Source organism: Phalacrocorax aristotelis, chromosome 1, assembly GCF_949628215.1.
Source record: "Phalacrocorax aristotelis chromosome 1, bGulAri2.1, whole genome shotgun sequence".
Classification (NCBI taxonomy): Eukaryota; Metazoa; Chordata; class Aves; order Suliformes; family Phalacrocoracidae; genus Phalacrocorax; species Phalacrocorax aristotelis.
The window spans coordinates 126,087,812-126,327,676 of NC_134276.1; the positions used below are offsets into that span (position 1 = coordinate 126,087,812).

General features: G+C 42.8%; 6 protein-coding genes and 1 long non-coding RNA gene across 18 annotated transcripts; 3 read left to right on the forward strand and 4 right to left on the reverse strand.

Annotated features, from left to right (window-relative positions):
- Positions 1 to 9,351: 9,351 nt before the first annotated feature.
- Positions 9,352 to 36,223, forward strand: LOC142062800 (uncharacterized). Its single transcript, XR_012662560.1, has 3 exons — positions 9,352 to 9,506; positions 30,127 to 30,254; positions 36,114 to 36,223. It is a non-coding gene; the product is annotated as an uncharacterized LOC142062800 (long non-coding RNA).
- A 960-nt stretch (positions 36,224 to 37,183) lies between these two features.
- ATP1B1 (ATPase Na+/K+ transporting subunit beta 1) lies at positions 37,184 to 52,619 on the forward strand. The gene is made up of 6 exons (XM_075105955.1): positions 37,184 to 37,560; positions 40,192 to 40,320; positions 47,430 to 47,585; positions 48,359 to 48,543; positions 50,421 to 50,501; positions 51,220 to 52,619. The coding sequence occupies exons 1-6, from the start codon at positions 37,461 to 37,463 to the stop codon at positions 51,484 to 51,486; spliced, it is 918 nt and encodes a 305-aa protein (XP_074962056.1). The 5' UTR covers positions 37,184 to 37,460; the 3' UTR covers positions 51,487 to 52,619.
- Positions 52,196 to 152,658, reverse strand: NME7 (NME/NM23 family member 7). 5 transcript variants are annotated; one of them, XR_012662569.1, is made up of 13 exons: positions 152,088 to 152,569; positions 126,625 to 126,732; positions 123,086 to 123,252; positions 117,775 to 117,885; positions 114,929 to 114,979; positions 112,273 to 112,480; positions 108,860 to 108,965; positions 92,246 to 92,310; positions 91,372 to 91,440; positions 88,307 to 88,408; positions 78,716 to 78,843; positions 68,807 to 68,914; positions 52,430 to 52,697 (listed from the first exon to the last, which is right to left on the reverse strand). XR_012662569.1 is itself a non-coding variant. In XM_075105942.1 (12 exons), the coding sequence occupies exons 1-12, from the start codon at positions 152,561 to 152,563 to the stop codon at positions 52,665 to 52,667; spliced, it is 1,131 nt and encodes a 376-aa protein (XP_074962043.1). In that variant the 5' UTR covers positions 152,564 to 152,658; the 3' UTR covers positions 52,196 to 52,664. The 5 variants fall into 5 exon arrangements, 4 of the variants coding, with proteins under 4 accessions (XP_074962043.1, XP_074962011.1, XP_074962034.1 ...); XM_075105942.1 differs by lacking the exon at positions 78,716 to 78,843 and having other exon boundaries at positions 52,196 to 52,697; positions 152,561 to 152,658; XM_075105910.1 differs by lacking the exon at positions 78,716 to 78,843 and having other exon boundaries at positions 52,196 to 52,697; positions 152,088 to 152,572.
- Positions 152,659 to 152,716: 58 nt separating this feature from the next.
- Positions 152,717 to 161,488, forward strand: BLZF1 (basic leucine zipper nuclear factor 1). 3 transcript variants are annotated; one of them, XM_075105896.1, is made up of 7 exons: positions 152,717 to 152,772; positions 154,409 to 154,465; positions 155,596 to 156,035; positions 156,713 to 156,912; positions 158,548 to 158,676; positions 159,250 to 159,469; positions 160,358 to 161,488. In XM_075105896.1, exons 2-7 carry the CDS (start codon positions 154,447 to 154,449, stop codon positions 160,538 to 160,540), a joined length of 1,191 nt encoding a protein of 396 aa, XP_074961997.1. In that variant the 5' UTR covers positions 152,717 to 152,772; positions 154,409 to 154,446; the 3' UTR covers positions 160,541 to 161,488. The 3 variants fall into 3 exon arrangements, with proteins under 3 accessions (XP_074961997.1, XP_074961989.1, XP_074961981.1); XM_075105888.1 differs by having other exon boundaries at positions 152,718 to 152,803; XM_075105880.1 differs by having other exon boundaries at positions 152,720 to 152,841.
- A 965-nt stretch (positions 161,489 to 162,453) lies between these two features.
- On the reverse strand, positions 162,454 to 175,952 carry CCDC181 (coiled-coil domain containing 181). 5 transcript variants are annotated; one of them, XM_075105849.1, is made up of 6 exons: positions 175,896 to 175,952; positions 169,328 to 169,488; positions 167,819 to 168,796; positions 164,728 to 164,874; positions 163,915 to 164,069; positions 162,454 to 163,296 (listed from the first exon to the last, which is right to left on the reverse strand). In XM_075105849.1, exons 2-6 carry the CDS (start codon positions 169,463 to 169,465, stop codon positions 163,134 to 163,136), a joined length of 1,581 nt encoding a protein of 526 aa, XP_074961950.1. In that variant the 5' UTR covers positions 169,466 to 169,488; positions 175,896 to 175,952; the 3' UTR covers positions 162,454 to 163,133. The 5 variants fall into 5 exon arrangements, with proteins under 5 accessions (XP_074961950.1, XP_074961969.1, XP_074961959.1 ...); XM_075105868.1 differs by lacking the exon at positions 175,896 to 175,952 and adding an exon at positions 174,774 to 174,891; XM_075105858.1 differs by lacking the exon at positions 175,896 to 175,952 and adding an exon at positions 174,705 to 174,785.
- A 1,180-nt stretch (positions 175,953 to 177,132) lies between these two features.
- On the reverse strand, positions 177,133 to 189,056 carry SLC19A2 (solute carrier family 19 member 2). Of its 2 annotated transcripts, none has more exons than XM_075105978.1 (6): positions 188,739 to 189,056; positions 188,020 to 188,625; positions 184,672 to 184,768; positions 180,930 to 181,122; positions 179,889 to 180,030; positions 177,133 to 179,674 (listed from the first exon to the last, which is right to left on the reverse strand). In XM_075105978.1, the coding sequence occupies exons 1-6, from the start codon at positions 188,919 to 188,921 to the stop codon at positions 179,549 to 179,551; spliced, it is 1,347 nt and encodes a 448-aa protein (XP_074962079.1). In that variant the 5' UTR covers positions 188,922 to 189,056; the 3' UTR covers positions 177,133 to 179,548. The 2 variants fall into 2 exon arrangements, with proteins under 2 accessions (XP_074962079.1, XP_074962070.1); XM_075105969.1 differs by having other exon boundaries at positions 184,672 to 184,903; positions 188,739 to 189,055.
- An 8,928-nt stretch (positions 189,057 to 197,984) lies between these two features.
- On the reverse strand, positions 197,985 to 233,438 carry F5 (coagulation factor V). The gene is made up of 25 exons (XM_075105993.1): positions 233,185 to 233,438; positions 230,024 to 230,115; positions 228,503 to 228,625; positions 227,038 to 227,250; positions 224,012 to 224,155; positions 222,692 to 222,913; positions 221,753 to 221,918; positions 219,833 to 220,010; positions 218,700 to 218,802; positions 218,105 to 218,316; positions 217,180 to 217,330; positions 216,556 to 216,768; positions 212,693 to 214,625; positions 210,707 to 210,869; positions 209,386 to 209,622; positions 208,704 to 208,914; positions 207,501 to 207,680; positions 205,943 to 206,059; positions 205,414 to 205,485; positions 204,213 to 204,304; positions 202,695 to 202,850; positions 201,695 to 201,839; positions 201,390 to 201,538; positions 200,430 to 200,612; positions 197,985 to 199,660 (listed from the first exon to the last, which is right to left on the reverse strand). The coding sequence occupies exons 1-25, from the start codon at positions 233,343 to 233,345 to the stop codon at positions 199,472 to 199,474; spliced, it is 5,805 nt and encodes a 1,934-aa protein (XP_074962094.1). The 5' UTR covers positions 233,346 to 233,438; the 3' UTR covers positions 197,985 to 199,471.
- Between the last annotated feature and the right edge of the window lie 6,427 nt (positions 233,439 to 239,865).

Consider the following 239,865-nt stretch of genomic DNA (forward strand, 5'->3'; position numbering starts at 1 on the left):
TCATGATAGGCTTTGGTTGATCTCACAGCTGCTTCACGTGAACATCCTTGCTGAGTGAGGGACTCATTCTGGAAACCTTCTCAAGCTGTGAGACTTAAACCTAAGGCAGTGTACTAAGGCTGCTAACCTGCTAAGGATTCCAACTTTAATTACAGACTCCCTGCATCCTGTGTTGTTACATGATTAGACAGGTGATATTTTTCTAGGAGTCCTCTGAGATACAGCAGGTTGATGGGACTTCTTAGATGTAAAGGCATCATGAGGAAAGTACTTCATAAGAGCCTTCATCAGGTGTTCTTAGCACAGGTATAACTATTGTAAGGATAAGCTATGTTGCTATTTATCTTTAGATGACATTTACTATTACTGTTGCTCCCTGCTACCTAGTCTCTCTCCTGTTTTTTTCCATCCCCTCCTTCCCTAGCCAACTCAGATCCAAACGCAGTATGCTGTGGTGCAGCAGTGCATAAAAGTAGCTGTCCTGCATCTGCATTCAAGCTGGGTATGCACCAGCATAGCAGCATGCTGCAGGGATCTGTGAAGGAGCTTTGGCTCAGCTTGGCCCTGCCACGAGCATCTCTGTCCCATGCTCCACTGCACAGTGCAGAGAAGCCCAAAACTTGATGGGAAATCCACAGACCAAACTGTTTCAGTGTTCAGAACCATCCTAGGGTCTAGATGTTTGTCACCACTCTCTGCCTATCAGATCTTTGTTCAGTGTGGCCCAGAAATGAATAATGCAAAAGACTCTTTGAATCATGTGGCCTCTGCTTGCTTTCAAGTTTCTTGGATGAATGGTAATTTACTGTAACACGCTACAGCACCAGAAATGCATTTAGGACTATTTTTCATCCTTTTCTTGCTTCAGAGTAGCAGGGCTTGGACCACTGACAAAGATTAGTGAAAATGCAGAACAACATCAAGTTCAGAGGTCCTGTCTTAGAGAAGTGGACACTTTCTGTTTCCTGCCTCACCCATGCAAGCTGCATAGCCTGGATCTGAAAGCTGGTTAGCCAGCCTTGCTGGTGATCAGCCCTTTGCAGTTAATCTATCAAAAAAGATAGATTGGTGCAGAGCTATAGGGCCACATACAGATGGTTACTCACTAGTGCTTACTGTATGTTGACAGGAGAAGGCAAAAAAAAAAAAAAAAAAAAAAGAGAAAACTACTAACACAAGATTGTTACAAACTGCAAAATAAGAAGGAAAAGCACTGTTCTTTCACATATACTTGCAATTCTCCACTATTTGCTCTCCTTGCTGTTCTCTGCTCCTTCCGTAGTCTCTTGGTGTGTAAAATAATCATCAGTACATTGCATAACTTATAGTGTTGGTGTCACTGTGGAATTTGGTGCTTGGCTGTTGGATTTTTTTTTAATAGGTGTAGTGACTAGAATCTAAGCAGGGATCATAGCTTTAAAACTTCTATAAATATGTACTTGTTTCCAGTGGAATTTTCTTTGTATTTGTAAAATATCTGTCTGTTTCAGAACACTTATCATGACTTGGGAGAATGAGTGTCTATGGAGAAGTATGGAGGGGGAGGTTTGGATTTTAAAAGCCTAGCCATATGACTTAAAGGCAGCAAATTTGTACTGTAGGGTAAGGTGCTTTATTTCTTAGGATACTGACAACTGGAAAATAGCTTCCAGAAGAAACATATAATCTCAAAAATATTGGTGAGGAGGTATGATGTTCTTTTCATTGCGTTGGTGAACCAAAGCTAGCTCAAGGCTGGTGAGAAGTACTCCCATTGAACTTGCTGGGAACTGTGGAAAAGGGGCGCAAATTCCAGTGCCTGGGTTCCCAGACACTGGGTCACCAGTGAAGAATCAGGAATCAGTGTCCACCTTTAATTTATCTACATCAGATGAGGAGGGGTCCCAGGAAGGAGAACAAGGAAACTGCACTTCAGGTGAATCCATTTCTGTACATCTGATTCATCTGCTTATGTGGGGATGAACTGGAGTATCCCACCGAGGACAGTAGGCTAGGTCACATGGGGAGGGAAGCCTATCCTGTATACATTTGATTTGTTCAGTTTTGGGGGGCTGAATTAAAACCATGTGCCACAGGAAGGACAGTCTTAAAAGAGTTGATTTTCCATGTTTCATTTTGGTGGTGCCTTTCCTTGGCACGTTTGGCTCTACCTGGAGTTGTAGTTATTCCAGATAAGGAGTGCCTTTTTCTGGTTTAAGATAAGCCACTTCTGTACTAGGTTATAGGTGCTGCTTAGTGTTACCTTGACTGGTCTCTTCAGTACTCTTCGCCCTCCTTTTTATGGCTACCTTGTCTCTTCAGGTCTTGTCTCTTCAGGTTGACAGTTTTTCTGTCTCTAGCTCTCTGCCTGTATAGTCCTTGGAAGTGCCTCTTATCATCAGAAAAAGATTTTTTTTTTTTTACATTTCCCAGCATGTGTTCATGGGCACATGCAGCAGGTATGTCCTTGCGAGCTATCAACGCAGAGTCTGAGTTTCAAAATGTGTTCTGGGACACATTGTTCGTTCTGGATAAATCATCCATAGGTATTTCTGAGACACCTACACCTTGTTTATCAGTTCAATGTCATTTATCCTTTCACCAGAAGGAAAAAAACCCGAGTGCACACAAGAGGGTCAATGTTTTTGAAAGGTCAGTAATCCCAGATGAAATGCAAACCTAAGGCTTAAAAAAAAAATCTCCATTGAGCAATAAAGCACTTAGAGTTTGACTTTGTTATGCAAGAGAGAAACTTTCCAGCTGGCTGGCAGTGGTTCTGAAGGGTGTCTGTGTGGTTATTGATTAATTAAATCTATTGTTACTCACTTCTTTCATTAATCCAAGTGTTTTCTCTTCACTTGTGTCCCTGCACGACCTTGTTTTAAAGACTTGGAATCTGTCAGGGACAACTACTTTGAATATCAGGTTGCTTATTTGAAATGCTAACTCTTCCTGTCTCAGAAATTTCTTGGTGTGGCATTTCAGACCTCAGAAAAATTAGAAAGCTGCTTAAAGTTGAAGGCGTCTCCAGTCTCACGTTCAGACCTGGAACTCTGTGTCCATGCGTAACAGAGAGGAGGGCGCCAAAGGCTGGACCAGAAAGGTGGCTCCACTGCTTTCCGTAGGACCGTGCTCAGTTCCAGTGCTGAAATGCAAACCCTGTAGGGGATTCCCTGCTGAGGTGAGGGGCAGATGCCTCTAGTGGGTTGATGCTTGCTGTTCGGGATTATAAATCTCTGGTGGAGTTGTGTGAAGGATGGCATAGCAGTATCAGCAAGCCAGCAGGACGGTTTTGCTTCTCTGTATGCCCAGCTTGGATCTAATGAAAATTTCCAGATAGCCTTATACCCACGCAGTCCTCTGCTGGTGGTCCCGATAACCAAAAACCCTGAACAGCACTGCTGCCCTGGCAGTCAGAGGCTGTGTCTAAAAACCCAGAGAAGAACACAGCTTTTGCTAAGCCACCCAGTCCCTGGCATCTCTGTTTGCTGTACTGAGGGTACTTTGTTCGCTGGTCACTGGCCCAGCGCCACTGACTCATGTCACACAGGAAGCTGGACCCCTGCCAGCTGGGAACTGCTGCTGGTCGCTATCTCCAGTCATCGGTGCTCGATTGGAGCCTGTTAACCAGGCTCCTGACCTGCCAGCCTTGCAGGTTCCAGGCTTTCCCTTTCAAGCCGTTGAGATAGCAGAGTCTATTCCACCAGGATTAATGGGTTTAGGAAATTCCAAATCCGAACTAAGAATCGCAGGGTACCGGGAATCTTTGGCTTCAAGACTTCAATCCCGACTGGAAACATTTGCCAGAAACGACGACAGACTGAGTTCAACCCCAAGAGCAGGGCAGACCTTGATAAAGCTTCCCCACAGCAGCAATGCTCATTAAGAGATTCTTTATTGCAACAGCCACAAGTCACTCCTGCTTCCTTCCTGCTGTATACCAGCATTATTTCCAGTGAAATACAGGAGTCATTTCAAGGGTAAAACTGCAGCCATAAGACAGGTCAAGAGAGCACCATCTCCACCTTTCTGAAGCAGGGAATGGGAGGAGACAGTTTCAGTTCATGTCTATTTGGCTGCTTTATGGTTTTGTTTGGTAGAACATAAAAGAGACCCGGAAATTTCAGAGGGCTATTTTAGGAAATCCTTTGCAAGTTCCTTTAGGAGATAGGTTTTACCTTAACAATTCAACTAATTACAATTAGTCACTTGATCCTGAAAGCAGAAGGAAATTGTATCATGTGTATTTCATACAGGATTTACTTAAGTATTCTGGTTTTTAGCTCTTTGGCATCTGCTGTTAGTCCTTTTGCCTGTAATTTTGAGCTGGCAGTACCAATGCCTTTGTACCAGAGAAGTGGGCTTCCTCTTCTGAAGACCTTAACAACAATAGTGTCTGCTGCCAAGCTCAGTTCTTGTGAAAATCAGACACAAAGTATGGATGGGTTGGTCTTTCAGTCCTGTCAGATACACAGAAAACGTTTGTGCCTGGAGATGTCCATTTTCCCCCAGCTGTACTGGTAGTTATCCAAAGATTATCTTGCTGATAACAGTAGATCACCCTAGTTATAGCAGTACTGCTGATAAACACTACAGTAAACCTTCACACAGCATAGTACCAGGGATGCCCCCTACTTTCCCTAAAGCATTTAAAAACGGGACTTTTTAACCATTTCCTAGCCACAGCAATGTGTTGGCCATTGTGAGTCCCTCCAGGGGAGCTGAGACCTCGGAGGGGGGCTGGCACAGCAGATGGGAGGAGCAGCTGGTGACGTGTTTAGCTTGAGTGCTTGCTTAGCAGTATGTGTTCAGCACTGAGGAAGGTTGCAGTCAATTTGGTGTAAATAAAACAATCTATTTCAGCATAATTGTAGTAATTATATGGGGACACTGCTTTTAACTAAACAGCTCTTACCTTTTTCTGATTCAATTGAATAGTTATAAGCCTCCAAGGCTTGCTGTTACTTGCTTAAATCTCTTTTCCTGTTGGCTGTTTTATCAATCAGTGATCATGCCTGAGGATTTTGCAGTGTCTCTCTTTTGGTCAGATTAGAAATGCTTATGGTGTCTTGCTCTCTAAAGCCTTGCACGCACAGGGCAATTTTCCTGGAGAAGTTCCTTGGCTGCCTCAGAAATGCCCTTGTGCCAGCAGCCACCTGTGTTGCTCCGCTGCTGCCCTGACCTCTGTGGAAGGGACTGATCCTGGAAACGAGTTGATCCTGATCTGAATAAGTCTGTCAGAAGAAACAGCTGATGCTTTGCTACTCATAATGCAGTCTTTAACACATAGGAACGAAGGCTCACCATTTCCCTCCATTAGGGTGATGCTTCACCTGTTTTTGCAGTTGTGTTAGAGCAGCGTAAGGTGCTACAATCAAAGCAGATTTAGGCAAAACCATTTAACTCTGTACTATACCAGACAAAGAATTTGATCGTTACCATCTTCCACCTGAAAGGCCACCACAAGCAGTGGCATGGTGTATCGTTTACAGACTGCGCCACCTGATAGCAGGACAGTAGCAGGAGTGACTCTTCCAGGCTTGTACCCCTTCAGATCATTTTCTGTTGCTTTTTCGTCATCTTGTCCTCATTCACCCTCAGTGTTTCCATCATTGCACTCAAGTATTTTTGTGTTGGTGTTTCAGGTCACCTTAGTGAAGCTGGAAGAAAAAACTGCTTTTGAAAGAGTAGCCGTGATAGTCAGCTCAGCAGCACAACTCCTGGGTACTCAACTCTGCCAGGTTGCCTTGAGTGCAAGTGCCTGGCCCCACCTGACCTGTGGCCCTAAGCAGTCCTGTCTTTGTCTTGGCTTAAATTTGCTGCAAATAGGTCACCCTATCTAAGAAAGACCATAAGAAAAGAATCCTAAACATTTTAATTTGCAGGCATTTCTGAAGCGTCAATACTCTTGGACAGTGCACGGTAGAGCTTATAAATAGCTCTTCGAGTGCCTGTGATGTCACAAACCACAAGAGCGTCTGACTTGTGATTTATTAAATCAGATCATGGCTTGTTCATAGGCTTGTAACTTGCATCTTATTTACAGTCAGTACACTGACTATTATACCTAAGCCATCCCAGTGTTGAGCAGATACATAACTGCTGCCTGGAATTGAAGCAGTAAAGAACCAATTAAAAGTTTAACCTCTTCCTTTCCGATCTCTTCCTGTATTATTAACTAAGGATACTGATGCTGAAATTAAGGTTGTGTGAGACAATGACAAATAGGTGTTCTTTCATTTGTCCGTGTATCACATTTGCACAAAAGATACTTGTAGATTTTTTTTTAGTATTTATGCTCAAAAATAATTTCAAAAATAAAAAATAAACTGCATTTATTTGACAACATGTTCTTTCATTTTCTTCAGTGCAAGATTGTAGTTTTACAAGATTTCCTATAATAAAATAGTGAAAACTCATTTCTAGAGTTTAATAAAAGAAGAATTTAATAAATTGGTTTACCTAAACAGCAGTTCGCAAAACCAGAGTTGGACAATGTAATTAGAAAGGTAAAAGCTCAATATTCAGATTAATTAAGCTAAGTAACATTCAAATTTTATGTCACATCTTTTTGTCAGGGAGTGGGGAGAGGGATCGCTCTCACTTTGGCCATGTTTTGGAAGAGGTCACATTTAAGATTTAAATACAGGCCAATATAAATCTCAGGCATTAATGAATCCTGCATGTAACAATTTTAAGTTTGGAAAATTCTTTGTCCTACTCACGGTCCCTAGTATTTCTGCGTTCCAGGGATGACTTGGCTTCCAATAGCCATCACAGAGAAAGGAACCCAGCTAGAAATCTACTGAAAGAACTAAGATATTTCAACCAACAGTTGTCTGACTAGATGCATTTTAAAATAAACAAAAGCCCACCCTGAGAAAAATGTGGAATTATATTCAGGTGTATAAAAACTGGTATATATAAGAGCAGGCAGGGGAGTAACTGCATCATTCAGAAATGGCAAATGGGAAATAATTTATGTAGCTACTCTCAGCTGAATATCAGTGAGTCTCGTTGGTACATCAGCATGTGTTCTCTATCAAAGGTTACCGTAGAGCACTCCTAAATGTATTGTTGTGATTTACTCCTTCTCTTTTAAAAAAAAAAAACTCAGGTAAGTCTAAGGCTATAGGAGAAGAAAAGTAATTAGCTGTACTAATGTCCTGTAAAATATCTCAGTCTATGCCTCGCAGATTCATAGTCTGTGATCTTAAAAGCATAGACTATGTCCTGAGCTCAGAAGCTCCTCCTGTATTCTCACGGGACAAAGTACCCTAAGGCAGTTAGCTGAATGAGATCAAACACGACATGGTGTGATTTGCAAGAGGAACACAAAGGAAACTTTTCTGTAGCCAGCTGGTTCTTTCTAAATGTTCGTTTGTGTTAATTAAAATATTTACAATGTTAGCAGCCCTTACTGGAGTTGTGACAGAGTGCAGATAAGATGGTTTAAGGTGCATGAGAAATCTGATTTATTGCAGTCTTCTCTATACACATTTTGCATTTTATATCTAACCTTGTTTAGTAAATAGTGAGTTGGCTAGCTAAGGTGTACTGGTGGCCATGAAAGAGAAATCTACTACACAGCATGTGAGCCATATTTCTTCTAGCTGGGTTTACATACATCTGTAGGTGGCCTCAAAGATATTTTTTTTTTTTTACTGGACCCGCTTTCGAATATGACTGTTTTCAGACTCCTGCTGATGATGGCAGAAGGCTTAGTGGAGATCATGGGAGTCCCGTGTGCTTGCTGTCTCTGAAAAGAAGAGTCAAGGTGCCTTGAATGTCAAGAAAAATGCTTATCTTTGTGCAAAGAAAAAATATTTGTCTGCACTGCTACTAATCTCAGGTGTTTAGTCATCAAGGAAGAGGCCTTCAAAATTTAGAAATCAATGGATTATTAAATAAATAAATAGAAAAAATTCCTTTGTTACGCCCGCTGGATATAGGTGCCATTGGTGTACAGAGAAGTTCTGTTTGCAGGCTTTTCTATGTAGTCATGACAGCTCGAAACCCTTTTCCCTTTGATCAAAGCCCGTATGCAACCCCTTGATACCAGGAACTGGAGCTTTAAGGAAAACATTGCAAAACTTTCCTGTATAAAAGTATGCAGATTTTTTGTTACATTTATCATCCAGTTACTGGCACACCGCCACTGGCACAGGGTAGTGCTGAAGGCTGACAGGGTGCCTTCAACAATTATCAGTGTGTATTTTCCTGTGTTTTACCAGCTCCCTGGACACACGGTAGCAGCTGCTGTCAGAGCCAGGGCAATGGCTAGATAAGCTTTTGCCCTGCTCTTCTGGGGCCTTTCTTATGTCTCATTTTGGATTTGGAAGAGTTAATAAATACACAGATTCATTTTTCCTCCTCCCTAATTAGATCCCAGAGGAAAAATGCCACAAGCCTCAACTACGTCTTTAACCTCCTGAACAATAGAAACCGTACTGAAAAAAAATTAACTGTCTTCCTGGGAGGGGTGGATGCTAGTCAGTGACCCAGAGCTGGGTTTCTGGTGCGAGCCTTGCATGGGCTGGCCGGGGGCAGCAAGGGTGGCTGCCCACGGCTGCGGGGGCATGGGGACACCTCCTGCTTAGTTGGGCTGGGCTGGGTTCCTGCCAGACAGGTATGTGTGGCCTGAAAACTGGCTGGGCACTTTGCAGCGGTGCGGAGAGGCGTCCATGAAGGGGGATCCTGGGAAGGTGAGCAAGCAGCTTGCTCACCTCTGCAAGAAGCAGCTTCCTTCTAGGTCGGGAGTGCTTTGGCAGAGGGACAGGGTGGATGGAAGCCCTGCACTTGCCCAGCTCAGCTGCTGGAGAGGTGCCTTCCCTCTCCAGGTCTGTCAGCTCCCCGGAACTAAAAATACTTCTCTGAAACGTGCCCTCCTCTGTACAGACATGCAGAGAGCCTCAGCAGGGCTGGCAGAAATGAGTCTCCTGGCATTTTCTGTGTACTTCAGGAAGGGTGCAATCAAACTGCTCGGGACCATTATCAAAAGAATTGGGACACGGAACTGCACACGTTAACCCAGCCACTCCTCTCTTCCTCCTCCCTCTGACTCAACAAGTGGTGTAAGCGGCAAACGGCATCCTTATCCAACAAGCGTGTGTTTTATTTCCACAGCAAATTGATGTATTAGGAATTTTAAACCCCAGATGTTTCTCAGTTATGTAAACCAAGAGGCACCCAGATGCCCACGTAAGAGAAGAGAGAAAATGCCTTTGAGAGCACGTGCCTGGCCCACGGCTGCACTGGGCTGCTGAGCAGCCTTATTCAAACTGTGAGGGGCAACAAGCTGAGAGAGCAAAAGCCCAAGAACAATGAGGTGAAGGTGTAAAATGGCATGCTATTCCCTTTCTTTTTCCACAGGTGGGCCTTCCTTGGCAAAACTAGAATATACTACAGTTGTGGCTCCCAAATCAAGAGTCAAGTTCTCCTATGCATGAACTCAGGCAGAAAGCTAACCAGCAGAAAGAGCCATAAATGGCAGAGAGTATCAAAAGAAAGAAGATGGAACGAGACAGGTAAGTATTACATTCAGTGTTTCCCAATGTAATGTATTTCATTTTCCTCTCCCTGTTTCATCCCCCTTTTGAGAAGGAGAATTGACATCTGGAAACAAGGAGAAAATTCCTCTTGTTTTGTTGCATTAGGGCACATAGGGAAAGTTTGAAAATGTTTAGGTTTTCAAAAATTATTTTCTATCTTTAGAACTGTCACAAATACTGAATCTGTTTCTTGGAGGTCTTTCTTGGTGGACTCAAGATGTTGACCAGGAGGTCTCTGAATTCTTAAAGTAGCTGGGACTTTATTTCCTTCCAACAGTTTATTTTGTCCTTTCAAGCAAAGAGATATTAATGAACACGCACTGTTGAAAACAGCTGTTCCTGCCTCACCTAGAGCTCATCTCCACCATAGTAGATCTGCTGAAAGAGGAAAGATCTCCTGGTGTGGATTCAGTCCTGTGTGAGCTTTTACTGTACTTTCTTCTGCAAGGCTCTGTTCTTTGCCCAGAATGGGCAGCCTGCCTCTATCTACCTCCCATCTGCCCTGGGATGTCCTGCATGACAGAGATCGATGACATGACCTAGCCTTATCTTGTCCTAGAAATTAGCTATTAGGAATGCAGAAAATACCTTTTCCCTCCCTCTCCTCCCACCAGTCAATGGCAATCAGCACAAGCTTTAATGCACAAGTAAATGCTGTGAGAGGGGCAAAAGCAGCAACAGGAGGCTTTTTACTGGTGTAGCTTATTGTTACTGCCTGAGAAAATAAGCTGCAAATGCAATGCGGAGGTTTGCTAGTTACAACATTGCCCCTGTAGCTGTACCTTGTTTGGTGGAGGCAAAGAATGAGATTTGAAACTGCAACCAGTGAGGCAGGAAAGTATTTTATTAAAAGCTACAGCACCCTGAGGAGTGAAGGAACTAAGTTGTAGGCACCGAAGAAAGGCATTTGATAATGTTTTGAGGACTTCCACAAGAACATGGGGCCTTTCTAAGAAGAGCTTCACAAAACTTTATGTGTGTGGCTTCTCATCCCTGCTTGCCTATGTTGGGATACCAAGGAATCCATGTTTGGGGTACCATCAGGCCTTTCTTGCTGAAAGGTACTGACTGTAACAGTAAGTGGCTGACTCAGTTTCAGCCTAGTGACCTCCTAAAACTCTCAATATGTGCCGGATATAAGGAGCTCTTCATCATGCAGGTATCTCCAGAGAACCAAACTGAGGCCAGCGTATCCTGGCATGCAGAGGACTAATCAGTCCTCTGAGGGTGAGTCACCATCCGTTCTCACCACATCAGGTTTTGAATCAGGTCAGAAGATGAGTTGTTTATTGCAAAATCTTAAGCTCTCTATCCCTCCTTGCCAGTAGCTTTCCACCACTGTTTCAAAGTGTCACTCTTTCAAAGTGGCCTGTGCTTGACTTCTCTTTAATGCTGCTCTCCAGAGAGAATCAATCACAGTGTCACCCTCAGTCAGGGCTGGGTGCCCTATGACCATGACCTTTACCATGCTAACCTGCCCTCATCTTGCCCGGCAGCATTAATTGCCTCTTAGGGCAGCTTTGTCGCCAGCTCTGGGAGCTTAAGACAGACAGCTCATGCTTCCAATAGTTAGGAACTAGTAATAGCCAGTTTGGGTCCTGGTATGAGAGAAAGAGAGGCTGGTAATACCCCTGCTTCAGTGCCCCATTAGAGTGGAGGAATCCTCAAAATGTGGGTTAGTTTCAGCTGAAACCCCTCCCTCGCTGGCCCAGGCTCTTCCTCATTTTCTGTTTCAGCTCTGCACCAAACCCACGTGAGGAGGGCGTCATGCTATTTATTCTTGTTTCTTCCCTCTCTGGGATCCTATCAGAGACACCAGTCTGAGTCAGAGGCTGTGACTGAAATGAGAGAGAAAACTCGGAAGTGCACAGATTTTAGTCCAATGTGGCTATCCCAGAAGGAAAACTGGGCCTTATAAAATGTGAGAGATACTCAGCAAGATAGTGGCTAAAGAAAGACCATGTGGTTTAGAAATTGCCTAGCAAGCAGCAAAAAAAGAGCGGGCAACTTTTCATAGGTAATGACCAGGACTTAGAAAAGTGTTGTAGCATGGGTGTTACGTGACCTTCTACCCTCTTGCAATATCTGCTATTTTTGGACATTTGCCGAGAAGAATCCCTTCAAGATCACTCTTCTGGTTTACTGGGTGGTGATAGCTGGGTTTTCCAGCACAAACAGAACTGTGCTACAGCGAGAAGTTTCCAGCAGGGATACTCTTTCACATGCATTCAGATGAGAGGTCATTTAAAAGCCTACTCTCTGCATTTGGCAGGTAGGGGCAGGGTACCAAAAACCAACAACATGTGTCCAAATATTCTAGTCCCAGACATGTAAATCTAGCTGCTGGCAAGGTGTTCCCATTGTACATTAAGCAGAACAGATCTGGAAGTATCTGGAAATACTTTCCACATCCAGATCTCCCCAGCAAGAACCATGTCTTGGGCAGATTGCATTTTTATTGCCTTCGCTGCCTTTCTCAGATGATATCCTGGTGCTAAGGTGAGCCGTGTGAGTAATGGGACTTCAGTATAATGGAGCCATTTGCTTCTGCCCAAGTGAACCGGTGGTTAATGGTCTGTACAGTTATATGACCTCTGGTTGCAATCTGATCAGATATCACAAACTAAATGAAGTGGAGTCTTGCTGCTAATGGGAGGAGAATGGAGAGTCCCAGGAGGGAGGGTCAGGATCTACGGTATTGATCAAAGCAGGGATGATTGGTCAGTAGGTGGCAATCTTTTATCTGAAGCAGGAAGGGCCCCCACACTGCTAGAAAAATCTGTGCTACCAGCCATGTCTTCAGTGAGATGTGTAATTGTGAGGTCTGGACACTTTATGTACCGGTTCTAATCACGTGGATGTAATTTTTCTTTGCAGTGTGTTAACCTTGCACACTTGCCAAGTCCCAGATGTTATGACTTAGTTTCCCTTCCCTCAGTTCTTCCGTGCCCTCTAGTTGGGTATTTGATAGATTATATACAGCCTTCTCCTTTGCCAGACAGCGGTACAGGGCCAGACGTGTAGCCTTGCTATTTGCAGCTAGAAAGCTGCTATGGAATGGATCCACCATGCAAATGTAAGTCATGAATTATCATTAATCAAATCTGCCATTCAGATGTGTGAGTGTGGGGTATCTCAGTCCTTGCAGAGACGAACAGCTCACAGACTTTGCTGGCTTGGTTTGCCTGTGCAGTCAGTCAACTGCAGCAGTTTGATCAACACCACCTTTAATTCAACACTGCAGCTTCGGCATCTTTGCTCATATAGTGCTGACTTGAGAAATGCTTTCATTTGGGGCTTTTTATTATATACAGAAAAAAGTACCGCAAACCATTTCCAGAGCATTTGACCCCATTTGCAGTCTGTCAAGTGGGAGAGAGGCCATGAAGCATAAGGAGAGTGGTAGGGACCAGGCAGGGAGTATGCAGCAATGGAAGCATTTATGATACATGTTGTCCTAACAACAGCAGCCTTCTCTAACCCAAGATTTCCTGTGTTAACATCTTGAGGAATCCTTGGGTACGGCCTGTTACCTGAAAGGCACTTCATGCACTTGTGGGGAGGGAGGAGGTAAGAAAAAACCTGATGATGCTGCTTTTAAAGCAAATTTAGCATTGATGAGAGTAATGTGCACACAGCCCTGGAGCCTGAAGCTTTGTCTTACCCATAGGATATAGAAAACAGGCAGGGATGGAGCAAATCTCCCTGACCTGCATTTGCTCTAGGTGCACTGGGACCTTGCACCCACATGGGTGAAGGTGAAGTCCTGCAGGAAAGGGGCAGGAGTTAGTGCTAGCCAGTTCTTTCTTATGGACCCTTCTGGGGTGCCTGTCACCTATAATGGCCAAACTTCATCCACACCTCAGGGTACCAGCCCCCAGTACCCTGCTGATACAGTCCTTACCCCATTTTCAGAGAAGCAAGGTGAGGGGGCTAAAAGCTAGGTGACTTGGGCATGGCTATGTGACAGGTTTATGTCAAGGGAAGCAGTTATGCCAGACCCTCCCAAATCCTTGCTCTTTCTCTTGGGTTGGAGCAGTTTCGGATGCCTGTTCAGATCTCAGTCCAATAACCAAACAGCTAATTTGGGCCCATTGCAAGCGAGATGTGAACCACTGAGGCCTAAAACTCATTTTGCTCAGCCTGCCAGCAGTCACCGCCTGGAATTTGACAGCTAAGCACTGCTAGTCTGCGCTTGATTTAAGCTGGCAGCCTTCTTGCTGAAGTCAAGGTCAACGGGAGTAGCACAGGGAGGTGAAGAGGCTATTACAGCACACAGGAGCCACCCAGGCACTCACATGGGGTTTGATTTCTCACCCCTTCCGTTGCCCAGTTTTCACAATGTACATCCATGGATTCAGGTTATAAACCCAAAAGTGTTGCAACAAGTGATGGCTTGGAGCACATTTTGTCTGCAATGTTTTCACAGTCTGACTCGCGAGCAGCCGGGGCTGTCCCAGGCATGCCAGCAACGCAGGCTGCAACGGCTGGATGAAGCTCCCAGGTAGCAAGCGGGGCTTTAGCTCTCATCCCACTGTAACCTGAATCGCATCTAGCATAAGCTCACTGAAACTGAGACTTCCCTACGGAGGCGTGCACCCCTCGCCTGGCCACCTGGGGCCTTTGCCCAGAGAGCTTGGGACGCTGTGGCAGTACACATCAGTGGTGCGTGGGAAGGAAAGGGCACGCATCAGAGCTGGGCTGGCTCAGGCAGCTGCTCGCACCCTGCCCAACCAGCAGCGGTCTGCGTTCAGAACCTGACCCAGTTTCGGCCCCTGCCGGCTTCACAGGAAAAACACTGTGGGGTTTCAAGGAGGTGCTTGCACAACAGCCCTTGCTATGTGAGCTGCAGGCTGAGGCAGACACATTCTCAAAGCAGTGTTGCCACGTGTTGCAAGGATGAGCAAAGGATATTGGCATTTTGTGTCATTCATACCCAGAGGATGATTTTCTCTTTCTGAATACGGTCAAAATGGAGGGGAGCGGTGGGATAAGCATGGTTGTGACTTTAATACACCAGTGGGGATAAGTGGGGATGTGTGCCTGGCATAAAGTCAGTTCATTCAGTAATGCTTATGTTGCTTTTATATTTGTAGAAAACTTCTAAGTGGATCACCACCTAAAAAAGGCATGGGTCCTTTGCTTTAAGAGAAGGGCTTCGACCTGGTAATGTGAAATTACTATGTTTTGGAAATTTTCCCTTCATATCAGACATCTGCTCTACATTTATTCAGGTGCTCTAACCCCAGCAACAGTCTCTCATGAAAGAGAACCTCTGATCACATGTAAGCAGAAGTGGAGGATAATATATTTTCTTTCACAAGGATGAGGAGGAAAACAGCAACAAACACAACAGCTGATAGGAAAAGTCCACTCCTTATTATAAACCAGATATCTTCCAGCCTGAGGAGCCAGTGTGTGGCTCACAGTGGAATGGAGGAGTTCTGGGACGTACGAGAGGGCTTGGAGCCACACACCAGACCTGGCCTAGTCGCGCATGCTCCTTGTCACCTTTGGTGAAACACTGGTTGTTTCTCTCTGAAAGCCATTTGCTTTCCACTCACTTACTGTGTCAGTCCTCAGAAAAGCTTGCCTTGGGAAAAATGCCTGGTCATCAGCCTGGTAAATCAGGCCTCATGTCTCTTCTCTCTCTCTTGACCTTGTTCCCAGCCAGAAGCACATTTGTCACAGCCCCACAGAGTCCACAGCAGAAATCTCTGCTTTGTCTTCCCTGAAACTGGGAAAAAAGTAAAGCAGTAGAAGAGGAAAATGAGAAGAGGTGATGGAGCAGGGCAAAAGAAGTGCACAGGAAAAACGAGATCACTGTGTGATCCCAGCCTACAGGATGGGTATGTGAAGGAAAGGGAAGAACAGGGGTTTTGTCCATGCTAGAGAAGCTCTAAGGGAACTAGCCGGGAGACATGGGAAATTTTACTGGAAAGGTCTCCAAGGCTGAAAGATGCCAAAATGCTGTTACAAGCAGGGAGACAAAACAGTCTTCATCTTGGAAAATGGGAGGCATAGGGATAGCTATGGTCCTATGGAGAGCTTCTCATTTGTTTCTTTAGATGGCCCTTGCTTAATTATGCTGTGTACCAGTACTTGTAGCACATCCCTGCTTATGCTACAACTTTAACCTGCAATGTTAGCAAGTGGCTGTAATGGCTGGCTCCAAACCACATGGGTCGAGGTGCCACGTGGCTTTCCTTCTTGGCTAGCACCCAAGAAGGAGCCGTAGCAGCTCCACAGGTCGCATCCCCACCCCTGCCTGCCTGGAGGCCTCCCCTTGTCCTCGCCAGCTCGGCATGGGGGCTGGGAGAACAGCGGGGTGCTGGTGTAACTGGTTTGGTCTGCATACCAGAGCAGAGCCGGTGCCAGACACCACTGCTCTAGCCCCAGGGCTGCTCCTCCAGCACCCCCTCGGGGCATGGCAGCAGCAGGGTAGCAGCACCCCGCACCTTGGGCTCTTTGCAGAGCAAGGCTGGGCCACGTAGGTGAGGGAGCAGGTTTCCACTGGTGAAGGGTGTCGTGCTGGCACATGGGCAGTGGAAAGCCAGTGGGGCATCAGAGCGAGCAGGAAAGAGTATGTACTGGCACTGGGTCCAGCTGCGGATCAGCCTGGGCGGACCGGCAGAGCAGCAGCACAGCTATCACGCATTAGTTGCCTCTGCAAGGCTGAGTGGAAGGACAGAGGTACTTTACATCAGCCTCCAGCCATGTGTGCACAGGGTCAGTGCACGGCACTGCCCTGGGCACGATTGGGTGCTAGAGGTTGGTTTGCAGGGGAGCAGTGTCCTTGCAGAAAAATGACTCTCCTGGTCACTCTCTTTTGCTGTCCCAAGTTGCCCTTAAGGGTAGTGGAAAAAGCCAAGGGGGGGAGTCCTGTTCTGCAGCATTTTCTCCTTGAACTCCAAAAGGAAAGTTGATGTTGCTGTAAATGCAGCAACACACTTCGCCACTGAGGCATTTCTGTGTGGCTGTCAGGGATTTTGCCTAAATGTCACACAGGAAGCCAGAGATATGCGGTCGTAGCCTTAACAGCTTTTTCTGCTCCTCCTGCTCTGAGGACTGACATGAACTGATGAAAAGGGCATCAGGCAAGGACAGCTAGCCCCTGTCTTCTACCAGTCAAGGTCTCAGCAGGACATTCCTGCTCTGGAGGTCATAAGTCAAGGAAGCCTCCTTGGAACAAGCAGAAATACCAGATCCTAAGCCTTGACCTGAGACTTGGTCTTCACCATTATCAGGCTGGAAGGACGAACCCAAACTGGATTATTTCCTTTTCTTTTTTGAATTCCTTTTGTCTTGAGACCCTGATGCTGTGGACAAGACTAAGAAACTTCCCCTTGGGCCCCTCTTCTTTGGGCTTTTTGGCATGCTGCTTGTGTCCTGGGAGCAGGCAAACTTCCCACCCCTCTTACCACAGATTGTATTTTCTTAACCCGTTTACCACAATGCATTCCAGTGAGACATGTGTCCTATACGTGCACTGCCTCAGATCATCCTGCCCTCCACGGCCAGGACTTGTGGGAAGGAAATCTCTTTGGGCCAGGAATGTGTTAACTGTTTGCTGCTGGCTCTCCTATCAGGGGCTGTGTGCTGTGCCTGTTCCAGCTTTTCAGCTGGGTGCATTTTCCCACAAAGACATGGTCTCAGAAGTGCCATCTTCATTGTTTAGTCACTCAGGTAAAGAAAATGGTTAGAGCATAGTTCTCATGATGTTTCCTTCCTACCAGGCACTTGGCTTTATCTTGCATTATAACTGAGACTAAATCTTTTTGAAAAACTATGTGTCAGCACTGAATTATTTATAGTCACGTCAAACATTCCTGAGTATATGGGTAAAACCCAGGATAAAGTATCCTGGTATGCCACTGATGACAAAGACATGTTTGCCAGTCAGAGAGCTGACAAAGATGTGATATAGACAAAGATGTTTTTTGCCAATCGGGGGGGAGGGGAGAGTGTTATTGTAACAAAGTCAAACACTATGTCTTATTTTACGATTACCTTAATAATCACATAAATAATAATATATTTTTCCATCAACAGACTGCAGCAGGATATAAAAGCCTAGAATTACATTTGTGAATTTGACTGGAGGAGGTTGCAGTCTGTTCCTAGGCCATGTTTGTTCTCTTCACCAAAACAAAGTATTACTTAAATAGAAGGCTAGAGATGCTATGCTGCAGCTGAAATATGACCCATTAGAAATGCCTGAGAAAATGCAATTAAAAACTCAAGAAATTTTAAATCATTTCTCCCAAATAAAAGGGGCGGGGGGAATTGTATTGGTGTGTTCATTATGAATCCAGATCTTGTTTTGTAGCTGCTCATTTTCTTTATATGCTACTTGCCTTTTTTAAAGAATAACACAGGCCTTATATATGTGCATATAAATATACAATAATACATCATTATCCTGCTTGTCCTTTATTAATTTTCTGTTTAAAAATCTTCCAGAACTTGGAGTGCTCCTCCTTGTATTCAAACACTGCTTGGCTTTAGTTGCTGCTCTCTCCTGTTCTCAGAATAATTTAGACCTCCACATCTCTAAATTCTTAATCTCATTCTTGTCTATGTTCTGATGGGCATTGACCAACCCACTCTCACTGCCCTCCGCTAGAAGAAACTGTGACTGATAGATCCTGTCTTCAGTCAGAGAAGGTCTCTTGATCCTCTCAACATAGGCATTTAGAAATTCTTACTCCCTGCTTTGCTGTTGAGGTCTTGGTGCATTGCCCACATGAATGGGCTGGACAGTTGTCAAAGGAGTGGTTAAATCTCAGACAGACATGAAAGGGTTCAAGTGGAGTCTCCAAGGACAAGGAATGATAGTCTTCACCCATTTTGGTCTTCTCAGTCTTAGCACTGCAATATATGCTTGCTTGGTCACTCCCTTTTGAAAAACAGTTGGTCTGCTGAAAAACTAGATACTTTGATTTGCTCTACATTTAGGCAAAGCCAATCTTGATTCCTGGACTATAGAAAAGCACACTTTCCTTCCATCCTTCAGCTAAGGAAGAGCAAATCCATCTATAATAGTGTAATATTTTACATGTCTGTTTAATATATAACTACAGCAATGAGGGAAAGCTTTTTGATCTGGGTCTTCATCTGGATTCCAACAACTCTGTACCTCCTTGGGAATAAATTTGTGCATCACTGACAAATCACTACCGGGGGGTCCAGGCACTTTGTATTTCTCTGTGCTCTGAAGGCTGCTCAGCTTCTCCAGTGTCCTGCAGAGTCTGCAGATTGGATTGTGCTTTCATGATGTTTTTAGTTGATGGGTATAAGTTTCTTTTCTGGTAATGCTTAGACAGAGGTAGAAACTTCCCAGCCATAAAGGAACCACTGGCATCCTCAATGTCTTGAGGGCTGAGGACAGATCACTGAATGGAAACGTTAAATAAAAGAAGGGGTGCTGTTGGCTCTTCAGCAGAGCTGTGTGATTTCTCACACTGAGTGAATACTTTTCCCTGGGTTTATTTTTCCCTTGCTAAAGGGTAATGGTGATATTGATAATGTGCATATGGATTATTCTGCACTGAATTTTTTTGCTGACTGGATGGGGTATACTAGTTGGGAGTATATGGAATAGTACATATCAAACTCATATCAGTGCTGGCCCTAGCATAATTTCAATTATGTTTGGGGGAAAAAAAAAGTTATTACACAGCTTAGTCTATTTAAGTAGCTGAGAAAATAACTCCTTCAGTGGTATGAATGGCATCTTCATTACTGAAATATTTTTGTCATGGCTCTAACAATATATATATCTCTCTATATGCTGGAAAACCCCTTCTAGTGTAGACACACCCTAGAGCAACTGGGTGTCCACTTCCCTGAGAAGGTCACCTAGGTACCTAACTCTCTTAGACACTTTTGAAATCACTACCTAAAGGCTATTTTTTCTCTTTTGAAATGGTGGTTTAACACACCTCTCCGTGTTCTTCCTGCCTCCCATGAGGTCTCTACGAACAATATGGCATCATCTTCCCTCAATCCCAAATCCAGCCTACCTGTTGGTCACCCTGCCTTCAGCGCTGCCCCTCAGACATACCCCAGGCAGCAAAGCTGAGGTAGGAAGCCTGGGATGGGATGGGCTGGAGAGAAAGTGCAAGGGTAGGACTAGGTTTGTCGACAACAGGCAGCAAAGCCTATGTTCTTAACTGGCAAATAGAGGGGCATTTCCCTTTAGTGAATAGACCTGCCCCTGTGATGCAAATGAAGTGGAAGATTTGCAGTGTTATACCAGTGGGTGTAGATTTCACTTGTTTTAAGATACACAAATCCTAAGCCTATTTTTCTCTTTCTTTTCTGCCTCTGGAGCTAATGCGTTTAACTCTCAAAGAGGAGACAGCTGGTTGTTAGCTTCAGCTTCTCTTGATGTTCATTTTCTTCTTAAGTGAGCTTGCATATTATTCTAGCTTAATTAGATCTTTCTGCAGATAAAATCCTTGGAAGGGGTCCACCCCCTTCCCCCATTCTGCTAGGTTTCTTGCTTGATTTCTTTTACATGTCCCTTCCCCAGTGAATATATCTGAATGCTACATGGCGTTAATTAAGGATCTCAATTGCATATTCGTCTTTGCAAAGCTTGCCAGTGTGTACCGGCAACCGTGATTGATTGACAGCACATGAAGAACAATGGAGAAGCCTTAACAAGGCTTGGCAAAGAAATACAATCAGTGGCGAGCATGCAGAGGGGAAGAGCTTCACATAAGGACTTCAGGAAAATCTGTGCTTGGTTACTTTTATTTCCTTAATCAACAACAGGAAACAGTTCAGCCCTGCTGCAGCTGGTGATAAAGTAGCTCCCCCAAAGCCCACCACTAAATAAAAGAACCACATGGCTTGAGGTGGAACAAGCTGTTCTGGAACATGCAGTTGTATGGTTATTCAGGGAAGCCTTAAGAAACTGCGACTCTTCCCAGCAATGGCGTGGAGCTGGGATATTTTGGTGTTGGGGTCTGCGGTTGTGCAAGGACAAGGTGCTTGTGATGCTGGTGTAAAGAGGTTTCTGGATGCGAGGTGGAGAGTCCCCTTCTAGTTGAGGTCCTGGCTAGTTGACCCAAGGCTCCCCAGGTCATCCATCTGTTCTGCTGGCCTCCTAAGACAAAGCTTGAGCAGGCCAGAAGAAACAAAGTCTAGATTTACCTCAGCTCATGCAGAAGGTCTTCCATAGGCAGGGTGAGCTTCAGTTGCGGCCACCTGCCTTGCGAGTCAGGGAAGAAGCTCATGCCAGCTCTGTCCACCAGGCACCACCAACGGGCCTTGCCTGTCTCACGTGCTGTGGTGGTCTCTGGTATCACCACATATGAGCACCTCACAGCTTCCCTTGCATCTTTGGATTCTCCTCATGTTCCTGAGGGATTAAAAAGCTCTGTAAACCCTGCTTTACAGAAGAGAAGTGGAGGCACAGAGATCTCCTTTTCAGTTTCCTAAGCAATGATGAGAAATCCTGGGGAAGAACCAGGAATTATACCTGGGTTTCCCTTTGGCATTCCTTGGGGAGTTACCTCAGGAGTTTCCTGCCAACAGGGACAAGACTATGGCCAGTAGCAGATAATATGAGGGCGCAGTTGTTCAGGCGAAACACTGAGGAATCACGACAGTCTGGTATCTGTTATGTTTGGGAGCAAAAGCATAATGCAGCAGTGTTAGAAAGTCCTTTCCCTCCATCTGTCATACATGGAATGGCATTTACGCAGGCAGATCTTTATGCCAAGGGGTCATGTTACAGCGCGATTCTCTGCTAGCCATGTTACTGCATGCTTTTGCCTCACCTGTGTATGCAAGCCCAAGCCATGTTACAGCTCAGGGGACAAATTCCTTGCTAAAACAGAGTTTGACCTTATGCATAGCAGCAGTAATAGCCACTCTTGCAGCAGGATTCCCAGCCGTGTTCACATGCTCACACCAATGAAGAAGGCTGCCGAAGTGAGGCGCACACTGTAAACTTTTGTGGGGAGCGATGTGCCAATCTATAAAAGTTTGCAATATCCTTTTAGCCAACTGCATAATTATTACTTCTTGCCTATTTTACCACCTCCTCCCTGTCCTGCACTTGTCTGCTGAGTTGAGAAGCACAACGGATCAGGTATTTGGGCACCGCCAAAGCCCTTGGGAGGTCTGGAATCAATATCTTTGCCTGCCACAATCCTTTGTCTCTGAGCTGGGCAAACCCCTTAGGGCACGTCTGCACCGAGTGAACTAAGTGCCTGAGAAATTCTGCCTTCTTATAGGCAACAGGTGGATAAATAAGCCCAGGAAGAACATGACATGACTATGTCCCCATCGATTTAGAGCTTGTGTCTTGAAGAGGTTGCCTGGGCGGCAGGGATGGCTCAGCAGCTTACAAAGCAGTTGGTGAACCACTGTGGTGAACAACCCTCATCATTAAGGTAAATTAGCACCAACAGAGAAGGTTGTAACTGAAAAATGGTCGTACTGGATCACTCTAAATGTCCATCGAGTCTAGTATCCTCTCTTCATTGGTGGTTAGTAGCAGACATTTAGAGAAAACTGTATGAGAAAGGCAAGCATGTAATGGTATATCATTCTCTGGTGTACTTGCCAGGCTGTGGGTTCCTGAAAGCTTCCTAAAATCTTGCTGTTTAATAGTGCTTAATAGATCTGTCCACGACTTCGTCAAATCATTTTCTGAAATCTATTTTTGGCTTTCACAGGACTGTTGGCAGCAAGCTCCAGAATTTAACTATGCATTTGATGAAGCGTCTCCTTTTGTTAGCTTTCAAGCTGCCACCTCATAACTTCATTTTATGCCATTTCTTCTGCATAATCCTGTGATGTCACCAAACTGCATGGAAGTCTTTCTTCAGTCACCAAGAAACTTTTCAGGCTAGTGTTTGATCTATAGTTGTGTGCCTGTGCAACTGTTGTGGTTATGTGTATGTGCCAAGGGATGTTGTTTTTCACTTATACAAGTCCATACCAGTGTGACTCCCAAATTTAAATTCCATTGCAATAGCCTGAATAGGTCTGCAGTTGATTTAACTCGTCTCCCTTCTCGGAAGTGAAAGCTTTGCCAATGTAAAGCACCGATACATGAGTGTGACCACACTTATTCAGTGAGCAGATCTAGTGATAAGAGCATGTCTTTTGGCCACAGTTTTGTTACAAACACTTCTCCAGCACTAGTGGGTTTTACCAGGGAGGTGTTTCTGCTGTGGAGATGGCATGTGGTCAAGGCTGTGCTCTGTACCAGCCTGTAACCCACAGGCAGAAAACAGGGCTTTGCTGCAAGAGGGACACCAGCACGGCAGCTCACCCCTTTGCTGTTCTGACGGATACATAGGCCAACAGAGGTCTTCAGTGATCCAGTCTTTGGGGTTAAACCAGCCTGATGGAGTGCAAAGCTGCCCCTCAAGCCATTTGAAAGAAAAAGCACAAATATTCTTACGAGGTCCCTTCCTGTACTAAGGAGTCTCCCTGCCCAATAACTGTACTAATGACACAGTGTTCACTGAAGGCCTGTGCCTATGATTTGCATAAAAAGCTATGTCCCTAAGACTATATCTGACAGTCTGATAAAAGACTTGATTTTTTCAGGACCCCTTGAGTTTCTGTTAAAAGCAGTGAGAGAGATTGTGAGTTCTGTTCATTTGAAATTCAAGCCATTTACTCAGGAGTCTGAATATGGAGTTGGACTTTTACTTTATGGTATATTGGCCTTTGTCATGGACTGTTGTAAAGCAAATGTGATAAGCTAACATCTGGCATAAAATTTTCAGTTACTTTCTAAATGTTACAGCAGCAGAGAACAAAGTAGAATTACCAAAGGGTCAAAGGACAGATTAGAAACCTCATTTAGAAATGGTAAGAATTACTGATAAGTTTTAGTGTCTTTATTACTTCCCTATCTCAGTCAGGTCTGCAAACACACTGATTCATGTTTAATTGAACAACAGCTTCATTGTGAAACCTGCCATTCTTAGCTCCAGTATAGAAAAAATCTTCAAAAACACCACCCCCGCTTTCTAACATTGTACAGACAAAGAATTACAGCTCATCTGCCATAGGATATACACTACAAGTGGCATCATCTTCCTTAAGTCTCATTTTCTCCTTCATGCATGGTGTGACAAACAGCAGTCCAGGGACCTGTGTGCTGCGCATGCCCCTGTGCAAAAGGGCTGCCTTGCTGACAACCTGCAATGGGCCCTCTCCTTCCATCACCACTCTCCCACTCTTTGTGCACCTCGTGTGTGTGCCTCAGTCATGACCAACGTCCTCTCGGCCGCTGTCCCATAGCTGCAGACCAGGGCAAGACAGGCGATGCCATGCGGAGGTGCGCAAGGGTGACCTTCACTTCAAGTTCCTGAAGCCCCGCCTACACTCTGGGTTGTGCACAAGCAAACATACCTCCCACTTCCCTAAAAACAGCACAAAATGAAGTATGGTCTGCTTCCTTTAGCCATCGGCAACATTTGCTACGTATGTCCAAATGTATATACTTGATTGCTCTTGTATAAATAAAAAATTATTAGCTGGCCCAGCCCTACATTTCACCATTTTGCTCGTGAAGCTGAGCTGCATAGGAGCATGAAAAAATCAGGGCTTGTGAAAGCCCTGGTGTTGACACGTTTATGTCAGAAAAAAAAAATTGTCCAGATAAATGATTTCCTTTTGAGGGATGTGTTCCTTTGGTGCTCTTAGTTGTGGCTTCCGCTGCTGTACTGGCAAGCCCCATCTCGAGTAGATCATGCAATGAAGAGATGATAGGGTATACAGTCCGGCTTGGCGGTGACTCAGGCTGTATGGTGCTGGTAGCTACTCAATCTAGGCAGTAATCTGATGACCCTGGTGCAACTCCTAGGAGTGGTATGCATTTATTGCAAAGTCTAGGCTTGAGGAGAATGCACAAGAGGCTTCTGACCTGCCTGCCTCTAATTCAGGATTTTTAATCGGCAGGATACTGCAGCCATGTGCTTAGTGTTTGTTCGTCTCAGCTTATTTCAGTTCCAACATACATGGCATGGTGCAGTGGAAGATGCAGTGGTTTGGAGGAGAGTGGATGGTCCTTTAGGTCAGATGACAGATGCAAGCATGTACGCAGGATGCCCCGTGCTCTGTAACATGCCCCTTTATCTGCCTTAGACCATGTGAGACTTCATAGGTCTAGTGTCACTATGAAGTTAACTCACCAGAGAGATCTAAATTAACTTAACCAAGGCTAAAAGACACAGTTCAGTACAGATAAGCCCCTTGGTTTTAAGTTGGTTATTTACGTTAGATCAGCCTGTGTGAGTCACAGTGTCTGACCCAAACAGCCCATTCCACTACTTGGGTAAGGATTTGTCTGACTCTAATTTTTTGCCATTTTTAAACTCCTTATGCAGTCAAGACTAGTAGAGGAAGGCTGGAAACTTCTCTGGAACTGTGGCTTCTGCTCTCAGTTTTAACCTTTAGTCGTTTTACTTTCAGCCAAAATTGCTGAAAGCCTTTTCCTCCCAATCTGTGCACTAAAGATTACGAAAAGCTAATGAGAAAAGCTAAAACTCATTTACTCAGAAAAAATGATTCAAACTCTCTCCTGTGGCAGATGAGAAAATTAGGCAAACGTAATGCATTTGTCATAGATTCAGTTTAATAGACTATGCTTTATTCAGCTTCATGTAGGGTACTATAATAAAGGTCTGGGCATAAGTCTCTGGCAGGTTAATGATGACTCCAACATTGTTTCTACAGGGCTTGTCAGAGAGCTGCTGTTTTCCAGACAGAACTGGCAGCTTGAGAAAAAGTCCAGGCCCAAGGGATCTTGGTATAGTGAGAGTGGTATTGGTGGATCTCTGTGAATGTTGCTAGAGAAGATCATGTCCATAGATCTCTACCTAATGACTGTGCCCAGCTCTGCTGTGGACCCTATGAGCTTTGGTGGATGAGTCTAAGAATCAGGGCGCCAAACGTACTATAACTATCATGTCTTGTGGGCCTTGTGCCCAGTTCTCTAGTAAACATCCCTCTAGTGTAACCAAGGTCAAGTCACTTTTCCCCATCTCTCAGTTTCTGCCTCAGGAAAAGGTAAGAAATAGTGCTTCTTGTCCTAGTATTGTGTTAAGGTCCAGCACTGGAAAACTTCTTATATATATTCTGAGTGTTACTGATGATCCCAGAATGCTGTAACAGTGCAGTGTGGTAAGTCTAGTCCAGCAAGACTCAAATATTTGTCAGTGAATTATCTACCCTATAGAGGCTATTCTCCATTTTCCTGTCTTGTTAATTTTTATGCTTTATTCCAATGTGTGTTTGAATCCCTCTGCACTGCCTAACCTCACACTGCCGTTGGGGTGGGGAAGAGAAAAGGCTAAATTCATGACTCATGTAAATGCCTTGAAGCTGTCCACCAGGTTCTCCTTTCAGCTCCAGTGCAGTGCCTGAGGCTGGGACCACCCTGTAAAGCTCGTAGGCTTTGTGTTCCTGCTCCAGCTTCATTGCTGACATGGTGAGGTAGATGAACAGAGCCGCTGTATGTCCTCAAGAACCTAGATATAGCCATGACAATAACAAATGTATTTGAGGCTAGGAGAAATTTGCATTCATGCTGGTGTAATAATTTCAGACCCCTAGAAAGGAATGGGGTTTTCTTCTCTTATTTTTCACGTTTTTTTTGAGCTGCTATAGACCAAAGCTGCATCCCCAAGAAAACAATTACTATGAATTTGCACAGAAAGTCATGTCTGTCAGAGGAGAAAAGGTTATAAGAAAGTAGTTTACTAAAAGGAAAATTGGTTTCAAAGGACAACACACATCCAACAAAATGCCTGGAACAATTTGACTGCAGCAAATACCTGACTTTATACTTCAGTCAAAGATAAGCTATCAGGCTGACTGAAGAAGTAATGGAATGAAATTATACTGTCTGTGTTATGCTGGAAGGGCAGGATAAATGATCCCCAGGCTTTGCAGTCTCAAAGGACTGTGGCATTTTCATAAATTTTCTATGCAGCGTTGCTTGCAGCCAGACAAGACACCTGCTAGCTCGCTCTGCCTGTCTTGCCTCTGCTGTCGGGTCTTTTGGAAAGCCTGATGTGGTAGGGGTAGAGGAGTGCTGTAGGGCTGGATCCGCAGAAAACATTTCCAGCAGTGACAGAAAGGTAGCGGAGAGAAAAGCTGCTTCCCTGAATACTTGTGTATGTCTGGGCTCCCCCGCTTCTGTTCTTGGCACTTCTTTTGGATGATCCTAAACAAGTCCCTTCTCCTCCCTATTAAAGGGCTTCTTTACAAAGGAAAACTAAGGAGCAAATTCATCAAATTGAACTAAAAGCATGAATTTCAAATAGTAAAATCAACTGCATTAAAGTGGACACCTTTAGTAAGAATTAGGGTGGGCTAAACTAAATGTTCTTCAATTTGCTTTGGAGGTGAAGTATACTGCAGAGAATAAATATACCTTTAAGTTAAAACACCCACATGGAGCTTTAATGTGATTTAGGTAAGTTTTTACATGTTTTGTTACCATGCAAAGTGCATTCAGATTTGGTTTCCAGAACATCTCCATGTAGGCAAACCCATAGTTTCTCCCACTGGTGAAATGGGGACCTTTCTATCCTAGAAATGTGATGCTGCCAGTCTCAGTTCGTTAACACCCACAAAGCACTTTGCTCTGTGGGAGGCACGATGCAAGACGTGCCTAATTCTCTCTCGGGAGTCCAGCAGACACAGGCTTTGGGCAGCTGCACGTGTCTCTGTGCGAGGCTCCCAGCTGCGCCCCTCTCCCAGACACCTGCTGGCTAGCAAGGATGGCGCCATCACCCGCATGAAGCTGTACCCAAGGCGGCAAAACACCAGTTCTGCTCTTCTGCCACCAGCTTCCCATGTACCACACATACCTACCTGCAAGAAATGGGGCCATGACAATGTATATGCATTTACTCTTTAACGTGCTTTGAAGCCAAGAGAAAGTGGGATTTGCAGGCCTGTCATGGGCACATAATGTGTGTGATTTTCCTGTGCCATTTTATTATGTGAACCGAGCTGCAGCAGATTCCTGGAAACCTGATCCCTGACATAAACACGGAAGAACTGAAACAGCAGTATCTGTCCAGTGCTCCAGACTTTCAGTCCAGAGGCAGGTCAGAGCCTCCCTGACCTGGAACAAGGCTGTCAGTATAAAGATAGCTGTTCTCAGCTGTAGGCACCCAGTGGGCCTAGGTGAAGGCAAAAGTTACATTAAACAGCCACACTGCTTTCAGAGTCACATGAGACCTACTGACATGCATTTTCTAAGAGACTGATGACATTTAAAGCTCTTCGAGTAAACTATTTGCTTTCCATTTATGACGGGATATTCATCCTACCGATTGTCACGGGAATGAAGCATGCTGATCACCATCCCAATGACCACACGTTTGCCATCTCAAAAATGTTCTCCCGGAGAATAAAATGTAACGTCTTCATTGTTAAATTCTGTCTCATCGGTAATGCTGGGACAGATTCTTTTACAAAAGTATCAGATTTAACAGAGCACCCATCTTACTAACCACACCAGCCTTTTTCCAGATGGCATTTTGAATAAAATATAGACAAGGGGCTTTGCTAACCAATCCATTATTCAATTAATTAGCACTTATAAATTAAGTATGTGCCTCGCAGAGCGTGTCTTTCCATGCGGCAAGCCTCTTCTCACCATGCAGCAAGGAAGGACCGTGAGTCAGTGGGTCACCACAGGGGACACGCAGGCCACCTCGGTTGGTCACCTAAACTGAAAAATGAGAGGCAATTCCCATGTGCTAGGAGGCTGCGTCCAAAGAAGGACCTCAGACTCGAAGATTCAGAGGTCTTTGTATACTCATATGTTATAGGCTAGTACGTTGTTTGGTGGTGTTGACATGCGGGTGACTGCTCAAATACCACCCTGACAGTAAGACGAAAACGTAGCTGGGTACCTCGCTCATCAGATACACTAGCACGCGTCCACTGAAGTCTATGGTCTGCTTGTTACTGCACGCCCCATGGGAGGGCTGATCTGTGGGTCCCCTGAGGCTGATGGTGACTTACATAGCAAGACCAGAGACAGCTTTAAACCATCTTGCTGAACCATGATGAAAAGTATCAGTGCCAAGCCCAGTGCAAGCTATAGCTGTTCACATGTGTGGCTATGAGACCTGCCCTCACCTCTGCACAGTTGCTGGCCTCTAAAGCTCACTCAGGTGAACTTGTAGAGGCTGCAGTCACACTGCTGAGCTGCAGGGTGAGGTGCAAGGAGCCAGATAAAAATTGCTTCTCCGAAGTGAGACAGAGATTAGGTTTGGGGCTACGCCCACTTTACTTAGCTGTCAGTGTACTCCCTGGCTTGGGAAAACCCAAGGCGGCGGGCTGCTGGCACCCGGGAGGTCACATTGGTCACTCGGTACTTGCCATGTTCTTAAGTGTTTTTTCCTAAATATTTGCTACTGGCCACAGCTGGAGAAGACATACTGGATTAAATGGATCCTTGGTGCATTCCAGGTGTGGCCAGTCTTATGCTCTTACAATCAACAAAACTAGCTTGTAATGAAACTGGTTAGCTAAAGCCATTTTGGTACTGAGTGTTCATTTGTGAAGTGCTTTGAACATCAGGCGATAGTAGCTGATCTTTGATTACCAGTAGTGACTGCTTTTTCAAAAGAAAATATGGGTGAGGAGAAAAGAGAATTTCTGTTCAGTTCCTGATCCTGGTTGCCTGGGGAATACTTTCAACATGCAGAAGAACAGATTTGCATGTTGGTATTTTGGGGCTGTTTCCCATGAGGAAAAAAAAAAGCCACTCAAACCTCTAGCTGACTTGGGGGTCTTGTCATGATTATATCCTCCAAATGTTTGTGTTATTCAGCTGATAAATAGAGATTAAATAACAGAAAACAAAGGTATCACCTTATGTAAATAACAGCAGCATCACTGCCTGTGCTGTCTCCCTCTACCTGTCCCATTGTTAGACCAGACATGATGGAGTGGTTTGCTTATAGTGTTCACTTCCCTCTGCCTGTAACTTGTGGTGTCTTATTTTGTATTCTGAGAAACACCTGATAGATCTGTGGACACCAGTGACACTAGTGCCCAGCTCCTGCCATGCCTTTGCAGAATGGATCCACCTTGATGTGGGCCTGGTACAAATGTCCACGTCAAAAGTATCCTGGCTATCTGAGCAGAAAGGCTGAACTGTGGAAAGTCAAAGCAGATTTTCTAAGGTCCACAAGCATCTAAAAATACAAACTGAAGCCCACCCAGCTTTTAAAGTCATCCACAGACGTCAGGTCCTTAACTCCTACTGATTATAATGAGAAATACTTCAGTGCTATTTAAACTCCTCTTAGATGTGTGTCTGCCTCCTTTGGCCTATATGCAAGTGCCTTTCAGGCTGTGTGACACGCTGTGGTCCACGTAGGACTGGTTAAAAGAGAAAAAGGGAATTTCAGGCTCCAGCGTGGTTGCCACAGCACTGAATTTATGTCAGGGGAACAAAGACAGTCAGTTCTTATCATGGCTGCATGATATCTTTTGTCACAGTAACTGGATGTTGAGGACTGGAGAGAGATTCTCCAGTCAAAACAGGTTTGTTTTTTACATGTATTGTGTTACTGTGTTGCAGGTGAGGGTGCAGTGTTGATCACTGCAGGATGTTGCAGTGGAACCAGACAACCCAAACCAAAGAAAAGACCAAGAAGCCCCCAGTGGACAGCAGGCTTCCCTGTTTGCAGAGTCATCTACCCTCAGTCGGTAAGAACTTTTAGTGTGGACAATGCTGGAGTAATCTTTAAAATTATCACAGACAACTGTGAGTTGTTTTAGGGAAAGGACGTCCCATGAGGAGAAGGATAAAGGCCTCTGGCAGGCACTGTAAATCGTGTAGCATCCCACTGTGGCCCTGACTGAACAATTAAAAGAAGATGTTTAGGAACAAGTCGAACCCTAACTTACCATTCCCATTGCCAACTCCTGTGTGGTGCTGCTTAGATAAGTATTGCTCCTGGTGGCTAAAGATAGAAATGTTTTTCCACTCTGATTTTGTTTTTCTTATTAAACTCAATTAGAGCAGACCTCAAAATAGTTTTGGAGTTTATTTAGTTCTTGTTCTTTGACTTGCTTTCATGCTGGAAGTCCCGGACTGGCTGGCCCTGGAGACAGCAGAGCTCTAACTGGGGCAGCCGAGCAGGCTGGTGCCCAAATCCAGTCTACCCCGTATGAATCAGAAACCCTGTATGAACCATGGATATGAGCGAGTGGAGAGTGAAGCCTTGCGATCTGCTGCCAAGAGAGAAAACTACTGATGGCCTGTTTTAATGGTGCATAGTGCTGCTATATCCACTAGGAGCTGAATGGAGACCATTTTGTTTGGACCAGAAGGGGTGAAGCCAAATCAGTCCCCCAGACTTGCAGCTGCTGGCTGCATGGGGAGCTCACGTAGCTGCCTGAGCTCAGTGGCTGTGTACCAGGAAGCTGGCTGCTGCTCCAGTAAGGGCTCCAGGTGCCCATTGTCACAAAACATGTGCTGTTCTTGCCAGCTTCATAGCTAGTTCCTGGGTACTGCTTCTTCCCTGTGTGGCGGTCACTTTGAGATGTGCCAAGGAAAACAACATGGATTTCATGCCAGAAAGTATTTTCATATTATTTTCAGTGAGAAGATGACAGTCATTTTTCCTGCATCAGCCAAAAAGAGAAATTCTGGCAATATGGTTTGACTTCTGCTGCCTTCACAAGTTGCCTTTGCCTCCACCAGAACAGTGTTGATAGGTGGCAGGTTTCACTACTGGTGGCTGTGCTCAGCCAGAGGAACTCTATACCGTCCACCAGAGGTATTTATCACAGTTATCAAACACCAGGCACACAGCATGTTTTATCTATTGCATCCCCCTTTACTGTCTCCACCTGCCAGCCAGTCCACCCCAGAAACCATCCCTTGTCCTGCATCTAGTCTCCAGTTCAACATGAAGGGAATCTTTTCTCAATCGCTGAGCATATAGACCTTCTGCTGCCAGGATTGGTCAAAAATTTATATCAATTGGTCATTGTTGCAGGGAAAAATGGCTCAGTTCACGTAGGTTAAACCAAGTCAGAATTGAAATGGTTTATTGATTTATTAAGGACATGTAGTTACCTGAAAATCAGTGAACTATACATTCAGGATCTATGTCAGCAATACAGCAGTACAACCCCAACGTTAAACACTTAGAAAACACTAGTAGATTCCTGCAAGTTCCTAAACACACTTCTGTAACTAATCCCCAGAAATTCTTGTCCCATGTATGCAGGCACCCACCCCTCTCCTGATGGCAGGGGGTCTCACTTCTGGGAGTGCGGGTCCCCGCGCTTACACCCTACTCCCACTGGGGTTGCGGCTGCTCCATCTCTAGGGGTGCCCACACTACTCGCTATGATCAGTTACCGCACCCACTGCTGGGAAGGCACCCCAGCAGGTCACCACACACACCCATTGTGGGTCCCTACGTGTGTACCCTCCAGGGTCAGGCCACACGCTGGGTGACAGCTGCTGACGGTGTCTCATGGATGGGGAAGCTGCTGGTTTCGGCAGAGGTTGTGATGTGCCAGACCAGGTTTTGACTCCTGCTCTGGTCCCAGTCTGAGGCCTCTCCCTGCTCTGTTACAAATTTTTATGCTTTTTTTTACACAGCTTTTCAAACCAACTTGTTCTTTGTTGAAAAACTGTCTTTGTCATTCCCTGGTTACTGTTTAATCCAGCTGACAGCTGCCATCCCCTTTAGCATGATCAGCTGAGGACTGATGGTTGTTTCCCACTTCAGCAAGATCAGTTTTGGGCAAACGCCCTCTCAGACTCTTTTGGGTTTTCCATCCGCACATGCTGTTTACACTCACTTATCTATCTTAACAGCTATTGTTTTCCACATCATTTTGCCAAGGGTGAGCTATGCAGGCACCCCCACACATTATATTACACAACTATCAAACTGATATTAAAGACAAGAATACTGGCACCATGGCTGGATTTGGGGGGAGGAGGAGGTTATTTCTATATACACTATAGAAATTGTCTGTAGACACTCAGTGCCTACCAGTTAATGATTTTTTTTAACTTAGTTACCTCAGCTTGCATAGCTATATGAAATTACTCGGTTCAAATGAAGTCATTGTGCTCAGAGGACCAACCACGTATGTCTATAAGCATAATCCCTAGTGACCCCACATCTGTGGGGGGAGACAAAGAGGGAAAGGAAGAAGACTTGAAAGCTATTTATGTCATGCTGTGTTCTGCGAGACTGCAGACCCTGCTCAAGCCAGTGTAATGTGCTGGAGCCCCTGAGCGGGCTCTGTTTCTCCTGAAGCTCCCAGGCAGTCCTAAGGCAGTGCCCTGCAGGACCAGGAAGCTGGTGCGGTGACCACATGCTGGCACTTGCCTCAGTGGGACACTGAGGGCAGTTCTTGAGGGTCACTCCTCTGCCCTTCGAGGCCCCTTGCAGCTCCCAGAGGGGTGTAAAAAGCCCGTGTGCCACCTGGCCTCTTGCTCATGGTCTGCAGGGCTGTGGCAGCTCTCATCGCCCGTTTTGTTCCTCACCCTCTCTCACCTGTTGTGTGTGATGCAGGCTTGGAGCCAAGCTCTTGGGCAGCTGCCCTTTTCTAGCTCCCAGGCATGCCAGCCTGAGGAGGCCTGGCCCCATTTGTTTGCAGTGGCAGCCCACGAATAGTAACTACTTGAGGCCATTTTGCACATTTCTGTCATCGTATAATTAACATTTGGTCCCACAGTCTACCAGAGTCCCTCCCCACCCAGGCGTGCCTCTGACCTTCCACTGCTGTGTATCACAGCATCATCCACAGCCACCTTCAGAGATGTTTCTAGATCACACATTACCTAAAGTTCCTGCATGTGACCATCAGCCACACAGTCTCATTTTCCCCCACAAATGGCACTAACGGGCAGAATATTCACCAAGCTGGACAAATCATCACTTCACTTTGCTCTGCACGCTTTGCTCTCTTTCACTGCTACATCAAAATTAACTGTCCACGCTCCTGCCCTGTAGTGAGACACCTCTCCTTGCCCTAGGTGCTTCCTCCCAGTCCTGCAAGGCAGGAGACCCAAAGGAAGCAGGGATCTCACTGGTGGCTATGCCCAAACCCACCAAAGAAAATCAGACTGCTTTTCACATTTTAACTCCTCAGGGCATGAGATAAGCCCTTACCAACCTCCATCTTGCAGGTTGTTCCTTCCTAGGTGCCAGTGCACAGCTTTCCCCAGCCCCGTCCTTCCTCGTGCAGCTGATCTCCTGGACATGGATTGCTTTGCACATTTTGTTCTTGGCAGTTTCAAACATTGCCTCAGGCCCTTATCGCCTTAAAAAATCAGATCATATAGTGGTAGCCTTAGAGACGGCCTGATTGATATCTGAGCAGTCAAACAAACAGTAGATTTGAATAAAATTTGGCACCCCATTGCCTATTAGTCCTGCCGATTCTGAGAGGATAATTCACCGACATCAAGCAAAGTGCGTGTCCTGTGTGTGCACGGGACTGAGGCTTCGGGTGTGTAAAAGAGATTGCAGGAATGGTGTGCAACCCTCATGAAGGGCCTTTTGTCCATTCCAGATCCTGCACGCCCCAGCCTGTGCAGTCATGGGGATTTGGTATCGCTGGCCACTGCCAACCCAACCAGACTTCTCTGTGTATTTATACAGAAATACAGACGCTTGCAGGAAGAGGAGAGTTTCCTGGTGATCCTTAAACAAACACTGATGAAGGCAGGAGCTCCTGCAGCTCAGCCTCCACCAGCACCACTAGAGCTTACAGCAACGGTGAGAATGTGCTCAGAGGAACATCATGTTTATGGGTGGCCATTCACCGCATAGTCGTGATACAATTATTCAGATATTCTCGAGCTGCTTTCTCCAAACTCATCCTCTGTGCTCCTAGGAAATAATGCTGTGGGAGGGTATACTCCCATTCAAATCTTCCCTGATTTAAATATCACCATGAACCTGCCTGAATATCCCATGCCTGTTTTATTTTGGCTGACCCCATGGCTCGGGCAGACGGCAAGGAGGGGAGGGCTGCACCGACTGCTGCCGTTACACATGCCCTGAACCAGCTTGTGTGATGTTCTCCTCGGCAGACTAGCTGAGCTGTGTCCTGGCCGTGTGGATAATGCCAGACACAGCATCCAAGCGTAGGCTGTCTGATGCGGAGACTTCATGCTTGGGTTGCACCAGCACGCACCCACACATAATTCCCAAACTGCTGTCCTTTGTAGGGTAGCGTACCTAGGCCATAAATTGCACCCAGGGCATCAGAAGGAGAGTTGGTTCAGTTCCCCAGTGGCCAGTGCAGACCTGGCAGCTGAGAGAAACTGCCTAGCTGGCTATGGCGGCAACTGCGCGCCGAGGTCTGAGAGTTAAAAATGGGTGTGTTTAACTCCAGCAGTGCTCATCTACTTATTGGCTTGACTGTAATCACAGCCGCCTTAACTTGTAACTGATGCTGTCCTCCCTGCAGCGTAGATGATGTTCGCTTGGGTATCGGATACTGCTATCCGTGTTTGCTTTTGCTATCACCCACCATCAGCAGGTCTCTTTAAAAGACCAGCTCTGACCAGACACCAAGGAGAAAAGAAAGGTGCCATTTATCCCCTTCCCTCTAGCTGAGCAGCCCTTTTCGATCACATACGTGCCACTGGGAGCTGATTCTCCTAACCTAGGATGAAAATCCATGTGGCACACCTGCTCCCTTTGATCGTACGTACCCTTAATGTATCACAAAGTGTTCAGCAAACCGGACACTCCCAATTAAACACGCACAGCCTTCTAGGCACGTGACCTCTCTAGAGCTTCTGCACGATATCCGTCCTCCTTCTAACCCACAAGCCTGCACAGATTTGAGAAGTCTGGTCGTACACCTACAGCTAAGGAGGCTGTGCTCAGCCGCTGCCATGAATGGTGTCATGACCTTGAGGGTACTTTGGCCTGTGTGGGCCCAATGTGGCTCCAGCAGGCTGATGCCCTAAAAAAGCAGGTCATTCGGGCAGTTGCTGCAGGGGCTGGTTCTGGGTTGTAGCCAGGGATCGCTCGGGGAAGGGTGCCACATGACAACCTGTCCCCTGACTGTTAGCTTTGTGGCTTAGGGAGGGTAGGAGACGAAGGTGGCCGGACTACTTCTCCTTGAGGTCCGAGGAGAGCATGCTGAGGCTGGTTGGTTGGGTGGTCCTCAGTTTCAGGCTAGGTTCTTCCTGCAGGTAGCTTTCAGAAGAACATGTACCTGCTAGGAGATAACAGGAAAGGCCCAGCTTATGTGCATTCATCCCGATTCCCGGGCCAAAAAGAAAAAAGGAGGATGGAGTCAAAGTTGAGAGAACATGTCAGTAGCTTAAGAGCAAGAAAATATGTGGAATACAATATCGCAACCAAATATGACATTCAGAGTTAATCTAAATATGCTTTGGAAACGTGGAGGTAAGGATCATATGAAACTTTAAAGGTCCTGTAATGGTACCGTGAGATCAAGGCACATTTGTTACCTGTGATCACAGAACAGATTAAAATGATAGTGTTAATGATGGACTAAAATGCCCTTTTCCTTTTTTTTTTTTTCCTTTTTTTTTTTTCCTGCAAGGGACGAGCGTAGGATTGGTAAGCCTGGGGCAGCAGGATGAGTTCGTAGGCTGAGACCCCGAGGTCCCCGGTGGTCTGGCCTTCCTCAGCTCCTCCCTGGTGGGACACAAGGTAAGTCCACTCGCCCCCCACGTCCCCGGGAGAGCGGTGCGGGGCTCGGTGAAGCACTGTGCGCCAGGGCTGCGGGGGGGCCGGGGAGCCGCAGGCCGCTTGCACAGGGGAGGCACACGGCCAGGGCGGCTCTGGCAGCCTGATTTGGGGACCCCCGGGATGGGGGCCCAGCAGGCGGGCGGGTTCCAACACCTGCCCTGCGACGGGGCTCCGGGCGCCCGCACCAGGATACCCCCCCCGAGAACCCCCAAACCCCAGCGGGCCGGTTGTTGCGCACCCCTGGGGCTGCGCTGCCGGGTGTCCCCCGCCCCGGCCCCAGGGGCGGCACAGGCGTTTGTGCACCGCCCTGAAGGTCACCCTGCAAGGGCGGCTGCAGCGTGTGTGTCCCCCCCCAAGCCCCCATCGCTGCTGCAGCCCCCCCAGGGTAGGTAAGCGGGCAGGCGGGTCCAGCTCCCCACTGCGCTGCCTGCCCACCTGCCTGCCCTCCCGGCAGGTGCTTCCAGCGCAAAGGCGGCGGACGGTGATATTTGCATTAAATATTCCGCAGCCGTGTTACACGTGAGGCAGCCGGAGCGCGGCGGGCGGGCCGATGCGGGGCAGCGGCAGCAGCAGCAGCGGCGGGGGGAGGAGGAGGGGGAGGAGGAGGGAGGCTGAGGAAGAGGACAGGGGTAGGCGGGCGATCCGCGACGCCGGGGCGATCAACCCCCGCAGCCGAGGCCCTGCAGGAGCCGGGGCACGCGCCGGCACACCTGCGCGCGGCGGCCGGCCCACGCATGCGCACGCAGACGCGCATGCAGCTTACAGGCGGGCAAGGAGGGGCGCCCGGCCGCGTGCAGGGCCCCGATCCGCCCCGGCCCCTCCCGCCCCCGGGCCACGCCCCCTCCCGGCGTCAGGCCCCGCCCCCAAGGCGCTCTGCCGGGCGCCCATTGGTGGAAGCGGCGGCGGGGCGGGGCTGGCGGTGTATATGAAGGGGCGCGGCAGGTAGGGAGCGCGGTTGTTCGGTGCCGGGTGGTTTACGCGCGATCGTCGGCGCCGACGGCTGCCGCCGTCTGTCCGTCCGTCGGTCTGTCCGCCCGCGGTCGCTCCCCTTCTCCTCACCACCAGCCCCCCCCCCTCCTCCGCCGAACTAGCGCACCCAGACCTCCCCGTTGCCGCCGAGCCCGGCCGGGGCCTGCCGGCGCCGCCCGCCGAGGGCTAGAGCTTTCCCCGCCGCCGCTCGCCCGCCCGCCCGCTCGCCATGGCCCGCGGGAAGGCCAAGGACGGCGACGGCAACTGGAAGAAGTTCATCTGGAACTCGGAGAAGAAGGAGCTGCTGGGCCGCACCGGGGGCAGCTGGTGTGAGTGCCGGGCCGGGGACGGCGGGGCCGGGGGGCGGCGGCGATGCGGCGGGCACTGCAGCACGGCCCGCGGCGCCCCGCCTCCGCCGGCTGCGGCGGGGCTGCGGCCCCCGTGAGGGCGGACCGGCGGGGGGGCTCCTTCCCCCTCGCCCGGTGTCCCGTGGGTGGGGGGGGACACGCGGAACGGGGCGCGCTGCCGCCTGGGTGTGAGTTCAGGTGGGACCGGGGGCGAGGCGGGGTGGGCCCCCGGCTTCGGGATGGAGCCCGGGGCGGGCCGACCTTGGCGAGGGCGCCTCGTCCTTGGGTCTCCTTCCCCGGCGGCCGGCCTGGCTCGGGAGCATCGCCGTCGGGGGAGCCTGCCCTCCCGGCCGTCGTCTGCCTTGGACTTCAGGGTGGCTTCTCTTTTCCCCCCTCTTTTCTCTGGATAAAAGAAACCAAGCTAATTTTACCTCGTCGAGAGAGAATAATTGGCTTTTAATGCCTCTGCAAGGAGGAAGTGGCTATATGTGTGTCCGTGATTAAATGCTCATGATGTATTTATTAGTGTAAGTGCTCTTTATACAGCACCTAAGAGGCTTTTAACGTTTTCTTTACGCAAATAGACAGTCTTCCAGTTGCTACCAACCACAGCTGGTGTGCCACCCTTGCGATGTTGAATTCGGCTCCTGTTGTAATGGATCAGCCGGAGATACCACATCCGGAGCTGCCAGCTTTAGCTCTGGCAGGCGGGCGGACTAGAGCAGGCGTCTGCTGTGTCTTTATGTGAGCAGAATTGGGTTGTGGGTGCGCATGGATAGGTATTTTCTGCTTCTGAGGCACCAGGCAACTGCGCAGTGCTTCCAATGCAGAGGCTGAACTCCCAGAGTGCCTGTACCTATCTGCACAGGACTGATTTCCATTTGTGGAGTTGATCTGCAGGCTGATGATCCGATTCCTCTGTTATAAACCTACCTGTTGCGGGGAAGCTTTCATGTTCAGCCCTGTTGTGCTGGGTTGCTAGACCTGCTGTGTATTTTCTGAGACCTAGGAGTGGTTTTGACCTTTAAGGTGTCTTTGGCGTTAAGAGCATCCTGGCTGGGAACCTGATTAAATAAGCTACCTCCCAGCGTTTGCCTTTTGATGTTACAAAACTCAAAAGGCGTTACGCTGCAGACAACAGCATTAGTGTTTGGTTTGTTACAACAGCACCTCCTATGACCGTGCTCTGGAAAAAATTTCCACACATCCCTGACGTCACGGCCATTTGCTTTACGCTGCCTGGATACCAAAGAGTGCTTTTAACTCCTGGAGCACCGCGCTACTGCACCCAGCTCTGCCCACCAGCCCTGGCCACCTCGCCTGCCTCCAGTGCGTGTGAGGAAGACGAGAGGATGGAGTGCCTTTCTGACAGTGTCCCTTGGCCTCGTGTCGCTGGCTGTCCCTCCTGCTCGCCTGTCTTTCATAGACTTGAAAACAGCCAGAACCGCCTGCTTTCATTGGGGGGCTTCTCCGCTGATGGAGCTTTTTTTACAATGGGGCTGGGAGGGGAGGATGAATACTTCTACGTACTGCTTCCTCCCCTTCCCTTGTAGCTGGTCACTTCCAGTCCTTCAAATAAACCACCTCTTTTTTGTTTGGAATTAGATGAGGACAGTGTGAGGTCAGGCAGGCTCTCTTTCAAGTACGCTTTGCCCTGCTTGTTCCTGTAGCCTGATTAGCATATAGTTGCTTGGCATGGGCTGGTTTATCCTTCCCGTAGGCGGCCTGGTGATGCCTAGTACGGCATGTTACTGTGCAGTTAATCAGTTGAGATAATCCTTGTAAACTGGTAACTGATACCCAGAGCCTGAGCCATGCTGCGTCTCCAGGAGGCTCGTTCCCACATCCAAGATTATTCTAGGTGTCTCCCTTTAGAGCAAAACTAAATTCAGTCTCTCATTATGTAATTGACTTTTTAATTGGCATGGGCAGTGCTGGAGTGCCTTTGTAGACATACAAGGCTGGTAAACCTGCGGTACTGTGATGTGTCTGAGTACTTTCCTACGTTTGAGATTGAGTATTGGAGCTAATTTGGGCCTAAATTCTGCTCCTGTGGTCTCTAGTGGAGGTGACAGCCTGAATTACTAGGGGAGAACAGGCTTTACAATTGCTTGAAAAAGCAACTATAACAGTTACTGTAGACTCTCCTGGAAATTGGAGTCTTTGTGGCCCAGAGCTTTGTGGAATGGGTGTCATTCAGAGCACACCCATAGTATGGCTTCTTGCTGTTGGGCACTTGCTTGACTGGAAAGCTTGTCACCTGTGATAGTGTGTGATGGTAGCGTTGGGTCAGCTAAGGGACCCTTTAAAATGTGGAAGAACATGGTTTAATCTCACTGTTTTACAATCCCAAATCCTGATACGTGGATTTCTAGGTTTTCAGGGGCTCATGCTTCCAGCCCTCTAAGTGTCTGAAGCGACTTGTATTTTCTGTCTGTCTGCATCGGGGCATAATCTCACTGTTAAATACATGCCTCTGCCACAGGGCTTGCCATCTGAATTCAGTGTGCTGGGCTCTTCCTTGCAAGCGGCAAAGGGTGGAAATTTTGTCCTGAAATATGACAGCCTTGGGGGCTTAATTTGATGACTCTTTCTGTTTGTTTTCTCTTGCAGTTAAAATCCTCCTCTTCTATGTCATCTTCTACGGTTGCCTGGCAGGTATATTCATTGGGACCATCCAAGTGATGTTGCTCACTGTCAGTGAATTTGAGCCCAAATACCAGGACCGAGTGGCACCTCCAGGTAACTAAATAGGAGGCTGTGTTTGACTTGGTGCAGGCTATTCTGGGGAGGCGGGTTGGTTACTCACCTCAAGAAGGAGGATGAAATAAGCATGTCGTTGCTGCAACACATATTTGTAGGGGGTGGGTATGTTGTCAGCCTTCTGTGTTAACAGTACTGGGTCTTGAAGGCAATCCTGCTAGAATTAAAGGTTGCATCACATGAAATAGCCTCCTGTCTGAGAGGAGCCTGAACCTGGATTGCTGTTCTTCCTTTAAACTGAAGCAATGGAGTGAGGCCAAGAGGCTTCGCTTGGGATGAGCTGTGTGAAGAAGCTGGGTTCAGTTTTATTTTCTTCATAGCCACTGTGTTGCTGTGGGTAAGTGAAGGGGCAAAGTTAAAATGTTAGCTTCTTCTGTGAAACTGGGGTGTGCTGCAAGGAGGAGGGGGACCATACCAGTTCTGAAATTGTACTGGCCAACGCTGAGCTAGGCTGTGAGATCTAGAGGAGATGGTAGCATTTACTAATGGGTATTTTAACTGACTGTCGTGGGGGGTTGAAGGTGGGTGTTGTAGTTGCTGACGCACAACCTATATTTACTAGAAAAAGTAGATCTCTGATCAAAATTAAAATGATCACTCGAACGGTGTCTGTGGCCAGCCTGCCTTGGTTAGCGGCAAATGGAGTAACTAGCCCTTGCCGCAGGTTCCCCGCTCTGCCTTTCCAGGCTCTGCTGCGCTATCTGATTCCGGCTGCAGCCAGCGGCTGCTCAGTGTGGTGGGGGGAGCTGCGCAACTGCTGCTTTCCCACATTACAAATGACCTTGAGGCTGCCTGGCACTGGGGATGGCAACGATCTGTCTCCAGTTGCTCCGTAAAACAGTTCAGAAGCTTTTAATAACAGTGGTATTTAAGTGACAATTGTGAGGCTGATGGCTTGTAGCTACAGAAGTTGGCTCTGCTGTCATATGGTGTCTCAGAGCCACGCTGTCTGCAGTGCTATGCTGTGATTATTCCCTGCTCTAACAATGCAGGGCATGTTACCATCACCAAATGGTGTTGGATCTTGGCAAAGAATCATCTTTTTAGATGACTGCTTTTCCACCAGCACTTTTTAAAGGCGGAACAGAGACTGGAACTGCTGTGTTTAGTGTGTGGCACTTCTTAATGTAGCAGCATGGCTGGGGTAAATGGTGTCTTAAGCACTGGAAGTCACTGTTTCTGTCTCTGCAATGGGCTCTGACATTTGCAGGAAAGACTAAACAGTCACTGATACTGGCCAGAGCTGTTAGCTGCAACTGAAAAGCCAACATGGCTAATGGTGGAGTAGTTATTTTAATAATGTGTTTTTCCCCGGCTGTAGCCCAGTGGTCTCACCAGACGTGAAATAATTAGTGAAGAAGCCCATGGATCTTGGGTCACATCCAGACAGACCTGCTGTTTAGCCTGATGTCACATAATTACTCATTCTTGGTAAACTGTTTGCTTTTTGTGTAATAACAGTTTGCAATTCTAATTTCAAAGCAACTCTGTGGTAAAATTTCTGTGTAAGATTTCAGCCTGCAGAGGATTTTTATTCCTCTCTTAATTGAGTACTGCACCAGTTTTTCTGGGGCTTACCCTTTATTTAAACAAAAAAGTGAAATGAATTTCAAGATGCTCTTGTCATATGTACTACAGAAAACAAAATGGAGGAAGAATGAAAAGGTCATCAGGGATCTTTGTAATGGGCTTTCAGCACATGTGCTGAAATAGAGGGGAGCAAAATCCACCTCCTTGAATATCTGACAGTGGACAGCCCAAAAAACAAGGGTTTTCAACGAAGCTCTAACGGCACGCATGTACAGCTTCAAGGAGATGTTTACTAGTTAATAGCGCAGGGCATCATGTGAAGGCTCTTTCTACAGATGTGGACAAGCAAGGGGTAAGGCATAGTGGAGGTTAGGTCAGAACATCGAGTCCCTTCCTTGTCCTTTAGCAGAGCAGCCGTTAGACCACACTGAGTCAAAAATAGCCTTTTAATATGGGCTTTCAGAGATTGACACTGCAGTGAGTTGCTGCACGGTTGCGTTTGGGAGGTCAGCAGTCCCTGTATTCCCCTGCTGTGTAGGGCTCTCCCCTGCACTGCAAGCACAACTGCTCTTCTGGCAACGAACACGTGTGCGGGCATGTTCGCTCCTGCACTTGGTGAGCATCTAACTTGATTTTTCTGTGATGTGGGACCCCTACAGACTAAGAACTACATAAAACAGGGTGTTATGCAAGTCTAATTCCTAGTTCTTGTGGGAAGATTTGCAAGCCAAGTAAGTATATTGGCAGCTTGATAGAGCCCTGGATTTTCTAGGAAGCTAGAAAACCTGGTTTTATTCTCATTACAGTGCTCTGTCCTTCTTGGGCAAGTTACTGCTGTGTCAGCCAAAAATGGCTGGGAGAAGGGAAACTAGACTTTCCTTCAGGATTTGCAGGAGAAAAGGCTGTAGGGGCTGCTACAATCTCATTCTTGTTCTGAAATACAGCAGACTTCATAACAGCAGCGGAACCTGCAGGATGTTTTATTGAGTTATTGACATGTATAACAGTGAAAGCCATAAAGTGCTATTTTTGTAGCCAAGTGTCATTACTATGCTAATTGGTTTCTGCATTGAACACAACAGGAATGTTATGCAGGGCTTCAGGGCAAGCTGAGTTTTTTACCTTTCCATGATACTTTTTTCCTCCTCTTTTGTCTTGGGGTGGGGGAAGGGACAGTGCCGTTCACCTTCTTGTCCAGCCTTGCCATTGCGACAGCCCCAGCTCCCAGTTCCACGTGTGCTGCAGGCTCGGACTCTGCTTTAAGCACAGAGGACTTATCCTGCTAATAGGGAAGGATGAGGATATTGCCTTTTAAAGACAGTGTACTGGATGTTTTTTAAAAAAAAAATCCTCCTCCCCTTCCCCACCCCAATATAAATTGGGCTGTGTATCCTGCCATCTTGTGGTGTGCATCCTGTGAAACACAGCATCCTGTCACTAGGGCTGGTGCAGGGGCGAGAGGGCTCACTGCTGCCTAAGGCTCTAAGTGGCAGCTGGAAGAATCCCTGCTCAAGCCAGGGGATTTTAGGTGTCCCCTGGCCAGGATGTGCCTGGGCAGTGAGCGTATCGTGGAAAAGGCTGCTTTGGTGTCTGTTCCCCACTTGCCTTATTTAGCTCGGAGAACAGCTGGGAGGTGGCAGGAAAGCCCCAAGGAGTGTATGCCACCTCCTGTGAAGGAGCACTCTTCTGCTTCTGTTGCTCTTGCTGTCTCAATACCTACATTTGGAAAATACCTCTGAATCTCAAGCTCCAGGGATGTTCTCTGCCAAGCAGATTTTGCTGCATTTGTGGAAAATTTGCACCTGCTTTTTGCACATCGCACATGAGGTAGAGGGTGACGGGAAGCTTGGAAGGGCATCGCTTGGTATGAGGCTTTTGAAGTCTATCCTCATTTAGTGAGCTGTGGGGATGGCAAATAGAAATGGTGTAGTGAGCACTCAGTGTGTCGTCTGTGTCATCCCAGGAGTGTTCAGACTCATTCTGAACCAAGATTACAGGGTACTTGGAAATGAGCATTGCATGATGAAGCAAGAGTGGCTACTACGGACTTACACAACCATTCCTAATAACAAGCCTGACCTCCCACTTCTGGTTTCTTCCTCTTCGCCCTCAGGACACTGTTTTTCCTGAAGTCTTGCTCCTGCAGCTTAGAATGATAAAGTCCATGTGTAAAAGCTGGTTTTAAATGAAGTTGAATAAATGTGATTTTTAAATTTTTAATCTGTGGTAGTGTCTTGGAAGTAGAACTGTAGCTGAAAAAAACCCCGTTACTTTACATGATTTTTTTTTGGCTTTTGGTATCTCTGTACACCCAGAGAGTTAGAAAGCCAACAGAGGGTGGTATCTGTTACCAAGTCAAGGCATCACACATTTATGTGGACAACGTCATCAAGTGAAGACAAGAATCATATTTCCTAGCAATGTAATCTTAAGAGCCAATTGCAGAAATTTTTTCTAAAGTAGTTTGTCAGTATTTTAGCCATAAGTTACTTGGTTCTTCCACATGTGAAGAACAGCATCACCACACATGCCACCACGGTGTATCTCTGTGGTAACAGCATGAGATGCACAACTTGGGCAAACAGATGATAGCCTGAAGATGGGGACAGCGTTGCTTAGACTCCTGCCTATGAAAGCACTTGAGGCTTTGTTTCTTTTCCCTCATAGGGCTTGCTTATGAATGGCTTCCTCATGTGCATGAAGACCCTAAGAGGCTTATTCATCCCTGCACTTTATGGCAGCCACATACTTCCTTGGGTGTCTGGCAACCCATGGGAGGTAGCACTGGAATGGCTTAGCTTTAATTTTTTTTCTAGTCCCTACTTGCTTCTCTGCCCCTAATGGGGATGAGAGAAGGTTTCAGGTTACAGATGTGTTCTGCAGAGGTTACCTCCTTGTGTCAGATCAAATAAACTTTTTTTTTAAACAAGATTGCTTAAGAAGGGTTCTGTGATAATGCTGTTCTGATAACAGCACTGAAGCCTTTATTCTAGCTATGGGATGTACAGGTGGAAAACAAGGAAGGAAATGAGAGATCTGTGCGTAGGGTTTTGTCTGGTCAGTTGCAGGCATGTGAGAATGGAGATTGTGGTGGAAGCCAGCAATATGTTTTTAATCAGGGTAAAGCTCTTTGTAACAGGCCTTTCATCTTCACAAAGATTTACTTCCTTGCATCCTAAGTGGGAAGATTGATCTCCACTTTGCTCTTGTCCTAAACAAAGTAAGTACCTGCTGTACCAAAGCTCAGTCTGGTTTATCCAAGTTCCTGTAAATGCCCAAAGTTTGGCTGAAGCAGCCCAGCTATGGCCACAGGCCGAGTCTACCTGTCGGGAAGGGTTGTTCTCTTGTGCTGGCTGCTGGAGCAGCTGTACAGAGGTGCTGTTTGGGCTTCAGTGCCGTTCTGCAAAGATTTGCAAGACAGGGGTCCTTTGGATGGCATCTGTTCTTCCAACCAAGTCACTTGTCTCAAGTAAAAGCCAGCCCTCTGCCCATATCAGTGGTCAGGCTCTCCGAACCAGAGAACAGGGATATTCTGCTAGGTGGCTTTTCCACACTGCAGGGTGTGTATTGCTGACCTTCCCTCGCCCGTGCATGAAGGCAGCCATGCAGACATGGCATTACCTTGGACAAAGTAAAGACATAGAGGTGGGGAGTTCCTTGGTTGAAGAGGTCCTGAGCAAAACTAGTAGTTTAACTGCCCGACCGAAGCTTAGCAAGCCTGGCCAAGCTTTCTTGGGTTTTATATTTATACATTTGAATGTATAATATACCTGTAACTTGAACTCTGGAAAAGGCAGAGCCAGGAGAGGAACCAAGGCCTGCCTTGGCTGCAATTCCAGATAGCCACTTCAAGTGACTCTGAGCCTAGTGCTTCCCAGCTGAGTGGTAACTTGAGGAGGATTTGGCAGGATGGGGTTGAACTCCCTTACTGAAATTGAACCAGGCTTATTTTATATATATATTTATAACTGTTTGTGAAGCAGGAATGCAAGTAATTGCTTGAAAAGAGGCTGAAAGCCACTGACTTTGGAGGGTAGGACATAATTCTTCTAGCGGAGTAGGAAGTTGCTTCTACACTCTTAACACTCAACCTGGTCAATTTGTACCAGAGGGAGTTTTGAGCAGTTAAAGCTGCTTCCTGGAATAAAACTTGAAACCCCAAGCTACTCACTGGGTGTCTCGCTATCTTTGGCTACTAGGAGCTGCGTTTAGGGGAACAAAGCTAATCTTTGTCCTAGGTTACAAATTCCAACTCAGTGGGTAGCGGGGGCGGGGGGAGTGGTGAACTGGCTTGAGGAGGGACTAAGCAAAAGTACTGAAGTGGCTTTGGAAAAATCGCTGGAGTCACAAGCTCCTGCGGGCGGGGGCCAGGCGGCTAAGCTGCCTGAGTCTTGCACCGGGAGAACTTGTTGGCAGCAGGCCTGTTCTGAAAGTTGTCAAAGCAAATGCTGCTCCGCTGCTTTTTTTTCTTGTTCTTGCTAAAACAAAGATGACAAACAGAACAGAAGTCAAGACCTCAACAATTACAGTGGCTACCGCAAAAGCAGCATGACCTCCAGTTCCCATTACTTTAAATAAGTGTTAGCCATGCATCAATGCAGTCAATTAAAATGTGACCTAAACATCACGCAGGGGCAACTATTTCCAAGTCACATAATGAAAAGCAAAGGGGTTGGCACTTTTCATCATCTGTAGGCAGTACTTGTACCTAGTCCCTTCTATTCTCTGTTTATTTTTTTTCTGTTCATCGTCCCAAAGTCAAAAGCAGAGCTTCTTACGCAGCCCAGAATCTAGGACAGCCTTTTAAACGTATCTCCTGTGTGGTGGTATTTCCTGCTCCCCTACTTGGTGATAAGCTGCTGATTGGAGAGCTCAGAAGGCTACTTCTGCAATCAGAAATACCTGCTTACAGAGTGAAAAGACCAGAGAAATCAAGCCTGATTGCTTGAATGAATGAATCAATGAACTTCCTGAGTGGGAAAATGTCCCCTGCCCTGCAGCCTAGAGGGAGACTATGCAAAGGCAACGTGGATTACAGCCCACAGAGACCATACCTGACTTGGGGAACCTCTCATTTTATTGTGAGGGCTTGTGAGTGGGCAGCTCTGACTTTTATCCTAAACACATAGAATGTTTTGCAGACTTTCAAGTCAACCTATTAGGCTTCTGTGAGACTTTATTGTGTGTGGTGGGTCTCACATGCAGACCGCTTCCCTTTTGTCCTTGGGGAGGAGGCAGAAGTGGGCAGGGGACCTGTGGTTGACTGTTTTTCTTGAGGAAAACCTTTGACTTATAGCCTCCCTTCTGGATTCGGTGATTTTTATCTGCTTAGTGATGCAAACATCATGACGAATATTCCAGACTGTTGTTGGAAAGAGGAGATAAGAGCCTGTCAGAGCCTCCCCTCTAGTGAGCTTAAGCTGTTCTGTGCAAGTCCTGAAGTCTGAAAAATATAGAGATTATTAGAATGAGTTACGATCTGGGTGTGAGTTGCATTGCCCGGAGGCTGTGCAACTCAAGGTGTACTTATGTTTTCTTCCTGGTTTTGCTTTTCTTAGGACTGACTCAAATCCCCCAGGTACAAAAGACAGAAATTTCCTTTACTGCCTCCGATCCCAGAAGTTTTGACGTGTATGTGAAGAACCTTGAGAAGTTCCTAAAGGACTACAGTGCTGATCAGCAAACTGAAAACATCATATTTCAGGACTGTGGGGGTAAGTCTCGATTGTTTCCTGCAGCTGAGGCCTCTGACCAATGCCCCTGCGTCAGGTCTGTCGGAAGCTGAGAATGAGCAGCAGCAGTCGATCTCTGTCTTTGGCTGTTCCTTTATTGCAGCTAACGGCATGTGGGTAACCTGGCAGGCTCTGGTTTCAGTCATACGGCCACTCATTAAACGATTAGTTTGGACAGACCAGACTTACCCAGGGATGTACTAGAAGCTTATTGTAGGGGTTATACGGTTGGGAACTCCCGGATTTCACTTGGAGAAAGTTGTAGCTGACTCTAAAAAGCACCTGGTGCTGACCTTATTCTCTCTGAAACCCATGGTGGGTCTTACTGACGCCTTTGCTAAAGCCAGTGTCCATCCTCTTGATGCAATGCAGCAAAACGTCCGGGAGATATTAACCTTCAATATGTAATAATGTGGAATAAGACTATTGCCTCATAGGCTGTGCATGTAAAATCTGAGGGGAACCAGCTTGTAAAACCTGACTAAAAAGAAAAAATATCTGAGCCAGTGGATTACAGATGTGTGCGTTCTCTTGTAGTCTGGAAGAATCCTCAGTTAAAAAATAAAACCCCCACCAACTTGCTGGTCTGGGACCAGCCCACATGTGGGGGGTCCTGGGTGGAGGTCTGTGGTGTCACTTACCTCCTTGGACGAGGGGGAAATCCCAACTACACAGTGAAGCACAGCTGTTGCTGTTCCTGACAAGCAAAAGGTCATGCTGCATATGGTTGTCTTTTCATTCCCCTACCACAACAGACATACCTACCGATTACAAAGAGAGAGGACAATATAATGATGCCCAGGGCCAGAAGAAGGTCTGCAAATTCAAACGTGAATGGCTGGAAAACTGTTCTGGAATAAATGATCCCACCTTTGGGTACAGGGATGGCAAACCATGCATCCTCATCAAGCTCAACAGAATTATCGGCTTCAAACCTAAGGCAAGTATCTCTTTGCTTTCTAGTAGAAGCTACTGATCAGGAGGAGGAGTTGGCTGCAGATTTGCAGTGCCTTCTTTTCTGCCTCTGGAGAGAGATCGGTATTAAACCCCTCCTGGAGAGGAGAAATTGTGAGACGATTTGAGTAACTGGCTTTAAAAACACTTTTTATTAATAAGCAATGAAAACTGCACGCCGCAGGTTGGTAACAAGTAGCAATGAACCTCACAGTGCAAACTCCTGGGTATTTATCTGGTAACTTCTGAACCTGCCAACTGAATTGATCTAACGGGGTATTTTCTTCAAATGATAAAACCCATTTTAAGTTCCCGTGTGCTTCCGCAGGACTGTCCCAGACCAGCTCTGTCTGTAATAAGATCAGTACGTTGTGTATGCCCCAATCTACTCCATTCTTTCCTCAGGCGGTGTAGAGTTGCCTGCTTTGCTAAAACCATTTAATTAAATGAAGTTGTGCTAATATTCGCTATCAGGCTGATACATAGTCTATAAATCATAAACTACATCTGAGAGTCAGGCACAGCTCTCACTGCAAGAAAGGTGAGGAGATCTTTAGGTTATTTAAGGCAGTTTTCCAGATGCTGTAGGATGCCCCTCACCCACCTGCTCTGCGCTGCAGCCGAAGGGATGTTTGCAGTAATGCTGAGGGACGGTGATCTGGACAGGAACAGCTTTTACATCTAGTTTTTTCCCCAATGCATTTACATGCCAAAACATTCTTTAAGAATTCAGTGGCGGAGCACATGTTATTGAATCAGGTGCTGTGCAAAACCTGCTAGTCCATCTTCTGGATGGAAAACAGTGCAAACGGTGCACCAAGCCACCTTCACCACCCTCCGTCAGTGCAGTCAAGGATGGGGAATGGTGCTGTCTAGCTAATGTGCTTTGAGAAACATTTTCCTTCGATGGGAGCCTGCCCTGTACTAAAAGAAACTAGTTGAATTTTGGCTTATCTGGTCCAGGGTGGAAGCAGTGGGTGCGTGTTGGCAGGAGCGTGCTGTGCTTGGTGCGTGGTGGTTGTGGGACAACAGAAGTTGCGCATGTTTGACTGGGGAAGAGAAAGGTTTGGTGTGTTCCTCTCTTTGCCACAGAGCTCCGAAGAGCTCCAGACCGCACTAGACAGAAGGGTCTAGTCAAGGAATGGCTTTACATGTTTCATTTAGAAATGACGCATGCATCCAGGGCACTGTTTGTTTTCCTTGTGCCACGCCCCAGCAGAGACCCTACAGCTCTTGGGCTGGGCAAGGTGTGTGTAAAGCAGATCTGAGACCTGCAAGGCTGTGAAGCAACATCACCACACTTGCTGAGAGACCAAAGAAGAGCACCAGAGTCAGCACTCCCACCTTCCCCTGACATAATCAGAGCCTTGGTCCTTCCCTGTAGGAAGTTCAGACACGTCGGGGTGTGACTGCCACTCTTCGTTCTTTCTTGTGCGTTTCCAGTCCTGGCTGCGCTCACCTGGCAGGCAGGTGGCAAATCCTCCAGCAGCACGTCTCCCCCGCCACTGCCTGGGCTTTGCACGAACAAGCCCCGCTAACCTGCACTCTGCAGTGAAACGCTCTCCCCAGGGCACCACGAAATGGAAAACAGCCTGATTGCTTTCATTGGTATCCGCAGCAGTAAAGCTGTAAGAACAGACAACAGCTCTGCTTGGGTTAAGTCCTCCAGCTTCTAGATGGGTTATGCTGCGTGTCTGCCCCAAGAGCCACCACTGAGAGCTGTTGCCTCTGAAACTGAGCTAGAAGGGATGGCGTTTAATGGTGCATGTTTGGTACCACCAAGCTTTGCTGCTGCAAAGGTGCTGCAGTCTGCAGAGATGTGCCCGGTGCATAACATCCCCTTGTTTTGGGTTCTTCTTCTAGGCCCCTGTAAATGAGAGCCTCCCTCCAGAGATTATGGCAAAATACAGCCCGTATCTCATCCCTGTCCACTGCGCTGCCAAGGTAAGTTGAAATACAATAGAGCGAGTTGGGACACTGCAGGGGAAGGCTATCTGTCCAAGTGTAGTGACACACACACACACTCACCCACACACACACACACCCCCACTCTGCCTTTTTGAACACACCAGGGGTGGGTCTTTCTTGGGATATCTCCCCCTTCGGAACAGGAATTTCTTAGAGCCCCACTGGTGACAAATGACAGCGAGCTCTGCCCTCACAGGGAGGGGTAAAAACAGGGCCGGATGGCAAATGGTATCCTTAAAAGTAGCTGTTCGGACCTCCGAGTGCTGTACCGGAGCCCTTAGCAGAGATGGCTGAAAGAAAAGGACTCCAGGGAAGCGGTATTTTACTTGGCATTGTAAAGCAGCTGAGAAACAGCAGATATTGTTTTCTTTTTTAGCCAAAGATATTGCATTGGTCAGACAGGAACCCGTGGTGACTTCTGAATGCGTAAATGGTTGCGTTTTTAGATAATGAAAAGCCCTTTCCCTGGCCAGCGTGTGCTGGGAGGTGCTCATTGTGTAGCTGCTGGTTAGAGACCGCTTAAGCGTCCTTTCCACCACTGTGACCGTCCTTGTGCTGTCAAGACAAGGCTCAGCGGTGACCAAAGAGGGCCCGCCGTCTTGGTGAAAAAACAGATGCTGCCAGGGAAAGGGGCTACCAAAGGTAGACTTTGGGTGATGGTCATCGTTTGTTCTTCCTTTTCCTGCCTCCCTAGAGAGAGGACGATGTCGACAAAATAGGCACAGTGGAGTACTACGGGATGGGCGGCTACCCTGGCTTTGGCCTGCAGTACTACCCCTACTACGGCAAGCTGCTGCAGCCGCGGTACCTGCAGCCGCTGGTGGCTGTGCAGTTCACCAACCTGACCTACGACGTGGAGGTGCGTGTGGAATGCAGGGCCTACGGGCAGAACATCCAGTACAGCGACAAAGACCGCTTCCAGGGACGCTTTGATATTAAATTTGACATAAAAAGCAGCTGATCGTAAGCACACAACTCCCTCCGCCCCACCCCCCAGCCATTTAAAAAGGTTAAAAAAAAAAAAAAAAAAGAACAAAAAAGAAAACCTACTAGTCTTGAACAAACTGTCATACGTATGGGACCTACACGTAATCTATATGCTTTACACTAGCTTTCTGCATTTACTAGGTTAGAATGTAAACAAAGTGTAGCAATAGCGACAAATATTTATTCTACTGTAAATGACAAAAGAAGAGAAAAATTGAGCCTTGGGACATGCCCATTTTTACTGTAAATTATGATTCCATAACTGACTTGTAGTAAGCAGTGTTTCTGGCCCCTAAGTATTGCTGCCTTGTGTATTTTATTTAGTGTACAGTACTATAGGTGCATACTCTGGTCATTTTTCAAGCCATGTATTGTATCTGTTTTCTACTTCTTGTGAGCAAAGACTTTTGCTGTCCAAGGTGTAAATACTCAATGGGACTAGAACTGGCATGATACTTCTCATTATTTTGTTCCTTTTCAAAGAAAGGCCCACCCGTGAGACTATATTTAACAGCACTCCATACGGCTTCTGACTTTCTGTGGTGTTAGGGTATTTTATTTGGAGGGGTGGCAGGGGAAACTAACTTAAGTGTGAAGTTAAAGAGAGTAGATGATTGTGTACTGTGCTTTGTAGTGAATGCTGTCTCTCTCTCCACCTTCTCCCTCATCCTCCAGTATGTTGTGTGAGAGACCGGGTCAGACTATCACTCTCCTCAGTGATAGGCATAACTTTGCTTTGTATTTTTTTCCTTTTTTTTTTTTCTTTTTTTCCTTGCTGGAGGCATCGCACACTGTGGTGCTAATGTCTTTATTGAATGTTTTAACCATTTTCATGGTGGAAGAATTTTATATTTATGCAGTTGTACAATTTTATTTTTTCTGCAAGAAAGTGTAATGTATGAAATAAACCAAAGTCACATGTTTGAAAATAAATCTTTATTTTAAACTTTATAAAAGCAATGCAGTACCCCATAGAATGGTGTTAAATGTTGTCTAAAGTGCAAAACTCTATGTTCTAACATGTTATAATAGCCAGGAGTACAGTGCTCTTGTTGATCTTGTATTTCAGTCAGGTTGAAACATTGGACAAATAAATGAACGAACACACCGGTCTGTGTGCGTGTCTCTTGCCTGGGTCGAGGACGGAGGCAGTTAGTTGTCCAGAATCTTGAAGAAGTACTGCACCTATTTCAAACAGAACATATGTCTTTATCATTCCCAGGCTGCCTCAGCAGAAGGCAGTTGAAACATGCATTAGGATTGCCTTAAATTGCTGCTCCCACCTGTCAGCAAAGGTGTTATGCACCAGCTCTAGAAGAGCCTGGTTTTGGTGTCAGGGCTTCGTTTTCCCCTGAGCTGCCTTAGAGGCAGCTGAGGCGCGCCTGCCTGTGCTCACCAGAGTCAGGAACCCAAAAAGGCTTCGGCATATTCATGGTTAGTGCAAGGTCTCTGTGGCTGGAGGCTCAGGCCACGTGTTCTAGTAGTAACTATAGGTGAAAATGGTTTAGCCTCGATGTGGGTTAAAGCACCCACCAGGGCTACGCGCTGCAGCTCCAGAGGGGGAGAGCGCACACTGAAGTCACAAGAAGAATAAATGGCGTTTCACAGCAGCGAGTTGCTGTGTTGCTGCTGGGCCAATAGCTCGGTGCTGAGAGCAGGCGACGCCTGACAGGGCTGCTCAGACGTGACAAAACGTGGCAGCTGGCTTCCTGCAGGCGTCAAGATTGCTTTATGCTGCATGACGCAGACTACCAGGGAGAATGTCTCTGTGTAGTGACAAAACATGACTATCCTTGAGCAAGCTGCTTGATAAAGCCTTCCTAATCAGACCGCAGGGCACTGGAAAAGCAAACTCCTAAAGTTTCTGCCATCTGCTAGACGGCGACGCGTAGTTACGGCATGCTATGGCGGTTAGTGTATGCATTTGGCTATTTCTTGCTATTCCCACAGACCAGAAGGTAGCAGAAATCTCACCTTCAATGGTTTTGTTTGATGCTGTATGTTTATGGCAAGGCCCGGATTTAACAAATATGCTGTGAGTAAAGGACTAAAAAATACTCCCTGAATTGCCACCTGCATGCGCGCTGCAGGAAGGCAGCCTTTGGTGGGTGACCTGCTGCCACCATTGGGGGGGGGGGAGGCATGTGTATATGTGCTGTGCATGGGTCCAGGTTTGGGAGGAGCCACTGCCCCTACAAGTCAAGTCCATTCTTAGGTGCTCAGCCTGTGACAGTTTAAAAAATGAAACAAACCACCAACCCCAAACTACTTTAGTTATACAAGAGCCAACTCACAGATAATTTATCCCCTTTTAATTTACTATATGAGTGCAAAGTCCAAGCATGAACTCGTAATAAAGATAATGGCTTATTCCAGGGGTTGGGGCAAACATTGTAGAGGCCTCACCGTGCTTGTACTGGCTTCAGTGAGCAAGTGTCAGAAGGCACTGGTATAATGTACTCTTAGTAACAGCATATGAAATAAATATGAAATAAATATGTTTACGTCATTCCGCCCCCGCCCCCATCACTTTCTAGTACCACGTCAGTGAAAGCAGGAGGGCCGGCTCTGCCATTACTGGCTGGTTAATTAGTGATCAGGCGCTGGCCCAGCCACAGACCCTGCAGCCACCCACTGAGAAGACCCAACTAGTCACAGGCCTCATGTGAACCCTGCTACCGAAGGGCTGCACCCCCCCCAACGTTCCACTCCCCCCGCAAAACAAACAACCACCACCACGCACACAAAGAAAGAGAAAACCCACAACCCAACATGCATGGCCAGGCATGTGTGTCATTGTCCCATGTTCCCTCCCCCACTCCGTCCCACATTAGAACTGCTGCTGTAATGAGTCAGAGCTCATGGACGTACAGCATTGAACAGCTGCAGGATGGGTTTGTTTTTATTTAAATAAAACAAAACCCACCAAACACAACCAACCAACCACACAAACACCCCCCCCCAAAAAAAAAAACCAACAACAACAAAGAAAAGAAAAATCCCTAAACAAACCCCAAAAAAACACCCCCAAACAAACACCCAAACAAAACACCAAAGCAACGAATGCCCCCACACCCCTCCCTGCCCGCGACAAGCAGGATAACCATTGGCTGGCCAGCCAGCCTGCGATGGCACCAGTGCTTCTGACACACAAGAGACTTGATACTAAAATGACCTTTCACAAAATGCTGCCGACACAGCCTTGCTATGCTAAGTGGCTGGGCAAAAGCTTGGGGGGCAGGGGAAGGCAGGGCACGATGTGACATCAACAACTCAATTTAAAATTACCATTGCTTGCATGATTTTTTTTTAAATCTGTGCTGTATTGCCTATGCAAAATCTCTTCTCCTCAGAAAAGCATCACCCCCCTCACTGACTAATAGGACATTACATTATAAACTGCCAGTGTGAACATGTTCCTCTGCGAGCTAGGCTGAACGTTAAGTATAATGGTAGCCATTAAAGTGAATTTTATTTCCCTTCTTGATGATGTAGGATACCTGCACGTCAAGGCTAGAGAGAGATACACAACAATACTAATAAAATAAAAAGCGCACAAAGAGAGAGACATACACAGACATTTAAGGACAAGAACCTTTAAGGCTGTGTCTGCGTGAACACTTGCACTGACACACACCAGCTCCGAGCACTGGCACTTCTGGGCTTCTCTTCCAGGTTTGGCCAAGGCTGCCTGGCCAGCACGGGCTAGGCGCGACCCTTGGCCTGTGCTGGGAGCTCTGCCAGGAGCAAAGGTGGCGGCCCAGCGCAGCGGAGCCTGCTCCTCTGTAGGTAGTAACTGGGTCCAGCCTGAGCCCGGGGTGCCGATACACCTGCTGCCACCGCAGGCCCCATTCCCGAGGCGGGGCAGGTTGAATAGAGCTGCGTCAACTCCCGCTGCTTCCTGCGCTACCTCGGCCAGACCTAGCCGGCCTCCCCGGGGTTAGGTAATGACCAGCCCCTGCAGCACACACTTGATACAAGTGAATGCTGTCCTCGCCCAACTCCTACTCGCTTGCTATTAGCAGCAAAAGGCATTGCGCTATTTTAGTCCTTAAAAGCCCCTGATTTTGTGCAACCAATTTTCCCAGGCCAGGCTGAACACCCTCAGCTGACTTAGAACCTACAGAAAACCTCTTCCCCCTTGATTAGCTTGTATTGGATTGTCGAAGATCTGCACAGACTGTACTGCCACGGCTCGGACATCACAAGCACACTGCTTGTTGTATAATGTGCAAAACTAGGAGCCAGTATGTCCTCTTTATATATAATCGTCTTTGTGTGGGTCAGCTGCCACCCAGCTCCCAGTAAAACCAGTTAAGTGCTAGCACGCCTGTGGTACACAGAAAGGATCGTTCTCTCCAAGAAACTCAGCCTTGGGAGCACAGCAGTGCTGGACAAGAAACATCAGAAATAAAGGCCATCCATTACCCCGCTCACACGACAACACATGTGGTGTTTTGCCGAAGAACTAAGACCACGGATTTCGGCACTACCAAGAGATCTGGGGTGCTCCCATCTTATGAGGCCCCAGCTAGAGACAGCTTGAAGAATGCCATTCTAAAAGCACCAGGTCCTTTTCCAAGGGGATCCAGGACTTGGAGGTACTTGCACCGAGCATCCAGACAGGGGTTAGGCATTCCAAAGCACCCTGTATTTTAGGAAATACTCCCTTTCCCAGGGTATAGTACAAACCACAGAAAAGGGAGCTATGCCCATACAAAACATCTCAGTGAGCATCAGCTGGTCTCTTAACAGGACCCAAAGGTGGCAGAGGACAAACCCACACCAGGAACTGATCTGAAACCAACCAAAAGCATTTCACAGATGTCACACAAATGCCCTTCAAATGATGCTAACATTCAGGTGTGGTCACTCCTTCCCAGGGATGAAACAAGATTAATTTAACAACAGTACTCTTCCTTACAGATCCCAGCAACCATCTACCTGCTTTATAGCACGTGGCTATGCCTGCTCTAGCTCCTGTTCAGGGACAAATAACGATAATGCTTAGGAAGAAATAACAGGTCAATGACTGTGACCTTCCAGCTCTGGCTCTATAAACTGCTTTACTGAGGAGGAGCTGAGAGCTGCTTCAGTTCCATGAAGTTTTGCTTCAGTCACACCTGCTCTCTGCAAAACTCGTGTTAATGAAGTTGGCCACTCCCTCTGGGCGCTTCCACACGTTACTGCAAGGTTTCAGGAGTTAATACAGCAGGCAATAACAAAATCCAGTCTAATGCCCCGGCTGAGCATAAATGACTATCACCTGAACAATGTGTGCCCTAAGAGTATGGAGAGGCTAGGCAAAATTTAAAAAAAAAAAAAAAAAAAAAAGAAAGAAAACAAAAAGAAGAGGGAAGCAAATTGAGCGAGGCAGTCAGTCTTCCAAGGGAGTGCAAAAGATCTTGGCAGTAATGCAGAACCCAGTGCAGGCACAAAGCGTACTGAAGATTTCAAGTCTAAGAATTAGACACCCACAATTTAGTCTCCTTCTGCCCAGAAAACAGAGCAAAAAAGTCAGAGCTTTTGTCTACAGAAGGACAGACCAAGGGACGCCTCGAACGGTACCAGCATATCATACAGGCAGCATTACGTCTTGCCTCAAACAAAACCCTGGCACTGAAAGGGTACCTCAGTGTTCACAGTCCATTCCCCTTGCTCCCTTGGACTGGCAGTTCTCAATAAGAGACCCTGATAGTATCATTCGTGGTAGAAGCAAGGGGGCTGACAGGGAGACATACTAGTAGAAAATACCCTGAGATCACAGATTCACTTCTCATCCATCACCAGAAAGATGACGGCAATTTCAGTCCTTCCTCATCTCTGCTGAACTAAAATTGGCAGCTGGAACATGAAAGGCTTTTTCATCCCTGTATTCATTTAGAGTCTGTCAGTCATCTCAGTGCCTTTCACGCAGCTGGACAGACACTCAGCCGTACCCTCTCCCCAAACCCACCGCAAAGCTGTATCTCCTTGGTTCAGCGTAGGTATTCCAGGAACATCATCCAGAGAGACTTTGCTGACCTGAAGTTTCAGCATCAGTACACTCCCCCTAAACACTTAGGTCTGATAATTTTTTACAGGTTATCTCACTTTGAGGTCACTTGTAGGAATCCAAATTTTCCCTTTGCCCATTAATCTTCATTTGTACATCAGCATGAACCTGCCAACTCTATTAGCAAGTGCACTTGCTAACACCTAAAATGCATTTCAGCTACAATTCATTTCGCTGACTCACACGACTAAATCATTAGATTAACACACCAAAACCCCACGGATTCATACCATCCTTCCAGACACAAGCAGTCCAGAAATAAAAATGGTTGTCAGAGGGTCTACTTACTTACTGTATTATGTATTCTGAAAATAAAGAATTACTTTCCCACATGAACCTAAAGAAGGTTTAGTCTCAGGAAGTTTGTTGAAAAAGAAAGTCACCCTTGCCTCTCTCTTGAGCGTCACGCACTGTAAGAAATAAAGCCGGTCAGGCTGCCCAAGGCAGAACAGTTTGTACACATGCACTTCAACTGTCCAAGTTAATTTCTTAAGTACAACTGGGACAAAAATCCCTATGCACCAAAAAAACCCACCAACTTTGCAATGGAAGGTTTTATTAAAGACAGACTACAGGATAACATAGAGCACATTCTGCTTTTATGCTATGTGCTGTTAACAGTCACATCAAATGCTGTGCAGGGTTATGATCAACTCTGAAAATACAGTGAAAGAGAAGGGCATGGTAAGCTAGTTGGAAATTGTAGCATAAAATAAAAGATTGGAGGAATCTGAACTCCAAACAGGGTGTAAATGAGAGGACAAGACTATAAATCATTACACCACAATCAAAACACCAAGAAAGAGGGTTTTATGCTATTTACTCTGTAACACTACAAGAAAAATAAGTGAACCCAAAAACTTATTTAAAATAACAAAGTGTTGTTTTTACATCGTACATAACTACTGTGCTGACTCAGACCACCGATCTCTGAATTTAATAAGAAGGTACAGGTTCACTGAATCTCCCTGCTCCACAGCATAAGCCAACTGCTCAGTAGCTGAAGCCCAACGTATTAGCCTTGGACTCTCCCACCAGGAGCTCTATTCCTCCTTTAGCAACATCTTTGGTTGCCATCAGAAGAGAACACTGACCTGGTAGAGCCACTGGAATGCAATAAAGTGAAAGGTCCTGGCTCCCATCACACATGAAAAACCACAACATGACAGTGAGTACTGCTTCCCCAAGGATCACAGGCAGCTCACTGAGGCACCCGGATCACTGCTGCTACACTTCATGCTTATCTTGAGGGACACTTGCCCGCCTCAAAATCGGGAGCTCCTGTGGTTCCCTTGAACCTGTCAGCTTAGGCACAGACAAGAGGCTAGGCACACCACCACAGATGTCGATGCAAGCTGCAAGCATCTCCTGAACATTGGATAAAAACACTGAAAAGGGCCGCTGCTGCTAGCATCTGAAATATCTAAGTAAAGCCTGTTTTGGATGTGTTCATACAAGCCACAGGTATGGTGGGGGCTCCGTGCCAATGCTCAGCTAAGGCTCTCCAGCCTACTCAGAGAGCACTGAAAGTCATGGTCCTCAAAAGCTACCAGATTATGGCTGGTAGAGGAGGATGTGGTGGCAGAGAGAAGTAGAATGTGTTTCTACCCACATCACAGATTCAAGTGAGGATAGAAGCAACAAGCAAATAACCGAGGTAGAAGGCAGCCAGCGTTTAAAGCTCTTCCTGAGCAGCCAAGATGTTCTGCAGGGTAGCTTTTGGCTTGGGGACCCAACTGGCTACACCTGGCCACAGTGTAGAAGTTATGAAAGATACGGCAGTAACAAAATATCCTGGAAAAAGGCAACCAAACAGAAGCACCACCTGGACCACAAGTAATGGCCTTGCATGCACCATCACAAGCCCCTGTTTAGACTGTGGCTCCCTGTGCTCACAGGACACATCCCACCACACTAATGGCATAAATTCCCCCACCATAGTGCTCAAACTACCTTCTGAGCAATGTCACTGCATCTAGAAAGCTCCATTCCCCTGTGGAATGGGTAAGTACGAAGAGACCAAGAGCTTGTTTCAAGTCTTAGCAGCCGTCTGTGATTTCAATACTTCTGCTCTGTGCTAAACCATGTACCTCATGACGGGACTAGACTCAACATCTGAGTGATCAAGTTCCTATTCAATAGCTGGACTGAGTAAAACAGCCACCAGAGAAAGCCCACAGTTCCTGGTGGGTGGCTGGGTAGTCTCGGCACACTGTCTCTCCCCAGCAGAACAGCAGTTACTACCACTGACACCAAGGCAGAAGGAAACTTGTCCACTTAGCAACTCTGGCCACTTAAGAGAACTGCCTCTTGCTCAGAGGCTTGCCTACATATCTCAGTGTATTTCAGACATACTTGTAGATATATCATTCCTGGCTATATGCCAATGCACTTAGGGTTGAAGAGGAAGAAGGAGAATCCAGCTCTTGCTGAATCCAGAAGAGGCTCGGTGGCTTTGAGGAGCCCTAGACTACAGCCAACACCCTTTCAGGTGACCACGGCCATCTTGTTCTGTGTTTGCACAGCTGCTGACATAAGATCACCACAGCCAGTGTCTAAGCCCTCAGTATTACCACAGCACAAAACCAACACTGGCATGGCACTACCCTTTGAATAATAAGTTATTATTACTTATGAAAGGAGAAGTGGTTTCTAGAGCTTGATAAACTCTTAAGATATCCCATGGTGTTAGCATCTATGAGAGACAGGAAATCTTGTTCACAGTCTTCTACCCATATTAACACGTTTGGCTTTGTTTCCTCCCATGTTCCACATACATTTCAACATATGTATGCAGATAGCTGACTTAAACTCCCCTCTTAATTACTGCTAGCTTGCAGCAGTCAGCCAAGGAGGGAAGGGGTAAACCCTGCACAGGAAGTACCAGTATAGCTAATTATTTGCCTGTTTGATCTGTGAGAGACAGATGGAAGGTGCAACTGGCCGAGGTCAATAATAGGAACCCACATAAAAGTGTATTTGCTTCACACAGCAGTGTGTGCTACAGGACAAGAGTGCTGCTCAAGAAACAAAAGGAGATTCTGAGCTTCTAAGTGACTGTGTAACTACAGTGTCCCCTTACTGCTGTGGCTGTATAAGCTATTCCCCTGGGCTTTTTTCTCCTCTTTGCTGTTGTCAGCCCATCATGCAGCTGAGCTATAGCTAAATTGTTGCTACGCTTCAGCTAGAGGAAGAGAGGAAATGGAAAGAGGACCTGGGCTTTCTGGTTCAAAATGAGAACATGGCCAGTGAAAGAAAGAAGGCAGCAGCCTCAGAGACACAAACTGGGCCTCAGATGAGTTATCAAGCAGTGTCACGCCCTCCCTCTGCCTTGACCTCCCCTCCACAAAATTACCTTGCTCAGCGCAACGCGAACATGTGCCAAAAGCCAAGCCCTGTTTATCACATAGGTTACCTTCAGGATCAGGTGAAACTTAAAGAGCTTTGGGAGCTGCTTGGTTCACACTCGTTAACTTCTCTCTGGCACTTATAAACCTTAGACTTGGCAGAACAAGGGGCAGTTGGACCTCGTATCTTACCCAGAAGTGGAAGCACAAGAGCTGAACTGTTTCACAACTCTGTTTAAACAAGTTTCTAGTTTAGTTTGCCTGTCTGGCACACAAGTAGAATAATTATACAACCTGTGTTCAAAATTAGGCTGTGAATGTCCTTATAATACCATAATTCGTTTTTTTAATAAAAGAGAAATTACCAAAAATCCATCCTAAAAATAGCAAATTATTGCTATTTTTAATTTTAGTTTCTCTTCAGATAGGCCTAGGCAAAAAGATTACTTAATTCTCTGTACAAGTATACATACAGCATCAGGAAACATTGTGAGACAGAATTCCAGTGCTGACTAACATCCTTTGATATGCAAAACCACCACCAAATAAGATGAAGTTTTCCTACACTCCAGATTCTTTCCAACCTGTTCCCACAGCTGTTGGATGAAAAGTCTCAGAAAGTTAAAATGGAGGAGCACTTGAATCATAATAGCCATTATCTCACAGATCATTTTGTACCAGCAGAGACTGAATTTTCCAACTGACAGACAAAAATAGCTACTGCTTTGATGAAAACTTGCAAAAAAAACCCCACCAAAAACCCACCTCACCCAAATCATCCAATTTTTTATTTCTTTTCACTGGAGATGATTAAAAGCATCTTACCCCGGATTATGCAGCTCAGTATGGGCCCCTAATAAAAGACTTCATTGCAAAATTGCCGTATGACTGAGTGAAACAATGGCTTCTTTATTAATATTTTAAAGACTCCTGAGGGAAATGCTGTACAGCTGAAATGCCCTCAGTGAAAGGTTCATTGCCATGCTATGCACTTCTGCTGTGTAATGTTTTACAAGCTGCGATGCCCTGTGAATGGGGAGAGTTAGTTCTCAGCTGGTAGAGGCAGCTTGCATAATACCAGACAAGTTAATCGGTAACAAGCAATGCAGGAGACCTTTGTTCTGAGTGTGACATACACAAATTCCACACTAAGCACATTGATGCTTCTGAGAGTTACTCATTGACATGCTTTATTAAATTGCTTGGACTATACCTTGATGCACCAAAAAGATTAGTTTAACAGGGCTGCATCCCTCTGATGCCTTCCATCTTTGACTGTCACATTATAACCTCAACCCACAGTTCAGCTCACTACTCGCATAAAGGCATTTCCAGGGTGGATGATAGCAAGCACCTCTTGCAGCACGCCCACGTGTTGAGACAACGGCAGTGGGCAGGCAAGGAAGCAGCAAACAGAAAAACGCAGATTGGCAGCCAGCAGAGCTCTTCTGTAACAGGACTCTGTTCTTATGGAACTGGTTATGGGAAGCATTTGTTGCACCCGTCCTGCTGCAAAGCAAGCGTCCCCCTGTCCGGTCTGACAGCTTGCTAACATACCACCCTACCCCCAGCCCCCCTGAATAAAGGCAAAGGGAAAGGAGGCATAAGGCATGCTTCTCCCAGCACTATTTGGAATGCCAGACCAAGGACAGCTGGCTTCTAGCAGGTGGAAGACATGCTGCACCAAAAGCCCAGGAGCAGCACAGCTCTTAACACTCATCAGAGCATTTAGTTAATATCAAGCCTGAGGAAAACGATGCTCATTTTCATCACCCACAGCACTTGTCCGAACAAAACACATCTGCTGAACTGGCCTGCCCTGTCACTGCTTATCATACGACCTCACCTCCCATCTCCCCAAGGCTGGATCCAGCCAGCTGAACTTCCAGTGCCAGAACTTGTGTGAGTCTCCGTCAGACGGCCGTAGCTGATCTGTACAGCTAGATGAAATTACTTGCTTGCTTAAATGCCTTAGAAGCAGTAAGCCAGTCTCACTGGTGTGAGGCTGAGCAAGGGAAAGAGGAGCTTCCAGCAGTAAGCTGCAGAGTCTGCCAGTCCCCAGCCTCACTCTCGAACACCACTGCACAGCTGAAATTAAAGGCAGGGGTAAAAACAATCATCGTGACAGCTCTCTCAGAAGACAAACAATTCCCATTCTTCTTTGATAACATCCCCCTTTTATAGGTTATTTGCATGTCTGTGGATGCCACAAATAGCTCTGAGGCAAGGGAGAAGGCCAGCAAAATGATACTCGAGGAGGTCCTTGCTACCGCCCAGCTGGAAAGCTGGCTGCGATGCTGAAAGCTGACACATCTCCCTCCACAGTTCCAGTCCCCAAGGTGGAGCCTGACGGCACCCGGCAGCCATGCGGAGGCATGCACGCAGCACCCTGAGGAGTCAGTGGGAAGAGCACCCATGGGAACGCAAGGCTGAGAAGGCAGTTAGCACATCCTGCACTCCCATGAAAACTAGCTTAACAGCCCACCCCCCTCCACAGTTTCACACATAGCCTTCCAGGCACGCAAAGGCATGCGTAAGTGCACTCCCGCAGCAATTGCCATGTTATTGTCCACTAGAAGAATTAGTCACCTAATAACAGCATCTTCTCAGCAACAGGGAGAAGGTTGTTTCACCCATAATTCGGATTTTACCCATCCCATAGCAAATCCTTTTTCACGCATATCTTACCAAGGGCAGCATCCTCTCTCACCCTCTATGAATAAGTACACACACATATATATGACTATTAAGCATTTTTTAATTATGCAGAGAAACCCCATGAGACTGACTGATTGCCCAAACACCATGGCATACGAACATGAAGCTGGAGTGGATGGCTGAGACACAGCAGGCTGCACGTCAATGGAGAGACCTTTCAGGCTACCTGAGACACGTGCAGTCTATCATCCCCCGAGTGTTTTGCTGCAGTACAAATGCCCTTATGAAACAGCTCTCAAAAAAAAAAAAACCAACCCAAAAACCACTGAAAAAAAAAAACCAAACCTTGACCTGCACAGAACGAGCAACAATTTACAAGGCAGAGCGTGCCAAAACCCAGAAATACTGGTTTTGTTATAACTGCAGGTCTAGGTAACCAGTTTTTTAATGGTTGCAGATTATGTGGATTCCTGCATAATCTGAAAGGTACTCAGCCACTTGAGACCCAAGAACTGAGGTGTGTGTACAGCACCACCTCCTGTGGAAAGTTTTACCCACTGTACTTCCAGTGATGTGAGGCCTCCACTGACGGATTTTAATTTGCCTTCACTTCTTTAAGGAGGCACATAAGCCATGCAGTCTGGTAGCCACAACAACTTGTATCAAGTACCTTGATTAAAACTAGTCCAGGAATGACTAATTTCAAGGAAACTTGTTTTGTCTAGAGAATGATGATGCATCAGATCCAGTGGTTTGCAAGCTTCTATTTCAACAAGATATTAATCAGAAATGTTCCTCAGGCAAAAGATGGTGAGTTGAGAAACAGAATCATCTTTCACCACGTGCACATGAAAGACACAAATGCAAAACCATCTCTAGTCTGTTAAATTGGCACTTGGCATAAAAAACATGCCTGCTCCAGACCTTGCTCTCAGAAGGAACGTGAATGCAGGTGAGTACTGTAATTGTTTGCTTGCTCCAAATAGTACCTACTTTATATAAAATGGAAAAAAAAACCCAATCCACTAACAAAAGGTAGAGCAGTACCTCACTGGATGTGGGAAACAAATGGAAATCCCTGCTCTGAATGTCCTACGCAACATCAGTTGATCAGAAAAACTAAGAAACTGCAGGTTTAGCCTTCACTCATGAAACCCCATCATCTCATAAATACTTCATCGCTATCAGACTCCCTTCTTTACTTCCTCCTTTCCTTCCTCTCCCCATTGAAATGGCAAACTGATGACAAGGCTGAGAAAACAGACTGTTCTGAGCTATTCATGTCTATCCATTGTCACTTGTGAAAATACATTTTGTACTGATACAAGGACACGCACGTCTATGAAGTGAATAAATAAGTGCCTGACCCAGAAAGTCAAAGAGAACACCCAAGAGGCTTCAGGGCAATATTCACCCTTCTCCTGTATCATGAAACTAGGAATAAAGAAACAGTTACAGCTTTACACCTGAACATAGACTGATTTTTCCATTGTGAACAGTTGCATTTTAGCCTCAACTGCATCTCCCCTCCTCCCTTGAGCCAAAGTGAGTTATTCATTAATTCTGATATGCTTTAGTCACTGCCTAAAACATCAAGTAGTTTGTAGAACAAAGGCAGGAGTTAAGGGTCAAACTGGTGGGAGCAAGTGCTGGTATTTGCTTTTGGGGTTTGTTTGTTTGTTTGTTTATATGAGGGTTTTTTAAGATTAAAAGTGAACTTTCCTTTTCCAGGTCCATAGAAAAGAGATCTAACAACAAAAAAAAATTGAAAAACTGCTGTACTACATTAATTAAATGTTCTGTTGTAAAACTAGGTGCACAAGCTGACCCTTACTTAGTTAATAGTCTTTGCTGTTCCCAAAACAGTGTTGTTCTCTCTCTCTTTTCCCCAAGTACTCCTTGGTCATGATTTTTCGGAGAAATGTCACTGCCTTGCCCTTCCTAGTGACTGTCAACTAAGTATGAACCACCAAAGTCACCTAGAGTTTGGCTATTAACTTCAGCAAGCGTTTGATCTAGCCCTCAACTATCTCTCTCATCTGCTCTAAAAAGTCTCAATTTAGAGACAATCAGAGAGCAACTGCCATTGCAAACACTTTTCAATTTCAGTTAGATCTTAAACTGTCGGTGATGAAAACTGTGGAGAAGGGTGGAGACAAACAACCCAAACCAAAAAAAAAACCAAACACAAAACACCAAAACCAACCAACCCACCCGCCCCCAAAAATACCCCACCAATGTATATGTAAAGGGAATTGGGGGGGGGGGGGGCAGGGAAAGTGTTAGAAATTTTGTGTCATTACTTGTAATAATGATTCTGCAATTTTCTTTCTAAAATTTGCTGCATTTAGTATTTTATTTTGGAGAGAGAAATACAAATCAGAACATCTTCATACAGAATTCCAGAGACTCTCGTGCCAAATTTGAAAAGCAGCTTAGCCAAGCTCAGATAAAATCAGCACCAGAGTTAGAAATGAAACTCTCGAGTTCCAAGCTCTTGTGCCTGAATTCAGACTGCCAAACTTACTTTTCATCAGCAAAACAGAAGCACAAGAATTTGCATGTTTGCAAACCATATAGGCTGGTTTTTGGAGCTATACTCAGTATTCACTGCAGCAGAGTGTTAACACTGTAAAAAAACAATGCCACCTGAAGAAAGGAAAGAGACTGCTAGGCATTAATTAATTTTAGCTGGTGTTTTAAAAAGGGACCTTCATCTTTGTAGTTAAATCTAGTAGGCCAGATTTCTCTCTGAAATTTACTCCGGACTCCTCCTCTACTAATCAGTTGTCCTACAATGATACAGTAGAGCTTTCATAGCAACACCAGCATTAACATCTCAGCAGCAGCAACATCTCTTACCAGAACACAGGTGTAATGAACACACGCTAACTCCATATCAAATGAAGTTCCACTGCACCAACACAGCCAAGGCCATCCTCCTCAATGGCAAGTGCCTTACCTATCTCTGAATTCACCTCGCCGAGGCTGAGAATAATTGCTCTGTTAAACTCAGTATGTTAAAATATTCAGATATCCATTAAAGAATTAAAACATTCACTACCATTTACTGAACAGCATACTCCTTAAAAATGTTAGTCTGTCTCAGTTTCCTTCTACGGTTGTCTTGCATGCCACACAGTCCCCCTGCTCTGGCCCAGCACGTACGGCGCTGTTACAGTTACTGGGGCTGAGAGGGGAGAAAGGTCTGGTTTCTGCTTGCCATCGAATGAGACCTCTGTGACTGGATTTCTCTCACAGAAAAGCTCACTGAGGAAAAATACCTTCCCAAGGATGATCTTTGTGTATACTGTATCATTTCTTTTTCATCAGCTGTGACAAGCCCTTGCACGTAAGAAAATCCAGAGGTTTTTATTTTGCTTACCTAAGTTTTCAGGCAACTCCATTTCTTACAGAACACAGATGTAAAGATACTCCAAGAATTAAAGTGTTAGCCGCAAAAAGGTTTCTATAGTTTACATTATAACGCTTATTTGCCAACCAATCAGAATAAAACAGTCACTGCTTTATTTACTCATTAAAGAACATTGACTGACGTCCTTTACAACTGCTGGCTTAACCTAGACTGTTACGGAAGAAACTACAGACAGAAGAAGAGCTATATTCTGTGTACAATTATCACTACAGTAAAAAGAGATTTTAGACCCCTCTCCCAAAAAATTACAATCAATAAATGCCTGTTAAAATGACCAGTCTGCAATGGGAACTGCAAAGTGTGTAGCCAGAGTAATACTAGATCAAGAACTTAGTTTGAGTCAGCTGTGGGATTCAAAGGACAAACACATGTAGTGGAGACCTTGAGAAAGAAGACCAGCCTTAATTTTTGTTTTGGAGAAGCAATTCAACTGCTTTGTCCCACCCACCTCACTTATAGTAGCTGTAAACTCAATTTAAACAACCAGCAAAATGGGGTTATACCTGCTGTGCACCAGCATACAGGAGACAGACTGCGGATGAGAGAGAGAGAGAGAGAGAGAGAGAGAGAGAATTCTGCTGAAGTACTAAAATGCTCTGTGAGTGTTGGTGAGACTTTCATTTTTCCCTTGCAGTCTGTGCCTTTTTTTCTGCTGCCATTGAAAAGCCACGACTGAGGGATTTTAGGCATGTGGCAACAAATACCTGTTTGCTTGTTTAAATCTGGTCCCTTTGGGCAGAAATGAGAAGTTGTCAACTTTTAATGACAGCCTGGAAATGGTTTAAAAAGCGGCAACTTTGTTGATACTGGCTGCCATTCTCAGTGTTGAATTTCACTAGTCCTTAAACCAGATACAATTTCCTGGCAAACAGCACGTTAACCCACAGATCCGATTTTATTTCACGAAATGAGACGGTGAAGCAGTTAGCCCTTCCTCTCCCCTCAATGAAATCACCATTTTGGCAGTGTAAAATTATCCAAGCTAGAAATACTGTTGCTACTCCATCATACTGCTATAGTCTGGCAGCAAAACACTCACAAATACACATAGACAGTAAAACAGAAGCTATGCATGTGCTGGAAATACATCTGCACTGATGCAGAGATCCGTCCAAGGTACGCTTACACACCGCTTCAACCCCCTTGTACAGACCTTCGTTTTGAGGCACGGAATTAAGTGAGTAAGCTTGTTCTGGTTTTCATATTGAGTATTTCTGTCTCTATAAACTCCCTTATTTTAACATTTTCCCATTTTATTGGACTTTAGTGAAAGCATACAGAGCCAAAATCAGATAATAATTAGTAATTTAATATAAACCACAGGAAATACCAGCTGATGTGCGTAATTACTACTGTGTACAAATAAACCTGCACCCTATCTGGAGAATTTGAATCCCTAGTGCCTGTAATATTCTAAGCCCCACACAAGCTCACTGTAGAGACAATCCAGAACAGGAGTCATGGTTGTCATCGAAGAAAGGGCTAAGAAGGTGTCCCTGCAGAAGCACTGTTAGGTATTGGTATCCAGTCCCAAGGACACATTCAGCCAAACAGAAGACTCTTGACTTTCATTTCATTAAATATTTCATTGTACTACATTCACTCAAGAAAACTGCATGGATTAATCTTTTTACAGTATCAAAATTAACCGAGTTAAATGTCCTTAATAAACTCTTTGCTTTTGTTTCTAGTTGGTCACTAGTCTCCTAGAGAGCTAATCCACATGCAGAACACCTTAACAGCTTTTCACTTTAAAACTTCCTATGATATAAAAGCACATTTGTCTAGCAGGTCTTACCTCCAAAAGTCCATCTTCAGGTAGGTCTGTGCAGTGGACAGCATTCTGAATCTTGTTCTTCCCAAAGACAGCACGCAGAGTTCCAGGTCGGAGATAACGGGCTATTTCCTGTCGAACACAAGAAAACCAGAGGACCTTTGTGAACTACACTGTTCCTTTATATTGTGGATGCAACAGAATCTTATAAAGTAAAACATTATTGTGCTGGTAACATATGTTCTATATACACTATAAAAGAAAATGAAGAGGAAAATTCTAGTTTGCACTACACACGTACACACAACTGCTGAAAAACCATGACTAAGACTGTGAAAACTAACTGCTTGAAATTGGGCCAATCACGCCATGTCAGGTGAAATGCAGGACCCTTCATATTACAGATATGCCTTCCTGGCACTTGTATCAATGAAATTAGCTCATGTTAACACCTTTCCAGCTCTCAAGCACAGAATGCGCTGTCCTTAGTGAGCAGACAGAAGCATACCACCTTGCAGACTGCCTCCCCTAGCACTGAACTATTTGCCCCAGAACCTGACATCTGTGAAGCCCAGCTACTGAAACAGCCTCTTGGTCTTCTCCTCTGTGGTGCTTCTCTGATGCTGTGGCTAGTGCCAACATCTGATTTCCTCTGAGGATCAGTCCAGACTCTTTCTACGTCTTTCTCTGTTCTTTGAGGTTGACATTTCAATGCTCTTCTTCCTCTATAATTCAGAACAACTCCTTCTGCCTCTCAGAGTGTTTCTCACTACAGAAGATACCGCTCAGGTCCTGAGATAACATTCCTCCCCTACCTCTTTACTATGGTGTATCTCCCATCTTATACTGCCATAGACTGCCTTCATTGGCTCTCCCCTCCACCACACTCTTTCTTTCAAGGCATAATGCAGTCCAGCTGTACTTCTCTGCCCTATCACCTTGCAGTGTTGTATTTTAAACCATTTCCTATGCCAGCTGTGCTACACTTTATTGGCCTCTCTTCCCAATGCCCTAGAGCTCTTCTCCAAGCCTCTCTCACGCATAGTGAGTCTCCTTTTTAAGATTCAATGGTGATAGCATTAACCCAGTTTTCTCACCTTAAAACCCTTTGGACATTCTTATACGAGTGCCTCCTGAGCACTGTTGCCTCTGAGGGGACAGGCTAATGACAAGCTCACGCTACAGCTGCTGAACCAAAAAAAAAAAAAGCATTCTTCCTTGCCAACAGAGCTTACATCGGCCCCTTTCTGAAAGGCAACAGGTACATTAGGGTGTAATCACATTGGAATCAGCCAGTGCAGTTCCACTGTGCCACTCCCAGGTGTTTGTTTCGGTGTCACAGCTGGAGGTTCCTGCCCCCACAGCCAAGTCACCAGACTGGATAGTCCAAGTGTTTCTTAACTGTCAGTGTCAAATGGGTTCAAAGTGCATTCAGTAATGGCTCCTGGCTGACCTGGAAGACTTTGCACAGGCACAGATGAGAACCACTCGCATGATGCATACTCTCTTCTGGGATGGCAGTGGATGTTTTGAGCCTGTCCCAAAAGACCTCACAAGAGCATTATCTGACAACACCCTTCTGCCACTTTCCAGCTTCACCCATTTGTCATGTCTCATTACTAAACTAAGACAATTGGACTTTAAGGGCAAGATCTTCTCCTAGCTGAGCAAGTCCTAGATATTTCCCAGTAATAACAATGAACAATTATGGTGATTGTTACCTGGTAACCTAGCTCTGTTACCTATGGTGATCTGTTACACACCTGGAAGACAATTAGACTGCTTTAACGCTTGGATTGTGTCTAACCCAAACATGCTATGAGAAATTTCATTTCCTCATTGTTACTGTATGTATGTCACAGGTTATACAGGCTCTTTGGATATGGATGTCAAGGATATGTGAATAAGATACACTCAACATCAAACAAATTTGCTTCAGAGGGGAGTTCAAGAGTTTCACTTCAAAAAAAAAAAAAAAAAAAAAAAGCCCTGAAGAGGAGGAAAAAAAAACCTCCTCTACATGGTCCTCATTAAAGGCCCATGATAAGAAAGTCTGCTGGAGAAACAAAAGTCACATGGCAGTTAAGTATAGTTATGTGACACTTTAATCAAGCCTTCTTTGAAGCAACCGTTGATTCCAGTAACAATTAGCTGTCAGGAAGCTGGCAATAGCACTAGGCTTTCATTTATTTTAGGGGAAGTTTGGGCATATTAGAAAATTTACTGTGACTATGAAACCTTTGGAAACACTTTAGCAATAAACAGCTCAGATCTAAAAAGCTAAAGCTTGGTATTTCATATTCTGTTTATTTCCTATCCATCAAACTCCCTTGCTCAAACTGTTCCATCCTCCAACAGGCCTGAAAAATGCTGCTTCTTATGAAACTTGCCCAAGTTTTCCCTTGAATCATCTTCCTCACCAAACCTACTTTTTTTTATTTTGTTAGTGTGCGTGTCTTTCTTTAAAAGCAGCTATGGCCTCCTGACTTATAATTTATCCTAAGCTCTCATTTCTACTTCACAACTTCATAACAGAAGACCCCATGTTTCTCCTCTTGGATTCTTTCTGACTGACATTGGCTAAAGCTCCTACTGCTGCAGTACACAATCTTCTGTTCTTCCTTCAATTTTCAATGCAGGTTGCAACACATTCTCCTGCCCTCCTGAAACGCATCAGCTGTCTTGCTCAAAAGGGGACTCATTATGTTCATCTGGGATTGCATTAGAACAGAAGTGCACAAAGGTAGGCTCTCCAGCACTTTACATTGTTAGCACCTGATTTATAAGAATCTAAATAAGCCTTTCTTGCCATCAGTTAACAAACAGGATGAGAGGTAAAGCAGTCTCTGCTTATATTTACATAGCCAAAAATGGACAATAATTATAAATCCCAAAGTTTCACTATTCCGTTGCTTTCTTATCACACCACTGAGAAACCCTCAGGGAACAAGGCCTCTGTAAATGCTGGAGATACAAAGAGCTATAGGGATCATATATAGGTGTCCTTGTGTGTGTATGGCTGGAAATCTTGGGAACATTTCAGGGTGTTGTGGTTTAACCCCAGCCGGCAACTCAGCACCACACAGCTGCTTGCTCACTCCCCACCAGTGGAATGGGGGAGAGAATCAGAAGGGTAAAAGGGAGGAAACTCATCAGTTGAGACAAAGACATTTTAACAGGTAAAGCAAAACCTGCGTGCACAAGCAAAGCAAAACGAGGAATTCATTCCCTACCTCCCATTGGCAGGCAGGTGTTCAGCCAGCTCCAAGAAAGCAGGGCTCCATTACATGTAATGGTCACTTGGGAAGACAAAACGGCATCACTCTGAACAACCCCCCTTTCCTTCCTTCTTCCCCCAGCTTTATATGCTGATCATGACGCCATATGGTGTGGGATATCCCTTTGGTCAGTTGGGCTCAGCTGTCCCGGCTGTGCCCCCTCCCAACTTCTTGTCCACCCCCAGCCTGCTCGCTGGTGGGGTGGGTAGGGACAGAAAAGGCTCAGCAGCAACAAAAACATCCCTGTGTGTTATCAGTGCTGTTTAGAGCACAAATCCAAAACAGAGCCCCATACTAGCTACTATGAAGAAAATTAACTCTACCCCAGCCAAAACCAGAACACAGGGAAGGAGGAAAAGAATTCCTTACTGAACTTATTGCTCATAGTACATATTAATATTCACTCTTCTGGCTCCACAACAGGAAGCTTGTCAAGGATTTTATTTATAGGGCCTCATCTGCAACAACAGGGAGATACAAATATAATAGGAGGGTTTGGGTTGGTTCCCACACACCCCTCCATCCTTTTAAACCTCTTTTTCTTAAGCTTTCTGCTGAGTCTAGTTTCCAGAGTATGTGTTTTGTGCACTGGTGTTCAAAAACTTTTTGAAAGGAGTTGAGAGTGGGATGATGGCAGAGTTAAGAGCAGCTACAGCTCTACCATATGCATGAGAGGAGAGTAACGTGTACACTGGAACTTCATGTGCATGTGTAAACAGGGATGCCACAAGCTCGCACTTCGTGTAAAGAGTACACTTTCTGCTGCAAAACAAACCAGGGTTGCTGTACCAAAAGGCTTCATCCTCTTTGGTCTTATTCAGCAGGCTATTTGATCACACCTTACAGGCTGGACTTTGATCTACAGCTAGCCCTTTGAAGATTCGTGTCCTACACAAGATACAGATGCATATATTTCATGTTTCTCTCTATCATATAACTGCGCCCAGCTCAACACTGCCTGTATGAAGTACTTAGCACATTCTAAAATCTTTCTATTTCTATACAAGTGAAGGGAAACAAAAATGTCACCAATGCCTGCAATATGTCAAAATCAGACTGAAAAATAATAAACATACTCATAAGCAAAGCTCATTAACTGCTTTTCTTTCAAACGGCTGTTTTTTCATGGGCTGGATGGAAGTTATGTAAAACAGTAACATGTATTCCAGCCAAAACTGCAGATTTCAATAAAATTTGGCCAGGTTTTTTAAAGCATCTGCCCTGAATACTTGATCGGGTATCTAGAAAGGCTGAAAGGCCACTGCTCTTAAACATTCCTGCATGCTTTGTTGTTTAAATGGCATTCAAGGAAAAGCCAAAGAGGTGACCACTGACTCTGTGCAGCAACCATCCCCTCCCTCCTCAGTGGGAAACAGCACAAGCTCTGAATGCACCAAAAACATACAAAGGAATGTACCAGTACTTAAGGAGTAGCTACAAAGAAGGTGGAGGCTCCCTTTTCACAAGGAGTCACATGGAGAGGACAAAGGGGAATGGACACAAGTTGCTCTTGGGGAGATTCTGATTGGACACCAGAGGGAAATTTTTCACACTGAGAACAGTCAACCATTGGAATAATCTCCCCAGGGAAGTGGTTGACTCCGCTCCCTTGGACACTTTTAAGATTCGGCGGGACAGGGTGCTGGGCCGTCTTGCCTAGACTGTGCTGTTCCCAGAAAGGTTGGACTAGATGATCCCTGAGGTCCCTTCCAACCTGTGATTCTGTGAACTTTTACAGCCTAAAAATTAGTTCTCCTTGAACATCAACTAGAACAAGGGAAGCTTGAAAATTCATTACTGGTCCTCTTGAGTGAGGCAGAATAAACATTAAGAGAGTTTGTGATCAAACCCTGTTCAACCCACAGTGTGCTCCAGGCCAGGTCCATTCTTTTAAGGTTTGCTTTCAGGCCAGCAGCATTAAGAGGACTTCTTGGGCTGCAACAAACTCTGCACAGTCCTGTCTAAGCCCTCAGTAAAACACCTTGTTCTCCTCCTCTCTCTGAGCCCTGACTGCATGTCTGTTCCTTTCTCTTCTTGGCATTCCTCATTCATCATTCTCTCTGAAGGCTTTATGTTGACTTGGTCTCCCCATCTCTGCTTTCCCCACCCGGCGTTCATGAAGCTTTTTTCTTCTGCAGGTCTCCATTGTCCACTGCTGTCATGAAAGAGATGGTCCTTCTTTCCCCTTGAGGGTACAAACTGACCCAGAAGGCAGTAGCCAGCCTCAGGCAAACAAGCTGGTCCTTCTAAGGACCAGCTACGCCCTTGTCAAGAGAACAGAACACACATTAACTGCAAACAAACAAAATAATGTAAATTCCACCACTCAGTGGAATTTGTCTGGCTGAACCTTAGCCATCGGAAAGCTGACTGCCATGTCCAAGCAAGGCACCTGAGCTTCCTCTGTAGTGAGTGGAGGGTGATAAGCCCTTTCAGTAAAAAAAAAAAAAAAATTATTCTTTTGCAGTACAACAGCTATGTAAGGTAGGTAGGATAAGTGCCTCTCTCTTCTCTTCCCATCATCACAGCTCTTCAGTTGGCTTTTATTTTCAGGGGATTTTAGCACCCGTCATATCACACACACAGTGCTGGTTGCAGCAGGGAGCTGTACAAAATACTCATTCCTACACAAGCCATCAGCAAGAGGTAAAATGGTAAAAGCAGAACAGTCTCTGTCATGCAGAATACAATACTAGAGAAGCAACTCCTGTAACGCTTATTCAAGTTAAGAAACACCTTAACTTTATTGTTACTGCGGGAACAACCTCAGCTGATCAGTCTGACATATCCTTCACAGAAGTTCCCATCCAAAGACAAAGGTTTAACTGTCGAAATAAAATCTGTGGTCACAGAATTTCCCATCCAAAGACAAAGGTTTAACTGTCGAAATAAAATCTGTGGTCACAGATGATCTTGTACATGATACCACAAGGGCTAGCTTGCCTCAGCTTGCTTCGCATGTTTTCTTTGCGGCCCATACTCCTTCCAAACACTAGCCAACCAATTTTGATGTGTGTGCTTCCCCACCAGTCACCTCAGCTCTGACGTGGTTTATGTTCCCCAGTTTCATGCGATAAGCCACCTTCCACTCAACATCGGCTGCTACAGAACACAATTTTCTACTCCTGCATCAAATCAAGGTCCATTTAATCATCCCAAAATGCAGTGCTAATCCTTCTGTCTATATTACAGAGAAAAAACCTACATAAGATGGTGCTGTTGCTACTGTAAAGTCTATAACTGGGGAAGAGCACATTTTGCCCTGAAACCTGGTGCCTGCCTGTTAAAAGGTACTTCAGGAAGTTTCTAAATACAAAACTACGTCAATGTTAAAGAGAATGCAATAGGTTTCCTTCAGCTTACATTTCACAAACCAATCCAGAACAAAAGTCTGTTGTTGACAGAGTGCCACATTTTCTCTTTCTTTGCGTTCCACACGAGCTGCAGCAACGTCATGTACAAATATGGAGTCAGTATCAATGGCCTTATGCACACTTCCAAGGGAGTCAGTGTTATCAGAAAGTCTTTTGTACTTTCCACATATCACAAAAAAATAATCAAACCAAAACAACTTCGTCCAAACACACACACACTAAACACCCCTCATCTTTTAATCTTTATCACAAACCAAACTGATACACAGGTTCTTGAGAATCTGGAAAGGTTGCATTGAAAGTCTTTATAATATTTAGCTTAATCTTCTGTCCCCTGAGCACTGCATATTCGACCTAGACATTCAGGTTGTCTTCTCCTGACTGATGGCAAAATATTTATGCCTCTGATCACTTACTGGCCATCCTGACAAGTTTCTCATATCTTTAATCAAGCCAAAACTCTGTGTGCATATAGTTATGTGCTTGAAACAGTGTGGCTATAAAGGTTTGTTCAGCAAATTAAATCATCTGATCCAAGCAACAGCAGCCAAATTTTCAATTTCAAGGCTGTAAAAAGTGCATCTGAGGCTCACCTCCTTCCAACAGTAGCAGCAAGTAATCAAACCATAGTTTATTTTGTTACAAAAGCCTACTCTGGTCTGAGTAAAAGTAAAAAAAAAAATTAAAAAAAATCCATCTGCTTTTCTGTTTATTTTGAAGTCAGCCTACCTCTGAACTACCAGTCTGAAGCCCTGTATCTTTTAGAAGTTTTGTTAACGGACCTAAAATTATCTTCCATACTCCAGTGTTGGCAGTTTTTCGGAAGCTCACAAGTCTGTAGAAGTTGTTACACTGTCTCCTTCTCACCCTCCATCCCCTGAGGCACTTTGATTCTCTCTGCTTCACTCCCACATGTTCCCTACCACTCTTCCTCTCTGGCAGCTCAAAGGTGCTGCACCAACTCTCTGCAGATTCTGTGCTGTGGGCAGCAAACGTGGCACATTTGCCAGCCTGAGATAGCATTTTCACTGGTCTTGGCACTTCTGGTTGATGCTTAAGCAATTCTAATGATAACTGCCCTGCTCAGAAACTTACTGACTGCCATATTTGTGTGTGTATCTGCCATTGCCAGTGGGCTGAATTTAGATAAAAGCAAGCAGCCACGCTTCCGAGTTAAGTGTAAACTAGACTGGATGGTGAAGTCTTGAGGATAACTGACATACCAAATGTAAGTTGGTCACAAAATAAGAATAAAGATAAAATATCTGGCTATCTTGTTGTATTATGTGGGTGCAATAAGGGATATTTACACTACTTGACAAGTTGGGAAAAGGAAGCATCTGACAACTGCAAAGCAGCTAACCCAACAAGACATCAGAAAATGCAGCATAACTGCAAATTTGATCATTAGTTGCTTTACTTTAAGCTTTAAAGGTGAAATACAGGTCCTACTGATTGTATTCCAGTGCCTTCAAGGCATCCAGAATTTCATCTATTTATCACCGGTAAAACAAGGATTAAAAAAAAATAGGATACTGCAAGAGATATTTTGGGATTTCATTAATTCATGTTAGCAAAATATCTGGAGAGCCTCCAGTGAAAGTCACCATGAAGTTGCAAGACATTATTTTTAGTCTGCAGATATCTTGGCTGAGTTTTCCCCTGTAAGAACAACAGTAATTATAAATTATCTTTTCCTCTGAAATTTTCGAGCTGGAATTTTACATTTGCAAAAGCAGTCCAGCTATCTGAGCTTAACACACTGCAAAGCAGAAAAAACGGCTTCAAAACTCTACCGAGACTTCCCCAGCTGAACCAACTTTGGACCATCCATTTCCACAGAAAAGGCAGATGGACTGAAAGACAAAACTCACAAGTCCGCTGCAAACCCTAGAGATCCTTCTCATTCAGGGCTTAGCATGGGAGAAAGCTTTCCCTTCCACTCTGCCCTCAAGCCTCTCCAATCCAACAGCAAGCTTTTCCTTGGAGGCAGCAGTGCTGCCATCTCTTCCCACACAGTTGTGAACAGCCCTGTTCTGATGGAAGGAATCACTCATTATTTGTGTTACAACTGTTTTTTAAAAGCCCATGCTGTGTTCAGGACTAGCTGTACTAGTCAGTGTTCCTATACATAGACAGTTCCTGGCCTGGAAAACTTATATGAAGAGACACAAAGAACAGAAAATAGGAGCAGAATGGACCCCATTTTTTGGAGTGGGAAACCAAGACAGGGAGGCAGTAATTTCCCTGGGGCACAAAGAAATACACATTTCAGAAGGATCACAAGTTCAGTGTCTAACTTTTAGCTCAGATCTTTTGAATCGCAGACCAGCTCCTTAACTATTCTCTCTCCCTTTTAAAATGCTGCTTTAATTCCTGTGAGCACTCTGATGATAAGCCACAGTCTGCAAAACTCAGGCCATTCCAAGTTATCTATGGGAATTTGAGAGCTGCCATGGGAACATGAAGAACTGCTGCTCACCCATCTTTCACCCTGACCTCATTCTAGTCCCTTGATCTGGGTAGTCAAGGGGTGCAGAGAAAGGGAAAACTTCTTAGTAGGAGTATCCAAGGGAAGTCCCATGTGCACATCAGATGCAGTCTATCATACTGTAAGTGAAAGAAGCTGCTAAAAATTCTGCTCAGGTGGCCCTGCAGTAGAAGAGAAAATGTCAGCCTAAACCAAACAGACCAGCAAGCACCACCCCAAATTATTCAGCAGGTTCTCAGCATTTGAATTAATCATTTTATATCCAGTTTGTAAAATGACTTTGTTTAGTTAATAGTGTCCACAGACAATGAGACCAGTGGTACAGAATTAAAACTATTACTGCAGCTGTTCTCATGGCTGACAGCAATTGCAGAAAGGAGGATTTAAAACTAATAGAATAATAAATAAAAATAATAAATAATAACACCACCTACCATCATCAGAAATGCAAAACCAGGGAAGGGAAGGCCTAGGCCATGGTATTTGTTTTCACCCACTTTGAAGCCTTCAATAATGTAGCTCAAGCAGAAAATAACTGCAGATATGCTCTGGCCACAGCACATACTTCTTGCACTACTACAATGGCATACAAAGCACCTAGGGAATTTCAGTCCATACACACCCTGTTGCAATGTACAGTACAAGGATACCACCTATGCCACCTAGAAAGCCTACTGACCCCTCTTAGGGGAAACCCACTTAAGAAACTGATAGATCTCTTTCCAGCAGTGCTCAAATCCGTCTCTTGTGTACCAATTTATAATCAAGAATACTTAAGATACACTGTTACCTGCAGCTCTTTGGTTATTATTAGCTCTGCCACCAATTTATTAACCAAGCAGAGCCTGAATAAGCAGTCCTGTGGGATAAGAGTTTCATAGGTCTGATCATCCTCTTCAGCTGCTTATTCCAAGGGATCTTAAAAAAAAAAAAAAAGAAAAGTCATGTGCATTCAAGAATTGAATATTTATAAGCTGCCAACTGAAAGATATGAAACCTTTTGGGACAGCTACAGTCAACCACAACATCATCATGGTTATATGGAAAAGTGCTCTACTGCCCTTTTCCTACACATTTATAACTTCCTTTACTGCATGTTTTCAGCAAGCACCTTTGTGTGCTGACTCTTGCTAACTGCCTTCTATAGTGCCCTAGAAAAGCCCTTGCAGCCTGTTCTACCAACTTCTACCTTGGCTTATTATTTTCTTAATAGTTTTTTACTGGACGTATCATTCATATTACTTCATAACTTGCAGTATACGTAACAGCACTACAAAACCACTATGCTCCAACCAGAAGTCAGGAAGAAATCAAGTGAAGGACAAGGCTACCTATAATCAACAAAAGCCTGAGTCAGGCGTGTAAGCAAATGTTTTTCATCTATTCAAACCAAAGGTTCTGCAAACACACAAGGTCACTGTGACCAGGATGCTAAGAAACTGGAGAAGGAGAAAAGGTGGTTTAGTGCAGTAACGGTATCATTTTCTTTCCCAGACAGAGTGACCTCAGTACTTCCCATATCTTCTGGAAACAATGCTCCCTTCTTCCAAGGGAGGACTGAGGTTATACAGAATTTGTTTTTTGCCTGAATGCTTCTTCTCAGGGATTAACTTTTATATATTCAAAAACCTCACTGTACAATGTAAAAGAGTGATTTGCTGTCTGCTGTAACCAAACAACACCAGGGAAGCAAAGAAAACAACCATAGAGACTGAAATTAACCCAGAACCATCATGTTCCTGAAAAGGCTCTTACCTTGTGCCTTTATGGACTGAATTTATTATTGAATCTGTTCTCAGAAACCTCAGCTGCTACAGCAGAACCATAATAGAACAGTCCAAAGGCAGAAGTGGGGGGAAAAATCCCCCAAAATAAAAAGAAAGGGAATCACCAAGGAAGGCAGACCTCCTGTGATCACAGGAGGAGACCACAGCCTAGGAATTTGGATGACCAGCTCTGTGTCTTACTGGCAAAGACTGTTTTCACAAGGGGGAAGAATAATTTGGTTTTTAAAAAGTGTTAAAACCCTCCCATAGACGAGGTAAATTGCTTTTTAATCCAGTGTGGCTGGGAGAAACAAGTCCTAGAGAGAACCCTGCAGATTACCTTTGATCAGTCTACCAGTGTAAAACTATATTGTGTATTTGTCTATACCAGGCTGGTATCTTACGATCATCTGGTATGTTAGAAGCCTACCTCTTTTTCTACAGTAGTAAGAAACAAAACTTTTCTCCTTAATCAATCCAAGATATGTAAGCAGAGTTACAATAAAGATATGGTATTTTGAAATGTATTAGCTAGCATTATTTAAAAAACAAACACACAAATGCCAGAAGAAACAAGGCAAGCAAGCATCTTTAAAACTTTGTGTGGTCACCTTTTAATAAAATATGATTCATCTATATGAGATACTAAATCTGTAACACCACTCTCTAAAACACAGCATATATTCAAAGCTTGGAGAGAATCTAAACAGTAAGATGCAATACAAACAGGATATGGAAGCATTCATTTTGCAAAATAAGACCTGCAGATGGACAGTTATAAGCAAAACCCTGCGCAACCTGAAAAAAACCCCACCTCCTCAAGGCTGAATAGACATATTTATGTAACTTGCAGCATTTATAAGAATCTTGTGTTCATCATAGATGCTTTAAATACCACTCTTTTTAATAACACCCACCTACTACTTTGGGATGCACTCAGGCTGAGTGCAAAGGGAGCCTTTATGATCCCTAAGATAGTCTTGCAGGCTTATTGCACACCTACCTTTAGATACAATTAGTCTTTGTGACTTCAGATTAGGCTAAATGTCATCATGTGTCTGCAGAGCTGAATGGTAGAGTCCTTAACCAAGAAATTGAATTTTCTTAAAAATTAAGTATTCTAAGTGTGGCTTAAACCCTTACAAAAATGGCCAGCCCTATGATGGCTTGCACGGAAAAGCCTAAAAACCTAGCTCCAGCATATCCTGGCACGTTATCCATTCTGGGGAATAGCTAGGAGGTCTCTATAGCAGCACAGCAAGTCAAGGAAGATCAGTAACCAGTGCTGTTAATGCCTTGTGGCACATCCCTGCTTTCCTTCAGTCTCAGCTTCTCTCCTCTTGTTAAAATAGGGCAAGTTATTCCAGCCTGGAACCAGGCACAAGGAGCCCAGGAAGAATCACATCAAAGCCAGAGACAGCCCGACATAAGGGAAAGACAGGGACACAGATGGGAGCCCTGAGGCTTCTTGAAGTTGATGCTACTTTCCAGGAGAACATACAGGATTTTTGACAAAATGTTGGTAACTTCCTGAAAATGTCCAGAAATTGCAGTTAAGAAGGTGCCTTGTCATCAGGGGATACTAAAATATCATAGTGACAGTTAGCAGAGGAAACTACAAATCCCCCCTTACAAAGGCTAGAGGGGTTTCACACCCAACCTGGGCAGGTGGGAAGCATTACGGTGACCAGAAACAAGATGCAAATGTACTCCAGTTTCAATCCTCTCCCAGAGGCCCTCAGCACTTTCTCTCCAGAGGATGAAAGCAGTAGACTCCTCCAGCATCAGGCCTCTGTGGTAGTAGCAGGCTTATATCAGACAACACAATATTTTTTTGCTATCTATTTTACCAAATTACAGTAACCTGTGACCACTGAATCTAAGTCTAATTACCTCGCATCCAGGATTTATTTAGGCAGAAAATGTAGTGCTGCTGACATGTTCAAGTCTGGTAGCTCTGGAGCCTCAGACAAGGAGTGGCAGATAAGTTTGAAAAAAAAATCTGTAACCTTACCAACATGCCTCAGTCACACTGGATTTAAAGCAGAGTTCGGTCTTGAGGGCTCTGTCAGTATTTAGTCTCCTGATGGAGACTGCCAGTCACCACTAATAACAGCAATTTTCAACACATATGCACCTACCCATCAAGAATCAAAGTGAGCCTACAAACTCCGGTTCCACATGACACTGAACAGCCATCATATGACAGCAACCTTCAGGCACAAGCCACATTTAAAGCAAGCCACTTGCAAGCAAAAGGCTCCTCCACCACTACTAGTGATCTGATTCTTTCCTAATCTCCTGACAAAGACATATTTCAGTGAGGCTGAAGTCCCTCTTTCTGTCAAAGGACTTCCCGTCACCTGCAAAAGGTGGCTTGGAGAAGACAAGAAACAGAACTCTAAGCAGGTCACCTCAAAACCATAACCAGATCACGCATACATGACACTATATGGCACATACACATACACGATTAAAGCAAACGGGGTGGCAGGGGCTGGCAGACCTCTGCAATACCCACTCAGAAGCAAGAGAAACACATCAGGAGAACTTACTATGAACACTGAACTCATGCCTTTAAAAATTAATTATTGGATTCTTGACTCTAAGCTGTTCCCAGAACTACGCACAGCTTTGAGAGGTAAAACAAATATGACATTTATGTACCAGTCTTGTTTCTGGTGCAGCCAGTGGAGAGTCCATCCATTTTAAACCAGGGAAAGCATCTCACTGCCACGTAATTGGTGTTCGGCATCCACAGATGCCTGTCAGGCACAGGCTCATCTCCGACAACAAGCTATAATACTTTTGGAGGTAAATTTCAAACCATAAACCAACACACTGACAGTCTGAGGTGGTGGTGGCAACTCATGGTTACAGTCACATTACAGCTGTGGGTCATTAGAGCATAACTGTCTTAACACTTCCTTTCTTCTAGATCCACTCTTAATAAGCCCCCTGCCCATGCACAGAGGGGTGACACAGAACAAGGCAGAAGTCCTGAACCCACCAAGACTTTGGGCTTTATGAACCAGCAGTGTCAGCTCAGCAAAACAGGGCTGCACTAGAGGGAAGGATCTCCCTCCACTAACACTCAGTCAAAAGTTACCATGTTCCCCAGCTAAGAGGCCTTAGCACTGTCTAGAGCACATTTTCATTAGACCTGCAGAGGCTGATGTGGAAATTAAAAGCTGAAAGGACAGGGTCAGATGACTGGCCCTAAATAACATCTAAGCAATTCAATCACGTCTTTCCCATTGCAGGCTTAGACAGCAGGATATCGTAACTCCTATCGATCGATCTGTTTGCCACTCTAGCTGATAATGGTCTGGCACTGAATAAAAATTTTTATTATTACATGACTCAGGCTATCTGAGCAGATAATCAATTATATGAAAATCTTCTTCTTCAAAGAATGAGATTAATAAATTGTATTTCTCTTGAAACGTATTATGTACTTCACTGTCAATACTCTGGCCAAGGCTCACTAGGCTACAGGGAGAATCCACACTGAAACAGCTATGAAGGTATTACCAGAACATGAATACTTGGGAGCTCAAAAATAGCCTTTATATTTCTTTTATCTTCCACTTAACTATTTTTTATGTGATATAATATGAAAATGTCATTCTGCTAATGTAGTTCTAGGAATGAACATGAACATTTTTGGCCTCACATGTAGGTAATTTTCAGTCCTAGAGATTCACAGGGGGTCTATTTAAACAAAAATCTTACAGCAACAGTGCTCTTTGGCTCATACCGTCACCCCTATTTAACTGATGTGATAACTGAGGCAGAAACATATTGAACTTTTTGTCCAAGGTCACACAGTGAGGTCACACCTAGAGCTAAAGCACACTCCAGCTCTTTCAGCTCACCGCTTTGTTTTAAACCATCTCATTTCCCTTTCAGGTCTTTGGCATTGATGCAAAAGTACAAAAGACTGTTAATACACTGTTACCCTTAAAATTGCAAATCCTTAATGTAAAAAGAATGTTGGTTAGGATCTAAGTATACAAAAATCCCTTTTCAGCCCACTGGATGCAGAAATATTGCAGCACATCCCATCGCTTTACTAATATCTCACAGCAGAAGGTACTTGAGTCACTTTTAGCGTACTGCAAATCCTAACTAAAAGCTCTTAAGGCTACTAAAAGTTATGCAATTAGCCAGGAACATGTAGCTGATATAGACTCCTGCAATCACATGTTATAACCAACCTTTTCATTTGTGTATGAAGAAAGTTCAAAAGGTAAAAATAAAAAAAAAATAAAAGCAATATATCAAATTTCTACAACATTTTACAAGTGTTTTATGAATACTAAGTAATCACCTCAACAATTCCTTGATAAAAATGTTACGAGCAGCTATTTCAAAATAGAAGCTTCATGAAGAAGATGGGAAAACTGAAGTTCAGACCTAAGTAATAAAAGAAGGCCTCCAAGTGCTCCAGAGGCCAAAAATACACAACCACCAATCCAATGAAACATGGATGCCGGCAAGCTTAAGCAGTGATGGGATTCCCTGGCCACCATCCCCCTGTTCCAAAGTTCAGGCTTTCTGTGATAGGCCTTTGCTTCCTGATCCATGTGAAACACTGTCAAATCAATGCAGAAGAGTTTGAATTTTTTCTTACCACAGAAAACAGCTTTCTTGATAGTGCACATTGTGCTACATTTACCCCTACCCCTCCATGCATTTTCATTTCTTTACAGTGAAGAAGAAGGAAAATAGCTTCCTTTATTTTGAACTGTGGCTGCAGTTAGCAACTCTTATTTCTAAGTGATAGTGTGTATCAAAAGTTCAAAAGGTTTGTGTTCGGTATTAATCTTACTTAACTTTTTAACACCTCTTCCTAGTTTTCTAGAGCAGTTACCTCCTTGCCATAGGTGTAATTTTTTTCCTCTCGATGTCAGAACTGCACCAGTAGAAACAGAGTGAAATAGCACCCAGCATAAAAGAAACATAATTTAACAACCTGCATAACAAGATTTGATAGCGTATTTTGAAAAAGGACTTAAATGATTCAGACACAACATGGAAAAATCAGTGGAACCCAAAGTCATTTCAGAAATCCATTCTTATTTCAAATTTAAATATCCAAATAAAAGTGCTCAGCTGCTCATAGGATCTCAATATCTCAAACTTCCTAGCTTTGTGTGCATAGCAGAGGCTGTGGGTACTTCCCCTCCTTGAAAAAGCTAGTCTTGTGTGGAATTCAGAGATCTTTTTTAAACAGTCTTTGTTTAGTCCTTGCTAGTTATTGTAAAAAAACCCTGTATTTTCAAGATGGGCATCAGAATGGCCTGCTGGCCTTTTATAGGGGTGCTGCAACAGTAAGTAAAGCAAAAATACCTGGTTTTTATAGTAGATGCGGAGAAAGCTGTCCATTTCTAAGCCCTACATGTTACCCACAGAGGCATCGCAGGAGAGAAAGAACGAGGCGCAGAGCGACACCAAGAGCAAGTCACACAAGTAGTCTGGGACCTGGCTGTGAGGAACAGCTAAGCTAGAGGCTGCAGTTGGAATACAAGAAAAACAAGCATCATGGCTCATCTGAAAGATTACAGAAAGGCCTCCGATGAGACCACCAATGACAAAAAACCCAGCTGCACTCCAGGAGCTTAAGCCTACTCTAAAGGTGCTAACAATTCGTCAAGAGTGCAGTGACCCAGCCGACCACCCACTAGAAAAGTGCCCATGTACAACAAGAATGCAAGCAGCAGCAAGATCTGCAGAAAAGCTTTTCTCCTAGTGCATATACTATCCACCAGAGAGAAATGTTCCACAAGCCTGCAGCCTCTGACACCGAGCCCTTCAATCAGGTCACAGTAATTTTGAGAGTGAGCACGTCCAGCACAGCCACTTACAGACAAGTATCTTTATCCCCATTGCCCACTTCCCAGATTTGATAGGCTGTTTGTACGCTACTGCAAAGAGGCTCAAAAACAGGCTTTTGGTTAGTAGTCTTCCCTACTGCCACATGAGAGGTTTTAATAAAGTATTTATAAGTTGGTTGATAATGAAGGATATTTTTGGCAGAGAGCTTTACTGACCTGCAAGGCTAACAAAATATTACCCAGTTACAGAAAATAGCACAAAGTCCATTTCATTTTTACCATTGTACACTTGGTATAAATTGCTACCTTATTAAAGTATTATCCTCAAAATGGAACAGCTCTAATTCTTTCTTCAGCCCTAGACATCAAGGGACTTGGACAAAACCAGACCTATTTCCAAATGGCATCTCACTTTGATTTGGGAAAATTTGTATCACCTCTTTTTGGATGCCTTTTATTGAAGCGCACCCCAGCTGCCTCCCTGCAAAACCAAGAACACACTGGAAGGGCTGTAAACATTCATACCCAGTTTAGATATTTGACTTGCACAAAGTAATTATTACATTTGCTATGTATCTGAAATATAATTAACAGCACATGTGATTGGGAGAGATTCATTATATAAGTCAAATTCCAACACCTTTACTCACTTCAAACAGCACCTTGCTTTGAGAGTAATCACAGGTATTTCAATGGCACTACTTGCCAAACAGGGTACTATTTAACAAGAGACAAAGTGACCCAATCAGGTACATTTTGTAGCAAATTTGCTCTTCACCTGTGTTTATAAACAGGCTGTACACACATCAGGATCTAGCATATATAAATAAACAAGTTACAGAGAGATCCAGATCTCTCAGTGATAACGCACTATTTTCACGACACTTAGATTTATTTTAACCACTAGAATATCAAGTCCATGGTGTCTTCACAGTCTATATATAACCCTGCTAGATAATGAAACTGCTGCTATGGTTTCTCCTACCCTTATTTGAGATAGATATTGTAACCACCAAGTTCAGTTGTGAGCTTCTCCAACAATTTTGGTTGGGAATGACAAAAGACCACTGAGGTACTTTAATCCCTTCTTCCTCAAGGACAAGCTACAAACGCTATCTGAAAAGACAGATAAATTTCAGGCAAAGATCACTCTTGAGAGCAGCTGTAGTTACTGTATATATGCTTTATGTGCTTGAAGAATCAATTAATTTGCAATTCTTAGAGAAAACAGTAGACAGAATTATATAAAACAGCTGCCTGTCTTCCAAACATACCACCAGCGTAACTGCTATGAAGTCAGTGTCCAAAACTTACAGCCACCTGCTTCCACTAGAAGCAGGAAGGTACTCATTTTTGCTTCACAAATCACACAGTTAACCACTGAAAGGGAAACACAAACAGCATAAGTAGGTCACTAGCAAGAGATCTGAGAGACAAAAATTTAGTTCCCTCCTTCGTTGTTTTCTTGTGCTACCCAGAGAAGCCATCAGTTTATACACCCCTCACAGTTCCTTTGGTCACACACATGCTGTATGGCTACGACAGAGCTTTTTGTGCGATGTAATAAGGGAAAATAGAGAAACTCCCCTCATATAGGTAAACCTGTCTTTAATAACCTAAAGCAGCTGTGATGTTTGCAAGCATATTTTGATTTTAATGTATCAGTCATTAAACAAGCAGAAACATGAAAACATGAAAAGGACATAATAGGCCCAAATAAAACAACTGCATCCTTGAAAGTTTTGAAGACTAGAAACTTTAAACATGGAATTTGAAGCCAAACTGAAACCACCATAGTATGTATATTACTACTGATATATTATTCTGCAGTTTAAACTAAGTCAGATAAACAGGTTATACTCTGCTTACAAGATGCTAACCCAGCAGAGAAACATTTGAATGCTACCATACAGAAGGGGAAAAAAGGCTTGGATAATGCCTTTAACCTGGGCTTTCTGTGATGGAAACTCCAAATCTGAAGAAAAGTATATCCTGAACAACTTGTTCTGCCCTTCAAATATTAATCTGTGTGAATTCTTTCCATGGAAACTGGTAAACCCGCTCAGTCTGCAACTAAAACATCAAATCATAACCAAAAAAACATATCAACCCTGACCTTATTGCCTGCACCTTGATAATTTCACCTCATGGCTCCTGTGTCGTATAGCAGCCTTCATTGTTTAACAAAAAACTGCAAACTTTTTGAGACAGCACTTATGCTTGTCTCCAAATTGCACACAGTATCATGCATAGCCAATTAGTCACCTCAAGAAATGAAAAATAAAAGCTAGAAGCATCAGCATAACAAACAGGTAGAGGAGCTTTTACACCCTTTTTTGTTCCCTTCCTTCTAAAAAACAAAGGAACCAATTCTCCTTTTACATTTTCATCCTAGGAGAATGCCAGACTGCAGTGGACTAACATTTGATTTACACTGGCATGCACAAGCAATAACTATTTGTTCCAAGGCTTTGAAGCCTTGTGTTCAAATATTTATGAACCTTTAACAGAGATTTGTGCCTAGATAGCTTTCCTTTCACATAAATATCATCAGAGTATTTTATTATCTGGTTTAGGTAAGATCAGAAGAGCTGCTAGAGGATTTGCAAATCGGTCCACTAAGACTAGCTTTTGACCTCCATAATAAGGTAATGCTTACATGTTTCCAAGGAATGCAGCAGGTATGTGGCAGCCATACTACAGTGCGATATTTTAATTCACATAGACAGCACATCATCATCTTAAGCATTCCTTATCACTCAAGCAAGTACTTACAGGGTCAGAAGGACCACAGAAATCTCTGAACACTCTTGGAGGCTCAGACTGTATAATCTCCATCGCTATGCAAGGGCCTGAACACAACTCTGTAACCATCTCCTGGAAGAGAAAAAAGACAGAAACAACTCTGAGCTTCCTTGGGCATTCGCAAAGGTTGTGTTCCTCCCCAGAACTAGACCCAAACTTACAGGACAGTAACTATTAAACAATATTGGTGCATTTAGGAAATCAAAGACATGAAACAAAGATGCCATTAGTATTCACAACAGAAGAAGCGTTTTCCATTTCACTACTTGGTTTAGAAGGTGGAGATAGAGGTAAATTGGACAATAAGCTTCAACAGGATACTGAATAGCGTGTGACAACATCCATGAGACTTTAAATTCTTTTGCCAATAAATCCTTATTGATCTGGACCTGGATTTCACAGAAGTATCCTGTAACTTCTCAAACTAGACTGAATCAATGGAACACACTTTGCTGGGTATAAGCCTGAAAAAAAAAAAAAATCACACTAGATTCAGCCAGTTCCACAGGCAACAATGTACTTTGCAGTGTTCCCTACAGGCGCCATGGTACACAGCTTATATTTGTCTCCAAATAGGCAACCCTTTGATGGCTTTAAGTCATTAAAACGTCTCTGGGGCCTTTGATTCTCACCGTCTTTTCCTCATGTATTACTGCAGAAGCTGAAACACGCAAGCCAACAGAAGAGAATTGAAAGGGGCCTGTGACACAACCTGTTAAAGAAAGGGTCCTTGATCTGGCAACATCCTTGTTGTGTACTGTTACCAGAATTTCAGTTACACTGAAATCATCTGTTTCCCTGGAGCCTCCTGGAGAGTAAAGAGACATTGTGATTTCTGAGTGGGTGATGAAAATGGGTCTTAGTTTTCATAAGCTTAATTAACTCTGGGCATTTGTGCCAATCTGGAGTTTGTTAATTAGACGTATAGGTTTCACAAGCAGAAAGAACCTATTTTGATGTTCTAGCCTGACTACCTTTTTTAAAACATGCCCTTGTAATTGCATACTTGCCTGGAAATTTCCGCAGACAAGTTTTAAACAAATCAGGATAATTAGAAGAATCAAAACCAATGAAGAAAGGGGAAAGGAGAAAACATTCACAGGAAACAAAGGAGGACAGGGAAGGACAAGCAAGGTACTGCAATCACACCCACCAGCCATCGGCAGGTCAAGGATCAGCCATGGCAAAGAACAAGAGCGTGCAAAAAAGCAGTAGGAAATGAAGGATTAAGTCCTCCTCTGCCTTTTACAAATTGTAATGGAAACTACAAAAAGACTCCAAGTCAAGCAGCATTGTTCCAAGGAGTTGGTATCTTAAGAACAGATTCCACGCTGAGAGCGTGTGCTTAATCTCCCCACTCTGAAGTCAGTGGGACAGAATTTTAGCCAAATGCCTCTATCGTCAACCTGATCCTAGGAAATGTAAGTAGAAGTATTCTCAAATGAAAAGAGTGCAGACTAGTTTCATGCTTTACAACATGAATAAATACTCTAATTCCAAAAACTTTCTTATCACCAACATATCCTCTGTTAAGAACAGGTCAAAGAATATTTCATTCTGTCAAGAAACAGTAAATTGCCCCAAAGTCACTATTCTGTACAATTCCATTGAATTCTGTCATCTAAATAACTGTTAACAAGAAAATGGAGAAAAAACAGGCTTTTAACTTTAGTTGAATCAACTGAATTCCTTCCTGCAAACTGTGGGGATTTTTTGTTCCTCCCTTTTTATTGTTTCAGTATCAGCACTGACATCCCACCAGCAACAGCAAGCAACATGAGCAAAGTTACTCCCTACTCCTCTGTTACAATAGAAAGGTGAGGACTGAAGACCAGCTGCCATCAACTACAGCACAGAGGCATGTGAGACAAGCTTGGTCTACCTTACACAGCCTCATTAAGTCTAGAGTTGAATTTATATAGACACTGTTTCTCTGGTAAGACTGCCAGTTACAGCTAATTATTTAAATTTTTTTAGCAAATAGTTCATTCATCAAATAACATGGCTTGTGGTCAACCAAAACCATTCCTGGAGCTGGATCAAGCTTATGCATTTCTGATTAACAAAGTGGATTCTGAGCTGACCCAAAATAATCTCCCTCCTTTTTTCCCCATTTTCTAGTCTGGCTACAGTAGGAAATACAAAGCAAAATAGAACAAAAACTAATCAATAGTATGCAAAATCCCATGCAGGAGATACTAACAAAGCTAAAATTTTGGGCAATTGTTCAACTTCCTCTTCACAGAGAAGTGCTTATATACAATGTCAAGCCTTTATCTGATTGACAGGGGGTAACCAGAAGAAATGGGAGTACAGTTTTTGAACAGGATTTCTGGATGCCAAGTATCTTCTGCACTGAGTTATTTTGGAATGATAAATAGAATTTAGATCAAAACAGACGGTTCTGAGTCACAGATATGAGAGGTCATATTCTTTCTTCAATATCCTATTTCACAACATAGTTCTTCCTATTTGGCCTGCACTGACAATATCTACTGCCGTTCCCATATGTGCCTTCTCTGGATCCCTTCACAATCATGATTAGCTTTCCCACATTTTCCTGTTTCACAGACACCCTGAGTGCACAGAGATATTAATTTAATTTCATTTCAACTGAGTGCATCCAGCACATATGGCTTGCAGGACAGAGCTCTAGATTCTCACTTTTCTTCAAATCCCGTCTAAAACATATCTTCTTTATTGACTTATCCTGTTTAAATGTCACTTTTACTTCTGAGTAACTCTCCAATTAAATTATATAACTAAAATTTGCAACTTATTAGGGGGCCAGAGATTGTAAAAAAGAGCTGCAGAAGATGGTAGTGAATTTCCAATTTGGTTCAAAGCAAAGACTTTTGCAGTACCATGGGTTGAAATACTGGTCAGATATATACCATATTTTAATTCTGCCATATACCTACAAGTCTGCCGGTCTGATCTTCCTTTGGTCCCTGTCAAAAACAGTGTTATCAGATATGTGACCTCATTCAAACACATTTTATTTTTAAAGAGATTCTTCTCAAAATTATGCTTACCATGTATTCAGCCACAACACCTTTGTAAATCTCATAAAATTCTTCCACATTTGCACGCTCCATGTTGAACTAAGAAAACAAAAATGTTAGCCAGTCTTCCCTAAACAACAACAAAACATAGAAAGACACCCCTTCTTAACCAGCAAGCATTCAGAATACTCTCTTAAGTTTTACTAGGTAAAAGGAATGGCTTTACAGCTGCAATGTGAAGTTTGCCAACAAGTTAGCCAATGATGCCACAGGCAACACAGCACAGAGTATTTTCTTCCACCTTAAATATAAGTAGACAACGTAGTGTTGACTGATGCCACTAGGACATGCAAGAGGATCTGTTTGTTGCATAGTAAAGGACAGTGGCTATTTTTTATTTGTGGTGGGGATTTGAGTCAAAGGGCAGGATTTACAGGACTACTCTTGGGCACAATCTTTGTGCCAACTTCCTTTAACTGCTGAGGGTGATCAAGGGGTCAAAATCCTTTCAGCATCTTTAAAAACCTTCCCCCCAAATTCATACTAAATATATATTTAAAAATTGAAGAATATTAACAATAATCTTAGCTAATACATTTTGTAAAGATATCTCAAATTGCTCCTGAACAGCCAGATATCATTATCCCCCATCTAACTACAGGGAAACTGAGATACAGAGAGGTAAAGTGTCTTGGCTCAAGGTCACCCAGCAAGGAGAAACAGATCACCTGATCAATGAAATAATAAAACACAAATATCACAAGGACAGTGCTGATCCCAAAACATTGCTACATAGTCTGCACAAGGGTTTTGTATTGCAGGAAAACACCTGTGCATTGCTGTGAAGTGCACACAGCACTTCAACTTCTGTTTATCAGAAAAACATACAAAACAGGAAACCTACCATCTGCAAAGCTGAGATCTGAAATCCTTCATCGGTGATGGCTTTTATAATCTTTCCAGCTAGCCCTGAAGAAAGACACAAAAGACAATATTCAATTTTTAAAAGCAGAATTTGCAACTGGAAGGTATTTATTCCAATACACCACTTACTTTAAAAAAAAAAAAAACACCAAAAAACCAGCACTTGCCTAATGCTGACAGAGGAAGCAGAGAGCAAAGTTAAGTCCACATACTCTATGTTCTATCTACAGTGATGTGCTGATGATTTCAAACAACTAAATTCCACACTGCTACTGAAAAGGATCTCTACCAAAAAAAGGTAATTAGTGAAGACTCTGCGTTTCTCAGATCAACTGCAAAACACCCAGTTGCTTTAAGATCAAGATTTATATATTTAAGTTCCACTAGCCAATGCTGATGCTTAAACAGTAATCAGTTCAGGGCACAGGCTGCCTATTTTGCTGGTTTTATACAGTGTTCACTAGAGCTGGGGTCCTACTTTAAGCTAGAAACAATGCAGGATGATAATAAATATTCCCAATAAACCAGCACAAAAGTTCATGTCTTCTGTGGGGAAAACACACTAGTGCAAAATAACCTACTGCTTCTAAGATTGTAACTCCCGAATATGCTATTACTGATCATACTGCTTGCTTTATTCTCTACAGAATGCATCCTCAAAGACTGAATTACACTGTAAAACAAAACATTAAACCTCAGAGAACAAGAACCACTGATGCTCCACTGAATGTGTATTTTAGATTTGCCTGTGCTTACAAGATCAGGCCATTCGAAAGACTATGTCAGCCAAGCACAGCACTCTGTGCGAATGAATTTCATAAAAATTACCATTTTTATAGAACATAAATGCCTGTTCTTTAGTACAATTTTGAGATACTACACATTTCTGGACATTTATTCAGAGCAGAATTAATCATAAAAGAATACCCTGTAATGAAAGACAACACCAGGATTTGACTCCTGGTCATTAAATCCTTTTATTAACTAGTCTTTAAATTGCAGGATTTTTAGCACTGCATAAATTTAGTAGATGAGAATAAAACACATCTGGTATCTAGGTTCTGGCATGCTCAAGACCTAAATTATACACAGTCTGCTAATACCTGTGACATAGGATTGGTGGGCTTCCTACCACATTAAAAGGTCAGTGGAAGCTTTGAGTAAATGAGACAGATAGTTGGAGGGCTTTCAAAAATCGTATTTACAAATGACAATGAAAAAAGCTGTCCCTGAAGTATCTCCCACCATATTTTCACATGAAGGTTTATGTGGAAAAACTTTCCACATATAAAACAGTGCATACTTCCTCAAAAAAATCTTCAAACTACTAAGGGGAAAACCTGAGATTTTGGCACATGGTCCACACAGCTCCTTGAGCCTACAGAACATAGAACCATGCAGAGGCAGGTGCAGTACCTGCCATCCCAGTGTACTGTTACACCGCGTCTCAGTAGCACTGGTAAAAGCTGTGACGCTCCTGTGAAACCAGGAAAATATATTCTGCCTTTTTTTTCAAGGTGAAAAAAAACCCACAACAATTGCAGCAACAAAATGAAGGGACTTGGACAGGTTTGCCCAGGAAATGCAAGCCGATATTGGAGAGAGAAACCAGACTTCTAATTTCTTTTTGTCCACACTGCTGGAAAGGATGAGCAGCTCAGATGCTTCCACACAGAGGTTCCAGTGAGGCAGCCAGCCTACAGTCCTGACTTCAGAGATGAATGGCCAGTTTATAAAGAGGTTAAGTGACTGTCTGGGGATCATTCAGGAAATAAATAAATGAATAAATAATCTGTGACAGAGCATAAACATTTCCTCATTCTTGATTTTCAGAGCCAATACTCCAGTCAACAGCCACTGTTTCATAAGAAACCAACAGAGAGAAGAAAGGGCAGTGGCAGACAAATGGCAACCACTACTTGCAGGGACGAGGCTACCTTGGTATGAGAAAGCTGCTTTGCATGACAGATCTCCATTTTACACTTTATCAGTCATGAATGGGCCACTCACTTAGGCCTTCACAGCCAGCAAGAATCTAAAATACTCACCAGGTATCAGGTTTTGGTGTACTATGGAGATCTGCTTTTTACAGAATTTTTGGCCTTGGCAGTTTTATGAGCTCTTAGAAAAACTCATGTTTTTGAGAAACAAAGAGGGACTCAAATATTCAGCTTCTGGGCTGTTTCTCTTCTGGAGTCATTAAGATTTTTCTTCTCTGTAGAGAGGAGACAGGCTCCTTTAACAATAGAACTCAAAGTAGGAATGTATTTTGGATAAAGGTCTTTAATACATGGTTCATTTAATAATTAACTGTGATAAACCTACCAAGATTTTCCTCTACATTGTATTCCTGAGTTCACTCTCACTCACTGGAGCAACAGAGGACTTTGTTGCCCCAGACAGATTGCCCATGTCTGCAACACCCAAAAGGCTTAACCAAAGGAATTATTGCCACCATCGTACACAGATAGATGTCTTGCCAAAAAAATTCAAAGCGCCTTGAGGAAGAGGCATGAGATTGCATTTATATTCACAAAGCAGGGTATTAGCTCCACTTCCCAGATGTGGGAATTGAGGCACAGGAGAATAAGTGCGTTGCCTGTGGCAGCGCAGATCTGCAAATTCAGTGACTTGGCCTCCTTTGCCTCTGTTTAGGCAATACACGTATAATTTTTCCTAGGGACACTTGCCTTTCAAATTCTACCTGAACCAAAACAGAAATAAAAAGCATAGAGGCAATCCCCAAGCAACGGAAGAGTGGAAGCTGAAGGCTCAGGCCTGGGATCTGTTTCAGGCTTTCAGCCAGTTACATGACCGAACTGGGACGCATCCTCTCCTTTGTGGACAGATAAGACTGAGGAAAAGAACTACTAATTAGATAGAATGCCATTTCAGCAGCTTTCAACAATTTGTTTTGAACTTTAAAATCTTGATCTGTAGTGAAAAAAACAACCTTTTAAGGACCCTTCAAACGGGGCCAGTGCATGTTTAAAATGTGATTACAGTAAGAACCCAAATCAAAGCTGCAGATTAGGCACCAGTTATGATGAATTTTCAGTCACAAAGCACAAAAGAATCACAAGCATTACTAAATGCAAATGGGGGAATTTAGTACTAATCCTAACAAATATGAGAGCGAGAAAGAGAGAGTGTGTGTACATGCTTTACATCTCCTAGGTAGCATTATGTTGCTACACACCTAGTATACAACAGATAATCTTCCAACGTATTTTAATCAGATAATACGATAAGGCACCAAGACCTCATCAGTTATACTGATCTTCTACAATTTGTTACTTTACAACACACAATATTTGAAAACTGTACTTATTAAGAAGCAGAAAGTATCAGGGAAGATATCAGAATGAAAAATATTACAATTGCTTGCAGAATTATGGATTGGAACAAAATAAAACAGTTCATGAAAGTCACTTTTAACCTAACAGCACTTCATTTAATGGGATGTAACAGCTGTGTTACCGGGACCTGCCAGTCCCAGCACACTACGAACCACCATCCCCACAACTAGGGATGTTACGTTCTCTTCCCTTTGTTCTTGGCCTGTTTCCCAATGTAACCATTCCACCACTAAAGGTTTAGTAGGCAAGACAGCAGACTGCCTTCAAAGCAAGTCAAGAACTAGCTTCCTCAGCTCAACCTTTATATGTAATTTTTTAAATACCCTTCCAATAATTAAAAATAATTCCTCTGGAATAACAACAGTTTTTTGACAGGAATACACAAACTGCTGTGACTGATCAGATCAATAATCCACCTAATCCAATAACATATTTCTAGAAGTAACCAGTACCAGATGCTTAAAGTAGCACTAACTATAAGTAGCAATTTCATTTCATGTCTATTTTTGACATTTTAAAATATAATTTTGCTTCACAGTAGAATGAAATTATCCAATTCCTTATTGCCAAGTGTTAAGGTCCTGTCCCAAAACTCCAGAGAACCACAATCAGGCTCTGCTCTGAGCAAAGTCCTTTTTTAATTCCAAAAAGAGGAAAAAGTGGGACTCAGAGCTGGGCCCTCCTGCAATGTATTTCAGTTGAAGTTCTCAATAATCTTTGTTACAGACAATATTGCAAAACACTGTGCATTAGGAAGCTGACAGATGTCCTTCACAAAAAGTGCACTTCTTCCCATTGGTTGATCAACCTATCCCCTGAAGAACAAGGTTTACCTATCTTCTCTTAGAGAAGAGAGTTTTTTCTACTTAGAAATAATGCAACTCTAGGCTTTCTTACTGTGGTAACATAAATACACCATTTCTAGACTCCCCAAAAGTTTGGCCATAGTGATAATCTGCAGCTATTGACCTCCCAGCCTTGCTGTGTACTGTATGAGAAAGGATATCCAGTCTTTGGTGCACAAAAAAAGTGAATCACAGAGGGTCACCAGAGCAACACACACTGGGCCAACAGAGAGAAGGGAAGCTCAAAAGCTACCCAGCCTAATCATGGGGGAGGGGGGAAAGACAAGTGGATGCAGACAGAAGATAAAGAAGAATGTGTGAGAAAATGATGAGAGAATATTGTTCATAGTTACAGAATCCAGGATTTCCCATAATTTCTCTCTAGGCATTGTACTGAATCACAGAATCACAGGTTGGAAGGGGCCTCAGGGATCATCTAGTCCAACCTTTCTGGGAACAGCACAGTCTAGGCAAGATGGCCCAGCACCCTGTCCCGCGGAATCTTAAAAGTGTCCAAGGGAGCGGAGTCAACCACTTCCCTGGGGAGATTATTCCAATGGTTGACTGTTCTCAGTGTGAAAAATTTCCCTCTGGTGTCCAATCGGAATCTCCCCAAGAGCAACTTGTGTCTGTTCCCCTTTGTCCTCTCCATGTGACTCCCTGTGAAGAGGGAGCCTCCATCTTCTTTGTAGCTACCCCTTAAGAACCGGTACATGGTGATGAGATCCCCTCTAAGCCTCCTTTTCTCAAGGCTGAAAAAACCCAGCTCTCCCAGCCTATCCTCATATGGCAGGCTGCCCAGTCCTTTGATCATCTTGGTGGCCCTTCTCTGGACCCCTTCCAGCCTGTCCACATCTTTTTTGTATAGTGGGGACCAGAACTGTACGCAGTACTCCAGGTGTGGCCTGACAAGTGCTGAGTAGAGCGGGATAATGACTACTTTATCTCTGCTGGTGATGCCCTTTTTGATGCAACCCAGCATCCTGTTGGCCTTCTTGGCCACAGCAGCACGCTGTTCACTCATGTTGAGCTTCTTGTCCACCAGGAGCCCCAGGTCCCTTTCCACAGAGCTGCTCTCCAGCCAGCTGGATCCCAGTCTGTGCTGCACTCCTGGACTATGTTTTCCCAGGTGCAAGACCTTACACTTGTCCTTGTTGAACTTCATAATGTTCTCACTGGCCCACTCTTCCAGCCTATCCAGATCTTCCTGCAGAGCAGCTCTCCATTCTGGAATGTCTACTTCCCCACTCAACTGGAAGTTTGCTGATGACACCATCAGGCTACACTTGATCCCGTTATCCAGATCACTTATAAAGATGTTGAATAACATTGGGCCCAATATCGATCCCAGGGGGACCCCACTTGTGACAGGCTGCCAGTTTGAAAAGGAGCTATTTACCACCACACTTTGGGTGCGGCCTGTCAGCCAGTTCCCCACCCACTGCACAGACACTTGTCTAGGCCATAATGCATTAATTTCTCCAGGAGGAGGCCATGGGGAACCGTATCAAAAGCCTTGGAGAAGTCCAAGTAACAATGTCCACCACCTGCCCCATGTCAACCAGGCAAGTCACTTTGTCATAGAATGCCACCAGGTTTGTCAAGCATGATCTGCCCTTAGTGAAGTCATGTTGGCTTTTCCCAATCACATGCTTCATTTGACTTGTGATGGCCCCCAGGAGAATTCGTTCCATAACTTTCCCAGGGATTGAGGTAAGGCTCATGGGCCTATAATTACCAGATCCTCCCTCATATCTTTCTTGTAGATAGGGGTAACATTTGCCTTCCTCCAGTCCTCTGGGACATCCCCTGTTCTCCACAACTTCTTGAAGATTATGGAGAGTGGCCTTGCAATGATGTCAGCCAGCTCTCTCAACATCCTCGGGTGGATGGCGTCAGGGCCCATCGATGTGTAGGTGTCAAGCTCCTGTAATTATTCACAAACTAACTCTTCCTTCACTGATGGCAGGTCTATGTTTGGATCAACTGGCAATAGAGGTGAAGAAAGTGTTGAGGACCTCTGCCTTTTCAGCATCGTTGGTGACTGACTCTCCTATTCTATTTAACAGGAGGCCTATGTTTGCCTTCTGTTTCTGCTTGTGGTTGAAATACCTGAAGAACCCGTTCTTCTTATTTTTGACATCTACAGTCTGTTTCAATTCAAGCTGAGCTTTTGCTTTTCTAACTGAATCTCTGCACACTCTGGCAATGCCCTTGTAGCTCTCAACTGATAATCCTCCACTTCTCCATCTCTGGTATGCTTCTCTCTTGGATTTGAGTAGACCCAGGAGTTCATGGTTGAGCCAAGGGGGCCTCTTGCTCCACTTACTTCCCTTTCCTTTATAGGGGATAAACTGGTTTTGTGCTTGCAAGACAGAATTCTTGAAGAACTCCCAGCACTCACTGTTTCCTTTATCTTCCATGGAAGGATCAGAAAAACCTTAAGAAGTCTGAAGGGCAGCTTTAAAGATATTTATGGAGAACCATCAACATGGCAGCACTTGTGAAAAATCTTTACAAACAATATTCATTTGAAAATACTAAAAGGGTGAAGACAAAAAAATATCACCACTGCTTTACTAGAGGATAAAAGTCGGCATTTTGCTAGCACAAGAAAAGTTATGCATACAGACAGTAATCTTAGGGGACCTTGAAACCAAAATGGCTGAGCATTTGATGTGACTGAGAACAGGAACCAATAGAAAGATTCAAAGGGGGTGGAAGGTCAAAGGCTTAATCCCAGCTGCAACTTTCTGAACTGCTATGAACAAGGCAAGACCACATTTTTGAATGCCAGACAGGACATTAAGACACAAAATGATGAAAACCTGTAGGAAAAAAACACATTCTGAGAGTTCTTGTATGGGAACAGATGGGAAGTCACACTTAAAATTCAGATACAAAAACCCATACAGAAACTCAAGTCAAAGATCACAGCCAGGCTACAGAAAGGATCCAGCAATTTGGCTGTGCAGTGTGTGCCATTTGAAGAAGAAAGATTAAGAAGGAAAGATCAATACCTCTGCAACAGTTATGCTGAACTCAAACTGATGACTGTATGTTTACAAAAAAACAGAAGAGCTTAGGTTTCTGTCTTTCATTGTTCTTGTGCTAAAAGAAAGCTTAAAAAAGTATCCGGTTTGTTTTTCTTTTTACTTCTTTCTTTCGAGTTGTTCATTATCTTGTACTCCTTTAGCACATCCACTCTGTTTTTTATCCACTTTAAAAGAATATGATCTATCACTCTGTCCAGGAGAATGTTTCTATGGCTATAATGATTTTCGTTTACTTTTGCTTATTTTTTGAGTATGAAAAAAGCTAAACACAATATTTTAGTTGAGGCTGTACCACTGGATTATCCGATGGCATTCAGTATTATAATTCAAACCATTTGTATGCTTACTAATATTTCTTTCTTTTTTCTGGTTATCCCTACTGAACACTGTGCATGGCACGTTTCATGAATGGTTACATTTACAAAGGGGAAATGGTTAAAATTATGCCTTGTAGTGTGCATTAGCCCATAGTTATAAACAATGATTTTAATCTACTATTGCACTGTCAATTAACTTAACTCTGGAGGTTAAAACCTCAGGAGATCCCCTATAATCTGCTCTAGCCTTTACTAATTTTATATTCCACTTCCTGTGGAAGGTTTGCCAACTCACTGTGCTAGATCAATTACAGTAAATAAACTGTAAGCTCCATCATTTATTTTCGACTTGGCAAAAGACTGTCACATATTCCTACATTCTGTGCCTTAGCTCTTTTCATACCCAATACCTTGCCTTTCTCCTTACACTCTGATTTGAAAGGGCAATAAGAGAAGAGACTTCAAAATATTTAGCTTTTGCTCCAAGGTACAGTGAATTCAGTTAGACTACACATGACTGCGTTTTAAAAATTTTTCTAAAATGTTTCAGAAACTTCTTGTAACAAAGGTTCCATTACATCCCCAGATATCAGGCCAGTGATATACTTTGAAGTTTTCCTTAATGATTAGATTTAATGGTCTTTCATCTAAATTAGTAAATATGCTCATATTTTCCAAATTTATATATAGAAGCCTGTATACCCCTGTCTTCTCCATCTCAGGTTAAATAAATGAAACCCTTCAAGTTTTCGCTGGCTAAATCTCTTATTGTTTTGCTCTCAGTTGGTTATGTTGTTTTTGAAAAGAGTGCCCAGAAACTGGACATGGTACACAAGTTGGGTTCTCACCAGCGCTGAGTAGAACTAGTTACTGAAGAAAACCCTAAACAAAGTGCGTCTGACATTGTGAAGACTGATTGTGTTTATGATGTATCACTATTCCAACCATTTCTCTACAGACTTGTCACTGATACCCTGCCAGTTCTTCTCTATTTTATATTTAAGCATTTATTTTTCCTCATCCATACTAGTACTGTGCAGTTGTTTATATTCAGTATCATCTTCTTCACATTGCTTCATTTCTGCAGTTCATCAGAAATGTTCTGAATTCTAATCACATCCTCCAAAACTGTAGCAGGCACTTGGTACCATCTGCAAACACCCCAAGCAAGATCTGTCCTTTCCCATCCAAGTCATTAATGACAATATTGACAAGAACTGGCCCAAGGATGGGTGACAAGATTTCACTTGTAAAGCCCTTTTAATTTGATGTGCTCCTGTCCAGTCCAGTTTGTCCAGGAAAACATTTAAAGCTATGCAGATGCCTATGCTGCACAGATCTAAATGTACAAATTACTTCACTAAAGAGGCTTTGATGAAGGCACTGATATTCAAGTGAGTTATACTATCTGGATCTGCTTTACCTTCCTTTAAGCAAAGCGTACTTAGAGAATTCAGATATCAGCAAAGTGTATCTTCCTTCAAAAAAAGACATGCTGGTAAATGTCCATCATGTCATCACTATCTAAGTGGTTTAAATGAAATTACAGACTCTTGATTCACCAATTTCCTTGGTATGAAAGAATTTTCAGTAGCCTGAAATTACCTGGACCACTCTTAGAATTAACCTTTCTCTAACCCATTGAGAATGAAAAATCCCAAAATGCATTAATAATACACTCATTCCTAAAGTCTTTTTTTTTTTTTGACACAATAACACCATCATCCCTGCACAAAGATGATTTTTAGCAACAGGAGCACCACTAATACAAGTCTACTGAACACTAATGGGAAACACTCTCTTTCCAGTAGTAGGAGGATACTTACAAGCTTCAGTAAGGATTGCCTGCGCTAATTGATCTGGTTTTTTTCTCTTAAGTATACCTCCTCCTCTTCCTTCCAGTCCCAAACTGTCAGAAAGGATTTCTAGACTCAGTTCACCGCCCCTTCTACCTTAATCAATTCAAATGTAAAATATATTTTTCTTACTTTAAAAAAATAAATGTCATTACCTCACTAGCCACTGAAATCCAAAGTCAGTCTAAGTTGGGAAGCCAAGGCCGAGGTGATAAAATTTTACGCAGGAAATAATCAAGAAACAACACAGGCTTGGTTTCAGAGACAAACATCCCAAGCAAGGAATATCCATTATTACAACTACAGCAAAGAACTGAAAACACAGATTGAAGTGGATGGACTACTGTTCTCATGGAAACTAAATTATTTTCTAAAAGAATGGTGATAAAGTGGTAAAGTTGGTTGCTTTTATTTTAATCACTATTTCCTAGCTTCTCTAAAGAGAATAAAACCAGCCAAACAAAACCCCAGCACCATCAGACACCACCAAACACTTCAACACCCTATATATATTATATTCAAGGAAAACATAAGAAACAAAATGCATTTAATTTTACCTAAGTACTTCTGCCTGGGCAAATCCATCTGAAAAAAAAAAAAAAAAAAGCATGCCTTTGTAAGCGTAGTGCTTTACTAGGTAGTTTTCACATGACTGCAGCACTAAAATTGCCATATTGCATGTGGGAATATCCAGAGGTCACATCTCAAATTTTCCACTGTACTTCTTTGAAGCATCTGCAAAGATGTCTGTTCATCCCACTTATTTTTCCATTTCCAGATTCTACCTTCAAATAGTTCCTTCCAGACTTCTAATTGTTAAGTGTCTCAAGGCTATCACTTATGCCCCCCGGTACTCAACCTTGTAGACAACATACAAAGAAGAGCTCTGGCTATGAGGTGAAGTCCACAGCATCTGCACTTCACCTTTCTATTATGAATACTTCTCACAGAGAGAAGACGCATTTTCAGATTACTTATGATAAAATTGCTTTCCTCATTTTTTTCCCCAAGTATGAGAAAACAGCTTTCTGAAAACCTTATTCTGCTTATAAGTTTCCCCAAAATCAAAATAATGAGTTACTCAAACTTATGTCTAAAAACCCAGGGTGAAAAAAAAACCCCCACCAACCTATTTCCAGAGTTTGTTTACAATTTTTAAAAATCTTATCTAATGAATACAAATCATTGTGATAAAAAACAATTCTATAGATACCTCGTCCTGAGAATGACGACAGATTTGCACCTCTCTCTCTTTTCTGCTTATTTCCTTTCCTAACTACATACATCTAACTATACTTAGCACATTACAGAGGTCAACTGGACATTTTCACAGTGATGCCTTCTCTCTTTCAAAGAGCAACAAGTATACCGTGTGTCAGCTCTTCAGTTGTTTGCAGTCGGACATATAGTATACTAAAATACTGGATTTTAGTCCTTCTCTCCCCACTCTCTTGTAAAGTAAATTCATTTGAGATACTACATAAGTAAACCCTGTTTCTATACCTGCTTGAGACTGAACTACTGTCCTTGGTATTCTTTTTGTCAAAGTTAGGTTTGTCTCTGAACGAGGAACTACTCTCTCAATTACAATTTTTCTAAGTCTTTGCATAAATAAGGAAATAGGGTCTTTATGGCTACCTGTCATGCAGTATTTTGTTGATCAATATAAAGGTCTATGAATTTCTAAAGCAGTCCAGTAGGTATTAAGTTAAGATAGGAACACTCTCTCAGTTTTATCATCCACTCAGAAAGAGGTCTAAAACCACACTTCCACAGAATAACTTTTCCTCTTGGGAAGAACTCACTCCTGCTCCTTTTGTTTTCTATAAGACCTAAATTCTAGTTGAATAATGTGGAAGACAGCACTGAAACTATATTTTTAATTACAAAAGAGGGACAAGGGTTTAACTTACCAGCAATGTTAGAACAAAATCTCAAGCTTAACACCTACTAGGAGAACAAACATATCTGGGTTGTCAGTCTCACACCTAGAAGCTCACAAGACCATAGAGGCTTCCTTCACCTCTATGGCAGCTCTTTTAGTTTGCATCAGGTCCAATGAATTCCTGACTAGCAGTTTTGCTTTTCAAGTTCGTGGCACAGTTCTAGTCCCAAATTGTTTCTTTTTGACAAAACACTGACTTTAGAAGAAGCCATGTCTCAGCTTGGGAGTGCAGAGAAGGAGGGAAGGATTTCACCCCTCAACCTCTGTGCTGTAACCAAAGTACAAAATGTGAAATATAACAGACTTCTGACCTCAGTCTTTATAGCCTGATGATGACTACTTTCATAATTTTTTTCCCCTGCTTGTTTTTCAAAGAAATTAAGTAAAAGCCACATCAAAGAAACTTTAAACCAGTCATGAAATACCAAATTCTAATTCCTACAGCAAACATGACTAAACTGATACACATAAACACATTAAAGTTAATCCCACCCAGTGATCTACAAGGTGTTATTTCTGCTGACAAAACGGTCGAGTCATAACTGTCCTCAGGGCATTAAACTGAAGTTCATCCATTTTGGTGCATTTACAATTTTGGCTTCTGAGCTCTACCGTTAATACCTCCAGATCTAATAACATGAGGTGAATTACAAGAAAAGAATGTCTAAATGATTGCAACTGTGACCTTGATCGGAATTATTGGAAGCTGCAGCACAAGAAGCAAGTGGGTTACAGAACGCAGACCCACCCATAAACTCTCTTGTTATTATTAAATAAGCCCTTCAATCCTAATCAACACACTGAGGAGCTGTGCTTACTAATTACCATCCTCCTTGACTGAAAACCGATCTCAGGACAAGACAAGGAAGAGGCTAAAAGACAATCAAAAGCATGGCAGATTCTAGAGGGGTCAAACCACATCGTGTCTCCCTGACATGACCCTGGTCAGAACAAGTTTGCATGAAGTAGCATCAGGTTGCTTTTGCATTCTTTCAGCTCTTAATAACGAGGAATTAGACTGCTCTTGCAAACCCTCTTCAGAGTTAAAATACAACCACCTCACCACTGACAACTTTCCAGCCAGGCAGGGAAGTTCTTCATCTCCACTAGGAGGAGCCACTAGAGAACAAGCTAAAGCTGTCTAGTCCAGAGCACTGGGCTACATCGCCTTCAGTGGCCTTCCCAGCTGTTTTGCCATCTGTGATCCTCCACAGAAGACAGTTATGCTGACACCAGATTGACAAAACAGCTATTGCCTTACTTCTTTAAGAGGCACGCACAATACGTGTTCCTAGAGGGCTGATGATACCACCCCTCCAGCATTGCCAGCACCCTTGACAGCTGAAGTTAAATTTCGCATAACTTCCCTGACACCCTTTATCAGGCCCCAGGCTTCCTCTGCAGCCTGGCAGACACTTTCGGTACTCTCGCTTACAGGACTTATCATGTGCATGAGCGCTGTGCCAGGTCCTGCTGCAGGTGGTCAGGCTGCGTGGCTGCGGCTGCCTGGCAACTGGTGTTTCTGTATGCCTGTCAGGAGAGGGTCAGCAAGGCCGGAGATAAAACCAACAGCAATTTTCCACTGCTTTGCTGCTGGATAGGAAACCTATGAACTCTCTACGGTAATCAAAGTCAGTTTCTAAGAAAGGACTGTCCAAGAATTAACTAGTGTAAACTAGAGATTAGATCCATCCTTTTGACAGCAAGGTAAGCTTACTGAAAAGCCTCCTAAGCTTACAGCTGAGATTAAAGCAAACCATCTTCCAGGGTGGAAAAATAGCAGATTTTTCCTTCTAAGAATCAGTTATGCAATGGACTCTGGAGGAAAAAGACACCCTGGGAAAAACGGACCAGAAAGCAAAATTCAAGTCATGAATTCAGTCAAATGTTTCTACAGAAATAAAAGCTAAGGCTCTGTATAAGCTCAAATATGTACATGAGACTTCACATAACTGTAAATGTGTAATGAGCAGATTATATTAATGGTAATTAGATAATCAAGTTCAAAGCCTCAGCTGTGCATAGGAAATGGCAAAAAGGTTTATTTTTAGATACTTGATACTGAAAATTTGCAGAGCAGAAATCAAATCTGCAATGCATAAAAGGCTGTGCTGCTTTGACCCACATAAATTCGTCTCCATGCCTCTGCCAAACCACACTGACGGCCACACAACATTTCCTTTCCTCGTCAGCTGCTGTGTTTCCACTTCCTTTCTCCCCACCAGAAACAGCAAGCTGGACAGCTACAGCTAGAAGCACTGTTCCTGGGGGCAAGGAAGTTAATTATTTTTAAGACCAAGCAGTCTCCTACATGCAACTTTGCCAAAAGGGCAGGTCACTAGTTGCTATAGCACATACTTCAGCTGAGATACAAGAGATGTTGGTATAACCAGAATGTCTCGAGTATCACTGAACACAGTTGCTAACAGCCATTAAAAAGGAGACGATATGAGCAGGGCCTCCCTGCTCTATCATGGATTGCTGACCCCAAATAGGTCAGCCCTTCCTTTCCCAAACTTTCTGCCTACAGATACACAATCTACCAGGCCAACCTGCTCCACTGCCATGGCTCTGCTCTCTAATCCCTAGAGCTGGGCTTCTCTGTTCTTGCCTGCCTGTTTCAGACAGGTAGTTGGGAGTTCTCCTGAGCAGACTGATTGGTCCCCGCAAACCCTTTCAGCGTGCTATTCCCTGACTCCAAAACAGTCTGCACAAGGAAGGAGGAATGGTGGCATTTTTACAGAGACAGCCTACCACTGCCACACAGCATGCTCAAAACTTTAAAAGCCTTAAAAATACATAGAAGGCAAAGGCTATGTTCCTTCAACTTTAAAACAGGCAGTTTAATCATACGAGAGTCATTTCAGGATTAAGACTCCCCAAAACTGTTGCAAAGCTAGTGCACAGCTCTCTACTCTGTTGCACATGGATCTTCCAACTGTGATCATGCAAAGGGCTTTACAAGACCAGGTGTACCAAAAGAGATGCCAGTCAGTGATATTTATGTTGTTACTCACAAAAATAGGCTGAATTAGAATACATGAAAACTAAGGAAAACAGAAGAGGATAGACTAAGAATGCCAAATTCTCTCCCCTGTGGCAGTCCTGGCCCATTGGGCTGATGTTGGAGAGTTCCTGCACCCCTTGTGCAGAAGGACTCATCTCGCCTCAAACTGCTGACTGGAACCAGCCTAGTTGCAATAAGAAGCCACACCAGTGCTCAGCCAAAGAGTAAGGCCACCTCTCAGCCACAGTGACTCTTCCCTTCCCTAAGCCCAACATCCTGTCAGAAGATAGGCTTCCGGAAAGTTTTACAAGATGTCCTCAGTCTCATAATCTCTTTAAGAGATGCAGCACCTGTAGTTTTTGAAACATTCAAAGTAACACTGGAGAAAACAGGAACAACAGAGCTTAGTAAGACAAAAGCATAGCCAGTCCCTGAATTCCATCATTCTTGATAGTAACTTAAAATTGATAAAATAATTTGCTGACTTAGAAAAGAAAATGCAGTTTTGATTTCTTCATTCTGTTGAGGGTAGTAATCAAGGCTGTATGGATGGAGAATTGTTCACACAAGGTACACTTTGTCTTTCAAATTTTAGTTGCTGTTTGGCAGCTGCGGTCTGCCTTTCCAGCCCACTGTCGCGCGAGAAAAAGGACTACATAGTGGATATTAAGCTCAACTTTAGTCAAGACTTTCTAGCGTTCACGTTGCAAAGCTGGGTGTGCGCTTACACTTTCTGTTTATCTGTCCCTGTATCTCTTGTGTGCTCTCTCTCACTACCCCCACCTCCTCCAGACACTCACACTCCCAGAGGAGAGGTGCACACAGGGCCAGAATTTGTCCTTTGGTGATTCAGAAAAAGTCTGAGAAGTTCAAGAAAAAAAGAAAGTAAGTAACAGACAGGGCACTACAAAACCTACAGAAATGAGGATTAAACGTAGGAAGGGACAACCTGAGCTCACTAAGAGAGAATCTGAGCTCCCATATGTAATACAGATTATATCTTAAGTATAAGAAAGCACAGCCCAAGCCATCCACTTTGCTATTTCCACACTCAAACTAAGGACCCTAACAATTCTGCCACAGAAAAGTTTGTCCTCTGCAAACATTTAGCTAGGTAAAATCATAGTCCCAGCCGCTGCCCATGTTTCTGTAAAAGGGACATCACTCTGTCTTTGCTGCATAGCAGACTAATCAGTAGCAGATACCATGCAAGGCCTCCAAGAGATAACAGGCATATTATCAGCAGTGAGTGCAAGACTCTTTCTTGTGAAAGCCATTTATTTTTTTCAGCAAGCTCTCCAGACACCCCACTTGAGGTGTGAAAGGCCTGGAAACTGCTATGGCCACTTCTGTTGTTTCCATTTCAGTTATCCACAGAGAAGTGATTAAAATGTTGCAGTGTGCTCTGCATCTTACTAAGAAAAATCTCAAAGCTCTCACACGGCAATATTTATTCTGCACTCAAAAATATTGTTGCAGTGCCAGAGCCAAAATATTTTACTGCACTCACTGCTCCTACACATGTTCCTGTATCTAAGTAGAGGACACAAAACTGAGATTATTTTTGCATGGTAAGAGTTGGGCATTAAACATTTCCAGTACTCGTACGGTGAGCTCACAGGGCATTCTCCAGCACAGAAAGCATCATGGACTCCAACAAATGCTTTAGGTCTTTGGCTCACTTTCATAGAGTAAACAAGCCTTTTCCACTTTCCATCCCCACTGCATTCAGCAGAACAAGATACATATCAGCACAAATCTCCCGTTGTGAGTAGTTTTAATGTAAAGTGTTACTGCATAAGCAGAAGGCCCTGCAACGTGGCCAGGTGTCCTGCTTTCACTCTGCTGTGAGGATGCTAACCTCCAGCCAACAAGTGAGGTAGGCAGACAGGAGCAAGGACATGGTAAGCTGTCACAGTAAGATCCATTAAATCTCATGTATATTTTTATATTTTTATCCTTTTTTTCATATCTCTTTTATTTGGAAATTAACAAGTACACACATGGAAAGCACACGACCCACTCTTCATGGAGCTGAACTGCAGAAATACTAAACATCTATGAAAAATAATGTATCTGCATATTTTTGCATGTACTATGAAATATACTCTGTGCTCTTCAGTCTCGTTCTTCCAAAAGGGGGCAAAGGAATGATCATTGATACAATGAAGCACACATTGCTTTCACCTCCACTATCTGCATTGCTTACCTTCATTAACTGCATGAGGCTTAATAATGCAACAAGTACAGTTTGTGAATTTTGCACTGTTGACTGGTCCGCGACCTCCACTGGAGGGGAAGAACAACTCCAGCTCCTGAAAACAATTGTAATTGAATATATTTTAGATTGATATAGCTGCATGCATCAGCTTTTATCCTAAGTAACAAGATCTGAAGTATCCATAGTCACAGAAGATAAACCTTCATTATAGATTTTTGTGCTACAAATACTTTTCCCCTATAATATTCTCTCAAATATATCTTTTCCCTCTCTGGCACCATTGCTGCAATCATAAAAACATTATTTGAATATTTCTTGCAATGTCTATCTTTTCACTTCTGCAATGCAATCCATTTCCATTCACAGCATTCAAAATGCTGGTGCCACAATCAGTTGGTAGAGGTGTTCCCAGTTTTCTGAATTCTGTCTCTCTCTCCTCAGTGTCTTTCCCAAATCCACTCCCATATACAGATATTTTATGGTCTCTCTTTTCACATCATCTTTTCCACTAGGTGAGCAAAAATGCAACTACCATCCATTTCTCAGTATGTTTTCTTTCCACATACAAAACCTACCTCCATCCCTCTTGATTACAATTTTTTCCTTTTGTCTTAAACAACTAAACTTTGTCTAAAATTATTGACTCACTCCTCATGCCTTATTGACCCAATTTTTGTTATTATTGTTTTACTGAATTGAAGCTGATAAACTCAATTTCTCTGATATCTTGGATGAATCAAAAGAACCTCTTTGCCTCCCATCACTTCCTTTCTTCCGACCATCACTATTCAGGTATCATATAGCTTGGGTCTCAGACCTTACTGGGGTGAGTTTGATAGCCAAGTTTCTTTCCTCAGTGGTATTTTTTCACTGTTCATTGCCAGCTTCACAGTTTTTCCATACCATTTACTCACATATGTTACACAATCTGCCAATTAACATCAGTCAGATTCCATTTCAGACCTATAGGTCAAATTCAATAAGAGAATTGATAAATATCTATGTAAGGGAAATAATAATATCCTGGAAGTACTACTGCTGAATCTATCTGATTTGATTCCTGTGCAATGGTAGGAACGCTAAAGGCCATTTCCTGGAATTGCCTCATTTAATTTACTAGCTCAATTCAGATGGAATAGACTTAGCTATCTCCCAGTCTTTAGCTCACAGCACTCTGATGATTCCTGTAATCCTTACTTGAACAATTATGCAATTCAAACTAATGGATCTTTCAATAGAAGGGAAAACGGTTTTTGTTTTTCTTCTAGCAAATAATCCACATTTTAAATGGGCATATCTGAGACAAAAGAGTTAATTTCCTACATCCTTCTACTAATAAAATGCTGCATGCTTCAAAGACCTTGTCCCACTCTGTTAACTAATGTTTACTCTAAAAGGAGCAGTCAGGAAAAGGAAGCAAAGTATTTACAATACTTAGACCTTTGTTTTATCCATTAAAAGTCATAAAAGGAAAGTAACTAAATAATGGTGAAGGACTAGGATAATGAAATTCCCAACTACAATCAAGCAGAAACTTAAAAAGAAAATTCTTTTCGTTTCCCTTTATTCCTGATCTAAAGAAATTCCCAAATTTGGCCTGCAGAGATACACCAGCTTAAGAGTATAACACACACACTCTTTCACTTGTCATTTAGCCCCTAAAAGAACAATGCAATCTTCCACTCTAACTGTTCAGTTTACAATACGTTCATTAAATGTGTCAGTTTTCCTTCAGAACAGTTCGTTTAGATCCCTTTATCTCCTGTTTCTTTTTTTCCAGCAAAGCTTCCGTAAGGCACAGCCAAGTAGTTTCCATGGCAACTGCTACACAGACATATAATACAGGGCCTACTAAATTAAAATAGGCACAGGGCTATTAAATTCATGATTTTGCTTGATTTATTGAAGCTTGGTATCAGTAATACCAAAAAGATGCACATACCTGCAGAAGTTCAGCACAATAATCCCACAATTACAAAAATGCTGCAGATGAATGGGGCCTTCAAACAGCATTTCAAAAATAATGAAACACAAAAAGAACAACAAACTTAAGCCAAAGCACATACTTATGCTTCTGATCAAAATTTTACACTAATAGACACTCTTTCCTACACTCTTAGTTCAAAAGCTGGCACAGTTGTCATGGCAGAATACAGGAACAAAAAGAAACTTTCACCCTCATATATGAGGGCATCTAGCTATTCAATCACAACTGCAAAGACTTTTCTGACCATAATTCTCCTTCATCAGAAAAGATCAATGTCATCCAAACTCTTTCTGACTCTGTACCACCTTCATCAAGTCTGCCAGCAGAAAAAGTACCTCAGGTCCAGCATATGATTTCATGTCAAAACCAGAGGCACACAGAGGGGATCCAGTGGCCCAGGCACAGCACAGATAAGCCAGACGAGTGCTTGACCAGCAGAATACCACCCATGCTTTGCGGTTAGCTTGCTGTGCCACGCAGCCTAACAGCCAGCCAGAAGAAGAGGCTGACTAACTCTGCCCTCACCACCAGGATAGAGGCTTTACCTATATTTTCTAGTATACAGTTCTTGGCAGCTTACAAGATATTCCAGGGCAGGTATCACTCCAGCTGTGCTATTGCAGCTGTTCCAGTTTAAATAGAGGAAAGACTAGGGTCAAGGAGGAAACAACTGGTATCTTTTCTCCGCTGGTCTAGAGCTAAGATACCACAGTGCAACACCAATCAATCATGAGGTAAACTTTATCCTTGCCATCATTTATCAGCATACCTACCCCACAATAATGCACACAAATAGTCACCTCAATTCTGTAGAAATGCTGGTAATAGCTATCACTCAGTCTCAGGGCTTTTTCTTAGCACTAAGGAAAGACACACCACAAACAAAGCGAAAGAGAACCAAACCCCTCAAAGCCAAGCCCGCTGTATTACCTCTCAAAACACAAAGCAGTACAAAGTGTCCTGTTTTCATAATTATTAATTCTGAACAATAACAGCAGAGGAAAGTAGGCTGCAGGCAGAGGACTAGTGAGGACTGTGGAGGAGAACAGACAAACAAAGCACAGGAGGGCACAAAAGGATTTAATCATTTAATCCCATTCTTTTTATGACCGGCATTGGTAGGCTATAGGTAGATTACGCAGACTACGCAATTAACTCAACATTTGTGATGTACAGAAGACATTGAAAATGACCAGGCATGCTCTCCTGATCAAAGTCCCAAGGTTCCCCTTTGTGACAGAGATAAACAAGATTTTTGTTTTCAGTTAGTTTATTTTTCCATGCCAGAAAGGATCCATGAAGAATACCTAAACTAGTTCTGAACTCAAGTGGGGAAAAAATGAGGAATTCCTGACCCACCCGTTACCAGGAAAAGTAAAAATAAACCTCAGTCAGCAAACAGTCAAAAACTTACTTGAGCAGCTGAAGCAACTGAATCTGGGCCATGAGCTGCATTTCTTAGGCCATCATGTCCAAAGTTCGCTCTAATGCTGTCTGGTGCATCAGTCTGAGCCACTGCAGAGTTTGCTGGCCCCAGTAATGTTTTCCATTTACAAACTGCATCATCTCCTAAGATTTCCATAGCAACAATGGGACCACTCGTTATAAACTGGAGAAGCTCACTGCAAAATGGAAACAGCACATGGTGATCCGCGCTACAAATTAAAACCTGAAAAACCCCATATGATACAGTGGAGATGCTCAGAACTCAACTTGGCAAGGCCTTGAGCAACCTGATCTAACTTTGAAGTTGGCTCTGCTCTGAGGAGGGACTAGGTCATATGCAGACATTCCCTCTTATTGTGGTTGTAGAAAAAGAACCAGATAATACAGTCTCACTCAAGCTACTGTGTAGTATGTTAGATTTCAAAGGAATTTTTAAAAGATCAGTACTGGCAACAAGTGAAAGAGACCCTGCTAACCATTTGTCTGACAGGAATGATTCCTAGGCATGTCTCTTCTGCACAGCAGGATTTCAGGATTCCCACACATGACCTGCGTGTGTTCCCCACTGACACAACTTCAGCACTGCTGTCACGATGGATTGCTCCACTGGATCTCTCCCATGGATTTTGCCCAGCCAAAATCCAAAGCGGAAGAGAAGCAAGAAGCAAGATTTGGAGAGTCTGCAGGGGAGAGGGGACTTAACCAAAAAGTGAGTTATCACGTGCCGGCATAAGCAGAAGTCAACTGATTTTAATGGGATGAATCTGAGTAAGGAGAAGAGGTGGTCGGGAGCAGCCTGCCTCTTGTCCTGACCACCTCACTTACACAGAAAAAAACCACCCAAAACTGGAAACCCAAACGTTCTATTGAAATACTAAACAAAACACCAAAACTATAATCCTTTATCCTTACAAAACATACATACCAACAAGCCTGCCTTTTCACTGTGTAGTCTGGACAGAACCATCAAAGGAGAAAGGTGAGTCAATGCTTTTTGTACTACTTTCTTAAAAAATAGCTTTACACAATTATAATTGTTGATGTGTATGCTTCTCCAACCATCTTCTTCCTAATGATCGTTTATGCAATGATCAGTGGGCAAGAAGAGGAGATAAATCCTACTAGTTCTTTGCTAAAGAAACAATATTAAAACTATGAAAAGGTACATAAATATAAAGAAGCTACACAGGGAAAAGCTATTGGAACTTAGGGTCTGTTGGTCAAAGACTGCTTGTTTAGGATACAGTCGTGCAGCTTACACATACATGCACCCAAGAAAAAAGCAATTTCTAAACATTGTTTACTGTGCACACTAATCCTGAATATTAAATACATTTTAAAAAATAAATTCTTTAATATGAAAAACATTATTTTCCAAACCAGTAGAATTGCTATTTTTCCCTACTGTTCACTAGACTTACATTGACTAGTGAACTTGCAAACTAAAACTGAATTTAAAGACAAGTAATACAATGCTAAATATAAATGAGTCAGAAACTTTACATTTCACTGCCTTGAAGATTCTTGTTCTATTTGATTCGTAGTGCTTTATAAATATTTGTTTCTAATTTAGAGAAAAATCCTATTTAGAAGATGTACCCAATAGGACTGTAGGATGGGAGACAGGCACATCACAGTGGACAAAGGCTACAGTTCCTCAGATAATTAACATTAGTGTAGATAGACATCTGTGAAATAACACTACAGGCAAAATTCTTGCTTATTTATCAACATATTCAAGCAGGTTTACTCAGCAGAGAAAAGGCAATTCTGAACCTTCCTCTGATCTCCAACATGGTCAGACATAGCCTGGGGCCTTGTCCCCATGAAGGGCTTGAGTTTGGACCTACAATAAATCAGTTGTTGCACAACAGCAGCTGGCAGATCCCAATACTCAAGCACTTCATGATAGTCCTGAAACCAGGTCTTTTGATGAAATCAGTGCAAACCCAGGTTCTAACATGGCTAACGTGTTTTTTAACACAAGGCAGAGCTGAACCCTCTCCCTAAAAGAGGCAGACCGCCAAACCCAGAGGAAGGAAAAGTTGTTGGCACTTTCAGGCAAAGTAGAAACAACACAGTCTCGGGGTTATAAGCATCAATCTGGTCAGTTACGGAAAGACCAAGGTTTCTCGCGTTAGGTGGAGCAGTCTAGCATCATCAAAGTTTTACGTGTTGTCCAAGGGTAGCAGTACAGAAAACAACTGCCCATGCTCTCTTCTTTCAGTTACTTACAATCTGAAGTACTTGCGACCAGATCAACTCTCACAGCTCAGTGTTCTCCCCTAATTCTCATTACCTCCAAGCTCAACCCTGATCCTTAAGATGTTCCTTCCCTTGGCTTTGAAGTTTTACCTTGCTAGGAGCATATTAACTTCGGAGAGACCAAAGGCATTCCCCTGATATCACCAGGCTGAAAAGGGTGTGAGTTAAAACCCTGAAGAGCTGAAATAAGGATCTGTTCCTGTAGGAAGATGAACAAGGTGCATACTTTGCAAAGGGCTCCACTCAACTAAGACAAGTTCCAATTTACTCATGGTCCTGCAGTACCAAATACGGTAAATGAATCCTGTGCATTCAATAAATAAGCTTAATACATGTCAGGCTGAAACTGATATACCTACTTATAAAAAGGTTTTGATTGATGGTCTACGTAGAAATCAGCTGCCTCTTTTCTGTAAGAGTAAAAAAAAAACCATAGATATAGATGTATAGATACAGATATACACACACACACATATATATGTGTCTATATAACCCTCCCTGAAAACCACAATCTTCTGATTTTTTCTGGTCTCCATTACTCTGCTCACTTTGAGAAGCTCTCTTTACTAAAATATATTACCTGCATGTTTTTCAAATAAAAGATTCCAAGTACGAACAAAGGCATGGTCCTGTCATCTGCAATGGAACTTTTCACATCTCTCCCATTTGTAGTCCAAACTTAAGCCCTGTATTGCCAGAGGAAAGAAATAACCTCAAGAAGAACCTAAGAAGAATTTAATTTTCCTAACCTTGACAAATATTTGATCAGTCACAGCTTTCTCCAGCTTTTCGGTCAAAATGACCATCTGCTCACTGGAACTGAATAATTCCTAGTTGCTGCTTTCAGTTCAGTTTAAGTATGAGCCATTCAAAATCCAAAAGATTTTCATAGAGCATACAGCTAATATGCTTTCCTTCCACTTCATAACTAAGGCAGTTAACATGATTTAAAAATGATGCTAGTCACAGGAACCCTTGCAATCTCAAGCTTCAAACCTACACTGCAAATAGCCTAAAGTTTTTGCTTACAATTCACTATTTCACCAGAAAATCCTCTTCTGAAACGAATTCACCAAATAATTTTGGAAAGCAAATATGAAAGGTATGCAAAAGGATTAAGTATTAATCATTTCTGAACACAGAGAAATATTTGAGGGATATATTTCTGAAACAAATTGACCTCTACTACTCAGTTAAGAATCCCTATTGCAATAAATATGAAACTGTGCTTGTGCTGTATAACTTAGTTCCTTTTTCATTTCATCTCTCTCATTAGTTTTCTGCTTTTAAAGAATGGAAAACAGTGTTCATCTGGGAATAATAGACCAAACTGACACATGATTAAATGAAGAGACTAGAGAGCTGACCTGTCAAAGCAGGTGCTTGCCCTCACTTTCATATCTTGGCTAAAATTTTTACAGAAGGTATGAATCTACTTAACAGTGATTGCCAGACAAATGTCAATAATAACCCCTTTAAAGAAAGCAGTAGATGATGATGCTGGTTTGAACAAGCATGCCTGCAGAGGTCTAAGAGTAGAAGACTTTGGCAAAGCCATAGTTCTACCATTTTAAAATGGCACAGTCCCAAGAAACAGAGTATACAGTATCCACAGAAACCACAAACACTCAAAACATTATTTTATATATTTCCAATATCACAGCCTAATCTTGTATAATTGAAAATAATTATTAATAAGCACAAGACAAGCAGAAATTTTTGTCTAGCAATAGGCAATAAAAGTTCAAGTCTCAAAGTTTCTTCCCTTCAATGTGAGTCAATTCCAGAGCATGTGACTTGGCTCAACAGTTCCAGTTCTCAGACAGACACTGAAGTAAAGAACCACCCAACACAACACTTCAGGATCAAATCTCTCAGACCACAAGGACAGCATGCCAAAAAAAGCTGGCTTGAAAGACATTGTGAATTGTAAATCTGCATTAGAAACGTGACTGAACTCATGAACTGGAGTTGTTTGAGGGAGGATCTGGGACGAGTATCATCAAACATTGCTACAGGTGAATGCAGAGACAAGGTGAGGAAGTCACAGAGTGGTTTTATCAGTATTTCAGAAAACCAAAAAGGTTTTGAGGTTCCTGACCTCACACAGAAGCCATAAGAACACATGAAAATGGTATTATGTAATACTGATAGCTTTTCTTAACAAAGACATGTTGTTTTCTTAACAAAGACATAGAATCATACAATTTCCTGAGTTGGAACAGTCCGACTCCTGTCCCTGCACAGGACAACCTCAAATTCACACCATGTGTCCGTTGGTGTTGTCCAAGTGCTTCTTGAATAGCGTCAGGCTTGGTGCCGTGACTGCCTCCCTGGGGGGCCTGTTCCAGTGCTCCACCAGCCTCGGGGTGAAGAACCTTTTCCTGATATCCAACCTAAACCTCCCCTGGCACATCCTCCTGCCATTCCCTTAGGTTCTGTCATCGGTCACCAGAGAGAAGTGATCAGCACCTGCCCCTCTTCTTCCCCTTGTGAGGAAGCTGCAGACCATGATGCAGTATGAGATATGAACAGGTTTGGCAAAGCAGCAATGGAGGAAAAGTGCAGTAACTTTGGGGAAGTCCTTTAGGGTAAATTAATTATGTTTTCTTTCCTCTGCAACATGCCTTTTTTCAAATCTTGTGGCTCAATGAGATAAGTGGAGAACAGCGCAGGTTGGGGGGATTAGGAGGATGCATGAGTAAAATCTCTCCAACCCTGCAACATGAGAAGATCACTTGCTTTGCCTGGGACTTCCAGTCATTAAAAAGCAAACAAGTTTGGGTTCTGAGAGCACAGATTAAGACAACAGATTTACTGAGCATGAAAAAAACAACTGATTTAAAGACAACGCTGGTATAATCAGCAATAGAGTTTGCATCAGGAAGCCATAATGTGAGGACATATCAACATGTCAGTAGTAAATGCTGCTGAATTGCTAAGGCTATGGTAAGTCACCTTGGATGCATACAGAGACATTACGTATTTATTCACCCATACTTATTTGCACAGAACTTTTTAATACTTAGTTTAATTCTCTACATGCTTTCAGAAACCTACATGATTATGAAATTGATGAGTCTTCCCTCTATTACTCACTGGAATGGATCTGATGCGTGGAACAGCACAGAACAGCTTCAGAGAACACTCTTAACTGCAAAAATAATATTTAGAGACAACAGAGCTAACCTTAAAAATTCCTTACCTTGAAAGTACCATCATTTTGGCCTTAGTTATTGTAAATCCTGCATTAATAATGATATCAATTAATTCTCCAATCTTGGGCATTCCATCAGGTTTAATCAAAGCCAGTGTTCTGTGGGGGGGGAAAAAGAAGGTAAAGAGATACAGCCAACACTACTTTCCTTAGAGCATTTGGTGTGTGTGTATGTTGAGTTTATATTCAGACAAAAAAAAACCCCATCAAAGAAAGAAATTCTGCCACAGTCAAACATCCTAGTCCCAGTGTCCCATAAATCTCCATGTTGTTCTTGAACTCCTGTGCAAGGCATTATTCTGATAAGGACGAGCTTTGCACATTATCATTTCCGTGGCTTTCTAACCCAAGTCAGCCCACAGTGTTCCACCAGCAGTCATTATTTACTGGCTTCTCCCTTCATTCACAGAGCAAACAATTTGACCACTTCTTCCTTAACTGGTGTGTATCTCCATAGCTCCTCACTCACAGCTCTGGGTTAGAACACAGCTGATTTGTTAATGTCTCCCTATGCTTGCTCAGCTCCCTTTTCTCCTGACGTTAATCCATATACACATAAAAAAAGCTGTTAAAAATCCCTATTTAAAAACACTACTTAAACATGTGCCTCTTCCATAAAACTCAAAGTGAAATGATTGTTTTATTATTACTTTTAAAACACTTGGAGGCCTCAGTGAGTAGAAGGTCCTGTTATGCTTGGTACAGCACAAACACTTCATGGTATACAATTTGCATGCCAAATAGCTGATACTGTTAATAGACACAATAAAAGGATGGCAGAGGAGGTATTACGTCTCTTATACTGACAGACAGCTATATTCTAAGGGAAACCAATCAAAAAATCTCTACATTCTCCCCCACATCTTTGTTTCCAAGTACATCCTGTATTCTCGATAATTATCTTTTTATACTGTACATCCCCAAGGCCAGGACTGTTTTATCAGCACACTTTGCATAGCACCAAGTACACCATCAGCACTAAACATATTATTAATCAAAAACATCAACCACAAAAAGAAGGTCTGTAAAATGGCATTTTCTATTTGCATTCATCTTGTGGTGAGTCAGCTTCAGATGTGTTCAGCTTACAAATCAACAGATTTATTCAACCCTGTATCTCAGAAATTCCACATGTCTGACAATCCTAAAGAGCTCTTTCCATCTTTTACACTTTTTCCAATAATGAAGGCTACCCAAGATAGAATTTCTTATTGCAGCACTTCCCTTAATGAAAGGCAAATAATTGAAATAATTGCAAATTCCTCATTTTACATACCAGCATAGCATGGAAAGCAGCCTTTAGGTTAGCAGCACTATGTTCTAGCCAGGGCAAACGTGCTGAGGTTACAGGAGATGGATGAACTTCTCCTACATTTACTTTGAACCTTAAGCAGCCCCAGACTGGCAGGTGCTCTGGGAACAGACAGACTACCTATTTCACAGCAAATCTAAAGGAGGGGAAGTGTTAGGACCGGGAATTGTAAAGAGGAAGATTTGAACATATGCGACATTTCATCTGAAACTAAGGAAGAGACATAGATGATGTTCAGAGCTCAGAAACAGAGATTTCCTCAAGCTTCAGGAAGCTCATATACAGGCCCAGATCCGTTGCGAAATATGACACAAAAAGACTGATGGACTAAGGGTGTAGCCAGAAACTGCATGAGAGTAGTCAACCAATCCTGTGCTTCAGTCCACTGCAGTCCAAACTAAAGTTGGTTTAGCCCTGTCTTCAGATCAGGAAAGGCTGACCTCTGGCCAACATTCACCACAGTTTGCCAGCATACTCCATGCAGCCTATCGCCCATAGCCTGTTCCCCTCTTCCCCAAGGATTTCACAGCTCCACCTCATTTTGTGATATTATTTATCATATGATAGGGTGTACCACGTGCATCGAGGCACACGATGGGGAGCAGCTGCCTGCTTGACCAATGATACGTACCCACCCGGTCACACAATGCTTGACCTGCGTCCTGGCATAAGAGGTTCTCAACTCTGTTGTTTACCACGAGCAGTAAGGATCAAAGCACTGGAATGAGATCTCCAGTGCTGTTTTCATTTCCTCGAGGAATACTTTTCTGATTCTATGTTAACTACACAGGCTTTTTGAGACAGACTGCTAGTGCTAGAAATAAATCCTTCCTTACGTTTCTTATTTCAAGCTTTCTAGTAAAAGTGCAATTCCTACCAATATGTAATGAAATACTGCATTATGAAGCAATTTACCTAGAAGACTAACACAAACTGCAATGAGCAACTCTTACAACACCTTTTCTCTAACATCGATATATAAACTTTAACATTTTAGCGTGAGCTTCTCAGAGGTATGCAGGATGAGAAAAGTATAATTCAGGATGCTGAAGACTGTTTCTGAGATTGGATTTTGATTCATGTGCCCTATTTTTAGTTCTAATTAGGAATGTGTTTCTCGTGGTTTGACATGATGCAGTCTGCAAAGTAGTCTGAAACAGTTTTATGTCTAGGAACAAAGGAGAAAAAAAGAAAATTAAGGTAATTTGCTTACATTTTCAGAGGGGCTGTATGACAGTACTGCAATGAGTACTGAAACAACAGAAGATGGGCACTGATCAAAGGAACAGCACACAAGCATGATGTGGTTATGTTTTTGAGATCTACTTATCTCTAATAATAGGACTGTTGCAGGTACAGTAGCTTATGTCTTATAGGGGAAGAAACACTGATTATGTCAATGACTAGAAGCATAAGAATAACATATCCCCATCAAAAAAGAATTCAAATATTTCTGGTTGAGACACAAGCTTTCCAACACCGTTTTCAAAACTAGTGATATTAACTAACTCTAAATATAGTCTACTTAGGACATACTAGACAGATAAATGTTTACTTCAGGTTACAACCACCCAGGATCACAAGTGAAAGATTACAGAAACAGAAATCCCTGTCCCACACCAGTGATCCCTTCTGCAGTACACTGTAAGTAAGCACATGCTTACTTACCCATTTTAGTAGCTGTTTGAGTTTCCTTATGATACACTGGGAGGGGAGCAAGGAAGAAGAGCACTTAAATATGGCTGTATTTAAAAATTGGCCAAAGACTTAAGAAAAGTAGGTGGAGAAACTGAAAATCCATAAAACTGTCTTAAGAATTTTAGCTTAATTCTAGAAAGGGACTGTGAAAATCGAGCCTCCTTTTACACATCTGTTTTGTACCTCATGTGCCTAGAGTCACATTCACTTGCTTTACGGACAAAAACAAAAAGTCCCTAATTTGAAACACTGAAGATTTTTTTATATACATTCCTCAGTCTCCCTCAAAGGCCTTTGCTGAGCCTGTTGGCATACATATTCAGTGACCAAAGAATGTATTTCCAAAGTCAAACTAAATTGCTGATAGTCCTATACAGCACAAAGGCAAGAAAAAGATGGGGAAACATTCTGCCTAATACAACATCCTTAAAATTATTAATAGAATTCCAGCAACAGATTATTTTAGGAATTATCACATATTGCAGAAATCTTACTATATCTATTTAACTAATAACTACTCTGAAACCTGCTAGGAACAGGTCAAAAAGTCAAATACCTCATATGCAACTGTTTTGCACAAGGACTCTTAGTATGATCCTGTTTACCCAGTGAAAGCTTCTGTAAAGAAACTGGATTTTGAGGATCCCTTGCCTGTCTAACACCCTTTTCTCTATGTTCCTTTGGGCTATTCTGAATACGTAACACCACTTGCATATCTATGTTATCTTTCAGCCGACATTCCAAAAATGTTTTCCAAACAGCTGACACGTCATAAATTCCCTTCCCTCCTTTTGTAGAGCAGTACAAAAAATAATCTCCTCCCAGGACCACTTCATTGACACAACTATAGTGCTGCTGTGTAGACAGCAACCTCCCTTACAAGAAGAAAATGTCATTTTATCACAAGCTGCCTTTTCTTGGTATAACTGCATCAGCACCAGGGCTTAGGCTAGTTTAGGCAGAGTAGGAAATACACAACTATAAAAAGTTACATTGATGTAAAAACCATAAACAAGGCAGGTGTAATCTACCCCAGGCTCCACTGAGGAACAGAGAGAGTAGCCACAGAAGCTGTCCTCTGGTGTTCTCCACCTCCTTTGCTACTCTTCCACCATACCCAACCTCTGCTTGGAGAAAAATTACCAGGAGAACTCCTTCTAGAAAGATATTATGGCAGCCATTTCCACAGTAATGTTTTTGTGATGTTAAGACAAAGATGTGTGTTAAAACTTGCAACTCTTTCTGTATGTCTGGTTATTTACAACTCTCCAAAAAGAGTTCAAAATAAGCCCAGTTAGTGGGAGGAAGCGAGAAAGTAGGAGAATGGGGCTCACTGGAACATTACACCTAAGAAAATATTCTGTGAGGTTTTGTTTGTTTTTTGTTTTTTTTTTCAAAAAAAAGCTTCAGCAAATTATCAAAATGTATTAATTTGCAAATTCAGAGATTCCCTGCACTGCAGTCAAACCATATTTAAACTCCTTGTTAATTAATCTTATTGTCATTTTATTAAGTCTCTCCTGATATTTTTGTTCTTGGGTGGCCTCTTAAAGTCTTTTCCAAAGCGAGACTTTCAATCAAAAAGAGATGGTGAGTCTTATCATCATCCATTGTAAATGAAATTTGTGTTGACAAACAAGCCTACAGGTTTTACTGACATTCTCACCGTATACTTCTTGTCCTCATGCACACAAAGTTTAGGACATGCTGAAAAAATTCTCAGAAAAAATCCTCCATAGCCAGGAAAAAAAAAAAAAAAAAAAATGGAGAATGGGAATGGGCCCCTCTCACTCCTGTTCCTACTGTTTGCAGTTATTATTCCTAACACAGAATAGATCTGATTGGTAAGGCACTAGGCTTCTGCACAGATCCCAGAAAAACAGGTGCTAGTTTTGGAAGAACCAGGCCTGTCGAGCCCAGCACACATCAGGGTTACCATATTAATTCTGCCCCAAGAGAATCCACAAATCACAAGAATCCTACTGCTGCCTGCCCCGGAGGAGTAACAAAACTGAACAGGACCCCCTGTTTTCCTCCTCCCCCTCTTCTATCCCAGGAGACCTAGAGGAGGCTGCAGCGGACACCACGGAAAAGCTGTCCTTGAAGATTTATCAGGTAACAATGGCAGTCATGTTTTTGCCCACAAGCACGGGACACTCTGCTTCTCTCCAGCTTCTATCTATCTCCTCCTCTCCCCATAGTACATAAAACTTAACTCATTTCCAGCAAAGAACAACTACTTTGAAATCCCAACCACAAAGGAAGGTTTCAAAAAACATGCTTTCTTACCTCTCTCTGCGGCTCCCTAGCTTGCGGGCTGTATATTGATCCGCATAGTCCACTAAGGACAGATGACGGGAAAACACAGTAATTTTGTTGCCCACAAATAAATCCTCAAGGTGTAAGCTCTCATACTTGGTGCGCTTCAGAAAGGTGCGATGGTTCTTCACATCATACTGCAGAGAAAAGAAGATTAAAATCTACCGTAGCAAGAAACTTAAGCTATGGGCAAACTCAAAATAATTTTTACTCTACATTCAGAAATTTCCATTGTTAATGGATTGAATCTTATCACTAAAATGATTTAATTCCTAACCCTTTGAACTTACAGGTGTATCAGGAAAGCTTAGAAGACTAAACAACAATTACAAGTTTTTGCCATTTAAATAGACTCAGGCTGACAACAATCTTTGCATTTTTTACTTTCTCATTTGCTTGTGCTAATTCAAGCTGTAATAAATGGTTCAGGTGCCTAGTGGATACCTCTGCCCAGTCTCACTGAGAGTTCCCCCTAGCAGATCTATGCTGTTTCACAGACCAATGGCTCACACCAGGAATGATCAAGATACACACTGTGACAGGTCTCCTCTTCAGGGCATCGTTCCAGTGATACTATGCTTTATTTGACTGCATAAAACTCAGAATTAGGGACGGATGGATGATTGCAACACTAGGTTGAGATGTTCTCACTGCCTAGAGCTGCAAGCTCAAAAGCCTGTCAAGACAATCAGCTATGTATCATAATTCTAAGAGAGAAGCAAGACATTAATGTGTATATTTCTGGGTGGGCTGGTAAAGCACAAAAGGCAACCTGCTGAACAGTTTATTCACTGCATGTAGATATTACAGATGCCTTCAGTTTCCTGGGGGAGTGGAATCCTATGAAAGGCAGAATTTTGTCCTCCTCAAGCCAAACTTCCCCTTCTCTGTCTTGAGTTACATGTCCTGTCCTCCACTGCAATGATATATAGGCTGGAATAGCATTAAAAGAAAGAACATCATTCCCACTTTTGGAGGAAAAAATTTAGGAGCAAAACTACATACTTCTCCATGTTCTGAAATGTGTGAATACATTTCTCTCCTGTTAGAAGGCTAGAGGAATTCTAAGTTTTTCTAGAATAGCCAAAACTTTGCAGATCAGAGAATATAATTTGTTTTGATACTTCCTTCTGCTAAGGCAAGATTACAAGTAAGAATCCTTCCCTGCTGAAATGTCTTTAGCCCCTCGCAACGCACTCCTAAGTGTCTTCTATCCAAGTGCAGTAGGGAATGAAATGACAACATGCTGGGGCGGGGGCGAAATCACTTGAATTCAGCTACTTGTTTTTTCCTGGACTTTGCCAGGAAGCCTATTAACTGTCTCGACCATATTCAAATTCTTCAATATCTTGACTAAAAATCTGAACATTTCCTTGGTTATTTCACTAAGAGTTGCTAGAAAGGTACCCCGAGCTGCTTCTCTCTTCTCAAGCAGAAAACAAAGGTGGGGGGAGGCCTGTGTTAAAGAATTCTTCTTTGGAGTGCAATTTTGGATCTGTTTAAAAGACCTTTTTATAAAGTGAATTATAAGCCACAGCAGAAGAAATGTAAGACAGTTTGGACTGTCCCCTTTCTGCCCATGTACATGTAGAAGTAAATTACCCAAAACAAAATAGTTCTCTGCTAAGAATCTGTCCTTTTTAAAGGTTTCTTCTCTGCTTTTAGGAAAACTCCTGTAGAAAGAAAAGTTGTTCAGGCTTTAAGAATTCCCCATGAGAATTATTAACTATGGAAAATTCAGGGAATGGGACATCTCTTTGTCAAGAGATCCAGTTTGATCATAAGAGCTGCTTTCTGTGCTTGGACAAAAACTTACGCTGTCTTCTGGCTGCAAAGCAAGCTGAAAACTTGTCTCATTATTCCCACTGTCATTTTTCTTCACAGGAATCAAGACATGAAGGACTGAGAAAGTAAAGGAAAGCTGAGGACTTTACATAACACAAGCCTTCCACAGCTCTGCTCCACCCTCAGCCGAGGTTTGTACTAAAGGAGAGCTATTGTCAGGGAAGTAGGAAAGGGGATGAAACACCTTTCTCATAAGCAGGAAGAAACTGGCTCATATTCATTACCTCCCTCGTCCTCAGATACTTTAGAGGTAAGAGTGGGCTGTCATCTCCTCAGGAAGATACCAAAAGATACAGAAGAATTAGGCAGTAATAAAGAATCAATCACCAAATTCTGCAGAAATAATAAAAAAAAAAAATCCAGACGAAAATGCTACATTTAATCTCTGTCCACAAACTCACCCCCAAAAGTGATTTTGAGATATTCTTTCTATAGAGATGTTACATGCATCTTTTCTTTCTAAACTCCTGTCCTGATCACACACAGTCCATAAACACTGATGACTTGTACACACCATACTAGCTTAACCTAAAAGCACTCTAGCAAAATGCAAAGTCTACCAAGCCAGAGATATTTAATGCTAAATGCATTAAGAAGCTCAAGAGCTTGAAAGCTTTTGATTTTCAGACGTCTAGGTGAAACGAAAAACAATTTTGCCAGCCTACACATGGCTGTGTAGGAAGATTATTACAGCTCCTGACTGATTAGCTAAACTGTCTCTGGGAAATAAAAAAATTAAAATCCTCACATTTTGACAACTGCGCATACACAGACATCATGCAAAGAACCAACTTAAAACGGACAACATCATGATAGAGTTTGTTTAAAAGAGACTATTAGTAAAAAGTGTGTCTCCTCACACAGGTGGCTACCACGGTTTCCGTGATTCCTAAGTGCAAATATCCAAATCTAGGCTATTTTCAGACCCTTAGGTCTTCATTAACAATCAGAAAAGCCTAGTCCAAACCATTCACTCATTCCTAAAAGGAAGCACAAACCATTGGTTGGTTTATTAGGATTATCTTTACAGTACATATTACATTTTTATATATATGCCTGCTCCTGTAAAGTGTTCGTTTTAACCTGCTATCAATAAACAATGGGGATTAGCTGTACAAACCACAAGTCAGAAAGGTCTGTGCAAGCACCACTGATGGAAAGTTTAGATCCCACTGTCTGAAACATCCCTCCTTTCATTAAAACCAAATTAGGAGCAATTTACCATTTCCTCTACTTTGATAAGACTCTTTCACATTTCACTCTTCAGAAGCTTCTAGGATTCCTGCTGAAGCATATTCCCCTGTTTGGAATCAGCTTCAATTTTTGTTTCTCAAGCAGTAAGTCAGTGTAGCTGAGTTTCAATTCTGAAACCCTAGCAGAGATTGAATGAAGACATATTTGTGAAAATTAAGTACTCCATGCCAAAGCAAGCTTTAAGAAAAAAAAAAAAAAATCATAAATGTGGAAGCTCTTCCTTCCACATGCTTCACTGTCAACTTGTATTTTTGCTTTTCTTTTAGTTTTAGAAACAGAGCAAGATATGTCTTAAATTACATTTTCATTACCTTGAAAATTAATAGGCATAGACAGTAGCTTGCCATTTTACAAACTCTTTAATTGGATATTACACTTATGGCAATAGATTTTTTTTATTTTATTCTCACCATTTCAACTGATCCATCTTTTGGATAATACAGAAGTTCATAACGCCGGAAGAGTGAGGCATTTGGGTCATACCATTCAGCAGTAAATGCAAATCTATCATCTTGACTCTGGAAAAAGAAAAGGGGGGGAAAGGGCTGTTACAGAAAGCATACATGTTTTATATGTAAAAACACACAAATAAAAAACTTCCTTGCATTTGTAATCAGAAGAGTTAAAAAAAAAAATCATTAGTAAATGCATTTACACACTCTGCGTATCACCTTCTGCTTACCACAGACGGTGACGTCTTTCCGCGTGTTAGCTATCATCTTTTAAGCATGATGGAAACAGCATGGCAGTTTTGCAGGCAATCTCAAAACTTATTCTCATTTTATCAGATGTGAAACATGAACTTTTGTAGAAGTTGTTGTTAGACTTCTTAACTTTGTGAGATTTACTTTCATTTGTTAAAAAGAATGTGTTTGCTCACAACTAAATTACAGAACCTTAACACCTTTTCCACACAAACTACAAGAAAACACTTTTCTCTTCCTAAGCAGACATATCTGAACGCTTGTTAATGATGAAATAAACATATTCAAGTTAAGGACAACATTAGTTTGATTTGCTACTTAATTTCCTGAAACTTACACAAAGCATAAATAGCTCAACCTCATTTACAATTCATTTTCTGCCCCTAAGGAGTGTGACAAGAAAACTAGACTGCAACAATTCTAAAACTCTAGCTACATGCATAGATTCTCTCCACTCCTCATCCTTCAGAGGATAACCCCCTACAGCACAGCAAGCACAAAGGCAATGCAATGCATGCGGACATGCAGTTCTAACACCTCTTAGTGGTATGTTTGGCTATCAATACTGCAATATCGGTTATTTGATAGCTGTTAGATGGAGCTCTGAATTTTTCTTTTCCATACCTCCTCTAAATCTGATGGCTACTCCTGAAGGTAGGCACGGTCCTTCTACAGGCATCTGCTCTTTAGAAGTATCTAAAACATTTAGGTACCACTGGGAGTTCAAGTTGAAACCATGTAGGCCTTTTTAGTCCTTCAGCAGCATTTCAGTTGTTTCAAAGACCACTCAATAAGCAACAAGACAGAAGGAGTTCCCTTTGGCCTTCAATTACTATTTTGGAACACCAGCAGGAAAAGAATCATAATCATTTTCCTAGTGAGTGCAAGCCTATAGACATATAGTAATTAAAAAAAAACTAAACCAACCAAAGAAACAAAAAAACCCAAACCCCAAAACAAAAACAACAACAGTGATCTTGCTTTTGTTGTCAATGCACTCATTCTTTCAGCAGCATCATCATCATCAGCTTAAAACTGACTCAGGACTAAGTGCTTTTGCAGGTTGAAGTACTAACACAAGCAGCAGCAGGAAAGAATGAGATAACGAAGAATAATTTCAGAATTTTACAATGTGATGAGTACTTGTACCTGTCCAGTCAAAAGCATCCTGGAAAGCGCCCCACCCTCCTGTCAGCCTTATGGTACCCCTACACTGCAAAATGAAGATACATCACAGAAAGACTTAATAGTGGGGGCAGCACAGTGCTCTGTGAAGGATGCAAAGCTTTCATTTCTAACTGTAGAAGTCTGTACAGCACTGAAAGCCTTATTTACACGAGCTACTTTAACTTCTGTGTTACTTCTATGCTACACAGCGCAGACTTTGACAATAATTAAACTTATGTTTTAGGTGCAGCACCCAGCACAAAAACTCCCTAGGGACTTAGCCTGGTTTCTGGCCTTTACTTAAGCTAGACATGCTTGTGCCTTCATTGCTCCTGCCGCCATTCTGGAGATATGTAAGCCAGAACTCTTTCTTATGTCAAAAGCCACACCTTAACTTTTCTATATAGGCACGTCATTAGCAAGAAGCAATAATAAGGTTGACAGACAATAATAAATGACTGATTTCAACCTTGATCTTAAATTCACTCATACTGCTGGAAGACAAGGCAAAACATTGATCAATTGATTTGACCATCATCTTGTCAAGGGTGATGTTACAGAGGAGCAGTCCTCCTCCAAAGAGGTTGTCTGAAAAGAAACCAGTCCTGTTTCTAGAGTACTACCCCCAGAAATTCACTAGTGATGTATGAAATAATAATAAAAAAAAGATGCACCATCCTTAATTAATGCCTCCTCATACCATGAGGACATGTATAATTGCATTACTTCATGCTACATATTTCACCCCATATCATCATTTTCAAATATATTTTCTAGGTAGCAATTGCCAGAGAAGCTACCGATTTTCATTTAAGCAAAACTTCCAAAATTTCCGAATGCTTACTTGTCTTGAGGAAGTAGTGTATTTATGTGAATAAGCAAGGAAAAGACGATTAGATTTTTCACTTAGTCACCAGTATCAGTCACCAACACCTTCATGTTTACAGTGAGAAACTACATTGTGTGTCTTGTCTGGTGAGGAATTGGTCTGCTTTTTTTCTTTTAACACAACCTTGGTTTTAAGATCCATTTGAAATTCATTTTATAAGATGTTACTCAATATCTGAGCTATTCACATTTGTTATTCAGCGAGCTCTGCTGCTGAATAGCAGAAATGACCATTCTGTATTATCTTCTTTTAGGATTATAAAGAAAGGAAAGGTGGTAAATGCTACTTAGACTTGAAAAACACTACAGAACTAACCCCCAAATGCCCAGTAATGTTATCAGTAATCAGGAAAATTTGAATTTATAATTATTTGTTTCTGGAAAACATGGAGAACTAACAGTTTTCTAAAATGACCAAAACGAAGTCTGCAAAGCTTCTCCTGGGCCATAATTAGAATTTCCTCTGCTTTATGGACATAAAATTATCACAATAATATTTCTAAATGCAGAGAACAATATCAGAAGAAAATTTAAGAGCTTATGGGAAACACTGAAAAAATAATTGGAAATGGACTATGTGAACGGGCAGATTGTTTCAGCGGCACACACTGTGAAGTGAAGAAATTCAATATTAAAAGCAAACTGAAAACCCTACCAAACAAGTGTAATGTAAATCACCGTAGGACTGCAATATTACTATTGCAGATTCATGCAAATAGTCTTAAAACAGATAGAAGACAATCCGGAATGCAATTGTGACATGGAGTAACGTGAGCATACTCTAGTAAGCCCTTGCCAGGCATCACTGTAAAACTGCCACTTTAAGTCATCAAAACCACCAACCATTTTAAAATCATAAGATTTAAAAAGTGAGTACATATTAAGCTCATAATACATCTTTTTAAATGAGAACCAAGACTTTTATTTACTTATTTAATGCAGGAGTAGGATTTTGAAAGCAAAAACCAAACATAAAAACCTGTCCACTTCCCATCACATATTGTAAGGATTGCAATAAAATTTTAAGTCTTCACAGCCCTGAAATTATCATTCCTGAACATTTACTCTCAATCAATTTACTCCTCAATCAACAGAAGTGGCACAGCAAACAACTTTCTTACATACACTTCCACTAGTGTGCCCTAGACTGCAATGTGGGAAGGAGTCTCAAAAATAAGAAAGTACTATGGAAGGCATGCTAAGTTTCATCCTCGGCTTTTGTTCATCCTCCTAACAAAGGAAACTCAGCAAGAGTCCGGAGCAGAGTGCTAAGAAACCAGCAATGCCATGTCAGGTGGTGTCGTGTTCAGTGCACCACACTGCTCGGGACCAACACTGAGCCCTGAAAAGGGAAGATTTCACAGCCCTTGTCCAGAGAGCCCCAGCACCTCATTCACACAGGAAATGGCTGAAACACATTAGTCACTATTGAAATCACATCACTGTGAACAGCTTGAGTAATAACAAATTAAGTGAATCTATAAATACGTTATAACTCAGAAAATTCTTGCTTTAAAGCATTAGTTTCCATTAATTTCTGTACTGTACCCTTGTTAAAAATCACACATAGCCTCTGCTCTCATGACTGCACAACTAACCAAGAATACCTAATAGGGGAGAAATAATTTTTCGTAACTTTTCACATCAATGGGAAAATTACAAGGGTTAAAACACCCAGCAGTGACTGTGCACTTTATATTTACATACTGATAGTTTCAGAGTAGCTCTCTTTAGCTCAATTTTTACAGCCCCTTTCCATGGTAAAATCTAGCGCCACTGAAATCAGTGATGTCAAGAGTTCACCTACTGTGAATATGAAACGAATAATCTTTTTCTTTCTTCCTCCTTTTACAAGCTGCATGGAAAAACATTTGGATGCACGTGTAGGTTTTGCTAGCTTATGCTTTTTTGTTTATATTAGTATGTGTGAATATGCAGTAGGATGGCTCTGTGCACATGAGAAACATTTATTGAAGTACAGCCGAATTTAAAAAATTAAATTTTGTACTTAGTTCTGAAAAAGATGGGGGAAGCAGTCATTCTTAGCTAGCAAGGGACTAAGTTCTAGAGACTAAATCAAAGCAGCATTTATGAAAGAACTGTGCTCGCAAAAAATTGCTGCAGAGAGAAACGGTTTGTCTGGAACATAGCTGCCAAGGAAGCTTGTAACCAGAAAGCAAGCTGGACAGGAAACGATCTCTTGTCCTGGAAACCTTTTTTGACTTTCATAGGGGTTCTGTTCGGCAGTAAAACAAAAGATCTTCCAAAGGTTTTCATAAGAAGGAGCAGTGGTAGAACAGCAGCTCAGGGGCTAAGGAACTCACATGGGAAGGTGGAGAAACAATCTTATCCCTCTGGTCTGAACCACGCAGAACATACATCTGGGTTTGGTTTTCCCAGCTTCAAGATGCCTCCTGACTGCCATACTATGTTACTATTTTGGGGCAAGTACTTCTGTGCTCTTCCTCTAGTTTTTACTAGAAATTTTATCCTAGAGTTTCTCTTCCAATGGAGAACGCAGGGAATCAGGAACTACGGAAATTTTTTTCTGCTGGTCCCATGCATGCTCAGACTTATCACTGTCTAAGGGATGGGCAGTTTAGATGATTCCCGTGTTATATGGGCAACGTATTTTTACTAAGATCCTGCCTTTCGCATTATTTCTTTTTTTCCATTATGCAGATAATTCTGTCACATCTGTAAGCTTGAAGTTAGTGTTTTTCCACCAGTTTGTTACTTCATGCTTTTGAACTGTAATCTCTGTGATCTGTATTTGACTGGAAACAACTACCTGTGCTTAAACTAGTTATCAGCCTGCAATGTATCATAACCCCTTTAGCTTACTGCTCAAGAAAACTTCACACGAAACAGTATAAAAATATCTCCCCAAATTAGAAAAGCCTTGAGGTATCTAGAAAGTGCATCTTTACATACTATTAGTAATCTGATCTCTATGAGGCTTACACGCGCTCTCAGGAACTTCAAAATGCATGACATATTTGACACAGGCTCATGGCCTGTTGCCCACACTTTTCCAAGTTTAGGAGTCATGAAGAGTATTGCTACGTTTTAAGTGGGCAGCTTCGCGTCTGCTGCTCCTTCGATTTTCTCAGTGACTCAGTAACTCTGAAATCAGACCAGAGAGAAAAAGAATCAAAGGACCTGAACTGGCTCCCAACAAAGCAATAAAAAGACAGCACAAGCCTCAGTAAAAGCCGTATCAGAGCCAAAAGGATCCATCTTGATATCTATATCCTATATTTTGTAAAACTTTGTGCTGTCACAGGAAAAACCTGCCATCAAGCACTGATCTTAAGAAGCAAGCCATTTCTATGAAAATTACTGGGAACAGGATGGACCAGCAGACAGGAACTATTCTCACATTGAATTGGTATTTCTCCTAATGCATAAGAAAAAAAAAAATTTCTTGAAAGATTGCCCTGAAACTTCCTAGAATTCCAGCAATAATTTTAAGAAAAACTTTTCTTTCACAACCTGGCCCCCCAAACCAGGCTGGTGGCACTCTGAAAAAGTATTCTGGAAGAGCTAGAATATTTTTATAAAAAATGAGATGGTAAAAAAGGACAAGGATACAAATTATTTTAAAACTTCTCAGGTGAAGATATCATGAGGCTGACTGACTCCAACATCAGGTAGTCTGCTTATGCATTAACACATACTTACCTTACGCTTTTAGAAAAAAAGAAAAAAAATCACAAACGTATTTGAGTTTGCTGTCTTTAGCAAAATTAGAATTTGTTGAAATGACCAATCAACAGGTATCTTTCTCCTTGTAGGTTCTACAAAAAAATAACTATTGCCATACGTGCTGGTGCATTCCTTAGACAGACATTGGCCTCATGCTCTTTAGGCAGCAGGCTGAAATGGGGGACCTGACCAGCCACCTTCATCAAGAACATTATTCTCAGATTGGGGTCCAGAAGTTGTTGTTGTAAATGTCTGAGCAACCTCTAACTGCAGGTGTCTAAGTCATGTTATGAATTTTTAGGATGGGACCGGACTCTCTTCGGTGGTGCCCAATGGCAGGACAAGGGGCAACGGGCACAAGTTGGAACACAGGAAGTTCCACCTCAATATGAGAAAAAACTTTCCTGTTGAGGGTGACAGAGCAGTGGCACAGGCTGCCCAGAGAGGTTGTGCAGTCTCCTTCCCTGGAGACATTCAAAACCGGCCTGGACACGTTCCTGTGCCCCCTGCTCTAGGTGTCCCTGCTCAAGCAGGGGGGTTGGACAAGATGATCTCCAGAGGTCCCTTCCAACCCCAACCATTCTGTGATTTGAAACAGTTCCTCAAAGCTCATAAATCACCAATCACTCATCTTCCAGACCAATCACCACTTCAGATTTAACTCTACTTCCTAGTCCTGAACAGGACTTCAGCACAGATGAAAAGAAAGTCACTGATAAACTCCTAGTCTGAGAAGCAAAAGTCACAAATGTCAACCAGATCTATCTCCACGTCCCTCAAAGGCAGCTACTCACAGTCTTATACTCCCCCAGCAGGCCACAGATATAAGCATCGTCACAGTATCACCTGCTTTCTTAAGAGCCCCAGAAATACTTTGATTGCTTCAAATGGTTTGCTTATCAGCTTTCCTGTTCTCCCATTCTAACATCCATTTAGCTTTGCTTTATTTTTAGCTGAATGCTTTTAGGTGCATCCCTCTAGGGAACTGCAGGCCCAGCAGTATGCCCAGCCTTCCAAGTAGCGCTGTGCGCTCATGAATTCAGAACACCGGACAAAAAGTTAGCTTTAAAGATGGTCTCAAGCAGTGGTTTAGGAGTGCTTTTCTTTCATGAAGGACATCTTAAATGTGACAGTCTCCTGCAGATAAACCTATAAAGCTGAAAAAGGAAAATCAAAAACATTTAAAACAATTAGAAACTCTACAAAAATGTTAGATGAAAAGTCAAGTCATCAAATGGGACATGTCAAGCTCTTCATGGATTTCTCTGCGATCTCAGACAAGTCAACCTTTTGTGCATCCTCTTCTCCATCTGCAACAAAATCCTTATTCTTGGAGGGCTTGCCACTCTGGGCACTAGTAAATAAAAGTGATTCTTGTATTATAACAGCTGTGAAGCAGCCCTAGCTTATACAAAACAGACAGCTTAACTTCCTCTTATACAATCTATGCCTGACTGCTACAGTGAGATGTGTCTCAGAGAGCAAAGGAATGACTGGCAAAATGGATGGTGTCACTTCACCACAGTACAAGGCACTTGTTTTTTCATCAACTGTGTCTATCTTTGTAGTTTCCAGACACTGTATGCCCTTCAGCCTGACTGAACAAGAAGGACAGTATGTTTAACTAAAATACGCAACAATCTTAAGCAAATAAACTTCCAGACCACTACTCTCTGCCTTTCTTTAGGAATACTTGTCATTATTTCTCATGCTTGCAGAAGTACTTGTCATTCAGTAATGAGGCCTGGTTCTCTATACTCATGGTTCTCATCCCTGACTGTTTTGACCACAGCCTCTCTTCAGCTCAGGCATTTAATAAAGGCTCACACCCACCTGGATTCTCTGATGTCTAACTAGGCTTAAGTTCACACAAAACTGAAGTCTTTCTTTAAAGATGCCTTAGAGGGTTTCTTCCCCCTCCCCATTCTGGTGGGACATCATTATCCTTCTGCCAAATCTGACTGAAATCTGCCAGTAAATTTTAAACTTCCCATGGGGAAGACTTAGTGGTCAGATACACACCAACAGACTGTGATCACACAGACTTTGGTTTTCTGAGGCAAACAAGCTGAAAGCAGCTATATGAAAAATTCTATTTGTACACTACAAGTAATTTTCCATCATCAATAATTCTTCAAAAGAAAAGGGAAAGGAAAAAAAGTGCAGAAGTAGCTAAACCATTAAATGATACCAACAATTTTGTAAGACAGAAACAAGAGACTTCAGACACACTGGTGGTGTTAAATAACATTGAGTGGCAGTAAATTCTCTCATTTTCAGCATTGTAACGCACCTTAATTCACTAAATGAATCCTCAGCAGTGCACACTTACTAAGTTGTGTTATTCAACCCATCTTCTAACTTCACAGTTCCTGTAATACAGAATATTTTCCAGGCAAAACTTAAACCCACAACACTGTGTCAATCGCACACTCAATTAGCTCTGTCTCTTAAAACTCATTTTTCTCCTGCTCCTCTTCTATTCATGTTTCTAACACACAAGCCGGTATAATTTTTAGAATTACAATTTTGCAGTCCCCTTGCTGCTGTTGGACCTCACACCACTTCCTCAACAGGCTCTTCTTTAGTCAAAAAGTAAAATAAAAAGATCGCTTTTCAAATGGAGAAACATCTGACAACTGCAATTTCCATGACAATGTCTTGACTACAGACAATTCTCAATCTAAACATCATATTCAGAGGCTCACTGGTAAATTTTGTAAGCATATTTCTTTTTATTCTCCCCTTTTAGAAAGCATATCTTGCCTATTGAAAATTTCACACAAATTCTAGACAACTATTTCAAGCTAATTAAGTATTGTTTAAATTATTAAAATTCTTAATCATCTTTGGAAATCTATTAAGTGAGTCGAACACTCAACCGCGTTTACATTTACCTCCTGCAAAAGGGTGCTATATCCTTTAGATCCATGGTTATCTGACTCCCAATATTACTGGTGCCTAGGCTTCTCAGCTGTCTTTTGGACTATATATGTTCATATGGCTGTTGCTGCCTGGACCATCTGTTGCCAAGTAACATGGGGATACTTCTGTCTCTGTAGCACTAACCAAGTGAATCTTCCTCTTCAACTGGGATCTCAGTTCAGTATATCATCCCCATATGCTCAGGGGTTGTGATGAACACAGCTCTACAAGGCTGAAGGCCCCAGATTTTCTTCTCAGATCTAGGAATCTGCAATCCCACCTCACATCAGCAAAATTATCTTGCTATTCTGTCAATTTACTGAGCAAGAAGTCTTCTTTTACTACTAGATTATGTAAATTCAGTACGCTTCCTATGAAGCGTGTAGGCATGATTAGAGTAATCTATTCTTTTTTTCCCTCAGTCTCTCATATAAGAGAATCAAGAATTCAAATCCTCAACCATTAACTCCAATCCCCTCCAATTACATGTTACAGTTAAGTACTTAGTTACAGGTTTCATGTTATTTTTCTAATTATGGAGCACAATTTCTCTAAAACACATGAAGGATGCCATACAGCTGTTCACTGCTCTGTGACGACAGGTTTAGCTTTAGAAGACCGGCTAAACCTTGTCTTTAGGGGAATACGTCCCCATTTAACGCACAGTTGTAAAGCTGAAGATCATAAGTTATATTATTGTACTCTTAATTACACGATCACAGGTAATTCCTCTAAGAGTAGTCAGCAGTGCTCAGCATGCGCCTATCTGCCTCCACTAACTCAAGAAGAGTCTGACAGCAATTTTAGCAAAAGCAGAGCCGTTCCTGACTCAGAACAGTATTTGTAACACAAGCCATCTCACATAATTACATTTGAGCATGAAGTTTAGGTGCTTTGCACCTAATCAGGCAGTAGTGGCAGAACTAACGGTGCCATGGTCAGCTGCTGAATGCTGGGTCTCCGACTTTGAGCTGTGAGGTTAGTGTCTGCATGCAATCCCAGAAAAGGAAACAGGGCTACACATACATCAAACCACCTGTGCACATCCTGTTACAAGATCCAAGCTACGTTGTATATACAGGAAAAACATTTTTGAATGGCTCAAAACTTGGCTCAACATTAAAGCTGATGGCAATCTCAAAGGTAGTCTTCTTTTATAGAGACCATTCCTCTGGAAAAGTTTCAGCTTTCAATTTCCAATCTTTTCAGAACTAAAGCTCTTCAGAGAAATACTGAATTTATTTTTAATTAGGATTCTGAAATGTTTTCCATTTTTCCCCACACATTCTTATTCAAGTCTTTCATTAAATTTTCGACCTCTGATAGAATCTGTCTGGAAAATTTCAAGCACAATGGTTAAAACTTCAGAAAGTTATGAGCAGCTGAAAGTAGAGGTTTGAAAGGAAACACCTACAAGTCCTGAACCAAAGCTGTCAACAGCACTTCAAAGTTGTATAGTGCCTATACTATCTTCAGATTATCTCAGCTCATAATAATCTTCTGAAAAGCATTTGTAACAAGAACCAATTCATTGCCTTGGAATCACAGCTAATGCAGAGAGGGTCATTCAGCCAGCCAATACCATGAGCATTAGCACCCAAGAGCGTGTGTGAATGGTCTAAAGGCCACACGTGCTGCATTTACCTTGAACAGTCAGAGCTTGTAACAGCCAAGCAACAATTCCTATGAAGCAGACAAACAACTCTGCCGACACATTTCTTATTCACTATTGTGGGTACTTAAAGCAAGCATTTTATCTGCACTACTGTTTAACCAAATGTTCACGTTAAAATACTATTTTTTTCCTCAGATTGTGTCAAATATTAATTCTAAGGTAGCTGGCCTAAATCCAGATTTCAGCTAGTACAGATGTCATGGTCATATATCCTTTATTCTGAAGTCAGATTAATGACAAGTTACATGTGAACAGAAGTTCTCATGATAAAAGCTGTTCAGCAACTTCCCTTTAGTAAAGTTGTGTGCCGGTTTTGGCTGAGAAGGGGTTAATTCTCCTCACTGTGGGGGTTGGCTACCTTTCCAGCTTCCCGCGCTCTGCCGCGTGGCGTGGCAGGGGGGGCTGGGAGGGGCAGGGCCATGGTGGGGGCGGCTGACCCCGACTGGCCAATGGCAGGTTCATTCCATACCACGTGACACCATGACCAATATATTGAGGGGGGGCAGTGGCAGCGCGGCGCGGGCGGTTTGTTTCGGCGGTTCGTTCATCCCCTCCCTTCCCCCCTCCCCCGGGGCTTTGCACCTCTCGTTGTTCTCCTTTACATTGCATTTCTACTGTTGTTTCTTTTAATTTTAATTATTAAACTGTTCTTATCCCAACCCACGAGCGTTACCCTTCTGATTCTCTCCCCCCATCTACCGGTGGGGAGTGAGCGAGCGACTGTGTGGGGCTGAGCTGCCGCTAAACCACGACAGTCTTTTTGGCGCCCAACGTGGGGCTCAAGGGTTGGAGATAACAACAGCTGCTGGTCACAGCACCATGTTGTCGTTTTGCAGTTGGTGTTAAAAATCGGTGTTGGTTGTTTGAGTCTGCTGTGTTCTGCTGTGATTAGTAATGTTTTGCCTACAAGATTTGTTATACAAACACTCGTTTTCAGCTTTATCTGGTATTTGGGGTTTTTGCTGAAACCGTTACTGTACTTCGGATACCACCTTGTTGAGGCAATTAGCAATTATACCTCCTCCTCTGAGAGATTTTATATGGAGGAAATACAGAATAGTACCTTTGCAACTTTGTTCTATGATGTCTGTGCCTTTGTTACAACAACGTTTTTGTATCTTGAACATCCTTGGGTGGTTAAGGTGCACTTATTGTTAGTTTTTGGGCATGTTGTTTTGGTTTTGACTAAGCAACTTAAGAATATCACCCAGAAATCTGCCCCGAGGCTTGATAGTTACGAGTGGCAGGGCATGTGGGATAGCATGGGCAAATACCTAGGGCAGTGGGCACCCCCAGTGTTTTGGAGTTTCACCCCCGAACAAGTGCAGAATCCTAAAAAACTAGTAGAATATTTGGAAAAAGTAATTGTTACGCTGGGAACTCCAGAGAGACACAGATAACTGCAACATGCTGGGGTCTGGCCCATGCATACCGAGCCCTGCTCAACAGTATTCAGTGCCCCCAGGGGGAAGAGAATGTCTCTGGATTGAAATGCAAAGTGACTGGCACTGTAGACAATCCAGCCCTGACAACAGGCACTGCAGCCACTCAAACCCCCACAACAAGTACCGGAGCTAGCTCAGAAAATAAACCCGTACCAGTATCAGTTGCCCCCATACACAAGACGAAATAGTGGAAGCGGACATCAACTTGTTTAGAACGGGATGATGAAGAACCAGGGCCATCGCGGGGAGAGGAGGGAGAAGTAATAAATGAAATAGAGACCACCCGATCCCTGTCCTTAAGCGAGTTGCGAGATATGCGAGAAGATTATAGCCGTCGTTCAGGTGAGCACATTGTCACCTGGCTGCTCCGATGCTGGGATAATGGGGCCAGTAGCCTGGAACTAGAGGGAAAAGAAGCCAAACAATTGGGATCCCTTTCTGGGGAAGGGGGCGTTGACAAAGCAATTGGAAAAAAAACCACAAGCCCTCAGCCTCTGGAGGCGACTCCTATCTGGAGTGAAGGAAAGGTATCCCTTTAAAGAAGATGTTACATATCGTCCAGGAAAATGGACAACTATGGAGAAAGGCATCCAGTATCTAAGGGAATTAGCTGTGTTTGAGGTGATTTATGGTGACCTGGATGATCAACGGTCATCCAAAGATCCAGATGAAGCTGAGTGCACACGACCCATGTGGCGGAAGTTTGTACGGAGCGCACCATCTTCGCATGCAAACTCATTGGCAGTGATGTCCTGGAAAGATGACGAGACACCAACGGTGGCAGAGGTGATAGATAGACTCCGGGATTACGACACAAATATCTCTTCCTCGCTTGTCTCTGCTGTGGAGAAACTATCCCAAGAGGTCCAGCAACTCAAAGAAGATCTGTCCTACTCCCCACCTCGACAGAGCAGTGTCTCAGCTGTTAGGAATAAGCGTCCTTTGGCTCAAAGAAGGGGATACACACCACGGGCCACCCTATGGTTCTACCTGCGTGACCACGGAGAGGACATGATGAGGTGGGATGGCAAGCCTACTTCGACCCTACAGGCACGAGTACATGAACTGCAAGAACAGTCACTCAGGGAGGCTCTTCCAGGAAAGCTGCTGCTCCAGTTTCCAGCGAGCAAGTCCCCAGACAGAGGAGTAGAAGCGCAGATTTTATTTCTAAGTGTAATAGAGGGACTCCTGATTCACATTTACAGGAAGTGAGTTGTGACTGCCATGATCAGGACTAGAGGGGCCCTGCCTCCAGCCGGGTGGAGGAAAGGGATAACCGGGCTTACTGGACTGTGTGGATCCGATGGCCTGGCACGTCCGACCCACAGGAGTATAAAGCTTTAGTGGACACCGGCGCACAGTGCACCTTAATGCCATCAAACTATATAGGGGCAGAACCCATCAGCATTGCTGGAGTGACAGGGGGATCTCAAGAGCTAACTGTATTGGAGGCCGAAGTGAGCCTAACTGGCAATGAGTGGCAGAAGCACCCCATTGTGACTGGCCCAGAGGCTCCGTGCATCCTTGGCATAGACTACCTCAGGAGAGGATATTTCAAGGACCCAAAAGGTTACAAGTGGGCTTTTGGTGTAGCTGCCTTGGAGACGGAGGAAACTGAACAGCTGTCTACCTTCCCGGTCTCTCAAAGGACCCTTCTGTGGTGGGGTTGCTGAAGGTCGAAGAACAACAGGTGCCAATCGCCACCACAACAGTGCACCGGCGGCAATATCGCACCAACAGAGACTCTCTGATCCCCATCCATAAACTCATTCACCAACTGAGGAGCCAAGGAGTCATCAGTAAGACCCACTCACCCTTTAACAGTCCCATATGGCCAGTCCGGAAGTCTAATGGAGAGTGGAGACTAACAGTAGACTATCGTGGCCTGAATGAAGTCACTCCACCGTTGAGTGCTGCTGTGCCAGACATGCTAGAACTTCAATACGAACTGGAGTCAAAGGCGGCCAAGTGGTATGCCACAATTGATATTGCTAATGCATTCTTCTCAATCCCTCTGGCAGCAGAGTGCAGGCCACAGTTTGCTTTCACATGGAGGGGCGTCCAGTACACCTGGAATCGACTGCCCCAGGGGTGGAAACACAGTCCTACCATTTGCCATGGACTGATTCAGACTGTACTGGAACAGGGAGAAGCTCCAGAACACCTTCAATACATTGATGACATCATTGTGTGGGGCAACACAGCGGAAGAAGTTTTTGAGAAAGGTGAGAAAATAGTCCAAATCCTTCTGAAGGCTGGTTTTGCCATAAAACAAAGTAAGGTGAAGGGACCTGCACGAGAAATCCAGTTCTTAGGAATCAAATGGCAAGATGGTCGTCGTCAGATTCCAATGGATGTGATCAACAAAATAGCAGCCATGTCTCCACCAACTAGCAAAAAGGAAACACAAGCTTTCTTGGGCGTTGTGGGTTTTTGGAGAATGCATATTCCAAATTACAGTCTGATCGTGAGCCCTCTCTATCAAGTGACCCGGAAAAAGAATGATTTCAAATGGGGCCCTGAGCAACGACAAGCCTTTGAACAGATTAAATGAGAAATAGTCCATGCAGTAGCTCTTGGGCCAGTCTGGGCAGGACAAGATGTAAAAAATGTGCTCTACACTGCAGCCGGGGAGAATGGCCCTACCTGGAGCCTCTGGCAGAAAGCACCTGGGGAGACCCGGGGTCGACCCCTAGGGTTTTGGAGTCGGGGATACAGAGGGTCTGAAGCCCGCTATACTCCAACTGAAAAAGAGATATTGGCAGCATATGAAGGGGTTCGAGCTGCTTCAGAAGTGGTTGGTACTGAAGCACAGTTGCTCCTGGCGCCCCGACTGCCAGTGCTGGGCTGGATGTTCAAAGGAAACATCCCCTCTACATACCATGCAACTGATGCTACGTGGAGTAAATGGGTTGCACTGATCACCCAGCGGGCTCGAGTAGGAAACCCCAGTCGCCCAGGAATCTTGGAAGTGATTATGGACTGGCCAGAAGGCAAAGATTTTGGATTATCACCAGAGGAGGAGGTGACACGTGCTGAAGAAGCCCCACTGTATAACAAACTGCCAGAAGATGAGAAGCAATATGCCCTGTTCACTGATGGGTCCTGTCGCCTTGTGGGAAAGCACCGGAGATGGAAGGCTGCTGTATGGAGTCCTACACGACAAGTAGCAGAAACTGCTGAAGGAGAAGGTGAATCGAGCCAGTTTGCAGAGGTAAAGGCCATCCAGCTGGCCTTAGACATCGCTGAACGGGAAAAGTGGCCAGTGCTCTGTCTCCGTACTGACTCCTGGATGGTGGCAAACGCCTTGTGGGGCTGGCTGCAGCAATGGAAGCAAAGCAACTGGCAGCGCAGAGGCAAACCCATCTGGGCTGCCACATTGTGGCAAGATATTGCTGCCCGGGTAGAGAAACTGGTTGTAAAGGTACGGCATGTGGATGCTCACGTCCCCAAGAGTCGGGCCACTGAAGAACATCGAAACAACCAGCAGGTAGATCAGGCTGCCAAGATTGAAGTGGCTGAGGTGGATCTGGACTGGCAGCATAAGGGTGAACTATTTCTAGCTCGGTGGGCCCATGACACCTCAGGCCATCAAGGGAGAGATGCAACATACAGGTGGGCTCGTGATCGAGGGGTGGACTTGACCATGGATATTATTGCACAGGTTATCCACGAATGTGACACATGCGCTGCAATCAAGCAAGCGAAGTGGGTAAAGCCTCTGTGGTATGGGGGACGATGGCTGAAATATAAATATGGGGAGGCCTGGCAAATTGACTACATCACACTCCCACAGACCCTCCAAGGCAAGCGCCATGTGCTTACAATGGTAGAAGCAACGACTGGCTGGCTGGAAACATATCCTGTCCCCCACGCCACTGCCCGGAACACTATCCTGGGTCTTGAGAAACAAGTCCTGTGGCGACATGGCACCCCAGAGAGAATTGAGTCAGACAACGGGACTCATTTCCAAAATAGCCTTATAGACACCTGGGCCAAAGAGCACGGCATTGAGTGGGTGTATCACATCCCCTATCACGCACCAGCCTCTGGGAAAATTGAACGGTACAATGGACTGTTAAAAACTACACTGAGAGCAATGGGGGGTGGAACATTCAAGCACTGGGATACACATTTAGCAAAAGCCACGTGGTTAGTCAACACGCGGGGATCTGCCAACCAAGCTGGCCCTGCCCAGTCAGAAATCCTACATACTGTGGAAGGGGATAGAGTCCCTGTAGTGCACACAAAAAGTATGCTGGGCAAAACAGTCTGGGTTCTTCCTGCCTCCGGCAAAGGCAAACCCATTCGTGGGATTGCTTTTGCTCGAGGACCTGGGTGCACTTGGTGGGTGATGCGGGAGGATGGAGAAATCCGATGTGTGCCTCAAGGGGATTTGATTTTGGGTGAAAACAGTCAATGAACTGAATGGCACAATGTGAACTGCTATATAATACTGTGTGTCACCTCTGTGTTGTATCAATGATATCAGAGTACGAGCCTCCCAACCCATGGAAGATCAACTATGAAACAAGCCATGCAGCAGTGATGGAACGATGACTGACTTGGTATGCAGCAACCCAACGCCACACACCATCTCTCCCACCCGGAAAGACTGATACAACAGATGGAGCCCAGAGTCATGGACTGGGTGAACTCAATGGACGTTTTAATGGACATTTTACAGGGAAGATCCATGAACTAAGGGAATGATGTCTGTGTATTATGTTAAAGGATGGGAAGGGGAGGGGTGGTGGTTGGTACGGTTGTATTGCATCATATGGGACCTGGGCATGGTGTAAATGGTATGGAATAAGGGGTGGAGAATGTGCTGGTTTTGGCTGAGAAGGGGTTAATTCTCCTCACTGTGGGGGTCGGCTACCTTTCCAGCTTCCCGCGCTCTGCCGCGTGGCGTGGCAGGGGGGCTGGGAGGGGCAGGGCCATGGTGGGGGCGGCTGACCCCGACTGGCTAATGGCAGGTTCATTCCATACCACGTGACACCATGGCCAATATATTGAGGGGGGGGCAGTGGCAGCGCGGAGGCGTCGGGTCGGCGGGCGGCGAGCGGCTGCGGCGCGTGCGGTTTGTTTCGGTGGTTCGTTCCCCCTCTCCCCTCCCCTCCCTTCCCCCTCCCCCGGGGCTTTGCACCTCTCGTTGTTCTCCTTTACATTGCATTTCTACTGTTGTTTCTTTTAATTTTAATTATTAAACTGTTCTTATCCCAACCCACGAGCGTTACCCTTCTGATTCTCTCCCCCATCTACCGGTGGGGAGTGAGCGAGCGGCTGTGTGGGGCTGAGCTGCCGCTAAACCACAACAAGTTGTCAAAAATTAAAAACTTCCGTGGTGTAGAGAAAGCAAAGTGGCTAAGTACAATCATGTTTTTAAACTCTGCCAGTCCTAACAGGCTTTTAAAAGTTCATCTTATGAAGATTTGTTCTACAATTCAAAGATTTATTTCTCTCCCATAGAGCATAGGACTTTTGTCATCACAGTTCTGAGCAGACTACGTTATTCCCCAGAGATGCAAAGGTCTCTGCTGGAGGCAGATGGTGACTAAGAGATTCCAATCCCATACACACTTTTGGCCAAGTTGCTTAGTTCCACCTTCACGGCTGCCCCCTGCATCACTATATTTGACGTTCAGCACTTTTAAATAAAGGAGGCTATATTTCCCACTTTATCCATTTGTAAAATGGGAATAATCATCATTATTCCTTTCACAGAAGGACAGCAAGATTTAATAGCTAAAATATATATACTGTTTAGGCATCATAAATCCCCCTTAGTCTTGCTGAAAGCATGGCAGAGGCAGCTCTCTTACTTCACCCTCATTTCCTGCTTCTGCAGGCCCTTCATAGCAGCACAGGAACCAGACACCTGTGGAGGAAGTTAGAAAGGGCTGCTAATGCTGCCCAGCCCTCTGCCTCTGCAGTTGTCACCAGGAACCACAGCTAGTCCAGAACATCAGTAGCTGCAGGGATTGGATCCAGACCACAGTTCCCCTCCTCCTCCCCAGTGATTTGGGGATGTTCAGACTCAGAGGCCATGGTTCAGTTATCAAAGAGTGTACCTTAACAGAGAACATCAGACGGGGTGAGGACGGCATTATGCAACTAGAAAACATACGGTATAATACAGTCTTGCACCTAGATACTACAGTAAGAGAAAGAATATGTAGAAAGGATAAAAATAGGAGAGATACAAAGTTTAGTGAAGGATCAGACTTAAATGTGCATGTGTTCATGTGGGAGAACAGGTACATAGCCTCAAGCATGCATGCCCACATCTTCCCCCCTTCCCATGTGTAGACCTCTCTTATATGTGGCTCTCTTTCCAAGTGTGTTAGAATATTCTTTACTCCGCTCTGGTGAGACCTCACCTGCAGCGCTGCGTCCAGCTCTGGGGTCCTCTGCACAAGAAGGACATGGACCTGTTGGAGCAGGTCCAGAGGAGGGCCACAAAAATGATCCGAGGGCTGGAGCAACTCTCCTACGAGGACAGGCTGAGTCGGGGTTGTTCAGCCTGGAGAAGGCTCTGCAGAGACCTTATTGCGGCCTTTCAGTACTTAAAGGGGGACTATAGGAAAGATGGGGACAATCTCTTTAGCAAGGCCTGTTGTGACAGGGCAAGGGGTAATGGTTTTAAACTGAAGGAGGGTAGATTTAGACTGGATATAAGATAGAAATTTTTTACAATGAGGGTGGTGAAGCAGGGGAATGGGTTGCCCAGAGAGGTTGTGGAAGCCCCAGCCCTAGAGACATTCAAGGTCATGCTGGACAGGGCTCTGAGCAATCTGATCTAGCTGAAGATGTCCTCTAAAGATCTAGAGGTGACCTCTAAAGGTCCCTTCCAACGCAAAGCATTCTATGATTCTGCAGAAAAAAGTATGATTTTAAAAAATAATTAAGCTAGTTAAAATTATTGAAGAATCCCACGCAAACAAAGAACATGCAACAGCCTCTCTGGAACACATCTTCGGAGGGAGCCACTTCTCTACAAGTACAGGAGCACCCTCTGGTGCTCAAAGACAGGTTGAGCACCTTATTTAAACCTCAAGTACTAACTGCTGAAATGATCAGCAAGAAGCTGTCTCCATTTGGTATCTCTTCCCAGTGCACTATGCCTGAAAATTAGTAACCTTGTAAGAGCAGGTAAAAATGACCAAATTATAAAGCACAGACCACCACAGCCTCGGTGATAAAGTCCTTTCACATTGGAAAACTGCTGACACACAGGCACGTGGCCTTCTTCAATACCCAGCCTCCAAAAGGGCTAATTCCACATGTTTTAAATGAGTATCAGAGCTGTCCACTCCAGGACAACCTGCAACGGCCACCTCACAGAGTTTACCTCATCCTGGGAACATACTTCTCTCTTAGGCATTAGTGTGAGATAAAAAAAATAATTTCCACCTTTTGAATGTGCTCATCTGACCAGGGGATATTCTTATTATACGTTCAAATACTTGCTAAGTTCTCAGTCTTAGCATTAAGCTGTAGCACTGTGTTCCAAAGCCCAGCTATACAAAATTTACTCCCTTTATCAAACATTATGCTGTTTTTTCTTTCTATTTTGCTAGCTGGGAGAGAGCTGCAGGGTTCCACCCACAAAACACTACTGAGTGACCCTGGCATGCTGCTTCGGCACCAGTGCCTCTGGTTTCCATCTGCAGAAGGACACAAGTGAACACAAAATAGTTTGGGAGGATTAGGCCAAGCACAGTGCTTACTTCCAGGAAATAGTACTTTTGGTGATTAATCCTGGTAGCCACAATTATAGGTAAAGGCCAACGTTCATGGAAAAAGCCCTCTCCAGATCCACAGCAATAAGTGTTCCCTACTACTACTGTTTCTCACCAGACAGTTAATGATTAACAGAGTATCCCACCTGGATATACTAGTTCACCGTAATTTAGAAACTGACAGGACATGCTCAACTGAACAGCAAAAAACACTTTTCAGAGGCACAGGATTCCTTTGGCTTAAAGGAAACAGACACAATTTAACAGAAGATTCAGTTTTTAGTGTTTAGCAACCGGCCACCAAGACAGTCGGGGCTGGAAAACAAGACACACGAGCTGAGGCTGGGAGAACCGAGCCTGCTCAGCTTGGAGAAGGCTGAGGGTGACCTCACTGCTGTCTATAAGTACCTAACTGAAAGACGCCAAAAAGATGGAGCTAGACTCTTCTTGAAGGTGCACGGTGATTGGTAAAAATGGAAAGGACGCAAGCTGAAACATGGGACTTTCCAGTTACATATTAAGAAAAAAAAAAATAAAAAATCACCAAGCGGGTGGTCAAACACTGGCACAGGCTGCCCAGAGGAGGTGTGCAATCTCCACCTTTGGAGATGTTCAGGACTCACAGGGACACAGTCTGGAGCAGCCTGGTCTGGTTAGACCTGTTTTGAGCAGGTTGGAGGTTCCTTCCAACCTAAATGATGATTTTATGACTCTTATTATAGCTTGGTGGCTCCTTGCCCAAAGATATCGTCCAAGCTTCTCCAGAGCCTACAGAGATCTGCTGGGTTCATATATTAACAATGGTCTAGCTGTGCTTTCAAAAAATTAAGAGTTCTGACACAACATTCTTAACTATAATTTTTGTCCACATCAAACCTGCCTGGAACAATTCTCTAAATAATAGGATTTGATGACAGTGCCAACTGAAAGGAAAATTTGTAACTTTTCTTTATTCCTGGCAATGGTTCCCTGAGTAATTCCTGAATTTCTTCAGTTTCTGACAATATAATAAAAAAAATCCAACATACAATTAGAACAGATGCGTCAAAGTTATTAAGAACTGCACCTACAACCCAAAGGATCCGGAGAGACAGCTCTGGGTGATAAAGGAAGATAAGCATCATATTTATCACTAGGTAATGCTAGATAACCTCGACTATCATACTGCCAATTATTTGAGCCACTCCATCAGAAGAGCCATCAATTAATCTAAAATTACTTTTACAGAGATGGCATTTTCTGCAAGTCAAAGGCAAGACTTGGCTAGAGAAGGAGGTAATTTATTCCATGGATTCTGAACCTGTCAATATTATATTTGTACGGTGGTATTTTATATAGCACATAATGTCATAAAGATGGCAGCATCAAACCCAAAATGAGCTCCTGGAACAGAAGAAAGCTATATTTTTTTAAACAGCTTTCATTTGGCTGACAGAGGGCCAAAGATTCTGTTATTTTATCAGCAACATCATCTGCAATGTACATAATCTACCTGCTCAGGAAGTAAATTAGCAGTATTTGGAAACACAAGGTCAAGAAGAAACCATGTCATTTTTTTTATGCTCATAGAAAGACTCACCATGCAATAAGCACTTAAAGGCTACCTGATAGCATTTTGCTTATTTTTTTTCTCATACACTTAGAAGAGTGTGATGCAACACTGAGAATCACAGTTAGCCATTAAGTAAGGAAACTTGTCTCTGTGGTTGGTTCTGTCATGCAAGCTTACAATGAAATGGTCAGGCTGATTTGCAGCTGGGTGGAGGGGCGGGGGATATTAAAAAAAAAAAAAAAAAAAAAAAAAAATCAGTGTAATCACCAGCAGGCACTCTAGTGAAACAGAGTCTTGTTTTAAGACCAAAGAAGCAAATCATCTTCTTGAACATTAGTAAAGTGTCTTTTGGGGAAATTATGCATCTTTTCCTGGAAGACTTAAGAATGACTTTTTTTTTTTTAAATGGCAACTATTTTGCAACAAAGAGTACATAAATTGAAAACCATTAAAAGAAAAGTTATTTTATAAAAGCACACTTGTTCAGGATAGTCAATTAGCAGGGAAGAGTTTTGTCTGTTTATATGATCAGCTCTGAATGACAGCTCTTCACCAAAGTTATCCCATTTTACCAGTTAATCCAGTATGGTTGAGATTACTGGTTCCCAAACGAAATTTACGCAAACCAAAGTATATTTCACAACTGCCCCGTGAGCTGTATTGCCTTTATGAGGTCTTCAGGTGAAAATTTGATCACACCATATGCTGGACCATGAGGAACCCACGACTCACTGTTGCCAAGTTCTAGAAATGGCTGATTCACTTCCTATTTTCTACGATCCATTTTCCAAAACATGAAATAAATCTTTTCCACTGATGAATCAAAGCATTTTTAAAAATTGCTCATTTTTCTTCCCTGTCTAAACTGAGGATTTCCATGTTGATATTCTCTAAGCTGGGGGTTTTACCAATGAACTGATATGATAACAACAACAATAAAAATATAACATACAAGTTGTAAAAATTTCTGTTGAAGTGAGCTGAACTGCTCATCTCCAGATGTATTGAAGACTGGTCAAAATTACAAGACTGCAAGCTCTGACAACATGCCCCAGGAGAGTCTACTTCATATATATTTTCCCCCAACTTTGTGAAAAGAACTAAGATATCTGGACACTCAAATTCCACTGACCGTGTGCTGCTACATCCACAAAATCAAAGCCCATCACATTAGACAAGTCACCTGGCTTCTATGCACCTTAATCTCTTTATGGGCAAGATGGAAATAATATTTGTTTATCCTGCTGTTCAAAGAGTCTTTGTCATGTAGGCTGAAGTTTTCAGATGTGCAGGGGTAAGAATAATTGTTTTGAAGAGTGGAGGGAAAGTAAATCATCCGACTGCACCTAGGTACAGCCTCTCCAAGTACAATAAGGCTCTGTATCTGTGTGTCACACCGCTTGCTAAGAGAGGCCATTGTTCTCTGGTAAATGCTGTATTTCTAGATCTGGAACACTTTCAAGTGTCAGAGTACACCAAATTAATTAACCAAATTAATTAACATTGTTAAAACCATGGTCCAGTGTGTCTGCATGCGATTACGTGAAAGACACCATTAAAGAATAAAGCATTCCAGCAGCCAAGTGAGACAGAACATCTCAGATGGAGATAAGCAAGTTTCCCTTTGGGAATTTCCGGCTCACCATCCACAGCAGCCATGTGTCACATGTACAACCAAGATGCCAGAATGTGTTAGAGCTGATTTGAAATATTGTCATCTGATGACATGAAAGCTGTTTTCCAACAATTAGCAGACCTTTAAGCCAAAGTGCTTTCATAGAAAGACAAATAACTGCAGGATATTTCAGTACATCTCTCCCCTTACCTTAGGTTCCATGACAGCTATGTGCCCAGTTTACAATACACACAACTACTTCCAGTGTGCTGCTTCCATGTGGCTGAAGTATAGGGTCTAACACAGATACACTCCAAACTGATTCTACCAAAAGTTATTACATTTTTCTTTCTGTGGCCATGATATGACCTGTAACAGGTTTTGTCTGAGTAGGTATATCTGTTAAAACTAATGCAATCTGACTGGAAGCAACACCGTACTAAAAGATTGGCCAAACTTTCTAGCAGAAAATTCATTACTTTCAGGATATAATTAAGTTCCTGAGGTTAAAATCCAGCTTGTAAATCAATTCTTGAATCCACCAGAAGGAGACTTATTTTTTAATTCAATGCTCCTGAGAAAAGATGTTTTGAAAATGTTTGAGATGGATCAGGTGTGTAAAGTTGTGGTGTCCAACATTCACATAACTTATCCCTTATCCCAGGATGCTGTGTCCACACCTAACAGGGCAGCACACGTTCCAAAACATCTATTTTCCCATCGTCTTCCAGCTACCAAATTATTCTCACTGTATTTTAGGCAACTGGCAGGAGGAAGGGTACATGAGTGGGAACATTGGTGGCTTTGCAAGTATAAAAGAAACAAGCAGGATTCTGTAACACTTGAAAGGACAGAGAAAACCAAAAGAGAGGGAGGTCCCAGGGCACTGGGGAAGGCCAAGACAAACACAGATAATAAAAATCAGATAATGTGAATTTGTCAGGAACAAATCTTTTTCCGACACGAGCAAGGGAGAAGCCACAGATGTGACAAACTTGGCTTTGACTAAGTCACCTGAGAGTCTGACAAGCTGAGTAGGGAATTATGGCCTAAACTGAAGAGCAGTTATGGCTACTATATGAAGTAGTAATTAGGAATACTTCTCTTGCAAACTAGGAGTCAAATGGGGTTCCATGATGATCTGCCATGCACCTAGCTTTATTTCACATCTTCCCTATTACACTGACGATGAAACTGAGAAAGCGCACTTTCAGAATTTGGGCTGATAACGAAGGTAGGAAAGATTGCAAGCAGCTTAGTGAACAGAAGTGGCACTCAGAATGATGATCTGAAAATTCTATAGAGACAGATGCAAAGTACTACAATGATGATCAAGAACAAATTCAACTACAAGGGGAAAAACTAGCCAGACAGCAAAAACACAGGGGGGAAAAAAAAAAATCTAAAAGTTACAGTGGGTTGCAGTTAGAGAGAGAGAGTGTAATGAAGTACAGTTGGAAAAAAAAAAAGGATGGCAAACTTGGCACTCTAAAGTTCTAAGACTCAGGAAACAAGTATTTTGCTTTGTTCAGCAGCAGTGAAACACACAGCAGTTGGCAAACAATGTACAGATTAAACTCTAAATTTAGAGAAAACTGCAGACAGGCTGGAAAAATCTAAACTTTAAGAACACATGATTGGTATGAAAATACTAAGAGAACAAAATCTGTTTAGTGTAGAATAATGTGAAAAGAGGAAAGGGTGAAGTTATAATCTTCAAGTTCTTCCGCACGTAAAAGACAGAAATGGAGTATGTTTATACCCACCAAGGATAGAACAAGCAATCACTGGCATCATTTGCAGCACAGAATATATTCGAAAAAAACTCAGTGAACTATAAAAATCATTATGTACTGGAATTACATCAATAAATCATGCAGTTCCTGTCACTGAAGTCTTTTGAAAACAAATTAAACAAGTTCACTGTGAAATGTTTTGTTAGAGGTTGCTACAGGATTCAACGCTGCTTTAATGAATCAATTAATTTGTCATCACCTCAGAAACAAAGGGAGGTTAGAAACACATCACACTCATAGTGACGCTCAACTACAACACAGCGAACATTTTACCCGACATCTGCGTGAACTCACAAAGCAGGACCTCTGCCAACACAAATAAATTCAACATGGGAACTGAAAATTACAATTTTGCCCGGATTGAACAAAAGACCCATAACCCCTGTATTTGAAAACGAACCATGGCATTCGTATTTAAGGGGAAAATGCTTATCTTGAGTTGGTGTTCTGAAAGCAAGGTGCCAACAAAGCTGATACACAGGCTGGAGAAGCTGGGGCAAACCTGAGCCGCTTGAGGGTGGTATTTAAAGCTCAGCACGCTGGCAGATGCATTGGCCAGGCTTTTACATGTATCTTGCGTATGTATTGGAGCACAAAATTCCAACCAAAGTTGTTGGGTTTTAATCAGCTGTGCAACACTGATCTTTCCATACCATCTTCGGCAAAGGGGACTCAGGCCGTTGCTTTATCCATGCGAAGGGTTTTGTCATTAGTGCCCCTGCAACGTCATCCTGTCATCCTCCTGGCGTTACTAAACAGAAGATCCAGGCAAGAATAAAGACTGTCGCACCTGAAACGGATTTCCTTCTTAAAATTCACCAGCTGCCTTCCCGCTGGGTCCCTCCTGAGTTTCCGAACTAGCCCGTTCCTAATTCAGAGTGGCTCAGACGCGCGAACAGCTTCCCAGCTGGGTACCAACGAGAACTAACGGCAGTTTAAAACCACCCGCGTACCGCACCTCACAAGATCCCTCAGAAAAAGAACGAGAGGAAGAGCCAGGACAAAGCTGACCTCCCGCCCCGCCCGGCTCAGGCCGCCCGCACACCGGGGAGCGCAGCCCCTGAGGGGAAGGGGCTGGTGTGACGGCGCGGAGTTCCCCCGCACGTCCCGTCCCGGCAGCACTCACCATGGCGATGGCAGCGGTGATGGCAGCGGTGACGGCAGCAAACTGCCCGCCTACGTTCCGCTGCCGCCAGCGCGCAAACCGCGCCCTGGCAACCGAAGCCCCGCCCCCGGGGCAGCCCCGTGATTGGGTGAGAGGAGAGACGTCACCCGGGAGCGCCCCGCCCGTCGCAGGAAGCGGAAGTTGGGAGAGGTGGCGGTTGTGGCAGTTGCGGGGTTTGTCATAAGGGAGTTGCTGTGCGCGCCGGTAACGTCCTCGGTGGGGGCGTGAGCCCGGGGGCTGAGGTGAGGGGGGGGTACCTCCTAGCAGCCGGGGCTCGGTGGGGGGGTCGGCGGCTTTCCCAGGTGCTCGTGGGTCGTGACTCAGCCCTGTTAATCCAGGATTTCCTTGTGTTGTTCGTGTGGAGTTCTGTGGTGCACGGTGTTAGCTGAGGGGTGCAGTGGTTGACGATTCAACCAGCGAGGGAGTTTCTCCTATAGGGGTGTAATAAAAGGGGGTGTGAGTGCAGAGGCTTACGCTGAGACTTTGAAAGTAAGAGGACAGGTAAGAATAGTGTTATAAGATGAACAGCAAAGGAGCAGGATCATCAGCAGGTGGTCGCAGATGAAGCATATGAAATCAAAGGCTCATCATCAGTTTTTAATTGAGTATTCATACCTCTGTCTGAGCAGCTGCATTTTCATTCTCCTTGTTCTCCTCAAATGAGTAAAGATCCTCAATCAAAAATGCATGAACAGTAGTGGCAATTAGCACATTGTGGTCACAAATAAGCAAAAATGTAACTCTAGCTGTAGAAGGTAACAAGGTAACAGGTAACAAGGTGTTCCTGCATCTGTAGTTTGAGAAAAGTCAAGGAGGGAAAGTAATTTATTTCGTCTTCTAGTCATCACAAAAATTAAACTGACCTCTCGCATAACAAATCATGAATCTAGAAAGCTGGCAGCCATGTGTTCACTGCTAACATGTTCTTTTCAGGGTGAGAGCAGTAGCAGTGGAAGTCAAAAAAAGTTGTAGTTAAGCCCATTGAGTTAGTGGTGCAATGAAAGGAAGCAAGGCCGTTGGGAGATCTCCCTTGAATAACAGGGAGAAATAAAGCAAAAAAAAACCCAAACAACACGATACAGCAATCTCAAACTAATGTACTTAGTGGCACACCCTAGGAAAGGGAGGCAAGTGGCCTTGAGAGATGGGAGTGGATGGGCCTGCGGATAAAGGAGGCAATGGTTGACAGAACATGTGGATAAGAGAGAAAATGGCCAGGGTGGCAGTTTGGGCCAAAATGGGGGAAAAGTTTTACTGTTGGCTTAAACTAAGCACATGCAGCCACTCAGGGCACTGACTCTTGCTTTGGCTGGGAATTGGCTCTGTTAAAAACAGCTGTGAAAAATTGCTATTGTTTCTTCCTCTCTTCTTGGTCTGCTTTAAGTTCAGAGTGGGATTTCCCTTTGTTGTGGTTCTGTGATGATCTTAGGGTCTGTGTGCATGGTTGTGCAGTTGTACTCTGGGAACATTACAGAGTTTTAAAGGGTAAGATGAAGGCTCACTGAAAACAGAAGGCAGAAATTTGAGGAATGGAAACTGGAACTGGAGGAGGAGCAAGAGATGGGAGTTGAAGTCCAGCTCTTGGTGAAAAAAGAAGGAAGTGCCAGAAGTCTCATAGGCTTTCTCCTTTTAATTCTTTGGGTCCTGGTGTGGTTTTTAGCATTTTGGGTTTTTTCTTTGTTTTGGTGTTGGTTTTTTTCCACTGTGCTACTGAACTGGAGTTTAGAGGCTGTATTAGAAAATAGGGTAATGCAAGATTAACTGTCAGTGTTACGTTGCTAAAGATTTTTTTTTTTCCCCCCTCCTCAGACTTAAGTAGTTAGGAAGAGCTGACTGCTAAAGAGAAAATGACATCTCTAGAAAAAGGTAGGTGGTTCACATGATATCTAAGCAGACTGGATTAAAAGTACTTTAACTTGAATTCTACAGACCGGAGTTACACTGTATGCCAGGCTCCATTCATTTAAATTTATTCCTTTTGTGTAGCTATTAGGAAGTAGTTATGTGACTTCATTACTGCAATGAAAACCAGAGCTGCCTGGATAGAACAGTTAATCGAATGTTGTTTTCTATTCCAGCTTTGTATTGAAAAATCAGTTTGTCACTGGTACTGTCATCTGTCTGTACGCTTGTTAGTCCTTCTCTAGCATTTAGAACCTGTTGGCACTGATTCAGCCAACTTGAAAGCAGGGCAATATAATGGTGCTACTACAGCATTTTTGAAATTCATTATTTGGATAGAGTACAGCGGGCTCATATTAACTGCCCACAGTATGAGGAAAAGAAGCAGTATTTGTAGCTGTGTGCGAAGAAGCTTTCTTGCCTTCGCCCATTGATTGTGAGAAAACTACTACAATAATATTTCATTCAGCTGAAAATCTAGTGAACTTAAAATGAACTTCAGTAAACATTATCATGCATACTGGGGAATTCAGAGTAGAATGGAGCATTGATGGGAATACTGGAGTCTGTTGATTAGAAATGAAGAACTGGCTTGTTGGCTTTTCTTAAACTTTCACTTGGACAATTTAAACACATGGTAGATAGTACTTAAAAGTTTGCTGAACTGCTTGAGGTGTTAGTAGCTATGTAGCAAATAGTTGCTTTTCATTTAATTCTTGCTTTTAAAATGAGACTGCTCTGATTCTGTTCAGCTCTGAAAACCTGATTTTGCTTTCAACCTGTGAGTAATAATGTCAAGAATTTTCTCCTTACTAGCTCTTTTTCATGTCTGCATCTAATCTTGTATGGCAGCAGGTAGTTAAGAAATTATACAATTCAAACCTATGTCTGTGTCTTCTACTATTAGTATTAATGAGCAACCTACACTTGACTAAGGACTTCTCTAACTTTTGCTTTATAATTGCTGCTGCAAAGGACTATTTTATACATGCAGTGTGGAATTAAAATCTTTGTAACTTTGAAGTAGAGAAATTAAGAGTTACAATGAGACTATAACAAAGTGAAACTTTCCCTCTGCTATTTCTGAATTTTAGCTGATGATGCCTCATCACCCATCAGAGGACCTGGAGATGGCATGGAAACAGAGCAGACAGCTGAATTGGTGGAAGCAATCACTGGAGCCAATGCTACGAACCATCCCATTCACCAGAGCCCACATAAAAAGGCAGTCTCCTCCCTGAGTCCTGGAGTTCTGCAGCTAGGGAAAGTACACGCTGATAAATCAGTGGAGATTGAAGCTATTCGTATATTAGTCCCCAAAGCAGCTATCACCCACATTGTTCCTACTAAAAATGCTAGGGTAGCTAAGTCAGGGGGACATAAAGGAGACACATTCCATCAGTCAGATGGAGCTGCAGATCCCAAGAAAGAACAGGTAGAGCTGAAAAATGCAGTCGAAAAGCTAAAGAATTCAGAGAAGCGCTTGTTACAGGATAAAGAAGGTCTCTCTAATCAGCTGCGTATACAGACAGAGGTAAGAAATGAAAGTTACTTTCTCTCACATAGCTGAGCTGCTTTGGTTTATAGAAGCAGTTTGTGAATGTGACAAAGAGAACTGCTGTGACACTCTAGCCTTGAAACAGATAGTTTCCCTTTTGAACTTATCAGCTATGATACAGAGTAGAAGTACATCTAAGTAATCCAGTGCTGCTTCCATGACAACAGATGAAAGGATCAAAGGCTTGAAGCTGGGAGAAACACATTAGAGGGCTGCAGGGAAATGGATCTTTCATGAGGAAAGATTTTACTCCTCAACTCAACTGCTAAGTGAAAAATGTTACGCCGTAGAAGGAGTGACTATAATTTTCTACATAACATAATTTGTGGATGTCTTGCCTAATCCTTTGTTATCTTACTGATTCAGGACTTGAATACTACTGAAACTTTGTTTCTTGTAGCAAGGTTTCATTCTTCCTCTTGGGCCTCTGTTAGAATTTAAACAAGAGTGTGTTAAATGTGCATTAGCCTCAGATGTTTATGCTCACTGGAGCGGATTGTGAGGCTTAATATACTCTGCGTTGGATTTATCCCATTCTGGAAAGAGAAAGGCAATTTACTGTTAGGTATTCACAATAATTATACACTGCATTCTGGAAGTAGGAGGTGTTTCACTCTACATTGGTAATTAAAGACAGTCTGGTCTAATTCTAGGTGAATCGGGAGCTGAAGAAATTACTTGTTGCTTCTGTTGGGGATGATCTGGAGTATCACTTTGAACGGATGGCTCGTGAGAAAAATCAGCTAATCCTAGAAAATGAAGTCCTGGGCCGGAATATGTCTCAGTTGTCTGAACAATTAGAGCGCATGTCTATACAATGCGACGTGTGGCGAAGCAAATTCCTAGCAAGCAGGTATTCCATCTTACAGAACTGTTGTAAGAGCATTCTCCTCCAGTTTTGTATTACATATGCCCATTGCAACATCTGGGAATGTGCCTTAATATGCTGAGGAGTGCCACAACAGCTACACTAATGCCTACTGAGGTCTGAGTATACAGAAAAGGTACAAAGTAAGCTCCTTGTAATTTGAACAGTTCTGCTTTTCAAAGGTAATACAGTGGAACCTAAACCTCTCAACATCCTAACTACAGTTTTTGTCAACATAGCAAGAGAAGTTCTTATTTTTGATAGACTGTGTGCAGTTTAGAGTTTAAAAATGTCTTTTGGGACAGCTGTCTTGACTCATCTTAAAGGTAATTAGCTTGATTTTTCACCATCAGCCCCCAAGAAGGATACAGTCATCAATGTGTGACGATGTTGATGTGGTTGAGAAGTCTGCTGACAGTGATTCAGAGATCTACCGTGAAGGGCAGCTCAGTATGGAGGAAAGAGTAGGGATACGTTTTCATTAAACACTGATTGTGTTACTGCTCAGAATCCTATTGTTACTTTATAACCACAAAATACTGGGTAGCAGAGGTCAGGAGCAAATCTTATGCTGGTCTGAATGTCAGGATCTCATTTGACAATGGATTAGACTTAGAAAGTTAAGTGTAGTTGTTTTACCAGATATGTAGTGTTCTAGGATTTTTAATATTGTATTGTACTTGGATATAACTAACTAAATTTTAATTATGATGCTTAATGCATGTTACAAAAAGGCCTTAATGCTTGAAGGAAATGGAAATAGAATACAATGTCCTCCCTCTAATTTGCTGGTCTTAAGTTTTGGCATATTGAGTGAATGTAAATACTTGTAATAGTCCTAGCTAGGCAAGTGTTGCTATCCTAATTTAACTGGTTTCTTCAGCATTAACAGGAGTTCTGAGGTGAGGGACTCAAGTCCCTTCTAGGAATGACAGTGCGGTGATGTGCTTAGAGTAACACCATTCAATACTGTAATGTTCTGGTTCACTGAGATCTCAAATTTCTAACTGGTTGTTTAAATGTCATTCTGGCTTTTGCAATTGCAGTATTACAGACATTTGAAATACCTGCTTGAGGGGTCCGTTCAAAGTCTCGTGCTATAGCAAAATATGACCACAGTTGTTTCATTTGTAGCTCATAAATGCTCATATCTGGCACATATAGCATCTAGTTATTGCCCCTGAGAAAGGCAGAGAAGTGAATGAATGCAGTCTGTAGCCATAGCTGTCATCTTTAGAGAGGAGTGTGAAAAGCCATGATTATGGCATACTTGTCAGAACTGTGTTACTAAACCTAAATGTATTTAGCTTTATCTGTCAGGATGCTCGTCCACAATGTTCATGTACTCAGTGTTTTAAAATGCCTGTTACTAGATTTGTATTAAGTGACATAAGATTGTTTAAACTCAGCAAGGTAAAACATAATCTTGCACTTGCGTTGACTGTAGTTGAACAGAAATTGCTCTTAATACATGATCTTAATAAGGTTGATATAGGCCCTGCATGGGGGAGGGGGATGAGCTTAATACTTAGTTTGAGCAGACAAAATACGGCCTGTAGCAGAATAAAGGTAACTTTCAAACTGCTCACTTGCAGGACTGATTGGAGATTTCTTTTGCAGGGTTATGGCTGATGAGCTAACCAATACCAGAGCAATTCTTCAGCGTCAAACCAGGGATGCACAAAGCGCAATCCAGGACTTGCTGAATGAACGTGATCAGTTCCGTCAAGAGATGATTGATACACAGAAGTATGATTTTTCTAATCCAGACCACCTCTGTGCAAACTCTTGATTTCTGTCAGTTTATTCTAGGCCACAGAAGAGTCAAATAACTTTCCCCTATTCCAGTGATACTCAACAAAAATCAATTTTGCTGATGGGTACTATGGACACTTTTCAGTCTCAAAGCTGAAAAAGCCAAAGTAGCATTAATTCTTTCTTCATCATTCCCTGGAGGTGTTAGGGGTCATACTGTGGAACTGACATCACTCATATCCTCAGACTCCCTCTGTTTAATCACTCACTGTCTTGAAGTCAAGTCTCCTCTGTTTCCTTCTGAAACATAGTTTCTTCTACCCACATTGGCTTTTTAATGCTTACCCTGCCAGATGTAAAATATGCTTTGCCAGTATTAAAATCTGTTGGTGAGGCCTTGCCTTGGAGAACAGCCTATTTGCCTCCTTGCTTTTAAACACATAAAATTCCTTTTTTTGTTAGCATTTGGCTTGTGCAATAAGTCTTTGGAAGAGAGGATTCCTCTGAAGTATGCTGCATGCTGATAGAGTACAAAAACAACTGTTAGTGCTTTTCTTTTCTGCACAGGCTGCTGGAGGAGCTGATGGTTTCTCTTCAGTGGGGGAGACAACAGACATACTATCCTAGTGCCCAACCTTACACTACAACAGAGCTAGCAGCTGTGAATTGTAAGCTAGCCAAAGCTGTTAGCTCACATCTTCTTGGAAATGTTGGCACTAGCAGTCCAAAAAAATCTTCAACGGTTGTGGAGTTTTGCAATACCCCCGCTGAGAAAATGGCTGAAATGGTAAGAACTCTTCATACATCTCAATCTGTCAGCACAGAATCCTCTTTCCAGAGAGAAATGCCTTGCTTTGTGTTAAGTACTTAATATTGTGCCTTTTCTAAAAATTGCATGCAGGGGAAACATGTTTAATAGAGCTGTCTCATTAAAAAAAAAAGATGAAAGAAACCCATGCAAAACAATAAAGAAAAAAAACCCAAGAAACAAAACTAGGAGAATAAGCAGAGCAACATGTAAATAATATGATGGCACATACTGAGACATAAGGTTTCCTTTCCTGTCCTTAGCACCACAAATAACTGGGTCAAGATTTGTTTAGAGTTAGTGTGTCAGGAGGAAGCCAACCAAAAATACTTAGCCTAGTTTAAAAACTGAGTGGGAGACAAAACCTAGTTCAGGTAGGACTTCAGCAGTAGTTTCTGTTGCCCTAAAAATCAGTTCTGTTGAAAGTGGGTGGAAACACAGAGAAGCTATATGATTATCTTTCAAGACAAAGTTCCACTGCAGGAAGCTTGATGTTTAGATAGCCAACTAGACTAACAGTTTAGTCTGGAAGCAATGGAGAGTAATAGTTGAGCAGTAGGAGGCACACAGTGTCTAGTGATCTGTGGTGTTCTTGCCTGGTTTTGCTCAACTCTGCTAAAAAGTTCAGAATTTTTTTTATTCTCAAGAAAATCATACCTTGGATTTCTGATGGACATTACTAATTTACAAACAGTACTTAGTGTCTTTATATTGAGGGTCTGGATGGATGGATATTTAGTTTTCAACTTGCAGAAAAAACTGAAAAATTGCTTTTGAGAAGAAATCCTTCCTAGCTGCTAGGGAAGATATAACCCATTAAACTTAACTTAATAGATATATCTTCAGTCTCAATTTTTCTATCCTTAGGTGCTACGTGTACTGGATCCAGCTGCACGTACAGAAACAACAGAAGTTTCTTTTTCTGAGACTTCTCCATCCTCCTTCCTTTCCACAAAGAAGAATATTGGAAGGTTTCACCCATATACAAGATATGAAGATGTAACTTTCAATTGTTGCAATCACTGTCAAGGAGAGCTGATAGCCCTTTAAAAACACAGCCAACACAACTGCACATGCATTCTTTCTGAAGAATGACACTAGTTGACGTTCAGTAGGCTTCCCTTTTTTCCTATTTCTTTCGATAATGGGTGGGTTTAACATTGGAAATTATGCAGTTTCTGCTTCTTTACCTCTTGAAGTTAAGGACTGACAGGATTTCCTTAGCCTCTGGGATATTTCTACTACTTTTAAGTCTGGAAAGTTACTTTATTTTCTTCTACAAGGGCAAGACCTAAAATGTTATGCTGGTCCAATTTCTAGAGCATAGAGATGCCCTTGACTATTTAAGGTTTGCAGTCATCTTAGCAAATCTCAATGAATTTCTCTTTAGAGGGAGACAAAAGTGTAACTAGACCAAAGTAAATGAAGTGCTGATAGGTTATGTTCAAAAAAAACCAAACAAAACAAGCAATGGAAAATGGTCAGCTCCATGTTAGGTTGTGGTTTTTTGGTTTGGTTGGTTTTGGTTTTGTCTTAGCCAAGGTGATGAACTGTCCCCATGTCTATGTTCAGCCTTTTAAATTTAGTTATTAAAAAAGGAATATGTGCAATGATTCTTCATAACTCTAAGCTCTGAAAGTAAGAGCATATGCAGTGTTGGCAGCTCTCCAGGGAAGAGGGGAAAGACCTTGAATGAACTCTAGCTATAATATATAAACAGTGGTTTTACATGGATTCTGGAAAACTGTGCAGGGTGAGATTATTCTTATGTTTTCTGAAAACTAAAATAATGGCTTCTCCACCTATTTTGGCTTCTAGAATGAAGCTGTTGTCGCATAGGTGATTGTCAGCAAAGATAGACTGATATACCTCCTTTAGTACGTAGTTGTGCAACCTGACCCAGCATTAGAACTCAGCCCTTGCCCAAGGTCTTCCTGGGTGTTATGGGAAGCTGAAGATAAGCACTAAGTTTGCACAGGTACTGGTAAAAAATATACATTTTTTTTTTTACTTGTATGGTTTTATAATCTTGATGTAGGTTCAAAGAGAATGTATAGCAGGTAATCTGCTAAATCCAAGAAGCCTATTTAAGTTGCAAAGGTAAAGAGGAAGGGTAGGAGGATGCAAATATGCAACTTAATTTCTTAGTTTCACTCCTAAAGTTATCATATGTAACAGTCTAGTTTGGGGAAAGGGTTTCTGAAATGGTTGCTTTTACCCTGTTTTCCTTTGAATCTCATACCACAATCAGAATACATAAGTTCTTGCTGTTGCTGGCCATGCTTTGGTTTGCATGAAGAGAGCTACAATAAACTTTCTTCGCTTGCTTTCAAGTTGCAGTTTTGGATTTAATATAGCTGTATTTCTGACTTTTTTTCTGCAGCATAAAAGGAACTATTCATATAGCCATCACTGAGCTGTAACACCCTTCACTTCAAGGATCTGAGGTAGTGAACCAGGCAGCATTTCTTTTGTAGCTTACTATGATTAGGAAGATAGCATGAACGTTTGCAAACTTTCCCCATGCATTTGCTTGCTAGGCACAAGAAGCGTTTCTTGCTGTGGTGTCAGGGGAAGGTACAGGAAGGAGGAAGGCACCTGTTACTTAAGTTTCTCATTAGCATGCGCAATTTTCATTTCACATCCATGCCCCTTATCTATGCTGGTAAAAGCTTCAACACAGCACCCTCCGGTCAAACACCAGTATTCTCTCAATATGCCTATACCTATCTCCAAAAGGGTAAGAGAAAAATACTAATGGCAAATTTACTTTGCAGCCACTACACTTCCTTTTGTTACAGTACTTCCAGAAAATGCTTTGAATGGGGAAAAACATCAGAACGATGCCCTATCATGAAATTTGTTAGACATGTAGCTGGACAGAATGTTCCTCATTTTCCACTAACTTTATGATTTCATGAGTGACCTCAGCATGTTCTCTGACAAGAGTTTACTCAGCTGGCTACAGTGATGTAGTTTATTATAATTGAGCAAACATGGACATGTATACAAGAATCCAGCTTCCTTGATATTGGCAAAGGTCATAATTCACACAACCTTTTAATTTAATGGCATAGAAAACTACTGAAATAAGGTTCAAGAACTTGCAAATTCACATACATGTTAGCTTTCAATGACCACTTGCCCTGAACTAAAATGAGTCCTCCGGTCTAGCCAGAATTAACAGCTGGTCAACAGATCAATAGAAAGTGGTATAAGAAACAGCATTTTCCAACAACACAACACCTTTTACAGTCTTTGTCACAAGCAGCAACGAACAGCACTATTAATCCAGCAATAATTCAACATTTTACATAATAGCCTGCATCCAGGAATTCATGGTAGAGTCGAGTATAAAGTGCCTTTTATAGACAGGAATGTGTATTTGCTACCCTCGTGTATAGATCTCACGCTCATTTAGGTTTAGTCAAACCAAGAAAATCCCTGAGTTAGACATAAAAGCAGGCTTTTCAACAAAAGTACAAATAAATAGATAGTGAAATCCTTGTCAGTGAAGGTAATTATTAAACTTGCTTGAAAGCTTTAAAAACACTACACACACACACTAGCTGTAAAGAGCAAAAGCTCAAGCCGTAAAAATGAAGAGGGCTGATACCAAGAACACTGTGGTTACATCAAACCTTCAACTGTAGTGGTCTGTGAAACGAAAGGATTTAAGCTCTGAACTAATGCAGTGGATGTTTTGCATCTGTTTTGCTCGTCTGGCTTCTAGTCTAAGCTGCCTTGCTCTCTCTTTAGCAGCTAGTTCTTCTGCTCGTTTTTCTTCTCTCTTTCTTTTTAGCCATCTGTGGAGAGAGAAACAGGACCAGAAGTAGTGACAATTGCAATGGTAAGTTTTACGTCATCCCTTCCAAGGAGACTTGTCCCCGTTTAACTAGAGTCACCTTCTCCTGTAGGATGAGGTTAGGCATCATGGCTAAGCCAGCATAAAAGCCTGCCACTCCTCAACTTGGGAAGCACTACTTCTCCATCCCAATTCTTCTGCTTCTGCACCCACCTTTACCTCCCCCCCTTTTTGTTGAGCTGATTCAACTCATGGACTCAAGTTTAATCCATTTTGTTGGATTAACTTTATGCTTGTTTAATGAACTGAATCAGCCCAAGCCTGCTCCAGAACAGGCAAAAAGAGGGAGGGAAGAAGGATCTCCCTTTTTCAGTAGAAGCAATTCACCATTTCAGCTCAGGTTTGGACAAGTAATTTCACAACAGTGAACAAACAACATCAAGGAATTGATGTATTTCTACTAGGGTATAAGTTTATGAGGGCATATTCATGCAAAAAAACCCCAAAACCTCACCAATAAGGACTTCAGCAGTAAAGATGTACCATAAAATAACTACAGTCTTAAGCTGACAGACTACAAAATTTTCAAATATGATTCCCTAGGAATAACCCTACTCACTCTTTAAAGGCTCTGTTGCATTCCTCAGTTCTTGGAAAAAAGGCAATTCCCTCAGCTTGGCGTCTCAATATTTCTATCTGTTTTTCTTTCATGTGTTCTTGGTGCTTTTTTTTAAGCCATAACTTGAAGGCTTCTTCTGGATTCCTGCTCCTCTCCTATTAAGAACAAAAAAAGGACATACATTCAAGGCTTATAATTAAATGACCTTTATATTAATCCCATTATAATAATATTTTGAACTCTGCTGGCATCTCCCATTCATGAAACATACTTTATAAGCAAACTAAAGCACATGCTAATCTGGCATGGCATCTATACCTGAGCAAGCATTCAAAGCGGTTTGTTTTAAAAAAAAAAAACCCTGAATTTTGCTTTTCAAGCCCATCACTGCAAGGCAGAGGAACTTCAGAACAGAGCATCTGAATCTTCAGGTTTTGGTCAGGTCACGTGAATTACCTGCTTGCCAACAAGTTCCAATGGTAAGGGATACACTTCAAAGGGTTTCTGGCTGCTTATTCCCTGCAGGGTTCAATCAAATCATTCTCCTGATAAAAACGGGCATTACTGTATCTCCTGTGATTTTATAGCTATTTAGTTCATATATGCAGCTTCTACGATGCAAGCCACCCTGCCAAGCAGAACAATCCTAAACATGCATGTCAGTCTAGCTCTTCACAGAAAGCAATGTAACAAAAACATTTCCTGTCACTGTAAATTTTCATATGCTTAGTTAAGAACACAGGCTTAGAATTTGGTGTCCCTATTTAACAAGAGCACTATAGATCCTGAGATCCTACATTAGGGAGATCTTACTTTGCTGTTCAAGTCTTCTAGTTCCTTTGCACGACGAATTCGCTTTTCTTCTTGCACTTGTTCTTTCTTCTTCTGTAACCAAGCTTTAAAAACCATCTCGTTCTCTCTTCTCTTCTGTTCTTCTTGTTCCCTTTTCCTTTCTTCTTCCTTGAATGGAATGAAGAGTGAATAAGCTTAGTTTTTAAGCGAATCATCTTAATCTGCAAAGGCCTTCATAGAAAATAAATAAGCCATTTGAATTGCATGAGAGACAAAAATACTGATGAAACAGGAACGCTCAAAGACTGCATCATAATTGACAATACTTTTAGGAAGAAACGAGTTTGAGCACTTCTGCGGTTCATGTTACATTCAGATACTTTCAGTCTAACCTTTTTGTGATTACATCCATTTCCATGATACATCTCAACTCACAGGTATTTCAATATCCACAGGTGAAAACTTTTGAAATTAAGCCTCCCCAATAGCTCTGATTGGCTTAAAAGCAGTTTAAATTGATGCATTTAAAAATGAACACAGCTCTCAGGCTTGACGGACCACCAAACCCTAAAGGATATTTAACTACCTATGGACTGCAGGCATCACCTTATAAATAAGCATATTTTTTCTGGACATGAAGTTGTAATATATTTACTTAAGGAGTATTAATAGCTTAACACTTTTTTCAAGTTTACAAAATGAACTGATTTTTTACAAAATTGAGAAAAGGATTTTTTCTGATTATTAACTGCATTTTAGCTAACGACAAGCATCTACAAGGAAGACAAAGGCTTTCAAAGTCTTCAAAAGCTGATTAGGACATTTTACCAGGTTTTGACTCTCTCTGACACAAAATCTACAAACCCCACTCATTTCAACACTCAGAGAAATCTGTTCTTCTTGCGAATAGATGATGCTCCTTGCACCTACGCACAACTTTCAGACTATCCTCCAAATTTACAATTTGTAATTTACCGAAATGAAAGAAACCCCACCAAAATGAAGCGGATGGATTCCAGTAATGTCAAGAAATGTTTCGTGCCTGTGAGATCCATCGCAGAGTGGAAGAACTCCATTCAAGAATGAAGAAATATGGTAATACATTCTTACCTTTTTCAAAAGTCAGCCAATAGAGGAAGAGATTTAGCACACACTGTTAAGAAAATAATCTTCCTTACCTCCACCACAGTAACTTTTACCTTAAATATGCAGCATGTGCTGTCAAGAGATCTAGTCTTGTCTATACAAAGAAAACACATCAGTAACTCTTCATACCTCATACCTCTCCTTCCTGAGCTAAGCCCCAGCAAAGTTTTCAAATAAAGCAGCCTAGGCCTATTTCCTTGGATAGAAAGCAACCTTTGAAGCTACTTAGCCAGCTCATCATGGCACAGAAAAATGGTAGATGCTTCATGCTCTTTTTACATACATAACATACTATGTATGTTACCTTTTTGTAATTGTATCATCGTAATGCAAAGTCAAGAAAAACATCTAAGTTTTTAAAATATTTGGTAAAGATTTCTGATGTTCCTGTTACAGCAATCAGAGGCTGACTCTCTATTAAACATTAGTTTTTTTTAAAAAGGAGCTGAGAAAAAATTAAAAGGACTTTTTTCCCAGTAATACATAAGGTACTGATTTGATTTTCTAAAATTGTTTTTTTTTCTTCTAAATTACTGCTTTTTATAGATACAGGAAGACTAAACCCCAGCATTGGGAATATTTTCTTCTTTTTATCCTCTGTCTTGTTTTACCACCTAGGTAAAACCAAATAAGAAGAAAAAGTAGTACTGATGAGCAGAAAAGGAGGAAAAAAACCTACTTTGCAACAAACTGCTGGTTTTGCCTAGGATAGAGTTGATTTTCTTCATAGTAGCTAGTATGGGGCTATGCTGTGGATTTGTGATAAAATCAGTATTGATAACACACAGGGATGTTTTCATTGCTGCTGAGCAGCGCTTACACGGAGCCAAGGCCTTTTCTGCGTCTCACCCCACCCCACCAGCGAGCAGGCTGGGGGTGCACCAGGAGTTGGGAGGGGGCACAGCCGGGACAGCTGACCCCAACTGACCAAAGGGATATTCCATACCATATAACATCATGCTCAGTGTATAAAGCTGGGGGAAGAAGGAGAAAGGGGGGAACATTGGGAGTGATGGTGTTTCTCTTCCCAAGTAACCATTATGTGTGATGGAGCCCTGCTTTCCTGGAGATGGCTGAACACCTGCCTGCCCATGGGAAGGAGTGAATAAATTGCTTGTGTTGCTTTGCTTGCGTGCATGGCTTTTGCATTACCTATTAAACTGTCTTTGTCTCAACCCACAAGTTCTCTCACTTTTACCCTCCTGATTCTCTCCCCCATCCCATTGCGGGGAGAGTGAGCGAGTGGCTGTGTGGTGCTGAGTTGCCGGCTGGAGTTAAACCATGACACAAACTCATTGAGAAAACTTACTACAACACTCACCCATGCAAAATCTTTTCAAGAAAAAAGTATCCACTTATATTATTGGTCAGCATGACTTCACCTGCATGCATCTTATGCAACAACAAGGCATGCCACCACTTTTGAAGTTAAACACAACCCGCTTTGTTCATAGTTCTCACAGTCATTCTCCTGTGTAAATCTTATGACTGAACATCTCACAGATGATAACTGCCTAATACATACTTCATGAGTACCCAAATGTGCACCTGCATTACTGTGGTTAACGTTAACTTCCTGCATTGCAGCGTAATCTGTGTAGATGCAATACCACATGCTGCGTCCCAGTAAACGGTGGGCCTGTAATGGAACCTAGGTAGAAAGAGAGTCAATAAGCAAAACCAGTAAGTACAATGCAGCAAAGGAAGGCCTATTTATGAAGGATATACTAAATAAATACTTGATCTCTCCTGTAAGCACAGCATGATCCTATGCCACTCTGTGGGTTTTTTTTTCTTTTAAGGAAAAGAGTTTTGAGAGATTCTGTACAAACTTGAGAGAATTATTATTATTGTTATTGCTGCCTCTTTATCATGGAAATAGAGTAAATGCCCTGAACATGTGGTCTCTGTGAAGCACAGGAACAGGATGGTCACTGTGATCTACTTGTTACCTCTGTGTCTTTACCTCTTTCCTCAGTTTTTCCTTCCTTTGTTCTAACTGCTTCCGCAATTCTTTTTGTCTGGGAGAAAGACAGTAAGTGGAGCTTCTCACGGGCATGTTTGCAGACTGTGCTCTCTGCGGAGTCTTCCGTTTTCCCAGACCTCTTGCAGCATTGATAGCAGAATTTGGACGACGCTTAGGGTTAGATGGAGGCTTGGGGAAATACACGCACTCTTCTCCGCCAGGAGAAAAAGAATGCGCTCCTGGTCTTACTGGAGATACTTCCTTCATTCCACAGACAGTGCCCAAAGGACCATAGCGTGAAGATTTTGGAGACATACGTTGAGTTTCAATATCAGTAAAAGAAACACTTATAGGGGGCAAAAAGCCCTGGCTTTCAATATCACGTAAACTTAAGAGTTCAAACTTCCCATCTTTTTCTACTAGGATTTTACTGTCCTTCTTTTCCTCATCCTTGCCAGCACATGGTGAAAGTGATGTGTTTTCCTGTCCCATTTCATTACAAATACGCAACTGAGATAGCCTATCTGAAACATCATCTCCTGTTGCAAGGTCAGTTTTACAAACTTCAGCATCTTCTAGAGGCGGAACTTCAAGATCCACCAACTTATCCTTAAATTTTAATTTCCGTTCTCTGTTCTGATCCACAGGAGCCTGATTCTCTAGCAGTTTGTTGGCTTCTTCAATCTTTTCCAAGATGTAACGCTTTATTTCTTCATCCTCTTCTTCATCCAGTTCCTGCTGGTTTTCCAGCTTGGATTCTTGTGTAGAGCTTTCACTATCAGTATCAGATACATGGTCCCCTTGTCTCATATCAGAGCTGCATTCCAAACTTTGTTCATTGGAGCATCTCACTTTCACATCTACATCTGCCTCTGAAAGCCGATCGGGATTTTCTTCCATTTCCTCATTGTCTCCCTCAAACTTGTCCACAACTTTAACAATTTGTGCTTCAATATCCTCTTGATTTTGTTCAGGATTCTAAAAAAAATTAAAATAAACTATGTCTGTTCTCCCAACTAAGACCAGTATCAGAGAAAGAGACAAAAATAGCAAGAGAGAAGAGCAGTACTAACTACCCTAATTCTAGAACAGGCTTCCAAGTAGTGCATGTCATAACTAATAGCTTTTTTGTGCACTAACAACTCTCTTGCAGTTTCTCCATGTTCACATCTGCACAAAGTTTAACTAATCACGGCTTGCACAGTAAAGCGATCACTGACAGCATAAAAACAGAACAATGTGTGTTGCACAAACGTTTAAAGGAACACAGAAGTACTTTGAAAACAAACGTATTATTTTCAGTGAACACTGTATTTTCTGTTTTAAGGCAGTTATAACCAAACTAATCAGTTCACTGAATTATTTTTTTCACTATAATTTCAAATAACTCTCCTTGTCAAAATTCACACCTAGAAATTTCAAACCCTATTGAATTTTGTGCTTATGATTCCAAATATTACTCAATTTTGTCTTCTAAATAAGACAACTAGCATTTAATTTAACAAATACCTCTCTTTCACTAAGGTTTTCTTTTTCTTCTTCATTAATTAGCCATTCAAGGTCTTTTTCAAAGTCATCCTCATATTCTCCACTTTCTGCTAAGTCACCCATATCTGCTGGATCTCCTTGGTCATCCTTTTCACTCATTTTGGTGATGTGTTAGAGCAACACTAAAAAGGAGAGGAAAAAAATTGTTTTAAAACTCTGGTGACACACAAATATAGAACTTTGATATCTCTTATGTCGCCCGCATCAAGCTTGTGAGCAGTATCAATACAAGCACGTTAGATAGTACCCCAGCACCTCAGAACTAAGGATCACTGCTGGTTTATAAACATGAATGGTTTGGGCATTTCCTGCTCCAACTACTAGGGGAAGATTTGAGTCAAAGCAAACTGAGGTGACTTAATGTCTTGCAGTGAGTCTCTGACAGAGCCAATACTAGAACTGAAGATCTCTTAAGTGTTAGTCCCATCTTCTAACAAAGCGTTGCTGGTTTATGGTTATTAGTAGTACTGCCAGCTTTCATTGCTCCCAGGTGTGCTTTACATTGTTGTTTTACATCTGCCTGGCCCACTTTCCTTTAAAGGAATCTGAACTTGTTTAAAGTTACATCATGAAGATGTGGGAAGCACAAGTCCTAGAAGATCCATGCCATGGCTTACAGTAGATCGAATTATCAAAAAGCTTCCCATAATGACATATTAAAATGAGAAGGCATTCATTGGACTCTTGACAGGAACATTCTGCTAGAGTGACTGAACATTTGCAAGCAGCTAGCTTTCAAACCACATCACCTCCACTAGTATCAGGGGTAAAGAAAGTCACACAGAGTCCTATTGAGACTGCTGGGAAAAGGATTCAGTTCTGGTTTGAATTTCTGAGGAGGACAACAATGGGAAATAGAATCATAGAATGGTTTGGGCTGGAAGGGACCTTTACAGGCCATGTAGTCCAACGCCCCTGCAGTGAGCAGGGACATCTTCAACTAGATCAGGTTGCTCAGAGCCCCGTCCAACCTGACCTTGAACATTTCAGGGGTGGGATGGGGCATCTACCGCCTCTCTAGGCCACCTGTTCCAGTGTTTCACCACTCAACAGCCAGTTCTTCAGGCTGGATATAGTCATATTCATGACAAAACTGGAGATGAGCCACTATAACAGTTGAATCTTTTAAACAATCTTTGGACTGCATAGCATACAGGTGCCAACAGTTCCTGAACTACTGCTTAACTGCCAGTGCTTGCAGGTCCAGGCTGACTGCCTGCCAGCCCTCCTCTGTGCTCAGCTCACTCAGTTGAAGGTATCTGTATCCATCCAAAGACACAAAAGGATTAAAGACACATGGAGACACACACATCAGCCTAGACAGCAGAGTCTGCTCTTTTTACAGGTTTAGCCACTCATCATTCCTCCCCTAATTTTTTTACTACTGTTTGCAGAAGCAACATAAAAGAAGGAAACGTTGATTATTCAAAAGTTCCTATTTGTACCTTCTGCTGTAGGCTGGAGGGTGCCACTTTTAAGTGTCTCTCTAGTAGGACAAATCTGTGCCATTTACAACATACTCAAAGATCCCGATACGAGCATTAGCATATGGCAACACAATTCCCGATGTAAGAGTTAGCTCTGACCCTGGATGGCCCTGGAACACCAAAGACACCTCTTGCTGCATGACCATCCTCCCCTTCCAGAAGGGTGGCACCTGGACTTCCCAATCTGTCTAAGCATTTTGTCATGCATTTTGTAAAAACTCTTCCATTCAGAAGATGCTCCTTAAATTCCTTCAAACTTTCATTTTAAATTCTGATGAGCATCTTGGAGTTCTCAGTTATTTACTCGCATGAATACCCACTCCACTTCTTAAAACTCTGCGTTTCATGCTTGACAAGAGTGCTGCTCTTTTAGACCTCAAAATTTAGTCAATATTTGTTTAAGGGGAAATAATGGTAATAAATCTACGCACTTCTGGTGCAAACTTGTTTGTATAAAAACTTTATAAAAGCTCTTTTTGCTTGATCCATATTTTGTTCAAGAAAATCAGGCATTTTTCTTCCACCTAATTCACTTCTTTTTAGCCATCACTTGCCATGGGAATCACTCAAGATTTCTCCGAGTTTAAATTTTCAAACTTGTTCAGACTGTTGCCTTGTTTTTCCACACCATGTCTATTTCTATCATGTTTTTCCTGCACCTCTTCTCATACAACATGTAATTCTTTTTGCTTGGAAATGCCCCTTCCTTCACAAATACCCTTGGTTTGGGTAGACACACGTACCTGGGTTATTAATGGAGGTTATTTTGCTCTAGTACATATTCAGCACAAAAGAACTATTTCTTTTTTACTTCTTCATCTTATGGTAAGGGGATGCACAAGCTACAAAGCTGAATTGTGCCTTTGACCAAACACATTCATGTCAGTCTGTGACACTCAACACAGATAACGTAAACTGTTCAATTTATTTAGAATCTGTATAATAAAGGGAACTAGCATAAAAATGAGCCTCTCTTGTTGCAACAGAAAATAGTCAGGGCTGAAGAGATAACTTCAGTGTAATGACCTTGTTTCAGAAAATTCTCAATCAGTTCCTATTCGATTTAGGATCATAGGAAGTAAAGATAAAACTGTAAAGATTTAAATTAAAGTCGAATACAGATTCAGCTTCAATAGGAGCCAAAGATACTCAGAAAATCTCAAGTCTTCATTTTCACCTGCTTCTATTCTAACTGGGGGAGGGGAGGGGGTGTATGCTGCGACTGAATCGTTCTGCAAAGCTTAATAACATCCCTAGGGGGTTACATTCAGGCACAAGCTAGGCACAGGCACAAGGAAAAGGGGGTTTCGGCGGTGGGCTGTTACCATTTTGCCTCTCTGTACCAAAACATACATACATACATACAGGCTCACAAACCCAAACCCACCGCCGCCTCCGCACTCCGAGGCGGGCAAACGCCGCTCCCCGGCCGCCCCCCGTCACCCGCCCCAACACCCGCCGCCAGGCGAAGCGGCCCCTCATGGGGCCGTATTCACTGAGGACCCTCCTGCCATGGGGTCACCGTTCCTCTCATCGGCACTACCAGCTCCCCGCGGGACTCAAGCCCGGACACCCCGCTCACCGCGGCCCCGCCAGGTCCCCCCCCCGGCCCCGGGGAACAAGGTGCCGCCGCCCGCCGAGGCCCGCCCCGCCGGTCGCGTTGCCATAGCAGCAGCGGGAGCCTCCCCCCGCTCACCTTCCCGCACCGACGGTCACCGGCCGACGGTGGCCCCCGAGGGCCAAACTCCACCCCACCCCGCCCGCACCTTTTCGCCGGCGCCGAGGCGGCAGCGGGCGCGGGCATCGGCGCGCTCGCGAGCCGGCACCGCCCCGTTGCCATGGAGACGGGCCTCGCGCAGCGGCCCACCCCACCTCCCCGGCTTTGTCCCCCATTTCCAGGTCTGAGGGCCCGTTGGGAGGTGGCGCTCTCTTCTCTCTTTGCGTTACAAAATTTAATTTAATGCTGGGAAATTAAAGCGAAGGAGAACACTGGGGGTGCCCATGGCTGTGAGGGCCCAGGAGAGGGGCAGGTGGCTTTCCCTGCCCAGCTGAAAGCCTTTTTGATTCTGCTAAATCTGTTTACTGGGGGGTAAATAGATGGGGTACTGGTGGATGAAAAGCTGGACATGAGCCAACAATGTGCTCTTGCAGCCCAGAAGGCCAACCGTATGCTGGGCTTCATCAAAAGAAGCGAGGCCAGCAGGTTGAGGGAGGTGATTCTGCCCCGTACTCCGCTCTGGTGAGACCCCACCTGCAGCGCTGCGTCCAGCTCTGGGGTCCTCTGCACAAGAAGGACATGGACCTGTTGGAGCAGGTCCAGAGGAGGGCCACAAAAATGATCCGAGGGCTGGAGCAACTCTCCTACCAGGACAGGCTGAGTCGGGGTTGTTCAGCCTGGAGAAGGCTCTGCAGAGACCTTATTGCGGCCTTTCAGTACTTAAAGGGGGACTATAGGAAAGATGGGGACAATCTCTTTAGCAAGGCCTGTTGTGACAGGGCAAGGGGTAATGGTTTTAAACTGAAGGAGGGTAGATTTAGACTGGATATAAGGAAAAAATATTTTACAATGAGGGTGGTGAAGCAGGGGAATGGGTTGCCCAGAGAGGTGTGGAGGACCCATCCCTAGAAACATTCAAGGTCAGGCTGGACAGGGCTCTAAGCAACCTGATCTAGTTGAAGATGTCCCTGCTCACTGCAGGTGGGTTGGACTAGATGGCCTGTAAAAGGTCCCGTCTAACCTAAACCATTCTATGATTCTAAATTTTGCACTCTTTTTGGCAGCAGCCTGAGCATCGGCAGTTTCTGTATTGTATTATTCACGTCTGGGCTGGTGATGAGCAATTCGATCAGACCGAAAGCTAGCTAGGTGTCAAAATCTGAGCTTGCGTAAAAAATGATAGTGCCGCATCTCCAAAGGGTGCTCCTCTGCATTAAATTGCGCATCACTCCCAGAATTTTGAAATGTGAAAAGAGGAGGAAAAAAGCCACCAAAAAACACTCTAAATAAACCCTGTTCTGGAAAAAGCCACCAAACGGCAAGGGGAAGCACCCTGCGCTGCCAGCAGCTCTCCATGCTGGAACCAAGGCTGCTTCCCCAGCCATGCAGGGCTGGAGGAGTTGGAGCTGAGATGTGTAGTTTGAACCAAGGTCCTTCCTTGGAGTTTGGGATTTCATTCCTGGTCTTTATGCCATGAAATACAACAGAGGCCATTAATTTTCCTTCGGCACTGCTGGAAAGGTGGGTGGGAACAGGGTGACCGAGGCTTGTGCAGCATCACATGGTGCTTCCCAGCACCACATTGGCCTCCTACCAGCATGTGGGCCTAGGCTGGGGCAGCACAGCCCCAGAGGGAGGGAGGCGTGGAGGGAGGGAGTTGTGCCTCGCTGGCAGCACTGACGTGGTTCCCGTCACAACGTCCCCCACACAGCTGTGGCCCCCAGTTTTGAATACACTGGCCCAGCAAAGTGAAGGATGACAGTCTACAAATGTACCAGAAGGCCACATGCCTCAGAAGGCAGCATGCCCCCCAGCACTAAAGGGTTAACGTTAATGAAAGAAAATATGGGCAGAAAACAGCCATGAATAAATTCAGCCAGGGCACTGATAACTCTCAGAGTAATGCAGGTAGAGTTAGCCTTTCACTCAAAGTAATGCGGGGCAGAAAGCAAAACCCCTTCCAGGAGGGGTTCAAGAGGTCTCTGAAGACAACTGTCATCATAGGCCACACAACACAGGAGGAGGCTGGACTCCACAACCTTGGGGTTTCTGCTAATCCCACACCATACAGCCGGAAAGAAAAATGGAGTTTGACATTGGTTTTAGCAGGTTGGAAGGGCTCCTTGATATTTACCTGAGATAACACTCAGGTACCTGCTTGGCAATGGTTCCTGCTGTACCTGGAAAAACTTCAACCACTGACCTCACCCAGGGTCATGCAGTTATCCTGTGCTTGAAGACAATATGCTGAACTTCTGATTTTCCATATTTCAAAGACAGGTAGCTTCGACAAATTCGTAGCAGACTAAAACAAAGAGAACCAGGTGCGGCGTCAAAGCTTCATGGTCTGCTTTTATCATAAGACTATCCTTCATCTTACAAGTCAGCTCTACCCTTTTCACTCACAAGAGATGCTTTATTCGACTAATTAAAAATCTGTGTGATTATAAGGCAAGGATTAGACCCCATTGCTGGAAGATAGAGCTGTGATGCCTGAAAGCAATAATGTAGTGATATCTTAAGGTCAATCTAAATTCATGCATGCATTCATTAACCCATATGTCATTAAATTTATGTTTTCAGATGTTCCCATCTGTGAGGGAGCTACAGAACATGGTAATGAAAAAATGCAATGGAAGCACCAGCCAAGCAGTGCAGGGCTCCAAGGACAGGCCAAGCAATGCAGGGGTCCAAGGACAGGCCCCAACATGTTGGTTGCTCTTTTCTGTGTCACTAATGCATCAGACACTGTGTTTAGAGAACACTGGTTTACGCAGAGCAAGTATGTTTGACAGAGAAAGGCTGTGTACGACCTCCAGAGCAATGTTAAACAAGCAGTTTAAACCTTTTGTATACTGTGTAGGAAACAGTTGACACTGTCAAGAGTTGCTGAGAACAGGGTCCAGATCTCCCTGTCTCCTGCCCCTTCCCTAACCAAAGTCCCTCTTTCCTTCTCTGTACTTGGCTATGATCACAGTGATAGAGAAGAAAATGTAATCACTTCCATTCCTTTCCCCGAGAGCACTGCCTCAGAGCAGCTGGCTGTTTCACACACGCACAGAGCCACAGCATGGTTGAGAGTAACCCTGCCATGCCTTGGTGAGCTGTCACAGCCAGTGCTAGACCAGGTGGACAGCAGTGGGTGCTGCTCCTGAAACAGCAGCCTCTGGCAGCTCTTTACTATTCCTCACCTTTTGGACAAAACAAGCCCAGTACCTGGCCTTTTCCCCCTAACAGTGATCCTAAAGCCCAGCAACTGTGCCACATCTTACCAGCATCATAGCAAGCCCAGCACAGGATACACAGATTTGGTGGTAACACTTACCTCCAACAGCCCCCGGCATCAGCTGGAACAAAGAAACAGCCACAGCATCCCAGGGAGACACCCCAGCCCTATGCAGTACTTATCTCCATCAAACCTCACTGTCTGCTGTTTTGCAAATGCAGGAATTCAACTCCTTGACAGTAGCTGAGTGTCCCTCTTCAGCACAGGCAGCAGTACAGTGTGGCAGGATGTAATGGGAGGAGCAAGGAGGATTGCCACAGTTCACGTGGACCTGCTCTGCTCGCAGGCAAGAGCAGCCTCAGGATTCTTGTCACTCCTTTCACCAGCACCAGAGATGTGAAATGCTTGAATCTACCTTGAAGAGTAATGCTAGACCTGTATGAGCTACTAGTTACCGTCCTGCCCTATGCAAGCAGAGATTTCAAAAACCCTCCCCAGTCAAGAAGCTCACCGCTGCACAGCTGACTCCTGTATTCACCCAGAGAAGGCAGATGAATGAAATTCAGAGCAAGCCTGACATGCTGACAGTCCTGTCACACCTGCCTCAGCAATAAAGCTCTCAAGGCAGCTCTTGTAAGAATAGTTTTTCCTAGACCTCCCCTTCCCCCCAGACCATCCATTTTCTCTTGTATTTGGTGTTGTGCAGAGGACTTGCTGGGCTACTACCCACACCAAACTACATCAAACTGGCAGCAGATATTCAGAGAGCTCTTTCCACTCCACCCCAGCCTGTATTATCAGGTACAGGCATCTCTTCTTTAAGCACAAGACAGGGAGAGCTTCCCAAGGTGGGCAAGTGTGAGTGTGCCCAGATGGGGAGTTTACAGCATTTCTTCCTTAAGGCCTCTATTTTGTAATTAGGTTGATGTAAATAGAAAGGTCCTCCTGCATGGCAAACATGCACCTGCTTTCCCTTACAGTCACCCTCAGTGAGCCTGATGCTTTCTGACCAGGGTTACCCTGCACCAGTGAGTGATTTTTCCCCCCACTGGACCAGTCTGCGCTGGAACTAGAGTGGTACTTCTGAACTGCTCAGCAATGAAGGTTCCTCAGTGCAAGACCCAAGACACTTGCACAGAGTTCTGCAAACCTACACAAAACAGTCAAGAACTATAACCTTTAAGACTTTGTTTGTTTTTTATGGTTTGTCCTGTATTCCCCCGGCCCTCCGCTTTGTAACAAATATGCTGAGAACAACCTGCATTAGTTGGCTGCAGCAGCAGCGCTGTGGGTTAGCAAGGTATCAAAATACAAAGCGAACACTGGCCACACAGGATATCTCAGAGTATTTTTATTTAACAAAAATAGCTATTCAATTAGAAACCAACAAAGTCAATATGTTTACAGAATTTCATAGGCATCAGTAACTCTGCATACAGCTCCAGTCAGGCTCTATAGTCACCTCATCACCACAGCAACGGCACAGTGTAGGAACCTGAACATCATCCAGGTGTGGCTTCCATACATTAATAGGCCTGAAGGCAAACGCAGTGTAGCATGCCTCTCTATTGCAGTTGCTGCAGTTTCATTACTTTGGTGGAAAAATCATTATTATTGCTGTAATTCATTAGTTAATCTTTTACTTGCCTTTAAATAACTGGGTAGTTCCCCATCAAAGCTTTGTTCTCTGTATGAAAAATGTGATTAAAATCAAGCTGCTTCTTTCGGTCACTTGACACAAGTGCTGCACACCCACTCCTTGTGCCTTGCAACTGCCATCAGACCAAGGAACCCAAAGGACAGGATATGCAAGATGTGCACTATCCCTTTTCCCAGGGCAGCTCATCAGCTAGCATTTCATGGCTTCAGGTTTTATTTTTTTAAAAACAAAACCAAAAAAAAAAACAGTAAAGAAAGGACACCCATACAAGGGTGGCTTCAAGTTTTCATTTCAGGATAAGGCAGCTAAGTTTATATGTGTAAATGCCAGTACAGCTGAGCCCCTGCGTTTAGGGGGATGTTTTAGAGGCAGGCTGCAAACACAGAGCAGCTTTGGGGGGTGGGTTCCCCTGAGCAGCCAGCCTGAAAAGGGTCCCCAGACCCCAGGCAGCACATTCCAAACACATTAATCAGCCTTTACCACGCAAGGTGAACGAGGCTCATAAGAGTGATGAGAAAGGCCGTACCTGTCCCAGCCCGGAGAGAGAAGCCTTCCCAACCCCAATGCTGTGAAGTCTCCATGGCGCTAAAAGCAAGCAATGAACCAAAGCTGCTGCTTTAGGCTCTGACTGGAAGCAGCTCTAACCAACACATGGAGAGAAGGCACGGAGGGAGGCACGGTGCATTGCATCTTCTCTCCCTTGCCAGTTCTCCTGTACGCTTAAACTCACCACAACCTGCACAGCAACAGGGACAGTCCACGGGCCATTTCTACAGTATCTACTGATATCTGTGGTTGTACCGGTTATGGTGGCTGAGCGTCCAGGTGCCCAGGCCCAGGACAACTCTGTGCAACTCCTTCCCAGTACTGAAGCAATTTGGAAAAAATAAATTATTTTTAAAAACCAGGTATGAGGCAAATCCCAAATTGCTTAGACTGGACAAAATAAAAGAATTGCCCACTCCAAATACTCATTGTCCTGCTTAGGTGGAAAGAAGAGGTAGAACTAGTGGACAGAGACCCACCAGAAGCATAAAGGCATTTTACAATAATAGGAAAAACAGACCAGAAATCAGCATTTTTCAAAGCATCACGCAGTCAACCTTCTAACTACCATAACTGAAGATGTCTATTTAGTCACCAGAGTCACAATTCTCCAAAGTCACAAAGAATAGATTAAAATCCTGCAAGTCGCTATCCTTTTCAGTGCTATGCTAACTTCCACCATCCCACTGAAATAGCCCAGCCCCCCGAGTTGTGAGGCAGCCACTCCTGTAATCACAGGAATCTGCAGTCCATAAGGGCAAAGGTAAGGATGTCCAAAGGTTCCTCAGATTAGCATTTTGAGCATTTTGCCTACTTAAATTCCCTCTAAGCTTCCCCTCTAGCTTTACAGTCCCTTGTGCACATGGGCCTTCATGGCACAAGTAGCGCTGTTGATAGCCAACTCACCAGTGTCACAAGTTGCTCCAGTTAAGTTTTTAGGAAAGCACCATGATCAGCTATGGTAAAACTCTGACAGCAGGGGTGACAGACAGGAACAGCAGAAACAGTACAAGCAGCTCAGGGAAGCATGTGCATATGCAGAAACATAAATGCTCAAAACAGAGCATCCAGCATCATGGGGCAGACACAGGAGAGCCACACTGCAGAGCACAGGCCTAAGGCCACCTCCCATCCTGGGCCTGGGGGTCTCCACAGAGGTCTGTTAGTGTGCCCTCACTTCTGCCCTGCAGCAGCACCTCAGAGACAGAGAGCAGCAGTTGACTAAACAATCTGCCTTTTCAATGGCAGCCTCCAGATGCACAGCCTTAGACTAGAACCTCTGAAGGCTTTCATTCTTTAAGAAAACTTACTGTTCTTTGCTGCACATCCCATATATGCAACATCAAAACAAAAGGCATTTTAGAAAGACGGTATTTGTTCTTACTTACGTAAGAGCTAATATATTTACCTTCTAAAATGTGCTACTAATATAGTATACATATGGAATAAATACCATTAAGGTGACTGCCTTGGGAAGAAAAGGCAGAGATTAAAAAAACAGACCTATATGTTCATACATAGCCACCAAGAGTCTTCACTTGGTGCACTACTGGTTTTCTGAAGATCTGCTGTGCATCTGCTCTTGTCTCCGGTAAGCTCTCATAATGCTGTATATGCCACTGCCCAAGAACACCAGCGAGATGGCCGCAAAGTAAGAGGCATAAATCAGGAACTGGGGGGGGGGAGAGAGAAAAAAAAGTGGTTAAACCAAGCAGTTACCAAATTTGTAAGGTTAATACATGAGCTCCCTTCCTCTTCTAAAATATCAGAAATCAGTGTTTATTTCTCTGTCAGCAAACCTTTGACTCAAACAGGTGGCTGAGAAGCTTTACAGCCTGGTTTAGCTTCCCCCCTCCTATCAATAAAGCTAAGGGAGCCTATCATACCTGGGTGAAGATGTCCAACCCGAGCCCGCTGGCATCCACAACAATCAAAGTGAGCAGAGTCTGAAGCGCTAAGGCAATGAAAGTATTGACCCCAAACACCAGGGCGTACCGCTCCACGCTGAGATTTGTAGCAATCTGGAACCTGGAACAAAAAGGGATGTCCAGAAACATAAGGACAAGGAAAAAGCAGGGGAACACAAGAATAGAAGGAACATCTCTGGACAAGAAGGCTATGCAACCTGAGGAATTATATAGGCTGGTCCAGCACTTTCCACAGCTAAATCACCTCACACTGACAGCGTACTTCTCTAAATAGGATCATGACAGATTGGCACAGAGGCTAGAAGAGACCCACAGAGACATCCAAAAGGCTAAAACAAAATCCTGTGGGTGGTCTGTGGGTTTCAGTCTTATTGAAGCAGCGCTCCTGGCAGATGCAGCTAAAGGGCCTTGTCACGCAGAGAACATACAGCGCGCTCTGACCCCAGAGAGCTGTTGGCAATCTCAAAGCATCAGCCTACTGCAGTGTTGTCCTTAACCTCCCGTATCCTTTGGACCAGAACTCCTTTTGCAGATACCAGTTTCAGCATCTTCCCTCATATTGTGCTTGAGCTGTATTATAGCGGTTATTATGCATAGTTCAACAGCAGCTGTGTTTCCCTCCCTGGAGCGACAAATAACATCGAAGAACTTTCCCTCCTTACAGGTTAGGGAAGGCTGACACTTCAACACAGGCAAACCATTGTCCGCTCCTCATCTGTTAACACTTCACTCCAGCCATGTTTATGAAAAATGTTCCCCTGGCAAGCAGCACTATCTAATATTTAGAAACAGTCACTTGAGTGTCATATGACTTTTCAGCCTTGGCAGGCTGCCAGCCAAATATATCTCTGTGCCTCAGTTTCCAACCTGAAACACAGCACATACCCTTGCAACAGAATTCCAAATTCCCAGTAGGCAAGACCCTAGTTATATGGAAAATATGCCAGTTTTCACACCAGCTGTAACCTTGACAGCAATTTCCATTAAAAAGATACTCACGTTGCTATTGTGATTAGCAGCATGTAGATAATTCTGAAGACAACATACGATGCATAGCAGACCCAGATGTTACGAACCGTGTCCATAATATAGACAGCAGCAGCAATAAGAAAGGAGAACAGGGCAAGTGCCACCTCACCCCACATCGCCCAGGATGTTTTTATGTGACCCACAACAAACACTGCAACAGCTCCTGTGAGGGGAAGGAAAGTATAACTGTTAGTTATTACAGTTGGAGCAATTTGGAGACTGCGTACTAGAAGCTGTACAGCCCCTAATAGTCAAACATGATTGAAGTGGAGGACATTAATGCGTACACCTTAGCAGCTCTCCTTCTTGACCTCTTCCTCACCTGGAAACCTGCTGTAAACTCCTATTCACTTTTACAGGAACAGGAAAAACAAAAAAACAGGCCAAATCTGATGGCCTCTGAAGTCTGCTCCCTGCCTTCCAAAGCACAACAGCCCCAGTACTCAGACCACTGCCGCTCAGTCCTCTGCACCTGATCACAGAAGTGTTGTCAATTGGGCTATGGAGAAATGCAAACCCTGGTTCTCCAAAGCACTCAGCTAATTATTTTGTGATTTGGTTTACGGGGTTAGGAGGGAGGAAGACACTACCCACTTCGATACACAGCTGTTACAGCTCTCTCCCAGGAGGCAGAAAAAACTACATTTACTGTCATCTTCGTGACGGGCTGTAAGTGTAAGTAAGTGCAGGGGTCCAAGTCCACATCTCCTGAGATGCAACCTAATCGCAAGCTACAATCATGCATTGTTGATTGTGCGAGAACAATCCTTTACAGCCTGAGCAGGTTTGTAACTCCTGCTGGATTTTAAACGGGCGGATGAGAAGACAGATGACAAGATGGAAAGTGTGTGATATTTCATGCAAGTCAACAAGCAGACAAGGTGTGTTTCATGCACTAGCACAGTTAGAACTACTTGAGAAGACCAAATACATATTACAAGAAAATTCCCATTTGAAGTAGGCCTTGTTCTGCAAACAAGTCAAATAGCAACCAACAGCACAACGTTGCTGCTGTGCACAGCAAACTAGACAAACAGCGTACTGACAAAGGGAGGTTTACTGGAGATCTCAAAACCAGGATTGTATCCAGCATTTGATCACTGTACAGAAGTGCTACAGTGCAGCATCTAAGCTCTTTGTAGCCCTCAGCTGGCCTGCTCTCTTAGAAATCCTTCAAGCACATGAAGGCTCCTTATATACCACCAGTGTGTACAAGCCTGCAACCCTGTCAGGCCTCACATCAATCTTGTAGACTAGTGAAGAAGGTAGCTATGGCAAAAGAAAGGAATTTTTTCTCCCCACTAAACCCTTCTTTCCAGTGCCTCCTGTGATGCTACCTGACTGACATTTTGCTCTTTAAAAGTCTGGCTCCCCCAGTAGCAAAACCCCAAGATGCAAAAAGAAGCTAAGTCCCAGAGCCTTATTTCTACTGTCTATGTGAATTTTAAATTTGGGAACAGGTATCACTCTCCGGGGATCTCATGGCAACTCATGAAGTTATATTCCCCCTATGTCTCAAGGTTATAGCAGCCTGACACCTAATCATGACAAGATATACAATCTGTGTCTTGCAATTAGACACCTACAGCTGATTCTGTGGTTTCACATCCCAACCTGATAAAGGTTTGCCACATTCCCAAGAATGGTATAGGGATGCAGCTTAACCATCAGTTGACTTCACCAGAAGGAATACTCTTTATCTTGCCTGGAAGCTGACAGCCACATTAGTCACCATGCTCTACTTAAACCCTTCTGCAGGGCAGCACAGGTACAGGCCAGGATGGCAACGGCATCTTGCACAAAGGTTGCCAGACATTGCTCATAACTGAGCACAGAATGACTAAGAGCCATGAAAATGGCAAATCAGATTTGGGATGCACCAGGAAAAGTATTTCTAGAAAAGGGAGAAAAGTGAAGGGTGTTAATGATGTTCTACAAGTCTGAGGCCTCACTCAATAAAGCTAAGTGTAGCTCTGGTCATCCATCTTCAAACAAGCATGCAACTCAAACCAGGTTTCCTACAAAGAGGAACTAGTAAGATGACAAAGTGAATGAGGAGCTTAACTTTACCAAAAAACAACTAGAAAAGCTTGGCTTCTTTGGCCCAGAGCAATGAACAGGTATCTGTAGATAGGCCAGAATGAGACAATTTTGTGCTAAAATACAGCCTCAGCATGAAGTCAGAGATAAATAAACTGCTCATTAATAAATTCAAACTGTACGTCAGAAGAAGTTAGAGCATTTGCACTAATGCCTAGGAAGTCAGGTCGCTGGATATTCATCCTTAACAGGTCCCTTCCAGTCATCTTCTACACTTCAAGCTTCTAGTTGAGATTACTACTTCACTAAACTTCACTTGTTCCAAGCAATGAATCTGTGTCAACCAGAAGGCATTTTTGCTCAGGGACAGAAGCTAATTTGCTTTCAGAAAACATCACCCAAAAATCATTTAGCCGTTTATGAAAATATTCTAGAGGAAAAAAATCAAAATGGGAAACAAAAAACTGAAGTTTTGCATGAGTTTAGTGCCAACCACCTTTTCTTCCAATAGGTCCATCATTCACAGGCCTTTAAAAACAGGACCTTGATATTAAAGGTGTTCATAATAAGGTTTGAAGAATACTACCCCCCCCTTTTTTTTTTTAAATCTGCCTGCATTTGGTCATGCTATGGGTCTTCCTTCCCTTGATACCGATTATTCTCCTTCCTGGGACCAAGGCAGGATAGTAGAGGAAGCCAAATCAAACAAGAAATAAGAGCCATAGCATCATGCTAGAGTGGAGGAACAGTGTATGACTGCATGCTATTAAAGTGCAGGATTAGCACACCAAAGGCAGATTAATAGCCAAAGCCTTCAGAATCAAGTTGCCGACACTTTCCATCCAACAAACAATGGGTGGTAGACCAGCTTTCAGAACTACAAAACAGCCATGGCTTCCCAGTGAACCACACAAGGGGGCTGAGCATGCCAAAGAAAGTACTTTGTTTGTGTACCCTAGCATCTTTTGCCCCCAGTGGGTGATGTCCACAGCAGATGGTGGAATAATGACTCCATCAAAGAAAAGGAACATACTGCAGCAACACCTAGAAAGCCTCTGTGAGGGTACGTTAGCTATATTAAAAAGGTATTGTCCTAGTTGTGGTAATGGAACAGTATTAAACAACTTAATAAAACAAATGTCTGTGTTGACTGACCTATGTAGCCCTTTCAAGTCTAGGAGCTTCTTTCATCTTAATAGCTTTTTTGCTTAATAGAGCTGAAATTACTATATGTGGCTCACTGCATGCTGCATGTGTACAGGAAGTCTTCATATGTTCCCTACACTGCTAGAGACACAAAAAGCAATAAATCCATAGGACCCTTAGCTTGACTTTGAGCAGTTAAAACAAGCATAACCCCATTGCCATAGTGACAGCCAAGAACACACAGTCAGCAACAAGCCTTGAGCCTTCTGCCAAATATTTCAGAATGAAGGTCGACTTGGGAGGCTCCTTTGAACACCCGTACACTGGATTACAAGGATCAGGGCTGCACGCAGCAACGAACTCAACACCGAGTATTGTACCCGTGCATGTCACTAGAGACTCACCCCGAACGCTGAGGTTGCCTCTCTTGCATGTGTGGGGGAACGCAAGACACTTCCAAGTCTGGTGACCTTGAGGAACATAAGGCATTTCTCACAGCAGAACAAGAGCGACACGAGCAGCTTACCTAGCAGCGTCGAGACTGCCTCCACAGCGCCATTGTAGATCTTCGTGCTGTGAGAAGGCATCACCATCTCCCACAGGCCCTGAGCATAGTTGATGACCTGGAAGTAGCCACAGGTAGACAGTGCCCACCATACAGACCAGCAAAGCATGGTCTTGGAGGAGTAACACTGCAGGAAGTCCCACCAGAGATCTTTGAATGCCTTTACAACGTCTACTTTCTGCTCCTGCACAGACTGGGGAAGTAAGGGAGGAGAAATGTTAGTCTCTATTTACAAATATTCATGCTGCTCTACAAAATTACCTCTTTCAAGTGGTCTGATCACTGATAAATGACAGCACCACTCTTGGATGCGAATCTCCAGAGTAATGAATAAAAAGCTTCCCCATGCTACAGTTCCAGCAGCTGGTCTCTGCCCTAACCAGGGCCGTCCCCTCAGGTACAGAGGAAGGGTTCAGTCCCAGGCACCCTCTCAATCTGCCTCTCTCAAGCAGAGAGCAATAAATAGGTATTAGAAGCACGACATGAGCAACTGAAGGGTGACAGAGAGAAGAGACACAGGAGAAGAGGACACAATATCCATACTTTGATGATTCAGGATCAGAAGCCAGTCATTGAAATCATAAAGGCAAAAGCATCACTGACACTTTTAAGTCCTGATCCAAGTTCAACCAAATTTGGTAGTGCAGGGAACATGAAAGCCACCAGATGAGTATATTTCCCCACAAATAAGTCAATTTTCTTTAGTAGTAGCATTCAGGGATTATAAATATTGAAAGAAGCAATATCATTATGCTGCTCTCTATCCCTGTTAATGTTTGCCAGGGCTCTGAGAAAGTAAGAGGTGTTGCCTGGGGATCTGAAGAGAAACAGAAGCTACTTTTACCAGACACCACTATCACAAATGGCAGCTCCTGCATATACAAGTGCTCTGATAAATAGCATGAGATAAAAATGAATATCCCCTCCAAATCCTTCAAGAAAGAGCACAAAATGGGGCAGATCCATGACTAGGTTTGAAAAAAAAAAATTGAAAATAGATCAGTTCTATCAACAGGGGATGACAACAAATGAAAAATCACTTTTTACATACAGGCTTTTACAGCCCTTTTCCTAACCACTTTATGCCAAAAGCAGCAGTGGAAACAAGTATGTTTTTATTTTACAGACAGAGCTGCTGATGACATTTGCTGCATCCACACATGAACAGAGTCTTTGCAGACAGGCAAGACCCTCTTGCATAAGTCAGAGCAGCAGTTACTTCATAGAAGACTGGGCAGAGCCCCCAAGGCCCACCCAGCATCTCTAGCCCCCATGAACTTGTATTCCCTGTAGGGAAACACACAGCACTGTCACAGGACTGAGCTTTTGCACATTGTGTCAATGCACATTCAGTTTCAGAGCTGTTTCCAATCAGCAGCAGCAACTTTGGGCTCTTGGCAGAATGCCCTTTCCCTGGGGGAATCATGCAGTGTGTGCCTGTGAAAAACTGTTCTCCATGAGCAATAAAACTCATTTTAAAGTATTTTTACTAAAACCCACAAAGACCATAGCCTAACTCTGTCCTGAACTCCCTTTTTTCCAGCCCTCAAAGCGTCACTGATTTATTAGCAGCTTTATTAAACACCACGCAGTCCCGTTGGCACTTTGCCAATAGCAAAATGCTTGCTCCACGTGTGGATGCCATTCCTCCAAAGCCCAACAGAACAACTTGGGAAGAGGTCAGCTTGCAACAAGGTGACTTCAGCAATGTAACTCTTATGCAGGTTTCACAGGAAGGTCGAGTTTAGGTGCAGGAAAACCAGGGAAGGGAACTGTCACACACACTGCAGAAACTGATTTGCCACATTCAACCCAACCATGTGCCTGATGAGCTGGAAAGCCCCATCCACCCTCCCACTGCCTGGGATGCTTCCTCAGTATGATTATTCCTACAGCCATTCATTTATGTTCGTGAAACACGGTCGCAGTTGCCTTAGTAAGAAGGACTATCATCACACACCAATGCTTCTCAGCTTTCAGCACCTGGTATAACTATTATATAATTATACATATAGTTATGCAAGTGTAGTTGCTCCTTTTTTTAAAATATTCACCATTAGTTTGGAACCACCCTTGCTCTCAGAGAATAGGAGTAAGATAAGCAAGACGGACTAATGCCTTTGTCATTATTGGCACAGAATTTGCCTTCAATACCCTTCAGCATGCAAGTATAACACAGTTAAAAATACTTGTGCTCACACAAGACTGGCTGGATGGGGCAGGATTAGGTCCCTGGAATGTTAATACCTTTAATTCCCAGCTGCAGCTGGAAAAAGCTGAAAGTGGCCCCAGATGCTGCCTCCCCCAACCCAGCTAGCCAGGGCTTACTTGCTAAGCGAAGTATCCATTAGCTGACTAAACTGACAGCCACACTTACCTTCTGGCTTGTTCTCAGAAAGAGCACAACCTCCTCCTGACTGAGGAGCAAGGCTGACCTCTCCCCAGGGCCTGAATCCCCCTGCCGTGACAGGCTGTCTCTATGCATGCATTACCTGGAGCAGTGTGGCAGAGATCTGCACACCAGGCCACTCCACGCAGGAATTGGGCCTCAAAACTGGAGGCTGCCTGCTTGTCACCTGGTGGGACCCAACACGTCCCACAACTAAACAAGGGTGCCCGCATGCTTGTTTCCTTACAAGTGACTTTGAGGTTACATAGCCCACAAAATCCACAGGTTGGGGCACTACGTTGGCACTCTTGTGGGCTGCATTAAGCTGTTATTATTCAAAGGTGTTTCCTGCAATTTATCCATATTCTGTCCATCTATAACTAATCAATATCAGCCTCTAAGTGCTCTCAAGGACTACTGCAGTTACCTTCTAGAATCATAAGATAAAAACCCAACCACTACCCAGCTTATTACTGCACAACTTGCACAACAGTTGAAGTAACAAGTGTTTTCAAAATGCGAGTGCAGGAAGAATTGCCTCTTTTCTGCAAGTCACAGGGTGCATCCAGAAGCGCACACAGAATTTGGACATATACATCATTTTTAGTGCTCCAGCATTGTCCCTTGCTTTGTACCATTGAACGGCAATTTGATGCCCAAACAATTTTAATCATGGCCTTGTGAGACATGCAGAACAACTTCAGAAAAACTAAGGAACAGCCTACCATGCTCGATCAGCAAAAGGAAGCCAAGAATAAATCTTCCTGTGCCATAAATAAGGAAGCAGGGTAAGGAAAGGGATAAAAGGGATACTTTTCATGGTTGGATATTACATCTCTACTGCTGTGTACCTATATGCACTCATGACAGCCACATCAGTATTGCATCTTCTGCTTACATAAACCCAGGGCACAGCTCACCTGCTTCTCTGCTGAACGACCCTCCCCGTTTAAGGGAACTTTTGCCTCATCCTCCCAGCCGGGTGCCCTCTGCACATCGGTATGATCTTGGACAGCCGAGCCATTTTTACAGTCCATGACCTTCATTTCCCAACTGAGCTGCTGACTTGAGACATGGTGAAAGAAAAGGCTTTTCTGTGGCATGGGAAGGAACCACGCTGAGCCAAAGGCAATGGATATGCTGGTTAAGGAGATAACATTCAAGCTGAAGAGAGACCATCCTGCCACGGACACAAGGACCTGCCCGGACACCGAGCCCACCGTATAGCCCACCAGGGTTGCGCTCCGGCAGTAGCTGGTGACCTTCTGGTACAGGTTGACGTCGACGACACTGTAGATGTAGGAGTAATAGGCGATGTCGGTGGCAGTCCCCATCCCGTAGAAGAACTCGAGGAATTGGAAGGCCCGCAGCCCCTGGGCATATAGCAGCATAAACCAGGTGATGATGAGGCTCAGGCCCTGCAGCAGGACTACGGGCTTGTACCGCAGGTAGTCCGTGGCCAGGAACACCGGGAACAGGAGTGCCAGGTAGGAGTAAGTCCACACCGGGTAAATCTCGTTGAACACCTAGGAAGGGAGGGCAGGAAGAGACCGTGGTGACCCGCAGCGCCCGCGCATTGCAAGGAAACCACAAGTACCGACCCACAGGCGGGGGTGCGGGGTGCCGCGGGCCGCAGTACCTGGGTCTCGGAGAGGTTTTTGTGCAGCCCAAGCAGGTAGGGGGTGAGGAAGGGCTCCGAGGGCCGCACACTGCAGAAGAAGCCGTAGGCGCATAGCAGTGCCGTGGGCAGCGCCCAGCAGCACCCGCCACCGCCAGCCCCGGCGGAGCGCCGCGCCGGCCGGCCCCCCCGCGGCCCCGCCATGCCGGGACGGGACCGGGAACAGGACGGGGCCGGGCGCGCTCCCGTGGCCGGTGGGGGCGGCGGCTGCGGGCTCGTCTCGGGTCACCTCCTGCCGCCGCCGCTTCCCGAAAGGCGCGCTGGCTCGCGGCGCTGCTCTTAAAGTCCATTCGCCGGAGCACGGGAGGCGGGGCTGCGCGCTGCCTTCTGATTGGGCGCGGCCGCCTCCTGCGGCAAGACCGGCCAATGGGGAGCGGCGGGATGAGAAGGGCTGCGGCGTGAGAGGAGCACGCGTGCAGCGGCGGGCACGTGGGCTGTGGGGGGGTCACCGGGGTCCCCCCCATCCCCTCGCACTCGGTGTCACGGGCGTGTGAGTGACACGTGGAAACGGGGCCCGCCCTTGAGTTTGAGCGCTGCCTCCCTTATCTGAACGGCGTAAGCGGGGGGGAGCCCGCAAGGGAAGGGACCACTTGTTTTATGCGTTATGATACAGTTTCAAAAGGGATGGCGGGGAGCAAGGTGGGCACCCCTCTTGTGTACGGGCAGAAGGAAAACAGAACGCAGCCTGGCAGAGCTCCAGTCACTGCTGAGCTTCCCCCCACAGGCTGCTCTCCTGCCAGAATTCCCCATCTACCCCTTCCGCCGAGCGGCAGGTGCAAGCCTTTGGTGAAAACAATCTCGATGACGAGACCCTTTACCTGCCGTGCTGTGCTTGCTCTTTCTTTCCTGGCCCAAATGCGTTCAGCTGCTGACCTCTGCCACTTTCTTCCCTTTAGCAAGGTAAGCGCTGGAAAAACTTCTGTTGTTTGCTAAAAGCTGCACCTTGTTGTCCAGCCAGAAGAAATATTAGACGAGGAGAAAATGAGACTATTACATTCAAAGTAATTATCTAAAGCTTAGCCCAGGACTACTATCGTTAAAACTTCCACCAGTCCTCTAAATTATTTGCTGTTCTGCTACTTAATCTACCCCACGTTGTCTTTCTACCTACCGGCTTTGCCTTTCCCTGTGCTCCACCACGTTGCTGCTACTGCTACAGCTTCCTACTTGATACCTACAGCCTGTTCTCCACACTGGCTGATGGCACTAGGGGTCAGGCCTCCCACCTTTGCCATTGCGCCTGCCTCCTCGATGGGGTCAGTGCTCGAGGAAGTGAAATAAAAGCCCTCAGAAGGCATCTGGCTAGACACGGTTGGGTGGGCAAGAGAGGTTGTTCTCAGCCCCAGAATAGATTCCCTAAACCACAGAATTTTATTACTATCTCCATCATCATAGCTGAATAAGCATAGCTACAAAAGGTTTTGGGGCCATAAGGATACTCATCTCTCTTTAAAATGCAGCTAAACATTTTGGTCCTCTATCATCTGGCATCAGTGGTTTGCTCCTTTCTGGAAAAATTCCTTTTTGGTTGTTCTCAGGCCATGGCACCGCAGCATCTCCATGTTCACTTTTGTTTGTAGGCTTATTAGAAAAAAAGAAGGAAAAAAGATGACAATTGTAATTTCACCACACTTTAGTTTGAAGCAAAACTCTACATAGAAAGGGTCAGCTCCCGTTAATACTGGCATCCATCTCACCCATTTGCAAGGAACTGCTGATCTCTTAAAACAGCACGGTTAGAGTGAAATGAGCCAAAATGACGACTGATAAACAAGTTGCCATGGGGAGGTGAGCAGAAATGCAGAGTTTCCTCTCACTTAGCTCTTAGCAGCCCCTCTGTTCTGCTGGCCTGTGGCTCAGTAGCAGGCAATAAAAGGATATGGCCTGCTAGAGTGAGGTGTAGCGCATCTTCATACCGATCTGGGTCATTGCTTGATGCTGAGCATCAAGTGAGGAAAGAGGAAAACCTTGGAGTTTCCATGGTGCGCCCTGCCTAGGGGAAGCAGTTCCCACAGCTTCCAGGCTGCTCACAGGATCTGATGGGTGGCCTTGGTTCTTTCCAAAACAGCAACCCCTAGAGTTGTGTCACTGGTGTTTTGAGAGGATTGGCTGGGGTAGAAGGACTTATGTCAGTTCAACCCATTTCCTTGAAGTGATACACAGTCAAGTCAGTCAACCTAGATTTCTTCTCCAAAAGCTGCATAAGAAAAAGAACCTGCAGTGTTTTGGTTCAAGTACTCCAGGTTTTCTCAGGGTTTCTTTTGCTCTCAGAAGAACTCACCTTATTTTGTTTTCATGGAATATTTTCAGCCTTTGGAAACAAGATAAAATTTATTCCCTGAATTTTGACTTCTATTTTTCCTTCCCTAGCCTTCCTCCCCATTTTCTCTCTCCATCTGGCCACTCTACTAGAAAAAGTAAGGTAAAGTTAAGGGTGTTTGATAGTAAAGAAAAACCTCAAAAAAATGTTTTTCTCTGAGATGGAAGACATAAGCTGTGAAAAGTAGGGTTTCTCATGCTTTCTTCCCTTAACCTTACCTGCTTTCTACCTCTCTCAAGTAGCACACACTTTTTCAGTGGAAAAAAGGAGTAATAGGACGTTTAAAAAGAAATAAATAGGAATACAGGAAGAATTTCTACCCTTTGACTGTAATTTTTTTTAAATTCCAAAACCAAAATAACCTTATGATTTGCATTAATGCTAACCAATGATTGGCTTCATCCCAAAGCTACATGTTTGTTCATTTCTAGCTTCCCAGACAGGTGATGTGAAGAGTGTTTTGAAAATTACTACATTCCACACAGGACAAAACCATTTTCCAGAGAAGATCATTCTCTTACTATAAAGATTTGACCAATTTGAGTGATTGCTCATATCCTGAGCACTTCCACATAAATAATATTATGCAAAAATAATTATAAAATCTTTCAAGACCTTAACAGGCAGTACAAGTCTGCCAGAGAGGCACCACCTGCACATGTGTGACCTGAACTGATGAGCGATAGTTGCAGCATGGACGGACTGTGTGACTGCTGCCCTTTACAGACACAACTCTGGCTTGTACCTCTCCTGAACATACCCCAGTGAATAGCATTTTATACAACACCATACCTCATGTAGCAGTACTGGACAAAACCCTTCTGTGCTGGGTTACTTGACCACTCAGAACTGCCTTCAGAGTGTACGAGTTTCCTTAAGCCTCTTTATCAGAAGCCTCACCTTCATACGACTCAGGGTTGTGGTACCTGTTACACACTAGAAGGCTCTCTTGCTGGCCAGGGGACATGCCGGCTGTGTTTTCTTCCTCCTCTGTTGCACAAGGGAAGCTTAATGTCTGTCAGTACTTGGCCAGAACTCTTCAGATTTTCAGATCAACCTCAGAAATTGTTGCTGGCACTTTGGAACAAAAGGATCACACCAACCCTCAGCAGGGCACTGTTGCTGCTTTCCTTACAGCTAATGACTAAGAACCCCTTTTTGTCTGAATCTAGGGTGGAGTCACCCCTAGAGGATGCTTGATTCAGCATGAGATCCAAGCAACTCATCTAAATGCACACTTCAGTCTCAGAGTCAACAACATTTTAAGGTCACCTTTTATCCACACCATAATCTCTGATATGTTTCACCCAAAAATGTACCAGAGGGGAGGGGAGTATTGTTAACCAGTTCTGGCCTACAGTTTATTGTGAAGGAATTTATAAAATATACATGCAAGAAAAGTTCTCCTGAAGTCTTGCCAAGTTGTTTGGAGAAAAGCTTCTGTAAGTTAAAAAGTTCCTGCACTCAGAGTGCTCTGTCAGTATGTGAGAGCTCTCAGATGGTCCAAATACCTCAGAAATTCTCCAGAAGGAGGGAATGAAACAGATTTGCCTTTTGCTGAGCATGGAAAGAACAAAGGTACATAAATGTGAGAAAAGGCAGCAACTGATTACTTTGGGTTTTTTGAATTTGGCTGTTGTAATTAATTTGGGTAAGTCGACTCTATTAACTAGTACGTATGTTGAAATACAACAGGAGCAGGGAGAACAAAAAAAGCCAAATTATTTCTGAAATTAAGCATGATTAGTTTAGAAAAAAGCCTATAGATTGCAGTTATCTGTAAGAACAGAAGAATGGATAAAACCTTAAAGGTCTGTGTCATCTAGTTCCCCCTCTGACTGATCCTTTAATAATCTGGGGGCTCTGAACAGGAGACTTACAAATATTACGCAGCCGTGAAGGGTTAACTTAGAAGCTCTGGCATTGATTACTTTATTCAGATAGTATGCCTTCATTTCTGTTACTTCCTGTTCTCCTAGGGTTTGTTTGTTCTCCAGACTTTCAAGATGTCACATATTGAGTAACCATGAACCCAAATTCAAGACCATAGCCCTGTCCCGCAAGCACAGAGCATGTGTTTCCCAGGCATCAAAGACAACGGAACAAAGTAATTTCACTGGAGGAAAGAATACAGTGTTTTCCCATACCAGGACCTCAAATAGTAAATTACTATTTTTAAAAAAGTGTTAAAAATACAACAGAATTGACTCAACTTTCTGATCCCTTCTTCTTAATTCCTTTAAAATTTCTTCCCCTCTTCAAAAAATAAATATGCATAAATTCTGCTAGGAAATTCTTTGAGTGCCACAGCTTTTTTTGAGCCATTCTGGAGTCATTCTGGCTTTCTGAGAGCAAGAAAACTCTCAGGGCTACATTGTAATTTTGTATTTTAGAGAATTGAAGGGAGGGTCAGCAGTCATCTTCATAAATATATCTCTATAATCTGATCAATTGCCCTTGACTTGTAAGAAAAGGTCCCTTGCTAAAAGAACGCAACAGCTCTTTGTGGCATGGACGGTGCCTATCTTCTGCTTCTAGTTTATTATACACAATCTGGAAATCCAAGGTATTTTTGGTATTCTAGTTCAACACAAATTCATCTTAGTTTTCATTTTTCGGAAACTTCACTGCTTTTTACCTGTAGTTCATGCCTTGATGTCCACACATTCCACTATGTATCTCCTCCAGCGCTGCCTTCATCGCCTCTAGTTCTATATGTGCTAGATCTTGCGTTCAACAAGGCTGGTAACCCAAGTATGCCCTGAAAGCTGTGCATGGCGCGGGGGAAGAGGCAGCACTGCAGTTTACTGGAACACAGCTGATAGAGAAGCTATTGTAAAATCCAAGCTATCAAGACCTGCAGAAGCCTTCGGATGAACAGCAGGCATCTCTCCAAAGTATAGGAGTCATTAGGAGGCAGGTTGCTATTAGAAAGCCTCTGGCAGAGAACTTCCCTTATCCTCCACACACAGTAGCAGGCTCTGCATTTGACACAATGCAGGCTGAAGCACACAGCTATTGGAAATGAGGCATTTATGGCTGAATTTGTGAAATCACTTGCCACAGGATATCAGATTAACTCTTGGTCTAAGATGGACCATGTTGTACAGCACTATACATTCCCATTACGTACATAACATTTAAAAAATATTTTGCAGTCAGCTACATGGGAAAAAAATGGAAAAGTCACTTAAGCCTGCTACAAATGGAGACACTGGTGGACAAATTTTCATGGGAAGTGCTAAAAGAGAGTACGGTAGCAGGCATTGCAAAGAAAAGCAAGCAGTGGAACAAGTAGGCTTAGAAGAATCATATCCCCTACTTCTATTAAATGTAGAAGCACATAGGTCGATTTGGATTAGTTGGTGCTTTTAGAAGTATCTAGGTCACAGTGGGCTTAACGTAGTATTGCTCCCATTAGGAATGGTGTTACAGATGTGCCCAGGAACCTTGAGAATGATCCCATGGCCTGTTTTGGAGAGTGCTGTACAGTCAAGAGGATGGAGTCCCTACCTGGAAGAGATTATCATAATTAAAGAATGATGCAAGTACTGGGTGTAACAAGTAAATGGAGAATGGGGCAGAGCAATGATAGGAAAGTGTAGGTGGATAAACTGCTTATGATGTACAGCTAGCGTGAATAAACATAACAAAACAAAGTATAGGAGTGAGAGTAAGAAGAGGAATATTCAATGCTTATTAAGTGGAATGGCTGACTCACAAAATGGCAGTTGGTCACCCCAGGACAGGGCCGCATTTCATTTCTATGGTACTAAATAGTACCATATTTAGTATGGTACTAAATAGTTAGTAAACAATCTTCCCTAGCATGGGAACAGCTATTACCTTCCTCCTTTGGGTACATGTCCCAAAGATCTTTCCTGTCATGAAAGATACCTCCTGAGCATGAGTCCTTGTGAGGTTACAAGCCCTCTTTTTGCCCCTTAGCAGAGTCATAAAATCCTGATCAACTCACTGTGTTCATGGCCATTTCAGGGGGTGCTGGAGGGTGCTCAAAAGGCTGAATATTTGTCTGGAGCCCTTACCAGATTCCCACTTGACCCTTTTCCTGTCGACTTCTCCTGGCCATACTTTTGCCACGCATGCTTATCGATGTCTCTAATACGTAAAGAGCCCCAAAGCCCAGATTCACATTTGCATCTTTTTTGATGCACAGCTCAGGAGATGTCTGAGAGAGTGAACACAGAAACATGATCTGCATTGACTTTAAATCATGGGTAATATACAGCTTTATGTCTCCATTATGCTTTGCTATGCCAGTGGTGTGGAGGGGAACCACCCAGTTTGCAAACTCCTGGAAAACTTGGTGAAGGTGAGCTGGCTCAGCTTCAGTCCATCTACCTCTGCAGTACAGGCATTATGGTCAGAACTGCCAGCGGACAAACCGGCAAAAACGGAGGTTACATCTACTCTACATGCAAGCGGTGTGCCTACCGATTCATATAAGCCTGCCTGAATCCACTTTAGGCTTTACAGGGCACTCCGTACCAACCTGTCTGAATACTGGGCTAATGCGTCAGGGTCTGATGAAACTACCGTGGTGTGGCTGTCAGTAGCTACTTTAGAGCTGCTCATCTGTCTTCACACGTACTTCCACCTCACTTCCAGACACGACCAGTTTCACAGCTTCTGCTCGAAGGGGTACAGCCACCACCTCTGGAAAGCAAAAGGCAATGCCTAGTAGCAGCTAATGAGAAACGCATGGGACTTTGTGCACAGCCATCCCTACGCTATTGTCATCTGCAGATGGTCAGCTCTGGGCACGCCGCGGCCTCCTAGAAGCTGGAATGAACATTAGAGGGCAGCAACTCCATTATAATGCTGTTTGAGGCTAAAAGCAGTTAACTTTGGACCTTTGGATCAAAAGGCCAGTGTGAAGGCACTCACCTAGATTTGTGAGTGAAGAAATTATTGGTCAGATGTGAACACTCTGAACTCTGGCACCACATTTCTCCCTCAGTCTGAAAGAGCTTGTTTGCTAACCTTCATGCTGTGATACGCATCTTTATTCTTTAGTTTGAGAGAACTGCAGGAACTCCTGCTCCCCTTGTGTATTTTACAAATAACTTCAGCATAGAGAGGATTTAATTTCATAGTGTATATAAAGGTGGTACAAGACTGACCGTTTTAACTACAAGTTTCCAAAAGCCTTAGCAGATTCAGACTAAGCTGGTTGCTTCATGAAATTGATAAAAGCTCTTGGTTTCCCAATCATCTACAGGGTCACTAAATATAGCTTACCTTCCGTTTGGCAGATCCGGTACAGATGTGTTTTCACATCTTTGCTGTAAACACGGACCAGGAATTTGACCCCCCATTTGCATTTGGAAACACTTTGTGTACTTGGTCTGGCTGGGATGGAGTTTGTTTTCTTCATAGCAGCCTGTATAGTGCTGTGCTTTGGATTGCTGACTGAAAAAATCTTGATAACGCACCGATGTTTTAGCTATTGCTGAACAGTGTTTGCACAGCGCCAAGGCCTTTTCTTTTTCCCACCTTGCCCAGCCAGCGAGCAGGCTAATTGTGCATAGGAGTTTGAGAGGGGACACAGCTGAGAGAGCTGACCAAAGGGATATCCCATACCATACAACATTGGGCTCAGCAGCAAAAGCTGGGAGAACAGGGGAAGAGGAAGGGGGGATGTTCAGAATTATGGTGCTTGTCTTTCCAAGTGACCCTTGTATGTGCCAAGGCCCTGCTTGCCAGGAATTGGCTGAACCCCTGTGGGCTGATGAGAAGTGGTGAATAAATTCCTTACCTTGCTTTGCTTGCACATGCAGCTTTGCTTCACTTATTAAACTGCCTTTATATCAACCCAAGTTTTTCTTGGTTTTGACCTTCCAGTTCTCTCCCTCAGCCACCTAGGGGGGAGCGAGCAAGCGACTGACTGAATGGGGGCTGAGCTGCCAGCTAGGGTCAACACACCACAGTCCTTTTTGGTGCTCAATGTGGGGCAAAAGGACTTAGATATAACAACACCTGATCAAAGCGTGATAGGTGGAATTTACAGCTGTTAATTGGCAGGGTCCTCTGCTTGCTTGCCTTACGGTATGTTAGAGTCTGCTGCTTGTTAGTGGCTGTTTTGGACTTCCAGTATTTGTTGTAGCACTTATCATCTTACTCTGCTATGCCAGGGAACATTTTGTTAACAGCACTGGCCACGTGCCTAGGCTGGCATAGGGCCCAGGCACTGCTGCGGTTCTTGTACTGGGTATACTGGAACACCAGTATTAGAGAATCCATTTTCATCATAGCAGCCCCTAGGATGCTGTGTTTTGGATTTGTGACTGAAGTGGTGTTGACAATACATCAATATTTTAGCTTTACTGAAGAGTGTTTGCACAGCATCAGGCCTTTTCTTTTTCCCACTCTGCCCCAGCCATGAGAGGTTGGGGAGGGGACACAACCAGGACCACTGCCCAAAGTCCTATCCATTAGCAAGTAGAGGCAGAATCTCCAACTTGTAAAATCAATGCATATGCATTGAGTCATGCTCCTGCAATCAATATCTCAGTTGTCTAACTTCAGTTTATTATCTTTTTGTATATATTTATATGATTCTATGTAATTACTTATGTAGAAGCTTTAAGATCATGGCCTCCTTAAACAAATTGTTTAGCACTTATTGCACAAAATTGTGATTCTGCTGCAGTTAGCGAGCATTTATTATCTGTTTTCTAGGGTAAAACCTGACTCCGAAGTTTACTTTTTTTCTTCTTTTTAGTCAATATGGCTTGTATTGCAATTTCATGGCTGTGTCAAACAAAAATAAAGCACCATTACAAAATATTAAGAAAATTATGTTCAAGATGAAGCAATTATTCATCCAGTTTCACCATTTGAAACTTAGCACTGAAAATTCCCCATCAAGCTGAAAATTTTATTTTAATGATGCAAAATTTCACTAATTATTGCCAAAGAGGTACTACTGTCAAGGCAAATATACAAAATAAAATGTTGATGTTTTTCATGCTATAATATTATCTTTATTTTCCAGTAAAAATGACAAGTTTGTGACATAGTAAAAAAAACCCACAAAAGAAAATATCTGTTCAGTATTTGTACTTTTTTTCATTCCAGTTCTATACCTTCATTTTAAAATGCATGGTCTGTAAGAGACAAGAATTGAAAATCTACTGAAATAACTTGGATAACACCATACAAGGTTCAAAGACAAACTGCTTTGAAAAATCCAGGCTGCTGAAGGGTACCTAGTATGATATGTGGATGTTCTGCAATGAAACAATTTACAGGACAGAAACCAAAGACACTACAGAAAGCTTAGTTAAAAGACTGCTGGAATAATGAGTTCATGGACTATGTATATATTTTCACTAGATGTATTCATCCTGGGGAAAAAATCCATTATGATCTATGCACAAGAGTAGTTCCATTAATGAAAACACTCTTGGGGCTAAATGGTAGAGAAGATGCAGATGTTTCTGTTACCCAGTTTCCTCTAACCCTCCTCTGCCACCAGCAGGTGGTATTCTCACTGAACAGCTATGGTTCTTAATGCCTTCCTATTCGAGGGAGCTTCCCTTCCCCATGGTCTAAAAGTTTGTATGGGACTGAATGCCAGGAGTTCTGGATTCTCTCTTTGGTTCTACTGTTGCTATTCCATGATCTACCATAATCCGGGTTAAATTACTTCCCTCCTCATTTCTGGGAAAGAAAGGTACTGCTGACCCTCCCTCCCCTTGCCAGAGTACTGAAGATGAATTGTTATGCGGAATCCACAGCATTCCAGGTGAGCTGGGTGTGTAAGAACCAAATCGATAATGTGAACCCATATTCTCCAGGCAGAGGTTGCATACATCTCAATGCTGGGATGCATTCTACCTTTGTCACAGTGTAGACTAAAGACATGTGGAGGTGAGGCCATCCCTACAATCACTTCTTACCAAGGCATTGCTGGAATGCAGCACCACAGCTTCATATCTGCATTGGTTTTCCCCCTCAGCCCTGTGTATGGAGAACATCCACCTGTACCTCTCTATTCGTCCTCTGTGCTGCAGAAGCATTACCAAGTGGAGATAATCAGTGCTCAGCATTAAGGCCAGAGTCTCCAGCCCCAGGGATTTAGAACTTAAAATTAAGTAAGACAGAGTACTGATTAGAATGAAGAAGCGATATACAAATCAGAAGGGACTGCTATTTCTTCCCAGAGAAAAGAAGCTCTTTTCTAAAGTGTATATTTGTAGGAACGAAACATCTGGCAGAGAAATCTCTCTCAATTCTTGATGGCAAAACATTAAGGTCCTTTGAGGAAGCACACATCCAAACTGCTAAGTATGACTGTTTCAAGGGTTCTTAAAAATTTTTTTTGTTCTGTATGATGATTGCTGAAAGGTTAAGACCTCCCAGACTTGTCAGTCCTTTCCACAGCCAGACCCCCACCAAAATCACAGCCATAGAGTTCTACCCGAAGGGCAATACCATGATACCATGTTCTTGGAACAATGCGGATAAACCTGGACAGGATGGGTGGATTAAAGAAATGCTTGACGTGCCCATTGTTGTTTTCATTACCCAAGAAAACCTGCAAATACACAAACACACAATTAGTTAAAAGGCAGCCTTCAGAAAAACCTGCTTTTTCTTCTTAAAATTGTTCTAAGATGTTGCATTAGCCATCCACGGTAGATGGACTGGCTTATTTCTGATTTTATATGTGATCACATCCAGTCTCTTCCTAAAACGCTGGGTCAAAGCTAGTCCAGGCCAGCAACATCTGAGTCTGAATGAATTAAATAGCCTCTGTCTCCATCCACACCATGAAATTTGCCATGCCAATTTGGATGGACTGAAGGAAAAGAAACTTCTGTTATTTTCCTCTGCTAGTAGCCCTTGCGGATTAGGTTGGTGTAAGGTGATATAGGCAACAATATAAAGTACTGTGTCCACTCTGTGGGTATTTGGAGCTCTCCAACTCTGTTACAGCAAAACTGCTCACTAACATTAATTTCACTATAAAATCAAGGCAGAAAAAAAAAGCTGAAAAGAGGCCTTGGGAAATCCATTGTTCATTCAAATTACATGTCCTCCTTTACAAATAGTGTCAGCTCCTTTTACCACAGTGTTGACTGTGTTCTCTACAGATCTTGAGTTCCTTCCTTTTATTACTGTTAATTAGTATGATCCAAATCAGATGGATATTATGACATTATCTGTAGTAGTAACGCCAGCTCTCTAGCATTTTAAAATCCTGTGAGAATATCTCTTTGGCTGGGTATTTTGCCTTTTGGCCTTGAGTGTGCTCAGCATCTAAAACCAAGCCATGATAAAATTGTCTGAGCTGAGGATGATACCTTTGCCATTGAGCTTGAACCATCTGTATAGGAATTCCACTCCGAGCCTTGGTCGCTATATAGGATAACATAGGTTTTCACAAAGTTTTCAGACGACATGGACTTGACCCCCTGGGTGGCAATAGCTGTTATCTTCTTAATTGTGAGGAGATCAATTTGTAGCCATTGTTGGTTGTTGTTCAACTACAATTGATAAAAAGGGTGGTCTATTAGCAAACATGCCTATGTCCTTATTTACTTAGGTAAAAAATCCTCTTCAAAGATAGTTAAAACTACATCAAAATGCACCAAAACTGTATCAAAGAAGTGCAGAAGAGTAAAGCTGAGGCAAAAGTCACAAGCATTCTTGGTGATCCCTGCAATTAACACCTTCACTGCAGATGGTGTATTTGGTGTCTTAAGATTTCCATATTAATTTCCAATACATAGTGAAAAATAACACAAATTTATGTCCAACTATTAAAATTAATGCCAAAGGCTTATATAAAACAGTTGCTTCCAGCAAATCTCAAGGTGCTTTGTAAAGAAATGTAGCTCCATTTTGAAGACACAGAAGCTCACATGCCTGATGAAGGTCATCAAGCCCCATCATCCACTAAGCAGTACTGCCTACAAACAATCCCAGAAAGGATTTCCTTAACCACTTGGAGCCAAATATTCAACTGGTATTCACCTCCTGAAATTAAAAGGGCTATTTCTGCAGGGAAGTGCTGCAGGCTCTGGCCCAGATGACACCATCCATCTCTCAAAGTATGATTTCACTGATGTTGCCAGGAGTTCAACAAGTTTTCTACTTGAAGAGTTCAATGGGCTTCTTCCCAAAGGATGGCTAAAATGCTGTGAAGTAACCCTATTATGCCTGGCACTGGACACAGCATGCAGGAAGCGCATGAGCACACAGGCAGCACAAATTTATTAATGGTAGCTGTCTGGCTGTCATCCCTATTTTTCACTTGTTACCTTGGCTCGCCAGGCATTCACCTTTCCTTTCTGATTGAGACGAGCAAGTGAAGGGTCCCATGTGTTAAGCCAGGATGTCTTAACAGATGAGGCTTTTATCTGGGTATTCTTGATCTCTCCATTTTCCATTCCAAGTGGCAAAGAGCAACCTATTAAGAGAAGCACCACGTTACTTCCATTTCATCCAAGTAGCCATAGCCTAAGCAACAATGTTGGAATTGAGAACACTCACAATTTTAGCTCCATTCAATAATTAGGTAAAAAAATTGCCAGAAATGAAGCACCAGCACACAAACCATTCTTACCATCTACTTCACAGCCCAGGAACTCCATGCGAAGAGTAGGCCTGTTGTAGGCCTCTGTTGGGTAGACTCTGACATACCTAGCAATAATAGGGGGATCAATGATATTCTCTTTTACCCCATAGGCATCGGAATTACCTTCAAAAATCTATTAAAAAAAAAAAACAAACAGAAAAATATCCACACAGAGTTAATTTAATGCAAACAACAAGCTTGGATGCTGAAAACCCGCTCTTGTACAAAAGTAGTCTTTTTTATATCATTATCCCCCATCCACTGTGATGGAGTGCCCTATGCTACAGGGCAACTTGGAAGTATTTCATGGACCCATCATAGCATATTTGGAAGTGCCTGAAGGCCTCAGTTCAAATAAACAACCCATTTCTATGCATTATGTAAGTCTGTAAGAAGACATTAGTAAGGAGGCAAAAGGAGAGCTAAGGAAAAAGAGGGTTTTGTTTTAGGAGTTGTACCATAGAAACCTCAGGGTAAACTGAAGGGAGCTGTCATTGGTAGGGCTGGAGAGCTTGGGTGTAAAATGAACCTCTTGCAGGCTATGCCCACACTTATTACACAGGCCTTCTGCAGGCAATTCAGGCAGTTTAACATTCACCTGTGTGACAACAGGAAAGGAGGGAGAGGAAGGAGGATCTAGTCCCAAATGAGGTAGGGCCAAATTTTTAGTTCTGCTTCCTGCTTGCTTCAAGAAGCTGATATGGGCTTAGGAATAAAAGTAGGGAGAGATGCTTGTGAGAAAGCCAGACTCTACACAGTGAAGGTCACAGGACCAATCTAAACCCCAGACTGAGAGGTTCCTCACCTTACAATTTGTCTTCTGGTCTAAATTTTATTATATTGGTAAATGCCCCTTGGGGCCTCAAGCTGTATTATTAAGTCTCTAAAGGTCATAATTTTTTCCACTATGTCTTATGATAAAACTGTCACCTCATTGTATCATCCAATGATGCTACAGGTTGTCACAATCCCTATGGCACGTACAGACCTTTTGTGGTAGAGAGCTGTCTCCTCTGAAGGTGCTCCACTTCCGTTTGTCTTTGCTGTAAAGAATAAAGAACTTCTGGATGTACATGGACTTTAGAAACTGCTTGGCTCCCTGCGTCTGTATCCCAGTTAACAGAACTTGTCTTTGAAAGTCCACCTAGGAACAGCAAACAGTGTTCATAAAGCCAATAATGCACAGCAATATCCATTTCATTCTTTGGCATCTATGCAATAGCTCTGAGCCCCGCATTTTAAAACCCACAACACTAAGACTCTCAGGAGCAATACAAGCAGATACCAGAGGCCAAATTAATGCTGTCTCTCTCATTTCCTTTGTGTATTTACTTGTGTGTGCATTTAAGTTCAGAGGTCATTTTACAGTGTTCAGTAGAGCACCACAAAGACACTGCAAAAATATCTGTGTCTCCGTGCTAGGTAGAACTCTGCTATCCTCATTTTGTAGATAGGTAGGAGTAGTAGAGAAAAATTCAAGGATCACATTTTTATAACCTGCACCTAGTTTTGGATACCCAGGCTGAGAAAAGGCATGTGACATTCTGACATGCTGAAAAGTCACCATTCCTGCTGATACCAGACCCAAAAAGTTAACACGTAAGATCAAGTCAGCAGTGAATGCCTATCAGCAGCGAAACTCATTCTTTGGGATATGCCCTCCACATCTCTCCATGATTTACTGTAGTAATGTCTACTTCTTGCTACCATGTCCCCTATCAAATTCTTTTTCTTACCAATATTATTTCCAGTTCCACATAAGATCCCTCAACCTTCTCCTCCTACTTCACCTCCACTAACTTGCTAGCCTGTCAAATGTTACCAAGCCAAAAATAACAGCCACTTGTTGAACTCACACTGCAGCACTAGTTTGAGTCTTTCTTTTCTCCCAACTGCCAATTTTCACGAGATTTGTAAGAAACCTACTATCTTCTCTAGATTTGGGTGCAAATTGGCTATCTGGTGCAAAACTGATTGGGATGGAAGAAGTGAGGAGACTGAATGATACAGTGCTTGAAGCCAGAATTATAAGCTTAATTTCCCTGTGAAACCACACTGTGCTATGCCAAGTTAGACATAGAAGCATCAAAAACAAGCACACACAAAACTATCTGAAGCAGTGTTTGAGAGTATTACACTTTAAATGATTACCCAAACATACAGAGAAAAATATATACTGTTAGGTAGAGACAGAGAAAAAAAGAAGTAACGGAAAGAATGACTCCATTTGCCTACAAAACAGTTACAGTTTGAATTATGAGGGTAACTGTCCAGTCACTGGGTCTCAATAACAGTAGAGACTCTTACTCCAGGGGAGGTGGACATTTTATAGTACCACCAATCAGGCTTGCTGCACCTTTTTGGTTTTCCCCAGCAGTCTTCTCAGCAAGAACAAAAACAAGAACAGCTTGACCTTTTAAAACAGGTTGCAGGAAAATCACAACACAGGATTGTGTGGCCATATCCAAGCTCAATGACGGTCAAGCACATGTTGAACCAACCATACCTGGATCCAAGGGAGTTGCTCTTTCATTGTAGTGCTCCAAGCATTGTACGTTCCAGAATTGTTTAATCTGGCTAACTTAGGCTCCCAATAGTCTAGACAGAAAATATGAATAAAGCAAGACTTTAAAGAGGGTGTTGGGGGAAAAAAAAGGAGAAAAAAAAAAAAAAAAGAGTCTGTAACTAGCTACTGATGTTGAGTGCTTCAGGTGTTTTCCAATCTGTCTTGGGAAAAAACCCAACCAATAGACTCCAAAACCATAATCTAGGATAATTTGGACATGGTCAACAACTGAAAGTCAGTTGTTACCCTGCGAAGTTCTATATCTGGCAGAATGACTTCAAAAATAACAGCCTTTTATGTAACTGTCTGCTGATTTGGAACCAGGGTCTAGAGTTTGCTAAACGAGCTTTGGCCACCAGCAGGATCAGACATAAAGTGTGCTCCGCGATCATGGCAGAGCGCTTCCCTCTGCATAAGGAGGTTTCCATGTTAACAACTGATATGAAATATATATGACAACACAGCTTTCATGCCTTCATAACACTCTGGTGGGAAATGAAGAAAGAAAATGAAATCCTCATAAAAATAAGTTTTCCAAATTAAGTGATTTACTTGTTATTTTGAGGGAAAGAATATGTGTTCCTGCATGTGTGTGTAACCTGTATACCTTGGTTTGCCACTGGCCATGTAAAATTCTATCAATTTCTCTATCAAATGATCCCACTTTTATACCAGGAATAAACTTTGATAAATTAAAGACTCCGTCATCGCTCTGGATGCCAGGTTCCCAAATCTTTTGTAACAGATACACTTTTTCCTTTCATATCTCATACCACATACAAATCTCAAAAGCTTCGTCAACACTTGCAGTTGATTTTCAAGCAGGGAACCCAAAGGACAAAAAGATGAAGCTGGGTTTGTTCCAGATCATCCAGTGCACCACAGAGGGAGGACTCCCTGACTCTCAGGCTTGTGATACTGACAGCAGACCTGTGACACTGTTAAAATACAGTGATAAGGGCTACCTAGTACAGCTCACAGTCTCTGCTTGCAGCACCGGAGAACGTTTTAACCTGACAGCTGATTCACTGCTGAACTGATCTTGTAAGATGTATCATGAGATGCCAAAAGAATATGGAAATGCAATACTTTGCTGGGGATATTCAGAAGCATGCCTGGACCTTTTCAAGTATGAACTCACCTACATGATCTGAAGCGTTGATTTGCGAATCGAGTATAACTCCACTTGCTAGACCCATTGGAATCCTGCACTCTGAAGAGAGAGCACAGTAAGTTTGTTGTTAAAGAAGGGAGGGCCATTCCAATAGATATATTCTGGTGGAATATTCTAAGACAGCATCATTCAGAACAATTCTTAGTAATACTGTAACATCACCACACTCTTCCCAGAGAAGGCCAATTAATTTCTGCAATTTCTCTCAGCAGATTAATCCACTGGTTGCTGTGAGGAAACCTCAAATTCAAAGCTAGTATGCTAAAGGAATAAAAGTAGCATGTAAAGTAATTCAAAGGTAGTATGCTAGAGGCTAAACATTTTTCTTCTAGGATAAATTTACAGTAACCACTCCATCTTCTCTCCTTGAAAGCACAGAGGATCTACTTTGGGTTTTTGCAGAACAATCTCCCAAATTTATTTTTAGTGATCCTCAAAGGGTATAGAAGACTTTATACCTTGACTGTCCCAGCCAAAAAACACCTTAGTTCAGTACCTTTCTCTATAACCAAATAGGATGTCTGCATTCCTGCTTGTTGATATTCCCCCACTTCAGTATCTAAAAGCCACCAGCCAGGTTTCTGTGGTTTCATTTCAATTGTCCTAAACGAGCCTTGGAAAAAAAAAGGAAGAGAAACGTATCAGAAACATGAGCATTTCAAGGTTGATGTTAGCAAGGCTGGATGTTAAACCAAAGATCTTCCTATGGCTTAATCCAGAAAAATTAAATAACCGTTGCTACACATTGTAGAGAGAGCAATAACTACCACCATGTCAATAATTTTTTTCTTAGCAAGCAAGTTCCAGCTGGAGACTGAGATTAGAATTAAGTGTCCAGATCAAAACCTAACCTTTGCTACTGGTGCAAAGTACAAAACCTTGGATGCCTGTATGAAACAATGGATATCTGCACATTAAATACAGTGTGTGGTGCTGATTATAGTTCTTACTCCTGCTGCCCCAGTGTGTTGTTCAAGTAATGTAAAGGCTGGGTGTAAAGAAGCCAGAAGTAAATGTGGGAGAATCAGATGTATGGGCCCCCTCCTCACTTTCTGCATGCCCCAGTAGGGCCAAGGACTGAGCAGGAAGCAGATATGGTTTAGGCTGCTTGCCACACTCCTTAGAAAGCACAATACATGCTTCATTTCTTTTCTTATATGCCTAGTTAGTACAGAAATGGTAATTCTGGTTCCCATTTCAACAAAAACATGGAAGTGTCATAGTGAAAAATATCACCTTACAAAGCTTAAATAGTGAACAGTAGGTGTTTTTTTTCCCTAAAATAAACTATTATTCCAAGCCAATCCCATTATTTTGATCTCGTTTCCTTTTTTGTTTTGTTGGGTTTTGTTTTTTTTTTAAAAAAAACAACACTTGTAGCTGGAATACATAAGTGGTGTTATTGCACACTCGCACTGCTGACAGCGATGGGCAAAGGAGTATATCCTGTAGCCTAATGCACACTTTTAGCCTATTTCTTTTGTCTCTGGACCTAAGAATTCTCCTAAGGCTCACATTTGTTCTTTCTCCTCTGTATCACACTCATCTTGATATTATAACAATAAACCCTCACCATACTGAGCCGGACACCAATAGCCTTCCCCAGCAAACATTAGTGAGACTTCAGTGGTATTGAAGCCTGGGGATGCACGAACGGGATTGCTGCACTATTGTACATGTGTGATTTTACAAGGAATTGGCGGCTGACACTATACAATTGACTTCCTTTTTCCAGTACTGACCTTTACTGTTTAGCACCTTCCAAATCCAAGCCCAGCACTATGACCTATGTTGCAGATACTAGAAGACATGCATATTTCCAGTTTTAGAGGACAATGTTATATCTCCTTCCCCCCTCTGCCCCCACCCACCCCGTGCCAAGTGAGGTGCAAAGTGATGATTTTTCTTCTGCCCGTCATAAGCAAATGAACTGTCAGTGCTCTCAAATTCTTTCTTACTGTGCCTAAACCCAACTTCTCTTCACCTTTACATTGGTATGATGACAGCAGACTGCAGTGGTCACCCCTTAGAACTTATTCTCCTCTGATACTCACCTGGAAGGAGCGTGTATGTACCAAGCTGATGCTTTGGCTCTCCTTGTTCTGTGAAGGTCTGTCCATGAAAATGAACAACATGAATGTCTTTTGGGCCACCCATATTCAGCAAATGCCACCGGACCAGTTCACCTTCATACATCCTCAAGCCTTGCAAATTGTAGGTAATCCCATTAATGGCTGAAAAAAATTACTTTTAATAAGGAAAACTGCTCCCAAAACAGGTCTCAAAGTGCTAGAATGTAGTATTAAAATAAGTAAAATATTTAATGAAATAATGCACTTGGGAGAAACACCAATTTTTCCAATTCAAAGTGGTACACACTTTACAGTATACGTACATCAATTCAGAAAATCCAGGGACCTCAACCAGAGGGTTTGAGCACAGCTTGCTTGCAACACATGGCAGCCAGCAGAACAAAGAGGTGCAAGAAATTCAATGTCAGATGGGAACATCAGGCCCAAAAGAAAGGACAGCTATCCAAAACGTGTTCTGCAGCTTACATTTCCACAGCTGTACAGTAACAACTGACACCTTCAATTAATAACTGATTTTATAGACCACATTTTTAAAAGGCGGATTCCACATGTTTTCAACATGCCCTTTTCAAACATGATCGCTTACAGCACACAAGCATCAGATTTTCAAAGACAGAAACAGAGTGCTTCATTACTAACCATTATTCTAAAGAGAAAAAAGGGGTTACCTTTCAACAGTCAGCCACTTACTTAACTCTACGTGACTAAAATCTCTGTATCCAGAGAGGTATACGAAAGGCTGTCCTTTAGCTGCTTCAAATTACTCAGTAGAACTAGCTGATTTGTCAAATTATTACAATGTTTTAAAAATTTCTTGCAAAAAGGTTTTCAGGACATTAGCTTCTTACTGGAAAGAAGGGACTTTGGTGTTTTTTTTTTAAAAATGTGGGCGGCAGATGTACGTGAGTGTGAGAGAAGTTTTCTGTTTAAAGTTTCAGTCTAATATGTCCTTTCTTCATTTTAATAACAAATTTCCAGTCAACATCAATCTTTACATATGAGACTATGAATATTATGGGTACAATGGAGAAAAACAAAAAACCATTAACATAATTAACATGTAGGTTTTATGTGCGTTCAAAGGCACTGTGGGCTGAGACACCTCCCCCAACACCTTTCCCTCTACCACAGTAAACTGAATACTTGGCAAAATGAAATAAGTACCATAGAATTTGTGGCATTGCTGCATTTCTTGAGTCTTCTCAGTACAAGGCCTTCTGGAACGTTTGTCAAAATACCAGCTTTTCTCTTCATCAAAGACCATAAAAAGCAAGAAAAAGTCTCGTGTTGATGTTCTGCTGTCATTTGACTTACTGAAGGTTCCTTTTTGACAGATCAGTATTGGCCCAATCAAACCGGAGTGAATATCTTTCTCCTAGAAGGTAATAAACTCATATGTAAAAGTGGATTTTCCCAAATGATGTCAAAAACCCTATAGCTTTCTATAGAAATATATCAGGCCCTAAAAATTTAAAGCAGAGGCCAGAATTGCCGTTGCCTTATATCTTTACTTTCCGCTTCTCAGTCTACCGAAGTGTTTCCCATTTTAATTCTTCCACAGCTTATATCCTCTTTTAACTGAGTGTAGGAGATTAAGTGTCAGATGGGAACATCAGGCCCAAAAGAAAGGACAGCTATCCAAAACGTGTTCTGCAGCTTACTTTTCTACAGCCATACAATAACATCATTTGGAGATATTCAAAACCTGACTGGGCATGGTCCTGGACAATCTACCCTGCTTGAGTTGAGGGGGCATGGATGAGACGATCTCTAGTGATCCCTTCCAACATAAATGTTTCTGTGATCAGTACCAGCAACACTACCACTTCTATTTTTATTTCCTTACCGGATTTAAATCGGAGTAGTAGATCCAGGACCGACAAGCTGCTCCTGACTGCACAGGTCCCGATCGCCTGTTTGCATACCATACGTATATGTAACTGTTATTTGGCTGAACTTCGTCATCTTCCTTAAACCAAGCATCAGATTCATCATCATAAAGGCTTCCCTCAGAGGACTTTTCATAGAAGAGTCCATGAGCATGGAGGGAATACGGTCTGGATGCCAGATTCTTAAAATGAACCTAAAAAAACCAAAACAAGACATTCACCAAAACAACAACAACAAAAAACCAAAACAAAAACCAACCCCAAACGCCCCCAAAAACAAGAAACCAAAAAGAAGAAACAGATTCTGGTTTAGCCCTGAATTTGCTGAACAAAGTCCCCACACAATACATTCCCAAGACCTCAAACCAGGGTCAGGATTTGTGTAATGATTACAGGCTACATTGTGCATGGCAAAGCTGGCAGGGATAGCTTTTGACATCTCTGTGCACAGTCACGCTCTTTGATGTGGGCAGTTAGTTAAAAAGTAGAAAAGTTAATTAAAAAGTATGAGTCTAACTCTGTCTTCCACTTAGTCTAGGTACCTAGGACTTTTACTGCTGCCCTTCACACCTGGATATGCTTAGTTACAGCAAGCAGGGAGACGTGGAGTTTCTACCTCTTATACTTTGCTACATAGTCCTGCAGAAGGGCACAAAACAGTAACACTAGACCTCTGTACGTATTGCTTTCACTGAAATCAGTGCTTCTCAGTTGTCCCAGAGAAGCATGAGGACAGGGAGATTACATATTTACCTCTCCTTAGAGAATGATGCTTCCAAGCTAAAACTCAATGTAGCTCAATGCGTTCCTGTTGCACACTACTCCTACTGAAATAAGCAGAAAGCAGTGAGATCTACTCTCCCCATCTAAGTCCGTCCCTGCGTGGTGGAAGACTGGATGAAGAAGGACGAGAGAAGGGAAACTCTATAGCAATGTGCTTCCTAATGCAAATATACCACTTAATCATAATACTACTTAACCTTTTTAATGTTAAACTTAAATCTCATTTTACATTAGACTGATAAGCCAGTATTTAATATTGGGAAATACAAGAAAGAGAAACAGAAATTAATTTACCATGGATAGGAGAGAATAATTAGGTGTTTCAAAAAAACATATCACTGTGTTCGTATGTCCACACCACAATTTCCAGCTTTGAAAACTGTTTCCACCATTTTGATCTTTCAAACATTTGTGGTATTTTTAGTCCTATTCTATATCACACTAAGATTGCCATAAGAATCTTATCCTACACACATATTCAAAACATTGACCTACTAGGATAACATCGTCCACTTCAGCCTTGATCACTGGCCCCAGGATGCCAAGGTGTTCTTTATATTCATTTTCATCCTGAAGAACTGTAAAGGTACTGTCTGTATAGCTTTGGAAAATCACTTTATATGTGGTGCCATCTTTACAGGTTTCGTCATTCATCGTACTGAAAGGAAATCCCCAATTAAAAACCCACACAGTGCATCAGAAATAATAGCATTAATGAAATCTGGGAACTCATACAGCAGGAACATTTTAGAATATAAAGAATAAACACAACAAATAAGTGTCAGATGATTCTGAAAATCATGACTTGCAGTGTTTAAGCAATTCTAGTTCTACAGTTGTGTATGAGGTCATTCAAAGATTTGGTCAGCTATGACTGAAAAACTCCCAACTAGTCTCTGAAAACCCACTTGAGCTCCATTTTCCTTTTTTACCATTAACCTTAATAATCTGAATCAGAGCTTAGCTCAGAGTGTAGTGAGCCTATCTCCTAGGCCCTACTGTCTCACAGATATACCTTCTCTGGAAAGCTAACAGAAACACATTTTACATTTGATTATATCTGCAATATGCAACACAGAGCTGGTAAGAAGAAATAAGCTTTTAGGCATTCAAACCATTCTTCAGATCTTAATAGAAACACCGAAATGCTATTATTCTGATAAAACATGTTTTCATTCCCAACAAACCTTGCCTCAGTATCAATTCTGCAAAAATTGGAAGCTTATCCAAAGTCATCTAGTAGGAAGAAAGACTGGTTTTCAGCTCTTCAACACACTGCGACATTATATGGCATGGATTCTGTTAATTTCACTGGAACTATGCACCTCACACCATCTGAGGATGAACCTCACTCGGGAGATCTTTACAGAGCTCTGAGCATAAGGATTTCTTTATTTTGCAAGTGCCCAAAGAAACTGCCCATGGTTTCTGCCATTTTTGCAAGTGCCATTTATATAGACTGAGATGAGGCAGGAGTAAACCTGGAGACTACTGAAAAAGTTGGGGGAAAAAATATCAATCAAATAAATTGGAAATTCAGTTTGAGAAATAATATATGTTTGGAGCTGAATTTTGTATAATGAAAATTTTCTTGCTCCTGTTTTTGCTGCTTTTGATTAAAAACCTGAAGTTGTGGCAGTTCTGGCCTTGTTCATCTCAAGGGCCACAAAGTTCAGCTTTTTGACGAAAAATGACTAGGCATTCTACAGATTGTAGGGCGATCATTGATCCTAATTTGTATGAATTAAGATAATGAATTTTTAGTACAAAGTTTTTCTCAAGTCACATATAATCTTTGCTGTGGCATAATGGCCAGTCTTCCCTGTCAAAATGTAGCTTTATTTTTATTTTAAATATAAGGCAGTCACCAGTGTGGTTAATAATTTTGCATCTTTTATATATTTTTCAGTACTGCAGCCTTGTGAAGCTGGAATGTGCTATTATCCTATTTTACAATAAAGAACTGAGACACCAGAACCACTTCTTTCTAGTGCTAGAAACTGTGATTTCATCCTGCCTATAAGAACATCCTGTCTACATCACACTACTGAGTCCATTAAACTCCTGGAAAGACTTTGTACAAGGAGGTCTCTATCCTGTCTCTACTACAGAATTCAAGAACTCAAGGAGGAAGTAAAACAGGTCATTCAAGTATAACAAAACTAACTGTAAGTTTCCCTTGACCTCTTAACAGTCAGTTTAAAACAGAAGTTGAAAAAGAGTGTTTCTAGTGAGTCTACAAAAGGGGATAAGGAAAAAAAAAAAAAGTTCTTAGTAGCGTTGTTCTTGATTATAGTCATCTCTATGACATTCTAGGGGGGGTCTCAGCCTCCCATGGAAAATTCTTAGGGTTCTGCAACGGAAATGTTGGAAGTGACATTGCACGTAACAGATGCTCTTAAATTTATCAGCACGTGAATCAACATTCTGCTAGTGTGTATCAGGATTTTGTGAAAGTGAAAGCAAATGATTTAGCCAAACCTTTTTTTATACCCTGCATAGTTCCAGCAGACCTCTTTAGCTGCAATAAAGTATCTCCTCTCGTTCCCTTTGCTACGCAGGTAATGTTCAGCAATGTCATCTGGGTTACGTTGTTTGTTGACATTCACTTTTGGGTCTGTCATGTATGGGTCATCAAAGTGCACATAATGGTATTCGTATTCACCACCTGATATTTCTTCACTGTAAGGTTCTTCCGTAACATATTCGTAGTCTCCATTTTCTTGGGGAAGCCCAATCATGATCGATGGCTTAAGCTGCCGTGGGGTGAGTGTGTAATTTAGCGACTCTACATATCTGGCTCTACTCAGATCTACTGTATGGTTGGCCTCACTGGGTGCCCCCGTGGTGTTAGTGCAACATAGCACTGTTGTGTTAATTGTCTCACCCGCAAACAATGTATGGCCAAACCCTGCCATAGAATCGGTGGGTTTGGGGGGCTTTTTACTCCTTGGGCTCAGCAAGTGGGTCATTTTTGGATATTCCTTTTTTTTCCTTCGGATCCTGATGAAGGATTCAGATGTACTCAAAGTACCATTCTTGTTCCCCTCCTTTCCTTTCAGGGTTGGGTGCATGTGGCTCCCTTTCTGTTTTTCTCTCATTAGATGTGAGAACCCTTGATACTTCTTCCTATGCTTCTTACTTATGAATGCTGTACCATTTCTGCCATGATGATTTAACTTAGCACTAGCAGATTTATCTAAATTTGCCTCTGATCCCAGACTCCCCTTTGCAGACACCAAATTCCAGTCCTCATTTGTCATTTTAGATGAGTATTTCCCAGCCTTGGGCGATGATGCTTCTGGTAAGTTCTTCACTAGTGCGGGGCTGGAATTAGGGCTAATATTGCCTAATGTATGATCTAAAGAAAAAATGCCTGCTTGTTTATCTTTGGATAGCTTGGGTTCAGAGAGGTTGGACGCATTAGACCCATCTCCTACAATGAGGTCCAAAGCAAGCGTCAAATTAACTGCATGCAGGGCATTTTCCATCTTGGTTTCCTCCTCTTCTAGTTCATCATCATAATCACTTGGAAGCTGGCCAGTTCCCACCATGTCGGAGGTGTTCTCTGCATGATGCACAGAATGAGGTGCACTTGTCTTGTCAGAAAGTGAGACATTTTTATTTCGTACATGATTTAGAAGGGCATTCATCTCTTGGATGGAGTAAAACTTAATGGCCAGTGAGCTTCGCCTTTTCCTTTTACTGTTCAAGTTATAATTTCCTCTTCCTGTGCTTTCCTCTTGATGGTTTTCTGAAATAAATTTACTGTCCTTTCCATCAGTTGGAAGTTCTTCTGCAACGTTCATTTGGCCTTCCCCATTGCTCAGCAAGTGTTCACCTGCAGACATATTCCCATGATCTATTTCATAATTGCTTTGGCTTCTATTCTCAAATACCAAGTCAGCCTTTCCGTCTCTTGTGCTAGCTAAAAATAAGCCCTCTTCTGCTGTGGCTGATGTGTGATTTGACTGGAATGTTTCAGCCCTGACTGGGGGAAAAGGAATGATATGAGTTTCTAAGAGCTTGTAGGCATTTGTGGATTCACTGCTATTTATAGCTGCCAGATCTGAGCCAACTGCCTCCTCAGAACTCACGGCATCAGTGCCTTCATACTGTTCCCAGGCCAGTGCTGTAAGGTTTTGTTTTTCTTCATCGCCTTTTGCCTTCCTTGAGCTTCGGATAGAGTAAGAAGCTGCCAGGTAATCCTGATAATCCAAATCCTCCTTATCTCCTTCTTCTTGAAGATCTTCTTCAACTGAGGTCGAAACAGCCTTTTTCTCAGTCTTGGTGTAAGTGATATCCATAACATCATATGCGTCATCTTCCTCATAGTCACATCTAGCATCTCTGAATCTCAGCCTCATGCCGTAACTCATCTCTGGGGTACCCCAGGATGCTAAAAGCCAGGTACCTGGAAATGAAATAAAAGTGTTCTTCTCAGATGCAGTAGTTACATTATAGACAATGTCCGCTCTCGTAAGTGGTAAGGGCAAGTTGCTGGGTTTGTTTCTACAGCACTTGCTATAGCAGAGTGCTAATCCTCAACTAGGATTTCCATGAGCTCTCATTGCAATAAAAAAAAGTTAATAAATGTAAATAAAGAATAGCCCATATAAATACATATAAATACATGTATATTATATATATACATAATATAAATAAATCTAAGAACATATATAGAATATATAAAAGTATATACAGAGAGAATCTATGATTCTATGATTCAAAGAGCTGGAGCTCTTCTCCACAGATTAAGCTGCAGCTAGAACCTGAGTCCAAAATTCGCCCATGAAAGACACGGAAATGAAAAAGAAAGAAACAATATAAAGGATCTTGTGTTTAGATCTAGATCCAAGATTGGGATCTTTTGAGATAAAGCTTTAATTTTGTCCTGTCCTTAGTGTTGTAAGCTCGTCACACAGATAGAGCATTCAGAACAGAACAAATACATTCTGAGGCCATGTTGACAAACATCTGACAAACATGGTATTTTAAAAGCTTTTGAATACATAAAGTATGATCTTTAAAAGAATAAAAAGTAATTTGCGATTCCAATCTGGACACAAAACATTAGGCTGCCAATCTGAGGCACCTTAGATTAACTTAAAATTTTTAATAATTCCTCCAAAACCTACTCAAAAGATAAGTTCTCCATTTGAAACTAGGGTCTGCAGAGAACAATCTGTTTCCCTAAATGGTATCAAATCAAGTTCTTTGCTTGTTACAGCTTGATTTTGGAACAAGCAGAAATGACAGAATAGATAGAATTAATAAGAAAAGGCTGGTTTTCTCAAGCTCTGTTAAAAGGGTCACATACAATTTTTCTGTATTTACTAGAGTTTGAAGTGACCTGGGTAACTTTCCTTATTTCTAACAACAGCATATTTACAAAAGAAAACATGCCTTAGACGGAAAGAACAGATCACATAGCAAAATCAAGCAAGAGTACAACTTCATTACTGGGGAGGTTTCCATAAAGTCTGATGGAGTTTTAAGGATCGCCTAGCCATGAACATAAAAAACACTTAACACACAATGTATTTTTAACTTATAGGATCTTAATGCTGTGCAATCACTAAAAAGAAGCTTTGAAAACAAAATAATTCATTATTTAAATAGATAATGGAAGATATAGATAGTAGATAGGAAAAGGATACTTAAACCTTGTGGGATTTTAGGAGAACCACTAAACACTCACACCTTCAATGAGGAATAATCTCTATCCTTTTGCAGGTAATTCTGTAAGCGTGGACTACATGTGTTCTAGTGTCACCTTTTCAAGATATGGTATTAATCCTAGTCAGACACTGAGATGTATACCGATGGACCAGTGATCCAATTCAGTCAGACTGACTTTACTGCTGCTAAATGACCACAAGCCTAAGGTGAGGTGTAGCCACTTTGCCCAATAATGACTAGCATGATTTGACAGTCTTGATCCATTCTAGCTAAGTCAGGATGGAGAAGTATGTGACAAAATTGAGAATCATGCAGTGGTGTTGATACTGGATTGTTTCCAAAGACAATCTTAGAATTACCTTAAAATGGTCATTGCTAATCCCAATACTAATTGTGAAGTGAAAAAAAAAAAGGCAGCGCACAATAAAAAAAAAAAAACCAAGAAAAAGAGCCGAAGTACAGCATACAATTATGCTATGTGCCGAGTCTGGGTAGCCCACAAAACTCCATACACATCAGTTGCATTGGGGAACTATTAAACATTTTCCAGCACTGTGTTTATCTGAAAAAGCTTTCTTTCCAATTAGCTAAGTCCTTATAGACTCGAGATTAAATAACAATGTCCTACAAGAGCTGTCAAAAACTATAGTTTAACCACTTACCAACATTGTCCATTTCCACTGTAACTGATTCTCCACTCATTGGGAAAAGGCTTAACACATCTTCGTATTTCCCTTGATACAGAAAAGAGTGACCAGAAAGGCGAACAGAGACAATCTCATCATGAGTGCCAACACTGGAGAAGTGCCACTGAACCACGCTATCTTGGCAAAATCCAAGGACTTCACTGCTGTCAGACACATAGCCATTTATTGCTAAAAGGAAAGCAAAATAAAAATGGCCTCAATATTTTCAGAGTAAGACTTTTAAAACCTCCTGTTCTTTGACGTCAGTCCACTGAACTGGACTCACATTTACAGCTGGAAAGAGGCTGGCACAGGGCTGAAACCACAATAACCTTGATGGAGATTCCAGCTCTGGATATAGTATCTCTAAGTCAGCAGGGTGCTGCATCAAAGTTAAATAATCCTTGCCTTAGCTTCAGGGTCCAGAGACAGCCTGGTCCCTAAAATATTGCATATTTCTGTGCAGTGCCACCTGGCACCTTTAGAGGTCCACTTACTCTCTAGATAATTCCCTGATAGCACTACATTTGAGAACAAGCAATCACCACACGCTCAGGTTCACGTGAGCTTTCATTATATTCACACTGATATCTCACTCACTGTGCATTATGTTTGAGTTATAGAACTTGGGATCATCCCTTTTAACACTGGCAGGGTTGCTGCAGTAGTCCTTGATGTTATCCTCTATATACCAGCTCTTATTTTCATCGAACACAGCAAACATTGCCTGCTGCTCCACATCTGCCTTTTTCTGAAAGACATAGCAGTTGGATTTTATGAGAGGAGACATGCATTAAGGACTCAATCCTTCTATCTTTCTTACTTACTACATAAGCAATATAAACTTCACCAGAGTTGTGGTAAGCGTGATCGAAGGGCTAAGTGAAAGGGAGTAGGGAGTCAAGACTTCAAGGTGAGAATCCTATTACTGCAACCAACCTGTGGTGGAGCACTGAGCCTGAGCAAGCCACTAGCACTGCTGATAAGCAGATGGTATATGACTGGACTCTGCAAAAGGACCAGCCTCCTGGTTTGACCTGAGCACAGGATTTTGACATTTTGCTCTCCCAAGTGATGCTCAAGCCTTTGCCACAGATGGCAAAGAAAACCACTCACCCAGAACTCTCCCCTGCTGTTTGGGTTGCTCTGGATTCAGCAATGCCTGAGATTGTCAGACCCTGTTGAGTTATGTTTGTTACAGAAAAGGACCAGCTCAGATCTGAATGTATTAGGAGTATGAAGGTATAATAGCAGCAGGAAAGTTTATTATTAAGTCTAGAAATAGACTTTCAAGTCAGGCCAACCTTTTGTTGAAATGCTGCTCGTGCTAAGAAAATCAGAATATAATTCCTCTACTGCTGTGGGCAGTTAGAGGACTGTTTCTTCAAGTCATTTCTTTACGTCCCTATTGGTTTAATTGCTCTCTACCTGACAGTTCTCTAAGGGGATGAAAACTAAATTCACTGTGGATCAAATATTATTATTTGAGCAAAATCTGTCTCTGAGAAGTTGCCAAACATGTTACCTGCACACCCTTCTGTGTCAATGCTTCACTTTTACAAATCAGAAGTGGGCCAATCAGTCCAGAGGCTATATCTCTCTCAATATCTACAGCACTATGATATAGTCTTGTTATACATTGTGCATCCTGTGCAGTGGGTTGGTCCATTTTAGCTATTTTCCATTCATAAGTATATGTCTTCCCTGGTTCAATTCCTCTACTCTGGGTGCCATTGCCTAAAAGAAGAATAAAGAAGGAGAAAAGTAATGATACAAACTTAGAGCCAGATCTTTATACAACACCAGGCTGCACCTTTTAACAAAATCGGTGCAGTTATGCCATTTCAAGCTACCTCTGAGATGACTGAAAGTTCAGCATGAACTTTTGTCTCTAAACTCACAAACAAGAACAGAAAACTAAGAATCCAAGAAAGGGTATTTGTCTATGCTTTGCAGTAATAACTTGGTTTCTCTATAAGGCAGCACAACAGGTCAGCAGAAGCAGAGCACAGAACTGAGGTCTCCCAGTCACGCACATTCCTAGCCACAGCATCCCCTTCAAAACAATTACACCCTCCACAACAGTTAGTGGATGCAAATGTAAGTCACAAATTTCTCACTTGTGGGATCCAGAGGATAATCAACTCCTTCTGCATTCTTTGGAAGTGTCACTCCATGGAAGTAAATGCTGTAGGGTCGACTGGCCTTATTTTTGAATACAATCTATATTGGTAGGCAAATGAGAAAAAAAAAAAAAAGTCTAGTGCTCAGCAAGTCCTTGTCTGAATACATAAAAGTTTCAATTACAGCAGAATTTGTCTGGCTTCAGCCCAGGAAGTGCTGGAAAGCCAAGGGGATGTCTTAAATATTGTCTGATAATATAAACCCACAGTCTAAATGCTGCTGGTACCCTGCTGCTGGGCTTTGTAGAGCCTATCAGGTGAAGTTTCTTATACCTGGTCTCTGGCAAATCTACAAAGAACATTTCTTCCAGCTACTAGGCACACACTACCTCAGGGAATATGAGGCTATTGACTAAAGTTCTTAAGAATCTTCAATATGGGAGAAAACAAATTTAAACAGATTTAAAAACAAACTTGGTCCCAGATTCCAAGACCCAAAAGGGATATGGGAGGAAAAGGCAAAGTGTCCTGCCTGTTCTTGATGAAATCAGAAAAAAAGAAGAAATGTGCTAAACTCAAATTCAGAGTCATCGTGGCAACTAAAGGTCATGAGACTTTGTGATGCATCATTAAGTGACAACAGCAAGACAAGTGGAGGTGACAGCAGCACAAGCTTGTAATGCAAATGTTATGAAATGAAACTACAAAACTCCATGAAAGAACATTTAACTATGAAAACTGAGTACCGTTGTCTAAAACAGACAGAAAAAAAATAACATAAGGAATGAGGAGCTCATGACGTTTGGCCTCATATCTAAATCCCCCCAGAAGTTCACCTGGGTCTAGCTTTTTTCCATTTTTGACCAGTGTGAACATATATTTCACAAGAGTGTGAGTGAAGCGCATTTATGTCATGGAATAAAGCACAATCATGGAAACTATAAAGGGAAAGCTGAAAAGTTTAAGCTAAACACCGTCATTTATCGTTGTAACTTTTAATAGGGCCGATATTTACAACAGTAGCTATATTTTTTGACAAAAAAAATCTAAATCAAACTAGTTCTTCTACACCTCTGCCCAAGGGAAAATTATGCTATAGCATAATCAATCGCTGAATTTATGTTACTTACTTTGACTTTGTCATTGAGTTGAGCTCTGATAATAGGGCCCAAGATTCCAGTTTCTTTGGGACGAGGATTTTCCAGCCGTTTAGTGAAGCTGGCATCAGAATATTGTCTAAAAATAGCCTTTTTATACTTTTTACCTATGAGATTTGAGAAGTTTTCCAAGTGCTGTGCTTTATAGTATCTTAAAAATAAAGGAAAAGACAAATGATCAACAAAACTTGAATAGTTACATCTACTAGAATACAGAATTAGTACTCAAGCAACTGGTAGAAACCTCACTGCTTGAAAAAAAAATCCAAACTCTAAACTAACCTTATGCTCTTCACCCCAAATTCTAACCTAAATTAGGTAAGAAGCAGCTTGGAACATTATTTGTGTTTCAGTATCATATATGACCAGTTAGTATCAGGGTCTACATTTAATTTAATGGGGTATACACGCAAGAAGGAAACAAACTTCAGCAGGAGCTACATTTCCAAGATAATTTAGCAGAAATCACTGTTCTCCTTTTACAAAGGCACAGATGACCATAGGGGAAAAAAAAAATTTGCTTATAGTAGCAAAGACTCTAGGAGAGACAGGAACAGATAATCCTGGTGAAGCACCACACAATAAGTAGTGTTATACTCAGGCTTAAAAACATTAGAATTGTTAATGCTGAGAGCAAAACTAAGATAAATACTGGGAAGAAACAGAGTAACATGTTTGTCATGTCACTTGTGCTTCAAAAAAGGTTACTGAACAGGGATAAACTCTAATTTTGAACAAAGGAGGAAAAATCAGAGCACTAAAGTGGTTAAGTAATGCCGCCATGTAACTAGCAGGGAAAGATATAAAAGTTTGCTCCATGCAGTCCGAGAGCAAATAAGAAGGGAAGCAAATCATACCAACGAAGGAAGAATACTCAGAGTTATGTGAATACTATATTCTAAGGAGTCATATGGAACTGTATCCCCATACAGGGTAAGGAATTTGTATTGTTCTGCTAAAAACCTTAAATGTTCTTATGAACATCAGGTTGTAAAGTCAGCAGTACTCTAGCAGTAGGGAACTGACAGATTGCAAATTTAATCTTGCAGTGCACTGGCAGCATTGTGTACTATGACCTCCAATATATTACAGGATTCCTTCTATTTACCCTAAGTTAAACAAAATAGCCCAACATGCTTACTTATTAAAACTTTTACTACATCTACATTGGTGCCATGCAAAGGTCATTTCTCCCACTGTGTAAACACTTCATTTTACTGATCTTTTAAAAACTTCTATTCTCCAGAAATATTCCCTCCCTCCCTTTCCCTTCCTCTTAAGGATTGTTTATTTCAGCAGAATTCATTTTGGGAAGTAATTTAGAAAATAGGCTTGTCTGCTACTTAGGGCATTTCCTAAGTCATCTTCATATTTTGGGTTCCCTGTGAGATGCAAAAGAAGGTATCCACTTTTGGGGTCCTCAGCAAAGGAAGTCATTGACACACTGGTGGGAGTCCAGTGGAGGGCCACCACAGTGATTAGGGAGCTAGAGCACATGACAGAGACACAAAATCTCAGCTTATTCAGTCATGCGAAGACACAGCTAAGGGAGCATCTTACTTTTATCTTCAACTATGAAATGCTAGGTTATAGAGAAAACAGAACCAGACTCTTCTCAGAGTTGCATAGTGAAGAGGTGAGACACAATGGACACGAGCTGCAACATGAGAAAGTCTGATTACATATAAGGAAAAAACTTCAGTGTGAGGTTGCAAATGTGCCCAGAGAAGTTGAAGAGTCCCCATCCTTGGAGATAATGAAAACTTAACTGGATAAGACCCCGTACAACTGGATCCAACTTTGCCGTTGGATACCCAGAGGTCCTCTCCAACCTGAATTATTCTGTGATTTCATGTTAACATTCCATATTATGCTGACGAAGTATTACTTTACCTATCAAGGCTGTCTGGAATATTTGGGGCATAATCCCAAGTGACTTCTTCTGCAGCAATGAAATATTCCCAGCTTTTGACCATAAGACGTTCTTTATAGGAGAGACGACTCTTCTTCACCATTTTGTCCCCACAGTCTCTTACAGAGAGGTAACCGTGCATTCCAGCTAATTGAGAAGAAAGAGTACCATAGTGATTTTCCATTTTATGAATCCTTACTACTTTGGCTGCATTTCTCATTTCTTTAGCTAAGGCTGTCAGCAGATGTTTGTTCATCTGATTGCCATCTTTTCAGGCTTGAAAAGGCTGCGCGTGTGTGGACTATATATAGGCTGGCAGCCTTCCAAAGAGCCCACATTAATCAAATGGAATACAGAAGCTCTCCCAACTAGCCCTCTTCGACAATACCAGCTGAACAGATAATAGCTATGTTTTTCCTTTTTTTTTTTTTTGTGGGGGGTTGTTTGTTTTTTTTTTTTCCCCAAAACATGTCTTCCAGCTCTTGTAAGAGAGACATTTCTCTTGTTCTTTAAAACAGAATTCTGATCACTGCTGAGAGAGATACCCACTTTCAAATGATGAACAGCAAATATTTCATCAGATTGAGTGACCCTTAGCTGGAAGTGTTCGGTTTCTCAGGAATAGGTGGTTCATTTTATAACGGCGCTTATCTGAACACTTCACAGAGTCTTAGATGCTGGAGTACTGATTCACTGTTGCTCTTTTATCTGCACACAGCAGTAAAGTTGCAGATAAGAACACCTTTTAGTTCACTGTGCACTTCTCATTCCAACAGAATGCCCTGTTCTCCAGGCGTTTCTTAGCGAAATGACAACGATCTGAAACACAGTAACTATACCATTGCAAAACAGTAGAAGACATTTGGGACATAAAGAGGAGTACAGCTCTACAGTCGCTTAATAAATAGATGTTTCCTTGCCTTGCAGGTGCTTTTGGACAAGAGAAGATATCAGCCACCTTCCTTCCTCACTCACTGTCATGTTTACTGTGGTTGATGTTCCTCCCACTAGGTTAACAGTAGAAACTCGGTGATGTCTTTGCTCCATGGACTGGCCATTGATATGAATGGAGAAAATTTCTGGTTTGGAACTCATTCCTATCAAATGCCAGCTAATGTTGTCATATGCACAAGCCTCTAAATCTGAAAGAGAAATGAGAGTAGTGTTCAGAATACAGGCAAATCATGCAAGTTCTCTACGCACACTAGGTCTGAAGGGAATCTTCGCTCGAAACATTAAAAATAAATCTGACTCCTGTGATCAGTGTTTGCAACAAGAGGTCAGTTTCAGAAGCTTGTAAATGGAACAGATACCAAAATCCTGTACATCAGTGGAAGATAGGTGTTTAAATCTTACATGCAAGTGACAACCTGACTTATAGTGAGCTGGGGAAAAAGGAAGAAAAGCAGTAGCCTCTTTTGGAAAACTGATCTGTCCTTGGGGGGGGGGGGGGGGGAGGAGAAAAAAAGTAAAGAAAAAGGCAGGGATCTAAGCTAAAGAATGAGGTTTTATCTATTGACAGTAACTACCCTATCCAATATTTGTTTAAAAAAAGCCACCTAAGACTATCTTTTGTATTTGCTCAATGGACTGGACAGAGATATGAAAGTAATTCCTTAGGAGAACAAGAGGAAAATACTAGCAACAGAATAATCCCATTATCACCTTCCTAGTCTTCCCACTTAATTGTCTAATTTAATGGTGACTGACTTTCCACTTTCAGGAAGTTCTTCACCTATTATGTTCTATATGCTGTAAAACCAGCAGTTCACTTAACTACATCACACTCTCCCCATCAGGGATTTCTTATTCGTTCAAGTTAGTAATCCCATTCCTAGAGGAGAACTCTTCTTAGAGGTAATCTTGTGGTTCTTATCAACCATATGGCATGACTTCCTTGTAGCAGCACAGTTTCTCCTCTAGAATTTAGATGCTCACAGACATGTTCTAAAAAAGGCTGTATCCCATTCCTCCACATTCCTGTTCTCTTGCATAAAAACCAAACAAAGGTAACTTCTTTACTTTGAGGGTGACAGAGCAGTGGAACAGGCTGCCCAGGGAGGTTGTGAAGTCTCCTTCCCAGGAAATATTCAAAACCCACCTGGACATGGTCCTGTGCCCCCTGCTCACGCAGCGGCGTTGGACAAGATGATCTCCAGGGGTCCCTTCCAACCCCTACTGTTCTGTGATATTCAGTCTTCATCAATGTTAATTTCATTTCATGTAAGCCTGAACAATACCTGGTAATGTTCCATCAGTGTAGCCATTAATTGTGTACTTGAGTGATGCCGATCTTTGCCAGCTCTTGTTTTCATCGAACACACCAAACATCAGCACATACTCCTTGTTGAAAAGTTTCTGTGACCCATCCTCATTTAGGCTTCCTATGAAGAAGAAACAACAGGTCTTAATTCGAAGCATAAGTAAAGCAGTTTTCACATCAATGTAGTGGCGTTGTGATTTAATGAGCTTGCTTCTCCTGTTAGCATGTACTGGCTAAGCCTGACTAAAACAAGACCTTAAGAAAGCTCATAAAGTGATTTTATTTCTGAAAGTAGTTTTGGGTTGGATCACCATGAAATCAAGTCTGTAATATCACAGATGAGATTAAACAACATGCAATCAGTTGTCTCAGACAATTCCGGCAACGTGTTGTAGGGATTGCCTTAATGAATGGGAGTGCCTAACAGGCTTCTGTCCACAATCAGTTGCTGCCCTCTCTTTGGGGCCATGAGGCAAGGAGAAGAATGATGGCAGAGTCAGCTGCAGTGTGAACGCTGCCTTTTCAAGCACTACACTGAGATCATCAGCTCTTTCAAAAGGCATAACAACGACCACTCAGCAAACCACCTTTACATACAAAAGACACTGTCAAATACTGCTGAATTTGATCAGTTATAAGAAACCATCTAGATGAGTTTGTGATACAGGTGTGATTTCTATCAACAAGTAGAATTCATTCTGGACATCCCACACAGAACTGGTGTGATTTTACTGATTCTTTCTGCAGTTTGCTCACATCAAAAACTTCCATTTGCTACTTTCGATACATAATCCAGGACTAAAATAGATGTCCTTCTGGACTGCAGAAGCTAAAAATTTGTGAGTTTGCTGGTTATTCTACTTAGGAAGAGGCACTGGCAGCAGAAGCAGTTATCTTTTCTATAATCCTTTTTATTTATGAGAGGCTAAAAAGTCCTGTTTTCCTGCACAAAAGAAGTCTCAGCTCAACAGAGGAATTTATCTGCTTGTCATGCAAAGATCATTAAGTCAGTGCTTTAACTCAATAGTCCACTTATTACCTTCCCAGGTTATACCACCTATGCTGCTCCAAATGTGTCAGACTGTGGTGGGTTGACCCCAGCCAGCAGCCAAGCACCCACACAGCGACTTCAGTGCTTCCCTGCCCCTGTTGGACAGGGGAGAGAACTGGAAGAGCAACAGTGAGAAAACTTGTGGGTTGATAAAGATGGTTCAACAGGTGAAGGAGAGAGGGGAAAAAACCCAAGCAACATGAAGGAAAATCACTCATCATCTCCCACAAGCAGACTGATACCCAGCCAGTCTCTCAGGAACAGCCACCTTGGGAGTCAACACCCCTCATTCCCCTGCACTGTGTCTTCTTCCTGTACCTCCAGCTTTTATTGCTGAGAATGATGTTATATGGTAGGAAATATCCCATTGGCCAAATTGATTAATCTGTCCAGTTGTGTCCCCTCCCAACCTCTTGCCCACCCCAGCCTTCTAGCTGGGGAGGTCTGAGCAGGAAAAAGAGAAAGCCGTGACACTGTGCAAGCACTATTCAGCAATAGCTACAAAGTGGGTGTATTATCAACACTGTTCAGCCACAAATCCAAAACATAGCACCATATAAGCTGCTGTGAAGAAACTTAACTCCATACCAGCCAGACCAAATACACAGGCATGTTGCACACCTACCACATGCAGTGCACAGTCAAAGAAACCATGTTCAGAAATCTTAAAAATTTGAGTAACTAGTCATTTGTCTTTGCTCTAGCTAGAAACATATGCTCAAATTGTCTTGAAGGTAGCAAACCAATCCACCTCAACCAACTCTAGCCCACAATATATGCATGAAATTGAGAAGCCTGAGAAGGAAGGAAAGCAAGTCATTCCAAAGGATTTGTCCAGATTAACTCCACCAGTATTCCATTAAATGCACACATACACATGAACACAGAGAAAGAAAACTGAAGAAAACAAGGAAAATAACATGTCCTAGATAATACTAAAAGCACTAATTCTCAAAAAACTTCAGGAAGAACATCATTAATACTAATGCAACTCCTTTGAGGTGATATGAGTAGGTGTGTTCTGCAATTAAATGGATATCTATCAGTGAGAAGAGTGCCCTTGTACAACCCACACTGAACCATTTTATGTTCACTTTCAGGAAAGCTTCGAAGTCCACATCCCTGCAGTCTGCAGTCTATACAAAAAGTGAGAGTCAAACTGCAGGGAAAGAATCAAGCTAAATAACTCACAGAACTTTCATTAAAAGAAGCATATATCAACTTGGAAAAATTTAGGATCAGCAAGTAGTTTAAGTAGCTTACACAGTAGTATGCTGTTTTGAACTCCCCTCAAATCAGTGGCATGTACCTGGCAGTTAGTTACAAATCCTACAGGACACCTGTTCATATTAGCAGAGACAGCATTCAATGACTCAAACTGCTAAAATATCAAGTCCCTAATCACATACAAAGCAATCTTAAAAGACTTATAATCTGTTCAAATTTGTCCATATTTTCAAATGAATAGCAAAAGACACTGCTCTGATTTCAAACCCTTGTTACAGAAGGGAGTGCTACAGCCTCTTGATCAGACAGCCTTTAGAAGGCATGGGTAAAACAATTATTTCCTGCCTTATTCTCTGGAATGGCTGAACCATTTTGAATGAAGCTGTAAAAAATACATTATTCTAAGCCAGGAAGTTTGAGGTCATATATTTAGCAGTTAAGCAACTGAAAATGGAACCAGTACAGGCATATGCATCTATTTATAGCATCTGTCCATCCTATAATTATAGGATGGATGCTATAGTTATAGGATAGATCTGCATGAAAGTTGGATTTTAAGACATTAACATCTAAAAGAAAGATGTTGAAACCCATTTACTTTACACTGCATGTAAAGATGTGGAAAGGAAAATAATATATCTTCCCTCATTATCATAAAACCTTAACTTTATTAAGAAATGAAACTGTATTTATTATCTTATAGAAGTCGTAAAGCATTTCATTACCTTTTTTACAGATAAGCAGTGCTCCAATCAGACCAGAATTAAAATCCATTACCATGTTCTCGTGGGAATAATACGCATAAGTAAGACAAGGAAGGTCAGCTTCTCTTGGACCAATTTCTTCTGTTATGTCCCACACATACGTGTAGACCTGGCCTGGAAGTACAGCATCATCTTGTTTTTCTGCAGATGATGTTCTGTCATCATACAGGGAGCCTGCCAAGAAAAGAGTCAGTTGGATGGCATGAAGACAAAGAGCAATTGAAGCATCTGGAATGTCCTCCAGATCAATTCCAGAAGCTTGGTTTGTTTCTTGCCTATATGATACTTCAGCTTCAAAGAGATAACTCATGATTCTGTTCACATTGTGGACAATGGCACAGGCAGAGTAGCTATTCGACCATCCTGTTTCTTACAGATTAAAGGTTTCCTAGAACTGTCATCACTGCCAAAAGGTAGGGCTCTTCATCAGTCTGACTAGGGTTAGGACAACATGAAGCTTCAGCCTCTGCTCACTGATGCTCTGTGGAGGAATACCACCCATTTTGTCAACTCTCTAATTGTCTCTCATAAAGCCATTGCGCAGGCTAGCATTGCCTTGCTGCCTTAGACCTTCTGTGCACTGCGTATCCAGATGGCAGTGATGGCTCATATATATGCCTACCATATCCAGCAAATCTGCATGGATAAAGGGGAGCCAAAGAATCAAAATCCTAGGTCCAAAAGGCACATTAATAAGATAGTCAAATTGAATTGCCTATCACTTCCAATAACATGTTCTGTTCAACTCCACGAGATGGGGTTGCAAAACTCTTTTTGTACCAACACAACAAACAAAGCCTTAAATAAATTTGTAGCCTGTGGGTCAGAGCTTTGGCTGAGCACCCAGGGCAGGGCAATCCAAGAAGCATGGGCAATCAAACTCAATCTGTGCTAGTGCAGGCATTTAACCGTCAATTTGGTCACAGTTTATGATCTCTTTTTGCTAGTCTCATGAGGGTTCCAGGAGCAAAACACCACAAAGCTGAGCATGACATGCTGAGTATCAGAACAACATTATCAGCACTGTCAACTGCCTTTACCAATAATGCCTTGATGTACGCTATGGCAAGGGATTTGGGGAAGACCTGTGTTTAAGAGTCTGCGTGTCCTGAAATAGAATATTTTGCAATTACATGGGGCTTAGACCAGATGACCTCCAGAGGTGCCTTCCAACCTCAACCACTCTGATTCAGTGAAACGGTATTAGCACTCAGGCAGCTGGTCAGGAGACTGCATGTCAGATGACACTTATATTCCTAGTGTTACACTGATGAAACAGAATGGAGCTAATAATGGGTGTGAAGTTTTAATCCAGGACCAACAGATACTTGTGTTAAACATATCTTCAAATATTGGTCTGGGCCCATCTCAATTTTTCATGCAGTAGTCTAGAAGTAAATGAACATGGAGTTTTTACAATATTTACCTTCTGCATTTTTATTGTAAACTATGCCTTGAGGATGAATGCTCACTGGCTTGTCAGCCATATTCTTAAGGTGAACTACTAAAGTATCTCCCACTTCAGCACGCAGAGTTGGTCCCAGAAGTCCTGCAGTTTTTCAAGATAAAGAGAAAGGAAAATGTGAGCAAAACTATGTTTAGTGAAACAAAGAGTTCTCTCCCCCATTAGAGAACATGAGCTCTCAAAGTACAAGTTGCAAAATTAATACAGGCAGAGAATGCAATACCACTGCAACGAAGATCTACCTGTAAAAGGCACATGGGGATTTAAAACCTGCAGCTCAGTCAGAAATTTTATAAATTGTGTATCTGGCAACCAGCACTTAAAAATCACAGGAAAAATGGTAGATTGCCAGGGGCGGGGGTTGGTGGTGGTGTGGGGCTGGTGGGGAGTTATTTCCAGATACAGAAAATTTATCAAAAGGTTCATGCTGAGGTTCATTGGGAATTTCTAGGAATTCTTCACATACAATTTAAACAGTTTTAGGAAGGCAGACATTTTATACCTTACGAGTTTAGAGAAAGGCATTCACAAGCACATTTCTTTGAGTAGCACTCTCAATGCCAGACGCCACAGAACAAAATCTTTTGACCCCAAAGTGTTATCTAAAGAAAATCAGTTCCATGCTGTGAATTTCTTGAGGCATGGCCTGCAAAAGGTTTCAAGAGGTGCTTGTATCCCTGCTCCCCACGTTGCAAAAATAAGCAATGGAAGAAACCTGCTAAGACAATCCTTGGCTTGTTAATCTCTTTCCTCGTAAACTATTTTGTAAATCTCTTTCTCTGAAAAGAAAGAAGCAGTTTCAGAAAGCACAGGAGAACAAACAGAACTGGAAGGAATCAGATCATAGACTAGACCTTTCAGGGCAACTTGCAGAAATTTAATGTCACCAACCTCACGCACATTTACTTTGAAATCTAAATACCTAACATCTGAAGTTATTTTACCTATTAACATGAAGTGCAAACAGACTATGTAAATACTCGGTGTAAGTATCAGAACACAAGTACCATACTTATGTATGGCATAAGTACGAGAACTTGCCTCCATCCATTTAAAGTATCTTCAAGCAGTAACAGACGCAAAGGCAAGGGGACATCTTTCACACCCAACCTCATAGTTTTTCTTTTCCTTTTCACTGATCTATCAGAAACATATTTAGCCTTTGGCTCTTCCCATGTGAATTTATGTTGTCACCGCTGTGACTGTGCCAAACAAGTCTAAATGTGTACGGGAAGGCTCATCAGATGCTGAGAAACAAAGAGAACAACTTTGTACGGTGCAGGCAGTAGTGAGCCCCAGCTTCTGAAAATCCAACCTCTCCATGACATTTGAAAGCACAGTGCACTGTAAAGACCGCATCCCCTGTGCCTATCTGGTTTATGCGCAAAACAGTGGACACAAAAATACAAGCTTGCTTAGCTTGTTACTGGCTTTATAACAAAGAATACACAAAAATACTCAGAAGATTTCCTTCCTATTTACCTGCAAATGTATTTGCTGGCTTTTCTTTTTTGAAATCCACTTCATATTCTCTGTAAGAAATTTTCTTAAACACAGGATCTGAATGTTCCAATCTGAAACCAAGAGAGTTACAAAAAAAAATTAAAAGGACAGAGATTCCCAGAGATGCCACTGCTCTTTACAGATACCTCAGAGGATGAATCCTGGAATTACATTTAATCACTTGTACATTTTGCTGAAGGCAAGGCACACAGTTCAACTCCTTGTAGTGTCTTCCCGTCTCCCTCTTACTCTATTGAACCTATGATGTTCCTGAGCCAGGCCATTTCATATTAGACATTCAATTACAGTACCTAACACAGCTTAGCCCTGATTTTGCTGGTGATTTCTATAGGTACTTTTGACTCTGCAATGAAGGTGTCTTTGTTTTGCCCATTTAAGACAAAGAGGAAGATATCTTGAGCATGCTTAACCTAGAAAGCATCCGACAAAACACAGCGGCTGAATTTCTCTTTACTCAGCCCCATGCTTGAACTTCAAGACTCACCACAAGGATTCTACATAATCAACAGCAAGCTCCTGTAGCAGCAGTGACCTTGGAGGCAAGCACAACACTGTTCCCTGACAACGAAGGATCTCATAGCAAGGCAGAAGATTGCTTTCTGAGAAACACTGCAAGTGATCTTAGTCTTGTTATGTAAATGAGTCAGGCACCCAGGAGACCACACAATGTTTTCATAGAAAACATTTAGGCAAGCAGAAGGACAACAGTACACAACACATCTGGAATGGAACTAATGATGATAAGAGGGCTGGAGAGATAACAGCCTGTATTTAGTTTCACATTTACTGGTTGATTTCTTATAGTATGTATGATGACTGGATTTGACAATAATTCCACTTGCTTTTTTTTGCAATGCCCTTTCAGGCACAATGATAGTGGGGAGCTGATGGGCTGCTCAAGCATAGAGAGGCTGCGCAGAGATAATGCGGCGAGCTTGCTTCAGTGACATCGAGGGTCCATAAGGGGGAGATCTCTTTTTGTAGAGGTCTTCTGTAAATCCCTCTGCTACGCTCTCTTACAACAGAAGAGTCAGGCAGAAGCGGTTCATGTTTCAATTCATTCCCCTTCTTTTAAATTCACTGATAAAATTTTGTTTCACTCTTTAAGGAGAAGGACCCAATCCATAAGCTTCATTGACAAGTGCCACCCAAATGTGGCCATGTTCAATAGAATATGCATGTAAGACTACGGGGTAGAAGAGGAAATTTATCAATGCCAATTGTACAGCTAGAAGGAACAAAATACGTAGCTTACTAACCCTTCAGAAATCTCAGACTACGCAAGCAGGTCTCGTTACATAACTTTCAGGAATGGCAGCAGCAACACTGCACGCACAGAAAATAGTTTCATTTTGCTCTGAAGTGTCTTATAAACATCACTTGCACATGGTAACAAATCTCTACGGTAAGACGACTGACACTCAGAGAAGTGAAGTGTCCTCTTCTAGCCTGTATGATTGGAAAATTAAGGAAATAGTTCAGGAAGAACCCATTTTCTTTTCAGCCTCTCTTCAGTTATTTAGAGCCAAAAGCAGAAAAGTATCAGATTCTTATACTGTATTTAGATATTCAGCTTTTACTGAAATCAGAGCAAGTTACATGCCCACATGCCTTTGGGATCCAAGCCATTAGCTCTTCCTTAGTGAGTATCTTTGTGGGTTTTTTTTGTTTGTGTTGGGTGTTTTAGTTTTTGGGTTTTTTTGAGATATTTTTTTTTTCCCCAAGCTAAATTTCTATAAGGTCTACAAAGTTCATCAGACCCATTTGGGATGTGACTTGCTCAAAATACATAAGATATCTCTACAGGCACTGTGCATTAAAAACTCCTAGCTAATCACAGTACTTCAGCTGAGGTCTGAGGCAGCCTGTGGGTCCCTACTGCATGAAAACTATCAACAGTGTGACGTTTAATGAAACAGCAGTTAATGCTTATATTGATGCAGCCAGTGCAGATGAGAATGAAGTTCTAATGACTAAATTCACATGCCCAGGTCAGCACTTAAAAGCATTTGGCTTCATATTCCTACATTAAAATCCTGTTTTCTTCTGTCTTTCCAGTTCAACATTATGCTTATACCAGTTGTATTAAACTTCCAAGGGGGCTTTTAGAAATACAGAAACTTTGTTTTAATTAATCTTGAAAAAAATATTGGTTAGAAAATCTAAATCTGAACTGGAGGCATGCTTTCCATAACATCCGGAAGTGCAATACACTTGAAAATAATCACAAGCTAAAGAAAAACAAAGAAAACAAGCAATCCACCAATATATATATATAAAAATGCTGTAGTATCCAAATATACCCTTGAATGTAGGAGTAATTTGTACTGTTTCATGCCACTTCATGAACAAATAAAAGCTGTGTATGGTGACTATAGTGAACATTGCATAAGAATTCTAAATTACATCCAAGTTCTCTCATCTGTAGCATTGCACTTGCAGTGTTTAGAATCTTAAGGATAACAAAGAAGATATTTTAATTGCTTGATTGGCATATGCATGTAGGCTGGCCATTCTGCAATGCTATCTGAAAAAAAAATTGAAATTAGAATTTTGACTTAATAAAGTATGGCAACGCTTGATCCTACAACCTTTACTCGGCAGAACTCAGGATGGACATTTCACAAAAACTACTGAACAACTCAGAAACAACATAGCTAGTTCCAAAGTTCATCAGGCTCTGGTTTAAGTGAAAGTGATAGTATCCAAATTAGAATTTGCTGAACGAATAAATATGTTCCAAAGTCTGGAAGTTTTTGAGATCTTACCAAACCATGGCTCAACTTAACATTGCTTAAAATCTATATACTAAAATAGTTACATTAAATGAAACAAACAAGAAACACCAACCCACACAGAAGATGATTTAAGCAAGCCCTGAACATATTTAACAAAAGTGCTCTGCAAACATAAAACTAATTCTATCCACTAATGAAGTAAATAAAAATGAGCTTTTAATACTTCACTGGCTCCACTTCAGATCATGCTTTTTAAGGTCATACAAGTTCCTCTGAAGTCAACAGATCAGATTCTAAAATTCCACAGGAGAGGGGAGACATAAAACACTTTCAGTCACAGGAGTAAAGTAGTTTCATCCTTCCTATCCTGTACTTTGTTACCTGGACTTTTCCTCAGATTCTTGTTTGTAGGTCCAGCTTGTGATCTGTGCAGCTACATAGTGCTCCCTGACCTTCGTAGCTCCCACCACATGCTTCTCTGAGTCTGGCCACCATGAACCAAGCAGAAGCAAGAGAAAGAGACACATGCAGTGGAGTGCCATGTTACAGATGCCTGCTGATGCTGCTCTGGAAGACGAGGAAACTGCTGCTTTTATTGTTGTTGCTGCTTCTAACTTCCCCTCAGAAATGAAATAATCGTGATGCAAGAGGGTAACAGCAATTTGCTATGCTCAGGTCATTGCTCTTCACCTCCTCCTCCCCTTACTGACAGGGATCCAATAGAGATAAAAAAAACTGTTTGAACTACCTTCCTTCCCCTCCTCCACACCAACTTCAGTGAGAGACAAGCACCAAGGAGAAGCAGCTTCAGCCCCACTACAGACTGGGTGGGTCATTGTCTACTGAAGCAGCAGGATATCAGAGGCAGAAAACAATTACTTAGATTACTTAAAATTACAGGATGCTTGAATTGCATGGTTAGGAAGAAGGGGGGCATATTTTCTATCTTGCCAGAAAACAGAAACGCAGCACATGCCTGGCACTAATGGAAATTTCCCAGTTAGATGCTCCACCTCCTAAGAAAGCATTCCCAGTTAGAAAGCAAAATGCTGAGGGATTAAGTGTGGAGACCTGAAGTGGATACAGAGCCAAGTCTAGTTCAAGTCTAGTTCAGATCACCATATATGGCATACTCATAACAGTAAGTTAGTAACCTTTCCAAACATGTTGTCAGCTTCAGTTTGGTTCCCACTACACCCTCAGGTATCTCAGGTAATGGATAATGAACAGGCTTCTCAGTGGCAGCTAACAGGTCAGCCCGAAGACTTGCCCATAGTCAGAATCCTTCTCATCTTGTCTTGATTACGATCTATTTTAGGTATTTATCAAAAGAGAAACTATGAGGAAAATACCTTTTGATAAGCTAATTATCAGTGACAACTGTTATCACCAAAAATGTTTCCCTGCTTTTGCTGGTGCTGAGAAGTGTGCCGAAAAACCCGAGAAAATTGCCAAGTGTGTTTCCTGTACATTGGTATTACTGGGAAAAGAAAAATCCCTACCTATTTTTTTCAAGGGTAGAAGATCAGACCTTTTTCAATAATGTTTTGCTAATGTTTTCATGCAAAAATACCTAAAACCCCAAATCAAAAATAATTCCACCCCAGATGCAGACAAAAATAAGGACATTTCCTCAGGCTACTTGAAAAGAAAACGTGATCAATTCTAGGTTTGATTGTTCACCAGCAGAATGGTCTAGCTGGCAGCTTGGTTAATTCTATCCAAGCTATATGGTACCAGATGGACTTAGAAGAGATAGGGAAGATGGTTGGAAAGAAACTGAAGACCATTAATGGCTAAATGCTCCCTACCAAACTTCAGGATAGTTTGGTGCCTATGACTTTGGTGTCCAAGGGCCACTTTGACAGCGTAAGACTACAGACATCATGGCACAGTTTCAAGGCGGTTACCTCCTCATATATCTGCAAGGAGTTAATCACTTGTTCCCATGAGCAGCTTTGACACATACATTATGTACGAAAAGGATTCGAAACCCCAAATCCAGCAACAATTAAGTTGGACCAGAACATGTGCACTGATACTGAAGAGAAAATCTTAGGTAAACACAGTCCAATAGTATTTAATTACTCACTGACTATTGTTTTGATTAAGGAATACACCATAAACCTTGGTAAACTATTTCTATAATTTTAAAGTAAAAAGTTGTAACATTTGTCTCATTTCTACTCTGGTCCCAATCTCATCTCTGGCTCAGGATCTAATTCAGTGCTGGTGCCGAGTTTGATAGTTGGTGTGAAAATGCCTATAATTTAGATTTTTATGAAAGAAATCTCTGCGCAGATGGCCAACTCCTTTCTGCGATCCAAAACTGTTGGGAAGCAGCTGATGCTGAAGTGCCTGGCACACTCTGTTAAACCTAAGCCATCTTCAGTCTCATCTCGAGGTCTTCAACATTCTTACGGAAGCACACAGGAAATATATTGTGCATCCTTATCAGAACAGGAACCGATTCATGTCTGAGTCCAGTCTCCACAATGCTGTTCCTAAAAGTCCCTCCCTTACAGGGATTTGAGGAACTTCTTATATTCTTATGTGGCTGAGGAGATGAAACTAAAATACACTTTAAGCAAGTCTTCCTGTAATTATGTTCAATTAACTCAGTGTTTGAATTTGAATTTTCTATCATAGGTTTCTAATACTTAATTCTTCCCTGTAATAAAAGCTAAAATATTGCAGCCTAAAAATTAATAACCAGCACACCTGCTTAAAACCCCTTGCTTTGTGACTGTGAGCTGGGAATCATCAAAGCTGACATCAGTTAGTTACTTCTCTTTTATCCATTTTGATGAATTTGGGTGTTGTATTTTTCCAGTTTCTTAGCCAATGAATCGTGCAGTACCAATCAAATGGTAAAAGGAATTAAAAATGCATTACATGAGGGAAATTCCTTTCACAAGGGTGGCTGATAATACTAATCGTTTTAAAGAGGAGTATCAAATTAGACCAGATATACTTTCCATTAAGCCACAGTGATTAGCATGTGTTACCCTTCTTTAATCCTTTAAGAAGTCCAATATTGGCTACTCCTTTATTTTCTCTCCTTCCTGCACCTCTTAGGATTAATATAAGATTGAGCCGCCTGAAATTATCTGGGTCAGCCTGTTTGGCTTTTTTTCCCTTTTTTTTTTTTTTCCTTTAAGCTATTGCATCACATTGTCTCCTCTAGGCTTTGGGAAGTTTCAGTGTGTTCTGAAAATCATTACTAATAATCCAAAGACCTTGTTCCCTGTCACCTGACCATTAACCTCCAGTATCTGCAATTATATCCTGTGTCTGACGTGGTAAAAGTCTAATATATGCATGTAATTTTTTCAGTTAGCATTGGTTGCCTGCAAGCTGTTACTATTAGTCACATGATAAGTGACTACAGAATACATTCTTCAGGCTGAAGTCTTACAAGACAATGCCACTTCACTGCCTACTCATATATGTAGCCATAATCTTAGCTTCTTCCACTTCACAACACTGCACATGCAGCAAACTTCATATTTTATCCTCATTGCTTATGCACATGTTCAAATGCAATTTACATTTGGTCACCAGCAACATCAAATGATCTTGCGGGCAAAAGCCATGCACAGAGGAGCACAGGTCTAGTCCATACTGGCAAAACAATCACTGCAGCACAATGAACAATGTTATTCCCAAAACTAAGCAGTACTTTGGGGATGTACTGACAGTGAAATGCCAGATGAAAAGAAAGCATGGAAAGAGAAGCATAAGCAATGCTTTTTAACACTAAAAGCAGCTCTGCAACTTCTAACTGGGGAAGATTACCATCTATTCGGTCACCCAGTAATTATGGTCCCGGATTCTTGTTGTGCTACGTGTGAAAACATACTAAAAGAGTAGACCCACAGTACTGCTCTAAGGCTGACCTTTAAAACTAGCTGGGATTGCCAGTTTTTCACCCAGAACAGCCTAAACCAAGCCTAAGCAATCAAGAGCAGATAAGTCAAAAAGAGCTGTAAAGGGGTGATTTGCAACTTTCTGCAAATCATAGATTAGGACCCACCATAAACTTCGTTCTGCTTCGTCACAAACGCTGTCCTAAATGCTAGCAAGGTGGCCATATCCTGATGGCTGCCATCAGTTTTAACAATTGTATTACAGTAACTGAGAGGGAGCTAGTATAGAGAAGAAAAAGTTGTAAAGCAATTATTGAATTGGTTGCTAATAATGCCCTAACATCTCTCTCGCTCTCATTCAAACACACAAATCGATGCACAATGGTCCAGCAAGCGCACTTTGTTTAGCACAGGGTGAAAGGATTTCATGAGCAAACAAGGAGTTAATTATTGACCAGCAGTGAACACATGGTTCTGAATGTAGGTAAAAAGAGGGGGCACTTACCAAATCTGCCAGGCACAACTCAGAACAGAAGCCATCAGGTAAATATCTTCACTTCTGGAAGAAGGCACTAAAGCCAAGAAAGGTTAATCTGTGAAATGGCTGATTTCAGAAGTTTGAAGTAGATGTATTGTGTCAAAAACCACATGAATAGGCAAAAAGAAAATATGGCAGAGAAACTTAGGCTTTCTTTCAGACAACTTATTCAACAGGAATACGTATATGCGTTTTGTATTTGACGGCAGCTCATACAGGAACACATTCTGTGTAACTCCTACAGGCAGGCAGGCCACGTAACTGGTGTGGTTATACACGCACTGCAAAGCAGTAAGAATGTAGAACAGCATTTCAGACTAGTCTGGTGCTACAGGCTTCAGAACATACATAATCATGTTGCTTTAAACCTAAATACATTGATGTGTTTTAAACCTGTATTTTTCCTTAGGAGAAAAGCAAGTGTCCTTGATTAGAACCTGTTTCTCCAGTTGATATGCTTGCCAAAGCCAATTATTTATCAGGACCCAAAACTATTTGCACAGAAATGCTGAATTCAATAAACAGTTTCAGAGAAAAAGAAGTATATGAGGTTTTTTTAATATTGTAAAATCTAATTCCAGTACTTTAACAAATCTAAGACCACTGGCTTTTGGCCTGAAAAAAAAAATAATTTTAAGGAACAAAGAGAGAGAAGGATACACTAGCTTCCTCTGTTCAAAAAGTACATTCATAACATCTGACTTAAAATTTTGGACTGACCTGAAAGAAGCCCTCCCCCCACCCATTTAATTTTTGCCAGAAAATTTTCCAGTTTGGCTGCACAACGAATTTTGCTCCTACTCTAAGCCGTGTTTGTTTAGAGTGTGTTCTAGTTTGTTGTCTTTAGTAAGAGATTTTGTTATTTGCCCAGGCTTACAACTGATACGCTGAATCCGACCAGCTGCCCACGGGCTAAGGCAGACTAGCAGCAAACCCCACTTGGCTTTCTTTCTGTAGAGAAGTACTAAGAATACCAGCGCCCACGACATGATGTTAACCAGGTAGTACAGGATTGCAAGTTTGCAACTAGGAAGATGTGCATCTTTTCATCGTAAACCCTTGCTGGAACTGAAAGCGGATTATTAAAAAAAGAGATCCTCTTGCATCAAGCTGTTTTGTACACATACCTGCTTTCAACAATAGGTCTGATACTTTGGCTGAAGTAACTTTTTCTTCTTTCATATGGTTGCATTTTCTACATCCAGGGATTTTTTATTTTTTTTTTAAAGTAAACCTAGAACAACTCTCAAGTTACCAGCAGAGAAGGTTATTTTCCAATAGGAAAGCAGATAGGTATGTTTCAGGAAGAAACATTAAATCAGTAAGCTTTTAGCCCAATAAGACATTAAATCACTTCTGTCCCTAAGGACTTTACAACACACAGACAAATTGAATGCATTCTAGTTCTCCAGCAACGGATCAGGTTGGTTGTTAGCAAACTGGTTAAACAAGCTCCACTTTCCCACACCTAAAAATGCAGCCACAGAAGGACAAAGTTGAAATTGCCCTTAGTCTTTAATTATTTCTACCCTTCACTATTTGCAGTTTAGACTTTGATTAGACTTTTAGAAGACTAAATACAGAAGTGCATGTCCCATGTATTACTTAGAAGTTACTGCTCTGAGTTTTTTTTCTTCTGTATTTATTTTTATTGGAAGCAAGTCTTTTTTGTGTTTTAGAAGTATTTCATGTAAGTTGAGGACTAGGTATCTTAAATTTGACAACAGAGCTTGTGATGGCCATTATTTTAAATCTTTGTAAGGTTATTCCCTTTGCATCATAACCATTCCCTGTGCCTAACTTTGGTTCAGATTCAGTGGAATCAAAATTTCACCCACATCTTCACTGCATGCAGCACCTGTAAACTAGAACCTACTCCAGGTCCAAGATCAAGAGATAAAGATCTAGAAAGCAAGTAAAGAGCCACAAGAACTCTAAGATGTGCTGTAGGAAAGGGACTCCAGCAGAGCAGAACTGTTCTCAGGAGCTATTCTAATGCAGGGGGAAAATTCAGACAACTAGTGACCGTATAGGATTTGCCAGAAGCTATAACTGAGGTTACTATGTTTGCATAGGTTTATAGCAGCTCCTACAGCAGCAATCTTCACTTCTAACAGGAATTTTTAATACTAGCCCCAAACAGAAGAAAATTGTTAATGCACAGTACAACTGCTCCAAGTGTAGCCAGGCCAAATTTGTTTGCTCAGGTAGAGCCACTTTGATATCCAGCCAAGCAGAGCGCCACATATTAGTCACCAAGCACCGGGTTTTGTGATACTAGATATTTCTGTGCTACAAATGCCATAAGACATCAAATATCACAGTGCTGATGGAAGCCATTAGTAAGTTCTCTTCAGTTCTGCTGTTCCTCTATTTTTCTGCTATGGTCAGAAAAAAAGGCCTGCATCAGTTTATACTTCAAAAAAAAAAAAATCACACCACTTTTGTCAACAGCCTAACAAAGAAGAATGTGTTATTTGTTAACTCAGCATACTGGAAAACAGTGAAAGACTAAGTCACTTTCCTAAAGGAGGAGAATAGACATCATCTACGAAGGACATTTCATAAGATTCTGCCAGAGCAAAGGAAAAAAGAAACATACATCACTGCTGGTTTTAAGTGATACTCCCTCTTTGTTCGTCTCCAAAACCCCCT

Excerpts from the sequence above, each read along its gene's own strand:
- CCDC181 (XM_075105849.1), bottom strand. The coding sequence starts at position 169,465 with ATGAGTGAAAAGGATGACCAAGGAGATCCAGCAGATATGGGTGACTTA. Across the intron at positions 168,797-169,327 it reads AAAACCTTAGTGAAAGAGAG|AATCCTGAACAAAATCAAGA; the intron begins GTATTTGTTAAA and ends AATTTTTTTTAG. Across the intron at positions 164,070-164,727 it reads TAGAAGACTTGAACAGCAAA|GAGAGGAGCAGGAATCCAGA; the intron begins GTAAGATCTCCC and ends TGTTCTTAATAG.
- F5 (XM_075105993.1), bottom strand. The coding sequence starts at position 233,345 with ATGGCACTCCACTGCATGTGTCTCTTTCTCTTGCTTCTGCTTGGTTCA. Across the intron at positions 218,317-218,699 it reads TTATCCTCTGGATCCCACAA|GCAATGGCACCCAGAGTAGA; the intron begins GTGAGAAATTTG and ends TTCTTCTTTTAG. Across the intron at positions 216,769-217,179 it reads TAACTCAAACATAATGCACA|CAATAAATGGCTATGTGTCT; the intron begins GTGAGTGAGATA and ends CTTTCCTTTTAG.
- BLZF1 (XM_075105896.1), top strand. Across the intron at positions 156,036-156,712 it reads AGCTGCGTATACAGACAGAG|GTGAATCGGGAGCTGAAGAA; the intron begins GTAAGAAATGAA and ends GTCTAATTCTAG. Across the intron at positions 159,470-160,357 it reads CTGAGAAAATGGCTGAAATG|GTGCTACGTGTACTGGATCC; the intron begins GTAAGAACTCTT and ends TTCTATCCTTAG.
- SLC19A2 (XM_075105969.1), bottom strand. The coding sequence starts at position 188,921 with ATGGCGGGGCCGCGGGGGGGCCGGCCGGCGCGGCGCTCCGCCGGGGCT. Across the intron at positions 180,031-180,929 it reads CTGCTAATCACAATAGCAAC|GTTCCAGATTGCTACAAATC; the intron begins GTGAGTATCTTT and ends TTTTTGTTCCAG. Across the intron at positions 179,675-179,888 it reads GGTTGGACATCTTCACCCAG|TTCCTGATTTATGCCTCTTA; the intron begins GTATGATAGGCT and ends CCCCCCCCCCAG.
- NME7 (XM_075105910.1), bottom strand. The coding sequence starts at position 152,144 with ATGACAAAACCCTTCGCATGGATAAAGCAACGGCCTGAGTCCCCTTTG. Across the intron at positions 91,441-92,245 it reads AGATCTCAGCTTTGCAGATG|TTCAACATGGAGCGTGCAAA; the intron begins GTAGGTTTCCTG and ends TTGTTTTCTTAG. Across the intron at positions 52,698-68,806 it reads CTGAAGATGGACTTTTGGAG|GTGCAGTACTTCTTCAAGAT; the intron begins GTAAGACCTGCT and ends TGTTTGAAATAG.
- ATP1B1 (XM_075105955.1), top strand. The coding sequence starts at position 37,461 with ATGGCCCGCGGGAAGGCCAAGGACGGCGACGGCAACTGGAAGAAGTTC. Across the intron at positions 40,321-47,429 it reads GGACCGAGTGGCACCTCCAG|GACTGACTCAAATCCCCCAG; the intron begins GTAACTAAATAG and ends TGCTTTTCTTAG. Across the intron at positions 48,544-50,420 it reads TTATCGGCTTCAAACCTAAG|GCCCCTGTAAATGAGAGCCT; the intron begins GCAAGTATCTCT and ends TTCTTCTTCTAG.